Raw genomic sequence first — 224,855 nt, forward strand, 5'->3', positions numbered from 1 at the left:
ATTCAACGCACAGGCTTCTTTTCACAAGGCTGCTTGGGCTAATATGATACCAGAATGACGCCGAGAACACACACACACACACACACACACACAACCTCCAGCTGGTTGGATTAAATATGCAATAATTGGAGGCAAGTAATTTTGTTTTGAAGTATTGGCATAGTTGTTTAGTGAGTCACTCCTGTTTGATTTTCTCCGAACAATAAGAGAATGAGGTTAAAAGATTTGGGCCAGTGCCGAAAAGATTGTGCGGAAACATCGCACATGCATGCTTGTACTTGTCGGGGCCGTGCTCTGGAAAAGCTGAACTTCCAGGTTCTAGCGCGCATGCACGCCTGACATTCAGCTGGCTGGTGCGCATACACAGTCCGGGTTTTGGCACTGCCATGCGCGCAAAGCAGGGGTGGATTCTGCCAACTGCTACCGCTGGTTCGCTCAGGGAGGCGCTGTGCACTTGCTTGATGCGCGCTACGCGGTCATGTGCAGTGCTACAAAAATGCTTCTGCACATGTGCAGAAGCAAAAAACAAGATGGCAACACTTACAGCACCACCAAGAGAACCAGTTCCGGGGTATGGCAAGCCAAGTTACTACCTATTCAGCTGAACCGGTATGAACCCACCTCTGGTGGAAAGGGATTGTGCTTGGGATAAGCTGAACTTCTGAGTTCTGGCACACTCAACAATCAGCTGTCCGGAGTGTTATGCGCACACCGGTTTTCATGCCATGTGCGCAAAGGACAGCTGATCTGCACGCATGCATGCCAGGCATGCAAGACAAAGAGAGAAGGCCGCACATGCCAGGCGACATGGCTTTGCATGCCACTTTGGCCACGCGTGCCGTAGGTTTGCCATCGCGGGTTTAGGCAAATCCTCTCTGTTAAATGGAATCTTTTCTTTTCCCTCAAGTCGGCATATTAATATCACATTTCCAACTGGCCAGGAAGTCAGAAAAAGAAAAAGGTCCAGCGAAGTCTCTGAGATATTATCCTACCCAAGATCAGGTGAAGGGTTAATACCACTTTATAAGGCCTTGGTAAGGCCACACTTGGAATACTGCATGTAGTTTTGGTCGCCACGATGTAGAAAAGATGTTGAGACTCTAGAAAGAGTGCAGAGAAGAGCCACAAAGAGGATTAGAAGACTGGAGGCTAAAACATATGAAGAACGGTTGCAGGAACTGGGCATGGCTAGTTTAATGAAAAGAAGGACTAGGGGTGCCATGATAGCACTCTTCCAATATCTCTGGGGCTGCCCCAAAGAAGAGGGGGAGTCAAACTATTCTCCAAAGCACCCGAGGGCAGGACAAGCAGCAATGGGTGGAAACTAATCAAGGAGAGAAGCAACTTAGAACTGAGGAGAAATTTCCTGACAGTGAGAACAATTAATCAGTGGAACAGAAGTTGCCTTCAGAAGTTGTGGATGCCCCAACACTGGAAGTCTTTAAGAAGATGCCGGATAGCCATTTGTCTGAAATGGTATAGGGTTTCCTGCCTAGGCAGGGGGTTGGACTAGAAGACCTCCAAGGCCCCTTCCAACTCTGCTATTGTATTGTATTATTTATTGTATTTATTGTATTATTTATTGTATTTATTGCATTTATTGCATTTATTGCATTTATTGCATTTATTGCATTTATTGCATTTATTGCATTTATTGTATTCTATTTATTGTATTTATTGTATTTATTGTATTTATTGTATTTATTGTATTTATTGTATTTATTGTATTTATTGTATTTGTTGTATTTATTGTATTTATTGTATTTATTGTATTTATTGTATTTGTTGTATTTATTTATTGTATTTATTTATTGTATTTATTTATTGTATTTATTTATTGTATTCATTGTATTTATTTATTGTATTTATTGTATTTATTGTATTGTATTGTATCCTTGATCCTCTGGTCTCTCTCAACCATGCTGAGATTGTAAGGATGGGTGGTTTTTTGAGGTTCGATATCAACCGAACCTTTGTCCCATCTTCTTATCCTCTCTTGGGTTTTTTTTTAACGCATGATATCACAGAGGGCAACCTGCATTTATTTCAGCAATGTGGAGGTTTTCCCAGTCAGAAATTGCTGGGAGCCTGTGGAAAATAAACCAACATTATTTTATATAATTTAATTTCATTTATTGCCATTATACATATATACACAGTGTACCCATAGAACGAAATTCAAGTAACACCCAGGGACCAAGCCCGACGCACCTGACAATCCCCAAATAGCCCCACCCACCCACCCACCAAAAACTCCCCGTCCCTAAATTTCCCAGACATCTACACAACAGACCAAATCCTGCTGTCTTAACAGCTCACTGATGGTGGCCCTTCAGTTCATTGCTGAGTGCAATTATAGCTCTGGGATTAAAAAAAAACTATTCCATTATGACCCAGATTGAAGTTGTATACTAGTTTGAGACTTCAAATCCTCTGTGGATATTTATGCCTACTTATAAAGGAGAATGTGTGTAGCTCAGGGTTGGCATGAGGGGTCCTTGGTGCTCTCTGAGCTTGGTGGTTTTCTTGCAGATGTCTCATTACCCAACTAAGTCATATCATCAGTTCTAGAAGGGAGAGGGGTATGGGCGGAGAAGGAGGAAGAGGAAGAGGACATCTGTGGGATCCTTGGTGCTCTCTGAGCTTGCTTGTTTTCTTGCAGATGTTTCGTGACCAAATTGGGTAACATCATCAGTGTGCTAATATCAGTTGCCTAGATTGGACTACCTTGTACATACTTATTATAATAATAAGTGCCTTCAATGCAACAAAACTTCATTTTAATGTATAATGATTAGCGTATGCTCAAAGTGATAATAAAGTTGTAATAAAGTTCTAAGTGTGTTAGGTCTTTTTAATGTTCTCTATACCTATATATCAGTGGTGGGTTTCAAAAATTTTTGGAACCTACTCTGTGGGTGTGGCCTCCTTTGTGGGAGTGGCTTGCCAGCCATGTGACCTGGTGGGAGTGGCTTGCCAGCCATGTGTTTTCTCTCTCTCTCTCTCTCTTTCCTTCCTTTTGTCTCTCTGTCCCTTTTTTCTGTTTTTCTTTCATCTCTCTCTCACTCTTTTTCTTTCTTTTTTCTTTTTTTATTTATTTATTTCTTCCTTCCTTTCTCTTTCTCTCTCTCTCTCTGTCAGTCTGTCTGTCTGTCTGTGGGGGGGTCAGTGGTGGGTTTCAAAATTTTTTGGAACCTACTCTGTGGGTGTGGCCTCCCTTGTGGGAGTGGCTTGCCAGCCATGTGACCTGGTGTGAGTGGCTTGCCGGCCATGTTCTCTCTCTCTCTCTCTCTCTCTCTCTCTCTCTCTCTCTCTCTCTCTTTCCTTTTGTCTCTCTGTCCCTTTTTTCTGTTTTTCTTTCATCTCTCTCTCACTCTTTTTCTTTTTTCTTTCTTTCTTTCTTTCTTTCTTTCTTCCTTTCTTCCTTTCTTTCTCTTTCTCTCTCTCTCTCTGTCAGTCTGCCTGTCTGTCTGTGGGGGGGCAGTGGGGGGTTTCAAAAAGATTTGGAAGCTCTTCTGTAGGTGTGGCCTGCTTTCCGGGTCCACTGGTGAAACCTCTTCTAACCGGTTCGGTAGATTTGATGAACCGGTTCTACCAAATAGGTGCGAACTGGTAGGAACCCACCTCTGCTATATATATATATATAGGCAGTGATAGGATTCAAATAATTTAACAACCGGTTCTCTGCCCTAATGATTTCTTCCAACAACCAGTTCACCAAACTGCTCGGACAGTTAACAACCGGTTCTCCCAAAGTGGTGCGAACTGGCTGAATCCCACCACTGTATATAGGGGTGTGCATAAGTGCACAAGCGTGTCTAACATCCCTGTCCTACTGTACTCATTTATTTGTACCCATTTCCGGTATTCTTATTCCTGTTATCTTGACCATGAGTGACAAAACTAAATAATAAATAATAAAATAAATGTCTAGTGAAAAAGCGGATTGACAGATTTTGGAACATTTTGATTGACCTTTGATTGAGTCGTTCCCGACTCTAGGGGGCGGTGCTCATCTCCATTTCAAAGCCGAAGTGCCAGCACTGTCTGAAGATGTCTCCATGGTCATGTGGCCAGCGTGACTAAATGCCGAGAGTGCACGGAAGGCTGTTACCTTCCCACCAAAAGTGGTTCCTATTTTTCTACTTGAATTTTTACATGTTTTCGAACTGCTAGGTTGGCAGAAGCTGGGACAAAGAACGGGAGCTCACTCCATTACGCGGCGCTAGGGATTTGAACCGCCAAACTGCCAACCTTTCAATCAACAAGCTCAGCGTTTTAGCTTAAACTGAGATTAGTTTCTTCTTAAGGTGAGAAAGAAGGATTGGACCAAAGTCATCTCGATGGCTTTCATGCCTAAGGTAGAACTAGAACTCACCATCTCCTGGTGATTGGCCCAAAGTGACCAACCGGCTTTCATGCCTAAGGTCGGACTAGAATTCACCACCACCCGTTGATTGTTCCAAAGTCACCTATCCCCCTTTCATGCCTAAGGTAGAACTAGAACTCACCATCTCCTGGTGATTGGCCCAAAGTGACCAACCAGCTTTCATGCCTAAGGTGGGACTAGAATTCACCATCTCCCATTGATTGTTCCAAAGTCACCCAGCTGGCTTTGATACCTAAAGTGGGACTCGAACTCTCAGTCTTCTGGTTTGTAAACCAGTACCTAGCCCCTACACCAAGCGGGCTCTCCTTCCCAAAAGGGCCGTTACCAGGGGAAAGGACTAGGCCGAAAGGAATGCTTGCTTGCACACCCTTCCAAACAGCCGCGAACTGACCTGACAAACGTTGAGGAACGCGGAGACGCTGGAAGAACACAATTCTTATTGTGTGCTGTAGCAAGTGGGTGCCGCAGAGCTCCCTGCGAGGACGCAACAATGCCGGGGTAGGCGCCAGAGTGTGGAGAACAGGCGATGGAAGGGAGTGCAGACACATTGCTGACATGGCTGGGAAAACACAGTCATAATCTGTAAAGGCAGATGCTGGAATGAAAAGAGATTAAACTAAGCAAGTGTATGCTCTGTTTCTGGGATCGGTCTCCTACTGTTTTCCTCTTTTGACATCGTTTGCTGCTCATAATCCCAGACTTTAATGAGAAATACAGAATGTTTGCAAGCAGAAATCAGCGGCGGGATGCTGAGTCATTGTGCGCCGGGATTTGCGGTGGCCCATTCGCAACTCTCCGGAGGTGGTTACAAGCGCTGCATTCTTTCTCTTCCTCCCTACCCCTCTTAGCAATAGCAATAGCAGTTAGACTTATATACCGCTTCGTAGGGCTTTCCGCCCTCTCTAAGCGGTTTATAGAGTCAGCATATTGCCCCCAACAATCCGGGTGCTCGTTTTACCCACCTCGGAAGGATGGAAGGCTGAGTCAACCTTGAGCCGGTGAGATTTGAACCGCCGAACTGCAGATAACAGTCAGCTGAAGTGGCCTGCAGTACTGCACCCTAACCACTGCGCCACCTCGGCTCTTCTGTAGTTCGGTTTCGTAAAGGTGGAAGGACCAATTTAACAGATGAACTGAGCTGGAAGGGACATTGTAGGGCATCTAGTCCACCATCACCCCCTGCCCAAGCAGGAGACCATAAACCTTTCCCGACAGATGGCAGTCCATCCGCTTCTTGGAAGCTTTCAGTGATGAAGCTCCCACAACCTCTGAAGGCAACTTCTGTTCCATTGATCGATTGTTCTCGCTTTCAGAAAATTTCTCCTTAGTTCTAGGTTGGTTCTCTCCTTGATTAAGTTCCATCCTTTGCTTCTTGTCCTGCCCTCAGGTGCTTTGGAGAATAGCTCCTCTTCTTTTTCTTCTCTTTCTCCTTCACCTCTTCTCTTCTTCTTCTTCCTCTCCCTCCCCTTCTCTTTCTCTACCTCCTTCTCCACTTCTTCTTCCTCTCCCTCCCCTTCTTCTCCTTCTCCTCCTCTTCTCTCCCTCCCCCTCCCCTTCCCTTTCTCCTCCTCCTTCTCTTCTTCTTCCTCTCCCTCTCTCTTCCCTTCTCCTCCTCCTTTTCTTCTTCTTCATCTGCCTCCCCTTCTCCTTCTCCTCCTCTTCCTCTTCTTCTTCCCCTCCCCCTCCCCTTCCTTTTCTTCCTCTCTCTCCCTCCCCTCCCCTTCTTCTCCTCCTCCTTCTCTTCTTCTTCCTCTTCCTCTCCCCTTCTCCTCCTCCTCCTCCTCTTCTTCTTCTTCTTCTTCTTCTTCTTCTTCTTCTTCATTTTCCTCCCCTTCTCCTTCTCCTCTTCCTCTTCTTCCCCTCCTCTTCCTTTTCTTCCTCTCCCTTTCCCTCCCCTTCTCCTCCTCCTCCTCCTCTTCTCCCTCTCCCTCTCCTCCTCCTCCCCCTCCTCCTTTTCCTCCTCCTTTTCCTCCTCCTCCTCTTCTCAATTTACTGTGTGAGCCCTTCACAACAACACTCAAAGAAATAGCAGGCTCTGACTGCTTGTTCTTTGTGTGGGTAAGAAAGATAGAGAGAGGAAAAGAGGAGGGAGAAGGAAAGAGTCCCTTACAACTCCGAAATTCAAAACAGCTTTTTCGAAAAGATCAAGGATCAGCCTTGAGCCTCTGAGGACTGGTTTCCATTTTCTTTCTGAAAAGTTTCACATTCTTTGGACGTGAAATCAGGTAATGCTTGGGTCGCTCCTATAGTGTTTTATTGCAAGATCTCGCCTCAAATCTGCCGTCTTGCAGTGGAACAGTTTTGTCCGATGGTTCCATTTAAGATGGAAGTGTTGGGCATATCACAGAGTCATCTGGTTCATATCCCAGAGTCAAGTTGCTTAGAGGGCTGACTTATTCCATGGATAAGGTAAAGGTAAAAGTTCCCCTTGCACATATGTGCTATTCGTTCCCGACTCTAGGGGGCGGTGCTCATCTCCGTTCCAAAGACAAAAAGCAAGCACTACCCGAAGACCTCTACATGCTCATGTGGCCGGCATGACTAAATGCCAAAGGCGCACGGAACGCTGTTACCTTCCCACCAAAGCTGGTCCCTATTTTTCTACTTGCATTTTTTTACGTGCTTTCGAACTGCTAGGTTGGCAGAAGGTGGGACTAGTATTGGGAGCTCACTCCGTTATGCAGCGTTAGGGATTCGAACCGCCAAACTGCCGACCTTTCTGATTGACGAGCTCAGCGTCTTAGCCACTGAGCCACCACGTCCCTTCTGTTCCGTGGGTAGATGGGTTGTAAAATGTGGCAACAGAAGAGTGTCAGAATTTTGGAAGAATTACGCACGTTGATGCCATTGTTGCATTATTAAAAGTTAATTTTTTAAAAAAGGATCAGAACAATGATGATAGCAATTTTAGTATGGTGGAGAACTTGAAAAGGGGGTTCAAAATACCCCAATCAAGGAGCTACCAACTCAGATGAATAATCAACCATGAATCAATCGCTCACTCAAGGAACCACCAAGACTATGCCCACCAACACTCAGGGGTAGGCTTCAAAAGTTGCAGCAAAGATTCCACTGCCCCTTTGCTGGGTGGGCGTGGCCATGGTGGGTGTGGCCTAGTCAGCGTCCTGGACTACGGCAGTGGGAGGGGCATTTTTCACCCTCCCCATGTTCCAGTGGCTTTATTTGAGCCTCTGGGAGGGCAAAAACTCCTTCCCTGGGCTCCGGAGGCCAGAAAGAGACCCGTTTCCAGACTTCTAGAACCTCCAGTACAGTGGTGGGTTGTAGCTTCTCCTGCTTGGGTAGGGGGGTTGGTCTAGATAAACTCCAAGGTCCCTTCCAGCTCTGTTAATCTGTAAATCTGTACATCTTCTGCCATTGTCCTCATGTTTTGCTGTGCTTTATAGAATATCATGCAGCCCTCTCCCAGAAAAATGAAATATCCTAGGAAATATTGAAAAGGCAGAATATTTCTCTGGATGTGAAAAAAGACATGCTTTGAAAGACAGAATAGTTGCCTGTAGCTTCCTGCCCATCCCCACTGTTAATGGGCCAGGCTACCCCACTTTACATAATAAAGACTTCACCAGCAGCTACAGAAAGGCAGGATAATATTGGAACTTTACTCAACTGACCACATGGCATCTGAGACCTCATCCATACCTGGACTCAAAACCCAGCCTAGAGAGTAGCCCCTGCATGGCCCCATGGGAGTCTGACAACCAATCAGAATACATTTCTTACACAGGAACAGGAAAGAGAGAGGTGGGACTGAACAGGTTATAAAAAGCCTAGCAAGCCCCTCCCTCAGCCCTTCTCTTCTTCTCCACCAACATTGAAGCATATGATCCCCTTTTCTGTTCAGGGCTCAAGCCATGTGGTCCTGTCCAACAATAAATCATCTTTCCAAGCAGCCTCCATGTCTCCAGTGTCTTCTTCCCCACTTGGAGCCGAACCCAGAAGGACATTTCTTTCATCCGTAGCATCGCTGCACCCCAGCTACGATGCCCATGGTGTCATGTGTGAATTTGTCTTTTCTTCAGGCACCAGGGCTGCACTTGTTCTTTGGGAAGCAGGGACCAGCCTCCAAAATGTAGGCAGAGCCAGGATAAACATGTGAACGGAGCAGAAAGAAAAGAGGGGGGGGGGGGGAAATCCGCTAAATATATTTAATTGTATTGACTAAGGCGAAACTCAATGTTATCCTCTTTAAGCTCCCATGAAGCTGGGATGGGGAGGCCATCGGATTTCAGTAGCAACGTCGTTGTTGGAAGAATTATGGAGATACCCCCCTCTACCCCGTCCTGGGTGGCCAGAGGCAGCCTGGGGGTAGCTTCAGCCTGTGCACAGATTTGGATAGCAAGATTAACGGAGGGCCCATTCAGTCTGATTCAATGAACTCACAAAGGTTCCTAAAGGCTGCCATGTCCTCCTAAAAAATAGGATGTGGAACACCATCTAATTATACATAACATATGGGGGAGAGGATAAGGGGGAAAGGATGGGAGAGGATGCCACCCAGGCACGCTCTGAATAGATTACCGTTGTCTGTTATAATTCTATTAAAAACTGAGTGGACCGTAACACTGGGCAGTTCTTTTTTTTTTTCTTTTTATAGATATATACTTTTTTATTTTCCATTTTCATAACATACAATCACATGTATACTATTACATAGCCAGTATCCTATTGTATTGCGTGGCATTTACATCAATTCCTCTTGTCATCAACACCCAAAAGGATAAAAACCCATTATTATCTCTTCTGCTCTCCATACACCTCTTTCTTCTACCTCTCTCCTACCTCCTTTCTTCCCTCCATCATCCTTTTCTACTCTACTTCCCCTTCCTTTCTCCTTCTCCTCTCTCTTCATTCCACACCTCCTTCTCCTCCTCATCTTCCCCCCCTTACCCTCTCTCCTATCCCTCTCTTCCCATCTTTCTTCTCCCTTTGGTTTCCCACTCTTCCTCTCCTTGGTGTATTTCCGCTTCTGAGCAAACTCCAATCCATGTTGATGATATTTATACTTCCATAACAATATACTTAACATATCCTAGTTCTAAAGGAAAATAAAATAAAGTAAGAGAAGACAGTATACATGTGCAATCATATTACATTAAAATCTAACACCCCTCGTCAAATCTGGGCAGTTCTAAATGCAGATAAATTTGGGGAAATGTTAAGTGCAAAATATATATATGATTGTCCCGACAAAGTTTCTAATTCACATCCGAAATGGAGACAGTGTCGTAGAAACGGGAGGGGGTGGGCAGATTATAACCCCTTGGACTTGACTAAAATTATAAATTGGGTGAGTAAATCATCCATTAAGTGGCGATCTAATTGGAAAGGTATACATTGAATCAAATTAACAAGTGCACCTAATTAGGCACAGGACTCCACATAACGAAGCTTCTCGTGATTAGCACATATGACACCGAGGGACTAATATGGCCCGAGTAGGAGAAGGTTGTCGGAGAGGTCATGGGAAACAGGGTCCTACAGCTCGAGGGCATGACGTAGGCTGGAGAGCCAGCAGCAACCAGACAATAGCAATAGCAATAGTTAGACTTATATACCGCTTCATAGGGCTTTCAGCCCTCTCTAAGCGGTTTACAGAGTCAGCATATTGCCCCCAACAACAATCCGGCTCCTCATTTTACCCACCTCGGAAGGATGGAAGGCTGAGTCAACCTTGAGCCGGTGAGATTTGAACAGCCGAACTGCTGAACTGCAGTCAGCTGAAGTAGCCTGCAGTGCTGCATTTAACCACTGCGCCACTCGGCTCTTACGTAGAATCAAGCATTGGGAAACCTAACAACCATTCTGGGTTTTTGTGTCATGAGGCTAAGGAGCCATTGTTGTAATTGAGAACCAAAGACATCAACAGGATTGGGAGGGATAAAGTGACCCCATTAAGGAACACTAAAGCGTGTTGTGAATCTTTCATCTTGGAACAGGAGCAGTGGTGGGTTTCAAAATATTTTTCAAACCTACTCTGTGGGTGTGGCCTCCTTTGTGGGAGTGGCTTGCTGGCCATGTGACTTGGTGGGAGTGGCTTGCCGCCATGTGTTTTCTCTCTCTCTCTCTCTCTCTCTCTCTCTCTCTCTCTCTCTCCTTCCTTTTGTCTCTCTGTCCCTTTTTCCTTTTTTCTTTCATCTCTCTCTTCTTCTTTCTTTTTTTCTTTTTTTATTTCTTTCTTTCTTCCTTTCTTTCTCTTTCTCTTTCTCTCTCTGTGTGAGTCTGTGTGTGTGTGTGTGTGTGTGTGTGTGTGTGTGTGTGTGTGTGTGTCAGTGGTGGCTTTCAAAAAATTTTGGAACCTCTTCTGTAGGTGTGGCCCGCTTTCTGGGTCCACTGGTGGAACCTCTTCTAACCGGTTTGGTAGATTTGATGAACCGGTTCTACTGAATAGGTGTGAACTAGTAGGAACCCACCTCTGAACAGGAGACATGATTGAAGTTTATGGACTCATGCATGTGGAAGGTCATGGACTACGTTATCTCTAAAACGGTATAGGGTTTCCTGCCTAGGCAGGGGGTTGGACTAGAAGACCTCCAAGGTCCCTTCCAACTCTGCTATTGTATTGTATTGTATTGTATTGTATTGTATTGTATATGTTGTCTAATAAATGCTTGATGAAATAAGTAAATAAAATAAATAAACTTCAACTGTCCAGATTTTAATTCTTTTGAGTCTCAGGCACTGTTATTTTATCACTGATTGTTATTATTTGGTTTTTAATACAATGCCCGCCTGTCCCTGGGAGAATGGGCTGCTACGTAAACACTCACACACCCATGCAGGTACACAAATGCATTTTAAAAATAAAAGAATATTTGGATACCCATTTCTATACCTCTTGGGTGAAGAGCGACATGGGAAAAACAAGAGCAGTATCCTCCCTCCCTGAGGGAGGAGTCAAACACGTCATCAGCCTTGAGTCCCTTCACGCTCACAAGGTGGGATTCAATTTTTTTTTACTAATGGTTCTGTGGCTTGGTGGGCATGGCAGGGGAAGGATACTGCAAAATCCCCATTCCCTCCCCACTCCAGGGGAAGGATACTGCAAAATCTCCATTCCCTCCCCACTCCAGGAGAAGGATACTGCAAAATCCCCATTCCCTCCCCACTCCAGGGGAAGGATACTGCAAAATCTCTTATTCCCTCCCCACTCCAGGGGAAGGATACTGCAAAATCTCTATTCCCTCCCCACTCCAGCGGAAGGATACTGCAAAATCCCCATTCCCTCCCCACTCCAGGGAAAGGATACTGCAAAATCCCCATTCCCTCCCCACTCCAGGGGAAGGATACTGCAAAATCTCCATTCCCTCCCCACTCCAGGAGAAGGATACTGCAAAATCCCTATTCCCTCCCCACTCCAGGGGAAGGATACTGCAAAATCCCCATTCCCTCCCCACTCCAGGGGAAGGATACTGCAAAATCCCCATTCCCTCCCCACTCCAGGGGAAGGATACTGCAAAATCTCCATTCCCTCCCCACTCCAGGGGAAGGATACTGCAAAATCTCTTATTCCCTCCCCACTCCAGGGAAAGGATACTGCAAAATCCCTATTCCCTCCCCACTCCAGGGGAAGGATACTGCAAAATCCCCATTCCCTCCCCACTCCAGGGAAAGGATACTGCAAAATCCCTATTCCCTCCCCACTCCAGGGAAAGGATACTGCAAAATCCCTATTCCCTCCCCACTCCAGGGAAAGGATACTGCAAAATCCCCATTCCCTCCCCACTCCAGGGGAAGGATACTGCAAAATCTCTTATTCCCTCCCCACTCCAGGGAAAGGATACTGCAAAATCCCTATTCCCTCCCCACTCCAGGGGAAGGATACTGCAAAATCCCCATTCCCTCCCCACTCCAGGGAAAGGATACTGCAAAATCCCTATTCCCTCCCCACTCCAGGGAAAGGATACTGCAAAATCCCCATTCCCTCCCCACTCCAGGGAAAGGATACTGCAAAATCCCCATTCCCTCCCCACTTTGGGGCCAGCCAGAGGTGGCATTTGCCGGTTCTCCAAACTACTCAAAATCTCCACTCCTGACAGTTACTCCAGTAACTGTCAGAACCTGCTGGATTTCACCCCTGCAAGACGGCCAAGATGAAAAGTCAGGACCAGAATATGTGATGTCTTTTGTCCAGGGCTCCTTTGATAAGCTCAAAAAGTCCTCGGGAACGAGGGCAAGAGAAAGAAATGGAAAAAAAAAACCCCTCAACTGACATTATTTTGGCATAGCAGGGGAAAGCGAGATGAAAGGCCGGCAAATGAATTCACTGTGACAAGCTTTGTGAAGTGCCTGAACATTTGATCTTAAAAGATTTCATAATTCTTTTGATAGGCCGAAGATTAACTGAGCAGGGAGGCCAGCGAAGTTGACTTATCCCCTTCCCTGAATTCTACAAAACATGGTAAATAAAATTAAAGCAAGCAGGAATTCAGACAAGTGAGCCCAACAAGGGGCTTGAGGACTAATTCGGAGCCATCATTCAGACTGAAAACAATCTTAATTGATATTTGGGTCCCTTTGGGGGAACAAAGACGCTGGGAAATGATCTAGTGGACTATCCTTCCCAGCTACCCATGCCTGTGGTTGTTAGTTGTGAAGTCATGTCCAACCCATCGCGACCCCATGGACAACGTTCCTCCAGGCCTTCCTGTCCTCTACCATCCTCTGGAGTCCATTGAAGCTCACGCCGACTGCTTCGGTGACTCCATCCAGCCACCTCCTTCTCTGCCGTCCCCTTCTTCTTCTTTTGCCCTCCATCGTTCTCATTAGGTGCCAAAGTCTTTGAGTTTCCTCTTCAGGATCTGACCTTCTAAAGAGCAGTCAGGGTTGATCTCCTCTAGGACTGACCGGTTGGATGGCCTTGCAGTCCAAGGGAGTCACAGGAATCTTCTCCAGCACCAGAGTTCAAAGGCCTCCATTCTTTGGCGCTCAGCCTTCCTTATGGTCCAACCTTCACAGCCATCCATTGCAACTGGGGAAACCACAGCCTTGACTGTACGCACTTTTGTTGGCAGGGTGATGTCTCTGCTTTTTAGCATGCTGTCTATATTTGCCATCGCTTTCCTCCCCAGGAGCAAGTGAGGAACGCAGTTGTTCAATGAATCTGGCTTGCCAATTGGTTTGACTTGTCAGAAGTAAATCTTTACATTAGCATAGTCGATGTTAAACATTCACATTAACCACTGCAAGGATTCACTTAACAACTGGGGCAAGAAAGGTCGTAAAAGGGGGGACAGCAGACAAACGCACTTAACAAGGGCCTCGCTTAACAACCGAAGATTTGGGCTCAGTTGTGGTTACAAGTGAAGGACTCCATGTAATAATACATTTTCAACCCAGCAATAGCAAATCGAGAGGCGAGTGGGTTGCACTGCTTCTTATTTTTGAAAGAAATGTCCTTCTGGGTTCGGCTCCAAGTTGGGAAAAAGACACTGGAGACATGGAGGCTGCTTGGAAAGATGGTTTATTGGTGGACAGAGCCACATGGCTTGAGCCCTGAATAGGAAAGGTGGTCACATGCTTCAATGTTGGTGGTGAAGAAGAGAAGGGCTGAGGGAGGGGCTTGCTAGGCTTTTTATAGCCTGTTCAGTCCCACCTCTCTCTTTCCTGTTCCTGTATAAGAAATGTATTCTGATTGGTTGTCAGACACCCATGGTGCCATGCAGGGGGCTACTCTCTAGGCTGTGATGAGTTCTCAGTTGCCTTGTGGTCAGTTGAGTATATTATCATGCCTTTCTGTAGCTGCTGGTGAAGTCTTTATTATGTAAAGTGGGCTAGCCTGGCCATCTCAATGGCCCATTAACTGGGGATGGGCAGGAAGCTACAGGCAGCTCTTCTGTCTTTTAAAACATGTTTCTTTCTTTTCGCATCCAGAGAAATATTCTGCCTTTTCAATATTTCCTAGGATATTTCATTTTTCTGGGAGAGGGCTGGATGATAACTTCCCACATTATCCTGACTTCAGGTGTTTGGCAGAATGGGTTAACAACCCCCACACACACACATACCTTCTCTGCAATAGCCCCTCAAATACTGGAAGACTGTGGATCATGTTTTCATTTAATTTGCCTTCGGATTTGCAATTCTCCCTTTCCCAGATTGGCTGCAGCTGCTGAGATCCCGTCCCTGGGTCCCCTTGTTTGCATTCCAGCCACAACCCTTATCTGTGCCCCCCCCAATCTAATTGCTCCTCTGTTTCCTTCCCTAACTCCAGCAGACAATACACAGTGCCCCCCCCCCCGATGACAAGAATCGCATTCCTCTGCCTCACATCGAGCCCAGGAAAGTCACCTGATCCATCCAACCTGCTCGGCTGAAGCCCTATTTGGTTTCCAGGATTCTCCCTTTGGCTTGGAATGAAATCGGGCCTCTGCAAACTGAGCTGGAGCCAAAAATATTTGGGGTTTTCTTTCGACGCAGGCGGTGTTTTGGTTTTTGAAACTTTCTAGGAAACCATACATCAAAACTTAAATGGTATCGAGCGAGGGTAAGAGACATTGGCTGTCGCCCAGCGCCGCCGAACACAATTAGTAACGATATGATCTTTGGTATGGCTCATTTGCTAAAGCAGGAAGCCAGGGATGTGATGCAGAGAGGCAACATTGCTCCTCTGGGCTTGTGAAAGGGGAGACCCAGAGAGATATTTATGGAGGCAGAAAAAGCCACGCGGGGGTAATGGCTGTCCCGAATAGAACTTGAGGGAATTTAGAATAAGGGAGTTGGAAGGGACCTTGGAGGTCTTCTAGTCCAACCCCCTGCTTAGTCAGGAAACCCTACACCACTTCAGACAAATAGCTGTCCAATCTCTTCTTTAAAACCTCCAGTGTTGGAGCATGCACAATTTCTGGAGGCAAGTCGTTCCACTGGTTAATTGTTCGCACTATCAGAAAATTTATCCTTAGTTCTAGGTTGCTTCTCTCCTTGATTAGTTTCCACCCATTGCTTCTTGTCCTGCCCTATGGTGCTTTGGGGAATAGCTTGACTCCCTCTTCTTTGGGGCAGCCCCTGAAATATTGGAACACTGCTATCACGTCTCCCCTAGTCCTTCTTTTCATCAGACTAAGAATGTTAAACCTGCATAACAGTGAAGCGCAGAATTATTCTGATAAGGGGGGAAGGGGAAACCAGTAAATTGTACTTTAGTGAGTGGCAGGTTCAGAGATAAGGTGGCCCGTAAAACCAACCACAGGAGGAAACTGTTTTTACAGGCAGGTATCCTGATTTTGTATTGCAGGGTTTGAAAACAGCCAAATCTCTACCTATATGGGCTTGCACCATTCTTGGTTTATTTTTAACCACAAGCCAAGTTGAGACTGGAATTCCTTCTTTCTTTCTTTCTTTCTTTCTTTCTTTCTTTCTTTCTTTCTTTTTTTCTTTCTTTTCCTCTCCTCCCTTGGTTGGGCTTCCAATAAAAAATAAAAATAAATAAAAAATTCCTAAGCAATGAAATCATGAGGACACAAGGCCCATCACCTCTCAAGTGCAAAAGCACTCAAGGCCGCATGTAGTCCCTGTAAAAATTAATGGAGACTGACACACATTCGCTTTTCTTGAGTGCTTTTCTGGATCTTGGCCACCTCTAACAGGGAGAAGAGAAGATCATTTATCTGCGACTCACCTGGGCAAGGAATGTAGGTAAGGGAAGAGAAAGATTTCCACCGAGCAAATCTGTGGTTTCATTTCCCGACTGAATTTTTACAGAAGGCAGTCTAAGCCATCTTCCCAAGGCTTTGTGGGAACGCGTCATGGAAGAGATTGGTGTACAGAAAGTCCTCGACTTACAACGGTTCATTTAGTGACTGTTCAAAGTTATAACAACGCTGAAAAAGTGACTTATGATCCTCTTTTCACACTTACAGCCAGTGGTGGGATTCAGCCGGTTTGGGCTGGTTCAAGCGAACCGATTGTTAAATTACTGGCTGGCCCCGCCCCTTCCTGCCCTGAGCCTTCCAGGAGTTCCCACATGCCCCATTTTAGCTCCCAGGTAAGTGCAGGGAGGCCAACAGGGAACAGGTGGGAGCAGCGCCATACACAAACCCCGCAGCCCATTTTTGCTCCCAGGGGTGCAGGAGGTCAAGTGTTGCCTGTCACAACTCCTGGCCATGCCCACCATGGCCACACCACTCAGCCGGTTCTTAGGGCAGAGAACTGGTTGTTAAATGATTTGAATCCCACCACTGCTTACAACCTTTTTAGCATCCCCACGGATTATGGGTCAGAATCGCCAACTGGCTTCACACTTATGACCGCCGTCGCCATATCCCAAGGTCACACGTTCACTTTTTTGAACTTTTCGACAAGCAAAATCAACTGGGGAAGACAAATTCCCTGCACCACTAGGCTACTAACTTATCAACGGCAACGATTCCCTTAACAACGGTGGCAAGAAAGTTCGTAACAATGGGGCAAAGCTCGCTTAACAAATCTCTCACTGAACCACAAAAATTTTGGGCTCGGCTGTGGTCCAAAGTCATGGACTCCTTGTGTGTTGTGTATTGTGGGGAAGAGCAATCCAAATTTGAAGCGTGCTTGTATCTTGGTCTGGGTGGGGGAAAAAATTGCTGTTTAAAAGCAAAGTCCCATTGTTGCTTAAGACGTTCTCTTTTCTAACCAGCTGTGGAGGTAACTTGAGGTGGTCACAGCAGGAGAAAACTGAAATGTTGCATATGTGTGTGATGTGTGTGTGTGTGTGTTTTGAGGAAACAGTCTGTGGGAGTGGGATTAAGGGATCAAATCATGCCTTGGGTGAAGAAACCCACAACGTACGATGAAAAAACTTATTTCTTCTACTTTATCCAGGCTGATTTTGGACTGCACCCTCCGGCATTTCTGCATCTTAAGAGGGTTACCCTAAACTTTGTGCTATTGATCTTTGTTTTCAGAAAACCAGGCTACCAATTAAAAAAAGTACACTTTTAAACAAGCTCCATTCAGAGAGAGAGAGAGGGAGAGGGGAATTAAAGTGATACAATACTTTTATAGAGAGCTTCGAACCAATTCCCTTGAGGTTCTACTTAAAACAATGTATTAACAGAGGCTCAATTGTGTTGTTTTACTAGCAAACAAAATGTTAAACATGCTCTAAGCTAGTTTTCCAGGATGTTCTGTACAAAGATGAAAGTGCTGGGCCTCTAAGCACAAAGGACAAGTAAATTAATTTCCAGACTTAAACCCTTTCCCTGCTGTATTGAAAGAGGACGGCTTCCTAAATTCCTTCGCTTAACTTTTGTCCGCTGTTTCACTCCTAAATTTGATCGGCTCCCGTTTTGTCCCCCTTTTATATTTTGTCCAATGCATTTCCTGAGATTTCTAGGGGGATCAAAAGTTTGTGGAAAGGCAGCTGGCAATATTACAAACCCCGATATTGTTGTCTCTAAGCCTTTTCACTTTCATGAATTATGTGGCTAGTTCAATAAAGGTAAAGGTTTCCCTCGCACATATGTGCTAGTTGTTCCTGACTCTAGGAGGCGATGCTCATCTCCGTTTCAAAACCGAAGAGCATGCGCTCTGTCCGAAGACGTCTCTGTGGTCATGTGGCCGGCATGACTCAATGCCGAAGGCGCACGGAACGCTGTTCCCTTCCCACCAAAGGTGGCTCCTATTTTTCGACTTGCATTTTTTACGTGCTTTCGAACTGCTAGGTTGGCAGTAGCTGGGACAAGTCACGGGAGCTCACTCCGTTACGCGGTGCTAGGGATTTGAACCGCTGAACTGCCAACCTTCTGATCGCTAGTTCAATACTGGTAGGCATTGCGAAACCTTGGTAAAGGTGACATCTGGAAAAGGTTGAATTAATTTCATATTGAATATATCCCTCTACTAGAGTCCTTTAGGTGTCACCTAGTGTACATGAAACTCATTTATTTATGATTTACTTCAGTGTGGCTCCACAGAAGCATAAATGATGCAACTAACACAACTGAACAAGGAAATGGTCCCTCCTGTGAGAAAGAGATTGTAATTTTGGTCCCAAAACATATCCTATTCTCCTATAGGGAGAAATTTCCTGACAATGAGAACAATTACTCAGTGGAAGGACTTGCCTCCAGAAGCTGTGAATGCGCCAACACTGGAAGTTTTTAAGATGAGGTTGGATAACCCTTTGTCTGAAGTGGTGTAGGGTTTCCTGACTAAGGAGGGGGTTGGACTAGAAGACCCTCAAGGTCCCTTCCAACCCTGTTATTCTAAATGATCTCCCTCCTCCTTTCACAGCTCCTCCTTCTCAACTGTCTTTGATCTCTTGAAGTTCTTCTTTTCAAGTGACCTCAGAGACCATCTCCCTTTCTCCAAACCCCCCCTCAGCAATTGGGGGAGTTGAATCAGAGTTGAAGGTATTTCTGTCACCTCCAACGAGGTGGCGCCATGTGTGATGCCAACGAGAGGTGAAGACAGATCTATATAAATATAAATATATATATATACACAGGGACGACAGCCATGAAATATTAGCGGGCTGTATTTTGAGAGCTCCGCTCAAAGTTTATATAAATAGATTTCTAAATTTAAAAACAAAAAGTACAGGCAAGAGGAGGGCTTTGGTCTCTCCAGCGGGTGGAGGGGGAAACGAGACGTGTGGAACAAGGATTTTCCTTCAGCGTCCTGCTAGTGGTGGCCTTAGAATATATTATTCAGGGAAGGCTAATAAATCAAAAGAATGGCCCGGAATATTTTGGAAGCTCGCCTGGACAAAGAGGTCACGGAGAGAAATCCTTTCCTTGTTCCTTAAAAGCAAGGAGGGTTTTCAAGAGAGGAGAGAGAAGGCGATTTTGTCCAATTTTCTGACCGGTTGAGAATTTAAGCTTCCTTTTTGTCCGTTTAAAAGCATTTGAAGAAGGTGATTGTACGGACGAAGACAGAAGCAAAACTGTACTTTTTCTGGAGCGGACACAACCCTGCCTGGGCCTCCTCCCCATCTGCCCGCCAGATTTTGTTTCAATACCAGCCCCACAGCTGTCCACAGCTGTATGCCTTCCAGCTTCACGCAAGAGCCTTTTTTTCTAGTAGACATGGCAAATTCAGGAGTCTTTCTCAAAAAAAGAAAAGAAAGAAATCCCTTCTCTAATTGCTGAATAATCCAGCAATGTGTGAAACATGGTGCTTTCCGGAGAGTTCGTGTTTGGTTTTTTCGTACATGGAGAATTCCCTTTCTTTAGGATTAGTTACCTTCCATCACCCCCAAAAACCCCACCCCCCACCCCCCAAAAAAAAACATCGTCCAGGAAATATTCACCTCAGTTGCTAGCAAATATTTGAAGAATTCCATCTCAAGAGCTTCCAAGAAGCACATGTATGGGTGTGTATTTTCTCTGGAATAGGCCAGTAAGCCTTGGAGTGTTGTTTGCATTGCAACTGTTGTGTTATGATCTGCCAGCGGCCAGCAGTCGGACAGTGAGGAGGTTGGGGAGGAACATGGGCCAGTCCTGGAGGCTGGGGAGGGCTCAGATGAAGGCTCTGCGTCGGAGGCAGAGACGCATCTGAGACCGCCTGGCAGTGATCAGGTGCCTACGGAGCTAGATAGCAGTGAGGCAGAGGAACAGCTGGAGCCTGTTCCCAGTGTGCGCATGCGCAGAGCTGCCAGAAGAAAAGAACAACTCAGAAATCAGGGTAGACTTGGGAGTAAAGCCACAGATGGAAGGTGATTGGGCCCTCCCACAGGAAATAAAAGAGGAGTGAAAGGGGAGTGGGCTTTGGCAGGAAACAATTCGTTTGTTCGATCGTTAGATTTGTTTCAGGAGTGTGAAGATCTGTCCGTGAATCTCAGAGACTCTGTGCCCGGTCTTTCCTTGCACTGCACTTCCTTTGGAAACTATTGACATGGCAGCTTCCCAAGGTAGATAAGGTCTGTGGTCATAAATACTCCTTTGAAAGATTGTTTGCCAAGCCTTGCTGAATGTGAATGGGAGGAATTCACATGCGTTCAATAAAAGGGGTTTTGTCCGGACCAGGACTCTGCCTCGTGCTTTTAAGAGCCAAGGTGGCGCAGTGGTTAAATGCAGCACTGCAGGCTACTGCTAGATCAGCAGGTCAGCGGTTCAAATCTCACCGGCTCAGGGTTGACTCAGCCTTCCATCCTTCCGAGGTGGGTAAAATGAGGACCCAGATTGTTGGGGGCAAAATGCTGACTCTCTGTAAACCGCTTAGAGAGGCCTGAAAGGCCTATGAAGCGGTATATAAGTCTACTGCTATTGCTATTGCTATTGCTATTGCTTTAGGGAAGTCTAGGTCAGAACATGTTGTCACTCTGACCATTACTCATGGGGGCTGGCATAGGAGACATGGTGGAAATGTAGTGGTGTGGGGATTGTGAAGTGAGAACATATGCACACATGCAGCATGGAGCGGTGCAATAATATGTAGCCAAATACCACTCACTCATCATGAAATCTCCAGAACTGTAAATCCTACAAACTTGAAATTTGGCACGTACGTTCCTCTTGGCTCCTAGGTGCTCGCTAAAAAAGATTTTTTCAAAATGACCATCCAATCATTAGTATTTCTTATACAGTATTATATTAACACACTCTGTTGCTAAGGAGTTAGATGCTCTACTCGCCCTCCCCACCTGAAAAGAACTCCATTCCAACTGCCAGTTGCCTTACATTAACACGCTCCGATGCTACCCCTTCGCTAAACTGGGAATGGGCATGGCCAGTGTGTGACTCATCTGGCTTGCGGGCTGGGAGTTTACACATTCTACTTGCCCTCCCCACTTGAAAAGAACTCTGTTCCAGCTGCCAGTTGCCTTCTATTAATCAAGCTCGATCACATAGGTTTCATAGCAAAGCATGGGGAATCCAGCTAGCAATTAGTAAAGCCTTGTCTCTCCCCCAGGATCCAAACTGTTGATATTTCTGGAGGACAAAGATGGCGAGACTTGAAACTTCTGAATGTCCCACCTGTTATCAATTAGGTTTATTCAATTAGGGCTGGCAACAGATTGCAACGGAGACAGAACCGAGGGGTAAGAAGGGAAAGCTTGTTTCTGCATCTGAAAAGGGAATTTTGACTGAGCAGCTCTTGAACAGCAGTCTGCTCATCTGCTCACAGATTCTGTAACACACACACACACACAGACACAGACACACACACACACACACACACACAATTTCTAGGCACTCCAACAAGGTAGCTGTTCAGGATTCTTTGGGGGAAAATATGTTTGACTTGCAAGCCAACCCACCTCCTAAATCCACTTTAGGTTTTTTTTTTTCTACCACCAGAAATTAGTCATGATTGAGGCCTTGAGACAGAAAAAAAAATCAATTCCCCGTCCAAATTATGTCCACCAGGTTTTATCCATAAATCCATCTCTAAGTTAACCTGGACGTGTTGTTTTTAAAACACGCATAGTGCTTTTGAAAATATTTACGTTAGGTTAAGCTCTGTATTTAAACCTGTATTTTCTCTCGCCACCAAGTCGCGGAGAACGCTGGACCAAACCTAGAACCTTCTCTGGCAATGGTTCTTTCAGACGTGTTGAAATGAGAAATCCCAGCATTTTCCGCCAGGATGGAGCCGATGGTCAGATGAAATGAGTGGAATTGGTAATAGGTGTGGTGATTATTATTATTTTTTTGCACTAAAGTGCAACCGCATGGAAACGGGTTTCTTTGAGAATTCCTCTCTGTTTCTCCAGAATCATCGGGGAAGAGGTGTAGGTAGTCCTCAACTAACAACCACAATCAAGTCCAAAATAAAGGTAAAGAAAGAGGGAGTGGCTCAACGTCACTCAGTCAGCTTTCATGCTTAACACAGGACTAGAATTCACCGTCTCCTGGTGATTGGCCTAAAGTCATCCAGTTGGCTTTCCTGTCTAAGATTGGATTAAAACTCACGGTCTCCTGATGATTGGTCCAAAGTCACCCAGTCGGCTTAATGCCTAAAGGCAGCACTAGAACTCACCATCTCCTGGTGATTGTCCAAAAGTCACCCAGTTGGCTTTCATGCCTAAGATGGGACTAGAACTCACCGTCTCCTGGTGATTGACCCAAAGTCATCCAGTAAGCTTTCTTGCCTAAGGTGGGATTAGAACTCCCCATCTCCTGGTGATTGGCAGTTGGTTTTCATGCCTAAGATGGGACCAGAACTCATCATCTCCTGGTTATTGGCCAAAAGTCACCAATCTGGCTTTAATTGATAAGGCAGGACTAGAACTCACCATCTCCCAGTTTCTAGCCTGGTGTCTTAACCACTAGACCAAGCTGGCTCTTACAAGCAGTATGGAAACCCAACCAGTTTTTCTTAATCCACTTTGTTTTTCTTGAAACGTTATCCTCTGAATTGATCCAGGGGAACGCATGTACGTTGGAGCAGTGTGCTCTAGCCTTCCCCACTTCCCAACAGAGAAAATACTTCATATTTCCTTTTTTAAAAAAATATTAGTATTTATACAAGGTAGCAGCAGTCTGAGGTATAAATCTTGCTCCTTTCCTATCCTTTTTCGCCACTGCGTGAGAGAAGCAAAAAGCAAAGATGAAACCCTGTGTAAATAAGCTGTAAATTCACGGAGGGTGTCTGTCGGACTGAACGCTACAGGGCTTGAGGTGAGGGATAAACATGTAATGAGGAAGGCATCTGTCGGAGAAGCAAGGATTTGGTGAGTCAGGAGTAATTCAAACAATACGTAGGAGCCGCAGGAAGCTTTCCAGTCCTCCAGGATCAGACCCAGGGATTCAAGATAAAGTTAGCAGCCAAAGCAGGATACCACACACACGGGAGCACAATATGCATGGCTACAACATCTGTAAGGGAGGGCCAGTAAAATTTAAGATGAAAGCTGCAATTGTGCCTTGTTCACTTCTCAACTTGACTCTAGCAACACGCTGTTCATGGGACTGCCGTAGGAGATGACGCGGCTGAACCCGAGGGAGGAGTCAAATGCGTCATCAGCCTTGAGTCCCTTCACACTCACAAGGTGGGATTCAAAAATTTTTTACTAATGGTTCTGTGGGCATGGCTTGGTGGGTGTGGCAGGGGAAGGATATGGTAAAATCTCCATTCCCTCCCCACTCCAGAGGAAGGATACTGCAAAATCCCCATTCCCTTCCAATCAGCTGGGACTTGGGGGGCAGAGCAGAGAATAGGTGTGGGCGGGGCCAGTCACAGGTGGTATTTACCGGTTCTGCGAACTACTCAAAATTCTGGCTACTGGTTCTCCAAACTGGTCAGAACTTGTTGAATACCACCTCTGATCTAAGTCCGCTCCCACCTTGAATTCTGTCGACTCTTATCTACCACCAATCTGCTTTAGCCGTTAGTAGCTCTGATTCTTGTAGAGAGCTTAAACGTGTCGTAAATCCTTATATAAATTTAAACTGCCTGGGTTTCCTGATTTCCAAGCTCGACAAGGTTGGATATCTCTCCTCTGACAGCATGTGGGTGACCTAATCCTCCTTCTAGGCCAGTGATGGTGAACCTTTTTGTAAACGCGTGCCAAAATTATGCATGCACGCGTGACAGCGCACTCCACACCCACAATGCAATGTGCCCCACCCATCAGCGCATGCATGCATGAACCCCCATGCATCCACGCATGACCCCCCCCCATGTGCGGTTGGGAGTCTTCCCCCTCCCCAGGCTTCAGGAAAGACTCCAGAACCTGGGTGGGGCGAAAAACGGGCCCAACAGGCCAACTGGATGTTTGGAAATGATCCATTTCCAGCTTCCGGAGGGCCTCTGGGGAGGGCAATATTTTGCCCTCCCCAGGCTTCAGGAAAGCCTCTGGAGCCAGGGGAGGGGATAAAACAGGCGCAATGAGCCAACCCAAAGTTCAGAAACTTCCTAGGCTCCAGTGGCTCTCCTGAAGCCAGGGGAGGGTGAAAATAGCAATAGCAATAGCGGTTAGACTTATGTACCGCTTCATAGGGCTTTCAGCCCTCTCTAAGCGGTTTACAGAGTCAGCATATCGCCCCCCACAGTCTGGGTCCTCATTTTACCCACCTCGGAAGGATGGAAGGCTGAGTCAACCCTGAGCCAGTGAGATTTGAACAGCCGAACTGCCGAACTAGCAGTCAGCTGAAGTAGCCTGCAGTACTGCAGTCTAACCACTGCACCACCTCGGCTCTCCCCTGCCCCTCCAGAAGGCCAAAAATCAGCTGGTTGGTACGCGCATGCACGCTAGAGCTGATGGCTTGCATGCCGGCAGATATGGCTCTGCTTGCCACCTGTGGCACATGTGCCATAGGTTTGCCATCACCATTCTAGGCAAAGTCCCTATAAGAGGAATCTCTGAATCAAGGATGAGAAAATGGGCCACAATTCCTCGACGGACATTGCCATCTTGACTTTTCTGACCTCCCTGCCCCATTTGGTGGACATCCCTTCTACAGAGATCACCCATGCACAATGTTCTGAAGTAGGAGCATCCTGCAGAGGTGCTCAGCTTTATTATTTACCCACCTCAACCCCCACGTTTCAGGATGCTTTGGTGGCTCCACAGCTTTTAGAAGCAGGAGAATTAAAAAAAAAACTTCTTCTGGAGTTAAAAAGAGATAAAATAGCTTCCCGTGAGCCAACCTTGACACCCTCCCATAATAAACACCAGCCTGTGGGCAAAGCCGCATTCCTTAGAGCTGAACCTTTCCCACCCTTCTCCTGTTATCTTGAGGTCGTTGTTTTCATTCCTGCAATTGTGTGTCCATCAGCATTTTTGCTTTCAACCCTGGGTGCAAATAATACATTTGCCACACTCCATTCTCTTGCGCCAGACAATCCCCCCCCACCCCAGTTTCTAATGAGAAGGTCTTCAATTTTCCAGGACCTCACGTGGAGAATCTTCTCGGTGTTTTCCTGATTCTCCATCTTGCACATCAGAAGTGAAATGCTACCAGTTCGGACTGGTTCGTCCGAACTGGTAGCAAAAAAATGCTACCGGTTCGAGCGAACTGATATTTCCGACGATCAGCTGTGATGCGCGATTTACATTAGCTAGAATCGTCGGATTTCCTGCTTTCTAGCTAATTTAAATTGGGCATCACAGCTGATAGTCAGAAATCGGTCCTGGGCATGTGCGGAGGTGGCGCATATGAGTGAAGCGAGCCTATGCACTTGCTCACATTTGCGAACGGGTATCAAAGGGAGGTTGATTTCACCTCTGTTGTCCATCTCCGAAAGGCAGTACCAAAGGCAGGACAAAGAGCGGGCATTCAAACCTGGACGTGCTTCGGATGAAACAAGTGGATGTTTTTCGTTTTTGCCCCTCACAACCCTCCTCTGATGTATTATTCACCGGCATTGGAAGCAACATTTATTATTGCATCCAGTATTTACCACTCCCACCAGCTGGGCTTTCTGTAAAAAAAATGCTGGTGAGGACAGCCAATGAAATCAGATGATGAATGAATATTCAGCAAGGAGGAGATGCACAGCGCTAAAACAACTTGCGCAGTGACAAAGGAACAAAGGGGAGCTGTTTTATTTACAAGCAATATCCAGGAAGCTGCTGAAATAAAAGAGCATTAGATGCCAACTGGTGGCTGTGGGGAGAGATACTCCTGTCTTGGGATAGTATTCTAAAAAGTCCAAATTCTTGCATTACTTGGAATAAAACAGGGGTGAGGACAGGGCCTTATTTTCTTTTGGCCTCCCCCCCCCCCGGAATAAACGCTTGGCCTTATTTTGGGGGGGGGCTTATTATTTTTGAGGTGCAGGAGGCGGCGAGCGTGGTCACCTCATGGCTGCTGCTGTGTTGCAATATTTTCGGGGAGGGCTTATTTGGCGGGGGGAGAGCTTATTTTAACACGTGCACTCAAAAGCCCGATTGGGCTTATTATTTGGAGACGTCTTATTTTCAGGGAAACAGAGGACCGATTCGGAACAGTTCGCCCGAACTGGTAGCAAAAAATGCTACCGGTTCGCCTGAATTGGTAGTAAAAATATTTACCAAAAGTAAATCAGAGTCCAAGGCAAAGTATTGCTCAAAGTTCCAATTTATTAAGAAAGCCATGTTGGCACATCTGGGAAAACCCAAATCTGAAAGCTTCCTGGTTTTCCCCACCTAGTTGAAAGTTCAAGATCTTTCCCCCACACCCACAAGTCCATCACATGGTCCAATCTCCCACTGTCATGCTGGCAGTTCCACCCATCCAGTTCCGGCCAGGTGCAGAGACAAAGGATGACCTTGGCTTTCTAGAAAGAATGTTGTTATGGCTACATATCATCCAACTCCGTATAATCCCCCCTCCCATTTTCCCACAATAGAAAATGCATAGTAGAATAATAGAAAGTGTGGCAGGCCTGAGATCCAAAAGAAAAGATGGCTGCATGGCTGACACAAGTGGTTGTCAGTGTTGTTGGAAGTTTTGTTGGTGGTTCCTTGAGTAGGCTGTTGTTTAATGTTTGTTTGCTTGAGTTGATAGTTTCCTTATTGGGCTATTGTTTACCGCTTGAAAGTTACTGTTAAACTTGGTCTTAATCTCTGCTTATCTGAGTGTTGATTGCTGGCAAGGAGGTGTTTCAATCTTTTTGTTTCCTTTTTGGCGCTTTCTTTTAGATGGCATGTAAATATTGTTTATCTCTATCTGCCTGTTGATGGCTGATGCCAGGCTTCCAGGAATTCTCTAGCATTTTTGGACTTGGCTTGATCTAAGATGCTCAAAGTTTCCCGGTTGAAACTATGGTGAAGTCTCTCCATGTGTAAAGACACCATTAGGCCTGGCATGTCTGCCCTGGGCCTTTAGACAACATCCATGTTAGCAATGTGTATGAGTAAACTTTAACCGAGCTATGGGTTCTTCCATCTCTAATCAGCAATGGAGACAGTTAATCTTGGTGCCTTCACTGCCTGGCTCTGGTCTAGGGTGATAATCCTAGGGTCTTCCTTGTAGGGAAGGGGGAAGACTATTGATTACCAATCTGGAAAATGTCATTAAATGCAGATACTGCTCTTGGGAAATAGGAAACTCTTCTGACCCCTTGTTACACACCAAAGCACACTCTGAGCCAAAGATAAGTTATGGCATTTAATTAATAGACAGACAGGTCCTTGGCAGCAAACCGGCACAGACAAGCTTGGGCAGCAATCCAGCACAGATAAGCCATGGCAGCAATCCAGCCTGCCAAGCTCACAATAATGTTCTCCAACATTAGTTCCTGCATTGACTTCTGCAAAAGGGGCATATGCACAAGCAGTCCTTTTATAGTCTGGAGAGGAGCCTAATGACCACCAGCTGAGTGCAATTACCTCCTGTACTTGCGCAACTGTTCCTGACGCCTCTTAGATCTTCGGTGCCGGGCATACAGGAACAACTCACTGCTGGCATCCGGATCACTCTCCCTTGTCTCCTCCCCACTGGTCCAAGGCTCAGGTGCCTCCTGGTGGCCAACCAGCCTCTCTGCACCCTGCTCGGAGTCGGAACCCTGTCCAGGGTCCTCCACATCCTCCAGAGCCGACTCATAGGGCCCCTTGCTGTTGGAGTCTGGTGGCAGCTCCAACGGCTCCTGCTGGGCCACAACAGGAAACTGTCTCCACTGAGGGGGGAATTCATTTTGTTCATGTTTAAATGCAGCAAGTGTTAATTCAAATCTGAATTCAACAATTGTCACTGAGTTCACGCATGTGACTTAAAATTCAGTTATTCCTTAATTTTACATGCAGCTTTCATTGTCTTACAGAAAAAAAATCTACGTAGACTAGATAAATGTCTAGCAAATATGCATATGTAGTAATGAAAACCATGCACAGGGGAAGCAGATTCTTGGGCAATTTTTTTAAAAAAAAATTGATGGGAGAGATTGCCTCCAAGCACCTATGAAATTTTGTTTCATGTGTATTTGTTTGAAAAGAAAATTAGCAGAGCCGTAAAACAAATCAGTTAAAAAATGGGGAAAAAGAGAGAAACAGAGAAACTGGGGTTGAGAGGGCCACAAAATGAGGAAATCAAGAGAATTTTTGGATTTAGTTATGTCTAAAATGCAGAGTTCAGAAGACCCATTCTTTGGAACAATGTGGCCTCCAACATCATTTAGCACAATAAAGTTACTAATTACCCATCAGACAAATAATATTTTGGATGTTGGAAGTGTAATGAGGTACCAGGCTCAGATTATCATATGTGGTGGACATTTGTTGTTGTTAGTTGCGGAGTCATGTCCGACCCATCGCGACCCCATGGACAACGTTCCTCCAGGCCTTCCTGTCCTCTACCATCTTCTGGAGCCCATTTAAGCTCACACCAACTGCTTTGGTGACTCCGTCCAGCCACCTCATTCTCTGTCATCCCCTTCTTCTTTTGCCCTCCGTCTTTCCCAGCATGAGGCTCTTCTCCAGGGAGTCCTTCTTCCTTCTCATTAGATGGCCAAAGTCCTTGAGTTTCCTCTTCAGGATCTGACCTTCTAAAGAGCCGTCAGGGTGGATCTCCTCTAGGCCACCGGTTTGATGGCCTTGCAGTCCAAGGGACTCACAGGAGTCTTCTCCAGCACCAGAGTTCAAAGGCCTCCATTCTTTGGCGCACAGCCTTCCTTATGGTTCAACCTTCACCGCCATCCATTGCAACTGGGGAAACCATCGCCTTGACTAGATGCACTTTTGTTGGCAGGTTGATGTCTCTGCTTTTTAGTATGCTGTCTAGATTTGCCATGGTAGTTGCTGTGGACATACTCAAAGACAAAACAATACCTGGCTAAAATACATACACGGTTAGAAAAAACAATAAAACAGCACACAGATTTGAAACCAGAAATATTCTTGTTGGGTATATTACCAGAACAGTATAACGAAGGGAAAACACACTTAATTTTATACATGCTAACCGCAGAAAGAATTGTGTTTGTACAACAATGGAAAAAATAAGAGATCCCTACAGAGGAAAGTGTCATAAAACAAAATATTAGAATGTGCTGAGATGGATAGATTAACCCTTAAAATAAAATAAAAGAAAGAAACAGAATATTTTTTAACATGGGGCTTGTTTTACCAATGGCTAATTAAGAGGAACAGAGGTTAGAAACTAGAACGATTTTAAAAAATAATAAAAATTTCTCTAGTGACAACTTTTCAAGATGGATAAACTAATTGTATTATTATTTTGTGATTAATATTGATATGCTTATTGTTGTTGTTGTTGTTTGTTATTGTTATTATTGTTGTAGCATTTCTGTTTAAAACCAATTGTGCCCAGACAACACACTGTTCAGATGGATATGGAATTTTTTATGCTTATAACAAAAAAAAATATGTACAAATAAAACATATTTTTTAAAGAAGAATGTTTCGGCTGGACAGCAACAATGCTGGTTTCTAATATTTCACATGGGGGTGCAATGGCTCAGTGGTTAAGATGCGCAGCTTCTTGATCAGAAAGGTTGGCAGTTTGGTGATTCGAATCTCTAGTGTTGCGTAACGGAGTGAGTTCCCGTTACTTATCTTCGCTTCTGGCAATCTAGCAGTTCGAAAGCACGTAAAAAATGCGGGTAGAAAAATAGGGACCACTTTTGGTGGGAAGGGAACAGTGTTACCTTCGGCGTTGAGTCATGCCGGCCACATGACCACGGAGATGTCTTTGGACAGCGCTGACTCTTCGGCTTTGAAACGGAGATGAGCACCTCCCCCTAGAGTCAGGAACGACTAGCACATATGTGCAAAGGGAACCTTTACCTTTTAATATTTCATAATTTGCCTTCATTTCAGGGTGTTCATGAACATTCAGTGACATCACCACAGGCCATCTATGAGGAGACCCGAAATATTTTCAACCAGGGATAAGATCTGCCTTACAGAGTGGATTAGATGAGACTTATGAGAGCATAACTGGGTTACAGATAGGTACTTATGGATATATATACATATCATATTGCAGCCCCTCAAGAAGCCAGCCGTGGCTGTGTTTCTCTGATCAGACCTTACTCTGCTTCCAATAATTGAGAACATGTGTGGAATCTCAGGGGGTGAAGGCAATCCCTACTGTATGGAGAAAGAGAAATTGTTTTTAGTACCTCCTCACCACAGTTTTCTTCCCCACATTCCTGAAGAGGGAGGAAATGCCCAGCTCCTAACGCTTCCAAGCTGTAAGGATCCCAAGTTCAACAGCGGAATCAACGCTGTAGATTCTGAAAAACGATAACGACGAAGACCGTATTAGAAGATAGAAAGTGTCTCAAATTCGTTGCCCACAGCTGCTGAACATTACTTACCATAAACAGAGATTTAAAGCATTTGGATTGGGCATACCTCCAAGATCGCTTAGTTCCTTTTAGTGGATTTGGATCATTGTGGTGCAAAATTGCTGTAACAATGCCATCCTAAGGTAAACGTTCCCCTCGCACATATGTGCTAGTCATTCCCGACTCTAGGGGGCGGTGCTCATCTCCGTTTCAAAGCCAAAGGGCCAGCGCTGTCCAAAGACGTCTCCGTGGTCATGTGGCCGGCATGACTCAATGCCAAAGGTGCACGGAATGCTATTACCTTCCCACCAAAGGTGGTTCCTATTTTTCTACTTGCATTTTTTACGTGCTTTCGAACTGCTAGGTAGGCAGAAGCTGGGACAAGTCACGGGAGCTCACTCCGTTAGGGATTCGAATGTTAGGGATTCGAATAGTCGAACTGCTGACCTTTCTGATCGACAAGTTCAGCATCTTAGCCACTGAGCCACCGCGTCCCACGGCCATCCTAGGAGAGGTTTAATCCCTTCTGAATTGACGCATCTAATAACCGAGGTCAGCCAAGTTCTACTACACAAAGACCTTTCATTTCCCTGACATTATAATGCAACACAATTAATTGTAATGATGGCCCACTTTTTTACAAATCTTTTCGTTGCAAAATGAAAGGATAGGAAATGATTAAAATAGGACCGAATCAGCCAGAAGTTCCCAAGCTCAACATGTTTCTTCTCAGCAAGTCCAGTCAGATGCCTACAGAATAATAATCAAATAGGACATGGAAATCAACCATTCCGTAACTTGCTAGCCAAAGTTGGCTTCAAACTCAACATTCAGAACACTAAGATCATGGCATCCACCACTCTCAATTCCTGGCAAATAGATGGGGAAGAAATGAAGGTCTTATTTTCCTGGGCTCCAAGATCTCTGCAGATGGGGACTGCAGCCAAGAAATTAAAAGATGCTTGCTCCTGGGGAGGAAAATTATGGCAAACCTACACAGCATACTAAAAAGCAGAGACATCACCCTGCCAACAAAAATGTGTATAGTCAAGGTTATGGTTTTCCCAGTTGCAATAGATGGCTATGAAGGTTGGACCATAAGAAAGGCTGAGTGCCAAAGAATGGAGGCCTTTGAACTCTGGTGCTGGAGAAGACTCCTGCAAGTCCCTTGGACTGCAAAGCCATCCAACTGGTCAGTCCTAGAGGAGATCAACTCTGACTGCTCTTTGGAAGGCCAGATCCTGAAGAGGAAACTCAAAGACTTTGGCCACCTAATGAGAAGGAAGAAGGACTCCCTGGAGAAGAGCCTCATGCTGGGAAGGATGGAGGGCAAAAGAAGAAGAGGATGACAACAGAGAATGAGGTGGCTGGGTAGAGTCACCAAAGCAGTCGGCGTGAGCTTCAATGGACTCCAGAGGATGGTAGAGGACAGGAAGGCCTGGAGGAATGTTGTCCATGGGGTCGTTATGGGTTGGACATGACTTCACAACTAACAACCACAGTCCTAGAGGAGATCAACTCTGACTGCTCTTTGGAAGGCCAGATCCTGAAGAGGAAAGTCAAAGACTTTGGCCACCTAATGAGAAGGAAGAAGGACTCCCTGGAGAAGAGCCTCATGCTGGGAAAGATTGAGGGCAAAAGAAGAACTGGACGACAGAGAATGAGATGGTCGTTGACAGGTAGGACGTTGTAGCAGATAATTTTGTGTATGATTAGATCAGACCGTAGTTCCAGGTTCTCCAAGCCCAAAATTTCAAGCCTGGTGGCGTAAGGGATTCTGTTGTGAGCAGAGGAGTGGAGGACTCTTCTTGTGAAATACCCCTGGACCCACTCAATTGTATTAATGTCCGATATGCAGTGTGGATTCCAGGCGGATGAGCTGTATTCGAGAATTGGTCTGGAAGAGCTACTTGGCTGCTTGATTGCCATCCCTAGTCATCCTTTACTGTAACAAGGGGTGAAAAAAGAGTTGTGGGTTGTTGTTTTTGTTTTTTTTTAATGTCACAAAGGCTTTTGAATTTCATTCCTCTGGAATCAGAGACACATGGTTTTAATTTCCAGCTCAGCCTCTCCTGCCATGGCTAGAAGCCCCAGTTTCCTCCTGCTTTGTTCTTTCCAACCTCTGGCCCTGTAGGCGAAGCCCTCGCAGAGGTTTGTTGCTACAACAGCTCTCGCTGGGAGCGTTGGGGTAAAAGTTGAAGATCGGCAGGAGGGCTGCGATGCTCAAAACCAGACCACATAGGTTTCCCCCTCCTCCCTCGTTGGCATCCCAGAGGCCAAACCCTCATCTGGTCAGAAGCAGTTGAGGAAAGTTGTTACAACACAGTGGATGCTGGGACCCACAGTTCCAGAGGTGGTATTCAGCCAGTTCTGGAGAACCAGTAGTGGAAATTTTGAGTAGTTCGGAGAACCGGCAAATAGGCTGGCCCCGCCCACGCTGCCTCCTAGCTGATCTTCTTTTGTTGCCCTGAACAGGAAAACGGAGCTGGAAAGCAGGTGAGCAGGGTGGGGAGGGAATGGGGATTTTGCAGTAACTTTCCCTTGCCACGCCCACAAAACCATGCCCACAAAGCCACACCCACAGAACTGGTAGTAAAAAAAAAATTGAATTCCGCCACTGCCCTGTTGCCTCTGGTCCAGGAATGAGTTCCGGCAGGTACTACTGCCAGTTCGCTCATGTGGGCACATGCGCAGTGAAATTAAAATTGTTCTGCACATGCGCAGAACTGAAAAACAAGATGGTGGTGCTTACAACAACGCCCAGGGAACCGGTATGGGGGTTGTTACCTCCCAACGACCAATAAGATCGCACAGATTGGGCCTCCTCTGGGTGCCGTCGGCCGGTCAATGTTGGTTGGCGGGTCCCCAGGGAAGGGCCTTCTCTGTTGCTGCTCCGGCCCTATGGAACGATCTCCCCGTAGAGATCCGGACCCTCACCACTCTTCTGGCCTTCCGTAAAGCCACGAAGACCTGGCTGTTCCGGCAGGCCTGGGGCTGTTGATTAGTATCCAGCCCCATTCCAACTGTATGCATGTTGTTGATTTTTAATATTTGTATTATCTTATTTTTTTTTTAAATATATGTTGTTTTTGCCTGTAAGCTGGGAGTGAGCGGCATATAAATGCCAATAAATTGGAAAATTGGGGTGTGACAGGCCTGGTTACTGCCAGTTCCAGCGACCCAGGCCACCAAACCAGTACCGGTTCGGCCGAACCAGTCCAAGCCAGTAGGAACCCACCACTGCTCTGGCCACTATCTTGGGGTACAAGACCAGGATTCTAATGTGAACACATGAAAATTAGCATATCAAAGGAGTCCCATCCCATTGGCAAAAAATGGAGAAGAATCAGCCGTCCTTTTCTATCTTGCTCTGAAAACAGCAAAACGGGTTAAATAAATGCAAGTCTTTTAACAGGGGCTAAGCTTTAAAAGCAAGCACACACATGTGCACCTTCTCTTTTTAAAAAAGGGAAGAAAGAAAGAACGGAAAAACCCAACTCACTGCTTTCTCTCATTATGTCTGGTTTTGCATTTTAATGCGCCTCGCTTTAAAACAGCCCTCATTGATATTCTGCTTCAGCCTGTGTTCGCCTGTATCTCTTGGGGAATTTTTCTTCAGTTATTACTCAGTCTACAGCACAGCCTTCCCTCGCCTCTTGGTAATTTCCTTCTCTGGCGGAAAACTGTGCCGATATTTCAGACATGGGGGGGGGGGGTGGAAACAGTGTTGGGCGGGGGGGGAGTCCTCTGAGCCTCAGTGGAGGGACTGCACCAGAATATTATTTATTTGTTTATTTGTTTCTCTTATTAGATTTAGAAGCTGCTGGGCTGCCAAATGACTTTGGGCAGCTTATGTAATTAAGGGGAGGGGAAAAACCAATGAGGGGGGAAGCACATGTGAACACAGAAAAATGGGGAGGAGAAGGAGAAAGGGGGAGAAAGAGGAAGAGGATGAGGAAGAAGAAGGGGAAGGGGAAGAGGAGAGGGGAGGAGGAGAAAAAGAAGAAGAAGGAAGAGGAGGAGGAAGGAGGAGGGGAGGAGAGGAGGAGAGAAAGAGGAGGAGAAAATGAAGAAGAAGGAAGGGAAGGTGTAGGAAGAAGGAGGAGGGGAGGAGGGAGGGGGAGGAGAAGTAGGAAGATGAGGAGGAAGAAGGAGAGAAGGGGAGGAGGAGAGAGGAGGAGAGAGGAGGAGAGAGGAGGAGGAAGATAAGGAGTAGGAAGAAGGAGAAGGGAGAGGGGACAGAGGAGGAGGAGAAAGAAAGAAGATACACATTCTTCTTCCTTCCCCTCTTCCTCCTCCTCTTGTCTCGCCTCCTCCTTTTCTTCCATCTCCTCCTCTTCTTCTTCTTCATCCTCCTCCTCCTCCTCCTCCTCCTCCTCCTCCTCCTCTGCTTCCTGTTCTTCTTCATCATCCTCCTCCTCCTCCTTCTCCTCCTCCTCCTCCTCTTATTCAGATATATAACCCATTTGTCATGTAGCCAATATTGTTTTTTAGGTAATCACCAATCTCTTAAGGAAACCACTTTTACTATATTTCAGAGCAAATGGAGCAGTTTTCTAGGTCTTCTTCTGCCCTTTTGCAAATTCTATTCTTTTGGCCGAGACACAATGTTTATGTTTTTATTTTGATACGATTGGGACTCTGCGAATGGGGAACATATAACCGGCAGGCAATCTGTTTTTGTTTTTTTTAAACCTAAGTGTTTCTTGTTCATCTTTACCACCTTGAGATTCTTAAGCAAACTTCAAATCCCTCTGATCACCTGGCTTAAGGAAACGTAAATACATGCTTTACATGTTTAGACGTGTTTTAAGAAACTTAAAATTAGAACCACATTGAAGCGTTGGGCTTTCAAGGTCTGTTATCGGTGGATGCTCCCTGCAATTTTTGAATGCCACACACATTTTGAGGTCTTTGTGGAATTCCTTCACGCCATTCTCCTCATTTAATGATGGGAGCACTGCAGAATCCGGCCAGAAGTATGAATATTTTAAGAGGTGGGAAAATCTGAATATGACACCACCCCGCAAATGACACAGGTGATGTAATGGGCATCCGTTATTTAATTCGGCCAGGTAATAGCATGATTCACATGAGGTTATCATGGGGAATGGGGGGTGGCCTAGAGGGGGAGCTCTCGCCTCACAAGCAGGAGGATGTGAGTTCGAACCAGTCTGAACCGGCTGAATGCCACCTCTGGAGCCAGCCCTGCAGGTGTCTACAGGAGTGCGTACGCCTAGATATATGTTTCTCTCTCTCTCCCTCTGTTGTGCGCTGTGTGCTTATATAATCATTCATGAATAGTTAGCAACTCTGGCAAGCCAAAATTAGGCCAAGGATCGTAGACAGGGTGGGAAAGAGGAGCGCATTGGAGGGGGAAGAGAAGGACAGGGATGATGGGCATAGGAGTAGAGGGAAGAAAGGCCCCTCTCAATGGCTCCCTGTCAGTCAAATGCTTTGGTACCTATAAATACCCGGACAACAGCGGATTATCAACGTGTGTGTGTGTGTGTGTGTGTATCTATATCTATCATCTATCTATCATCTATCTATCATCTATATCTATTGTCAGGCCTGCAATTATATTCCTTTTAGAATTTTGGCCTGCCACACTTTCTCTTATTTCATTATGCTGTTTCATTAGTATAGTCGATGGAAGGGGGGGAATAGAAGGAGTAGGATTGTGGAATGTATTGTTTTTCATTCTTTACTAGAAGCCAAGGTCATCCTTTGTCTCCGCACCAGTACACCTGACCGGAAGAAGCTGGGTGTGGATGCCAGCGTGGAAGAAGAAGATTGGACCATGTGATGGATTGTGGGTGTGGGGACAAGATCATGAACTTTTAACTCGGTGGAATTCTGATGTCATTTCCAGTATTGGGATTAACACAGATGTGCCTAAGATGTCTGATTTATTAAATTGGAACTTTAAGGATCGTTTTGCCTTGGACTCTGATTTAATTATGCAAGATACTTAGAATGCTGACATCTATATCTATATCTATATCTATATCTATATCTATATCTATATCTATATCTATATCTATATCTATATCTATATCTATATCTAATCTCTCTCATCTATCTATCTATCTGTCTGTCTGTCTGTCTGTCTGTCTATCTATCTATCATCATCTATCTATCTATCTATCTATCTATCTATCTATCTATCTATCATCATCATCATTATCTATCTATCTATCTATCTATCTATCTATCTATCTATCTATCTATCTATCTCTCTATCTACCTACCGACCTACCGACCTGTCTGTCTGTCTGTCTGTCTATCTATCTATCATCATCTATCTATTTCTCTCTATCTCTCTATCTCTCTATCTCTCTATCTATCTATCTATCTATCTATCTATCTATCGATCGATCGATCGATCGATCGATCGACCGACCGACCTACCTACCTACCTACCTACCTACCTACCTACCTACCTATCTATCTTCTATCTATCTATCTATCTATCTATCTATCTATCTATCTATCTATCTATCTACCTATCTACCTACCTACCTACCTACCTACCTACCTACCTACCTACCTATCTATCTATCTATCTATCTATCTATCTATCTATACTGTTTCCCTAAAAATAAGGCCTCCCTGGATAATAATCCCATAATAATCGGGCTTTTGAGTGCATGCGCTAAAATAAGCCCTCCCCAAAAGTAAGCCTTCACCAAAAATATTGCAACACAGCAGCAGCCATGAGGTGACCACGCTCGCCGCCTCCTGCACCTCAAAAATAATAAGACCTCCCCGAAAATAAGGCCAAGTGCTTATTTCAGGGAACAAAAGAAAATAAGACCCTGTCTTATTTTCAGGGAAACACAGTATATTTATTCAAAAGAAAAAAAAAACAGGAAAGCCCTCATGTGGGAATTTGACTCTAGACTGGAACTTTCCTGCACCCTAGAACTTGAGCTCCAAGTTGGAGCTTCTGGGTGATTAGGTGATCTGATGGAGCTTTCAGTAAAAAGTCTTCAGTTGGGGACTTCTTCCTTTCTTCTGGCCCTTCCAGGTCTTACCAGCCAAATCTTTTAGTTCAAAAGTGCAGCGTTAAAGGAGCCGTGAATGCTCCGGTGTCACCATCATTAAATTCTTGGGATGATTCCGGGAGCATTTTCTGTGCTTGTCCAAACAAAGTATCACATCTCAGTGGTAGACCAAGTGCTTTGCATGCGGAAGATTCCTGAAATCCTGCAGAGAGCCTCTTGCTTGTCTGTATAAATAATCCTGAGCTCGGTAGATAAATAATCTGACACTGAATATAACAAATGCTCCTCGCCTTACAGTCTTGCAGACAGACAGATTAACAGAGTTGGAAGGGACCTTGTAGGTCATCTCCAACCCAAGCAGGAGACCCTACACCATTTTCGACAGATGGGAGTCCAGTCTCTGCTTGAAAGCTTCCAGGGATGAAGCTCTCACAACTTCCAAAGGCAACTTCAGTTCCGTCGGTTGATTGTTCTCACGGTCAGAAAATTTCTCCTTATTTCCAGGTTGAATCTCTCCTTGGTCAGTTTCCATCCATTATTCCTTGCTTGGCCTTCAGGTGCTTTGGAAAGTAGTTTGACCCCGCTCCTCTCTGTGGAAGCCCCTCAAGCATTGGAAGATTCCTATCCCCTGGTTCTTCTCTTCACTAGACTAGCCATGCCCATGTTTTCCCCCTGGTTGCAATCCATCCCGGTGGATTCCCCTGGCTAGCAATTGCAAAGCTCCAGTTGCCCAATGCTGCAGGAAACAATTTCCTGTTTGCAATCCGACTCGCCCTCTCTCCCCTTTTTTTCCAGTGTCAGTCTTCTGTCAAAGAAATAAATGTGGCATCACATCTTTTATTAAATAATTACCAAAAAAAAAAAAAAAAGCTTTTATGGAAACCAGATGGTGGAAGACAACAGCCTTGGTCTCCACTTGCGCAGAGTTGGTCTGGGGTAACGTAACCTGTCTGGCTCCTTGATCCCAGATCCATTTCAATACCCGCTTCCTTTCTCGACAAAGTCGCCTTAGATTCCAGCCTGTTAAATTAGCAGATGCAAAATATGTTTAGTCTATAGCAGAGGTCTTCAAACTTGGCAACTTTAAGACTTGTGGACTTCAACCAGTGGTGGGTTTCAAAAATTGTTCGAACCTACTCGGTGGGTGTGGCCTCCTTTGTGGGAGTGGCTTGCTGCCCATGTGACCGGATGGGAGTGGCTTGCCGCCCATGTGACCGGATATGAAGATGCCGACGACACTTGTCAGAACCACCTTAAATTACCTCAGACACAGCACTGGCATGCATAAGAATAGGATGTAAACTTGTTTTTTAAAAGGCATCTTTGGTTTGCGTTAAAACAACTTCAACACACGCAATGTTCTGATTGCACCACAAACGCAGTAGTCATCCTTACCTTTCACAGAGGCTCTGAGTTTTATAAATAGGAGCATGATAGTGTAGAATAATCATATCCAAGGACCAGTGGTGGGTTTCAAAAAATGTTTGGAACCTCTTCTGTAGGTGTGGCCTGCTTTCCAGGTTCACTGGTGGAACTTCTTCTAACCGGTTCGGTAGATTTGACGAACCGGTTCTACCAAATAGGTGCGAACTGTTAGGAACCCACCTCTGACTTCAACTCCCAGAATTCTCCAGCCAGCAGAATTCTGGGAGTTGAAGTCCCCAAGGCTTAAAGTTGCCAAGTTTGGGTTAGATCCCTGGTCTATAGCCAAGCAAATTCTGCTTCTTTCACAACATACGGTGGTGTGTGTGTGTGTGTGTGTGTGTGTGTGTGTTACAGACAGAATGTATAGGAATTCCATATTGTTGAGCTTCCTTGGACGAAGGGTAGCCATACCAAAATAAAGCAATATATTTGACAAACACATTTTTTTAAGGCAGAACAAGTTTATTCCTCTAAGGACGTCTTTGAGGGGTGGGGGGAAATGAATGACCACCCCCTCAGTTGAACTTACATATAGCTAATCTTCCAACAAACTGTATTTCTGGCCAATCTTGATTTGCATAATTGTTTTTACTTTTTATTTTTGTTAGCTACCTAGAGACGCGGTGGCTCAGTGGCTAAGATGCTGTGCTTGTTGATCAGAAAGGTCGGCAGTTCGGCGGTTTGAATCCCCAGTGCTGTGTAATGGAGTGAGCTCCCATTACTTGTCCCAGCTTCTGCCAACCTAGCAGTTCAAAAGCATGTAAAAATGCAAGTAGAAAAATAGGAACCACCTTTGGCGGGAAGGTAACAGCGTTTCGTGCGCCTTCGGCATTTAGTCATGCCAGCCACATGACCACGGAGACGTCTTCGGACAGCGCTGGCTCTTCAGCTTTGAAATGGAGATGAGCACCGCCCCCTAGAGTCGGGAATGACTAGCACATATGTCCATGGGGAACTTTTACCTTTATCTAGAGAATTGCCAAGATCAAGGAGAAATCAAGGCAGTTAATTATCTCAAATCTTCCTTGTTGAATGTTGTTGTCCAAGCAATTAAATGACCTCCAGTAGTCTGATGCCCAAGAGCCCTGGTGGCTCAGTGGTTAGAACACAGTACTGCAGACTACTTCTGCTGACTGCTGTCTGCCTGCAATTTGGCAGTTCGAATCTCACCAGGCTCAAGGTTGACTCAGCCTTCCATCCTTCCGAGGTGGGTAAAACGAGGACCAAGATTGTTGGCGGCAAGAGATTGACTCTGTAACCCGCTTAGAGAGGGCTGTAAAAGCACTGTGAAGTGGTATATAAGTCTAAGTGCTATTGCTATTGTGTTCTCATTGACAGAAAGAGGATTATTTAACTCTCTGGACCCGGTGGGGAATTTTCCAAAGGCCAAACTACCAGAAGAAGAGAGCAGAGAAGAGCAACACGGATGATCAGGGGACTGGAGGCTAAAGCATATGAAGGACAATTGCAGGAATTGAGGATGTCTAGTTTGGTGAGAAGAAGGACAAGGGGTGACATGATAGCAGCGTCCCAATATCTAAGAGGCAATCACAAGGAAGAGGGAGCCAACCAATTCTCCAAAGCACCTGAAGCAGTGGTGGAATTCAGCCAGTTCGCACCTATTCGGGAGAACCGGTTGGTAACTTTCTAAGTAGTTCAGAGAACCAATTGTTGGAAGAAATCTCCTTTTGTTTTTTTCCGCACTTTACAGGGCTAATCCTGTAAGGAAGGCAGGAAGGAAACATTCTGGTGTTGTTTCTAGCCTCATCTTTATTGCCCTGCTTACAGAAACTGCCTCTCCGGTTAAACCTTATTACATTGTCACAGCTAAGGCGAAGCGCCCATCGACCTGAGTGACCTTGAGTTGGCCACGCCCACCCAGTCACATGACCACCGAGCCCCGCCTACCCAGTTGGTCATTAGGGCAGAGAACAGGTTGTTAAATTATTTGAATCCCACCACTGACTTGAAGGCAGAACAAGAAGTATAGAGCCAAGGTGGTGCAGTGGTTAAATGCAGCACTGCAGGCTACTTCAGCTGACTGCAGTCCTGCAGTTCGGCTGTTCAAATCTCACCGGCTCAGGGTTGACTCAGCCTTTCATCCTTCCGAGGTGGGTAAAATGAGGACCCGGATTGTTATTGGGGGCAATATGCTGACTCTGTAAACCGCTTAGAGAGGGCTGAAAGCCCTATGAAGCGGTATATAAGTCTAACTGCTATTGCTATTGCTAAGTAATGGGTGGAAGCTAATCAAGGAGAGAAGCAATCTAGAAATAAGGAGAAATTTCCTGACAGGGAGAACAATCAACCAGCGGAGTAGCTTACCTTCAGAAGTTGTGGGAGCTCCATCACTGCAGATTTTTAAGAAGAGATTGGACAGCTATTTGTCTGAAACAGGGTCTCCTGCCTCAGTTGTGGGTTGGACTAGAAGACCTCCAAGGTCCATCCCGACTCTGTTATTCTCCTCTTCAGAATTAGTGTATGAAAGACAAATGGCAGTTAATTATAATTCTTTCTCACTCCTACCATTGTAGCCTTCCTGCCGCTTTTTTTAATTCTCTCGGTCCTCAGCTCTTGGCTCATAAAAAGGGGTTGTAAATAATAATAACACAACCACAGCAATAATTCTAGCATGGAGCTACTGCTTATTTTTTTTGCCGACTTTTATTTATAGCCCGTGATTTGTTACAAGTTCTTTCAAATCTTTACTCTCTGTTTCCCAGCAGTAATCTTTACCCTAATCCTCAATTAAATCTTGGGCCTGCTAGCTAATTATCCAATATCTGCATTAGGTCAATACTTTTTTTCCCTCCAAGGCATAAAGTACACTTGTGATTTATCACTTATCAATTCATGATATACACAGAGGTGGTATTCAGCAGGTTCTGACCAGTTCTGGAGAACCGGTAGCGGAAATTTTGAGTAGTTCGGAGAACCAGTTAATACCACCTCAGGCTGGCCTCGCCCCTATCTATTCTCTGCCTCCCAAGTCCCAGCTGATTGGGAGGAAATGGGGATTTTGCAGTAATCTTCCCCTGGAGTGGGGAGGGAATGTAGATTTGACAGTGTCCTTCCCCTCCCATGCTCACCAAGCCACGCCCACCAAGCCATACCCACAGAACCGGCAGTAAAATAATTTGAATCCTGCCAATCTTCTTCTTTAGTCCAGTCTGTATCTAGGTGAGAAGAGTAAATCTAACATTCCTGCACCTGGTTTTCTTTCTCTATCCTGAATAAGTCCTGGGAGAGGCGTATGGAATTAAACATGGTTTGTATCTTTCTTTTTCTTTAAACTTTTTTCCTTCAGGATTTTGAGTTCCTTGTGGATTTTTTGGCTCCTTTGCTAAAGCCAGCGTTAACTTGTGAGCCTCTCCGGTGGGCTGCCAAGTAATTCTTTCTCGGCTGTCATTGTGCTCCATGTGGAAAGTGGATCCTCCCCCCCCCCCCATGTGGACAGGATCAAAAATTCAAAATGGAAACTAAAATAATCTTTCTCCACCCCCTTTTTTTCAAACCACATTCAAAGCGGGTGGGGCTTCACAAAATTCGGGAGGCCATCTTGACTTCCACCCAGCATATGGATGCCCCCCTCCCCCCGGACAGCATTTCTGTACCTCCCTCTGCCTTTTACCTTGACTGTTCTATAAATAGATTTGCCATTTATGCACTGGATTCTGGGGTGGGCTGTTGGAGGTTCCCATGGGTTCGAGCAATCCTCCAGCAAAGATTCTGTGTGGGTCGGCGAACCCCCAAATCCCACTCCTGGCTGGCTGCAATGGTTGGAAGTCTGAAAAATGGTCATAAAGTCCTCTTTTCCAGTACCATTGTAACTTTGAATGGTCACTAAATGAACTATTGAAAGTTGAGGACTATCTTTATTTATATCAATGTGTTTATAAATATACATACATGTTGTGACTCAGCAGAAGTTTGCTGTGAGTTGTTTCGGGATGCAGGATAACAAGCAGCTGTGGCTCGTTAAGGATCTCCTCCTGTGGATAAAAGACTGATGGTGCCACGCCTTAGTTGCAGAAGTCAACGTCGTTCGTTTATTTGTGAGTTCAGTTCCGTTCCTGTTCGTGTTCATGATTCAAGGAGGCACTTGGATAAGTGATTTGCTTTCTGTAAACCTGGTTTGCTGTAAGAGTTTTGTTTTTGCATTTGCTGTTTAACTTTTTGCCAGAGACTTTATCTATGTTTATTTTGGGCTCGCAGCCAGGTTGAGCCGGGACTGATAAAGATATTTCCTTTGAAGTTCTGTCTGGCTGTCGTTTGTGAACAAACAAGGAGGGGGGATCAGAACACATACATATGTATGTATGTATGTTTGCTATATTTTTGCTAATAAACAAATGAAGGGAGACTAGTATAGATCTACTTCAAGCTTTTTAGCTCTCATCGGCTAGCCATAACCGTATTGGGATTTGAACTTGGGCTGTTTTACACGTTAGGCAGTTGTATTAGCCTCTAAGCCACAAGCTCTCCTCCCTTATCAGCTGAGCCAGGGGAATGATTGTTTTGTCAAAGCACCTGGTATGCCCAAATATGGGAGGGAGCATACTGCTTATGTACATATGTATATATTCATACTGTATATGTGTCTGTGTCTGTGTCTGTGTCTGTGTCTGTGTCTGTGTATGTGTATGTGTATGTGTATGTATATGTATAGGTATAGGTATATGTATATATTTATCTTTTAGATCTCCATTTCATCAGACTCCAACGATCACAGAAATCGCTTGCTTACGAAGAAAGACATTTTCTTAACTCAGGTTTGAGGTCTTCCATGATCTTTGAAACATCCTGGTCTCTATCGTGCCCCAGAGGAGAGTCGGTCAAGAGATTCTGCTCTTATTCCTTGAAAAAGAGACTAGGATTTCTGGCTTTTCTCTTTCCCTTCTCCTAGCAGCAACTTGCCTCCTGCCAGCTCGTCTTCCTCTTTGGCCTTATATAGTAACGGACCGTAACCGCGATTGAGCTTTTTTCAAAGAAGATGCCAGAACCGATCTCTTGGTCCTTTCTGCCAGCCACAACTCTCCTGCAAGAGACATAGACAAGACAAACGCTTCTCTTTTCCTGCCTCATGCAAATACGCCGAGGGATAAATAAATAAATACATGGAGCTGATGGGAGACCAGGAATATACCCTGTTTCCCCCAAAATAAGACCTCTCTGGATAATAAGCCCAATTGGGGTTTTGAGCGCATGCTCTAAAATAAGCCCTCCCCCCCAAAAAATAAGCCCTCCCCTAAAATATCTTTTGTACATGGGATGGGCAGAGTCGTCCTCTCGACTTCTGCTTTGGCCCTGCCTAAAAGAAGACTGCAAAGGGAGTTCAAGTCCAGGGCTGAAGGAATGCCCTAAAAAATTAGATTTTAGAAGGGATTTCTTGCTCCACTGCTTTAGTTTGTATGTTCCTATGATGGGTCAGTTTCAGCTTCAGCCTGCGGAGTGCCTTTTCTTCTGGCCTGGTTTGAAACTTCTAGGCGAATGGATTGTTTTCTGCTCCGACAACCCGTTTCCCCCCCCCTAGGGTTTTATCAATGCTATTGCTAATACAATACAATACAATAGCAGAGTTGGAAGGGACCTCGGAGGTCTTCAAGGAGGATCTTTTAAGACATTTCCATAGCGGCTGAAGCTCTCCTTCCAAAGGCTTGTTCTTTCTTCTTGAAGAGCCGAGGTGGCGCAGTGGTTAAATGCAGCACTGCAGGCTACTTCAGCTGACTGCTAGTTCGGCAGTTCAAATCTCACCGGCTCAGGGTTGACTCAGCCTTCCCTCCTTCCGAGGTGGGTAAAATGAGGACCCAGATTGTTGTTGGGGGCAAAATGCTGACTCTGTAAACCGCTTAGAGAGGGCTGAAAGCCCTAGGAAGCGGTATATAAGTCTAACTGCTATTGCTATTGCTTCTTTAATAAGACTCCTTCCCTCCAATGCAACTGTATTTGTTACCTTACAATAACATCTTTAATGATCCTACTTCCTTCCTGTGCTCAAACCTTACACCACCCCAAAGTTCAGAGGGGGGGAGGGGGAGGAAGGAGGAGGAAGGAGAGGGAGAAAAGGAAAAAGAGGATGAGGTAGGGGAGGAAGGGCAGGAGGATGAGGAGAGGGAAAGAGAATGGGAGAGACAGAGGGAGACGGAGAAGAGGAAGGAGAGGAAGAAGAGGAGGAGGAAGGAATAGGAAGGAGAAGGAAGGAGAGGCAGAGGCAAAGGGAGAGGAGAAAGAAGAGGAGGAGGTGGAGAAAGAGAAGGAAGGAGGAGAGGGAGAGGAGGAGGGAGAGGAAGAAGAGGAGGAGGAGGAGAAAGAGAAAGAAGAGAGGGAGAAGGGCAAGAAAAAGAGGAAGAGGAGGAGGAGGAGGAGAAGGAAGGAGGAGAGGGAGAAGAGGAAGAAAAAGAGGAGGAGGAAGAGGACAAGGAAGGGGAAGGAAAGGGAGAGGGAAAGGCAGAGCCAGAAGAGGAAGAGGAGGAGGGGGAAGGGGGGAAGGTGGAGGGGAGGGAGTGGGAGAAGAGGAAGAAAAGGAGAAGGAGGAGGAGGAGGAGGAGGAGGAGGAGGAGGAGGAGGAGAAGAAGAAGAAGAAGAAGAAGAAGAAGAAGAAGAAGAAGAAGCAGCAGCAGCTACATTCTGCCAGCCTGCCAGCAATTCTGCCTTCATTAATAAAAAATGATGCCTGTTAAAGCACGAGAAGGAGTTTGATCTCGGCACTGAAAAAACAGTGCGCAGTGTATGTTGAAACCACCCAATGTCGGATTGGAGGCCACTGTGCACACTGTGCAACCTTTCATGATCAATGCCTTCGTTAAATGATGGATTACCCAGGTGGGAGGAAGGCAGGGGAGGCATTAGAAGGAAAAAAATAGGGATGCAGAGTCCATTTTGCCCTTTTTATTTTAAAAGTGCTGGGATTGTAATGCCAAGGGTTTCCCTCCTCCGAGTATCTATTTTTCTTTAAAACCACGGCTCGCATGTTGGCCTTCACCTTTTGCCTTCCCAAATTCTTTGTCTCCCTTTCTCTTTCATCAGCCCTGTGTGTGTGTGTGTGTGTGTGTGTGTGTGTTGTGTGTGTTTTAAATCTAGGAATCCCCGCACAACAACCTGAAATGCAGAAGAAGTGTGACGAACTGAAGACTCAGCCACCAAGGAAGCCCCAAAGATCATCAAACCATTTCCCTGCCATGTCGCTTTAAGAATCGAGACGGAAACACCTTAAATGAACTCAACAGCAGACAGATTCCCCCCCCCCTCCTTCCTTCCTTTCTCTCTCCCCCGCCCCCCACCTTTTCCATGTCTTGGCCCTCCTTGCTTTGCTGCTCTTTGTGATGTAATGCTTCAGGTGTCCAGTTTGCTAGATGAGGATTGGAACAAGGCTTGTTGCTAGGACATCGGTGGGCAAAGGCAGACTTTATTGGTTCCGAGGAAGCCAATCCCCGGGCAGAAGTTGGAACCGAAATGAGCTGAAGAAAGGCACGTTGACTCTCACCCTTCGTGCAATTGAAATGGGAATCCGAACATAAGAAAAGATGAGAGACAGACAGACGATAAAGACAGACAGACAGAGATGAAAGAGAGAGCGAGACAGACGGACGGACAGACAGACAGATGATAAAGACAGACAGAGATGAAAGAGAGAGAGAGAGACAGACAGACAGACAGACATATGATAAAACAGACAGAGATGAAAGAGAGAAAAATGATAGAGATAGATAGATAGATAGATAGATAGATAGATAGATAGATAGATAGATAGATAGATAGATAGATAGATGATAGATGATAGATAGATAGATAGATAGATAGATAGATAGATAGATAGATAGATAGATAGATAGATGCAGGCAGGCAGGCAGGCAGGCAGACAGACAGACAGACAGACAGACATAGACAGATATAAATGATAGATACATAGATATAGATAAAGATAGATTGGAGAGAGAGAGAGAGAAAGAAATGATAGATAGAGAGATGGTGCATAGCAAGATGATGAAGAAGATAGATTGAGAAGAGAGAGAGGATAGATATAGAGAAATAGAGAGATGATACATATAGATGATGATGAAGAGGAAGGTAGATTGATAATAGATAAATAGATAGGCAGACAGATGATAGGTAGGTAGGTAGGTAGGTAGGTAGGTAGGTAGGTAGGTAGGTAGGTAGGTAGATAGATAGATAGATAGATAGATAGATAGATAGATAGATAGATAGATAGATAGATAAGATAGATAGATAGATAGATAGATAGATAGATAGATAGATAGATAGATAGATAGATAGATAGATAGATAGATAGATAGATAGATAGATAGATAGATAGATAGATAGATGCAGGCAGGCAGGCAGGCAGGCAGACAGACAGACAGACAGACAGACAGACATAGACAGATATAAATGATAGATACATAGATATAGATAAAGATAGATTGGAGAGAGAGAGAAAGAAATGATAGATAGAGAGATGGTGCATAGCAAGATGATGAAGAAGAGAGATTGAGAAGAGAGAGAGGATAGATATAGAGAAATAGAGAGATGATACATATAGATGATGATGAAGAGGAAGGTAGATTGATGATAAATAGATGGGCAGACAGATGATAGATAGATAGATAGATAGATAGATAGATAGATAGATAGATAGATAGATAGATAGATAGATAGATAGATAGATAGGCAGGCAGGCAGGCAGGCAGGCAGGCAGGCAGGCACGCACGCACGCGCACACACACACACACAGGTAGGCAGGCAGATATAGGCAGGCAGATAAAGATAGAGAGATGATAGAAGATAGAAACACACAGATAGGTGATAAAGATGATTCATGAGAGATGATCAAGAGTTAGATATGTAGATAGATAGATAGATGAGAGAGAGAGAGAGAAAGTCAGGCATTTAAAAAAAGCTCACCAAATGCCAATGAAGGATAACAAAAATCATCAGAAAACTTGCAATATAATCTGTCGAAATCCTGACGAACAAAGCTGAAGACAGACTGCACAGCATTAGAGCTTTGTCTATACAACATGTTTTTTTTAATTATTACTTCCTTTAGCTTTGTATTGTAAATTACTTTCTCCGCTCTCTGTCCTGTATTTTTCATTCTTTTCCCTCTTTTAAAATTTTTCGTTGGACAAATGATTGAAAGGACCAGCAAGCCGCCATGACGGCTGAAATCTCTCTGGCTCGCCTTGGTGCCTGCAAATCCGTAGGGAGGGGAGAGAGAAGGAATTTGAGGGAGGAGAGGCTGGACCAACATTGCCGTCAATTATGGCTTTTCAACAATAGAAAGGGAAGTTATTAAATACTTGGAGAGTTATCATCTTAATTATGTTAAAATAGGTCTACATTAAATTAAATTCTGGGTGGTTTTTTCCCCTCCCCAGAGCCAGCAGTGACTATTCTAGGAATGCCACACCAATGCCAGAAATAGCCTTTGATCTGGAAAAAAGAAATTGGCATATTCTTTGCTAAACCACAGCTTCGAAGGAGCCGTTTGATACATTCCTTTCCTCTCCATTCTGGAAGCAGCCCAGGCTTATCTTATTTATTTATTTGTGCGCTCAATTTCAACCCCGAGTGACTCTGGACATTTAGTTTTAAAATGGTGAAGACGCATAAAACAAGATAAAGATTACAAACATCCCAAAATAAATTTATCCCGTAGCCAAGTTAGTTAGCCCATGAACAGTAAAGACAAGTGAACATGTTTGGGTACCCAGCTGAGTTTTTATAGCTTAATAAGGTTGGGGCCGTTCTAAACTTTGAGGAGAGAAGAGTATATTCCAAAGAGCAGGGGCCACAGAAGAGAAGTCCCTGCAAGTTGAACCCTCTTTGGCGGGTGGGATCTGAAGCAAACCCAATCTATTTGTCTTCTGTCAGGCCTGCAGCCATCTTTTCTTTTGGATCTCAGGCCTGCCACACTTTCTATTATTCTACTATGCACTTTCTATTGTGGGAAAATGAGAGGAGGGGTGGTAAGGAGTTACATGCTATCAGAGGTGGGTTCCTACCAGTTCGCACCTATTCGGTAGAACCAGTTCGTCAAATCTACCGAACCGGTTAGAAGAGGTTCCACCAGTGGACCCGGAAAGCAGGCCACAACTACAGAAGAGCTTCCAAAACTTTTTGAAACCCACCACTGGTCCTTGGATATGATTATTCTACACTATCATGCTCCTATTTATAAAACTCAGTGCCTCTGTGAAAGGTAAGGATGACGACTGCGTTTGTGGTGCAATCAGAACAGTGCGTGTGTTGAAGTTGTTTTAACGCAAACCAAAGATGCCTCTTAAAAAAACAAGTTTACATCATATTTTTATGCATGCCAGTGCTGTGTGTGAGGTAATTTAAGGTGGTTCTGACAAGTGTCGTCGGCATCTTCATATCCGGTCACATGGGCAGCAAGCCACTCCCATCCAGTCACATGGGCGGCAAGCCACTCCCACAACGGAGGCCACACCCACAGAGTAGGTTCGAACAATTTTTGAAACCCACCACTGCATGCTATGTAGCCATAACAAAATTCTTTCTAGAAATAGCAAAAGCAGTTAGACTTATATACCGCTTCATAGGGCTTTCAGCCCTCTCTAAGCGGTTTACAGAGTCAGCATATCGCCCCCACAGTCTGGGTCCTCATTTCACCCACCTCGGAAGGATGGAAGGCTGAGTCAACCTTGAGCCGGTGAGATTAGAACCGCTGAACTATTATGCAGATAACAGTCAGCTGAAGTGGCCTGCAGTACTGCACCCTAACCACTGCGCCACCTCGGCTCTAACAAGCCAAGGCCATCCTTTGTCTTTGCATCTCTACACTCAGATAAGCAGAGATTAAAACCAAGATTAACAGTAACTTCCAAGCGGCAAACAATAGCCCAATAAGGAAGCTACCAACTCAAGCAAACAAACATTAAACAACAGCCTACTCAAGGAACCACCAACAAAACTTCCAACAACATTGACAAGACACTTGTGTCAGCCGTGCAGCCATCTTTTCTTTTGGAGCTCAGGCCTGCCACACTTTCTATTATTCTGCTATGCATTTTCTATTGTGGGAAAATGGGAGGGGGGATTGTACAGAGTTAGATGATTTGTAGCCATAACAACATTCTTTCTAGAAAGCCAAGGTCATCCTTTGTCTCTGCACCTGGCCGGAACTGGATGGGTGGAACTGCCAGCATGGCAGTGGAAGATTGACCATCTGATGGACTTTTGGATGTGGGGCAAGATCTTGAACTTCCAACTGGGTGGGGAAAACCGGGAAGCTTTCAGATGTGCCAACATGGCTCTCTTAATCAATTGGAACTTTGAGCAATAGTTTGCCTTGGACTGTGATTTACTTTTGGATGCTATTTGGAACCCTGAAATATTTTTGTCTGCTAAATAAGGCAAATAATCCCTTCTTTTCTCCTATTCAAAGGGGGAAAACCTAGTGCCCTCCTTCCATTTGTCCCCCCAAAACCCTTTGATGGGGGAAGACTTGAACCATGCTTGGGACCCAGTAATCCAAGTCCAACTCATAGCCACTGGCTAAAACATTTGAAGAACAGTTGCAGGAACTGGGCCTGGCTAGTCTAGTGAAGAGAAGGAACCAGGGGAGACAGGATAACAGTCTTCCAATATTTGAGGGGCTGCCACGAAGAGGAGGGGGTCAAACTATTCTCCAAAGCACCCAAAGGCCAGACAAGGAATAATGGATGGCAACTGACCAAGAAGAGATTCAACCTAGAAATAAGGAGGAACTTTCTAACAGTGAGGACAATCAACCCATGGAACAGAAGTTATCTCTGGAAGTTGTGGGAGCTTCATCACTGGAGGCTTTCAAGAAGAGGCTGGACTGCCATTTGTCAGAAATGGTGTAGGGATCTCCTGCTTGGGCAGGGGGTTGGACTAGATGACCTATAAGGTCCCTCCCAACTCTGTTAATCTGCCAATTACCTCCCAAAGACCCATTAGATCACACAGGGTCGGCCTCCTCCAGGTTCCGTCTACTACCCAATGCCATCTGGCTACCACCCGGGGGAGGGCCTTCTCTGTGGCAGCTCCGGCCCTTTGGAACGAACTCCCCGCAGAGATTTGGACCCTCACCTCTCTCCAGGCCTTCCGGAAAGCCGTCAAAACCTGGCTTTGCCGGCAGGCCTGGGGGTGATGAGTTCCCCTCCCCTCTCGACCTGTGTGGTTATGTGATTCTTGGCTATTTTAACTATTTGTATTGTGTTCTATGTTCCCTTTCCCTCTTGATTTGTTCGCCGCCCTGAGTCCCTCCAGGAAAAGGGCGGCATATAAATTAATCTAATCTAATCTAATATATATGTTACCTTTTGCCTTACAGTGTGAAAAACCTGGTAGACATCAACAGCAGACGACCAAGAGCTGACAACTCTTGTATGGTTGCAAGGGTAATGAAAAAAGTGACTTAGAACCACTCCTCACTTTTCAACCATCCTCACGGTTATATGACCAACCTTCAGGCTCTGGGCAACCAGCACAGACTTATTTATTTATTAAAAACCACGTGATTCATTTAACAACTGCAGTGAACTGTTCAAGAACTGGCACAACAACAAAAAAGTCGCCATGCAAATTGCGCAATGCAAATTGTGGTCATACATCCCTGTATTCTAGTGGATTGTTGTCACGCTTCACTCTTTGGCCGAAAGGGGTGGGTGGGGCTGAAAGCCCTTCGTCTCTCAAAGCCCATTCAGGCTGCAATGTAATATATCTGACGTTCCTCAATTTTTTTTCCCCCCAGCAACCCACGTACAAAAGTTCCCTTTTATTGTCTTGCCTTCGTAGCAATGAAAGGGGAAGTTTTTTAAAGCATCTACTTGGCCTACTTAAAAGCCAGCCTCGAGAGTTACACTGGGGCTCATACAAATCCCAGTGTCGGATTACTTGGGTGGATTTTAGCCAAAGGAGTGTGTCCCTCTGTGTAACTGGAGCACAGCCTGAAGCCACAAGCAGTTGAATTATTTCATGACACCCTTCCCTTCTCCCAACAGACAATGCGATGCTTTTCTAGGACATTTGTCAGACTTGGTCCAAGATGGGCCTCAAGACTAAAGAAACTCTTCCCTTCTCAAGGGGATGGAAGGACAATGAAACCTCTTTATATAAACAATGGTTGCGTCGGTTGACTGCCAGCTAGAGAAACCATCGCAATGCATCCCTTGTTGTTGTGAGCTGCGAAGTCGTGTCCGACCCATCATGACCCCATGGACCACGTTCCTCCAGGCTTTTCTCTCCTCTATCATCCTCTGGAGTCTATTTAAGGTCACGCCGACTGCTTTGGTGACTCCATCCAAGCCACCTCATTCTCTGTCGTCCCCTTCTTCTTTTGCCCTCCATCTTTCCCAGCATGAGGCTCTTCTCCAGGGAATCCTTCCTACTCCTTAGGTGGCCAAAGTCCTTGAGTTTCCTCTTCAGGATCTGGGCTTCTAAAGAGCAGCCAGGGTGGATCTCCTCTAGGACTGACCGGTTGGATGGCCTTGCAGTCCAAGGGACTCGCAGGAGTCTTCTCCAGCACCAGAGTTCAAAGGCCTCCATTCTTTGGCACTCAGCCTTTCTTATGGTCCAACTTTCACAGCCGTACATTGCAACTGGGAAAACCATCGCCTTGACTATACACACTTTTGTTGGCAGGATGATGTCTCTGCTTTTTAGGATGCTGTCTAGATTTGCCATAGATTTCCTCCTCAAGAGCAAGCATCTTAATTTCTTGGCTACCATCCCTATCTGCGGTGATCTTGGAGGCCAGGAAAATAAAATCTGTCACTTGCTGGTCTTTGACCGTAATAAAGATTTACTTACTTACTTAAAAAATCTGTCACTACCTCCATTTCTTCCCCATCTATTTGCCAGGAATTGAAAGGGCCGTATGCCCTGATCTTAGTTTTCTTAATGTTGAGTTCCCAGCCAACTTTTGTACTCTCTTTCTTCACCAGCATCAAGAGGCTCTTTAGTTCCTCTTCACTTTCTCCCATTAGAGTGGCATCATCTGCATATCTGAGGTTGTTGATATTTCTCCCGGCAATCTTCATTCCAACTTTTGATTCCTCTACCCCCTGAGATCCCCGTACAATTAATGGGCAATTTGTTTGATGGAGACAGAAGACTCAAGAGTTGGATTGCTCGGATTAAAGACTCAGAAGACTGGCCTTAACGTCATTGCCTGTGGCGAACATACATCTTCCAGGGTGGATTTTGAAATGTGGCATCATGGAACCATAGAAACAAAGGATTGGAAGGCGAAAATGTTCTCCCTAGGCTCCAGAGGCCCTTGGGAGGCCGGAAATTGGCCCAAACTTCCAGTAGGCCCATTTTTTGCCCTTCATGAGCCTCCATGCATGCCCTGGACTTAACTGCATCCAAAATGGATCATGTAGGGACTCCTGGGAAGGGTGGGCATGGCCAGCCAGAAGTGGGATTTGGGGGTTCTCCAAACTGCACAGAATCTTAGCTAGAGGTTCTCCTGAACTCCTGCAAACCTCCAGCAGCTCCCCTCTCTGGTGAGCCCCATTGAATTCAATGGGTCTTCCCCCCCCCCCCCCCGCATTTACTAAGAAGTTGCTATTACATTTACCTGTCGTATATCCACCTGTCTCTCCAATGTTTGTTTCAGTATACTTGGCTGCACCTGATGCTTTAAAGATTATACCAGAAAATGACCACATCCTGTTGTTTTGGAAGAGTTTAGCCTTGAAAGAAAGCAAATTTAATGAAACCCGGGTAGGTGGCAGTTGTGTTACAATGACACTCTTTCCAATCTCCATTGCATTTTATTCGGCCTTCCAGTGGATTCCTAGGGTTGCATGCAAATTGGTTGCGTTCACACAGCACACCAAAGCCACGGTTGCCTAAATGGTGGTTTTTTGGTTTATTTACATTGCACAGGACCCATATACAAAGCATGAGTGGCACATCACACCATCAGGGGTTAAGTAACAGAATCCAAAACAAAATCGCTTTCTTTGTGCAAAGCAGTATTATTATTTGTTTAAATGTTAGATAAACGGGGTTTGGGGGGTTCTCCAAACTGCACAGAAAGTTAGCTAGAGGTTCTTTCGAACCCTTGCGAACCCTCAGCAGCCCACACCCCTCCTTTTAAAGTTTACCCAGAGCTAAGAAACCAAAACTGAAGTGGGGAAGTATCAAGAGAAGCAACCAAGACCTCAAGGAGAAACAGCAAATAAGTCCTACTATAAGGAGCAGAAAGATGACAGCATCTCAAGCCCTCGAACTAATTAAATAGAATTCGCACCTTTTCCAGATGTCTTAAGACCTCTCACACTAGGGAATAGCAATTGCACAGGTGAAGAAAAAACAGGGCAACGTCACAGCCTGCAGGGCGTTAGAAGACCCCCAAAACGAGGGCACTGATTGAGAGAAACAGATGTTTTATTGGCAGCTTGGGAAAAGGGGTGGTCAGAAGACCACAGACTGGGAAATGACCGAGGTCATTGATGGCAAACTTTTATTCCAAGCTGTTATTATAGCTTTTGAAACTGAAGCTGGTGAGGTTTGGATACGAACTGAGCACCATATGATGATTCCATCACTGCTTCTTGGAAAGTTACAGCACTGGGGTTTTAACTGAAGCAGGAAGTCTGCTGCCTAGAGTTGCAAAAACTCAAGAGTTAGATGTTACCAAGCCCTAATGGCCTTGAAACCAGGTTATTTGAAGGACCATCTTTCCCCAGAATGCAACCTCTTCTGTAGGTGTGGCCTGCTTTGTGGGAGTGACTTTCTGGCCATGTGACAGGGTGGGAGTGGCTTGCCGGCCATGTGACTGGGTGGGCATGGCCAACTTGTAAAATGTGGTGAAACTCACTTAACAACGCTCTTGTTTAGCAACCAAAATGTTGGCACAGAAACTCTGGCATTTGAAGCACACAGGTCTTAAAGCTGTCAAGTTACAAGACCCTTGCACCCCTAACCCTTTAGAAAAAAACTCCCAGGGGTGTTCAAACTTTGCAGCTTTAAGACTTGTGGACTTCAACTCCCAGAATTCCTCCTCTCGCTCTTCATCTTGATGATGTCTGGACGGGCAGGGGGAGGGAGCTGGAACCGGTTCTAAACAGCAGTATAGATTTGTGGAACCTCTTCTATAGAAATGGTTAGAACTGGCAGGAACCCACCCCTGATGTGGAGACTCTAGAAAGAGGGCAGAGAAGAGCAACAAAGAGGATTAGGGGACTGGAGGCTAAAACATACAGTGAACGGTTGCAGGAATTGGGTATGTATCATTTAATGAAAAGAAGGATTAGGGGTGACATGATAGCAGTCTTCCGATATCTCAGGGACTGCCACAAAGAAGGGGGGGTCAATTTATTTTCCAAAGCACCCAAAGGTCGAACAAGAAGCAATGGGTGGAAACTAATCAAGGAGAGAAGCAACCTAGAACTAAGAAAATATTTCCTGAGAGAGAGGACAATTAATCAGCAAAACAACTTGCCTCCAGAAGTTGTAAATGCTCCAACACTAGAAGTTTTTAAGAAGATGTTGGATAACCATTAATCTGAAGTGGTATAAGGTTTCCCCCTAAGCAGGGGGTTAGACTAGAACAGTGTTTCTCAACCTTGGCAACTTGAAGATGTCCGGACTTCAACTCCCAGAATTCCCCAGCCAGCGAATTCTGAGAGTTGAAGTCCGGACATCTTCAAGTTGCCAAGGTTGAGAAACACTGGACTAGAAGACCTTCAAAGTCCCTTCCAACTCTATTATTCTAGATATTCAGAGCAAAGCCCCAACATCAACTCCTTAGAGAAGGTATGTTGCCAAGTTGATACACCTTGTTTGGAAGGGAAAAGTCCTGTGTTGAGAATGCTTGCTGTTTAATTGCGGAAAAAACAGTTCAATCAACTTAACAAAATGCCCCAAATTAATTGGGCAGCAAATTTCTTTGAAACAACAATGTGAGTTGCTTCCTTTTGTTTTGATTTTTCCCCCCCCTAAATGCAAATTCTGAGCAGATGGCGTCTGCCAGTTTTATTTTAAAACAAAGGCATTTCCTTCCGGATAAATGAATACCAGGAATGCCTAGAATAAAACTGAAACCGAAGCACGCTTGCTTGAGGTCAATAATATTGCCTTGCATGAAGTAAATGTTGTTTCAGTCCTAGCTGTTCCATCTCCCACTGAGTGCCTTATCCTTCCTTCCTTCATTCATGCACCCATCCATCCACTCTCCACTCACCCATTCATTATATCCATCCTTCCCTCCCTCCCTCCCATCATCCATTCATCCATCCTATCATCCATCCATCCCATCATCCATCCATCCTTCCTTCGTTTCATTCATGCACCCATCCATCCACACACCCCTCAACCATTCATTATATCCTTCCTTCCCTCCCTCCCATTATCCATTCATCCATCCCATCCCATCACCCATCCATCCATCCATCCCATCCATCCATCCATCCGTCCATCCATCCACCCATCCTATCCATCCCATTCATTCACCCATCCATCCAATCCATCCATCCATCCAATCCATCCCATCCCATCTCATCCCTCCATCCATCCATCCATCCATCCATCCATCCATCCATCCATCCCATCCAATTCAATCCAATCCATCCCATTCATTCATTCATCTATCCATCGTATCCATCCATCCCATCCATCCATCCGTCCATCCACCCACCCTATCCATCCCATTCATTCACCCATCCATCCAATCCATCCCATTCATCCATCCCATCCCATCCCATCCAATCCAATCCATCCATCCCATTCATTCATTCATTCATTCATCCATCCATCCATCCATCCATCCATCCTTCGTATCCATCCATCCTATCCATTCATCTATCCATCCATCAATCAATCCATCCACCCACCCCAATCTGTTATGATCCTTGGCAGCATACAAAATACACTGTACAATCTCAATTAAAAAAAACCCACCTCAAATCAGGAGAACCAACCACCATTTAGAAAAACCAAAATCATCTCACAATGGGTCCTTCCACCCACTCTAACTCAGGCCTGGAGATAGAGCTAGCTTTCCACGGCTTCTTTAAACAGAGCCAGAGTGAGAGCTACGATGAATCTCGGAGAAGCGGGATGGGGAATTGTGTTCCAGGAGACAGGGACCATTCCTGAGAAGTCTCCTTCCTGAAGCCCACCAAATGACATTGCTGAATCACTGGGACCTGGAGCATGCCAACCTCATCATATCGTATGGACCAGCAATGATGTATGCTTAGCCGAATGAAGGGAATGCTTGGGGAGACCATCTTTCCACGCTTGAAGGTCTGTCATAGGGAAGTGTGTGTTGATTTATTCTCCAAAGCACCTCAGGGCAGGACAAAAAGCAATTGGTGGGCGCTGGCCAGAGGGAGAGCCAACCTGGAAATCAGGAGAAATGTCAGATTGCTTTGTCAGTGGAACAGTTTGTCTTCCGGAGGTTGGTCCATCACTGGAGGTTTTCAAGACGAAGATTCGATAGCCATTTATCTCTGAGGTCTTTTCCAGCTCTATGATTCTAGAGAGAGCTGAGGTGGTGCAGTGGTTAGAGTGCAGTACTGCAGCTGACTGTTAGCTGCAGTTCAGCGGTTCAAATCTCACCGGCTCAGGGTTGACTCATCCTTCCGAGGTGGGTAAAATGAGGACCCAGACTGGGTGGGCAATATGCTGACTCTGTAAACCACCTAGAGAGGGCTGAAAGCCCTATGAAGCGGTATATAAGTCTAACTGCTATTGCTATTGCTATGAAAAATGCAGGGGATAGGCCTGTGATGGTGAAATTATGGCACAAAGAGCCTTCTCTTTGGGCAGGTGTGCCACTGCCAGCTGTTCTTCTGGTTTCCAGTTGGTCTTTACGGACACTGGAGTGCTGGAAAATGGCCCGGAAAACACCCCCAAAACAGGCTTTTTTTCAGCCCATTTTCAAGCCCAGAAAGCGGCCTGAAAAATGACCTGAAAAACAGCCAAAAATGGCCAAAAGACAGGCACGCGCACGCCGGCCAGCTGGTCTTCGGCGCATGCACATTCTATTAAAATATTCATGACTGGGAGAGACATGGGAACAAGGTCAGCCAATGAATAGGCATAGCAACGAAGTCAGCCAATGGGAGTTTAAACAGATCTGAGTCTGCGCAGAGAATTGAAACAGAAACTTAAGCAGCCTGCTGCTCTGTGAAGTAAACTAGCTTCCTGGGCTTGTCTGCTGATAGGAAACTAACTGCTGGTGTTTGCCTGTAACTCTCCTGCCTTGTGTTTACTTGGGAGAACCACCTGTTGGTATTGTACATTTATCCATCTATTCTTAGGTATATAAAGGCTTTAATGAATCCAGCTGAATCAGTTATCTGTGTGGGCTTTCTGGATTTGAATTTATGCAACATACTCGGACACGTTCTGGTTTGGACACTCGGAGCTGAAAAGGCTCTCCATCATTGGGATAGCCCCCTTTTTTTTAGGAAATCAGGCTTTTGCTGTAAATATCGAAGTGGGGTCAAACTCAACACAGGTGGCCTGCTTAAGCGATACAAATGGAGTCACTCACATCCGTCTCTAGTTCTCTCTCAATGGAGGAGAACCCACAAAGAAAAATATAGCAGTGCGTTAAAGCTGCAAAGTTTGAAAAAAAAACCCACCGCTCTACTCATAAGCCCATTTAAGCGCGAGGAGCTGTTCATGTGCCCTTATGGCCCAGAATGCCTTTGTTTGACAAGGATGCCAAGAAATACAGAATTTTTCTTGGGCTATTTTGCACAGAGTATGCAGAGGCCGTTTTTTAAGCACGGATTATAAATCACCGGGGTTTTTTTTTTTCCCCCTCAAAGCAATCTTTGGAATTTGATCACTTTGCAAGCAGGGACTCCCAGATCAGAGATCCTTTTGGTTCCGCCTACCCCAGCGGTAACCAACTGGTGATCCATGAGAAAATGTTGGTGGTTCACAGAAACATTATTTGCATTTTTTGTATTGCACTCAATCAGGAGTCCTCAAACTACAGACCCTGCAATGGATACTGTCAGCCTCTGCTTTACTGCTGCTTCGGCTGCCATTGAAACGGGGAGGGGGGGCATGGTGTTTGGGAGGGGATTACTGATTGTGCTGGAGGAAGATTCTGGAGTTTCTGCTGCCTGTCTTACTGCGCATGCGGAGGAGGTTTCCCGCCAAGGCCAACGGCACCGACATTCCATCTTGGTGATGCCTTTCGAAGTTATCTTGCACCTGACACTTGGGAGAATTATGATTGGACTGTAACTGGGATGGCAAGGGGTGGGGAATGGGTTATTCTATATATCATTTGCTTTCGCGCCTAAATAATCAGTCTTCGCTTTGCTACGCTTCTGATCATTTATAATTAGTAAAAGTACACTTGATTTCTATCAATGGAGTCTCGTGGTTTTCTTTCCTAATTACTCAATGGAGGAGTGCTGACAGATACGTGCAATGAACGCTTGTGTTGCTGCAGAGAGTCTCCCACTTTGGGGTCTTTTTGTGCAGGTCGGAGGGGGGCAGAAATTCCAACTTGGGGTCTGCTTCAGCCTCCTGGTGGGGGGCTTTGGGCGAAGGCTGGAGGGAAGCACCACTGGTGACGAAGAGCCGGAGGGCCTCGTTCCAGTGGGACTGTATCATGACATGGAACGGGCTCACCATCTCAGCCCACTGAGCCTCCAGGCACCGGTACCTGGCCTTCCACTCCCGCAGGTCTTCCCTCCGCTTGGAAAGCCTATGTGAGGAGCTTCTGCTGAGCCTCCTTCTCGGTCAGATCCAATTTGAACTGAGCTGTTTTTGCCAATTCTCTCTCATGGCGGCTGCTTAGCTCCAGCAACTGCTTCCTGTTGGGGCCCTAAGGAGCCTGGGTGGGCAGGCAAGGAATGGCTGGGAGGGGAGGAGCGAGTCGAGGCTGGCAAGGCACCTCTCGACATGAGTGACATCGAGTTGCCCACGCCCACCCAGTCACATGACCACCTAGCCACGCCCACCCACCCAGTCATTAGGCAGATCATATTAGTGGTCCGCGGGATTTAAAATTATGAATTTAGTGGTCCCTGAGCTCCAAAAGGTTGGTGACCCCTGGCCTACCCTACCTTATATTTTCTGGATACTTTCAAAAATCTAGCGACAACCTGTTGATCAGATAAAATGTGAAATGCTACAGAAATGACTCCAATGATGCCCAACGAACCCCGCAATGTTTAAAATCTGGTTAGGAGGGAAGATCATCGTTTTTCCGGCTGCCACCATATCGTCAATACTATATCACGAAGACACATCGCGGCAAAAGCCCAAGTGTCTTCTTTGTGATTCAAGGTTTGTCTTCTAGCCTCATTGTCCTTCTCCTTTGACTTGGTAAATCTAATCTTCAAAGAGAAATCTAGACTTGGGCATCTCGGTCCAATATGTATATTCAGTTCCAGTCTGGTAATATTCCTTCCACAAAAGTCCTATTGTTAATGTCAACTTGGGAGCTCAAAGGGCTAACAGCTGTCAAAATGTGAATAGAGGATCTTTGGCTCTTTAAGAACTCGGCCTCTCGGTTTTTGCCGAGTATCATTAAATAATAATAATTTTTTTTAAAAAAAAAAAGCCGTACCCTTAATGCCGACTTCATTTAGATTGGGTTGGGTTAAACAAAATATTACAATAGCAAGAACTCATCTGGAACAAATAATTTTTGGAAGCCACCCAAAATATTTCTCACAGGGAAAGAGCAAAAGCAGAAGGGAGCAAAGTCCGTGCTGCCCCCTGGCGTAATCTGGTGGTGCTGCAACATTTCACAATGTTAATAATCCATATTTTGCTTGATCTGTGCTTTAAGCAAAGGCTATTCCCCACCACCACCACCCAAGAACAGACCCGAGGAAAAGGGGGTGCAGTCAGTACATTGTTGTACATGGAGCTCAAAATGGGCCTGTGAAAGGGAAAAGGAGGATTTACTTAATGGCTATGTGATTCACTTAATAACTGCAGGTATTGACAAGGAGGTTGAAATGGAGACCACATGGTTTTTTGGCAAAGCACTGACCCCCCCTCCCAGCATGTTGTCCCCCCAGCATGTGGGGGGGCATTCAGGGCGTCACATGTGCATGTGCAGGGGGATTCAAAATTTTTTACTACAGGTTCTGTGGGTGTGGCTAGATGAGCGAGGCAGGGGAAGGATACTGCAAAATCCCCTTTCCCTCTCAATCAGCTGGGACTCGGGAGGCAGAGAATAGATGGGGCGGGGCCAGCCAGAGGTGGTATTTACACAGTTCTCTGAACTACTCAAAATTTCCACTACCAGTTCTCCAGAACTGGTAACAACCTGCTGAATATCACCTCTGGTGCAGGGGTGTCACACGCGCATGCGTGGGGGGGTATGTGCAATGTGGCACGCACATTACATTTTGAGGGACCATATTAGTCTTGTTCTAGCACTTAGCAATCCTCTCAGCGGCCCTGCCCAAGGATTGATACTTCAATCCAGGGGTGAAATCCAGCATGTTCTCGGCAATCGGTAGCGGAAATTTTGAGTAGTTCGGAGAACCGGCAAATGCCACCTCTGGCTGGCCCCAGTGTGGGGTGGGAATGGAGACTTTGCAGTATCCTTCCCCTGCCACGCCCACCAAGTCACACCACGGCCACCGAGCCACGCCCACAGAACAGCAGTAAAAAAATATTTGAATTTCACCATTGTCTCAATCCTTCATCATCCTCAGTGCCTTTATTTTTCACAAGCAGCTTTTTAATTAAAAATAAATCAGAAATGCTACATATGCGAAATGGAAACCCACCAAAAACTGTTTCAAAGGGCGCCAGTTTTCCCCACTTTGCACATTTCAAGAGTTTTTATCCTAGACAGAAAAGCATTGTAATGTTATACTCTTGGCTGCAAAGTGGGTTGTTAAAAACACAGGTTGTGAGTCTTTTGAAAAACAGAGGGGATTGTGGCTTAGTTCTAAAAGATGATGTCTCATTTCTTTATTATTTTGTCCAACACGGACTGTAGTGAGGTTTTTAAAATAACGAGGTGGGCTATATATGTCTGTATGTAATTTAAACAATGAAATGAAGGTAGATTTGTATTAGATTCACATCTCAACGATACTTCATTGTTTAAATTGCTCGAATGACTTAAAACAACACACAAATCTAGATTTATTAATATGCATGGAAGACTAACTTAATAACACAGTACTGATTTCTGCCTTTCATAGCTCGGTTTATTTTTATTTTTTTTGCAGTAGAGAATTTTGCAGGAGATTTGAAGGAAAAGTAGCCACAGATAGATCAGGATAAAGGTAAAGGTTCCCCTGGCACATGCGTGCTACTCGTTCCTGACTCTAGGGGGCAGTGCTCATCTCCGTTTCAAAGTCAAAGAGACAGCGCTATCCGAAGACGTCTCCGTGGTCATGTGGCCGGCAGGACTAAATGCCGAAGGTGCACAGAACGTTGTTACCTTCCCACCAAAGATGGGCCCTATTTTTCTACTTGCATTTTTACGTGCTTTTGAATTTAGATTGGCAGAAGCTAAGTAACGGGAGCTCACTCCGTTACGCGGCGCTAGGGATTCGAACCGCCGAACTGCAGACCTTTCTCATCGACAATCTCAGCGTCTTAGCCACTGAGCCACCATGTCCCTTATAGATCAGGATAGACCTATGCAAAACCAAGAGGCGGAAGAAAGCAAATTCATTTCAGGTGGGCTGAATGAAATAGGCAAGTTGGATTGCCACATCTGGATAGGCAATAGCATGGTGACCTCACCATTTAGTGAAAAAGAAAGAAGAGAGAAAAAAAAGAAAAAGAATTCCTCCATTTTCTTGCAGCCACCATCCTAACGGTTATCCAGATGTTCGTAGCCCAGAGACGGTTGCCTTAAAAGTTAAATCCGAGATTCGAGACGTTTGTGTGCGCTGAGAAGTTGGTATTCCTAATCTTCAATAGCAGGGAGTGTTTTGACTTTAATTAGGAAGCACAAAAGCAGGCCCAAGGCTATTGGCACGGAGACGAGGTGCATCACATCTGCTTTTTGTCATTCCGGGTGGATTTTTTTTTTTTTTTTTGGCTTTTCTTCCTTTGCTCTTTAGCACCACCTGCCGGATTTGGCTGTCGAACTGGCCACTGGCCCAAGGAACACAATACCTCTTGGTCAACTCTGCAAGAGTTTTTCCCCTTTCGAAGGTCAAGCCTTTGTGTATGGTCCATTTCATTTTGGCTGTTTTTGTTAGGCAAGCTACGTTAGGATGCTATTCAGGAGAGAAAGAGAGAGACAGAGAGACAGACAGACAGACAGACAGACAGAGACAGAGAGAGACAGAGAGAGAGAGACAGAAAGAGAGTGAGTGAGAGAGAGACAAATGATAGAGATATAGACAGACATGATTGAGATAGAGATGACAGATATAAACAGAGATGATAGATACATAGATATAGATGATGATTGATAATAGATGATAGATGTGTGTGTGTGTGAGAGAGAGAGAGTATAAATAGACAAATGATAGAGATATAGACAGACATATGATTGAGATAGAGATGACAAATATAAATAGACAGATGATAGATATAATGACAATTGATAATAGTGAGATGATACATAAGATAGAAATATAGATAGACAGACAGACAGACAGACAGATAGATGATAGATAGATGATAGATAGATGATAGATAGATAGATAGATAGATAGATAGATAGATAGATAGATAGATAGATAGATAGATAGATAGATGTGTGTGAGAAAGGGATGGGAGAGAGAGGGGGGGGGAGAGAGAGAGAGAGAGAGAGAGAAATGATAGAGATATAGACAGCCGTGATTGAGATAGAGATGACAGATATAAACAGAGATGATAGATACATAGATATAGATGATGATGATTGACAATAGATGATAAATAGATGTGTGTGTGTGTGTGTGTGTGTGTGTGTGAGAGAGAGAGAGAGAGAGAGAGTATAGACAAATGATAGAAATATAGACAGACAGATGATTAAGATAGAGATGACAGATATAAATAGATATATAGAGATGATATAGATGATGACAATTGATAATAGTGAGATGATAAGATAGAAATATAGCTCGATCGATAGAGATAGATAGATGATAGATAGATAGATAGATAGATAGATAGATAGATAGATAGATAGATAGATAGATAGATGATAGATAGATGTGTGTGAGAAAGGGGTGGGAGAGAGAGGGAGGAGGAGAGAGAGAGAGAGATCAACAACGCAAGATAATTTTCAAGGTGGCCATGACCTTCAAGAGGCACCAGTCAAGAGCATGTTAGGCGCTGCAATCGGCAGTGTTTCACTTGGGTCTAAGTGTCAAAAGGCATCCTTGGAAGACAAACACAAGAGGTGAGATCTCAAGAGTCTGAACATGTAATTTTGCGTGTCTTTTGCACACTCAACCTGCTTATTGAATTCATCCACTTTGGGAGTTCAAGGAGCCCAAACAAAAACTCTTACCAACAATTTTGGTTCGTACAACAGGGATAATTGGAACAGCGGTCAGGTGTTAAAACACCCCAACCAAATACCTGCTTCTCAACAAGGTCAGCATGGCTAAGCTGTCCCTTCCTTCCTCCCCCCCCATAAGGAGGAACATTGTCTAGCCCAGGGGTCGGCAACCTTAAACACTCAAAGAGCCACAAAGGTCCTAACTGGAAGCCTCCTGTTCAATTCTGGAGCCGACCAGAAATCCGGTTTCCCCACCATAGAGTCTCCTCCTAGCGTGGCATCCTTTTTCTACCTGTCCTAACTGAAAGCCCTATCAATTGAGCTGACCAGAAAACCCGCCCCTTGCCATAGAGTCTCCTCCTTTCGCGCCCTGCTTCCCTCCCCCACTAACCAGAAGCTCCTTTCAGAATTGTGGTGCCGACTGGAGACAGGGAGCCGCAGCAGAGGGATGAAAGAGCCACATGCAGCTCCAGAGCCGCGGGTTGCTGATCCCTGGAATAGCCCAATGTACACATTCCAGTAGAGAGGGATGGGTTCCACCATGAGTCTGAAAGTTCAGAATACTAAAACTCTGGTCCCGGTGACCAACCCAGATTGGATCCTGTAACATTATCCTGGGGAAAGCAAGGATAAATCCTGAAGAACTAACAGAGGGACACCGTCTGTTTTCTATCCCAAAATATCACCTAGGTAATTAACCATTTTAATCCAAAAGGATCCTCCTCCAGGGTTCCATACGCCACCATATTTTCACCATCCCCAAAAATGTTGATGTGACTTGCTCGCCGTGAACAAACAGTCCACAGGATAAGTTGATTTCCTTCTCAATCCAGAGGAAGAGAAGGACTCCGGGCAATAACTAGAATTGAAACAAGATGAGACACTATCTCCCTTCATAGACAATTGAAGCACCATTCCAGCTTCTGGGATTATTATTATTTTTAAATAAAGGCCACCAATAGAGACGGAAGCAAATGTCAAGTTACAACAGCAATAGCACTTATATACCGCTTCATAGTGTTTTTACAGCCCTCTCTAAGTGGTTTAAAGAATCAGCCTCTTGTCCCCCCCACCCAACAATTTGGGTCCTCATATTATTGACCTCAGAAGGATGGAAGGCTGAGTCAACCTTGAGTTGGTTAGGATTGAACTGCTAGCAGTCGGCAGATGTGAAGCAATAGCACTTAGACTTATATACCGCTTCACAGTGCTTTACAGCCCTCTCTAAACTGTTTACAGAGTCAGCCTCTTGCCCGCCAACAATCTAGGTCCTCGTTTTACCCACCTCGGAAGGATGGAAAGGCTGAGTCAAACCTTGAGCGTGGGGAGATTTGAACTGCCAAACTGCAGGCAGCTGGAAGTCATCAGAAGTAGCCGAAACTCCTGCATTCTAACCATTGCACCACCGCGGCTCATTAGAATCATTGGATTAGAGAAGAGCTTATGGAAAATGGGGGTGAAGTACTTAATGAAGATCCATTTGGGTAGTACTTTAAAAGATGGTCTCGAGTTATTTGCCTTCATTCACGGAGAGGTTCTGAGACAGATCTGAAGGTTTAGGGCCAAAGTAGACAACTACGTTTCCCTCGCGCAAATGTTCTGGACTTCCACTGAATCAGCCTCATCAACCACAGATGATGCTAACGGATTGTAGATGACGTGATGCCAAGCCTTACCTCCTCTGATCTAATATACCCCACCTCCCGCCAACATCTATTTTCCTATTCCCCCCTCCACCTCCCCAGCTTCATCTGCGATAGAGGGAAGGAGGGCCAAAGCCCTCAGAAAAACAAGTTTGAAGAACAATTAAGTGTCCAAGGAGGCCCCAAAGCATCATACCGTTTGTGGAGCTTCAAAAGCACGGAAGGGTTTTAATCCCAGCCCAGAGTTTCCTTGAGTCTCCCAATGAGCCACCGAGGCTACCAAAACATCAACATCATTAGCCGTGGTGGCGCGGTGGTTAGAGTGCGGTACTGCAGGCTACTTCTGCTGCCTGCCGGCTGCCTGCAGTTTGGCAGTTCGAATCTCCTCAGACTCAGCCTTCCATCCTACCAAGGTGGGTAAAATGAGGACCCAAATGGTTGGGAGCAATAATGCCGACTCTGTAAACCGCTTAGAGAAAGCTGTAAAAGCACTGTGAAGCAACATATAAGTCTAAGTGCTGTTGCTATTTTCCTTTCTTCCTTCCTTCCTTTCTTCCTTCCTTCCTTTCTTCCTTCCTTCCTTTCTTCCTTCCATCCATCCATCCATCCATCCTTGCTTGCTTGCTTGTTTCCTTTCTTCCCTCCCTATGGTTAGAATGCAGTATTGCAGGCTAATTCTGCCAATTGCCAGGAGTTTGATTCTGACCGGCTGAAGTTTGACTCGGCCTTCCATCCTTTCGAGGTGGGTAAAATGAGGAGCCAGATTGGGGGCAAGAGGCTGACTCTGTAAACTGCTTAGAGAGGGCTGTAAAGCAGTATTAAGTCTAAGCTATAGACTATAGAAATATTGCTATTTCCTTCCTTCCTTCCTTCCTTCCTTCCTTCCTTCCTTCCTTCCTTCCTCAGTAGTTAGAATGCAGTATTGCAGGCTAACTGCCTACAGCCAGGAGTTCAATTCTGACCGGCTCAAGGTTGACTCAGCTTTCCATCCTTCCGAGGTGGGTAAAATTAGGAGCCAGATTGTTGGGGGGGGGGGCTAGAGGCTGACTCTGTAAGCAGCTTAGAGAGGACTGTAAAAGCACTGCAAAGCGGCATATAAGGCTAAGTGCTATTGCTATTATGCATAGCGATACATATTGTTTGTATTGACGTTTCCATGTCAACAAATAGAAAGTCCCGTTTCATAAAATATTGTTTGCGAAGTGGGGCTGTATCCCGAAACAGGAGCCGAGGTGGCGCAGTGGTTAGGGTGCAGTACTGCAGGCCACTTCAGCTGACTGCTATCTGCAGTTCGGCTGTTCAAATCTCACCGGCTCAAGGTTGACTCAGCCTTCCATCCTTCCGAGGTGGGTAAAATGAGGACCCGGATTGTTGTTGGGGGCGATATGCTGACTCTGTAAACCGCTTAGAGAGGGCTGAAAGCCCTATGAAGCGGTATATAAGTCGAACTGCTATTGCTATTGCTATAAACCCCTGAGGCTGCCTCCGCTTCTACAGACTCCAGACGAAGCAACAAGAGAAAAAAAAACCAGAACAAGAGAGAATTGTTGTACCATTTTTGTTTCGTTTTTGTTTTTGCATCTATGAACACGTGCAAAGTAATCTGCAGAAAACATTTAAGCCCTCGGTGTGACAACTTAGTAAGATTTTCATTCTACCCGCCTGACCTTTTTTTTTTTACTTTCTCACCAAGCATGAAAAAGTATTCAGAGATTTAAAAAATAGGCTGTGTTTGTGGTTTTGCTGCGGCAATAACGCCAGATTGCAACTACAGGAGACAGGAAAACAAAGTTTAGCGAAAAAATAGATTAAAGTGACGTGTCGCTAACCAACAATATGTGCATGACTTGAGAATTTGGAACTCTGATCAAAAAAGCAGATTTCCTAATAAATTAGTTGAACCGACCCAAAATAATAAAAAAAGAATAAACCCAGGAATTAAACCCCAACCCCTCCTATAAAACATAATATAAAGATCATTTTTGTCTTTCGGTCAATGTAAAACCTTCAGGAACCAACGATTCCTTCTCTCTTTATAGATATAGACATAATTATAGATTTCCTGAACATTTTTTTCTTAAATAACTTTCTTTCTTTCTTTTTTTTGCTTAGGAAAAAGAAACACACTAATGGAAAGAAAACCTGAAGATGGTTGAGATTGATCCTGAGAGAACGAGGTTGTTTCGAAGAAACTTCCATGAACCTGGGATATAGATTTTGAGCAAATGTCCCTGAAAAAACTACAGGGGTTTGTAGCAGCTACGTTTCAAAGAATGAAGATATCTCTCTCTCAGACAGACAGACAGACAGACAGACAGACAGGAATTAGGAAACTAAGCTGGGTAAGGAGTGGAGGATAATGGCATTTGTGACTTTACAATCAAAGCCCCATCCTTGACGCTAAGCTACCCATATTGTTCCATCTTCTCTGCTTCTATGATCTGGTCTTCATCCCGTAGAAAATGTCGTATCTTGTCTCATCTTGACTTCAATCTGGAATCAACTTCTTAAGAACATTTCGTAAGCGACTCAAGTCACGTTCCCCCCGGTAGGTGGGAAGATTTTGCTGACCAAAGGCTTCGTGCTTGAGGGCGCAGGGACAGGCCTCCAAACTTGGCCGCTTTTTAAGACTTGTGGACTTCCAACTCCCAGAATTCCTCAGCCGGCATGGAATTCTGGGAGTTGGAGTCCGTAAGTTTTAAAAGTTGCCAAGGTTGGGAGACCCTCAATGAAGGCCCATTGAGAAGGGAGCAGAGACCATCACATCTCTGGGGTTTTCTCTGAGGCTTCGTCAGGTTGGGATCTGGGACTTCGGTGTCCTCTTTCCAAACTGTGATTACTCTGCTTTAGGGTGTGTGTCAGAGGTGGGATTCGAATAATTTAACAACCGGTTCTCTGCCCTAATGACCACCCTGGGTAGGCATGGCTCAGTGGTCATGTGACTATGTGGGCGTGGCCAACTCAAAGTCACTCACATCAATGGGCGCTTCACCGTAGCTGTTACAGTGTAATAAGGGTTAACTGGAGAGGCAGTTTCTGTAAGCAGAGCAATAAAGATTAAACTAGAAACAACACCAGAATGTCTCCTTCCTGCCTTCCTTACAGGATTAGCCCTGTAAAGTGGAAAAAAAGCAAAAGGAGATTTCTTCCAACAACCGGTTCTCCCAACTGCTTGGAAAGTTAACAACCGGTTCTCCTGAATAGGTGTGAACCGGCTGAATCCCACCACTGGGTGTGCGTGGCTGTTTCTATTTATTTCCAGGATCCAAACTGAAGAAAATCATCAATGCTTGGTCTGAAATGATTCCAGAGAACCGAGAGAAGAGCGGATCCTTGATGCTCTCTAAGCTTGCTTGTTTTCCTGAAGACGTTTCCTTACCCAAACTAGATTGATGCTAGCACTGATGAGGTTACCTAGTCAGGGACCGAAACGTCTGCGAGAACACAAGTTAGCTCAGAGAGAACCAAGGGCCCCCTTGTGTCAGCCCTGAGCTACAAATATTCTTCTTTATTGGTACCGGAGAAGAGGGTCAGGCAATGTGCAACCTCTGGCTCAGCGCATCTTCAGAGCATTTTTCTCCTTCTTTTTTACCTTTTTTAAGGGATCTTACCTGTGCTTTGTGTTCAAGTGATCCGAAACTAGTGATGTTGTCGCCTTCTAAAAGGTGAGACTCTAAATCATCACTCAAGGAACAGAAGAAGAAGATCAGCATTTCCCCCCCCACAAGGTGGACAAACTAACGACTCCAGAGGATTCCCACAAATCTCTGAATGATATCTAGTCAACCAGCAGAGGTCAGACTAGAAATAAGGGACTGGCATCCTATGGCTGGCACGGACAACGATTCAACGATGTTCACCTTCTTCTTTGACTCATTACTTCATGGAGAAAAATTCTGCAGTGGTTTAACCCTGGAGACAATGAAAGTGGAAATACTCCTGTCCCGGGCGATGTCTATGGAGGCTCTCCTTCATCCAGGTCATGGTTGTCTCACACTTTGTTTTTTTCAAGAGGCAACTGGTTTTTCTTTGAAGACGTTTTCGCCTCTCATTCAAGAAGCTCCTTCAGCTCTTGGGAGGAGAAGCGGAACGTCTTCGAGGAGCTGAAGAAGGATGAGAAGCGAAGTGTCTCCAAAGACAAATCAGAAAATCCAGATGCCGGAATGATGGAGAGCCTCCGTAGACCACACAGGTCAATGGAGAACCTGATGAGGCCATACCATTTCATTAATGCACATTGCAAGGATGACAGGCTATCCTTCGGTTTCCATCTGACTTCTTCAAAGGCAGAAGAACAGTCCCAAGGTTTCAACTACCGTATTTTTTGCTCCATAAGACGCACCTGACCGATGCACTCCCGTTTTCCGCCTCTGCGTGTCCCCCCTTTGTGGAGATCGAAAACAGGGCATAGAGAGGCCAAAAATGGGATGCGTCCAGCCCAAAAACGGGGTATACGGAGGCCAAAAACGGGGCACACAGGCCAGAAATGGGATACATTGAAGCCAAAAATGTGGTGCGCGGAAGTCAAAAATGCGGCACACAGAGGGCAAAAATGGGATGCGTGGAAGCCAAAAATGGGGTGCATGGAGGCCAAAAATGGGATGTGTGGAGGCCAAAAATGGGATGTATGGAGGCCAAAAATGGGGCACACGGGCCAGAAATGGGACACATCGAAGCCAAAAACTTGGTGCGCGGAGATCAAAAACAGGGCACACAGAGGGCAAAAACGGGACACATCGAAACCAAAAATGGGGTGTGCGGAGGCCGAAAACGTGGCACACAGAGGCCAGAAATGGCATGTGTCGAGGCCAAAAACGGGGTGTGCAGAGGTCAAAAATGGGGCACACAGAGGCCAAAAGTGGGACGCGTCGAGGCCAAAAACAGGGTGCGCGAAGCCAAAAAGAGCCGGCAGATGGGGGCCGGTGGGTGGGCGGGGCTTCGCTCCGATGGACGCACAGGTATTTCCACCCACTTTTGGGAGACAAAAAAGTGTGTCTTATGGAGCGAAAAACATGGTACGCACAAGTTCTCAGAGGATCAAAGTCATTGCCAATGGGAAAGACCTCAGAATCAAAGCTGTGCTCAGGAAGCATTCAGACTAAATTGAAGGTTTGGAAAGGGAGAAGAAGAAGGGAAAAAACCCAACCACAGAAATACTCGCTACATCCACCTGATTTGAAATTTCACAGCCGTGTTGCTACAAAGTGTAATCGTCATTTTTTTGTTTTGTTTTGTTTTCTTTTTCAGCCGATACAAAAATAATGTATTGCAACTCAAAAGTGCTTTTTAGTTTTCTTTTTTAAAATAAACAGTTGACTTTTTTTTTCTTTATCAAATAAAATATTTACACCATTATTATTATTATTATTTTTGCTCTTTCCGGAAACCAGAAACGTTCTTCACGCTATTACCATGGGGACGTCATCTGAAAAACCCGTGATCATTGCGGCTTCGTCGTCTTCATCGCCTGGGAAATCAAGGCACAAGGTTTACGCTGACACATAGTGACCATGAGACACATTCAAGGCATGAAGAAGTGTGGAGGTGGGCCTGAAGGATCACGTCCTCACCGTGATCCATAGAACCATCAGTTTTGGAAAAGCCCAATACAAGATGGCGAACGCAGGAGGGATTTGAAGATTAGTGCAATGTGTGGTCTAATCTGTGGACTGGGGTCTTTTTTATATTACCTGTTACATATATATTATGATTGGATGTTGGGTCAATATGATTATCAGATAAGAGATCCCCTCACCTGAAATGTTTGTTCATTTAATATAGTATTCTGGTTAAATAGGGATGAGGAAGCTTATAACTATTTGTAGACCCGTTATGTAAAGGGGGGGGGATTATCTATCTATCTATCTATCTATCTATCTATCTATCTATCTATCTATCTACCTACCTACCTACCTACCTACCTACCTACCTACCTACCTACCTACCTACCTATCTATCATCTGTCTGCCTATCTATTTAACTATTATCAATCTACCTTCCTCTTCATCATCATCTATATGTATCATCTCTCTATTTCTCTATATCTATCCTCTCTCTCTTCTCAATCTATCTTCATCATCATCTCGCTATGCACCATCTCTCTATCTATCATTTCTCTCTCTCTCTCTCTCTCTCCAATCTATCTTTATCTATATCTATGTATCTATCTATCATTTATATCTGTCTATGCCTGCCTGCCTGCCTGCCTGCCTCTATCTAATCTATCTATCTATCTATCTATCTATCTATCTATCTATCTATCTATCTATCATCTATCTATCTATCTATCTATCTATCTATCTATCTATCTATCTACCTACCTACCTACCTACCTACCTACCTACCTACCTATCATCTGTCTGCCTATCTATTTATCTATTATCAATCTACCTTCCTCTTCATCATCTATATGTATCATCTCTCTATTTCTCTATATCTATCCTCTCTCTCTTCTCAATCTATCTTCTTCATCATCTCGCTATGCACCATCTCTCTATCTATCATCTCTCTCTCTCTCCAGCTCCCTCTCTCTCTCATCAATCTATCTTCATCAATATCTATGTATCATCTATCTATCATTTATATCTGTCTCTGTCTATATCTCTATCTGTCTATGCCTGCCTGCCTGCCCCCCCCTCTCTCTGTCTTATCTATCCATCTATCATCTATCTATCTATCTATCTATCTATCTATCTATCATCTATCTATCTATCTATCTATCCATCCATCCATCCATCCATCCATCCATCCATCCATCCATCCATCCATCTATCATCTATCTGAAAAGCCCAATGAAGCTACTTAATCCAAACTCTCCAATCTAAATAAAGGAACCCAAATTGAATCATTGAATCATTCATTCATTCACCACCCAACTCCAATGGACGCTGGAGATGGCTGCAGTGGAAATTTACCAAGCTAATTATTAATACTCAGTCCAGGTAGAGCAGGCACATTCTGAAGGCTTGTTGTAAATCCAGCAGTGCTTCTGAATTCCACCTAAGACTTGGACCTCACTTACCTAAGTCGTCCCCAGAGGAGAAGACGGCGGAGCCCAGTCGGGAGTTATAGTGACTGTTGGCAAAAGCCGTGAAGCTATTTTGAAGTCTTCGATGCCTCATGTACAAGACCACAAACCCAACGCCCACTGTCACTAGTAAGAGGAACAAGACGGGCACCACAATGGCAGCAACATCCTTAGATTTGCCCAATAGGGACGCACTGGCATCACCATCTACAGAAAGAGGAAAGATAGGAAAGATGGGAAGAGGAAAAGATGAAAGAATAGAACTCACGAAGACTCACTTGACACCAAGAAGTTCTCAGAATAAGGCCAAAGTCATTCTCAACCTGCGATTGTTGAGCAGAAGATCTGACATTGGCCAACTGGAAAAAAATATATGAACATGAGGAAGGATCTAAACTCATCTCTTTCTTTCTTTCTCTCCCTCTCTTTCGTATCTCACATCTCTCTTTCTCTCTCATCTTTCTCTCTCTCATCTCTCTTTCTCTCTCATCTCTTTTCTCTCGCTCACTCACTTCTCTCATCTCTCTATCTCTCTTTCTCTCATCTCTTTCTCTCATCTCTTTTCTCTTTCTCTCATCTCTCTCTCTTTCTCTCTCTCTTTCATATCTCACATCTCTCTTTCTCTCTCATCTTTCTCTCTCGCATCTCTCTCTCTTTCTCTCTCATCTCTTTTCTCTCTCTCACTTCTCTCATCTCTCTATCTTTCTCATCTCTCTCTCTCTCATCTTTTCTCTCTCTCATCTCTCTCTTTCTCTCTCATCTCTTTTTTTCTCTCTCTCTCACTTCTCTCATCTCTCTATCTCTCTTTCTCTCATCTCTTTCTCTCTCATCTTTTCTCTCTCACTCACTTCTCTCATCTCTCTCTTTATCTCTCTCATCTCTTTTCTCTTTCTCTTATCTCTTTTCTCTCTCATCTCTCTTTCTTTCTCATCTCTCTTTTCTCTCTCATCTCTTTCTCTTTCATCTCTTTCTTTCTCTCTCTCATCTCTCCTTCTCTTTCTTTCTCTCATTCTCCCTTTTCTCTCTCTCTCATCTCTTTTTCTTTCTCATCTCTTTCTCATCTCTCTTTTCTCTCTCATCTCTCTCCCTATTTCTCTCTCATCTCTCTTTCTCTTTCTTTCTCTCTTTCTCCCTTTTCTCTCTCTCTCTCTCTCTCTCTCTCTCTCTCTCTCTCTCTCTCTCATCTCACGGGCCAGCCAGTGTCTTGGGGCAGAGCGAAAGTCGCATGTCTCCCAGTCGCGCAGCACCAACAAGGACCAGAAGAAACGCCCGCAACACCCAGCAAGAGATGAAGCTTTGCTCCCGCTCTGGAATATGGAGCGAATCTCCAACACCTGCCCTTCCCTTCTCAGGCCAGGCGAAAAGAGGGAGAGGGAGGGGATGGGGGAGGGCTGGTCCAGCCAGTGGTGGGTTCAGCTGACAGGAAGCCACAGCAGCCTCTCCCTCTCTCTCTCTGCTATTTTGGGGGGGTCCAAACAAAGATGGAGAAGTGGAGAAGCTGCCCAGAAGTGACAACAAGGAGATGGAGACATTCCTCCTACCTCTTCCCAACTCACTGTAGAGAAGAGTTGCAGGCTCTCCGCACATCTGCCCACTATAGAGGCATCTTGCTTGCACCGTGAAGGAGTAATTGTGGCCGGCCTTCAGGTGGGAAACCTTGAAGACATTCTCTGTCGTGTTCCCCAGGTACGACGTGGTATTGGTCCCACTGTCAAACATTCGCACCTCATACCCCTGAAAGAACAAGTTATTTCAAGGTGAATGGAAATATTTAGAACCAGTGCTGACAACCCAGCATTGCCCCGGTATTTATTTATAGGGGGGAAATGTTCGGATCTGGGCATGGCTAGTCTAGTGAAGAGAAGGACCAGGGAAGACATGTTAGCATGTTCCAATATTTGAGGGGCTGCCACGCAGAGAAGGGGGTTAAGCTATTTTCCAAAGCATCTGAAGGCTGGATAAGGAATAATGGATGAAAACTGACCAAGAAGAGATTCAATCTGGAAACAAGGAGGAACTTTCTGACGGTGAGAACAATCAACCGATGAAACAGAAGTTGCCTTCAGAAGTTGTGGGAGCTTCATCACTGGATGCTTTCAAGAAGAGATGGGACTGCCATTTGTCAGAAATGGTGTAGGGTCTCCTACCTGAGGCAGGGGGTTGGGCTAGATGACCTACAAGGTCCCTTCCAACTCTGTTAATCTGTTATCTAACTGTCAGCGTTCCAAGCATCATGTAGAATTAAATCAGAGTCCAAGGCAAAATGATCCTTAAAGTTCCAATTTAATAAAGCAGACACCTTAGCACATTTAAACAAATAATAATACTGCATTGCACAAAGAAAGCGATTTTGTTTTGGATTTCTTCTGTTACTTAACCCCTGATGGTGTGATGTGCCACTCATGCTTTGTATATGAGTCCTGCGCAATGTAAATAAACCAACAAACCACCATTTAGGCAACTGTGGCTTGGCGTGCTGTGTGAATGCAACCAATTTGCATGCAACCCTAGGAATCCACTGGAAGGTCGAATAAAATGCAGTGGCGATTGGAAAGAGTGTCATTGTAACACAACTGCCACCTACCCGGGTTTCATTAAATTTGCTTTCTTTCAAGGCTAAACTCTTCCAAAACAACAGGATGTGGTCATTTTCTGGTATAATCTTTAAAGCATCAGGTGCAGCCAAGGATACTGAAACAAACATTGGAGAGACAGGTGGATATACGACAGGTAAATGTAATAGCAACTTCTTAGTAAATGCAGGGGGGGGAAGACCCATTGAATTCAATGGGGCTCACCGGGGGTGGAGCTGCTGGAGGTTTGCAGAGGTTCAGGAGAACCTCTAGCTAAGATTCTGTGCAGTTCGGAGAACCCCCAAATCCCACTCATGGCTGGCCCTACCAGGGATGGGTTCCAGCTTCTTTTACTGCCAATTCGCCCAGGGATGCGCACTTGATGCACGCTACACGTGCATGCATAGAAGCAAAAAACAAAATGGTGGCACCGATAGAACACGTTTGGTCACGTGTCCGGCCGAGCTACTACCTACAATAAGATTGCACAGGTTGGCCCTCCTCCGGGTGCCGTAGACCGGTCAATGCCGGCTGGCGGCCCCCCGAGGGAGGGCCTTCTCTGTAGCTGCACCGGCCCTGTGGAACGATCTACCCATTGAGATCCGGACCCTTACCACTCTGCCGGCCTTCCGTAAGGCGACCAAGACCTGGCTGTTCCGGCAGGCCTGGGCCTGTTGATTAATATCCAGCCCCACTTAGACTGAATGGATGGTGTACCAATTTTAATAATTGTATCTTTTCTTAACTTTTAAAATGTTTTTATCTTGCTTGTGAGCCGCCCAGAGTCCCAATCGGAGTGGGCGGCATACAAATTTTATTAAACTGAAACTATTATTATTAAACTGAAATACTCGGTCGAACCAGTCCGAACCGGTAGGGACCCACCTCTGGGCCCCGTCCACCCCACCTTGCCCCTCCCAGAAGTCCCCATGCAGCCCATTTTGGATGTAGGTAAGAGGAGGGCATGTGCGGAGGCTTGGGAAGGGTGAAAAACGGGCCTACCGGAAGTTCGGGAAGCCCGGGGAGGCCATTTTCGCTCTCCTGGAGGCTTGAGAAAAGCCCCCGGAGCCTGGGGAGGGCAAAAATGCCTCCGACTTGGTGCAGAATGCCGACTCGGCCATGCCTACCATGGCCACGCCCACCCAGCAACCAGGCAGAGAATCCCTTGCTAAAACTTTTGAAGCCCACCCCTTCAAAACATCATCATGCTCTGGATGATGTTCAGCCCTTAGGCCAAAATGCTCTTACCTGTGTTGATTTTCAAACTAGCTTCTTTGCTCATGTTTCCTAGCTGTATAACGATGTGATATCTTCCACCGGGATCAAGTTTCTTGATGGTATATTCCACCGTGCTGTTTCGGGTTTTCACCTTGTAGTTTCGATCCGTCTTTCTTATTAAGTCTTTCACAGCCACCGCGTACAGCTGGGGAGAAGCAAAAGTGGAGACTCAGGACAGGGGAGAGGCAGTTTGTCCTTCAACGTCCAACACAAAATAGGGTATTCTGGTTGAAGCATCATTTTAGGACATTGCCTTCCAACATTGACAACTTCAAGAGGTATGGACTCAGACGTGGGTTCCTACCAGTTCGCACTTATTCGGTAGAACCAGTTCGTCAAATCTACCGAACCGGTTAGAAGAGGTTCCACCAGTGGACCCGGAATGCAGGCCACACCTACAGAAGAGGTTCCAAAAATTTTTGAAACCCACCACTGTATGGATTTCTACTCTCGGAATTCCCCAGCCAGGAAGTCGATGCATCTTAAAATTGACAAGGTTGAAAGACTCTGCTTTATGGAAAAAAGAGATCCATTGTCTGAAAAAAGCTAAATCTCACCTAGGACAGTATTGATCTTGGGTTAATTAAATAATTAACCTTGAAATCAAAAGCTAGCATCCTATGTTGGCACTACAGTTCCATGTTTACGGGTTTCAGGGTTCCATGTTTATGGATCAGATCACCAAGCAGGGTCTGGTATTCTACTGTTCTGAGCCAGGCTTCCTTAGAAAGCAAGAAGTCTTGGTCCCTGCAAAACCTTTTTTTATTTACACGACTGTGAATTCCTTTCATTCACAGTCAGCAAAGCTTTAGCAAACAGTCTTTCAGAGGAATGTTTATCTACACGCACCTTATCTCGTTTGGAGCGATGCCAGATAACTAGTTTCCAAACTCAGGGCAAAGCAAATCTTGGCACAGAGTCTCTTATAATCACAAGCAGAACTTTCCAGACCGAAGGAACGAATTGCAAAAGCCCCCTCCCCATTTGTTCCTCTTTTATTTCCTATGGGAGGGACCAATCACCTCCAAGGTGTGGCTTTACTCTTAAGTTGACCCTGCTTTCTTAGTTCTTGTTTTGTGGCAGCTCTGTGCATGCGCACACTGGGAACAGGCTCCAGCTGTTCCTCTGCCTCACTGCTGTCTAGCTCCCTCTCTGCTTCCGACGCAGAGCCCTCGTCTGAGCTTTCCTCAACCCCCAGGACTGGCCCATCTTCCTCCCCAACCTCCTCACTGTCCGACTCTGCTGCCAGCTCTGCTGGCCACCGGTGGGCCTTGTGAGGACCACAGAGAACAAGGTCCCTCAGTGAAATGCAGGCAAACCCAAGCAACAGTGAATGCATCTTCCCCAGATGGGTGATGACCTCAAAACAATAATTCTATTTAATCTATCAAGGCTAACCATGCTCCAAAGTCTTCTCATTGGCAATTATGAGGTTGGACATATTTCCTGTCCTAAGCACTTATCAAAATTATAATCATGATTCCCCCCCCCCAAAACCATATGTAGAGTCAATGTTGGGCCAAGGATGGACTGGCGCAACCCTCTTACCATATCTTGATCTGGGGAATCGTAAGGCGACTCCCATTTAATGATTGCAAATGTTTTCGATAGGTGGACAGCGTGAAGGTGTCGCGGGGGAAGGCGATTGTCAGGAATCATCTTCACAACAATATAATCTGAGGGTGGACCTTGGTACGGAGAAATAACTCGCACCTGGAGGAAGCGAGATATCAGTAGAGCAGGGATCAGCAACCTTAAACATTCAAAGAGCCACATAGGTCCTAACTGGAAGCCTCCTGTTCAATTCTGGAGCTGACTGGAAATCCGGTTTCCCCACCATAGAGTCTCCTCCTAGTGCGGCATCCTTTTTCCTCTACCTGTCTGAAAGCCCTACCAATTGTGGAGCTGACCGGAAAACCCGCCCCTTGCCATAGAGTCTCCTCCTGGCTTCCGCTCCCCACCCCCAACTGGAATCTCCTCTCAAAATTTTGGTGCCGACTGGCGACAGGGAGCCGCAGGGGAGAGATGAAAGAGCCACATGTGGCTCCAGAGCTGCAGGTTGCTGGCCCCTGCAATAGAGCAATTCATTCCTGAAAAGCACAATGTGGATTTTCCAGATCACGAAGCTTAGCCTGAATCTAACCGACATGAACTGGTTTATTTTCTTTGCAAACTCATGGTTTCCATTCTTTCATAACTTGCGTTCCACCAATCACTCAATCAAAGAACTCGAATCCCATCATGATAGGTAGAAAAAAACTCACTCTAAGCTAAGAGAGCATGTTGGACAAATTATGATTAAACTACAGCTTAGCACAGGGTATGACCCCACCCAGACATCTGATTGAAGGATCCTACAGGAACAACTTTCAAATCCCCTCTCTCATCTGTATTTACCATATTTTTCAGCGTATAAGACGCACCTTTTTCCCTCAAAAAAGAGGGTGAAAATCTGGGTGCGTCTTATACATGGAATACAGGATTTTTTTGCCCCTCGAAACTCCACCCCTTTGCAAAAATGGTCGTGCATAGCCTTTAGGAGGCTTCCAGAGTGCTCCTGGGGGCCGGGGAGGGCAAAAATGAGCAAAAAACGGGCATCTTTTTGCTCATTTTTGCCCCCCCCCAACCCCCAGGAGCACTCTGGAAGCCTCTTAAAGGCTATGCATGCCCCTTTTTGACAAAAAATGGGCCCGTTTTCGTGAAAAATGGGCCATTTTGAGGAGGTCCGCGGAGTCGTCGTCCCCCATATTTTTTTTTCAATTTGCTTCTTCAAAAACTTGGTGCGTCTTATACTCCGGTATGTAAAATACGGAGTATAATACGGTAAATTGCAGTAAGTTACGTTTCTGTAGAAATTGCCAAAAGGAATTAATTGAATGTCCATCCTTACCAGGAATAAGTACTGCTCATCCCTGTTAACAATCACGGTCATATTGTGGAGAGCTGTAGTCGCATTGCTAGGATTCCGGTAGAGTTCCAGGAAAGACGTGGCATAAAATATGCCATATATCTGGCCCGGGTAGAGATGAAATAAGGAAGAATTAATAAACATGCTAATTCTGCGGTTCTGGGAATAACGTCCCGGAATCCTTTAGCCCAGTGGTGGGTTCCTACAAGTTCAGACTGGTTCGGCTGAACCGGTAGTGGTAGTGGCAGCCTGGATTGCTGGAACCGGCAGTGACCGAGGCCTGCCATGCCCCGGAACCGGTTCTCTATGGCACCGCCATCTTGTTTTTTGGTTCTGCACATGCACAGAACAATTTAATTTCCACTGCACATGTGTGCATGGTGCACACATGAGCGAACTGGCAGTAATGCCTGCCTGCTTTAGCCCCTGGGTTTTCAAACATTTTCAGTCCATGGGATGAATCAAAGAAATCGCGATTTTTTACCACATTCCTTGGCCCGCTCCAGTTGCATTCGACGGCTGTCTGGTTGACCGCTTTGGCCTTCAAGCTGGGGGGGAACGGCCGCGTGCCACGGGTCACCACGTGCGCAAAAGAGAGTGGGCTGTCCCCCAGTTCCGTCTTCGCCCAGGCGGAAATTTCATATGCCGTCTGAGCAGTCAAATTCCTCACTGGGGAAGAGAGAAGAAATTCCCTGTCAGTGAGAACCATGAATTTGTGGGGAAAAAAATTCCTCCAGAAGTTGCTCCAACACTGGAAGTTGTTAAGACAATTTGGATAACCATTTGTCTGAAATGGTAGATGGTTTTCCACCTGAGCAGGGGGTTGGACTAGAACACCTCCAAGGTCCCTTCCAACTCTGTTAATCTATTCTGTTCTGTTCTTTTCTGTTCTACTCTACTATTATTTTTTCCTTTCCATTCCATTCTATTCCATTATTCTATTCTATTCCATTCCATTCCATATTCTATTCTATTCTATTCCATTCCATTCCATTCCATATTCCCTTCTATTCTATTCCATTCTATTTCATTCCATTATCTATTCTATTCCATTCCATTCTATTTCATTATTCTATTCTATTCTATTCTATTCTATTCTATTCTAAGGTAAAGGTTCCCCTCCCACATATGTGCTAGTTGTTCCCGACTCTAGGGGGCAGTTCTCATCTCCATTTCAAAGCCAAAGAGCCAGGGCTGTCCGAAGACGTCTTCGTGGTCATGTGGCCGGAATGACTAAACGCCAAAAGCGCACAGAACACTATTCTATTCTATTCTCTTCTATTCTCTTCTATTCTATTCTATTCCATTATCTATTCCATTCCATTCCACTCCATATTCTATTCTATTCTATTTTATTCCATTCCATTCAATATTTCATATTCCATTCTATTCTATTCCATTCCATTATCTATTCTATTCTATTCCATTCCATATTCTATTCTATTCCATTCACTTTTCAGCACAATAAAAGGATTTGATTCGATTCAAGAGTCCCTGGTTAAGGGTCTCTTGGGGACTGGATCTCCCTGTTCCCTGGTAGTTTTGCTCAGATCATCTTACCTGTTTGAGCGGACTTCCCTCCATCTACAAAGAACGATCTTTTTTCTTGTCGGTGGGTGTCAAAAGTCCAGAAGATTTTCACCACGTAGCCGTTCACCTGTCAACCAGCAGCACGAAATGTGCAAGACGGGCAGATAAAATAGCTGATAAATTTTTTTTTGGGGGGGGGGTGTTGTTTTATGTGAGTGAACAAAAAGAACCCCATCACCAAACGGCCATTTGAGAAGGCAGAAACAAAGGCAAAAGAGGTTTGACTTCTTCTATTTGCTCAAGGAATGGGCCTGGCCCTTGACATACAGTATATCTGAGAAAAATTAATACAGGCAAAAGAGAAAGGATTATTGTGAACAGAAGTGAAAAGTGGGTGAAATCAAGGAAGGAAACCTATTTTGGCTCTTTAAATTCTGGCCAATATTCAATAATGTATTTATGTAGAACTAGCTGATAACCTGACTGTCAGGCCTGCAATTATATTCCTTTTAGGATATTTGGCCTGCCACACTTTCTCTCGTTTCATTATGCTGTTTCATTAGTATAGTTGATGGGAGGGGGGAATAGACAGGAGTGAGATTGTATTGTTTTCATTCTTTACTAGAAGCCAAGGTCATCTTTGGTCTCCGCACTTTTACACCTGACCTGAAGCAGCTGGGTGGAGATGACAGCGTGGAAGAAGAAGATTGGACCATGTGATGGATTTGTGGGCTTGGGGACAAGTTCATGAACTTTCATCTGGGTGGGAATCTGATGTAACATCCAGAATTGGGATTACACAAATGTGCTAAGATGTCTGCTTTATTAAATTGGAACTTTAAGGATCGTTTTGCCTTGGACTCTGATTTAATTCTACATGATACTTGGAACGCTGACACTGACGTTGCCCAAGTATTTATTTATAGGGGGAACATGTCCAGACCAAAAGTAATTTCTAATTTTGGATTTCCCCCCTTACCAGAGGGAGCCCCCTTGTGGAGTACTCTGAAGCTAATACCATGGCAACTCCACTGCGCTGTACAGTAGAAGCCATTTTACAGCAGTACAGTAGAAGCCATTTTAAGGCACAACAGGCTGTATCTTAACATAACATACACCTCAAGGGGTGTTAGGGGTGTCTTACCCCCATAGTATTTGTTTCCAGGGCATATGTCATCTGTGTACCAAGTTTGGTTGAAATTGCTCGAGGCGTTCTAGAGTTATACTGGAACACACACACACACACACACACACAGCCATTTTTATATGTATAGGTTGGTATAATTAAACAATCTCCTGCTCAGGAGTTGTAAACTGGTACTATAAACACCAAACTGCACCCACACACATAAACACACACTAGATAATTTCTCCCCTTCCTTTCCCAAAATTCTGTTTTATTTTTTATTTTCGATTGCTCCCACTTAAGGAAAGCTGTTCAGGGTGCAACTTTTTTTGGGGGGGGGAATCAACCTTACAGATAGTTAAAAGTGCAGCAGTTAGAAAGAAAGACTATGCCTCACCTGAATGTTGGCATCTAATCTGAGGGTAAAGCTTATGGAGTTTTCATCGTAATTATCAATATGGATCGTAGGAGGTGGAATAACTGAATGGGATCAAAAGAGAGAGAGAAAGAGGCATGAGATTTAACACTGATAGCATTTCTAGTACCTAGGAAGGTAGTTTTACCCTCATTGTTCTCATCTTCCCTATTGCCTATCTCCTTATCTTCTATGGATATATAAATATACATATACAAGAGAGTGATTGGCACAAGAAACCATTGGTTGCCCTCCAACACTACTGGATGACATCGCCAGGCCTTGCTGCTTTAGCAGAATAAAGAAGATACTCAGAGACCATTCACACCCTGGTCAGTGTCTCTTCGCACTTCTACCATTGGGCAGAAGACATCGAAGGATAGCCAGCCAAAGAAATAGGTTTAAAAACAGTTTCTATCCTTGGGCTGTCAAACTCATAAACACAACCACAATCACTCCATGCGCACACAGAAACGTATGACTAGTTTCTCTTTTTTCTTTTCTTTTCCCCTAATTACTTGCATTGGGATTATTCATTATACTATTTGTGTTGTTTGTATTTCTTGTCATGGATTGCACCAGTGAGGCTAAAACCAATTTTGCTGTATTTCTTTTGTACAATGACAATAAAGGCTATATATACTATATATACAAATATGTGTGTGTGTGTATGTATACAGTGTGTGTGTGTGTGTGTGTGTGTGTGTGTAAGCTATTTAACTCTCGTCTGCTAGCCATACCCTTGCTGGGATTCGAATTTAGGCTGTCTTTACATATTAGGCAGTTATATTAACCTCTAAGCCACAAGCTCTCCTCCCTTATCAGCTGAGCCAGGGGAATGATTGTTTTGTCAAAGCACTTTATATACATACACCTTCCCATTATACACACACAAATACACATGCATACGCATACATATATGCATATACATACACATATGTATCAGCGGTGGGTTCCTACCGGTTCAGACTAATTCAGCCGAACCGGTAGTGGTTTGCCGGCCTGGGTCACCGGAACTGGCAGCAACCCAGACATGCCACGCTTCCAAACAGGTTCCCCGGTCAGCGCAGCATGGTTTTTTCCCATTTTTTAATGTTCTGTGCATGCACAGACCTATTTATGGGCAACTGCACATGTGTGCAAAATTGCCCGTGCACCAAACCAGCAGTAATGCCGGTAGCAACCTACCCCTGATATGTATGTATATGTATACAGTATGCATATATATTTAGGTTGGCAGCAAACTTTCCCACCCTAGGGCAGTGATATCCTGCAATGAAGTAAAGCATTCCTTAAGTTTCAGCTCAGAGATTTATAATTTCATGCACGTGACGGGCTTTGGGGCAACAACCTGGAAGTGCTTCCTACTACAAGGAGCTCCTTCTCCTCTGTCAGAGTCCTGGGATCTCTCTCCTCCAAGTCAAAGGAGGGCAGGCGGATCTCCTGAACTTTTTGAGATCAGGAGAGGGTGGAATAGCTGGTGCCATCTACCTGTCTTTACCAACTTCCATGCCTCGCGAGAAAAGAACTCAAGAATTTAACCCCTAAAAGTTTTTACCTTTGCCTTTGACTGTTCGTATGGATTTGGAGTCGCTCCAGTTCCCCACTCCACGGCTTGTTACTGCGGCAACCTTTTCAGAACAGAAAATAGGCTTGTTGAAATAGGCCAGGGGTTGGCAAACTCAAACACGCAAAGAGCCATTTGGACCCGTTTTCCACAGAAAAGAAAAGACCACAAAGGTCCTAACCGGAAGCCCCCTGTTCAATTCTGGAGCTGACCGGAAGTTCAGTTCCCCCACCATAGAGTCTCCTCCTAGCGCGGCGTGGTCAATAGGGCCCAGCAGAGATGATATTGCCTGAGACTTCTCAGGAAACAACAACTGAATGGAAAACTGCTGGTGACCTTCTACCGCTGCACCACAGAGGGTATTTCAACTTAATGCACCTGTGTCTGGTTTGCCAATTGCCCAGTGGCAGATAGGGCAGCGCTTCAGAGGGTCAACATCATTGCCCAGAGGATGATTGGTTGCCCTCTCCCCTCTTTGGAAGAGCTTTATAGCTCCTGCTGCTTTAAGAAAGTTCAAAACATTCTCAAAGATCCATCCTTTTTTTTTTTAACTATTACCATCTGGCAGACGGTACAGGACAATAAAAAGGACAAATAGGCTGAAAAACAGCTTCTATCCCAGAGCTCTCCGTCTCTTCCCCACCAGTGGCACTTCCCTCCAGCGTTCGCCCAAAGCCCTGCACCAGGAATCCGAAGGAGACCCCAAGTTGGAATTTCTTCCCCCTGACTCCCCACAAAAAGACCCCAAAGGGGGAGACTCTCTGCAGCAACACAAGCGTTCATTGCACGTATCTGGCCCAGGGGCCATAGTTTGAGGACCCCTGATTTAGTGAAATATAAAAAAAATGCAAATAGTTTTTCTACGGACCACCAAAATTTCCTCACGAACCACCAGGGGTCCAGAGACCACCAGTTGATGACCGCTGCTTTAAACGTCTACTCTTTTTGGGACAACATAAAAATAGAAATCTCCTACTTCTACGGGCCAAGAACAGCCGATGCTCGTAGATAATAACAGAAGACATCTACTCACTCTGAAAACATATAAGGCGTTGACCTGCAACATCTCCACTTCCGAGTAGTTAGTGGGCGCCCTCACAGAAGACCATTCCTTTGAACCGGATCTGCTGTATTCCACCTACCAGGACAGAAAAATAGGGACAACCATCTCCTTGCTAAAGTCACCTTTCAGCAGCCTACATCTTTTAAGATCCTGCCGTAGCCTCCAGGCAAAGATTTGAATCTGCCAGTTGGACCTCAGATATTTGTGGAGCGAAACCAACATTGAATAAGATCACCGGAGGGAAAATGGCAGTCCAATGCCTGCCTAAAATCAATTCTCCATCATTGGATTCAGTGTCCTGTCATCAACCAGCGGAGCTGGCAGCAGATTCGGACAATGAGGAGGTTGGGGAGGAACATGGGCCAGTCCTGAATCTGGGGGAGGCTCTGATGAGGGCTCTGTGTCAGAGGCAGAGAGGGGGCCAGGGCCTTCTGACAGTTATCAGCTGCCTTTGGAGTCGGACATCAGTGAGGCAGAAGAACAGCTGGAGCCTGTTCCCAGCGCAGAATTGCCAGACGCAGGGAAGAGCTAAAGAACAAGGGTTGACTTGGGAGTAAGGCCACAGGTGGACGATGAATGGCCCCACCCAGAGGAAATAAAAGAGGAGCGAAAGGGGAGTGGGGAGTTTGCAGGAGACAATGAGTTCGCTTAATTTGTTCGTGACTCTCCAAGACTCCTTGCCAGGTTCTGCAGATATCGGCCTGGCAGCTCTCCAAGCCAGAGAAGGTCTGTGACTGTCAATCCTAAGACTTTACTGGCTGTGAATGAGCAGAATTCACAGTAAATTAATAAAAGGGGTTTTTTTGTCAAGAGTCTGCTTCATGCTCTCGGGAAGAACACTCTGCTTATCTCCATGTACACTGAGATACTTACAACGTATTCTCTGATTAGACCGTGGGCGTTGGCTGGAGGAGCCCACTGGCAAACCACGATGCCTTCAGCTTCTTTCTTCAGGTGCAGTTGAAGATGGCGGGGGGGATCTGGGACTGGAGTGTGAAAGAAAGAGAAGGATTGTCTGAAGTGGTAGAGGGTCTCCTGCTTGAGCAGGGGGGGGGGCTGGATTGGAATACCCCCAAGGTCCCTTCCAGCTCCATTCTGATTCATTTAGAGGTCATCTAAAGGTGCAAGAGACCTTCTCCTCTGCAACCAAATACTCTGGGCCCAAGCAATATGAGATTTTCATACTACCATTACCCCATGCAGAAATAAGAGCAGCTTACGTCCTTCCGGAGTCCTTAAGACTATGAAATCGTTGGTGTTATACACTTTGCTCAGGCACTGGACTTGGACCTTAACTTGGTACGTGCAATCTGGCTTCAGTACTTTCAAGATGCTGTTGGTTTTGCTACTGTGCGTCTCCACGGATTTCCACATGCTTTCTCCCACCATCCTAGATTCAGGAGTGGACATTAAAAAAAACCGCAACGTTACAGGGTGAAGTGACGGACAGGCGGCGTTGAAGCTGTTGCATGCACGCATTGATCGTTGGCCTTGATGCTGCTAGAAATGCACTTAATTCCATCCACGCCTGGGTTCGGGCACGCTAAGCATTATTTATTTATTTATTTATTTGACTTATATACCGCTTCATAGGGCTTTCAGCCCTCTCTAAGCGGTTTACAAATTTTTTTAAGCAAATTGAGTCAGCAACTTGCCCCCACAGTCCGGGTCCTCATTTCACCCACCTCGGAAGGATGGAAGGCTGAGTCGACCTTGAGCCTGGTGAGATTTGAACCGCTGAGCTGCAGATCACAGTCAGCTAAAGTGGCCTGCAGTACTGCACCCTAACCACTGCGCCACCTCGGCTCTTAATAGGTTTAGGGTTAATTAATAGGGTTAGACTGTGCCTGAGCATGTTGCATGGGACCAGTTGCTTGTAGGTTCCTTAGGAAAACACAACTAAGTATGAGCACATTGTAATGAGCAAATCAGGTCAGGGACACCATCAATATTAGAATAGGGCGTGTTGGCTTCTCCACCCTTGAATCTCCCGCAAGGAAAGCTCATTTAAGAGCTGCACATAAATTGTTCAACTTCTACCCTCAAAACGACACTGTAGGGCTGTGATGGCGAACCAGGCGTGCCCAAAGTGGCACGCCAAGCCATGTCACCTGGCACGTGCAACCTTGCCTGCTTGTCTTCTCGGTTTCTGGTACGCATGTGATGATCAGCTGTCCGTCATGCACGGCAGTGTCAAAAAATGGTGTGTGCATGGGCGCCGGCCAGCTGATTTGTCAGGTGCGTATGCGTGCCAGAACCTGGACATTCGACTTTTCCAAAGTGCATTGCCTTCGTGCGCGTGGCATTGCCGAAAACCAGGGTTTGCATGTGCACCAGCCGGACTGATTGTTGGGCCCACTTGTGTGCTAGGACACAGAGGTTCAGCTTTTCCACAGCACGGCCCCCACAATTACACGCATGCATGCACGATGTTTCCACCCAAACTGTTTGTTTGATGTTTGATGTTTATTGGTCTTGTATGCCGCCCACTCCCGAAGGACTCCGGGCGGCTTACAATAAACAAGGGAAGGAGATAAATAAACAAAACAACACTTTAAAATACACAACAGTCACAGTTTCCGTGGGGCTGGATATTTTGAAAGCCCCCCAGCCTGCTGGAGCAGCCAGGACTTAACGGCTTTGCGGAAGACTGGGAGGGTAGTAAGGGTCCGGATCTCCACAGGGAGGTCATTCCAGAGGGCTGGAGCTGCAACAGAGAAGGCTCTGCCCCGGGGAGTCGCCAGCCGACATTGGCTGGCAGATGGGATCCGGAGAAGACCTAACCTGTGAGATCTAATCGGTCTATGGGAGGTAATCGGCAGGAGGTGGTCTCTCAGGTACCCAGGTCCGATGCCATGTAGGGCTTTATAGGTGACGACCAGCACCTTGAAGCGGGTCCGGAGACTAATGGGTAGCCAGTGCAGCTCGCGGAGGATAGGTGTGACGTGGGTGTACCTGGGTGCACCCACAATCGCTCGCGCGGCTCCGTTCTGGACCAGCTGAAGTCTTCGAACACTCTTCAAGGGCAGCCCCATGTAGAGCGCGTTACAGTAACACTTAGTGCCAAAAAGATTCCCCATCACTGCTATAGGGCACTGCGCACCAGGACAACTAGACACAAGGACAGCTTTTCCCCGAAAGCCATCACTCTGCTAAACAACTAATCCCCATAACAGTGTCAAACTATTTACTAAGACTGTAATAATATTCTTCTTCTCATCCTTCCTAGTACCTATCTCTTCCCACTTATGACTATAACCATGTTGCTTGTGTCTTTAAAATTTATATTGTTTTATTTGCTTCCTAGTATAATCTGATTGCTTACTAGTAACCTATGAATATCACTAAGTGTTGTACCTTATGACGCTTGATGAATGCATTCTATTTTATTTTTCTTTATGTATAGTGAGAGCATCTGCACCAAAGACAAATTCCTTGTGTGTCCAATCACACTTGGCCAATAAAGAATTCTATTCTAAGCATTAATGGGGTTAGACTGTGACTTAACATGTTGTATGGAACTAGCCACTTGTAGGTATCTCGGGAAAACACAGTTAAGTATGAGCAAATTGAAATGAGCAAATCAGGTCAGTGACACCATCCACATTAGAAAAGGACACGTTGCCTTCTCCACCCTTGGAGCTCCACCAAAAAAAGCTCCTTTAGGAGCTGCACACAGTACCATATAATTTACTACATATGCCGTGAATGGAATAGCAGTCGTACTAATAAGAGGTTCTATGTTAGCACACGGGGCCTAATTTTAAGCCTGCAGCCAAGCTCCCTGATGTCAGGAGTTACCAAGAACGCTAAAATCAGACTGTCTACCTGTAGTAGATGTTGTAGACACAGGAAGTGAGAGGCATCTTCTTCGGCTGAGCCCAGGATAAAGTGATGTTGCCCAAAAAGTCAGCTGTCCACTGGAGATTCTGAACCTTATAGACGAGGGTATCATCTATGTAAAAAAAGAAAGAAAGTAAGATTTCCTGAGTTTTAAAAGAACTGGAAAGGAGGAATTGAGTTTAAAGAGCCATGATGGTGCAGCGGTTAGAATGCAGTACTGCAGGGCTAACCCACTGCTCACTGTCGGCAGTTCGATTCTGACTGGCTCAAGGTTGACTCAGCCTTCCATCCTTCCGAGGTTTGGTTAAATTGAGGACCCAGATTGTTGGGGGACAATAGGCTGACTCTGTAAACCGCTTAGAGAGGGCTGTAGAGCATTGGGAAGAGGTATATAAGTCTACGTGCTATTGCTAACTCTGCCCACTGCCAGCAATTCAATTCTGACTGGCTTGAGGTTGACTCAGCCTTCCATCCTTCCGAGGTTTGGTTAAATTGAGGACCCAGATTGTTGGGGGACAATAGGCTGACTCTGTAAACCGCTTAGAGAGGGCTGTAGAGCATTGGGAAGAGGTATATAAGTCTACGTGCTATTGCTAACTCTGCCCATTGCCAGCAATTCGATCCTGACTGGCTCAAGTTTGACTCAGCCTTCCATCCTTCCGAGGTCCAGTAAAATGAGGAGCCAGATTGCTGGGGGCAATATGCTGATTCTGTAAATGACTTAGAGAGGGCTGTAAAGCACTGTGAAGTAGTCCTCAGTGAGGTGCTTCCGCTGAGCCTCCTTCTCGGTCAGATCCAATTTGAACTGAGCTGTTTTTGCCAATTCTTTCTCATGGCGGCTGCTTAGCTCCAGCAACTGCTTCCTGTTGGGGCCCTAAGGAGCCCGGGCGGGCAGGCGAGGAATGGCTGGGAGGGGAGGAGCGAGTCGAGGCTGGCAAAGCACCCCTCGACATGAGTGACTTTTGAGTTGCCCACACCCACCCAGTCACATGACCACCTAGACACGCCCACCCAGCCAGTCATTGGGCAGATCATATTAGTCTGCGGGACTTAAAATTATGAATTTAGTGGTCCCTGAGCTCCGAAAGGTTGGTGACCCTTGCTCCGCCCCACCAGCCTCATTGGATGGAATACAGGCGGTCCATAATTGGGGCTGGAATTCCAGTCACAGATCATCGGAAAGGCTGGCCAGAGACCATAATAAAGATATTTTGATTTGATTTGATTCCAGTCGGCTTAATTCTTTTTTTGGATTTCTATTTAAAAGCCATGACTTACCGGTACAATTCTTTTCGTCACTGCTATCTGGGCAATCCAGAAAACCGTCACATCGTTCCGTCTTCATGATGCAGGCCTCCCTATCTTCACATCTGAATCCACTAGGGCATAACAAGGTGCTGTGAGTGGCTGGAAGACAGAAGAACATACAACATCTTGCAACAAGTAGACGGGGCGGATTCACTTAGTTGCCTTGCATTAAGTAATCGGTTGCCCTACTTTAAATAGTAGAAGCTTTCCTGGATTTTGGTGCTGTTTCTTTTCCTAAAAGCCTAGTCGAGCTTTATAGCCATCACGATTGTTGGGCTTGTGCAGTCATGATCAACCAACACGATGGTTTTGTATGAGCTACTTGAATCAAATGAATGGAAAAGTGAGATACCGTGGTTTACTCATCACAACTGGGTCTGTCCATTCATGACCAACCAACGTTTTGTACCATCCAATTAAGGGGCGGGGAACTTATGGACTTCAACTCCCAGAATTCCTAAACCAGTCATGTTGGATCAGGAACTCTGGGACTTGAAGTCCACAAGTCATAAAAGGGCCATCGTTCCCCACCTTCTAATCTACCATATTTGTCGGACTATAAGACGCACCGGTGTATAAGACGCACCAAGATTTCGAAGAGGTAAGTAAGAAAAATTGAGCATGTGCGCGCGGGGTGACCTCGGCGGTAGACCCCGTTGAAACCCATCTCTGGTTCCCAGCATTGTCCGGTAAGAGAGAAGGCAAGGGGATCTCCTGGGACAGCAGGGCTCCTTCGGGAGTTCCCCGTAAAGCCAACGAAAACTTACGGCAGTTCAGTTCATCCGTGCCGTCCTGGCAATCTTTCAAGCCGTCGCAGCGTTTCCAGTTCGGGACGCACTTCTTGGTCTTCTGGCACTCAAATTCAAAGCGGCTGCACCGTCCATGAACACTGGCTGATGTGGAACTGGCACCAACAGCTGGGTGGGCAGAGGGTGTGGGGAGGAAAAACATGCATTATCGGAAGCCATAGAGATGCTATTACCCTGTTTCATTAGTGTTCCTGAACCTGGGTTGTTTTAAGATGTGTGGACTTCAACTCCCAGAATTCTCCAGCCACCCGGCTAGAGAATTCTGGGAGTTGAAGTCCACACATCTTTAAACAACCCAGGTTCAGGAAGACTGCATTGGTTGGGCTACCATGTATATTCATAGGGAAGGCCGGTTTCTTTGTCTCCCGTACCACCAGATGGCAGCCTGAAGCTGTTGAGACTGGATGACATGGCTGCCACTTCCAAACCAGGAGCTGATCCAGGGGTCGGCAACCTTAAACACTCCAAGAGCCATACAGGTCCTAACCGGAAGCCCCCCGGGTTCAATTCTGGAGCTGACTGGAAGTCCGGTTCCCCCCTCCATAGAGTCTCTTCCTAGCACGGCATCCTTTTTCCTCTACCTTTCCTAACTGAAAACCTATCCTATTGTGGAGCCGACCAGCGACAGGGAACCGCAGCAGAGGGATGAAAGAGCCACATGCGGCTCCAGAGCCGTGGGTTTCTGATCCTTCCTAGTCCTAAACCTGAGCCATCAGAAGCTGGTGCACTCAGTCACATCTGGGCTGGCTACTTGGGCAGAAACGACGGCTTCCCCATCTAACCAAAGCAGAGATGTTCACGTATCATTCCTTTATGGAATTAGTCCTGCATAAGAACCTTGGCGTGTCTGAAGAAGTTCAACCACTTTACGTGGGACTTTAGTCAGGATTGTCCTCTATGAGTTAGCAGTGGCTCCTAACAATTTTTCAAAACTTGGTGCCCCTGAGATATACTGAACCTGGTCTCCTCTTTCTCCCCCCCCTCCCCACAAAAAAATATTCACCCTCTTCTAGCACTGAAGATGTTCCCTAGGTGGGTAATGGAAATTCTGCAAGAAAAACACCAAGCTCAGAGACTAAAAAAGACCCCCACAGTTCTACTCTTCCTCCTTCTCCTTCCTCCTACTTGTCCTCCTCCCAGTATAATATGCAAATGGATCCATATGGACTTAATGCACAACCAGGCCATTAATGTTTGCTCTTCAACCCCCTTGCTAAAAAAACAACAACATCCTGCCTTATTATTATGAGTGAATGTAGCATACCTCCAGTGGCTGCAGGTGGTTAACTGATAGCACTGGAAAGCAACTTAATTAATTAATTAATTAATTAATTAATTAATTACATGCCTTACATGATTGAGATTGGTACCAGAAGTGCATATTGAGATATTGAATAATGGAAGAAAGAAAGGATGGAACTTTAATATAAACAGATGCGAAGAGCTGAATAATAAGATAAAGGTTCCCCCTCGCACATATGTGCTAGTCGTTCCTGACTCTAGGGGAGGCGGTGCTCATCTCCGTTTTAAAGCCGAAGAGCCAGCACTGTCCGAAGACGTCTCCGTGGTCATGTGGCTGGCATGACTCAACTCCCGAAGGCGCACGGGACGCTGTTACCTTCCCACCAAAGGTGGTCCCTATTTTTCTACTTGCATTTTTTTCCTGCTTTCGAACTGCTAGGTTGGCAGAAGCTGGGACAAGTAACGGGAGCTCACTCCGTTACGCGGCGCTAGGGATTTGAACCGCCGAACTGCCGACCTTTCTGATCGACAAGTTCAGCGTCTTAGCCACTGAGCTGCCACATCCCTATATTGATATGTATAAACAATATAAAATAAAAAACTTGATTTATAAGCCGAGCCATTAACGCTTGTTCCTCAACTCCCTTCCTAAGAAAACCTGTCTTATTATTATGAGTGAATGTAGCATATCTCCAGTGGCTTCAGGTTGCTAAGGGATGGCACTAGGAAGCAAATTAATTATCTCCTGGGAGTTTGGCTTTGCTGTGATTCCTTCCTGAACATCTGGCAGCTCTTAGGTCTTCTCCATCTGGCTTCCACATAACGTGTCGTGTTGTGTAACACAAGGCCCACGAATGACACGACTTGTGTCGTTTGCACAGCGGTGTGAGGTCCTTTTCTCCCCTTCTTGCCCAACCCACCAAAATGTCTAGAAATCAGTGAAAGGGGCAAGAGGAGGGCGCCTTACGTGCGGTGGGGCAGGCCTCCTCGTCGGATCCGTCGGCACAGTCTCGGTATCCATCGCAAACCCAGCTGTTCATGATGCACGTCCCACTGTTACACCGGAAGTGATTTGAGCCACACGTGGCAGGAACCGTCGTGGTGCTGGGGATGACTGGAGCGCCTAGATTCCAACCAGAAGAACTTCAGAGTAGAACCTCAAGGTGGGCCCGTCAAGGAAGAGAGACCACGTGGATGCCAAGAATGCTACTTTATTTACACTAGCCCAAAATTTGAGAGAAAACTTTTATAAGATGTTTTATAAAATGGCACTTAGATCCTAAAAAACTGGCCTCTATGTAGCCGAATTTACAACCTTGCTTCTAGTAAGGTCTTTGCATAGACCGCATGTTCTCAAAAGATAAGGCTATAACCAATCAGTAGGCAGGTACTTCACCTGCCCGGGAAAGGTAGCAAATAGATTCAATCCTGATCCCGTCTGCTTCCGAAAATTTATTCACGACTTAGGTCAGGGGTCTCCAAACTTGGCAGCTTGTGGATTTCATCTCCCAGAATTCCTCATGCTGGTGGACAAGTTTGAAGACCTCTGACTTAGAAGGTGAGATGGAGGGGATTTCTTTTTTTATCAAACTTGCAATGAAACAAAGCCAAATACTGCAAAGGAGAGAAGTGAAATCGGAAAGGATCCCGACAGATTTCACCGGTGGAATGGAACCGTTGTTTACGGTTTTGCAACCGTTGTCTACCTGAGAGACCGCCTCCTGCCATTTACCTCCCAAAGACCGATAAGATCACACAGATTGGGCCTCCTCCGGGTACCATCGGCCGGTCAATGTCGGCTGGCGACCCCCCAGGGGAGGGCCTTCTCTGTTGCTGCCCCGGCCCTATGGAATGATCTCCCCGTTGAGATCCGGACCCTCACTACTCTTCCGGCCTTCCGTAAGGCCACTAAGACCTGGCTGTTCCGGCAGGGCTGGGGCTGTTGATTAGCATCCAGCCCCACTTTAAGTAGTATGTATGCTGTGGAATTTTAAATAATTGTATTTCTATTTTAATTTTTATATATTCCCTTGTTGTCTGTAATCCGCCCAGAGTCCCTAGGGAGTGGGCGGCATACAAATGCCAAATGCCAATAAAAACACAAAGCAAAATATAAGTCACTCGCGTGACGCGGCGGCCAAAAGACAAATGTGATTTTAGTCTGCATCTACAAAACATAGTTCCCGATTCCAGGACCTCAGAGGACCAACTTTGAGCAACTGGAAAAAAGGACGTGCTCTTACCACCGCACGACTTCTCATCCGACCAATCTCCGCAGTCATTTTCTTGATCGCACTTCCATCGGTTCGGGATGCAGTGCCCGTTGTCACACTGGAACTGGTAATACCGAGAACAGCTGGGGGCTTCGGTTGGGTTTTCTAGCCAGGATGAAATATGCCCGTCAGTTTTCACTACCTTATGTTGTGGCCTGTTGGCCGCCGGACCTTCTAGCAGCCAAATCAGATGTGGAGGAGGAGGAGGCATGGGAGTCAGTCAGCATCACAAAATGAATTGTTATAAGTCAAGGACTACCAGTATATAGATTAGGTCACTTGGACAATCATCATTATCTTCTTTTAATGACCCCATAATCCCTTGTGAGGTGGAGTCTAGGCAACTGAATGGAACTGAGTATTTAGTGGCCAGATGCCTCTCCTGTTGCCAATGAGGAGTTTTTTTTTCAGCAGTTATATTATCATTGAGAATATATCTGCTTCTACCTAGGATCGAACTCACGGCCTCCTGACTGTGAGGTGAGAGCGCAACCTTTAGGCCACCACACCACTTTTGCTTGGACAATGAGGTCAGGATATTTGACATCACCCGTTCCCCTCTCCTACCGTGTCTTCCTTTCCTTCCAGCGGCACATTCTCCACTCACCACAGTTGGCCTCGTCCGAGTAGTCTCCGCAATCATCGGTGCCGTCACATTTCCACACCAAGCTGACACACACACCGTTCTGACACTGGAAGCTGAACTGGTCACAAGTGCGATGGAATTCTGGATCCTGGGCTGCAAGGAAGCCAGCTCTTGTTAGGGGAGGGAAATGCCCGGATTCCGGAAATCCAATTTTCCTAGCCCGCTTTGACTTACAACACCCGGCGTAGGCGGGATCTTCGTCCGAGCCGTCGCGACAGTGCAAGGTGCCGTCGCACACCATGGAGCGCAGCAGGCACTGTTGCCGGTTCTTGCACATGAAATCCATGTAGTGTGTGCAGAGGGATTCTCCAGAGTGGCAAATCAGAGCAAGGTTGGGAGGTTGGAGGGAAGGAAAGAAAGAAGGATAAGCGTTGGGAAAGAAAGTTTTGAGGTGTTTTTTTTAATTTTTTATTTATTTTGGTTACATAATAAAACTTCTTTTGTGAACAGTGCTGTCTGAATTCCCCCTTCAACATTCCCACCAAGAAACATAATTCATTTTACATTATATTTCCATTGTTTCCAATTTTAGCCGTATTACTTTTCTTCTCATATTTTCCAATTTCTAGCTTTTTTAACATGTACAAACAGTATATATTTTTCTTTCTCTTTACAAATAAACAATTGATCATTCCTCTTCTATCTATTTCCCTTTAACCATATGAATCTTCAAATTTCAGATTTCAAGTTTTGTATAATGAACATAACATAATTATCTAACAGCTTTAGGTTTCCTAATATAATTCTCACACATTCTAATTTAAAACATATTTTTACCTTGTTTACAATACTTCTTTCTGTTGAGTCGTATCATTCTACTTATTCTCCTATTTCTAAATTTTCTTTTCCCTTTTTCTCCTTCTTATGTGTCTTATATCTTTTCTTCTGTATTTCCCATCTCGCTTTTCGATAGATAGATTCGATAGATTTTTTGAGTATCTTTCCCCCAAATTTCTCTTTCCCATCTCTCTTTATTTCTCTCCTTATTTTTGGCTAGTTTCTTTTTCAGATACCATTTTGGGAAAAGAAAGTTTTACAGTTAGCCCTCGACTCACAATCACAGGTAAAGGTTCCCTTCACACAAACGTGCTAGTCATTCCCGACTCTAGGGGGCGGTGCTCATCTCCGTTTCAAAGCTGAAGAGCCAGCGCTGTCGAAAGACGTCTCTGTGGTCCTGTGGCCGGCATGACTCAACGCTGAAGGCGCACAGAACGCTGTTACCTTCCCACCAAAGATTGTCCCTATTTTTCTACTTGCATTTTTACATGCTTTCTAATTTAGGTTGGCAGAAGCTGAGACAAGTAACCGGAGCTCACTCCATTACGCTAGGGGTTCGAACTGCCAAACCGCCAACCTTTCTGATCAACAAGCTCAGCGTCTTCGCCACTGAGCTACCACTTCCCACCCACAATCACAAGTGAGACCCACATTTCTGTTGCCCAATTTGCTAAGTGTCCACCCTGAAGCCATTTTGGAGCATCTCCAGGGCTGCCCTAGTAGGGCTGGCTAGAGCTGTGGGCACGGGAGGAGGGAGACAGAGATAGCTGGGGATGTGTAGCCAAAACAAAATTCTTTCCCCTGGGATGCAAGGACGTTCTCACCAGGAGTTGGGGAGGTGTGGACTAAAACCAACTGGAGTTTGGATGGTGACTGGATTAGACTATGTGATGGATATGTGAACTAGGGGAAAGAACCAGATATGCCAATATGACAAGTCTAATAAATTTGGGGCGCAGTGGCTCAGTGGCTAAGAGACTGAGCTTGTCAATCAGAAACGTCGGCAGTTTGGCGGTTCGAATCCCTAGTGCTGCCTAACTGAGCGAGCTCCCGTTATTTGTCCCAGCTTCTGCCAACCTAGCAGTTAGAAAGCATGTAAAAATGCAAGTAGAAAAATAGGAACCACCTTTGGTGGGAAGATAACAGCATTCCGTGTGCCTTCAGTGTTAGTCATGCCGCCCACATGACCACGGAGACGTCTTTGGACAGCACTGGCTCTTCGGCTTTGAAACGGAGATGAGCACCGCCCCCTAGAGTCAGGAACGACTAGCACATATGTGTGAGGGGAACCTTTACTTTTACCTATTATTGGACTTTGAGAAGCCCCTTGGCTTTAGAGTTTTGATTGCGTTGGGTCTGTTACTTGGAACCCTGACACGAAATGCCGGGATTTTGATCATGTGACCACGGGAATGGTACATCCGTCGTCAATGCAATACGAGTTATTTTTTTTCAGTGCTATAGTAATTTCAAAACGGTCCCTAAATTAATGGGTTGTAAGTTGAAGGAGGACCTGTACATGCAGAGCAAAGTAACCAATTGCAAATGTTAATTAAAAATTGTTCTCCAGTTCCGGGGCAGTTCTGTGACTTTCTTTCCTTTTGGGTGTCCCAGCAACCCCACCGTCACACTGGCTATAATTTTTACACTCCAGTTACACTCACCACAGTGTTGTTCATCCGAGCCATCGGAGCAGTCCTGCACCCCGTTGCATCGCTTGCTAGAAGGGATACACGTCCCCGTGGAGCACTGGAAACCATTGCATTTCTTCTCTGCCAAACCATCCCACAAGGAAACAAAGAAAGCAAACTTCAGTTTTAAATACATGAGAATTCCTTCCTTCCTTCCTTCCTTCCTTCCCTCCCTCCCTCCCTCCCTGTGGTTAGAATGCAGTATTGCAGGCTAATTCTGCCAATTGCCAGGAGTTTGATTCTGATTGGCTCAAGGTTGACTCAGCCTTCCGTCCTTCCGAGGTGGGTAAAAGGAGGACCCAAATTGTGGGGGGCAAATATGCTGACTCTGTAAACCGCTTAGAGAGGGCTGTAAAGCGGTATATAAGTCTAAGTGCTATTGCTATTTCCTTCCTTCCTTTCTTCTTTCCTCCCTCCATCCCTCCCTCCCTCCCTCCTGTGATTAGAATGCAGTATTGCAGGCTAATTCTGCCAATTTCTAGGAGTTCAATCCTGACCGGCTCAAGGTTGACTCATCCTTTCATCCTTCCAAGGTGGGTAAAATGGGGACCCAGACTGTTGGGGGCAAATATGCTGACTCTGTAAACCGCTTAGAGAGGGCTATAAAAGCATTGTGAAGCGGTATATAAATCTAAGTGCTATTGCTACGATGACACTGATAAAGGTGTATCTGACCGTTCCTTGCTCTTATAACAGCTGTGATGGCACAGTGGTTAGAATGCAGTATTGCAGGCTAATTCTGCCAACTGCCAGCAGTTCAATTCTCAGCAGCTCAAGGTGGACTCAGCCTTCCATCCTTCCGCGGTGGGTAAAATGGGGACCCAGATTGTTGGGCGAAAATATGCTGACTCTATAAACCCCTTAGAGAGGGCTGTAAAGCACTATGAAGCAGTATATAAGTGCTAAGTACTATTGCTATTACTAAAGAGTGAAGAACTGGGTAGAGGGTGATGAGTGGGCTGTGAAAATGAGTTCTGACGTGATCAATGAAGACTCAACCATCCAAATTTGTTAATTTGAGACCTTTTGCAGCTCATCCAAGCAACTTCATCAGTAAAAATAAAAATTAGATAGGCAGAGAACCCTTAGAATGGTCCAATTGTGATCCAGTTGCCATAATTTAACCATTTTAGATATTTTTGGCCTGGATGATTGAATCTTCATTGACATATGAAGTGTTCCAATATCTCAGGGGCTGCCACAAAGAAGAGGGAGTCAAACTATTCTCCAAAGCACCTGAGGGCAGAACAAGAAGCAATGGGTGGAGACTAATCAAGGAGAGAAGCAACTTAAAACTAAGGAGAAATTTCCTGACTGTTAGAACAATGAGTTAGTGGAACAACTTGCCTCCACAAGTTGTGAAGGCTCCAACACTGGAAGTCTTTAAGAAGAGATTGGACAACCATTTGTCTGAAGTGGTTTGCTGCCTAAGCAGGAGGTTGGACTAGAAGACCTCCAAGATCCTTTCCAACTCTACTATTCTATTCTAAATTACCATACATTTTGGGGAGAAACCCCTGAAGTTGATATGGTAAGAGTTGGAACATTGCAACAACTCTCTGAGTCTACGTCTAATTTTTATTGTGACTGATGAAGTTGCTTCGATGAGCAATGGAAAGTCTCCGATTAACAAATTTTGGGCCCGTTGCTAAGATTCAACCTTTTAGATATTCCCACATGGTCAAAAGTCTGGAATATCAGATCTGGTTACCATCTAAACAACAAAGAGATGTAAACTGCCTCTCCCAACCGACTCACCTACTTATCCAAAAGAGAAATGTCTTTAGCCATTGGGACACAGAGATATGAACACTGATTGTGTAAATAGTGCTCCCGTTTGAGACACTGGAATTCTTGTAACAGCATCTTAGGCTTTGTTATAATAAAGCAACTTATTAAAAGTTCTAGACCAGGAGTCAGCAACTTGTGGCTCTGGAGCCACATGTGGCTCTTTCAGCCCTCTGCTGCGGCTCCCTGTTGTCAGTCGGGACCAGAATTTTGAGAGGAGCTTCCGATTGGGGGGTGGGGGAAGCAGGCCACACCAGGAAGAGACTCTATGGCAAGGGGCGGGTTTTCTGCTCAGCTCCACAATTGATAGGGCTTTCAGTTAGGACAGGTAAGAGGAAAAAGGAGGCCACACTAGGAGGAGACTCTATGGTGGGGAAACCGGATTTCCGGTCGGCTCCATAATTGAACGGGGGGCTCCCAGTTAGGACCTTTGTGGCTCTTTGAGTGTTTAAGGTTGCCAACCCTTGTTCTAGACTTTCTGATGAGTTAATCGAGCTTACTAAGAGATGTTTGACCGCGGTCCATGTTAAGAGAAAGTTGAAAGTCAGAGTGAAAGAGACTTTGCCTGTATCTAGAAAACCCATTACCACAATTGATGGGGTCTTCATCCGTTCCATCTTGACAATCGGTGTCTCCATCACAAGCCCATCTTTGGGGGATGCAGTGCCCGTTTTGGCAGCGGAAACTGGAGGCTTCACAAGTGTGATGAACAGCTAAAAAACACACACACACACACACAATGCAGACTGTTGACTTACTACAGGATTCTTGGTGCTCTCTGAGCTTCTTTGTTGCCCTGCAGATGTTTCATTACCCAACCAGGTAATCTCATCAGTGTCGACTTACCAGCATGCAGGGACCAAAGCAGGAAAGGAAGGAAGGAAGGAAGGAAGGAAGGAAGGAAGGAAGGAAGGGGAGGGGAGAATGTGAAAATCAAGGTAACAACCCCCTTCAGGCTACACACAATCTCCAGTGACCCTGGCAAGCTAGAAATCAGTTGTCCAGCCCAACAGCAGGCTTAGGAAAGGAGTTAATTCAGTCGCCCGGGGTAATCTGTTGTGTGAATTGCAACCAAGCTAAATATAATTTTAGGCCACCAGCAGTCTGGAGAAAGAACATTGAAACGGGCATTGCTGAGCTGTCTTAAGCGCTGAAATGACCGTCCTTCACATTGTTGGGTAACAAGAATACACAACTCTAAGTCACAAGTTCTCCTCCCTTTATCAGCTGAGCCAGGAGAGGGATGAAGTGTTTATTTTTTTCCTTTTGTCAAAGTACCTGGTCTGCCCAAATATTGAAGGGAGCATAGAGCATACTGCTTCCTACACAGACAGACACACACACACACACACACACTGCTGTATTGGATCAGGTCAAGCTGACCCTCTCAGCCTGTCAGGCAGGATCAGCCTTAAAAAAATTCACAGCTGGAAAGAGACAGCCGTTCCCTGTCCCAGAGCTTACTAAGTTGGCTTTGATCCTTGCTAAAAGTGCAAATAGCTCTTGGCAAACTATTCTTTCTCCGCTTGCCCAAACCTTCTCCTCAAACCAACCGTCCAAACGTATTTGTGGCTGTAAATTCCACCACAAACTGATGCCTTTTGCAAAGAAAAGAAGGTCCGGTCCCTCGCCGCTCAGCATCAATGGATGGGGTGATTTTTTTTTTTTTTTTTTAAATAACATTATGCAATTCTAATAAATGAAATATATTGCTGGGCTTTTTCACAACCCGCTGTATTTTTATGAACCCCCGTTTTTTTAACCCCCAAAATGTGATTTTAAAGAGTCATATTGTTTCTGTTTCTCTCTTTTTTTTCCCCTTTTTAATAGGAATGTCGTCAGATGTGAAATGCTACCGCAGTGTTTCCCAAACTTGGCAACTTGAAGATGTCCGGACTTCAACTCCCAGAATTCCCCAGCCAGCGAATGCTGGCTGGGGAATTCTGGGAGTTGAAGTCCGGACATCTTTAAGTTGCCAAGTTTGGGAAACACTGTGCTACCGGTTTGGGCGAGCCAGTATTTCCAACAATCAGCCGGCCAACAATCAGCTGCAACGCACAATTTGTATTAGCTAGAATCATCGGATTTCCTGCTTTCTAGCTAATCTAAATCGCGTGGCACACAGGATCCATCCCCCCCTTGCTGTTCTACTTAACTCTGCAGACTCGGAAGACTTCAAAATGTTCCTTTTTTAGCACTGCGCGGGCACGCCTCAGGTGAGCATGCGTGCAAAGCGCAGCTACCGAACCGGTAGCAGACTTCAGAGGGTTTCACTGCTGAATGTAGCCCTATAAACCTTAAAGCAAGGGTGTCCAATCTCAGCAACTTTAAGCTGGGGAATTCTGGGAATTGAAGTCCACATGTCTTAAAAATGCCAAGGTTGAACACCATTGCCTTAAAAGAACCTCAGATTTTTCTGCAAGTACAAAAATAGAGTAGCTTTGAGTACAATATAAACGTCCCTGGGTTGTTGTTGTTTTTTTAAAAAAAGTTCTGGAAGTTCCCTCTTAGTCTGATTATATACCGTATTTTTCGGACAATAAGACACACTGAGAGTATAAGATGCACCCAGATTTTGAAGAGGTAAATTTTAAAAAAATATTTTTTTTGCACTCTGCAGGAGTCTCAAACCCTCTGCACGCCTCATTTTCTGCAAAAAAGAAAAAAAAATTAGGAGGGCAAGCAGACTCTTAGAGTGCTCCTGGGGGCTGGGGTGGAGCAAAAACGAGCAAAACCGGCCCGTTTTTTGCTCGTTTTTGCTCTCCCCAGCTCTTAGGAACACTTTGCAAGCCTCCCAAATCCTCTGCAGGTCCATTTTTGCAAAGGGGGCGGGGTTTCGGTAGGCCAAAAATACTGTATTCAGTGTATAAGACACACCCAGGTTTTCACCCTCTTTTTTTTTTTAGGGAAAAAAGGTGTGTCTTATATTCCGAAAAATACGGTAATATATATGAGACGTGTTTTTATCAGGAAGGAAAATTGAGTTGACCATCCCAGCTAGGTTCTCTGCTCCTTGTGCCAGCATGAGAGGTTGAGGTGTTTCTATAACTTTCTAAGCTGCTATGCACTTCTGGAGGTGATATTCTATTAAGTATTCACTGTGAAAAGTAATTATTTTCCAGGAAGCATCCATACTTCAACCTGCAGAGGTGAGAGAGGAACCCTTTTAAAAATAACTCCAGAGTCATTTCAAGTCAGATCTTAAGAATATAAGATTATAAAATCAAGCTGGGTTGGAAGGGCTTCTTATCCAGGCAAAAGAGAAATCGGCACAAGGATGTTCATGCAACATGACTACAGATTGGTCTATTTTAGAAACTGTCAGATCTGGCAGGTGAACAAGAGTGGGCCATAAAATGTGACATCACAGGGCTCTAATTGGCAAGCCCTGTGAATTTCTTCTCAGGAAACAACAACTGAATGGAAAACTGCTGGTGACCTTCTACCGCTGCACCATAGAGGGTATTTTAACTTATTGCACCTGTGTCTAGTTTGCCAATTGCCCAGTGGCAGATAGGACAGCGCTCCAGAGGGTCAATGTCATTGCCCAGAGGATGATTGGCTGCCCTCTCCCCCTCTTCAGAAGAGCTTTATAGCTCCCGCTGCCTTAAGAAAGTTCAAAACATTCTCAAAGATCCATCTCATCCTGGGCACCACTTTTTTTTAACTATTACCATCTGGCAGACGGTACAGGACAAATAGGCTGAAAAACAGCTTCTATCCCAGGGCACTTAAACTATATGGTATAGTGCAATATTAATATTCAATTTCAATTATATAGCATGCGAAGGATGTGTGTTTGTGTTTTATTTATTTTTTATGTATAATGTACACTGAATATTGGCATTTAATTTTATTCTATGATGTGCAATGACAATAAAGTAAACGAAACTAAACTTCGAGACAGCCCATCTGTTTGCCATTATTGGGAGGTAAATAAAAGGAAGAAAGTGTGTTGTATATATTCGCTGCCTTCCATTATTTTTCAAAAACAATAAAAGCAGTACACAAGGTAAAAGTTCCCCTCACACATATGTGCTAGTCGTTCCCAACTCTAGGAGGCGATGCTGATTTCCGTTTCAATGCTGAAGAGCCAGCACTGTCCAAAGACGTCTCCGTGGCCATGTGGCCGGCATGACTAAACACAGAAGGTGCACGGAACTCTGTTGCCTTCCCACCAAAGGTGGTTCCTATTTTTCTACTTGCATTTTCTATGTTCTTTCGAACTGCTCGGTTGGCAGAAGCTGAGACAAGTAACGGGAGCTCACTCTGTTACGCAGCGCTAGGGATTCGAACCGCCGAACTGCCGACTTTTCTGATTGACAAGCTTAGCATCTTAGCCATTGAGCCACCTTATACAGTATACAAATAAATACATAAATAAAATACATAAACTAAGCCAGGCTGTCATTTTTGATGTTCTGCAGTACTGCTATCAAATCGATAACAGCACAATAGGAAAGCACACCTCTATGCCTCGAGCTGTAAAACTAGCTGCACAATGTTTTAATGAAACGAGATGCATCCCACATTATAACACCAGGTGTATCCTGTATTATAAAGCAAATTCCAAGGAAGTTGTTTATATTTGCACCAGATGTTGTCTACTGAAGAGCAACTCCTACTAAGAGAGAGAGAGAGAGGGAGGGAGGGAGGGAGGGAGGGAGGGAGAGAGAGAGAGAGAGAGAGATGAAAGAGAGAGAAAAGAGAGAAAGAGAGAAATGAGAGAAAAGAGAGATGAGACAGAAAGAGAGATGAGAAAGAGAAAGTGAGAGATGAGAAAGAGAGAGAGAAAGAGAGAGAAAAGAGAGAGATGAAAGAGAGAGAAAAGAGAGAAAGAGAGAAATGAGAGAAAAGAGAGATGAGACAGAAAGAGAGATGAGAAAGAGAGAGATGAGAGATGAGAAAGAGAGAGAGAAAGAGAGAGAAAAGAGAGAGATGAAAGAGAGAGAAAAGAGAGAAAGAGAGAAATGAGAGAAAAGAGAGATGAGACAGAAAGAGAGATGAGAAAGAGAAAGTGAGAGATGAGAAAGAGAGAGAGAAAGAGAGAGAAAAGAGAGAGATGAAAGAGAGAGAAAAGAGAGAAAGAGAGAAATGAGAGAAAAGAGAGATGAGACAGAAAGAGAGATGAGAAAGAGAGAGATGAGAGAGATAGGGAAGAGATGAGCAAGCAAGAGAAATGAGAGAGGGAAAGAGAGATGAGAGAGAGAAAAAGAGAAAAGAGACAGAGAGGGACAGAGACAGAGAGACAAAGACAAAGAGAAAGGATGCTCACCTGTGCAGTTTGCTTCATCCGACCAATCCCGACAGTCATTGTCACCATCGCATTTCCATGAGAGACGGATACACATCCCCGAATTGCAGCTGAACTCGTCATTCTGACACTGGTGGGCTTCTGGAAACGGCAGGACAAAATGGTGCAAGTGGAAACTCAGATTATATCTCACTATCCCAACAGGCTGACTCTAACTGGGCCTCGCATGATGCACCATGGTTTGTATAAATCATGGCAAATTGAATGAAACCATAGGTTAACTCGTTGTACGGAACTGGAAACCAAAGATTATGGCTGAGTCTGAAGGAAGGACCCACTCATTTGCTCTTCGATCCCTCCTCCTATTCCATCCCATCCCAACATACTTTCTGGAACAATCTCCTTTCTGCAAAAAAGGACGCAGTTCCGCTGAGGCAACACGTCACAAGTCCTCACTGGTGGAGAGAAATGCCAGATGAGGTGGCTCTCTCTGCAAAATAGGCTGAGGCCCATCTTCTTTTCTTCACATTGCACAAGCCTTCCCCCTTGCCCAGATGTTTGGTGTCCACCCAAGGGACAGTATCACTAAATCTATATCATATCTATCTATCTATCTATCTATCTATCTATCTATCTATCTATCTATCTATCTATCTATCTATCTATCTATCTATCTATCTATCTATCTATCTATCTATCTATCTATCTATGGCTGTGTGTGTGTGTGTGTATGTTCCAGTATAACACTGGAACGTCTCGAGCAGTTTCAACCAAACTTGGTGCACAGATGACTTACTCTCTGGAAACAAATACTGTGGGAGTAAGACACACCTAACACCCCATAGGGTGTGGGTGTGTCTGTGTGTGGGTGTGTTCCAGCATAACTCTGGAACACCTGGACCGCTAAAATGAAAAGGACTGAATTATATCTATAGTGTCAAGTCACAGTGGTTTTGACAGTGATAGTGTGTTCTGTTAAGATACATCCTGTTGTGCCTTAAAATGGCTTCAAGTGTACAGCACAGTTGCCATTGTTAACAGCTTTGCAGTACTCCACAAGGGGGCTTCCTCTAATACAGGTTTGGGATAAATACATACCCGGGCTACGCCGGGTTATCAGCTAGTCAGATATAAAATCCACATGGCAGGAGTCACATCCTGAGTTTACAAATGGGTCACGTTTTGGACAAGGTTCTTCTTGCTTGTTTCCTATGGAAGCACTAACTGCCAAACTATAATTCCCCAGCATGCTAGGTGGAAGGTCAGGCCTCTATGCAATGGTCTTTCGGTATCCAGGGCAACAGAGAGACATTTGAGACACGTCAAAAGGCCCAGAGATCTTCTCCTGAGCTTACCACAGTGGCTCTCGTCGCTACTGTCTCCACAATCATCCTCCAGATCACACTTGTAGGACAGGGGGACGCAGGTCCCTGATTCGTGGCAACGGAATTGGGTGTCAGGATCACACACCGTCGTTGCTGTTATCACACAAAGAAAAAGAGGCCTTCTAACATCATCCATATCTCACATTGTGACGTCAACAGCACCAAAAACATTCAAGCCATCCCATCAGGACTCATTTCAGAGCCACCTTAGATAGTTTCGGTAGAACCAGCGTATGGTGTGATAATGGAGGAAAGGGTTGGAAGACGAAATGTGAAGCTTAAACTTTGCAGAAGCTTCAGGGCCTGGTTTCATCTTTTTTTTAAAAAAAGAGTTTTATTCAAAGCATTTTTTTGAATACAGTCTATTGTCGGTGTGTACCATTTGAAGAAAAGAAAGACCAGAGGAAAAAATAGTTAATAAATATTAACCCCTAAATTAATAATAGTAATAATAATATGTACTAATGAAAATAACAATGCTATAACAAAGTAGTTTTAACTAAGTTTCTTTTTACTTTTGGCTGATTTACGTTTTTGTTACTCGTAATGATTGAAGTTATAAACCATCACTATTTTTAATGCAAACATTCATAGTCTTTCTCTAATTTTCTATCTCTTGTCTCTAACTACTCATAAAATCTATTCCAAATCAAACAATATTCTGTGTCTGCCTGCCAAATGCTGGAAATGCAAGCAGTCCTCGGGCACCTACTATCATATGTGGTGGATGTGCATTAAAGCAAAGAAATATTGGGAGAAAAATACATAACTGGCTGGAAAAGATTGTTCAACAGAATATAGATCTGGAACCGGAAATATGTTTGTTGGGCATAACGCCATTGGGTTATGATAAAGGGACCACATATTTAGTTTTACATATACTAACAGCAACAAGGATCATACTTGCAAAATACTGGAAAAATGACAATACCCCATCAGACGAAGATGTGATTCGAAAAATTTTAGACTGTGCTGAAATGGACAGACTAACTTTAAAAATAGAAGATAGAGAGGGCCACGTTTCATCTTTTAAGAAGAGAAAAGCTCTCTCCAAATTTAGAATCACAGGGCTGGAAGGGAGCTTGGAGGTCTTCTAGTCCAACCATCTCTTGCCCAGGGCAAGAGTCCTTTTTATCATCCTAGACTCATCTTTTCTTGAAAACCTCCAGCAATGGAGCAGCCAACTCTGGGAGAGAATCTGTTCCATTGATTAATTGTTCTCCCTGTCAGGAAATTCCTCCTTATCCCACCCTAATCAAAAGGACCCTTTGTTGTGGCCCACCAGCAGAGCTGGTAGCCGATTCGGACAGTGAGGAAGTTGGGGAGGAAGATGGGCCAGTCCTGGAATCTGGGGAAGGCTCTGATGAAGGCTCTGTGTCCGAGGCAGAGAGGGGGCCAGAACCGTATGCCAGTTATCAGCTGCCTTCAGAGTCAGACATCGGTGAGGCAGAGGAACAGCTGGAGCCTGTTCCCAGTGTGCGCATGCGCAGAGTTGCCAGACGAAGGGAACAGCTAAAGAACAGGGGTCGACTTGGGAGTAAGGTCACAGGTGGATGAATAGCCCCTTGGGAAGCCTAGGTCAGAATACCCTTAACCTTTTCCTCACTGTTGATGTGTTGCGTGTCAAGATTTCTCCAAGATTCTTTGATCATTCACATAAGCAAACTCTCCCTTGCCCCCTCCACCCCATCCCCCCAGGTATCTGCATGACTTACGGCAGTTCTTTTCATCGCTCATGTCCCCACAATCGTTGTCATTGTCACACTTCCAGATGTTGTTAATGCAATTCCCATTTGAGCATCTGTACTGGTTGGAGAGACAGGTGTTTTCTGGATGTCGGTGGCATTGGAGAGAGGCAGAGGAGGAAACCAGTACAAATAATCAACAGCCGTTAAAAAGGAAAAAATGACAAGCTGAATTTAATGAACCCACCCATCTCAGTTCCCAGCGAGAAAGATTCCAGCAAAACAGCCTTTATGGTGAAGAAGCTTCATAGCAGTTCTCAAAGATGATGAATCCATAACAATGTTTCTCAATCTTGACCATTTTAAGATGGGTGGACTGCAACTCCTAGAATTCTCCAGCCAGCTAAAATTAAGAGTTGCTGTGGCAAATCTAGACAGCAGACTAAAAAGCAGAGACATCACCCTGCCAACAAAAGTGTGCATAGTCAAGGTGATGGTTTTCCCAATTGCAATGGATGGCTGTGAAGGTTGGACCATAAGGAAGGCTGAGCGCCAAAGAATGGAAGCCTTTGAACTCTGGTGCTGGAGAAGACTTCTGCGAGTCCCTTGGACTGCAAGGCCATCCAACTGGTCAGTCCTAGAGGAGATCAACCCTGACTGCTCTTTAGAAGGCCAGATCCTGAAGAGGAAACTCAAATCCTTTGGCCATCTATGTATCAACTGGGTGTCCGCATAAATTTGTTTAGCAAATTAAATATAATAAAATCCCAATTGAGATGCTATGTGACCCTCTAGCACCCAGGTATATCCTTTACCTTCTTTCACGCAGGTGCCGTTCTTCAGGTGATAGTTGGCTGGACAGTCGCATCGCATCTCCCCCGATGGGAGCACATGGCTGGAGACCCCATCAGGGCATCGACAAGTGTAGTTACTATTAGCCCTGGGCAGACACAGCAGGCTGCATGGCTTGTCGGCGCAGGAGTTCTTCCCTGCCCAGAGGAGAGAAGGAGGAAGAAAGTACTTTGTGAACCGGAAACGTACATCATGAAACTTCAGGAGAAGTAGTTGCCTTCCAGATGCCCCCAAAGTCGTTTTTCCAAAACTGGATTTCCTGGTTGTTGCTGTTTTTGGAAAACGCTTCGCTTTTCATCCGAGAATAGCAATAGCAATAGCAGTTAGACTTATATACCGCTTCATAGGGCTTTCAGCCCTCTCTAAGCGGTTTACAGAGTCAGCATATCGCCCCCAACAGTCTGGGTCCTCATTTCACCCATCTCGGAAGGATGGAAGGCTGAGTCAACCTTGAGCCGGTGAGATTTGAACCGCCGAACTGCAGATAGCAGTCAGCTGAAGTGGCCTGCAGTGCTGCACTCTAACCACTGAGCCACCTCGGCTCAAGGAAACAGGGAAAGCTATTTCAAGAGAGATGTCAGGCCTACAGCCATATTCCTTTTGGATCTTTGGCCTGCCACACTTTCTATTATTCTACTATGTCTTTTCTATTGTGGGGAAATGGGAGGGCGGGGATTGTAAGGAATAGATGCTATGTAGCCATAACAATATTCTTTCTAGAAAGCCAAGGTCATCCTTTGTCTCTGCACCTCTGCATCTGACTGGAACTGAATGGGTGGAAGCTGCCAGCATGGCAGTGGGAGATTGGACCATGTGATGGACTGGTGGGTGTGGTGGCAAGATCTTGAACTTTCAACTAGATGAGGGAAGCTTTCAGATTCGGGTTTTCCCAGAGGCGCCAACATGGCTCTCTTCATCAATTGGAACTTTGAGCAATACTTTGCCTTGGACTCTGATTTAATTTTGGATGCTATTTGGAACCCTGACAGGAGATGTTATCAGAGAAGTAAGAGCAATGGACCAATAAATACCTGCAGTCTTTCCATGGTAGAAGATTTTCATGTCCATCACGCTATTGAGATGGTCAACCAAGGTCTCCATTCTGGCTCCGTTGTGCTTGGAGGCTCTGAAAATGCTCAGCTGCGACCAATCATTCCAATAGATATCATTCTGGAGGGAAAAGATAAATGTTTAAATATTCATTGGAGGAGCAGACCTGGAGGCAGATATACAATATACAATAGCAAAGTTGGAAGGGACCTTGGAGGTCTTCTAGTCCAACCCTCTGCCTAGGCAGGAAACCCTATACCATTTCAGACAAATGGCTATCCGGCATCTTCTTAAAGACTTCCAGTGTTGGGGCATTCACAACCTCTGGAGGCAAGTTGTTCCACTGATTAATTGTTCTCACTGTCAGGAAATTCCTCCTTAGTTCTAAGTTGCTTCTCTCCTTGATTAGATTCCACCCATTGCTTCTTGCTCTACCCTCAGGTGCCATTGGAGAATAGCTTGACTCCCTCTTCTTTGTGGCAACCTCTGAGATATTGGAACACTGCTATCATGTCTCCCCTAGATGAAAGACATAATCATGCAAGCAAGCACCAAACCACACTAATTGTGCAAATACTTAGCAATAATATTTAGCCTCTGTTAAATTCATAATACACCCAGAAGGGTTGACTTCATGGGCAACCCTAAGCCAATGGCCGCACCTTATAAAGCACAACATAAATAATTGTGGTAGGGCACGCAACCCTTCTTGTTCCTGCTTTAATCTGCATGAGCAAGTGGTTCACCGACAAATGCGCACACGACAAAAGCGCGCCGACAAAACTGCGGCGAGGTAACTGCGACGTCAAAATCGCACCCACAACAGCGTGCCGACAACAGTGCACCGACAAAAGCGTGCCTTCAACAAACAACGTGAAAACAACGTAATAACCCTAACCCTAACCCTAGCCCTGAACCTAACCCTGAACCTAACCCTAACCCTAACCCTTACCTTAACCCTAATCGTGCTTTTGTCGGCGCGCTGTTGTCGGCCCGCTGTTGTGGGTTCGATTTCAACATCGCGGTTTTCTCACCGCAGTTTTGTCGGCGCGCTTTTGTCGTGCGCGCCTCTGTCGGGTCACGGAGCAAGTAACAACCCAGGATAGCTAGCTGTGCTACATTCAGAGTGGTTCAGAGAACTAATAACCAGCTGCCTGGAGGTTATGGCTATTTACGTCATGGATGATGCCCACTCCATCCTAGAGGGTTGTAGATTGACAATATCTGCTCTATCGTAGAGGAGTCTAGATGGATGATGCCTGCTTTACCATAGAGCAGTCTGGATGGACAACGCCTGCGCTATCGTAGATGTTCCAGAAGTACCTTAAACACGGCAATAGCATAGGGATGAGGAAGACTATCCAAGATCACTGATCTCTGCATGCCGTTGAAGTCAACCCGCTCGATCCTGTCCATGTAGGCCTCCGTCCAGTAGATCCAATGATCATCTGCCGAAATTCCATTGGGCCACTTTACTCCCTCGGAGACAATGCAAGTAGCAGAGGAGCCGTCCATTTCGCTTCGATAAATACCAGGCCGGGAGTCCCCCCAGTCTGTCCAGAACATCAGTCTGGGGATAGAAGTCATAACCAACAAGAGGTAGAGAGAAAAACGTGACGCCGAAATCAAGCCAGAACTAGGATTGAAAGTCATTCTCCTGATTAAATTTAGGGAATGTTTCAACCCAGAGACATCTCAAGGTGTGAGATTTCAGCTTTCTGGAGGGTTGCTTTAGGGTCCAGGTGGCAAGTCCCCTGACTCCAAAGAGAACACCAACAAGATCAAGGGATGGGAGGCTTCCTACTTACCCTTCTTTGGGCACCAAAGTTAGGGCCCGGGGTCGCTCAAGCACCGAGGAGTTTAAAATGGTAAGGCGCAAGTCCCCGTCTGGGTTTGCAACCTGCGTGGAGACCACAAATTGGAGAACGATGAGTTCACCAGACTATTATTGTTAGGAATAGCACTTAGACTAATATACCGCTTCACAGTGCTTTTACAGTCCTCTCTAAGCAGTTTGCAGAGTTAGCATCTTTTCCCCAACAATCTGGGTCCTCCTTTTATACCCTCTTCGGAAGGATGAGTCAACCTGGAGCTTGGTGAGAATCGAACTGCCAAACTGCTGGCAGCCGGTGATCAGCAGAAGTAGCCTGCAGTACTGGACTCTTAACTACTGCATCACCGCACAGTGTATATAAGGAAATACACACAGCAAAAGTTTAAAAAAAAATCCATGCTCGTTATCTGGGGTAGACTTCTGCTTGAGTGATGGGCTTCTCCTTGGGATGTTGGCTTCTTTCCTACAAGCAAAAGGAGGCGTACCTCGATTTTGGGGATGCCGGCGTTCACCCAGTAAAGCAGTTGACTGATGGGCTCAAAGACCAAGGCTTCGACCGTCTCCAGGCCGGTGCCGATGATGACTTCCTGCCCAGAACTTCCGTTGAGACAGAGACGCTGAAAATAATGGGTCGGAGACGTTAGGGAAGTCAATTGCTACGTTTGATGCCAACAAGACTCAAGAGGTGATCCCTGAAGCTAAGGAGAGCAGCACAAGAAGAAGTGATGGAGAACATGTTGAATGTTTGAATGTTTATTTTATTTATATGCTGCCCTTTTCCCCCGAAGGGGACTCAGGGCGGCTCACAACTCAACCAAGGGAGAGGGATGCAGACAAAAATTAAAAATGACACGCAACAATACATAATTTAAAACACACAAGAGTCATACCATTCGAGAAGGGGGTAGAAGCTTTTTTAGCCCCAGGCCTGTCGGAATAGCCAGGTTTTAAGGGCTTTGCGGAAGGTCTGGAGGGTGGTGAGGGTTCGAATCTCCACGGGGAGTTCATTCCAGAGGGTCGGAGCGGCCACAGAGAAGGCTCTCCTCCGGGTAGTCGCCAGTCGACACTGGCCGGCGGATGGAATTCGGAGGAGGCCTAATCTGTGGGATCTAATCGGTCTAGAGGAGGTAATTGGCAGCAGGCGGTCTCTCAAGTACCCAGGTCCAATACCATGAAGGGCTTTATAAGTGACAACTAGCGCCTTGAAGCGTATCCGGAGACCAATAGGCAGCCAGTGCAGCTCGCGGAGGATAGGTGTTATCACGTGTTAACATCCACATATGTTAACATCCAGCCTTAAGACTGCATCGCTTAGAACAAGTGTTGGCTGGGGAATTCTGGAAGCTGAAGCCCACAAATCCACAAGTCTTAAAGTTGCTAAGGTTAGACACTCCTGGCCTAGAACTTTCAGCCATTACTGGTGGTCGACTTAGAAGAGGTAGCGCCTAGGATTTCTGGGTCAACTTCAGAAAGTAACGAAGTTTTTCTTCTTCTAATGTTACTTCTAATAAATATTTGTAAATTTTCGTTATGAATTTATTTTCCGGGCCAATTAAATTGGTATCTTATTTGTTGTAATTCTGTGTATGTTCCATATTCTTTTACGTCTTTTTTGTATCTCGATTGTAGTTGGAGATATGGCCACCAATCTATATTTATATTTTGCTCCTTTAATTCTGGATTTGTTTTCAAATTTCCTTGGCTATCTAAACTTTCACTATATCTAACCATTTTCGATAGATCTAGCGTATTGGGATGTGTCGTGGCTTCCATAGTGGAAAGCCATGTGGGTATTTTCATGTAATGCAGTGTTTCTCAACCTTGGCAACTTGAAGATGTCCGGACTTCAACTCCCAGAATTCCCCAGCCAGCATTCGCTGGCTGGGGAATTCTGGGAGTTGAAGTCCGGACATCTTCAAGTTGCCAAGGTTGAGAAACACTGGTCCAGAAGATTCTTTATCCGTTCTGCTACCTACCTGGGGTCTAATCCTGCATTCGCTGGCTGGGGAATTCTGGGAGTTGAAGTCCGGACATCTTTCAAGTTGCCAAGGTTGAGAAACACTGGTCCAGAAGATTCTTTATCCGTTCTGCTACCTACCTGGGGTCTAATCCTGCATTCGCTGGCTGGGGAATTCTGGGAGTTGAAGTCCGGACATCTTTCAAGTTGCCAAGGTTGAGAAACACTGATGTAATGTTTTTCTCTAATTTTATTCCAGACCTGTATCAGTGCATCTCTAGTATAGTGTCTGTGAAAGTATTTTTGCTTCTTTTTACCCTCTTCCCGTGGGAAAAAAAAATGCCATCCCGTTTGCAAATCGTGGCCCTCTAATGTTAGTATTCTTTTATTTTTTAAATTTATCCAATCCCTGATCCATGTTAGTGCTGCTGCTTTATAATAAAGCTCCCAGTCCGGGAGTCCCATACCACCTCTGCTTCTGTCATCCTGTAGAGCTTTCAAACTTTATCCTGGCTTTCTTCCCTTGCCATATAAATTTTAATATAATCTTATTCAATTCAGTAAAAAAAAAATTCCTAGTTTTACACCCGCATTAATACTTTATAGCCCACTTTTTCTATATTACCTCATTCAAAGAGGATACACAAGAACTTTGGAGGAAATATCTAAATGGGGGACAGGAGATACTGGCAAATCTGTAACTGCAGAGATTCACTTCACAACTGTTGGCAAACAAAATGGGGCAGAATTCACTAAACTGGTGTTCTCACTTAGCAACAGAAAATGTTCGGCTCAATTTGTGGTCATAAGCCGTGGTGTGCCAACCTGTACATGGCATCCTGTCAGGCCTGCAGCCATCTTTTATTTTGGGTCTTTGGCCTTCCACGCTTTCTATTATTTCGCTGTGCATTTTCTATTGTGGGAAAATGGGAGGGGGGATTGTATGGAGTTAGATGATATGTAGCCATAACAATATTCTTTCTAGAAAATCAAGGTCATCCTTTGTCTCTGCACCTCTGCACTTGACTGGAACTGGATGGGTGGAACTGCTAGCATGGCAGTGGGAGATTGGACCCTGTGATGGACTTGTGGGTGTGGGGGCAAGATCTTGAACTTTCAATTAGATGGGAAGCTTTCAGATTGGGATTTTCCCAGATGTGCCAACATGGCTCTCTTAATAAATTGGAACTTTGAGCAATACTTTCCCTTGGACTCTGATTTACTTTGGGATGCTATTTGGAACCATGACATATGCTTTTTCTTCGGCTGGCTTCAAATGGAGGGCAGAATAGAATAGGGTCATATCAAAGAAGAGCACAAAGAAGTCACTAACCTGGATAATTTCAAGAGTCACATCTGCCCAGTATAGACAGTTGTGGGTGTAATCAAAGTCAAGGGCCACCGCCCCACGCAACCCCGTCAAAGGCAAATCTTCTGTCAGCCCGGACGAGAGATCGTACCGATGGATGGAATACCTTGTTGAATACAAGATGAACTCATTTTCCTCTGCAAAAAAATCAGGAATGAAGGATTTGGCAAGGACCTTTTTCCAAGCTCAAACATCGGAAAAGGAAGTTTGTAAACACTCCGCTTCTATATAGCATCCTCTCTAGCTGATGTCAAGACTGAAATGTCTTGGTTTTCCTCCAAATATGGCTGAGATGTAAGCATAATCCAACAAAAAAATTTAAAAAATGTATGCCATATTGCAAAGTTCCCATTTTTCACCACCAACTATGTAATTTTATTTAGACAAACGGTTATCCAATCTCTTCTTTAAAATGTCTGGTGTTGGGGCATTCACAACTTCTGGAGGCAAGTTGTTCCACTGATTATTTGTTCTAACTGTCAGGAAATTCCCCCTTTAGTTCTAGAATGATTCTCTCCTTGTTTAGTTTTCACCCATCGCTTCTTGTCCTGCCCTCAGGTGTTTTGGAGAATAACTTGACTCCCTCTTCTTTGGGGCAGCCCCTGAGAAATTGGGACACTGCTATCATGTCTCCCCTAGTCCTTCTTTCCATTAAACTAGACATAACCAGTTCCTGCAACCGTTCTTCATTTGTTTTGAGTATCCAGTCCCCTAATTATCTTTGTTGCTCTTCTCTGCACTCTTTTTAGAGTCTCCACATCTTTTTTTACATCTTGGTAAATTTAAAGAAAAGGTGGAAGCCCTCTCCTTCCCAGTGTTGGCCAATTTTAAGTCCCTTTTATTTCAAATAATTTTATTTAATTTTAAATATTGTCTGAACAATGCTGTAGTAGACATTTCCCAATCATTTCATCAAAGCTACTGATCAACTGTCTTTGTTGTTGTTAGTCGTGAAGTCATGCCCGACTCATCACGACATCATGGACAACATTCCTCCAGGCCTTCCTATCCTCTACCATCCTCTGGAGTCCATTGAAGCTCACGCCGACTGCTTCAGTGACTCCATCCAGCCACCTCCTTCTCTGCCATCCCCTTCTTATTTTGCCCTCCGTCTTTCCCAGCATGAGGCTCTTCTCCAGGGAGTCCTTCCTTCTCATTAGGTGGCCAAAGTACTTGAGTTTCCTCTTCAGGATCTGGCCTTCTAAAGATCAGTCAGGGTTGATCTCCTCTAGGACTGACCGGTTTGATGGCCTTGCAGTCCAAGGGACTCGCAGGAGTCTTCTCCAGCACCAGAGTTCAAAGGCCTCCATTCTTTGGCACTCAGCCTTCCTTATGTATTATCTGGCAACAACACCTGGTCCATTTGGGCTACTCTCAAAAGAATTAAGCGTGCGTCCGTTAGTTAGCAGGAGTCAAGCTTAACACAAGGCGGACTTTATTTTCCTGATCTACAAACCTCACAGCATTGACAGATGCTCTTTTTGCAACAACCTCCTCTTCCCCTCCTTGGCTTACCTGCTAATGGACACGGTACAGTTTCCCCTTCTAACCGGGCCTCTACATCACCTCCAGAACACGTGTCGCCGGATACCTTGCGGTAACTAACATCAATAAAACAAGAGTGTTTTGTCAGAGGGACACAAAGTTGAAACCCGAGCGCCCCTATCAAGTTAACAGCACTGGGAATGTGTACTTTAACCTACGCGGGTGACAAATTATTTTCTGCAAGTGTTTGGATTTTAGAGGGTGATGCATTGAAACATCAGGGCCCTCCAAAAAGAATCTGCAAGTACTATATGCATTAATTGCAGAAAGAACAATTACTACCAACCTGCCTTCCATTGAGGACCTGTACACTGCATGAGTCAAAAAGAGGGCTGTGAAAATATCTACAGACTCCTCACATCCTGGATGTAAATTGTTTCAACTCCTACCCTCAAAACGACGCTATAGAGCACTGCACACCAAGACAACTAGACACAAGGAGAGTTTTTCCCGAACGCCATCACTCTGCTAAACAAATAAATCCCTCACCACTGTCAAACTATTCACTAAGGCTGCATTACTATTACTATTAATCTTCTCATCGTTCCCATCACCCATCTCCTCCCACTTATGACTGCAGGACCGTAACTTTCTTGCTTGTATCCTTACGATTTATATTGATTGTTTCCTAGTATGATTTCATTGCTTATTTGCACCCTATATGACTATCATTAAGTGTTGTACCTTATGATTCTTGATGAATGTATCTTTTTTATGTACACTGAGAGCATCTGCACCAAAGACAAATTCCTTGTGTGTCCAATCACACTTGGCCAATAAGGAATTCTATTCTATTCTATTCTATTCTATTAACACCTGGGTACAATGGGGAGTGACGAAATGTGCATCGTGACAGAGTGACACAAACCCTCTCACACTGCCATGTAAGTGTGAAAAGGTAGATCTTGTCGAATAGAATAGAATCTGGAAGGGACCTTGGAGGTCTTCTAGTCCAGCCCCCTGCTCAGGCAGGAGAACCATTACTATTTCAGACAAGTGACTGTCTAGTCTCTTCTTAAAAACCTCCAGTGACGGAGCTCCCATTATTTCTGAAGGCAACTTCTGTTCCACTGGTTAATTGTCCTCACTGTCAGGAAGTTTCTCCTTGATTCCAGGTTGCTGCTCTCCTTGGTTAGTTTCCACCCATTGCTTCTTGACCTGCTTTCAGGTGCTTTGTAGAATAATTTGATCCCCTTTTCTTTGTGGCAGCCCCTCAAATACTGGAATAATGCCATTATGTCACCCTTCATTCTTATTTTCTTTAAGTTGAAAACTATTGGCACAACCTCAGCTAGGCAAGCCGCCCGGAGTTCTTCGGGATTGGGCGGCATATAAATTTTGATAATTAAATTAAATTTAATTCAAGTTAGTTAAGCCTTTCTGCGGCTTAACAAATGCAGTGCCTAATGCTGTTCCCCTCCCCACTTTAAGGATCAATTACAACCCTCTTCTGAATAACAGATAACTTTGAATTTGAATTTATTGTCATTTGTATGCCGCCCACTCCCTTGGGACTCTGGGCGGCTTACAGGCAAGACAAAAACATATAAAAATTAAAAATAAGAATACAATGGTTAAAATTTCACACCATGCATACTGTAAGAGTGGGGGCTGGATACTAATCAACAGCCCCAGGCCTGCTGGAACAGCCAGGTCTTAGCAGCTTTACGGAAGGCCGGGAGAGTGGGAAGGGTCCGGATCTCTACGGGAAGATCGTTCCATAGAGCCGGAGCAGCTACAGAGAAGGCCCTCCCCCGGGAAGCCGCCAACCAACATTGACCGGCCGACGGTACCCGGAGGAGGCCCAATCTGTGTGATCTTATAGGTCTCTGGGAAGTAATTGGCAGGAGGCGGTCTCTCAGGTAGCCAGGTCCTAAACCATGTAGGGCTTTAAAAGTAACGACTAGCACCTTGAAGCGCATCCAGAGACCAATGGGGAGCCAGTGCAGCTCACGGAGGATAGGTGTAACATGGGTGTACCTAGGTACACCCAGTATCGCTCGTGCAGCTGCATTCTGGACCAACTGCAGTCTTCGAACACTCTTCAGGGGCAGCCCCATGTAGAGCGTGTTACAGTAATCCAGTCTTGAGGTGACGAGGGTGTGAGTGACCACCCGAAGGACCTCCGGGTCTAGATAGGGCTGCAACTGGTGCACCAGGCGAACCTGGTCACAGCCGACAGGTGATGTTCTAACGTCAGCTACGGATCCAGGAGGACACCCAAATTGCGGACCCTCTCTGAGGGGTGTATAATTTCACCCCCCAGGCTAAGAGGTGGAATGTCTGGACCATCCTTGGGAGGGAGCATCAATAGCCACTCGGTCTTGTCGGGATTGAGTGCAAGCTTGATAACTGCAATTTTAATTTTCTGACAAGTTTAAGAAAAGCCTAAAATCCTATTTTTTCCCCCCACCTTAGCCTTTTCTCTGTAGAAACTCTTTTAATCAGCTATCTAGGTTGTTGGATGTTCTCTATACTGTTTCGACTTCAATTCTCATCTTGGTTTTGACTGCATAATCAGGAAACAACTTATTGTTTTAGAGTGTTTTCAATTATTTTACGATGTTTAATTGATTTAATTGCCTGTGACACACAGGATTGTCTCCTGCTCAGATAAAACTATGCAAACAGTTCCGAAGAGACAGCTCTCTTCATCTCAGTCAATCATTCCTCTTTTACAACACAACCGTATATTTAAAATTCTACTTCTGCTGTCTCAAAAAAAACAACAACTCTGCAAATGAACTTGATAAACCTTGTAGTATCTCAATCTCGCGACCTACCCTCGTGTCTTCTTGTAAGTTGACCCAACCGGGCACAGTGCAGGAGGAGAGAAAAGTTTGCCAGCAAACTCGGGATCCAGAATGCAAACTTCTGACGACAGGTCCTCACTTAACTTGAAACCAAAATCACTAAACAGGGGAAGTTTAAAGAAAAAGAGCAAAGCAAAAAATAATAATATTTTATTCCAGATGTTGTTGTGGAGCATCTGGTTTCAAATCTTAGAAAAGCAAGAATGCAGGAATCGCAACCAGTTAAATGGGATTATCATCCACAGAGCACCCAAGGTAGTGTTTTTCAACCTTGTCAACTTTAAGAGGTGTGGACTTCAACTCCCAGAATTCCCCAGCCAGCAACTCCAGCCAGTCAGGCCAGGCAGAGTGGTAGACAAAAGTTAGCATCATTATTCAAGAGAACACATCTTGACCTAATATTTATAGCAGCATATCTCAATGTCAGCAACTTGTAGATGTATGGACTTCGACTCCCAGCATGCTGCTGGCTGGGGAATTCTGGGAGTTGAAGTCCACACCTCTTAAAGTTGTTGAAGTTGAGAATCACTGACCTAGGCACATAAGGAATTCATTTCCCTCCTATCCCTCTAGCCTCACAAAGTTTTCCCTTGATTTCGCTCTCCACGTAGACTGGAAATTGTTGCAACCATTATCCCTTCTCAGCTTGCCAACAAACCAAGTGAGAGGGAAGGATGTGATGGAATGTAGGCTCCAGACATCAAGAAGACGATCTGTGAGAGCCAAGGACACTTCAGCAGGAGTTTGCCAAATCCAAAGGCTTTTTCTCATAACAATGACACCCAAGTGGACAATGCAACCTGCACTAATAGCGGGAGGGTGAATTCTATACTTTGTGGGTTTGCGCAGGAATTAGCTAGATCTGGTTTCGCCCTCATCAGTGCCAAAATGATATACTCCAATAAAGTTTTGCATTCAGAGGTTGGATCGTTTTGTTCCATGCATGCTTTGGTTGCGTTTGTCAGCTGGAATGCTGACATATGGTTCAGACCAGAGGTGGGTTCCTACCAGTTCGCACCTATTCGGTAGAACCAGTTCATCAAATCTCCCGAACCGGTTAGAAGAGGTTCCACCCGTGGACCCGGAAAGCAGGCCAAACCTACAGAATAGGTTCCAAAAAATTTTGAAACCCACCACTGGAGGAGAGATACACACACAGAAAGAGAGACAGACAGACAGACAGACAGACAGACAGACAGACACAGGGAGAGAATCACATAGAGAGACACAGAGGGAGGAAGGGAGGGAGGGAGAGAGAGGCAAAGAGCCACACACACACACACACACACACACACACACACGAGACAGACAGACTCACACAGAGAGAGAAAGAGAAAGAGAAAGAAAGGAAGAAAGGAAGAAAGGAAGAAAGGAAGAAAGGAAGAAAGGAAGAAAGAAAGAAAGAAAGAAAGTGAGAGAGATGAAAGAAAAAAAGAAAAAAGGGACAGAGAGACAAAAGGTAGGAAAGAAAGAGAGAAAGAGAGAGAGAGAGAAAGAGAGAGAGAAAACACATGGCCGGCAAGCCACTCCCACCAGGTCACATGGCTGGCAAGCCACTCCCACAAAGGAGGCCACACCCACAGAATAGGTCCGAAATTTTTTTGAAACCCACCACTGGTTCAGACAAACCCACATTTCTAGAAGTCCCCAACAAAGAAGATTTAGATTTAGATTTGTTTTATTTATATGCCGCCCTATTCCCAGAGGGACTCAGGGTGGCGAACAACTCAAAGGGGGAAAGGGAACACAAAATACAATACAAGTAGTTAAAATAGCCAAGAATCACACAGCCACACAGGTCGAGAGGGGAAGGGAACTCATCAACCCCGGCCTGCCGGCACAGCCAGGTTTTGACGGCTTTTCAGAAGGCCTGGAGAGAGGTGAGGGTCCGGATCTCTGCAGGGAGTTCGTTCCAAAGGGCCGGAGCTGCCACAGAGAAGGCCCTCCCCAGGGTGGTAGCCAGATGGCATTGGCTGGTAGAGGGAACCCGGAGGAGGCCGACCCTGTGCGATCTAACGGGTCTTTGGGAGGTAATTGGCAGCAGGCGGTCTCTCAAGTACCCAGGTCCAATACCAAGAAGGGCTTTATAAGTTACGACTAGCAAAGAAGGTAGAAAGTCCCCAACCTCTAACATTCATTATAACTGTCGCTCACCAGAGACCTCGACTTACCACTCGTAGTCTTCCCTAGTGCAGGAACAATTGGAGACGAGGAACGGTCGATCGAAATCTTCCCCGTTGAAACAAGTAGCATGAGGCGTTCGCCTTTTGAAGACTGTCTTGTGTCCCAGGAGACACTCATTCCCACGTTCATCAGAGGGAGACCACAGCTTATAATCATTTTCCGTGCAAGGCACCCCTAGGAATTCATCAGGGGGTTATATGTTTTAAGTTGCGGGGAGTGGGCAGAGAAAGTTAAAACAAAAACACCCTGTCACGCTACAAAGCAAGCTTTTGGCCTACGCCGAGATCGAGAAATGCTACCAGAGGCCAACTCCTTCCCTTACCGAGGACGTCCGTGGTGTTGATCTGCAGAATCAGCCAACTGTGTCCGTTTTCTTTATAAGACCCAAAAATGGTGAAGATGGTGCTTTTCTCGCCCGGTTCGGTCAGCAGGCCATACACAAAGACTGGCTTTTCGGAGAACGTGAAGGTTTTCCAAGTTTCCCCTTCATTCGTGCTGTACCTATGCGGAAAGAACGGCAAGAAGATGTCAGCCATACCTTGGTTTTGGTCCTTCTTCATTCCGGCATCTTTTGCTCCGGATCGTCCCCGTTTCTTGCTACTTGTCTCTAAGTTCAGGATACAGCCGGTGATGGAAGAAACATGAGCTTATTTTCTTTTTTTTCCCCCTTTTCAAAGACAATGCTGGAGAGTTGTTTTTTGTTTTTAATAAATTTTTATTTCTCATATATACATTCACAATTATATGATCTCATAACATACAAATAATAATATGTATTTGTAACAATTCTTCTCCCCTACAATTGACAATATAATTGAAATTACTTTCTTACCATCCCATAAACCCATCTTATTTTACAACAATCCTACTTCTTCTTCCTTCCCTCCTTCCTTCCCTCCTTTCTTCTCTCCTTCCTTCCCTCCTTCCTTCCCCCTTCCCTCCCTCCTTTCTTCTCTCCTTCCTTCTCTCCTTTCTTCTCTCCTTCTCTCCTTCCTTCCCTCCTTCCTTTCTTCTTTCCTTCTCTCCTTCCTTCCCTCCTTCCTTCCCCCTTCCCTCCCTCCTTTCTTCTCCCCTTCTCTCCTTTCTTCTCTCCTTCTCTCCTTCCTTCCCTCCTTCCTTCCCTCCTTTCTTCTCTCCTTCTCTCCTTCCCTCCTTGCTTCCCTCCCTCCTTCCTTCCCTCCTTCACTTCCTCCTCCCTTTCCTTCCTTTCTTCTCTCCTTCTCTCCTTCCTTCCCTCCTTCCTTCCCCCTTCCCTCCCTCCTTTCTTCTCTCCTTCTCTCCTTTCTTCTCTCCTTCTCTCCTTCCTTCCCTCCTTTCTTCTCTCCTTCTCTCCTTCCTTCCCTCCTTGCTTCCCTCCCTCCTTCCTTCCCTCCTTCACTTCCTCCTCCCTTTCCTTCCTTTCTTCTCTTCTTCTCTCCTTCCTTCCCTCCTTCCTTCCCCCTTTCTTCTCTCCTTCCTTCCTTCCTCCTCTGCTGGAGAGTTGTTTTGATGGCCACTTGGGCCATTAGGATTTGCTGTGGCATCACACCTCTATTTTACCCCTCTCGATCCAGAACCTCAAGAATGAGGTTGCTGGAAATTGGATCACCATTGTAGTTCTCCTCCGAGGGGCAGTGGGGCGCAGGGAGTGGGCAGAGGCAGACAGAATGGACACTACAAAACCCTGCTGGCAAAACCACGGTGCAGGGGGACTCACACGGCGCCCTCTACCCAGCTTTCAGCCTTGACGGCCTCCTGCAGCACCAGTCAATAGGGGTGAGGGAGGGACACGTGCAACCAAAACGGGATAGGGGGGGTTAGGGTTACATGTGAGGCCCCCGCGAGGCCCTTTTTGGCCAGCAGAGTGCTGCAGGAGAACATGGAGGCCAAAAACGGGCCGCAGGGAGTCCACATGCGGCCCATTTGGCTGGCAGAGACACTGTGGGCTGGATTTAAGCACCCCGTGGGCCACATCAAGCCTGTGGGCCACATCAGGCCCGTGGGTCTTGAGTTTGACATCCATGATTTAGATCATGGCTATCAAGACTCCTTTTCCATTCCCCCAGGGAGCCTAAAGCATCTGAGAGATAGAAGGCATATTATCCCAGTTTACGAACTCAGTCCCCACCCAGGACAGGCAGACTTATTGGTACTTTGCTTACTTCAGCTGGTTTGTTTCTGAGCCCTGGGCCACGGCCATGAGGATGCCCCCGTGGTCTCCCCAGGAGTAATAATGGGGCCCAGACAGGACCTGAGGGAGGAAGCAAACAAAATCACTGGACAAAGAGGGCCGCAGATCAATATAGCAATAGCAGTTAGACTTATATACCGCTTCATAGAGCTTTTAGCCCTCTCTAAGCAGTTTACAGAATCAGCATATTGCCCCCAACAACAATCCGGGTCCTCATTTTACCCACCTCGGAAGGATGGAAGGCTGAGTCAACCCTGAGCCAGTGAGATTTGAACAGCCGAACTGCCGAACTAGCAGTCAGCTGAAGTAGCCTGCAGTACTGCACTCTAACCACTGCGCCACCTCGGCTCTTATATCAGGTTGCAAAAGAGAAATATAAACACGCCTGCATAGAAGAATTCATTCGGCGTTCTGAAAAGTCGATATTCATGTTCCTGCTTGCTCTAACAAAAAAAAACATCCAAGGACGATCCTATCATTTCCCCCATCAAGGAATCACGTTACTGGAATTTCCTCTCTCTGAAAACATCAGCAAAACTTGCCAACATTCATTTGAAACACCTTTATACATTCTCGACAACTTATCTGGGGTTAAATGTCAATGTTACATCATGTTATAAAACTTTTCTTTTCAGGATTCTTTTTGTTTCCCACAATGGAGGAAGGGCTACAGAAATGGATGGAGTTAGCAGAGATGGCTAAACCGTCTGCTTTGATCAAAGTGGGAAAAATACAACTAATTTTGTCTCTACTTGGAAAGGGCTTCTGGATTTTGGGCTCGAGGTGGGGGAAAATGAAACTTTTGATTTGGGGTTTTACCAATCAGTTGCTCCCAAACACCTTTGTAGGTGTTTAAAATCTAGGCAATATGGGCTTGGTTATGCTGGCTGGGGATGATGGGAGTTCGGGGAGGGGTCAAAGCATCAGGAAAGGGCAAGTTTAGGAGAAGGTAGTTAACCAGAGTCAGTTCTTCTTGGACATGAAATGAAACCAAAGCCAAAACTTCCCATATTGTCAGCTCTAGATGAGATTGGGAGCACACAAATTAGATGGATGGATGGATGGATGATTATAGAAGATGAATGGATGGATGGATGGATGGATGGATGGATTGATGGATGGATGGATGGATGGATGGAAGGAAAATTGTTATGGCCCAGCAGGAGCCGTTGGAGCTGCCACCAGACTCCGACAGCGAGGGGTCCTATGAGTCGGCTCTGGAGAATGTGGAGGACCCTGGACAGGGTTCCGACTCCGAGCAGAGCGCAGAGAGGCTGGTTGGCCACCAGGAGGTGCCTGAGCATTGGAACAGTGGGAAGGAGCCAAGGGAGTTGTTCCTGGATGCCCAGCATCGAAGAGCTGATAGGCGTAAGGAACAGTTGCGCAGTTACAGGAGATAATTGCACTCAGCTGGTGGTAATTAGGCTCCTCTCAAAGACTATAAGAGGACTGCTTGTGCACCCGCCCCGTTGCAGGAGTCAACGCTTTGACTAAAAGTTGGAGAACTTTTGTGACTAGCTTGGCAGGCTGGATTGTTGCCAAGGCTTGTCTGTGCTGGATTGCTACCAAGGACCTGTCTGTCTGTTAATAAATTCCGTAAAGTATCTTTGGCTCGGCGTGCTTTGGTGTGGGACGAGGGGGGTCAGAACGGAAGATTATAGAAGATGAATGAATGGATGGATGGGTGGGTGGGTGGGTGGATGATTATAGAGGATGAATGAATGAATGATTATAGAAGCTGCTCAGCCAGAGAAACACAGGATGATACCTGGTCAGCTGTGGCAAAATCCTTTGCCTAGTGTTAAAATGTCTCTAGAGCAACAGGGATGGCCGCCCCCACCTGCCCCACATGAGCGTCTGGCGTTTCCTTACCTCCTGCCATCTGACGCCAGCACTGCTGGAAACGTAGACATTCATTTTACTTGCCATGTTCTTCCCCACAGAACCTACAAAGAGAAATACGTTGGTCTCAGAGCGATTCTTTCAATGCCTCAAGACCAGGCGTGTTCAACTCGATTTCACTGAGGGCTGCATCAGGGTTGTATTTGACCTCGGGGTGTGGGTGTGTGTGTGGAGTGGATGTAGCCAGGGTGGGCATGGCCAGCTCGACATCACTCGTGTTGCAGACCTCCCAAAAACGACCCATTTTTTTGTGAAAACGGGCCCGTATTTTGTCACAAAAAGGGCATGCATAGCCTTTAGGAGACTTGTAGAGTGTTCCTGGGGGTTGGGTGGTCCAAAAACTAGCAAAAAACAGCCCATTTTCCATGAAAACAGGCCCAATTTTTGTCAAAAAAAAAATGGCATGCATAGCCTTTAAGAGGCTTATAGACTGGAGGCTGGAGGGGGGGGGCAAAGACGAGCATAAAATGACCCATTTTTTGCTCATTTTTGCCCTCCCCAGCCCCCCGGAGCACTCTGGAAGCCTCCTAAAGGCTATGCATAGCCATTTTTGCAAAGGAGGCGGGGTTTTGTGAGGCAAAAAATGCTGCATACAGTGTATAAGACGCACCAAGATTTTCACCCTCTTTTTTGAGGTAAAAAGGTGCGTCTTATACTCCAAAAAGTGCGGTAATTGGGCTTCAACCATTGACCAACCAGAATTTAAGGAGAGGAGAACAAAGAGGATTGAAGCAAAGCAAGCCAAAAAAAAGAGATCTACCTGTTGCAATGATCAATCCCGGAGCGGATTCCTTGGATAGGATGGGCATTCTGCGCAACTGGAAATTGAGGAGCTGGCTGAGTCTTTGGGCCAAATGAAGAGAACATCCCAAAGAAAGCTAGGGAAGAAGAAACACACAGACGTCACTTGCTTTATTCTACCAAAAACATGATGCATTTAGCATTCTGGAATCTGGGAATCTCATTAAGAGCCCTCTATAAAAACCACACGTCATTATGGTTGTCCCAAAGTTGCTTTTTTCAAGTGGACTTTCTGGTTTTTCTTTGAAGACGTTTCTCTTCTCATCCAAGAAGCTTCTACAGCTCTGACTGGATGGTGGGGAATGGAAGGATTTATACTCTTTGCAGACAGCTGGTCATTTGCATCCTTTTAGAGAGTCGCTGAGGCCACTTGGAGGCTTATCTGTGTCCTCAGGGTCACTTGAGTGGTGCAAATGGATGTGGAGCCTTTTTGGAACAATCTACAACACAGTCCTTTTAACAGTTCCAAGAAGATTCCACACCCGTTAGCACCACTCTGCAGGCTTCCCAAACCTTCTGCACGCCTCGTTTTTTGTAAAAACTGAATACAGCAATTTGGCCTCCCGAAACCCACCTGCTTTGCAAAAATGGATGTGCAGAGAGTTTGAGAGGCCTGCAAAGTGCTCCTGGGGGCTGGAAGGAGCAAAAACGAGCAAAAAATTGCCAGTTTTTCACAAAAACAAATCCCTTTTTGGAAAAAAAAAAAAACAACAAACAAACCAGGGCATGCATAGGCTTTGGGAAGCTTGTAGAGTGCTCCTAGGGGCTTGGGGAGGGGGCAAAAACAAGCAAAAAAGGCCCATTTTTTGCTCGTTTTTGCCCTCCCCAGCCTCCAGGAGCACTTTGCCGGCCTCCCAAACTCTAAGCATGTCCGTTTTTGCAAAGGGGGTGGGGTTTCAGGATGCCAAAAATGCTGCATTCAGTGTATAAGATGCACCCAGATTTTCACCCTCTTTTGGGGGGGGGAGTGCGTCTTATACTCCGAAAAATATGGTAAATATTTACTTTGAAGTATTTGTAATTGGATAATTATTACATAAGATTAAGAAAAGATTCATGGCTTGAATGGATTAATGCTTTATGACGGGCTTGAGGCACGCTGGGCTGTACGTATTTCCACTTGCCAAAAATAAATAAAAATTACCTGTAGGCAGGTATCTCATCTTTACCACAAAAAAGGGGGGGAGATAAGCTCACCACCGGTTGACGTCCCCTAACTTCACCTACTTCTACAACCTGCGTGAAGCTTAACTGGGACCCCGGAATTCAATGAGCGATCCGAAAGCCTTCAGGGAGGCACCACCATTCCGTTGCTTGTCGGCATCATTACCTCACAATTTATCTTTTCGCCATAGTGAGTATACTCTGGAGGCTGGAGAAATTCCCAAGTCCCACCTTTGTCGAAGGTGATGACCGAGCGCATATTCTCGTCGCTGAACGAGCCGTTGATCAGGGTGGTGATATAGACCCCCGGAATCCCCTCGACGCGGTGGAAGTCTGCAAAAGGCTCGCTTGCGAAGTATCTGCCGAAAGAAGATACTCACTGTCAGCCTCTGCCGTGCTGCTGCTTCGGCTGCCATTGAAGCGGGGAGGGCAAGGCATGGTATTTGGGAGGGGAATCATTGTATGCTGGAGGAATGTTCTAGAAGCTGTCCTGACCATCCCATTGCGCATGTGGAGGAAGGGAGTTTCCCGCCAAGGTTAACTGTCCAGCATTCCACCCTGATGAGGTTTTTTGAAGATATCTCCCACCTGACAGTTGGGGGGAATTATTATTGGACTATGGACTGGGGTGCCAAGAGGAGGGGATTGAACTATACATGATATTCATTGCTTTCGCGCCTAATTAACCAGACTCAGCTTTGCTTTGCTACTATTGGTTTGTGATTAGTAAAAGTACACTTAATTTCAACCAAATGAAGTTGAGTGGTTTCTTTCCTGATTATTAAATGAAGCAGCCCCTGAGACTCACTCGCCTACCAGTCCTTCGAGGCAGTGGTGGGATTCAATAATTTTTACTACCAGTTCTGTGGGTGTGGCTTGGTGGGCGTGGCAGTGGAAGGATAGTCTCCAAGAAGTTGTCTACCTTCTTACCTTACTAAAGTGTCGCTTCCTGCTCCACCAGGACTGTAATACAGGATGTTTTCCAAAGTCAACGAAAAGTGAAGGCCTTCCGCTTCGGAGATATAGAGGCTGGTGCTGTTGTTACTATAAGTGACGCACACAAACACCTGGTCTTCAGAAGTGTCAGCGATGTAGTACTCCTTCGGGACAAAATTTGGGAGCGGAAGATGTTTGTTCATTTTTTAAAATAAAAATAGAAAGCATTCGAGCAGGCGAAGTGGCTTAAATGTTTGACATCTCATCTCAAAAATGCCACCAAAATATCACATCTTTGCCAGGAGTTCACTGTAGCTTTAGATAAGCCTCAGTCTCCCCCAGCTGTGCAATGGGCATAATGATAATATCTTGAGACCCATTGAAAATAATCATTTGTTTTAAAGGATGCCTACATTCTATGGAAACATGCAAAAAAAAAATCTGAAAGAAAGCATGCCGATTACAGAAGTGTGGTTTACAGCTAAATAAAGTTTCTAGCCCCCTTAATTTGTTCGTACCTTAATGGGGTGTCTTGTTGCAAACTGCGCAGCCTGCATTGGCTTCCGGTTAAAGGATACCCAGAGTTGAACAGATGTTTGTAACTGATCACCCGACAGAGGCTGCGAAGAGAAAGGGACGGACAGAGAAAAATCAAGTGTTCTGGCTCTTTTTCATCTTTTTAATAAAAGTTTCTGCAAACTGAAAACAAGTAAAAAAAAACAAAAAACAAGGCCCTCCATAAATCTCCACGTTTCACAGAGGTTCCAGGACTAAATTTCAGTTTAATGTTTAAACACGTGTTGTGACCAGCCAGCAGAGCTAACAGCAGATTCAGACAGTGAGGAGGTTGGGGAGGAACATGGGCCAGTCCTGGCATCTGGAGAATAGCAGTTAGACTTATATACCGCTTCATAGGGCTTTCAGCCCTCTCTAAGCGGTTTACAGAGTCAGCATATCGCCCCCACAGTCTGGGTTCTCATTTCACCCACCTCGGAAGGATGGAAAGCTGAGTCAACCTTGAGCTGGTGAGATTTGAACTGCCGAACTGCAGATAGCAGTCAGCTGAAGTGGCCTGCAGTACTGCACCCTAACCACTGCGCCACCTCGGCTCTTTGAAGAGCCTCTGAAGGCGGCTCTATGCACCAAAGACAAATTCCCTATGTGTTCAATCACATTTGGCCAATAAATAATTCTATCCTATCCTATCCTATTCTATTCTGAAATAGTAGGTTTTCCTGCCTAAGCAGGGGGTTGGACTAGAAGACCTCCAAGGTCCCTTCCAACTCTGTTATTCCATTCTGTTCTGTCCTAGTCTACTCTACTCTATTCTATCTATCTCTGTCAAACTATTCACTAAGGCTGCATCACTATTAGTCTTCTCATCGTTCCTATCACCCATCTCCTCCCACTTATGATTGCAGCTTTGTTGCTTGTAGCCTTACGATTTATATCGATATTGATGGTTTCCTGATTGCTTATTTGTCCCCTATGACTTTCATTAAGTGCTGCACCTTATGATTCTTGATGAATGTATCTTGTCTTCTTATGCACACTGAGAGCATCTGCACCAAAGACAAATCCCTTGTGTGTCCAATCACACTTGGCCAATAAAGAATCTTAGCCGAGATGGCTAAAATATCGGCATATCTTAAAGATCACTCAAATGAGAGATATAAACGAGACTGGAAAAAATGGATTGACTATATACAAAATAAATACGGGACCAAGAAATTCCAGTTAGCCTATGCTTAAGATCAGAAATGAAATTAAATTGTTTAAAGTTAGTTCAGCAAGAAGAAGCTAAGGTCAATGTAGAATGTCATTAATTTCTTTATTTCTTTTTTCTCAATAGATTTTAGACTGTGTTTGTTAAAAATCCATACCGTGTACGGGTTCCGGGAAGTCGAGGGGGGGAGGAGGAGGGGGGTTGAGGGGAGTGGAGGGAGGGAGAGGCATACAAAAAAATTGTACTTCGATGTTTTAATGATTGACGAATGATGAAATATTTGTGTTTTAAAAGAAATAAAACCTTTGAATGACAAGAATTCTATTCTATTCTATTAGTCAAGGACTACCCATAAAAAGGTCCTCACAGAATTGCGCCCATCCCAAAAACTACTTTGTGCAGGTATACACACACTGCAGAGTTTTGAAACTTAAGCCCAAACATAAAAAGAAAAAAGAAACTCTTTTTCCATGGGAACTTGCCAGAAACTACTGTTCCAAATTCACCGTGGCTCAATGAACTGAATCCATTTGCTACAATGGGATAGTTTAAACACCGGTGGTTTTGGGCTCGCAGCCTAAGCCAATACTTATTCCACTTGTTGGTTGGTCTCCAAGCTATTAACAAATGCCACAATGTTGTAACTATGCTGCGGTGGCGGACTGAAAAGAAGCCGCGTGTGAGAGAGAGCAAGAGAGAAATTTTGTTTCCTGGAAACGTCATCTGTGTCGTATTCATCAATGAACGCAAAAACGGCTGAATAGAATAGAATAGAACAGAGGATAGGATAGGAATAGGAACAGGAATAGAATAGCATAGCATAGCATATCATAGAATAGAACAGAGGATAGGATAGGATAGGATAGGATAGGAATAGGAATAGGAATAGAATAGAATAGAATAGAAGAGAAGAGAAGAGAAGAGAAGAGAAGAGAAGAGAAGAGAAGAGAATATAGCGAAATGTAGGATAGGGTAGGATAGGAATAGGAATAGGAATAGGAATAGAATAGAATAACATAGCATAGAGGCTAGGAATAGGAATGGAATAGAATAGAATAGATTAGGGGTAGGGATAGGGATAGGGATAGAATAATAAATAGAATACAATGGAATAGAAAGGAATGGGATGGGGTGGGATGGGATAGAATACAGCAGAGCTGGAAGGGACATTGAAGGTCTTCTAGTCCAGCCCCCTGCTCAAGCAGGAGAACCTATACCATCACAGCCTCCCCCGCAATTCTGGGAGTTGAGGTCCACCCCTCTTAAAGCAGGCTAATTGGGGAATTCTGGGAGTTGAGGTCCACCCCTCTTAAAGCAGGCTAACTGGGGAATTCTGGGAGCTGAAGTCCACCCCTCTTAAAGCAGGCTAACTGGGGAATTCTGGGAGCTGAAGTCCACCCCTCTTAAAGCACACTAATTGGGGAATTCTGGGAGTTAAAGTCCACCTAACCTGGCCTAACCTGCTTCATGTAAAATTAACATCAACACCTAATTTTGCTCACCCCTCACCAAGCCGGACCGAGACAATAAAAAAAACCAAGGGTGGTCCCCTTTTATTATAATTTAGGAGAAGATGAAAACATTTCTTTTTATGCTGTATTTTTTTTGAGAGCCTTGCTTTTTTTTTTTTTTTGATAGTCTCGTGATTTTTGTTTTTAAGGGATGAACTTAACAGAGATGAACGGTTTGTAGCCAAGCAAGAGGCCCAGAGAGGAATGGGTAACATGTTAAAATTCCTGAACAAATAAACCGAGATTTGCCCCTCCATGGCCTATGTTAAAATGCTTGTTTATGTTACTCTCTCTGGTCTCAAACTCACAAGGCGTCGCATCCAATCCGCTGCAAACTGTGCCAGATTTCGTAAGAACCATTCTTTGATCTAAATTGCAAATACGAACTGAATTTTAAATACAAAGTCCTAGAACAGTGACGGAGAACCTTTTCGGACCGAGTGCCCAAACTGGAACATGCGAGCATGGGCTTGTGTGCGCACGCCGGAAACCCGAAGACCATCTGGCCAGTGTGAGCATGCCTCTTTTTTTGGCTGTTTTTCAGGCCATTTCCAGACATTTTTCGATCCATTTTCAGGCCGTTTTCCAGGCTGTTTTCAGGTTGTTTTCCTGGCCGTTTTCAAGCTGTTTTCCAGGCCCAAATAATCGCCAGAAAACAGCCCAGAAAATGGCCCCCAAACGGCCTGTTAATTGACTGTTTTTCAGGCCGTTTCCGGACATTTTTCGGTCTGTTTTCAGGCTTTTTTCAAGTTGTTTTCCAGGCCCAAATAGTGGTTGGAAAATGGCCCAGAAAATGGCCTATTTTGGGGGTGTTTGGGGGGCATTTTCCAGACTCCATCGCCCGCGAAGACCAGCTGAGCAACCAGAAGAGCAGCTGGTGACGGCACACGTTCCCACAGAGAAGGCTCTGAGTGACACCTCTGGCACGTGTGCCAAAGGTTTGCCATCACAGTCCTAGAACATCGTTTGAGCAAACTCTTGGTTCTACAACCAGTTGGAGAACAAACTTTGCAAGAGTCTGGCTCGGTAAGGCCTCCCCTCAGTGGTGGGATTCAACCAGAGGTGGGTTCCTACCGGTACGGTATGGTTCAGCCGAATAGGTAGTAACTCTGGCGGAAATGTGATTGTACCGGTTCTATCCTCAATGGCGCCATCTTGATTTTCTGTTCTGCACATGCGCAGAATAATCTTCATTGAAAAAATATTATTATTTTCCATTTTTGATATTGTGCGCGTGCACAGACCGTTTTTAAAGCAAATGCGCACAAAAAAATTTGGGCACTGAACCGGTAGTAATGGCAGCAGGAACCCACCCCTGGATTCAACCAATGTAACAACTGGTTTGCTGAGCTCCCCGCGCACGCAGTTCGTTTCAAAACAGCTCTTAAAATGATCTTCTACTGCGGCCCCGGTGAGTAAAACAGTTGAGATGCAGCAATCCTCTCTGCTGTTCCTATCAGCTGGGCTTCAAACAAAGGAAATATTTGGACAGCCTAGCGCAGGGGTGACCAGGTGGGCCCAGCTGATTGTCGGGGCGAACCGGTTTGCTTTCAGCTGATCGTTGGAGCTACCGGTTCGCTCGAACTGGTGCAAACCGGTAGCACCCCACCCCTGCCTCCCCTGTTTTAAATGCACCTCCACCCAGAAGGGATCTTACAATGTGTGGGCGGTTGGTGGGAGACTCCTCAGCAACCCCCAAGAGAGCAGTTTCTTACCCCAGATTTTGTTGCAAAGAGATACTTGTCCCTGAGCTGGAAGTCTTCCACCTCTTCCAGCAAAATCTCCTTATTTTCCCGCGTCTGGAAGAAATCTGTGCTGCGGAGGACCGTCGAAGACAAATTCGGTTCGTGCCGCTCGATGTAAATTGTACTTGGCTTGTCGTACGGCTCCACGCCCCTTAATGGCAAAAGAAGGGGAGGGGGGGGAGAATTGGTGCATGGAAAAAAAAGTGGTTTTTTTTTTCATTTAGACCAGGGGTCTCCAAACTTGGCAACTTTAAAACTTGTGGACTTCAACTCCCAGAATTCTCCAGACTTAAAGTTTGAAAACTCCTGATTTAGACCCATCAAAATCAAAACCCTCCAACAAGGGTTAAGATTTTTAGGGTTCTCCAGAAGTCTTCATTAGGGGATGAAGAAGAACAGTTCTCTCTTTTCTCTCTCTCTGTGTCATCTCTCTCTCACACACACCTCTCTCTCCCTCCCATCCTCCCTCTCCCCTCTCTCTCATATCTCTCTTTCTCATCTCTCTTTCATCTCTCTCTCTCCCTTCCTCCTTCCCTCTCTCTCTCATATCTCTCTCTCTCTCTAACACATCTCTCTTTCTCGTCTCTCTCTCATCTCTCTCTCTCATCTCTCTCTCTCTCTCCCTTCCTCCTTTCCTCTCTCTCTCATATCTCCCTCTCTCTCTCCCTCTCTCTCTCTCTCTCTCTCTCTCTCTCTCTAACACAACACAACACAACACACAACACACACACACACACAAAACACAGCAGACGTTCCCAATGATGTGTGGTATAATTTGTTTTTCAACCTCACCAACTTTACAATATTTGGACTTCAACCCCCAGATTTTGTCAACCAGTATGCTGGGGAATGAAGAATGCTGGCTGGGGACTTCTGGGAGTTGAAGTCCAAACACTGTAAAGTTTGGAGGTTGAGAAACTCTCAATAATGCCGCCTCTCCCCCAGTAGGCTGCTTCCAGCTGTGGTCAGTCAAATGGACCTAGGACAAAATTTTCCAATCTGGAGACCAGAGACGCCTGGTGGTCCATGTGGATACCCCTAGTGGAGGGAGGGAGGAAGAAAAGGGGCAGCAAATAAACAAAATAACCCTTTTTAAAAATAATGTTGGCCAATTTTTTTGGGAGGCCACTGAATTTTACAAGGTTGGGACATTCTCGTTTGAAATCGCCCTCGATTGGAGGGAAGTGAAATTGTGCAGGGGGAGATGAAGAGTCCCGAGAATAAATTATAGGACTTACCAAGCGAAGGACTTCACGTGTTCATGAATCATGATCCAGGTTTGCCCAAAATCGTTCGATTTCCAGAGCTGGAAAAAAATATATGAGAAGATGGCAAGGCATATTTGAGAGTCGTGTTTGGGCAAGCTAAATTCGAAGAGCAGAATAATAAAATCTGTCAAGGTGGATTCTTTGCCATGAACCGGGGGGGGGGGGGGAAGGGGAGGAAAGGAATGGGGAAAGGAAGAAGGAAAGGGAAGAAAGAGGAAAAGGAAAGGAAAAATAGAAGGAAAGGAAATGGAAAAGGGAGAAGAGGGAAGAGGGAAGAGGAGAGAGGGGAGAGGAGGGGAGGGAAAGGGAGGAAAAAGAAGGAAGGGGGAGAAAAGGAAAGGAAGAAAAGAGGGAAGAAAAAGGAAGAAAAGGGAGAAAAGGAAAGGAAAGAAAGGAAAGAGGGAAGAAAGGAAAGGAAGAAAAGGGAGAAAAGGAAAGGAAAGAAAGAAAAGAGGGAAGAAAGGAAAGGAAGAAAAGGGAGAAAAGGAAAGAAAGGAAAGAGAGAGGGAAGGAAAGGAAGAAAAGAGGGAAGGAAAGGGAGAAAAAGGAGAAAAGAAAAAGAAATGAAGAAAAGAAGGAGGAAAAAGAAGAAAGGGGAGAAAAGGAAAGGAAGAAAAGAGGGAAGAAAAGAAAGGAAGAAAAGGGAGAAAAGGAAAGGAAAGAAAGAAAAGAGGGAAAAGAAAGGGAGAAAGGGGAGAAAAGAAAAAGAAATGAGGGAGGAAAAAGAAGGAAAAAAGGGAGAGAAAAGGAAAGGAAGAAAAGAGGGAGGAAAGCAAAGGAAAGGAAGAAAAGAGGGAGGAAAAGAAGGAAAGGAAAGAAAGAAAAGAGGGAAGAAAGGAAAGGAAGAAAAGAGGGAGGAAAGGAAAGGAAGAAAAGAAGGAGCAAAGGAAAGGAAAGGAAGAAAAGAGGGAGGAAAGGAAGGGAGGAAAAGAGGGAGGAAAAGAAGGAAAGGAAGAAAAGAGGGAGAAAAAGAAGGAAAGGAAATGAAATGAAGAAAAGAGTGAAGAAAAGAAGGAAAGGAAGAAAAGAGGGAGGAAAAGAAGGAAAGGAAGAAAAAAGAGAGGAAAGGAAAGGAAGAAAAGAAGGAGCAAAGGAAAGGAAAGTAGGTAAAAAGGAAATGGAGGAAGGAACGAGAAAAAACAACAACCCTATTTTCTACAGAAAAGGGAGGAGGGGAAGAAGGGAAGGGAAGAGAAAGGACGGAGCAAATATTTCTGCCTGATGAGACCTGAAATACTGCATTATATTCATCCCCAGGCAGTATTTCTTTTTTTCTGGGGCTAAGCAAAAAAGGAAAAGAGGAGACGCGGCTGCACTGGAGCAGAAAGAAAGCATAAAAACACGGGTGTGTGACCACAGAAGCCAAACAGCCTCGTTGCTGCCAGAATCAAAGCAGCCGGGACATTCCCTGGCATCTCTTTCTCCATCCCGGTGCTGCCTCCTTCCAAGCACCGGCAAACAATGTTGAGCGGAGCTGAAGGAGAACAAAAGCAGGATTCTTGTCGGGGGGGAAAAGAGGTGGGGTGGGGGAGGGAAACATGAGGGGGAGGGCGGGCGAATGTTCGACAGTTGCTGAATGCTCTTCCACCCAGGGCCTCAGTCTTGGGACAGAGGAGGGACAGAGAGCGGCGATCCAAAGGCAAATTGACCCTATCCAAAATCTGGATCCTGGGAGGAAAGCCGGAAACGTAGAACGACACAAGAGCAGGAGAAAATTCGGGATCTGTTTCTCCTCCCTTTCAGGCAGAAAACATACTGCTTAGCAGGGGTGGGATTCAGCCAGTTCGTACCAGTTTGGGCGAACTGGATGTTAATTTTACATGTGGTTCGCGGAACTGGTAGTTGGAAGGATTGGCTGGCCTCGCCCACCCCATCCCTCCCAGGACTGTCCACACAGCCTGTTCATTACGCCAGGTAAGTGCAGGGCCCACGTGGAGGGTCTGGGAGGGTGAAAAACGGGACTCCTGGAAGTTCCAGAAGTCCGGAAACCGGCCTGTTTCTGGCCTCTAGAGCCCGGGGGAGGCTGTTTTCGCCCTCCCGGAGGCTCGAAGAAAGCCTACAGAGGAGAGGACACTATCCAAATGTGGCAGGCCACAACAGATTGCAGGAGGTCGTCACAGCCGAAAACGGAGCTCTGGAGCCTGTTTTCACTGGCAGAGCGCTTAGGCTACCACAGGCATGCCCCCCCCCAAGCCCCTGACACAAGTGATGTCATGCTGGCCACACCCACCCTGCCTCACCCCCCCCCTCACCCCAAAGTCAAACACAACCTGATGCGACTCTCCATGAAATTGAGTTTTCTCGTTCACCTGTTTGTTGGGATGGGATCGGTCATATCCCAGGACAAGATTGGGGAGCTGGCTATGCAGGAGGAGATCCGCGGCTTTAAATGGAACCGGGAAGCCTTGAATAGTGGTGCAAAAATCCGTAGTGAGCCAGAGGTACTGAGAGAACGCATCGACAAAGATGTACTGTGGAAGGGATGGGGGAGAAAGGGAAGGAAAGAGAAACAGGTTAAAAGAAACAGGTCAAGAGACAGCTATAAAATTGTGACTGACGCAATATATTTAACCATGGTTTTATGGATAAACGCAGTCAGTTGAATCAAGGCCCCAAACATGGGGAGGGCACCTACTACATCTCTCAAAATTAATTTAATGCCGTTAATTAAATAGTTGCTTATGCTGCGTGTTTGCCAACAACAACGGTTCTAAAAAGTTCAGGCTGGATTATCCATACAGTTATGGCACCAAACTAGAAACCAGGAGATGGTGAGTTCTAGCTCCGCCTTACACATGAAATCAACTGGGTGACATTGGGGCAACCACCAGCAGATGGTGAGTTATAGTTTTGCTTTAGGCACGAAAGTCGTCTGCATGACTTCGGGTCAATCATCAGAAGACGGTGAGTTCTAGTTCCACTTTAGGCATGAAAGTTGTCTGGGTGACTTTGGGCCAATCGCCAGGTGATAGTGAGTTCTAGCCTCACAGAAACAACCCTGAGAGGTAAGTTGACTCAGAGAGAGTGACTGGGCCAAAGTCGCCTGGCTGGCTTTTGTGCCATAAGGTGAAACTAGAACTCACTTTTTCCTGGTTTCTAGCCTGGTGCCTTAAACCAGTAGATCAAACTGGCTCTCAAAGTATTCCCACTGGTTGCAGCATCCCAGGTTCTCTGATCATTTCCAAACAGACTTCCAACAAGCAATCAACGGGGGAAGCCAGGTTCACTTAACGACCCCATGAATCCAGTGATTCATTTAGCAACTACTGTTCTGACTGAGGCTCCCCAAGAGCCTGAAGCAAACTCCTTGTCCCAACAAAAGACCCTTTTATTAATTTCCTCTGAATTCTGCTCATTCACATCCCGCCAAGTCTTTCAAGGGAGGATTTACAGTCACAGACCTTATCTGGTTTGGAGAGCTGCCAGGCCTAATATCTGCAAAACTTGGCAAGGAGTCTTGGAGAGTCACAAACCAATGAAGCAAACTAATTGTCTCCTGCAAACTCCACTCCCCTTTTGCTCCTTTTTTATTTCCTCTGGGAGGGGCCATTCATCGTCCACCTGTGGCCTTACTCCCAAGTCTTTAGTGTTCCCTTCATCTGGCAACTCTGTGCATGCAGACACTGGGAACAGGCTCCAGCTGTTCGTCTGTCTCACTGATGTCTGACTCCGAAGGCAGCTGATAACTGGCATACAGCCCTGGCCCCCTCTCTGCCTCTGACACAGAGCCCTCATCAGAGCCTTCCCCAGACTCCAGGACTGGCCCAGGTTCCTCCCCAACCCTCCTCACTGTCCGAATCTGCTGCCAGCTCCACTTGCTGCTGGTGGGCAACAACATCTGTGGCAAAAAAAGGTCGTAATATCAGACGTGACCTACTTAATAACTGCTCTGCTTTACCAATGAGAATTCTGATCCCAAACTGCAAGTCGTAAGTCAAGGATTATCTGTATAAATTCTCCATTCAACTATCAAACAATATTAGTTTTACTAACCCTTTTGTTGTCGGCTGGACTGTGATAGAACTGAGCAATCACAGCTTGGCTGGAGTTCCCTGGGCCAAAACCAAATTTTTTGGATATATTTTTAAACGTTTTCCCGTAATCGTAGGAAACATAAACCTAGCAAAGGAAGAGGCAAAGCATGAGAAATGACAGGATCGTGTCTTTTCACAGATCACGGAAACACATGGCAATGCATTCTTGTAAATAATTAGATCACACATAACCAATGTCCAATTGGGAACATCTGCTATAGTGTGTGGTGGGGGGGGGGGAGAAAGAGAGAGGGGGGGAGGGAGGGAGGGGAATGAGCAAATTATTATCCAAGTTGCTTCCTGGATGGGGAGGGGGCGGAATGAACAAAGAGGGAAGTGTGCAAATCCACCTTCACACTCTGCTTCTTGTTCCTGGTGAGACCCTTGTGAAAAAGTAACAACATTGTACACAACTTTCTATTCTATGGGCCTCGGGTAGAATCCCATCAGTCTCCAGACAGGAGTTGAAAAGACTTGGGAGGTTTAATTCAATTAAGGTTGAGCTATTGAAGTGTTCACATGATCTGATTATTAGCTTTAGCGCTTTAATTATTAATTTAATTAGCTGGGTGGTTTAATTATTTTTTCCATTAAATTGGCAATTGGTTTTATGGATAAAAATATTAATATGTTTTAACCTCACATGTTAATTGCCATTCCCTGCTCCAAAAAAAACATCTGTATAGCCAGCCAGTCTAAAAAATCAGATGTTGCTGCTCCATCATTCCCACCTCTGTATTCAGGGGTGCTAAGAGCTTTAATTCAAGCACCACTAGAATCCAAGGTTTAAAAATTGCTTTACACTTGCTGAGTTCTTTGAGGGGAGGGAGGAAAAGGAAGGAGGAGAGGAGAAGGAGGAGGAGGAAGAAGAAGAAGAAGAAAAAAGAAGAGGAGGAGGAGGAGGAGAAGACAGAGGACGTGAAGGGGAAGAAGGAGGAAGGAGGAGGAGAAAAGAAGGAGGAGGAGGAGGAAGAAGAAGAGGAATAGAAGGAAGAAAAAAGAAGACTAGGAGGAGGAAGAAGAGGAGGAGGAGGAGGAAGAGGAGAGAGAAAAAAGAAAGAGGAGGAAGAAGAAGAGGAGGAGGAGGAGGAAGAGGAGGAGGAGGATGTGGAGGAAGAAAAAAGAAGAGAAGGAGGAGGAGAAAGGAGGAGGAGGGGAGGAGAAGACAGAGGAGGTGAAGGGGAAGAAGAAGGGAGAAGGAGAAAGAAAAGCAGGAGGAGAAAAGAAGAGGAGGAGGAGGAAGAAGTGGAGGAAGAAGAAGGAGGAGAAAGAAGGAGGAGGAGGGGAGGAGAAGACAGAGGAGGTGAAGGGGAAGAAGGAGAAGGAGAAAGAAAAGGAGGAGGAGAAAAGAAGAGGAGGAGGAGGAAGAAGAAGTGGAGGAAGAAGAAAGAAGAGAAGGAGTAGGAGGAGAAAGAAGGAGGAGGAGGGGAGGAGAAGACAGAGGAGGTGAAAGGGAAGAAGGAGGAAGAAGGAGAAGGAGGAAGAAAAGGAGGAGAAAAGAAGATGATGATGATGATGATGAGGAGGAGGAGGAGGAGGAGGAGGAGGAGGAGGAGACGACTAAGGAAGCAGACTCTTGTTATTGCTGAGAAAAAAACCAAATTGTCTTTTCTGGGAATGTTTTCCAGCCTAAATGCAAAGTAAATATATGATAAACAATAACCAGCCAAAGATAAAAGGCGAAATACTTACGTCACTAAATTTGGAACCTGGCAATGCCAGGCTGTCCCGGGCCAAAGCTACAATCACATTGCTCTTCTCCCCAGCCCAGTGAACGACCATTTGAATGTGGGAATCGTTCAAGCTAACCTAGATAAGAGAAAACGGTGTTAGAAGGAAAAGCAATGAACAGCGCAAGAGGTATAAAAGCGAAGGAAACCACTTCTCCCTACAACTCTTACTGGCTTATTTCAACCCTTGGAAAAATGGGAAAGGTGGAAGCTCTTGGGTTACCTCAATTGCTATTTGAAAGAGGAGCAGAGCGGTGTTAGGTTCACTGAATTCTACGGGGCGTCTGTGGATATTTTGGTTTTTTTTTAATATATTTTTATCATTTACATAGAAGTATATCGAACACAGTGTGATCATCCGCCATAAAAACCAAATGAAAGACAAATGACATATATACTACTTACACAGTGCTAAGGTAAAGGTAAAGGTTCCCCTCGCATATGCATGATAGTCGTTCCTGACTCTAGGGGGCGGTGCTCATCTCCGTTTCAAAGCCAAAGAGCCAGCGCCGTCTGAAGACATCTCCGTGGTCATGTGGCTGGCATGACTAAACACCAAAGGCGCACGGAACACTATTACCTTCCCACCAAAGGTGGTTCCTATTTTTCTACTTGCATTTTTTTACGTGCTTTCGAACTGCTAGGTTGGCAGAAGCTGGGATAACAAATGGGAGCTCACTCCATTACGCAGCGCTAGGGATTCGAACCGCCGAACTGCCGACCTTTCTGATCGACAAGATCAGCATCTTAGCCACTGAACCACTGCATCCCTCAAGTGCTAGTCTTATATAATTGTTTTTGACCAACGTATTCATTCTAATACATATATAATCTCTCATTTCAGGTCTACTTAGCCTAATTTTTTCGTGTTTTGACTCCCACCTCATGTTTCCAGCCATTGATAAAATCTATTCCATGTGCCATAATATTCTGTCTCTGCTTTGCTTTTTTTAATTGTAATGTTACTCTATCCATTTCTGCGCATGTTCATTATCTTCCTTATTATCTCCTTTTCTGAAGGGCTATTTCCATTCTTCCATTGCTGTGCCTGCACCATTCTCGCTGCTGTTCGGATGTGAAGTATTATATTGACCCTTTGCTACAGCCTTCTGTGATAATACCTACCGTAATAGAAATAATTCTGGCTTGAATTCTATATGTTGTCCAACCATTTTTTTTCTAGCCACAGGCTTCTGTGGATATTTTGATCATCATCTCTCTTTGGCCATCATCAAGCCATGAAACACGATGACTTCCTCGGTAGATGATAACTATCCAGAGTTTGCTTGGTTTCTCATGGTCAGTGGGTTCTAGTCTCTAAACTCTGCTGATGTATTTTATTAATACCTAGATACTTAATACTTAATACAGGTAGAGTCCTCGAATAACAACAGTTCGTTTAATGACTGTCTGAAGATACAACGGCATGAAACAAGTGACACACGCTGTGGTCATATGATTTACATTTGGATGCTTGCAGTGGTGAAATTAAAATTTTGGGGCATGGCTTGGTGGGCATGTTAGGATACTGCAAAATCTCCATTCCCTCCCCACTCCAGAGGAAGAATACTGCAAAATCCCCATTCCCATCCCCACTGCTGGGGGAAGGATACTGCAAAATCCCCATTCCCATCCCCACTCCAAGGGAAGGATATTGCAAAATCTCCATTCCCTCCCCACTCAAGGGAATGATACCATAAAATCTCCATTCCCTCCCCACTCAAGGGAATGATACCATAAAATCTCCATTCCCTCCCCACTCCAGGGGAAGGATACTGCAAAATCTCCATTCCCATCCCCACTCCAGGGGAAGGATACTGCAAAATCTCCATTCCCATCCCCACTCCAGGGGAAGGATACTGCAAAATCCCCATTCCCTCCCCACTCCAGGGGAAGGATACTGCAAAATCCCCATTCCCTCCCCACTCAAGGGAAGGATACTGCCAAATTCCCATTCCCATCCCCACTCCTGGGGGAAGGATACTGCAAAATCCCCATTCCCACCCCACTCTGGGGCCAGCCAGAGGTGGCATTTGCCGGTTCTCTGAACTACTCAAAATTTCCACTAACGGTTCTACAGAAATCCACTAGACAAATTTCTCACTGGGCGACTTCAATTCAGGGCTCAGCTGTGGTTGTAAACTAAGGAAGTCTTGTAACCCGGGGAGGAAGAGGCTTCTGAGAAATGAATTCCCTCCGGATCGCCGTTTGATCTACTCTCTCTGTACTTTTCAGAAACCCGTAGAGACTGATCTCTTTGGTTTAGCCTTTTAAGCCCAATTAATTTCATCTTTCGTGTTTTCATTTCACTGGCTCGTCATGGTTCCTTTTCCAATGGAAAGGAAACTTATAAATGAAGCCAATAAATGAAGCCATGTCTCTCCACAGATACTTTATTCCAAGGGTGGGCTCCTGGGGGTTCGCACGGGCTTGGGCAATCCCCTAGCTAGGATTCTGCCCAGTTCAGGGAACCCCCAAATGACACCTCTCTCTTTCTCTCATCTCTCTCTCCCCTTCTCTCTTTCTCTCATCTCTCCCCCACTCTCTCTTTCTCTCATCTCTCTCCCCCCTCTCTCTTTCTCTCATCTCTCTCCCCCCATTCTTTCTCTCATCTCTCTCTCCCCTTCTCTCTTTCTCTCATCTCTCCCCCACTCTCTTTCATCTCTCTCCTCCTCTTTCTCTCATCTCTCTCTCCCCGTCTCTCTCTTTCTCTCCTCTCTCTCTCCCCCTTTCTCATCTCTCTCCCCCTCTCTCTTTTTCTCATCTCTCCCCCCATTCTTTCTTTCATCTCTCTCCCCCTCTTTCTCTCATCTCTCTCCCCCTCTCTTTCTCTCATCTCTCCCCCCCTCTTTCTCTCATCTCTCTCCCCCTCTCTCTTTCTCATCTCTCTCTCCCCCTCTCTTTCTCTCATCTCTCTCTCTCTCTTTCTCATCTCTCTCTCCCCACTCTTTCTCTCATCTCTCTCTCCCCTTCTCTCATCTCTCTCTCCCCCTCTCTTTTTCTCATCTCTCTCTCTCTTTTTCTCATCTCTCTCCCCCCATTCTTTCTCTCATCTCTCTCTCCCCCTCTCTCTTTCTCTCATCTCTCCCCCCTCTCTTTCATCTCTCTCCTCCTCTTTCTGTCATCTCTCCCCCCTTTCTCTCATCTCTCTTTCCCCCTATCTCTCTTTCTCTCCTCTCTCTCTCCCCCTCTCTCTATCTCCCTCTCTCTCTCTCTCTCTCCTTCCCTCTCCACATATGCTAAAAATCCAAAATGTAGCTTCTTCTAAAATAGATGTACATTTCCCAAGATCAGGCGGCTGGCAAGATTTTCTCCTTTAGAGTGTTGCAGACAAATGCTACCCACGTAATTTCCATCTTTATCTCTTCACCTATTTTTGAGTTCAAACCCGGAGGTTGGGGGAGGGGGCAGACCAGCCATCCGGATTCTTCCAACTTGGTCCAGGATGTGGGCTGAAGAATTAAGGCATTTCGAGGCCTGTGACGCAAGCATTATAAATAATAATCAAAGCCACGCAGCTGCACCCTGGATCCTCACAACTGTGAGAACAAGGCTCTGCGCCATTTGTCTGTCGGAAGGCAAGCGACACCTGGAGTTCCTTTTGATCTGCTGCTTTCATTCCAGCAGACGTCAACAAGGGGTCAACAAGGATGAAAGTTTGGCTTTCAAGGGGAAAATTGACGTTCTAGCTTTTCTGGAGAGCCGGAATTGTCAGGATTTAAGGCAGGGTGATCCGAGAGGATTTGAAAGCATTTCGAGAAATGGTTCGGGCCATCATCAACAAGAGTCCCTCAGCCCTCAATTTGTGTTCCGATCCTGCCCGGAAAGCCATATCAGTCATATCAACTTTTCCATAGAGATGAGAGAGGAAATAGGAGAAAAGAGGCAAAATGAAAATTTTCCTTTCCGGTTTGCTGCAAGAAAATAATGCGAAGAAAAGATTCCAAATAAAATAACATAAACGGAAGAGATATCTTGCTGAAAAGTTATGAATCAAACTCCTATCTGCCAATGGGATAAGTGTGTGTGTGTGTGTGTGTGTGTATCTCTATATCTATCTATCTATCTATCTATCTCTATCTATCTATCTATCTATCTATCTATCTATCTATCTATCTATCTATCTATCTATCTCTATCATCTATCTATCTATCTATCTATCTATCTATCTATCTATCTATCTATCTATCTCTATCTATCTATCTATCTATCTATCATCTATCTATCTATCATCTATCTATCATCTATCTATCTATCTATCTATCTATCTCTATCTATCTATCATCTATCTATCTATCATCTATCTATCTATCTATCTATCTATCTATCTATCTATCTATCTATCTATCATCTATCTATCTATCTATCTATCTATCTATCTATCTATCTATCATCTATCTGAGGTGGGTTGCTCCCAGTCCGGCCTGGTTCGGCCGAATTCAGGCCTGCATCGCAAAACCGGCAGCGACCCAGGCCTGCCACGCCCCCAAATTGGTTCCCTCACCCGCCACTGGACCACCGCCATTTTGGTTCTTAGTGACTATGGTGATGTTAAATATTGACAGACAAGCTAATAACAATAATAATGATATAGTAACAATAGTCATCATGTAACCAAAAAGCTTTAACTAGGTTTAGCAATAGCAATAGCAGTTAGACTTATATACCGCTTCATAGGGCTTTCAGCCCTCTCTAAGCGGTTTACAGAGTCAGCATATCGCCCCCACTGTCTGGGTCCTCATTTCACCCACCTCGGAAGGATGGAAGGCTGAGTCAACCTTGAGCCGGTGAGATTTGAACCGCTGAATTGCAGATAGCAGTCAGCTGAAGTGGCCTGCAGTACTGCACCCTAACCACTGCGCCACCTCGGCTCTTGGAAGGCTCTTGGAAGAAGAAGGTTTCTTCTTATACATTAAAGTATTGTAATTATTTACTTTCTTACTTGCAGGACTAACATTTACGACCTTCCTCTTCTCTAATTCCCACCCCTTGCTTCTATCCATGCATAGAACTTATTCCAAATCATACAATATTCTGTATCTTCTTGATCTTTAATTTTAAAGGTTAATCTAACCATTTCGGCAAAAAAAAAATTTTGAATTACAGCCTCAGCCCCCAGGTACCTTTTACTACATGTAGTGGAGGTGTAGTAAAGCAAGAGAATATTGGGAGAAACTGACTGGAAATGTTAGCCAATGGGAGAATTTGGGGTGCACTAAAAGAATATCCTAGAACGGCATTGCTCTTCTGAGAAATAAACTGGCAACTCTCGCTGTTGTCTTTTCCCCACTGTATTAATCTCAAAGTTGAAGGTAAAAATATGACATTTCCCGTGTGTATTTGTTTAATCTTTTGGAAGCTGGCATGAGGGAAAGCAAAACAGCAGACTTTAGCACTGGCTTTATTTACACATATGCCGCTGGAAATGACAGAGGTTCTTCAGGAAAAGAGAAACACTGGAGGGTTACAACTTAATCCCATCATGGTGAGTCTGTGGCACTCGTGCCACAGGGAGCACGCGGTGAGCTTGGCAGAATAGAAGAGCAGACTTGGAAGGGACCTTGGAGGTCTACTAGTCCAACCCCCTACTTAGGCAGGAAACCCTACACCACTTCGAGAGCCGAGGTGGCGCAGTGGTTAGAGTGCAGCACTACAGGCTACTTCAGCTGACTGCTAGTTCGGCAGTTCGGCTGTTCAAATCTCACCGGCTCAGGGTTGACTCAGCCTTCCATCCTTCCGAGGTGGGTGAAATGAGGACCCGGATTGTTGGGGACAAGAGGCTGACTCTGTAAACTACTTAGAGAGGGCTGAAAGCCCTATGAAGCAGTATATAAGTCTAACTGCTATTGCTATTGCTACTTCAAACAAATGGATATCCAACATCTTCTTAAACACTTCCAGTGTTGGAGCAACTTCAGTTGTTCTACTAATTAATTGTTCTAACAGTCAGGAAATTTCTCCTTAGTCCTAAGTTGCTTCTCTCCTTGATTAGTTTCCACCTATTGCTTCTTGTTCTACCCTCAGGTGCTTTGGAGAATAGCTTGACTCCCTCTTCTTTGTGGCAGCCCCTGAGATATTGGAAAACTGTTATCATGTTTCCCCTAGTCCTTCTTTTCATTAAACTAGACAGACCCAGTTCCTGCAACTGTTCTTTATATGTTTTAGCCTCCAGTCCCCTAATCCTCTTTGTTGCTCTTCTCTGCACTCTTTCTACAGTCTCCACATCTTTTCTACATCATGGCGACCAAAACTGGATGCTGTATTCCAAGTGTGGCCTTACCAAGGCCTTATAAAGTGGTATTAACCCTTCACGTGATCTTGATTCTATCCCTCTGTTTGTGCAGCCTAGAACTGTGTTGGCAATGATCATATAGAAAAATCCTGAACAGATGACATAGAAAATGTGGGAAGATTCTTTAGATATGTTGCTAACCTGTGGAGGTTTCTTATGGGTTTTTATTATTTTCTTATGGCTTTTTAATTATCTGTTGGATTGTTTAAATTTTGTAATCTGTCCGGAATCAACGACGCGTGAGTTTGGTGGCTACGCAAATTTGTTTAATAAATAAACTAAATAAACCCAGTGTTTCTCAACCTTAGCAACGTAAAATGCGTGTACTTTAATTGCCAGAGTTCCCCCAGCCAGCCCTGCGCTTAGCTATTATTTTTTAATTTGGCATTTTAGTCTTCTCTTTTTCTCTGGCTCTGGTTTAAAAAGCAGAACAAAACTTCCAGTTAAAAACAATACATTATAACAATATCACCCCCTTCCCATAAGAGGGGTGGGGAAACACAAACTAACTAAAGCAGTGTTTCTCAACCTTGGCAACTTGAAGATGTCCGGACTTCAACTCCCAGAATTCCCCAGCCAGCGAATGCTGGCTGGGGGATTCTGGGAGTTGAAGTCCGGACATCTTCAAGTGGCTGGGGGATTCTGGGAGTTGAAGTCCGGACATCTTCAAGTTGCCAAGGTTGAGAAACACTGAACTAAAGAGAAAAAAAGCAACAACGAAAACAGAATTAGAGCATCAAAGACGGGGAAAATCTGTATAAACACAGCTAAATCAACAGAGGAGTAAAAACCAGCTTTTTTTAAAAAAAAAAAAGCCTGCATAAATTGATCTATACTTAATAGGTAATTATATTATATTTGCTTTAGGGGGATTTTGCTTAGAATGAAGCATTTATAAAGCACCATTTAGGCAAACGTTTTGAAAGCAGATGGCAAATCCTCATTAAAAATGACGAAAAACAGAACGGCTCCCCAGAATTGCACAGAAACACCGAAGCAAAACCACAATACTGAATGGTAATGGGAGGCTGCTGCACGTACACACTAACTAATTTGTGTAAGCTCCTTGCAGACTGCTGGTCATTTGCAATCTTTTAAAGCAGTGTTTCTCAACCTTGGCAACTTGAAGATGTCCGGACTTCAACTCCCAGAATCCCCCAGCCACTTGAAGATGTCCGGACTTCAACTCCCAGAATCCCCCCAGCATTCGCTGGCTGGGGAATTCTGGGAGTTGAAGTCCGGACATCTTCAAGTTGCCAAGGTTGAGAAACACTGTTTTAGAGGGTCCTTGAGGCCACTTGGAGGCTTATCTGTGTCCTCAGGGTCACCCGAGTGGTGCAAATCGTCTTCAGTTTTTCCTCTGGAAATCCATTCCTGCTCCACCACCACTCCAAGGGTCTTCATCCCAAATTGTATAGCTAAAAGTCGGTAGAGATTCTCAGTCCTCCAGGTCCCGGTTGTCCCAAAGGTGCTTTTTTCAGGAGGCAACTGGACTTCCTTGTTTTTCTTCTTTAGAAGACGTTTCGCTTCTCGTCAAAGGAGCTTCTTCAGTTCTTCCACGGGGCAACAAGGTCACTTACATCTCCCTTGTCAAAGCTGCTCCCCAAGGCCTCGTTCTGCCCCCGGGGGGCTTCCGAATACAAAGCCAACCTCTCCTCTTAATGGGCTGTTTGTGACTCAAGCCCTGAGGTTGGGCCCGGGGGGACTTGGAACTGTTTTCTGGAGCCGCCCTTCAGAGGTAAACAGCGCAGGTAGCAGGTGTGAAGCTGCAGGTTGACGTCAGCTGAGCGGAGCTGAGCACGAAATGCAACAGAAATATTCCATCGCCACTTCAACTCCGCAGGTTGTGTTGAGGAATTAACTCCTTTAACAAGGTTCCCGTCGCGCATACTGTATGTGTTAGTCCATGATGGCTAACCTTTTCCGGACTTGGTGCCCAAAGTGTGCGCAAATACGCATCCCCAAACCCCCCAAATGCAATGCACATGTGGGCCCCGTGCATGCACCCCACCTCACACGCATGTCCGCACCCCTGCAACACCCCACACCCCACGCATGCATGCATGGCTCCCCTGTGTTCCACACCCCCGCACACACGTGCATGTCCCCTGCCCGCACCTCACCTCCCGTGCATGCATGCTTGGGAGTCCACACACATCCACCCCCTTCAGAGACCTGAAGGCCAGCTGGCCAATGGAAGGTGCACACGCATCACCTATGTACTAGTCGTTCCCAACTCTAGGGGGCGGTGCTCATCTCTGTTTCAAAGCTGAAGAGCCAGCGCTGTCCGAAGATGTCTCTGTGGTCATGTGGCTGGCATGACTCAATGCCGAAGGCGCATGGAACACTGTTACCTTCCCACCAAAGGTGGTCCCTATTTTTCGACTTGCATTTTTTACCTGCTTTCGAACTGCTAGGTTGGCAGAAGCTGGGACAAGGAACGGGAGCTCACTCCGTTACGCGGCGCTAGGGATTCGAACCGCCAAAACTGCCGATTTTTCTGACCGACAAGCTCAGCGTCTTAGTCCCTGAGCCACCGCGTCCCCTTTAACTCCTTTAGAAAGGATAAATATTGTTTTGGGTTTAGTAGGCAGAGACAGGTAAGAAGAAAAAAACAAGGAAGGTGTTATTCCTAAGAGAAGTTGGTGATACCCCTTTTCATCCAGTTTTGCTGTCCCGGTTTTTGCTTCGGATGAACCTGCAAAAAAAGTGGTCCCACATACTGAAGCTCCCCGATGAATATTGTCTAAGTTCTTCGGAAATCTCTTCAATCGAGGGATAGATAGAAGAAGGGTCAAAAAGAATGTCAAGCATATTGTGAGGCATGCTAAAAAGAAGAAGCTCCGATTGTACTGCTATTTTGACTTTGCGGGATCCTTGGTGCTAGCACTGATGATGTTACCTAGTTTGGTAGTGAAATGTCTGCAAGAAAACCAGCAAGCTCAAAGATTGCCAAGGAGGACACAGTCTGCCCTCTTCCTCCTTACTCCCTTCTAGCGTTGATGTTGTTACCTAGTTTGGTAGTGAAACGTCTGCAAGAAAACCACCAGGCTCAAAGAATGCCAAGGAGGACACAGTCTGCCCTCTTCCTCTTCCTTCTCACTCCCTTCTAGCGTTGATGATGTTACCTAGTTTGGTAGTGAAACGTCTGCAAGAAAACCACCAGGCTCAAAGATTGCCAAGGAGGACACAGTCTGCCCTCTTCCTCCTCACTCCCTTCTAGCATTGATGATGTTACCTAGTTTGGTAGTGAAACATCTGCAAGAAAACCACCAGGCTCAAAGATTGCCAAGGAGGACACAGTCTGCCCTCTTCCTCTTCCTTCTCACTCCCTTCTAGCGTTGATGATGTTACCTAGTTTGGTAGTGAAACGTCTGCAAGAAAACCACCAGGCTCAAAGAATGCCAAGGAGGACACAGTCTGCCCTCTTCCTTCTCACTCCCTTCTAGTGTTGATGATGTTACCTAGTTTGGTAGTGAAACGTCTGCAAGAAAACCGCCAGGCTCAAAGAATGCCAAGGAGGACACAGTCTGCCCTCTTCCTCTTCCTTCTCACTCCCTTCTAGCGTTGATGATGTTACCTAGTTTGGTAGTGAAACGTCTGCAAGAAAACCACCAGGCTTGGTTGCGTTCATGCCATAAACCAAGTAGAATCAAAAGACTTTGCAAGAACAAATGGCTTTTCTGTCTATTTAACTATTGTTGAGTCGGTCATCTGCACCCCTATAACTGTCTGGCTTGGCTCTGCAACCCAACAAGACAGACACAGACTTCAGAGGAGAATCAGAACGGCAGAAAAAACAATTACTGCCAACCTGCCTTCCATTGAGGACCTGTACACTGCATGAGTCAAAAAGAGGGCTGTGAAAATATCTACAGACCCCTCACATCCTGGACACAAATTGTTTCAACTCCTACCCTCAAAACGACGCTATAGAGCATTGCACACCAAGACAACTGGACACAAGAACAGTTTTTTTTTCCCCAAATGCCATCACTTTGCTAAACAAATAATTCCTTCACCACTGTCAAACTATTCACCGCACTACTATTAATCTTCTCATCGTTCCTATCCCCCATCTCCTCCCACTTATGACTGCAGGACTGTAACTTTGTGGCTTGTATCCTTATGATTTATATCGATATTGATTGTTTCCTGATTGCTTATTTGTACCCTATGATTATCATTAAGTGTTGTACCTTATGATTCTTGATGAATGTATCTTGTCTTTTTATGTACACTCAGAGCATCTGCACCAAAGACAAATTCCTTGAGTGTCCAATCACACTTGGCCAGTAAAGAATTCTATTCTATTCCATTCCATATTCTATTCTATTCCATTCCATTCCATATTATATTCCATTCCATATTCTATTCTATTCCATTCCATTCCATATTCTATTCTATTCCATTCCATTCCATATTATATTCCATTCCATTCCATATTCTATTCCATTCCATTCCATTCCATATTCTATTCCATTCCATTCCATTCCATATTCTATTCCATTCCATTCCATTCCATATTCTATTCCATTCCATTCCATTCCATATTCTATTCTATTCCATTCCATTTCATATTCTATTCCATTCCATATTATATTCTATTCCATTCCATTCCATATTATATTCCATTCCATATTCTATTCCATTCCATTCCATATTCTATTCCATTCCATTCCATTCCATTCAATTCCATATTCTATTCCATTCCATATTGAATTGAATTTATTTTATTATATATTTTATTCTATTCTATTCTATTATTTCCATATTCTCTTCTATTCCTTCCATATTCTATTCTGTTTTTCCTCTATTCTTTTTTTTTAATTTTTATTATAAACACTAATATACATTGACAAAAAACATAGACAACACTTACAAATAACAAATAACATCGGAACTTCACACTCCCTCTTACAGCAGATATCTTTATTCTATTCTATTCTATTCTTTCCATATTCTATTCCATTCTATTCTATGCAATGTTTTGCCAGCACCATCCTTCACCTGTTAAAACAGAACAGGAAGAGGTTTGATTGGACATTAGCCTGGAGAGTAACAGAAATAAAAAAAAACTTAAATTATTTAAGTCTTTACTGTACAGATGTAAAAAGAGAGAGCAAGAGAGCAAAATAACAGAGCTTGTCTTCCCCTTTCTGTTGGAGGAGATTTCTGTTGGCACGGATTTCATTTCGTCTCTCAGCGTCTAAACCGCTCCCTGGGACAAAATATTCCCTTTCCGAGGTTAGGTTTCTTCATCTGTGTAATCAGCATAATAATAAATCACCATCCCAGCCTGGAGCAATCATGGCGAAAGAAATCAGGATTACGGAAGCTAATTCTGCTTGAGAATTAACTGCGCAACAGCTGTAGGGAAGACGATACGTCACATTCTAAAACTCTGCAAAAGACTCACATTTAATCCTTTTCTGCAAAATCAAGGCACTTTGGAGGAGATGTCGCAGGAAAGCACTCAGCGGGCAGCAGGAAGCAGGGAAATAAGGAACTGTGATTCGAACGAAGGCCCACAGGTGACCAATAGCAATCCATTTTCATTACCCTCTGAAAATGAGGCTCGCAGATCAACAAATGGTATATCTCGTGGCGACATTCAGCTTAAGCAAAACATATGGCAAGCTTGTGCCAAGCAGGTGCCATCCTGATGGGTGGGATTGAAACTCATAACATTTCCCAGCTGGGTACTGTTTATTTTATTTATTTGTTTGTTTTGTCAAGTGTTTGTAAGATAATAGGCATAAGTACCTACAAGATTATGAATACATGAAATGGATACGAATAAATGGGGACATTAGGACAGGGATGGTAGGCACTTTGGCTTGCTTATGCATGCTCCCCTTGCAGACCTCTTAGGAATGGGGTGAGGTTGACAGTAGGACAGTCTAAGGTTAAAGTTTTGGGGATTCGGGGAAGAAACCACAGAGTCAGGTAGAGCTTGAACAAACCTGAACATTGGGCACTTCTAATAAAATGAAATTCAATGGGGAAAAGAATAAGGTTCTACATTTAGGCAAAAAAAAACAGAAATGCACAGGTACAGTATAGGTGGTACCTTCCTCAATAGTAGTAACTGTGAGAGGGATCTTGGAGTCCTAGTGGACAACCATTTAAATAGGAGCCAGCTGTGTGCAGCTGCTGCCAAAAAAGCCAACACAGTTCTAGGCTGCATCAACAGAGGGATAGAATCAAGACCACGTGAAGTGTTTTAATATCACTTTATAATGCCTTGGTAAGGCCACACTTGGAATACAGCATTCAGTTTTGGTCACCACGATGTAGAAAAGATGTGGAGACTCTGTAAAGAGTGCAGAGAAGAGCAACAAAGATGATTACGGGACTGGAGACTAAAACATATGAAGAACGGTTGCAGGAAATGGGTATGTCTAGTTTAATGAAAAGGAGGACTAGGGGAGACATGATAGCAGTCTTCCAATACCTCAGGGGTTGCCACAAAGAAGAGGGAGTCAAGCTATTTTGCAAGGCACCTGAGGGTAGAACAAGAAGCAATGGGTGGAAACTAATCAAGGAGAGAAGCAACTTAGACCTAAGGAGAAATTTCCTGACAGAACAATTAATCAGTGGAACAGAAGTTGCCTCCAGAAGTTGTGAATGCCCCAACACTGGAAGCCTTTAAGAAGATGTTGGATAGCCATTTGTCTGAAACGGTATAGGGTTTACTGCCTAGGCAGGGGGTTGGACTAGAAGACCTCCAAGGTCCCTTCCAACTCTGCTATTGCATTGTATTGTATAGAGCATTTCAGGCATGGACCACTCTGTTGCTGACGTTGTATTTTCTGCAATTGAGTTTAGAGCAGTTCACCTTGAGTTTGTATCTATTGTGTGCTCATGTATTGTTGTGGTTGAAGCTGAAGTAGTCGTTGACAGATAGGACATTGTAGCAGACAATTTTGTGTACTATGATTAGATCGGACCTTAATCGACGTAGTTCTAGGTTGTCCAGGCCCAAAATTTCAACCCTGGTGGGATTCTATTGTGAGCAGAGGAGTGGAGGACGCATCTCGTGAAATACCTCTGGACCCGCTCAATTGTATTAATGTCCAATTATCATCATCAATGCTAGCATCAAGGACCCACAAAGTCAAGGCAGAAGTACAAATCAAACCCCTGGCTTTCTTTTTTACATGCCTCACAAGATGCTTGACGTTTTTTGCCCGTATCTTGTAGATATTCCTTCAGAGCTCGGACAATATTCATTAGATTTTTCATCTACAAGAAAGCCACCAAGGTCGGAGAGCAACAAGGACTCCACAATTGAATCCAAAACTACGAATATTCTGTTCTATTGATAGAAAACATACTTTGCTGGATATTCAGGGCATGAAGTTCTGAAACTGTTCCCATTTCCTAAGGAGGATACGTTCCTAGGAGAAAAAGGTACCAAATAAAAGGAGTGCTTATCTATCAGAACAGAGTTGGAAGGAACCTTGGAGGTCTTCTAGTCCAACCCCCTGATCAAGCACGAGAGAGCTTCTTTTGACAACTCCAGGACCAATGAGTTTACTAAGAATCCCATGCATTGTTGTGTTGTTGTTTTTTTACAGTATTTTAAAGGTCATTGGGGGACGCAGTGGCTCAGGGTCCAAGACGCTGAAAATGTCTATCAGAAAGGTCAGCACTTTGGCAGTTCGAATCCCTAGTGCGGCCTAACAGGGTGAGCTCGCATTACTTGTCCCAGCTTCTGCCAACCTAGCAGTTCGAAAGCACGTAAAAAATGCAAGTAGAAATATAGGGACCATCTTTGGTGGGAAGATAACAGCGTTTCGTGCGCCTTTGGCATTTAGTCATGCCGGCCACATGACCACGGAGACGTCTTCGGACAGTGCTGGCTCTTTGGTTTAGAAATGGAGATGAGCACTGCCCCCTAGAGTCGGGAACGACTAGCACATATGTGCGAGGGGAACCTTTACCTTGTGAAAAAGAATGGAGCTGGAAGGGACCTTGGAGGTCTTCTAGTCCAACCCCTTGCTCAAGCAGGAGACAACTGCTTTTGATTACTCCAGGACCAATGAGTTTGCTAAGAATCCCATGCATGCTGTTGTTGTTTTTTACAGAATCTAAAAGGTCATAGGGACCTTGCTGTGATTGAGAAGGAAGCAACCAGCTATGAATTCTTTTCTACCGTGGATTTCAGAAAACGACTCGTCCTCACAATGAAAAACCCCCTCCTTGCAAAAGGACGGGCGCGCAAACACCTGAACATGCAGACAGCTGCTATCAACACACACTGTTGACACAAGAGTTACCGCTGGAAGCTGTTGAATAACAAGGCCGAGCATTATCATGAAATTGCAAATGGGAATTTCAGATTTGTTTTCTCCTTACAAAGGACGCCTTCCTGTCCATGTTGGTTTTGAGGCCTTTTAAAAAAACAGGGAAAGAAAATTGAAGCCCACAATTGATAACAATTCCAGGTGTGGAAAGTTTTCCACCTGAAAACACAGAAACGGTAAAGATAAACTGTGTAATTTTTCTGATTGAAAAAAAAAAGGTTAGAATGTTAGAATAGAATAGAGCTGGAAGGGACCTTGGAGGTCTTCTAGTCCAGCCCCCTGCTCAGGCAGGAGAACCGTTACTATTTCAGACAAGTGATTGTCTAGTCTCTTCTTGAAAACCTCCAGTGATGGAGTCTCCATGATTTCTGAAGGCAACTTCTGTTCCACTGGTTTATTGTCCTCACCGTTAGGAAGTTTCTCCTTAACTCCAAATTGCTTCTCTCTTTGATTAGTTTCCAACCATTGTTTCTTGTCCTGCCCTCTGGTGCTTTAGAGAATAATTTGACCCGTAACAAAAGTATAAGAATGGCAAAGAAAAAGAATAACCATGTGAATGTATACCTATAATTGTATGTAAGAGAATAAATGATAGTAAGAATATAAAGCATAATATAGGTAAACAATATTTTGGTATAAATAGCTAAGTATAAATAAATATAGAATAGCACATAAAAATGGATAACGATTAAGGGGACCATGAATGCAAGATAGAAATGTATAAAAGGGAAAACACTAACTGTAAAGAAACCGATACGGAACTGCTGTATGATACACGATGGAACTTCTTGTTCCTATGTTGTTTTAAGTCATGAGTTTGTTTTTGTTGATGTGTTTATGTGTTTAAAATATTTTTTTTTAAAAAATAGAGAATAATTTGACCCTTTCTTCTTTGTGGCACCCCCCCCCCCAAAAAAAATACTGGAATACTGCTATCATGTCACCTCTAATTCTTCTTTTCTTCAAACTAGCCAAACCTTAATCCTTCAGCCGTTCTTCATATGTTTTAGCCTCCAGGCCTTTGACCATCTGAATTGCTCCTCTCTGAACTTTTTCCAAAGTCCCAACCTCTTTTTTGTAGTGCGGGGACCAAAGTTGTTTGCAGTATTCCAGGTGTGGCCTCACTAGGGTTTTATAAAGTATTACTAGTTCTTCACGCAATCTTCATCCTATGCCTCTGTTTATGCAATCCAGGATTGTCTTAGGTCAGTGGTCCCCAACCTTTTTATCGCCGCGGACCAGTCAGCCTTTGATAATTTTACCGTGGCCCGCTGAGCGCGCGCAGGGGTGGGCGGGCGTTGTTTTAAATCCACCTTCCCAATTCAACACCTGAATCATATCCCACTTTCCATTTTGTATGTAGATTTTAAGGAATAAACAGCTGAATTAATCAAGGTCAAAGATAAAAAGAGCAAGGGCAAAATTAAATAAGCCAGAGGATAGCAATGTAAAAAGAATACAGTATTAAGGAGAGAAAGGAGAAGAAAAAACCTCGCTTCTGCTGAGGTCAGGGAAATGTTTGATACTGATCTGGCTGGGTAAGAGTCCAAGAGTCCATATCGCCAATAACTACGTGTGGGGGGAAAGGAAATGTGTTTTGTGAGGAAGAGAAAGAGCGTGCTTCACCGATGCCAGTTGGCGAAATTTTGGAAGAGAGGCAAGAGACTTCAGGCACTGAGCCCTCACCCCTGGCTGCGGCAACTGGAGCGGGCGGGAGGCAGGGAAGGGGTGGGCAAGACCGCCGCTTTTCCACTGTGCGCTGCAATAGCGGCAGCGGCGGCCTGAATCTGGCGACTGCCCCTCACCACCTCAGGCGGCGCTCATACCCTCCCCTTTCCTGCTCTACCGTTAGACTCCTCTCAGCCCCCCACCCACGCCCGCGGAGGGCGCACGAGCGCCAAAATCGCGCACCCCCATCTCCCCTCAAAAGACCCCCCCTGCCCTCGGCTGCCTGACGTTCTCTCTCTCTCTCTCTCTCTCTACCTCTCCCGCCGTTCCTTCTCACAAGCCAAGGCTGGGCGGGGAAGCGAGAAAAAGAAGAGAGCGGCCTCCAAGGGCTTCCGCTTCCAGCGCATGGTCCGCCCCCTCCTCGCCTCACTTCCAGGCGAGCCGACTGAGGCGAGAAAGGAGAAAGAGGCGGAGGCGTTCACTGAGGGGACGGCTGACTCGGGGAGGGGGCGGAGGTGGTGTAGTAGCGGGGGATTCTTCCTCCTCGCCTCACTTGCTCCTGTGCTTCCGCGCAGCTCCCTCCCTCCGGCGACGGCACTGCATGAGTGAAGAGTCGGCCGTTGCATGGCCCCCGGCCGCTGCGTGGCCCGGTGCCAGGTACTCCACGGCCCGGCACCGGTCCGCGGACCGGGGGTTGGGGACCACTGTCTTAGGTGATCCGGTTTCATTTTGAACAGGTAATTGAGCAAGAGAAAAAGCAAGCAACTCACCTGGCTCAAAATGTTCTCCAGCTATCCCTGGTGGCCCATATCTTATTACCGTATTTTTCAGAGTATAAGAGGCACCTTTCCCCACTCCAAGAGTGTGTGGACATATTGGTGCGTCTTATACACCGAATACAGTCATTTTTTGGCCTCCCTAAGCCCCACCCCCGCATCCCATTTTTGTGAAAAACATCATTTTTTGCAAAAACTGGAGGCTTTTTTGCCTTCCCTCAGCCCTCTTCAGGCTTCAGCAGGGCTGGGGGGAAGGCAAAAATGCCCCTATTTTTGAAAAAAAAAAACAGGCCAAAAACGGCCCGTTTTTCACAAAAACGGAGGCTTTTTTGCCTTCCTTCAGCCCCCAGCAGCCCCCTGCAGGTTTCAGCAGCGCTGGGGCAAGGCAAAAATGGGGGCATTTTTTTTCTTCCCCCAGCCCTGATGAAGCCTGCAGAGTGTTTCTGGGAGCTGAGGGAAGCCAAAGCTTTATTTTTTCTTACTTACCTATTCGAAATCTTGGTCCGTCTCATAGTCGGAAAAAATACGGTATTTATTTGCTGCCTTCTTGGAAAGGGGACCAGGGAGAAATTCCTAGTAAAGAACTGAACATACTGAAACAGTGTCGGCTTGACCCAACCTGAGATATTGAATTAGAATTACAAGCGGAGGTTATTAGAATTAAAAGTGCACACACCGATGGGAGGATTGGTCTCCTGTACGATCTCTGTTATACACTACAATCACGGGACACTAACATGTTGATATTGGTTTCTGGCTGAGTTTGAAAACCATCCACTGTTTAAACAGAGGCATTGGAGGAAGATTATGCGAAAAACTGGCAATACTTATAAAACCCTACTGAGACCAAACCCGGAATATTGCAACCAATTTTGGTCACTATGCTACAAAAAAGAGGTTGAGACTTTGGAAAAAGTTCAGAGAAGACCAATTAAGACGATCAAAGGCCTGGAGACTAAAACATAGGAAGAATGGCTGCAGAGTTTAGGCTTGGCTAGTCTAAAGAAAAGAAGAATTAGGGGTGACATGATAGCAGTATTCCAGTATTTGGGTGTCTGCCACGAAGGGGAGGCAGTCAACTTATTTCCAAAGCACCAGAGGGCAGGACAAGAAACAATGGTTGGAAATTAATCAAAGAGAGAGGCAACCTGGAATTAATGAGAAAGTTCCTAACGGTGAGGACAATTAACCCGTGGGACAGAAGTTGCCTCCAGAAATCGTGGGCACTCCATCATTGGAGGTTTTTAAGAAGAGACTGGACAGTCGCATGTCTGAAATGGTATAAGTTCTCCTCCCTGAGCAGGGGGTTGGACTAGAAGGCCTCCAAGGTCCCTTCCAGCTCTATTCTATTCTAACATTTTTTTATTGAGTTGTAAGATAAAAAAAAAGATACAAAATGAAATGTAAATAGGAAAACAGTGGGGACAAAGAGGGGGAAGAGAGGGGAGGAAGGGTAAGAAAAAGGAAAGAAAAAGAAAACATTGACTTCTGATTCACTCTGTTGCAGTAAAATAAGGCATTAACATCAAATCACACCAACAAGCCATTTCTACAAAGTTCGATCAATCTAAACGGTAAAACCCAAAATCAAAGTTTCATTCATTTCCACTCCAAGCACGAAGATCAGACGCTGTCGCCAAAAGCACTTCTATTCTCTCCTTTGATAAAAAGAGTCAGTTTTGCCATCCCAGCCATCATCTTCTGCAACCATTTGTGCCATAAACAAGTTCAACAGATGAAAAGAGTTGGAAGGGACCTTATAGGTCATCTAGTCCAACCTGGGGCCCAAGCAGGAGACCCTACACCATTTCTGACAAATGGCAGTCCAGTCTCTTCTCGAAAGTCTCCAGGGATGAAGCTCCCACAACTTCTGAAGGCAACTTGGTTGATTTGTTCTCATTGTCAGAAAACATCTCCTAATTTCCATGTTGAATCTCTCCTTGGTCAGCTTCCATCCATTATTCCTTGTCTGGCCTTCGGGTGCCTTGGAAAATAGCTTGATCCCCCTCCTCTCTGTGGCAGCCCCTCAAATATTGGAAGACTTCTATCATGCCTCCCCTGGTCCTTCTCTTCACTAAATTAGCCAGGCCCAATTCCTGCAACTGTTCATCGTATGTTTTAGTCAGAGTTTGAAAGACATCCAGAGTTGGCTACTATGGGAACCAAACACTAGACTAGATAGGCCCACAGGGTTGTTTTTTGATAGGAAATCAATGCCCTGAAATCAAACAGTGACCACGAAACAGACAAATCTAGTTTAGGTGTGCATGGAGTCCTTGACTTAGAGGCTATTCATCTAGCGACAGTTACAACAGCACTGGGGGGCGGGGGAGACTTCATCCTGGGGTGCACAATTCTCAAGCACTTAAAAAAATGCACCAAAGGATGAAGAGGGAAGCCTAAAATATTCTAGATTTTCACAGAAGCTCTGGGGTCCTTAGGGGAAGGGGGAAACAGGAACAAAGGAATTGTGCAAAAAAAGGAAGGAAGGAAGGAGAGAGAGAGAAGGGAAGGGAAAGGAAGGAAGGGAAAGGAGGAAGGAAGGAAAAGGAAAGGAAAGAAGGGAGGAAAGGAGGAAGGAAGGAAGGAAGGAAGAGGAAAGGAAAGAAGAAAGGAAGGAGGAAGGAAGGAAAGAAAAGGAAAGAAAAGGAAAGGAAAGAAGAAGGAAGGAAGAAGGAAGGAAAAGGAAAGGAAAGGAGGAAGGAAGGAAGGGAAAGAAGGGAGGGAGAAAGGAAGGCAGGAAAGAAGGAAGGAAGGAAGGAAGGAAGGAAGAAAGAAAGAAAGAAAGAAAGAAAGAAAGAAAGAAAGAAAGAAAGAAAGAAAGAAAGAAAGAAAGAAAGAAAGAAAGAAAATTTAGCCATGGAAAGCTGGTTCCCAGGAAAGTGAAATTCTGGGGACAGAAAGTTTGGTTTAGTTTAATGAGGTTTAGACATCCAGGAAGACCTGATTTTTCTCTTAGAACATCCGGTTACTCTGAAAGCCATTTCTTAACCTGATGTCTTCCTGGTCGGTTTTGCTCCCTCCAGTATCCTGCAAACAAAACGCCAAGGTAGGAAATAAAATAATAATAAGCCATGGTTGAATTGACAAGATTTATGGCTTGTGGTTTAAAAAGAAGGCAATGTTTATTGACCGAGGCTAGGGAGATAGAAATCATCTTAATCTGGATTTTCATGCAGGAACCTCAAGAGCACCTTCAAGCAAACAGAAGGTCCATTGTGCTCGTCACGCTCGCTTCCATCTTTCTTAAAAAAAAATAGTGGTGGCCATTTCTGACAATAGTTCCAACTGCCTCATTAGAAATGCAAGGAACTCTTTCATTTCAGCAGGGAATGGCGGTTGCTAACAACTCAAAGAATGGAGGCCTTTGAACTATGGTGCTGGAGAAGACTCCTACGAGTCCCTTGGACTGCAAGGCCATCAAACCGGTCCATCCTAGAGAAGATCAACTCTGACTGCTCTTTAGAAGGCCAGATCCTGAAAAGGAAACTCAAATCCTTTGGCCACCTAATGGGAAGGAAGGACTCCCTGGAGAATGCTGGGAACGATGGAGGGCAAAAGAAGAAGAAGGGGATGGCAGAGAATGAGGTGGCTGGATGGAGTCACCAAAGCAGTCGGCGTGAGCTTAAATGGACTCCAGAGGATGGTAGAGGACAGGAAGGCCTGGAGGAACATTGTCCATGGGGTCACGATGGGTCAGACACGACTTCGCAACTAACAACAACAACACAACTCTTATTCTTTTAGAGGCCTTCCTTTAAATTTAAAAATAGCTCCCTTTAAACCTCACGTCCGCTGTTACGTCATGGAGAAAGAGAAGAAGGCTGGGACTTGAAGTCTCTCATGGACTCAACAAACCCAACACATGTTGACATCTCAAAAAGAGGCAAACAGGCTTGTCTAGGAAGGAGAGGGAGAAGTCTGGAGAGGACACCCTTAGGGTTCTTGCACAAGGAACTCGAGCCACACACAAGGATGACAACCATGGATTTCAACGTTCATAGGTGAGGAAGATCCAGAAACTCAATCAGCGCCGAAGTTCGGTGGGAACCAAGCTCCCAATATTGTTTGCCGCGTTTGATGGAAATAACAGCACCCTCTAGATCTGTGCAGATTTTTTCAGTCACCCAGGTCACGGATGTCCCAAATATTTTTTTTTTTTCAAAAGTCAACTTGGACCTTCTTGGTTTTTGCTTTGAACATGTTTCGCTTCTTATTTGTAATTCTTATTTGCTTATTTGTACCCTATGACTATCAGTAAGTGTTGTACCTTATGATTCTTGATGAATATATCTTGTCTTTTTATGTACACTTGAGAGCATCTGCACCAGAAACAAATTCCTTGTGTGTCCAATCACACTTGGCCAATAAATAATTATATTCTATTCTATTCTTCTATTTTATATTCTATTATTCTATTCCTAGTCTATTTCTATTCTATTCTTCTATTCCTATTCTATATTCTTCTATTCCTATTCTATTCTCCTATTTCTATTCTATTCTTCTATTCCTATTCTATATTCTTCTATTCCTATTCCTATTCTATTTCTATTCTATTCTTATTTCTATTCTATTTCTATTGTATTCTATTTTCTATTCTATTTTTTCTATTCCTATTCCTGTTCTAATTTTCTATTCCTAGTCTATTTCTAGTCTATTCTTCTATTCCTATTCTATAGTCTTCTATTCCTATTCTATTTCTATTCTATTCTTATTTCTATTCTATTCCTATTCTATTTTTTCTATTCCTATTCAATTCTTTATTCTATTCTATTCCTATTCTATTCTTCTTTTCTATTCTATTTCTATTCTATTATTCTATTCCATTCATTCTCTATTCTATTCTATTTTATCTCTGTCAAACTATTCACTAAGGCTGCATTACTATTACTATTATTTACTATTAGTCTTCTCAACATTCCTATCACCCGTCTCCTCCCACTTATGACTGCAGGACTGTAACTTCGTTGCTTGTATCCTTACAATTTATATCGATTGTTTCCTGATTGCTTATTTGTACCCTATGACTGTCGTTAAGTGTTGTACCTTATGATTCTTGATGAATGTTATCTTGTCTTTTTATGTACATTGAGAAGATATGCACCAAAGACAAATTCCTTCTCTGTCCAATTACACTTGGCCAATAAAGAATTCAATCCCATTCAATTCCTAACCCTAACCATTATTCTTATTCTTACTCTATTCTCATCCAGGAAGCTTCTTCTGTTCTATCAGTCCGGTGGGGAATACCAGAACTGAAGAAGCTTCTTGGACCGGAAGCAAAAATAAATAAAAGCATTTCCAGAAAGGTTTCATTTTGCCTTTCAGGAAAGCACCTTCGGGGCTCAAAGCTGGACAATCTGCAAGTTGCAACAAAGACCACAGCCTTGACCAGACCCATCTGCAAACAGCTGGCAAAGGAGTCCCATAAAAACTGGGATTTCCAGTTCTTCCTACAGGCCAGGAACAAACCGTGAAGCCCATCTGCAAAGCAGCCTTGATGTACACTGATCTTTTTTTTTTCCAGGCCTCCCCCCCTTCCCCAAAGAAACCCACCAACCCAGCCTCTCAAAGCCCCTTGGCGAGGGGCTTGCAAGCAAAACAACAAACATCCAGCTTGGTCCGAGCTGGTGCCCCTGTCTACACAACCATTGTGATGTCCCTTTTTCCCACTGCACCCTCGACCAAGGATATTTCATTTCAATTTTAAGTCTCTGTCAAGCATATATAATATAACCTTAAATCATTGCAAGGGAGGGGGGGGGCGATTAGCAATTTCCCACCTTGCCCCCCCATCCCTGCCACTAATTCTAATTTCCTACCCTCCCCCTCTTCCCTCCCTCCGGAGTCACTTAGCCCTGATTGATGCCCCCCTCCCCAAAGATAAAGTATCCAGCTTCCTGGCCAGGGAGGTAAGCTTAGCTCAGTGGCTGCAAGGGCACACGAAGCCCCCCTCCTCAATGAAGCACCAGCCAAGGGGGTGGGTGGGAGAGGGGCTCCTGAATCATGGTTTGCCTCCCTGCAAGCATCGCTGGGCACCCCCTTCCATTCCCCCCACCCCAAAAACCCAAAACCCTCGCGGGGGCAACAGTGGGGAGGGGGAAGCTTGCAAGTAAGAGGGGCTGTTTGCAAGTGGGGAAGGGGTGTTTTCAAGCGGGAAGGGGGTGCTTGCAAGTGGGGAGGGGGAGTTTGCAATGGGGAGGGGGTGCTTGCAAGTGGGGAGGGGGAGTTTGCAATGGGGAGGGGGTGCTTGCAAGTGGGGAGGGGGAGTTTGCAATGGGGAGGGGGAGCTGGCAAGTGGGGAGGGGGACTTTGCAAGGGGATCCTCCAAGGACGTTTCCGGGGGGGAAGCCCCCTCCCCTCTCCCCCTCTCCCCCCCGGGAGGCCAGCCTGGGGGAGGCACGGGCGAGGGGCGGCCAGCCGAAGAGGCTCGCGGCGCAGCAGAGCAACTCAGGGGGCAGAGATGCCCGTCCGGGGACCGCTCACCTGGCCGTACACCTTCACCGGCTCCTCCTGCGGCGGCGGGGGCGGCGGGGGAGGCGGCGGGGGGCTCCTTCTCCTCCTGGGGGGCTGCTCGGGGCCGGGGGGATCCTGAGCTTGGAGCCGCGCAAAGCCCCGATCCTGGGGGCGCGAGGTCAGGGCGCCGTGCAAGCGCAGGCTACTCCAAGGAGGAGCGGAGGCGGAGGCGGCGGGCGGCCGGTGGGACCCCGCCAGCAGCAGCAGCAGCGGCAGGAGCAGCGGCCGGAGGACGGCCGGGGCAGCGCCGGGCTTCCCGCTGCCGCCTGTCGCCATGTTCCTCGCTCGGCTCCGCCGGCTTTGCGCGCTCGGCAGCGGCCAAGTGGGGCGCCGCCGCCCGGAGAGAATGTGCCAAGGGATGCTGGGCTCCGGGAGCGCGCCGCGCAGGACACCCCGGGGCTCGCCTTGAAGGCGCCGCGCCCGGACGGGGCAACCCCTCCGCCGACCCCCTCGCCCGCCTCCGCCGACCCCTCCGCCCGCGCCCCGCCGGGAAGGAAGGAAGGAAGGAAGGCCAGCCAGGCACGCGTGGAACACACGGAGGCGGCTCTGCGCACGGGGGCGCGCCCGCGCGGACGGAGCCAAAGGCGGGCGTGCGCCGAGCTCTGGCCACGCACTTTCTTCTGATCTGATCTGATCTTCCTCCCTTCGTCCCTTCCTTTCTTGTCTCTATACTCGTTCCTTCCTTTCCTTTCCTTCTTCCTTCCTTCCTTCCTTCCCCCTTCCTTCGTATCTATACTCCTTCCTTTCCTTCCCTCCCTCAATCCCTCCCTCCTTCCCTCCTTGTCTGTATACTCCTTCCTTCCCTTCTTCCTTCCTTCCTCCGTCCCTTGTCTATACTTCCTCCCTCCCACCCATCCTTCCTATTCTCTATACTCCTTCCTTCCTTCCTCCTTCCTTCCTATTCTCTATACTCCTTCCTTCCTCCTCCCTTCCTTCCTTCCTTATCTCTATACTTCCCTCCCTCCCTCCCTATTCTCTATACTTCTTTCCTTCCTTCCTTATCTCTATACTCCTTTCTTCCTTCCTCCTTCCCTCCTTTCCTATTCTCTATACTCCTTCTTTCCTTCCTTCCTTCCTTATCTCCATACTCCTTCCTTCCTTATCTCTATACTTCTTCTTTCCTCCCTCCCTCCCTTCCTATTCTTTATACTCCTTCCTTCCTCCATCCCATCCTTTCTATTCTTTATACTCCTTCCTTCCTTCCTCCTTCCTTCCTTCCTTATCTCTATACTTTCCTCCCTCCCTCCCTTCCTATTCTCTATACTCCTTCTTTCCTTCCTTCCTTATCTCCATACTCCTTCCTTCCTTCCTTCCTTCATCTCTATACTCCTTTCTTCTTTCCTCCCTCCCTTCCTATTCTCTATACTCCTTCTTTCCTTCCTTCCTTATCTCCATACGCCTTCCTTCCTTCCTTCCTTCATCTCTATACTCCTTTCTTCTTTCCTCCCTCCCTTCCTATTCTCTATACTCCTTCTTTCCTTCCTTCCTTATCTCCATACTCCTTCCTTCCTTCCTTCCTTCATCTCTATACTCCTTTCTTCTTTCCTCCCTCCCTTCCTATTCTCTATACTCCTTCTTTCCTTCCTTCCTTATCTCCATACGCCTTCCTTCCTTCCTTCCTTCATCTCTATACTCCTTTCTTCTTTCCTCCCTCCCTTCCTATTCTCTATACTCCTTCTTTCCTTCCTTCCTTATCTCCATACGCCTTCCTTCCTTCCTTCCTTCATCTCTATACTCCTTTCTTCTTTCCTCCCTCCCTTCCTATTCTCTATACTCCTTCTTTCCTTCCTTCCTTATCTCCATACTCCTTACTTCCTTCCTTCCTTCATCTCTATACTCCTTTCTTCTTTCCTCCCTCCCTTCCTATTCTCTATACTCCTTCTTTCCTTCCTTCCTTATCTCCATACGCCTTCCTTCCTTCCTTCCTTCATCTCTATACTCCTTTCTTCTTTCCTCCCTCCCTTCCTATTCTCTATACTCCTTCTTTCCTTCCTTCCTTATCTCCATACGCCTTCCTTCCTTCCTCCCTTCCCCTTATCTCTATACTCCTTCCTTTCTTCCTTGTCTTTATACTCCTTCCTTCCTCTTTGCTTCCCCCTTTCCTCCCCCTCTCCATTCTTCCCTTTTCTTCTCAGCAGGAAAGAGGGCCCACGTGAACCCCCCTCCCCCAACGGGCTAGTAGTGTAAACCAGGTGTGCTACATCTGAAGCATGCTCAGTTCATCTTGGCGTTTTCTGCCTCCCCTCTAAAGCAAGAGGGAAACTCAGGTTTGACTGGCTTGCGGGCTACCACCACAGCTGCTTCCCTTTCATGAATCACCCACATCTGGATTGTTACCACACCGCTGCTGGCTGCAAGAACATTCGCTGAGGTCACCGTTCTGCAGCCAAAATCTTGCAGGCCACAAACGGAGCCACTTGTTGGTGGCTTATTTTATGACTTAGCTGCTGTGCCTGGCTTTGGGGGGATTGCGATGGGTGGCTGATACCAAAGCACCAAATCCTGAAAATGTTTACGTGTCTGGGTGTTGTGGCCCATCAGCGGAGCTGGCAGCAGATTCAGGCAGTGAGGAGGTTGGGGAGGAAGATGGGCCAGTCTTGGAATCCAGGGAAGGCTCTGAGGAGGGCTCTGTGTCGGAGGCAGAGAGGGGACCAGGGCCATATGCCAGTTATCAGCTGCCTTCGGAGTCAGACATCAGTGAGGCAGAAGAACAGATGGAGCCTGTTCCCAGTGTGCGCATGCTCAGAGTTGCCAGACGAAGGGAACAGCTAAAGAACAGGGGTCGACTTGGGAGTAAGGCCACAGGTGGACGGTGAATGGCCCCTCCCAGAGGAAATAAAAGAGGAGCGAAAGGGGAGTGGAGTTTGCAGGAGACCATTAGTTCACTTCATTGGTTTGTGACTCTCCTTGCCAAGTTTTGCAGATATCGGCCTGGCAGCTCTCCAAGCCAGATAAGGTCTGTGACTATAAATCCTCTCTTCAAAGATTTTGCTGGATGTGAATGAGTGGAATTCACAGCAAATTAATAAAAGGGTTTTTTTTGTCAGGACAAGGAGTTTGTTTCATGCTCTTGGGAAGCCTCGGTCAGAATGCTGGGCCAGAGGTGATGGCAGTTTGCTAGATGTCCTTAAAAGCTCTGGAGAAGATCATCTATTGCTCTGCAAAGGCAGCCTGGGATAAAGTCAACCAGTCCTTTGCTAGCAGCCCAAGGAAGGACATTCTACCTTCCAAGGTTCTTCTGGTTGGGAGTGATCAATGGATGGAATGGGAGACCCTCTTCTGCCAGGTCCAAACTGTAATGTGGGGTGGGCTCTCTCATAAAATAGGTAAAGGGACCCCTGCGGATTTTACTCTGCTAGTTGTTGCCAATTGTAGAGGGTGGCGGCATTCCTCTCCGTTTCAAGGCCATTGAGCCAGCGCTGTCCAAAGGGATTTCCGCGGTCATGGGGCCAGTATGACATCACGGAGCCCTGTTATCTTCCCACCAAAGTGGTACCTATTTATCTGCTTGCATTTGCATGCTCTTGAACTGCTAGGTTGGCAGGCGCTATAAAAAGGTAAAGGTTCCCCTCGCACATATGTGCTAGTTGTTCCCGACTGTAGGGGGCGGTGCTCATCTCTGTTTCAAAGCTGAACAACCAGCGCTGTCTGAAGACATCTCCGCGGTCATGTGACCAGCATGACTCAACGCCAAAGGCACATGGAACGCTGTTCCCTTCCCACCAAAGGGGGTTCCTATTTTTCTAATTGCATTTTTACATGCTTTCGAACTGCTAGGTTGGCAGAAGCTGGGACAAGGAACGGGAGCTCACTCCATTATGCAGCGCTAGGGATTCGAACCGCCGAACTGCCGACCTTTCTGATGGACAAGCTCAGCGTCTCAGCCCCTGAGTCGCTGCATCCCTTTTTGGCAAGAGTTATACCCCAGAATAAATTTGCTTGCCAAGCATCGAAATTTTGATCAGGTGATTGTGGAGAATTGGCAATGGTCGTAGGTGTGTGAATCCATCATAAGTCGCTTTTTTTTCATTTGCACCTGCAGATGGTCACTAGACAAATGTTTGGAAGTCAAGGACTAGCGTACTGGATAATTTGCTCCAAAGACTCGGTGTCCATGGGAAGGGAGGCCGAAGAGAATCTTCCCCCGAAGACAAGACTTTTGAGAGTCCCTTTTGAACAGGCATCTCGTCCATTTGGAACAAATTAGCAGGCTCTGGTTTGGTGCCATTTCTCCATAGGTGGGCACAGAATTATAGTCACAGTCATTGCTTCATCTTTTCCTGTTTCTGTCATCTGACCAAGTTTCCTTGGCTCATAATCCCAAGGACAGCAGTGCTCTTTTTTAAAAAATAAAATAAAATCTTGGATCATATTGTTAATATCAACAGAAGGCCACTTCCTAAGTCACAAGTGAGAAGTAATATGTCCTAAAGATACATATTGCCATTAAGATCTGCAAAATGAAGCAAGAAATCTTAGGATAGAACAGAACAGAATAGAGAATAGCATAGCATAGCATAGCATAGCATGGAATAGAATAACAGAGTTGGATAGAGAAGAGAAGAGGAGAGAATTAATAGAAGAGAATCTTTACTGAGAACAGAATAGAATAGGGATATAGAATAGAAGAGGAGAGAATTAATAGAAGAGAATCTTTATTGAGAACAGAATAGAATAGGGATATAGAAGAGAAGAGAATTAATAGAAGAGAATCTTTACTGAGAACAGAATAGAATAGAACAGAATAGAATAAGTATATAGAATAGAGAAGAGAATTAATAGAAGAGAATCTTTATTGAGAACAGAACAAAATAGAATAGGGATATAGAAGAGAAGAGAATTAATAGAAGAGAATCTTTACTGAGAACAGAATAGAATAGACTAGGGATATAGAATAGGAGAGAAGAGAATTAATAGAAGAGAATCTTTACTGAGAACAGAATAGAACAGAATAGAATAGAATAGGTATATAGAATAGGAGAGAAGAGAATTAATAGAAGAGAATATTGAGAACAGAACAAAATAGAATAGGGATATAGAAGAGAAGAGAATTAATAGAAGAGAATCTTTACTGAGAACAGAATAGAATAGACTAGGGATATAGAATAGGAGAGAAGAGAATTAATAGAAGAGAATCTTTACTGAGAACAGAATAGAACAGAATAGAATAGAATAGGTATATAGAATAGGAGAGAAGAGAATTAATAGAAGAGAATATTGAGAACAGAACAAAATAGAATAGGGATATAGAAGAGAAGAGAATTAATAGAAGAGAATCTTTACTGAGAACAGAATAGAATAGAATAGGGATATAGAATAGGAGAGAAGAGAATTAATAGAAGAGAATCTTTACTGAGAACAGAATAGAATAGGGATATAGAATAGAAGAGGAGAGAATTAATAGAAGAGAATCTTTATTGAGAACAGAAGAGAAGAGGGATATAGAATAGAATAGGAGAAGAGAAGAGAAGGGTATGAGCAACTCCAGGGTGGTTGGAGTATGTTACAGGGGTGATGAGTTAGAAGATCTCTTAGTAGATCTGAAGGACCAAGTTATGGACAGATCCTCCTGGAGATGATTTATCTGTGGGGTCATAACTGACACCAGCTTGATGGCACATCATTCATCAATCCATCCAATCCAGAGCAGGCGGCGGGTTAGAAGATGTGAGCTCAAGGGGAATTTCAGAAAGAAATGAAGTCTTTGAACCAAAGTCTTCTGTTTGTATATTCTCAAAGTCTTTTTTTAATTTAAGATCTGTAGATAATGAAACTAAATATTGTTTCATGCTCTTCTGGGACAGCCTGACCTGAATTCGGTTTGCTTCAGATGAGGAAAACGCTGATGAACCACACACTGATGCAGTTAAATGGAGCTCGTAATCTTTTATTTATCATCAAACACGCAAGCCTCAGATTTCCAAGGGGAAATTCGCCCCCTGGGTTTTGCTCTCCTGTAATTAACCTTTCTCTCTCTCTCTCTCTCTCTCTCCTCTCTCTCTCCCTCCCCCTCCCTCCCTCTCATTCTCTCTCTCTCTTTCTCTCTCTCTCCTTCCCTCCCTCCCTCTCTCTCTCTCTTTCTCTCTCTCTCCTTCCCTCCCTCCCTCCCTTTCTCTCTCTCTCTCTCTCTCTCTCCAGGGATTTCAAAAGTCTTTTTCTTTAAAGGCACCTTTGCATAAAACAGAAACCATCTTCACACAGACACAACATCCTACCTGTCAACAACTACTTCAGCTTCAACCTCAATAATACACGGGCAAACAATAAATACAAACTCAAAGTAAATCGCTCCAAACTTGATTGCAGAAAATACGACTTCAGCAACAGAGCGGTCAACACCTGGAATGCTCTACCTGATTCTGTTGTTACATCCTCAAACTCCCACAGCTTCAACCTCAAACTGTCTACCGTGGACCTCACCCCATTCAATACACGGGGGCGGTGCTCATCTCCATTTCAAAGCTGAAGAGCCAGCGCTGTCTGAAGACATCTCCGTGGTCATGTGGCCGGCATGACTAAATGCACGGAACGCTGTTCCCTTCCCACCAAAGGTGGTTCCTATTTTTCTACTTGCAATTTTACATGGTTTCAAACTGCTAGGTTGGCAGAAGCTGGGACAAGTCACGGGAGCTCACTCCGTTATGCGGCGCTAGGGATTCGAACCACCAAACTGCCGACCTTTCTTAACCGCGCCCCTTATCAATAAAGCAGGGGTGTCTTATTTTTCCAGGGACGAAGCTCCAGTTCCCCATTCTGGGTGACCGCTGAGGCTCTCATTTCAAAAGGGGGCAGAGCCTGTTTTATAAGTTTGGGTCCTGGGTTTGGATCGCTGGGCCACTGCTAAGGCAGGCAGGACCGGAGGGGACGGGTGGAATATAGTCCTGGCACAATCGCAAAGCGCTGTGTTTCCGAGAGCCTGGGAAGGCAGAGCGCATTGTTCCTCCTGGCGTCGTTAAAACTAATTCCATCCGTTCTGCTCCAGCAACTTCTGAAGGACACCAGGAGGCATCTAGGCTGGCTTTGGAGCCTCACTGCAGCACCAGAGGTTTGCACATGCCGGAGCACTTTTCTGCAGCCATAGGTCAGAGCCCCTGGCTGCCATAATATCAAAATCTCCACTGAAGTCTCTCCTGGCTGGGTGGGTCGTCTGTGATGTTCCAACCTTGGCTGCGTCGGCCTCGTCCTTCCCCGACAGCTGCTAATTCTCTCTGCAGAGGAGCTGCAAAGGGTCTTAACATTGCAATGAAAGGCAGAAGGGAGGAGAAAGGTAATGAGATCATATGCAGGCTAAGAAATTCCTCCTCACAGATTCCATGCATCCCTTCGGAAGACAGGAATCTAATTCGGGAATAGAAGAGATAAGGGTCCACAAGGGGTTAAAAGATACTTTAACAGAGCCGAAGAAGCTTCTTGGATGAGAAGCAAAATGTCTTCAAAGAAGAACAAAAAAAGTCCAGTTACCGCTTGAAAAAAGCACCTTTGGAGATAACCATGACCTGGATGATGGAGAACCTCCATAGAGATTCTCTAAATTAAAGATTCTTTTTCTTTCTTTCTTTCTTTCTTTCTTTCTTTCTTTCTTTCTTTCTTTCTTTCTTTCTTTCTTTCTTTCTTTCTTTGATGGAGAACCTCCATAGAGATTCTCTAAATTAAAGATTCTTTTTCTTTCTTTCTTTCTTTCTTTCTTTCTTTCTTTCTTTCTTTCTTTCTTTCTTTCTTTCTTTCTTTCTTTGATGGAGAACCTCCATAGAGATTCTCTAAATTAAAGATTCTTTCTTTCTCTTTCTTTCTATTTATTTCCTTTATTTCTCTCTCTCTCTTCTTTCTTTCTTTCTTTCTTTCTTTCTTTCTTTCTTACTTCTTTCCTTTCCTTTCCTTTCTTCTTCCTCTTTCTTTCCCTCTTTCTTTATCTTTCTTTCATTCTTTCTTCCCCCCTCTCTTTCTCTTTCTTTCTTTCTTTCTTTCTTTCTTTCTTTCTTTCTTTCTTTCTTTCTTTGATGGAGAACCCCCATAGAGATTCTCTAAATTAAAGATTCTTTCTTTCTTTTTCTTTCTTTCTATTTATTTCTTTTATTTCTCTCTCTCTCTTCTTTCTTTCTTTCTTACTTCTTTCCTTTCCTTTCTTTCTTTCTTTCTCTTTCTCTTTCTTTCTCTCTTTCCTTTCTTTCCTTCCTTCCTCTCTTTCTCTCTATTTATTTCTTTTTTTCTTTCCTTTCCTTTCTTCTTCCTCTTTCTTTCCCTCTTTCTTTATCTTTCTTTCATTCTTTCTTCCCCCCTCTCTTTCTCTTTCTTTCTTTCTTTCTTTCTTTCTTTCTTTCTTTCTTTCTTTGATGGAGAACCTCCATAGAGATTCTCTAAATTAAAGATTCTTTCTTTCTTTCTTTCTTTCTCTTTCTTTCTTTCTTTCTATTTATTTCCTTTATTTCTCTCTCTCTTCTTTCTTTCTTTCTTACTTCTTTTCTTTCCCTTTCTTTCTTTCCCTCTTTCTCTTTCTTTTTCTTTCTCTCTTTCCTTTCTTTCCTTCCTTCCTCTCTCCCTTTCTCTCTATTTATTTCTTTTTTCTTTCCTTTCCTTCCTTCTTCCTCTTTCTTTCCCTCTTTCCCTCTTTCTTTATCTTTCTTTCATTCTTTCTTTCCCCCCTCTCTTTCTCTTTCTTTCTTTCTTTCTTTCTTAAGCATGTGGCACCCTAGGAAAGAAGAGTCGGACAAGGCCTGCCTTGCAAGGCTGTTGGGAAGACTCCCCAAGGGAGGCTGAAAACAAGCCAGTTTGGTCTCATATTGAATGCATCAGGATAGAAATTGGGAATTTGTAAGTTCGAGTCCTGTCGAAAGTATGAAAGGCAGCTGAGTCACTTTGGGCCAATCATCAGGAGATGGTGAGTTCCAGTCTCACCTTTGTCCTCAAAGCCAGCTGGTTGATTTTGGTCCAATAACTAGAGGACTGTGAGTTCTAATCCTGCCTTAGGCATGAAAACCAGTTGGCTGACTTTGGCCAGAGTCAACTGTGGTCATAAGTCAAGGACTGTCTATAATGAAGGGAGGAAGTGAAAAGTACTCTTTCTTTTCATGTAGGAGGAGAAAACTGCTAGAGCCACGGAGGGTGACTAAACCATGATATAATGCAATCCCTAATTGTTGAAAAGCCCACTGACCTCCCTTCCGATGAGTGTCCCAAGGACTGTCAGCTTAATCATAGGTTATATTCTGATCCTTTCAGTCTTCAATCATCGTCACCCTCATCCACATGACCAAACAACCTTCCTTTTAGTGTGATGGTTCTCATGTAAGGAGATATTAAGAACGAAACTAAGGAGGAGTTTCCTGACAGAATTAACTAGTGGAACAACTTTCCTCCAGAAGTTGTGGGTGCTCTAACACTGGAAGATTTTAAGAAGAGATGGGATAACCATTTGTCTGAAGTGGTATAGATTTCCTGACTAAGCAGAGGGTTGGACTAGAAGACCTCCAAGGTCCCTTCCAGCTTCTGTTCTGCTCTGCTCTACTCCTATTCTTTTCTATTCTATTCTACTCTATTCTATTCTTCTACTTTACTCTACTCTACTCTACTTCTATCCTATCCTGTCCTATCCTATTCTTCTACTCTACTCTACTCTACTCTACTATACTCTACTCTACTCCTATTCTATTCTATTCTATTCTATTCTATTCTATTCTATTCTATTATATACTTCTACTCTACTCTACTATTCTATTCTATTCTATTCGATTCGATTCTTCTACTCTACTCTACTCTACTCCTATTGTATTGTATTGTATTGTACTCTACTTCTAATCTATTCTTATTCTATTTTTATGTTTTTAAATTGGCTGCACAGGAGACAATCCGTCCTTTGGCCCAAAGACCTACTAATAACCCTTATATATATATTTTAAAAAATCTTTCATTACAATAATTGTGAATCACCAGGGGGTTTAAATCCATCCTCTGATTAATCAGGGCTGGCTTTTTCATCAAGAGAAAAGGCTTTTCGATCGACCTAGCCAATTCCTCTATCGTTGCAACTCTGGATGGAACAACAACAAAAAAGGCCAACCTTTATTTTTTTTAAAAAAAATGTTCAGTGGGTTTATTTCTCCCCAATGCAGGATGTTCCGTTTGGTAGAAGCCTTTGGCGGATGGAAAACAGCCTCCAGCTGGAGATCGATTGCTCACGACTGTCCCAGATCTGTCATTTTCCCTTCTGCCTTCCATCTCCACCCTTCCCAATGTTGTTTTCCTTTCTTCAGCCCTTCCCTCTCTTGTCGCAGCTGTCCTCCCATCCATGTCTCCGGGACCTCCACCCAGAAATTCTAGGGACAGGCAAATGTTTTCTTGTTCTAGACTAGCGTTTTCATTATTCACCTCTTAATGCAACCCTTTCTGTCCACAGCCCACAGGTTACTCACAGCCGAACAGACGGTGTTCTTTTAGTCATCGGATACTTAATTGAGGGTTCCCGCAGCCAAATCAAAGCAAGCTTTTTTTTAAAAAATGAGAGCAAATCTTAATTACTGTATGGAGTTTGGGTTGTTTTTTTAGCGTATCCACAGGGAAAGGAGCAAAAAAGGAAAGATTATGGCCAAAACTAAGAAACTGAAGCTTTTTTTTTGATATATGCATTGCAATCGCACAATTATGGCTGCCATCTTGATTTCCTTGTGTATTTCCATTTTTTGTAAAAAAAAAAATAGTTTATTGCCGGTTGAAAAAAACACAGATATGATTAATTATATTGTCACATGGGAGAGGTTGGTTCCCCTCGCACATATGTGCTAGTCGTTCCCAACTCTAGGGGGCGGTGCTCATCTCCGTTTCAAAGCCGAAGAGCCAGTGCTGTCCGAAGACGTCGCCGTGGTCATGTGGCCGGCATGACTCAATGCCGAAGGTGCACGGAAGGCTGTTCCCTTCCCACCAAAGGTGGTTCCTATTTTTCTACTTGCATTTTTTACGTGCTTTCGAACTGCTAGGTTGGCAGAAGCTGGGACAAGTAACGGGAGCTCACTCCGTTACGCACTGCCAACCTTTCTGTCGATCACATGGGAGAAGGATCAGAATCAAGGGAAGCTTTTGATAATATAGGCCAGTGGTTCCCAAACTTGGCAACTTTTAAGACTTGTGGACTTCAACTCCCAGAATTCTCCAGCCAGAGCCAGCTGCTGGACTGGAGTTGAAGTCCACAAGTCTTAAAGTTGCCAAGTTTGGGAACCACTGATATAGGCAATCCTTGAGTTATGGCTGCAATTGAGCCTAACAATTACATCAATTAAGTTGTGATGTGTGTCACCATGACCTAACTGTATGACTTTCGTTTGCAGCCGTTGGTAAGTGAATGCAAAGGTTGTAAAACAGATGCCACAGTCACTGGTGGGGATTGCAAATTGAAATGAAATCAATCCAGTGGCCGATTTAATTGTGTGGTTGCTACCATGGAGGTGGGGCAGATTTTTTTAAACTATTATATGACGAATCTTTTAAATGTTTGCAAGTCACCTCTCTATGGTTTAGGCATCTTTATTTATTTAGCGTATGGCATATCATACATGGACTTGCATATATATTAGCATTTCATCTAGGTTTTAAAAACACAATAAAATATGACCTGTTAAAAGTCTCCGTCATCATGGTTGTCCCAAAGATGTTTTTTCAAGAGGCAACTGGACTTTCCTTGAATATGTTTCGCTCCTCATCCAGGAAGCTCCGCCCCGTCACCCTGACATAATGTGCAAACTTCTGCACATGTGCAGAAGGTGGTGTGCATGTGCAGATGTGGCGCATGCGCTCACATTTGCAAACCGGTAGGGAAGGGCCGTGGTAGCTCAGTGGCTAAGACGCTGAGCTTGTCCATCAGAAAGGTCGGCAGTTTGGCGGTTTGAATCCCTAGTGCTGCATAGCGGAGTGAGCTCCCGTGACTTGTCCCAGCTTCTGCCAACCTAGCAGTTCGAAAGCACGTAAAAAATGCAAGTAGAAAAAATAGGGACCACCTTTGGTGGGAAGGGAACAGCGTTCCGTGCGCTTTTGGCATTCAGTCATGCCGGCCACCTGACCACGGAGACGTCTTCGGAGAGCGCTGGTTCTTCGGCTTTGAAATGGAGATGAGCACCGCCCCCTAGAGTCGGGAACGACTAGCACATATGTGTGAGGGGAACCTTTACCTTTAGGGAAGGTAAGTGAATCCCACCGCTGGCCTCAGCGTACCCTCTGTTTAACCGCCCTGCTGCAAGGAGGACTCTGAAACACTGCAAGTAACAATGTCAGCAAACCCCTCACTGTCCTGCCTCCTCCTCTCCCGACGCCAAACGCAAACACATTGAATAATTAAAAGGTGTCTGCCGGTTGTTGTACGACTCCAGCGTGTACCCGGGGGCTGCCAAATGCAAACAGCAGACAGCGTGGGCTCCTAAAGGCTCTTGAGTTACACAATCGGTTCGGCTCGGTCTCCTGCTGCAAAGGCTTCACGGCGAGCATGCAAGGATGTGCGCCTGCTGCCTTGTTTCCCTGCGACTTCTCTCCCGCTTCTTTGCCCCGTTCCTGGCTAGTTTTTCAGTTAATGGATGGAGCTCAACCCAGGAGCAAATTGGCCTTGTGATTAGAAGCAAACTGTACGTCCTGAGCCTCCGGGGTGACTCAGCCGCCGATGTTTCCATGGACACCCGTCCGTGGCATACAGTGTGCTACCCACTCTGCCGAAGGTTAAAAATCAGGAATGCATTTTTTTTTAATGAAATTGGCCAGTAAAGGGAGTGGTGCATTGGCCTAGAGGTGGAGCTCTCGTCTCACAACCAGGAGGCTGTGAGTTCAATTCTAGGTAGAGGCAGATATTTCTCTCTCTGGGCACAATGAGAATAGATCTGCTGAACAAAACTCCTCATTGGCGACACGAAGGGCAACTGGCCAGTAAATATTCTGCTAGCTCCATTCAGTTGCCCAGACTCCACCCTGCAATGGATTATGGGGTTGTTAAAAGATGTTGTTGTTGTTGTTGTTGTTGTTGTAGTAGTAGAAGAAGAAGAAGAAGAAGAAGAAGAAGAAGAAGAAGAAGAAGAAGAAGAAGAAGAAGAAGAAGAAGAAGAAGAAAAAATAGGCCAGTAAAGGGTCAGGTGCTGGCATTGTCATTCTTTACAGCATGGGTATCCAGCCACGGAAACATTTTAAGACTTGTGGACTTCAATTCCCAGAATTCCCTGGCCAGACATGCAGGGGAATTCTGGGAATTGAAATCCACAAGTCTTAAAAGTTGTCGAGGTTGGACAACCCTTGGAAGCAAGTACCAAGAGTTACCCTCTCTGTGTGATCAGGATGCTGATACAGAGGGCAGATGCCGTCAGGGGTGGGATTCAAAAAACTTAGCAACCAGTTCTCTGCCCGATTGCTGGGTAGACATAGCCATGGTGGGTGTGGACTCCTTAGTCTCCTGCACCACAGCAGGAGGGGCGTTTTCACCCTCCCCAGGCTCTGGAGGCCCTCCGGAGGCTGGAAAGGGACCCATTTCCAGGGTTCCGGGAGCCCTATTATTTGCCCTCCCAGAGCCTCCGGGCAGGCCCTGCACTTACCTGGCATCCAAAATGGGCCTCATGGAGACTCCTGAGAGGGGGGGGGCTGGGCGGGGTGAGCCAGTCCTTGCAACTACTGGTTTGGTGAACTGGTAAATGTAGCTGTAAAATTAGCATCCGATTCACACAAACCGGTCAGAACCGGCTAAATCCCACCCCTAAATGGCATACATTCAAATGCACTTTGCTACAAGCATGGCTTTCTTGGGAAATGAGAAGGAAGGAAAGCAATAGCAATAGCAATAGCAGTTAGACTTATACCGCTTCATAGGGCTTTCAGCCCTCTCTAAGCGGTTTACAGAGTCAGCATATCGCCCCCACAGTCTGGGTCCTCATTTCACCCACCTCGGAAGGATGGAAGGCTGAGTCAACCCTGAGCCGGTGAGATTTGAACCGCCAAACTGCAGATAGCAGTCAGCTCAAGTGGCCTGCAGTACTGCACTCTAACCACTGTGCCACCTCGGCTCATAAAGCTGGAATTAGTGTGCTTGGTTTGGAGGTTGAAAGGGAATTGGAGTAACAGAAGGACAGAGTTGGAAGAGACCTTGGAGGTCTTCTAGTCTAACCCTCTGCATTCCATTCCAGGCCTTGTTCCATTGGACACAGGAGATCCTATACCGTTTCAGACAGTCGCCCAATCTTTTTTTAAGATCCTGCAGTGACTAAACGCCATGGGGGAAAGATTTTGAGATATACCAGGTAGCGTTCAGCTCAGGGGACCATCCGAGGGGACTGAGAAAACATGTTTTTTCACGCTACAGAAGAATGGATGTAAAATTACTTAGTTTCCTGTTGCTCAACTCTTTTTAGACAAAAAGATTTGAATGTTTCAGCATCAAACATCAAGCCAGGGAATCTGGTTAGATCAGGAATCCTTTCTGACAGCCTATATATATATATATTATATGTATGTATGTATGTATGTATGTATGTATGTATGTATGTATGTATGTATGTATGTATTTAGTGTCACAACCCCTGGTATGCCCAAATATGGGAGGAAGTCTACTGCTTCCATTCTCTGTCTATCGGCTCGTCACAAGAGACCATCCAGACAGAAACCCAATATTTTTACTGTTGCCTTTGTTACATTTGTGTTGTATTTGTGCTGATAAATAAATAAAGGGAGACTAGTATAGATCTATTTCAAGCTATTTGGCTCTCATCAGCTAGCCATACCCTTACTGGGATTGGAACCTGTGCTATATTACATATTAGGCAGATGTGTTAACCACTAAGTAACAAAGGCAACAGTAAAGTTGTGGCTTAGTGGTTAACACATCTGCCTAATATGTAATACAGCACAGGTTCCAATCCCAGTAAGGGTATGGCTAGCTGATGAGAGCCAAATAGCTTGAAATAGATCTATACTAGTCTCCCTTTATTTATTTATCAGCACAAATAGAACACACACACACACACACACACACACACACATATATATATTTAAAGAGAGAGAAAGAATGCTTATAATTTTTTAAAAAAATATATTTTCTTTGGCTTATTCTTTCTCCATTTCTGCGGTCAACATAAAACGCTCAATTTTCATCGCCACGGCCAGGGCAAAAAAAATAAAAATCCCTCATTTTCTTCCAGCTGGTAACTCAGGACAGCTTCAGGAATAGGACTGGGAAGAATTAAGGATTCCTTGAGCGTCTTATCAAGGTGACTTCCTTGAGTCATGTGTCTGCATGTTCACGCTTGTGCCATTTCCCAGGTGGATGAAAGGCATACCAGAGGCTCACGTGGCTGCAAGCTACAGCTTTTCACCTTTGGTCCTTTGTCCTCTGAGCTGAAGGAGGAGACTTAGTCAAAAATATCTGAGCAGGAAAAATTCTAACCTTGGTGTAGAGCACAGGGGGACCAGGCCCAGGTCTATGTCTGAATAATACAGGTGTTCTGACCCAACTTCCCAAACACGATTTCTATTCTATTCTATTCTATTCTACAAGCTTCCTTCCAACTCTGTTATTTTATTCTATTCTATTCTATTCTATTCTACAAGCTTCCTTCCAACTCTGTTATTCTATTCTATTCTATAAGGTCCCTTCCATCTCTGCTATTCTATTCTATTCTATTCAAGAACTGGACCAAATTCTTGTTGAATTGCAGGCACAGCCAAAGACAGGGCTTCTCACAGCATCCTTGACAGTTTTTACGGATCCATAAATTAAGAAAAAAGAGACCAGGCCATCCATAAATAGCCCAAGGAAAGGGCATCATTTATTCTCTTCATGTCAATTACTTATTCTTGTTTGGCCTCTGACCTCCGCCATTGATCCCAAATTAATCTGCAAACAGCTATTGGAGTTCCTGTTACACGGAAGGTGCTGGAGACCTTCCGTATTTCAACAAAAATGAGTGTGTCCATAAAGGCACAAGGTCACCGGCTGGGCAGGATAAATAAACGGTTGCTGATTCTTCAGACAGTCTCCCAGGCAGCAAATCACCCCTCTACTGCAATGCAGCCTCTTCAAACAATGTACTTTTTGGAAATGGAGAAAATGATAGGCTTAAGAGATGCGATAAATACCTACCGCCGTTTTGTTATTAGGAGCTCTGGTCATGGGGAAAGGTTGTTTAAAAAGTCACACACCCAAAAAAGTAAAGAGAAAGAAAGAAGGAAAGAAGGAAGGAAGGAAGGAAGGAAGGAAGGAAGGGAAGGGAAGGGAGGGAGGGAGGGAGGGAGGGAAGGAAGAAAGGAAGGAAGGAAGGAAGGAAGGAAGGAAGGAAGGAAGGAAAAAGAAAGAAAGGAAAAAAGGTTTCAGGTTTTCAGGTTTCGTTTTATTTATATGCCGCCCTATTCCCAGCGGGACTCAGGGCGGCTCACAAACCCAAGTGGGGAAGGGAAACACAAGAAGTACAAATACAGGCATTTAAAATAACCAACAGACACACAATCGAGAGGGGAAGGGAACTCATCAACCCCAGGCCTGCCGACACAGCTAGGTTTTAACGGCTTTTCGGAAGGCCTGAAGAGAGGTGAGGGTCCGAATCTCTGCGGGGAGCTCGTTCCAAAGGGCTGGAGCCGCCACAGAGAAGGCCCTCCCCCGGGTAGTAGCCAGATGGCATTGGCTGGTAGATGGAACCCGGAGGAGGCCAACCCTGTGTGATCTAATGGGTCTTTGGGAGGTAATTGGCAGCAGAAGAAAGGAAGACAAAGAAAGAAAGAAATAAAGAAGGAAGGAAAGAAGGAAGGAAGGAAGGAAGGAAAGGAAGGAAGAAGAAAGGAAGGAAGGAAAGGAAGGAGGAAGGAAAGAAAGAAAGACAAAAGAAAAAGAATGAAGGAAGGAAAGAAAGAAAGAGAAAGAAGAAAGGAAGGAAAGAAAGAAATAAAGAGAAAGAAGAAAGGAAAGAAAGAAAGGAAGGAAGGAAGAAGAATGGAAGAAAAAGAGAAAGAAAGAAAGAAGGAAAGAAGGAAAGAAGGAAGGAAGGAAGAAAGGAAGGAAGGAAGGAAGGAAGGAAGGAAGGAAGGAAGGAAGGAAGGAAGGAAGGAAAGACATTTCCATGTTGTTTAATTCTGTAAAGAAAATCTCCCTAAAAGCCTTGAGAAATCCACAAATGAAATGGGGGAGAGAGAAAATTTAAGAAATGATATTGTTTTGGAATTTAAATGCTTTGGAACGAATAAATATCTTACTGTTTTAAATCTCACAGAGTTTCTGATTCTATTCAACTCTTCAAATTCACTTTTAAAGTCCAATGATTTCATGCAAGGTGAAAGCAGGAGATTCTGGTCAGGATAATTCCAGAAAAAAATATTCTCCAACCAGGAGCCTGTGAATTGGGGAGGAAAAAAAATAACCACCCCAAACTGGGAATGAAATCAATTTTACAGGTAGTCCATGTCTTATGATGACAACTGGGACCAGATTTTTCCTCACTAAGCAAGGCAGTTAAGTGAGTCGTAGTGGGTTTTACAAACTTTTTTTTGCCATGGTTGTTAAGTGAATCATGCGGACGCTAAGTGAATCCAGCTCCCCCCACTGACTTTGTCGGAAGCTGGCTGGGAAATGTCACAAATGGTGATCACATGAACCTAGGTGTTCTGACCCAGCTTCCCAAAACACGACGAACCCAGAAGACGACTGCCACACCTATTATTCATCTCCGCCCCCTGCCTTTTATCCCCAGAGCTAGGATGGGGCTTCGTTAGCAGCGGTGGCTCTTCTGTCCCAAGGACCGGCCCATAGATTTCCACTGCTCTCGGCTTCGGGGGGTGGAGCCTGCCGCCGTCGGGAGCTCAACGAAGCTCCTGCCAGGACTCTGGTTCGTATATCTTATAAGATCTATAGATATCTCCCCTTTCTGGCAGAAAGGGGCAGGGAGAAGGTCAGTCGTTAGGATCTCTTTGTAATTCATAGCTTTTTTTTTTGCTGTGAATGGAGAAGAGGTTCAACATTAGCTGAGCCTTTACTCCGGCCAGTTTTCCGCGCTGCCTTTTTTGCAGCCTAGGCAGATTGCCCCCCCCCCCAGGACAAAGCTAAGCTATTTAAAAGTCAATCCGGGCGGGGACCATTCCTGAGGAATTTCTTTTATTACTATCTAAAATACCAGCTTCAATTTCGCAAAAGGCTCCCTTCCTTTTTTAGCTGCGTCACAAGATGGCGATCTCGTAGTTTTTGTGTTTGATGTGACGTACTTAGCCAGCCCTACCCTCCTGAAGGCTTCTCTGTACTAATTGCTAAAAGATTAACTGAGGGGAGCAGAGACTTTGATTTTTGGGCTCGCTTGATTGCTTGTCTTTTATTTCTACTTTGGAATGGCTCCCAAATCTAAACAGAAGCGCTTCCTTAATAACATATCTCTAAAAACTGCTATGAAGCCGCTACCCTTGCCTCCCACACCCTCCACGGGAGATTTGTTAACACAAGAATTTCTTCTCAAAACGCTTAATGACTTCAGACAGGAAATTAATCAACTGATATCGGATTTATATGATCAATTTGATGCTAAAATTGCTCAGGCAAAGAAGGATATGATCGGAGTAATGACAGTCATGACAGATTATATTGCTGAAGCGGAGGACAAATTGGAACTTTTGGAAGAAACTAACCTTAATTTGATATCCAAAATTCAAACGTTACAACAGGAAATGGAAAATGCTCAAAAACAACTTGTCATGATAAATTATAATAAGACTGCCTTTGCAATAAGGGTTAGAGGACTGCGTGAAAACCAACAGGAGAATTTGAAACAGATCTTCTTTGAGGCTTTCAGCCGCTTGGTGGGAAGTCCGGGATTTAACTTTGATTGGCAGATTCAAAGAATTTACCGCCAGAATTCCTGGGTAGCAAAACAGCGACAGCTTCCGAGGGACATAATAATATACTTTACCACAAGGGAATCCAGAAATGAGATAATACAGAGGCTTTACAGCAAGAGGTTGAGAATTGACGGACAGGACTTGATTGTTTTTAAAGAGATACCATTTCAATTATTAAGAACAAGGAAAGAGTACGCTTTCTTAACCGAAGAACTTAGAAATTCTCAGATTCCATACAAATGGGAAGTCCCAGCTGGTATTACAGTTACATTTGGCAACCAAAAACACCGCATTAACTCTGTCTGTGAAGCCCGAGAATTTTACTACGAGACCCTGAAGGCGGGACTTCCTGATTCATCTGGACCTGGAGAGAGACAAGGAGAAGGAGAAGACAAACAGCGAGACACGTGGCTACAAGGCGGAGGGTGTTGCTTTCCTCTTCCGGAAGGGCAGAAGACTAAAGAATAAAGACTAAGCGATGTTCTTAAAGCTTTATGATTTCCGTCTGGGATAAAATGGAAAAGTGGTATATTGATGCTGAGACATGGAGACTGAAAGAAGCGTTGCTGATTGTGGACACATATTGTACATAAGATTTGTCTGAATTCTAACTCAAATTGCGCATGAATTATTTTCTTAGGCGAGGAGAGCGGAGATTGCGATCTTTTTGAGTTGTGGTCTGGGACGAACGGAATTGGGAGGCGCGTGGGAGAGGGAAGGGTAGCGAAAGCTTAATTAGACTACTTGGGGCTAGAATGCAAGCTGATATTTGTTTGAGTTGCTATTTCAATATAAGGTCAAGAAAGATTGGTCGGAGAGTCTTCAGGAAAGTGGAGTAAATATGGGAGGAGCAATGGACGCGGATAAAATATATATATGGACATGGATAAAGGCAGGGTGGAAGGTAAAAAATTTACATGTGGAGGTGGGTAAGGATAGAAAGGGAGGTGTTGGAAATGAAAAATGAAAGAAGTACTTGAGTTTAATGGTTTTATAGAAAGGTTTGGATATTCGGATAAAAAAGAGAGAAATTAAAGGTTTGAATAGATAGACAAAGCAATGAGACTTTTAGTTGGGGAATCCTAATTGATCAACTTACCTGGCTCTAATATAGTTTGAAACCCTGCAAGTAGTAAAATAATCGAAATTTGGAATGAGCTACATTGTTTAAGATTTACAGATAATGGGAAGCTGTGTTAACGTAGTGGGTTTATTGACTCTTCTCTGTTTCTCCTTTCTTTTTAGGTGTGTGTGTATTTTTTATTATTCTCTTTTTTTTTTGGCTTTTCTTTTCTTTTCTTTTTTTTAATTTTAAAGTTAGCTGGCCTTATTATACTCAAATGTTTGTTAAAGAATTATGCCGGGTATGGGACCTGCGAAGCCGTAAGGGGGTTAGGGAGGGGGGATTATAGGGGGGAGGGGGGAGGGTGGAATTACAGTTTCAATTCTTAGAACAATAAGAATTCACTTGTATACTGCGGCTCGTTTTCCTTTTTTTTTTCTTTTTCTCTTTTATTCTTTTAAAAAAAAAAAAAAACAAACTGATGGATACACCAAAGCGAGGAGAAGAGGGAAAGAGGAGGGAGAAGTAAAGAGGGAGTGAGAGGGAATGTAAGGAGGGTGAGATGGAGGGAGGGGGAGATGTCTGAGGGGGAAGGGAAGTAGAAGAGGGGAATGCTGGAGGGGTGAAATGAAAGTTGGAGGGGGAGAAGAGAGGGTGTATGGGGGATTGAAGTGTTATGTTGGGGGTTTTTTTTTTGTTTTTTTTGTTTTTTCTCTTTGTTTTTTTGTTACGCACAGTATATAAGTGATTGTATAAAATGAAAATGAAAATGAAATAAATAAAATGTATTTGATTTCCACTGCTCTCCTCTCCTCTGCCACATCTATTTATCTTCACTTCCTGCCTTTTATCCCCAGAGCTAGGGTGGGGCTTCGCTAGCAGCTGTGGCTCTTCCGTCCCAAGGACCAGCTCATAGATTTCCACTGCTCTCCTCTCCTCTGCCTTCTGAGCATCCACACATCAGACACTGGGCCCAGCTGTTCCTCCGCTTCCTCATCAGCCACTTCCAGACCTGGGGGCTGTTGACTCTCCATCTGAGGGTTGATGGACGGACCAGGCTCTGCCCCCCTCCCCTCTCTCTGCCAGCTCCACTCCTCCTCCACCCCTCGGAGCTTTCGGCTTGCTTTGCTGCTCTCCCTGACTCCTACGCCTCCTCCTCCTCTAATTCGGCTGCTGCAGCGGCCGGCGGCTGACATGCCACAACACCAGGATACTGCAACTGTCCTAAATACATGCCAGTTGCCAAGCACCTGAATTTTGATCATGTATCCATGGGGATGCAGCAGGAGTTATAAGTGTGAGGACCGGTCCTAAGTCAGTTTTTTTTTCAGTGCCCTTAAAACTTAAAACGGTGATTAAACATTGTATGTTGAGGACTCCTTGGATTTAATGAGATATTTGATGGGGTTTAACTGTCGCTCTATGCATAATTAATTGGAGAGAGACACATTTTAACAACAAAACAATCATTAAGCAGGAAATTAAATATTTAGTATACTCGCACCAACAAATGCTTAGGAAATCTAGGTTCAGGCCTACATTTTACACATTTTACCAGCGAGCGTGGGGCCAATTAACAATTTTCAGGCTAATTTAGTGACAAATTGAAGCAGAAGCAAGTAAAACTATAACAGGAAACTCCCGTTCCTTGCACACATGGGCTTAAAGTCGGTTCCGCAGTCATTTGTCTGTTCAAGTCCTACAACTGCTCACTTGGGAGGCTACAATTAAAGGAATCACTTTTGATGCCTATTTCTGGTGTGAACCAAGAAAAATCTATACTTCGTTTTGTATATTTTAGTGTATTTTGTATACTACTGTGTCAAAAAGAGATGGAAGTCGCTGGGGGTTTAATTTTTTTAACCTTTTCTCTCTTTTCCCTTCCAATTTGTATTTTCATTTGTGTTTTATATTACAATAAACTTTAACTTAAAAAAAGAACCCTCCTGCAGGGTGTCCAGTTTTTAGTCCTTTAGAGGTCTCCCTTTTTAACAAAAAAAAAACCCCAAACAGCTGAATTGCATTTAATTGGCTGTTTTTTAAAATATTAAAAATAGGAAGCCCTTCACTGTTTCTTTTGGGGAGGGGGGAGGATCGGGGAAAGACAACACACACACACACACACGCACACACACACACACACACACACACACACATCACCAATGCGTTTTTGATTTTTCCACTGAAAAAAATCTGGTCTGTGCAAAGGCTCCGCCATGTGGCCAGATGTTTAACATTTCAGCTCAGCTTGGTAAGACATTTTTTGAATCTCATCCTCTCCCCGCTTTGTGGGAGATAAGACTCTTGCCATAGAGTCTCCTCCTGGCACGCCTTGCTTCCCCACCCCCAAACCGGAAGCTCATCTCAAAATTGTGGTGCCAACTGGCGACAGGGAACCGCAGCAGAGGGAGGAAAGAGCCACATGTGGCTCCAGAGTCGTGGCTTGCTGGGTTAGATTAAAAGGAGAGCAATGCGCAGATAAGGACATTGGTCATCTAAGCATGAGTTCAATGACACGGTGTGCAACCAGGACAGTCAAGAAGTGTACTCAGCCTCTTCAATTGTCGTTTCCATGGATGACCAGGCCCTTAAAGTACGTCAAAATTATTAACATGTCCGCCAAATGTTGAAAATGCAATCAAGACTCCAGGCACATATTATCACATGTGGTGTCACGTGTGCAAAAGCAAAAAAAAGTTTTGTACAAAAATGCATACTACACATAGGTTATAAGCCAGAAATATTTTTGTTAGGCATAGCACCAGAAAAGTATGATAAAGGGAATATCTATATTTAATATTGAATGTCTTGACAGCAGCAAGAATTGTATTTGCATAGCACTGGAAAAATGAGGAAATATCCACAGAAGAGAGTGTAATAAAAAAAAAATACTAGATTGTGCAGATATGGATAAGTTGACATCAAGGATAAAGAAGTTAGGGAATATTTTTTTTAACCTGGAACTTGTTTTATCGATGACTTGATAATAGAGATAGAGATTAGAAATTGGATAAATATTACTATGTGTAAGTAACTGACCCACACAATACATTATTCACAAAGCACTTGACTAGTTTCTCTATCCTCGTTTTAAACAATCCAAAATTGATAATGGGTATGCAACTCATAGTTGCATACTCTGTGGTTTATTCACCCAGTTAGGAGATAAAAAACCAAAACCACAGCTTGATGCTGTGGACGTAACTTGGATTGCACCATGGATTTATTTTCAATGGAAAGAGACAGACGGAACAAGTTATAAAACCCACATGACTTTATCCATTAAAGTTAAGATTTAAGAGCTCAAATGCAAACATATGGCTTGCGTTGGTTCTTTTTTTAATGTCGGGATTTTTATTGGTGAAGGAAAGATTAATTAAACCACAGCAGACTTAGTTCTTGATTCTTAAACCGCACAGAGAAGCTTAGAGGGATCATCCCCCTCAAAAATGAATGATGGGTTCTCTAGGAGCTCTGGATAGTTTTTGGTTGAATAATTAAGAAACAGGATCTCCAAAATGCATATTCGCATTAGCTGGAGTCACGCAAAAATATCCATGCAAAACTTATTATGGTCTCAGTTATAAAGCTCGGGGAATCCTTGACTTACAACCATTTGTTTAGTAACCATCCGAAGTTACGATAGCTGTGAAAAAAAAGGGACTTATCACTGGTCCTCACCCTTACGACCATCGCAGTCACATATCAAAATTCACAGACGCTTGCCAACTGGCATGTATTTATTTATTTATATATAAATACATGCCATTATTTATTTATTGCAGCATCGTGGAGTCGTGTGATCAACATTTGTGACCTTCCTAGCTGGGTTCCGACAAGCAAAATCCATGCTTGGGGAAATTGGATTCGCTAAACGACCGTGTGACTCATTTAAAAACTGTTAATTATTTGCTTAATTGTGTCAAAAAATCGGTCATAAAACCGGGCACAACTTTCTTAACAACTACTTTGTTTAGCAAAGGAAATTGTGCCCCCAATTGTGGCTGTATGGTGAGGACTACCTGCATGTGAAAATCAGTGGCAAGGCTGAAAAGAAAAATTACCTAGATTTGCATTTTCATTTATTCATTTATTCATTCATTCTGTGTCTGTCTGTCTGCCATCTTTCTATCCTAATCTATCTGACTTTGTATCTATCGTGTATCTCTATATCCATCCTATGCATCCACCCACCCACCCATCCAATTCATTTCCTGCCCATCTTCTGGTTCAGGTGACTCTGAATCAGTGGTGGGTTCCAGATTCAGTTGCAACCAGTATGGTGCAACGGGGCCGGGCGTCCACCACATGCATGCATACAGCATGCACATGCATCCTTACCTCCTGTGACACCTCCGCGACGCTCCAGCTGCTCGGTGGAGTGTCGCGCAGGCATTGTATGCTCCGTGCATGGAAGCGCTGAAGAGGTCAAATACAGGTAAGGAAGGCAGGCGGGCGGGTGGGCCCTCTAGAGCATTGTACTTGAACGGTACCCGGTGCTCCCGGCAGGCACCGGTACGCCCATACCGAGGCGTACCGCCTGCAACCCACCACTGCACCCATCCATCTATTTCATTTCCTGCTCATCTTCTGGTTCAGGTGACTCTGAAATCAGTGGTGAGTTCCGGATCCCGTTGCAACCAGTATGGTGCAATGGGGCTGGGCGTCCACCACATGCATGTGTGCAGCATGCACATGCGTACTTACCGCCAGTGATGCTCCGCGATGCTCCAGCTGCTCGACGGAGCGTCGCGCAGGTGCCATACGCTCCATGCGTGTGTGCGGAAGCCCCAATCGGCTCAAATGCCAGTAAGGAGGACGGGTGGGCGGGCCCTCCGGAGGACCGTACCGGAACGGCACCTGGTGCTCCCAACAGGCACCGGTACGCCCGTACCGGGGCGTACTGGTTATATCCCACCACTGCTCTGAATGGCTTACATCAAAAGAGAACAACATATAACAGCACTTGTAAATGTAAAATGGATTAAAATTACAAAAAAAATTAAAACTGGATGGTCAGGTGCCTTCTCTGTTATTATTTATTTATTTATTATCAAAATTTATATGCCTCCCAATCCCGAAGGACTCCGGGCGGCTTACAAAAAGGAGAGAAAAAAAAGACAGTTTAAAATCACAACACCACATACATTCATTCTAATCGGGGCTGGACCTCAACAGTGAGGTCAACAGCCCCAGGCCTGCCGGAACAGCCAGGTTTTTACAGCTTTCCTGAAGGCCATGAGGGTGGGTAAGGTCCGGATCTCTGGGGGTAGCTGATTCCAAAGGGTCGGAGCAGCCACAGAGAAGGCTCTCCTCCGGGGGCCCGCCAGCCGCCACTGTCTGGCTGATGGCATCTGAAGGAGGCCCAATCTATGGGATCTTACTGGCCGCTGGGAGGTATGTGGCAGTAGGCGGTCTCGAAGGTACGCTGGCCCTAAGCCATGTAGGGCTTTAAAGGTAATAACCAACACCTTGAATTGCGTCCAGAGACCAATTGGTAGCCAGTGCAGCTCGCGGAGGACAGGTGTAACGTGGGTGTACCGAGGTACACCCAATATCGCTCGCGCAGCCGCATTCTGGACTAGCTGCAGTCTCCGAACGCTTTTCAAGGGTGGCCCCATGTAGAGGGTGTTGCAATAATCCAGCCTTGAGGTGACAAGGGCGTGAGTAACCGTTTGAAGTTCCTCCCTGTTAGTGAACCAACCACTTCCAATGGAGTCTAGTTCTAAAGGAGCAAAAAGCACAGAAGCTTGCCTCATTCCACTGACATCCAGCAATCGACTTTCTCTAGCGGAGCCTTTTCCGAAATGTGACACCAGTTGCTGTGGGCTTTTTAAAGTGAAACAAGACCAAATTGCTCTCCTATTTTAGAGACAAGAAAGGAGGATTTTCTTCCTGTCAAGTGTAATCCCCCCCTGAAGGCCCAGAGGATGTTTTAAATCTCGAGCAAATTCCTCTGCTCTGCAGTGGGGGGTATAATAATGTTTCTCTCTCGCTCTCTTTCACTTATTTGATCTCGTTTTTATTTTATTTATTCATTTAGTGGTTGGATTTAATTACTTGTCTTTCCTTCAACTCTTTACCTTCTCCCAGGCTTCCTCCCCTGCACAAAAAACCTGTCAGGTAGCTTGGGTTTAAAAAAAGAGAAGGAAAAGCTAGTCCACCCAGTAATTTTCCATGGCTGAGAATGGAGAAGCCAGCCCAGCATTTAATGAGCATTTTAATTATCATACCCTATACCAGTGTTTCTCAACCTTGGCGACTTTAAGTCCTGTGGACTTCAACTCCCAGGATTCTGGGAGTTGAAGTCCACAGGACTTAAAGTCGCCAAGGTTGAGAAACACTGCCCTATACCATTTCTTCTTTACAAGCAAGTTGTTTTTTTAACTTTACAGTCTGAAAACACTATTAGATGAAGGCGGCTCTCTCCTACAACTTTACAGCTTATGAATCCAAGCAGAGGAAGTACCCTATTTTTTTTTACTTTGTGCCTGTCATCAAATCCTTACAACTTGCAGAAATGCATCTTGAGTCATATAAGGTATGAAGCCATAAATCAGGGTTTTTAAGTCCCAGTGACCAGATTCATCCCAAGATCGGACCGAAATCAAAGTAGTATCAGGCCTGCAACCATCTTTTTTTTTGGGATCTTTGGCCTGCCACATTTTCTATTATTCTACCATGCATCACCTATTGTGGGAAAATGGGATGGGGGGGGGATTAATTACTGTGTAGCCAAAACAAAAATCCTTTCTAGAAATCCAAGGTCATCCTTTGTCTCTGCACCTCTGCACCTGACCGGAACTGGATGGGTGGAACTGCCAGCATGGCAATGGGAGATTGGACCATGGGATGGACTTTTGGGTGTGGGGGCAAGATCTTGAACTTTCAACTAGGTGGGGAAAACATGAAAGCTTTCAGATTCGGATTTTCCCAGATGTGCCAGCATGGCTCTCTTAATAAATTGGAACTTTGAGCAATATGTTGCCTTGGACTCTGATTTACATTTGGATGCTATCTGGAATCCTGAAAAGTAGACACAGGAGGGCTTAGTAGCTCTTCCAAAATAAACATTGACTGATTTCAAATTAGTCCTGAGTCTTCCGGGAATAGGGCGGCATACAAGCCAAATCAATCAATCAAATAAATCATATTCTGCTAGAATTAAGAGTTTTGGGGTATGACTTTCTGGTTCCATAAACAGAAAACAAGTACGATTGATTCAGCTTTAATTCCCTAAATAAGCCATGCGATTAGTTTATTCATAAAACAACTCCAAAAATCGAACTCCCAAAATCAAATTGTTTACGACTTTTAAAACAAATTGGGAACCCACTCACCATTTAATTTTTCAGCACATGTGCCAATAGAATGCAATATTTTTTTTCCTCTTTTTTGTGTGAAATGGGAATATTTTAAGAAATGTAATGTATTGGTAAACATAATAACCACCGGGCTCTGCAATGATACAGTGAGAGGTTTGGAAGGAGAAATGTATGCTTAAGGCTCTCCCAAATTTCCGTTACAATCCATAAAGCTTCAGCTGTGCATGACAAGGAACCGTACTTTGCTAAAGCTTCCTTATAGAACAACATGCACACTCGATAATGAAGTACGAGATCAGTGTTTCTCAACCTCAACAACTCTTAAGATGTGTGCACTTCAGCTCCTGGAATTCCCAAGTCAGCACAAGGAAATCTGGGAGCTGAAGTCCACACGGCTTAAAGCTAAGAGACACCGATCTGGAGACCTTGTCAATAACTCTGGCTGGAAGGTGGATCCATTCAGTTGATTCGCCCTGGCTGTGGAAACCAAGCAGGATCAGGCATGTCACTTGAACGGGAACGCCAAAGGAAATATTAGCCTCGTAGGCTGGGGGGGGGGGGGGGAAGAATTTGAAAAATAATATCCCGAAGGAAGGCAGCTGCAATAGAACCACACCAAAGAGAAGAATTTCACCTGACAAGCAAACTCGGGGAAGTACAGCTTGTTACATGTAGCTGAGTTGCTGGCTATGTGGTTATTTATGTTTTTTTCTCCTTCCATTCAATCGTCTCTGATTCTTTGGAAACTGTCTGGACAAATTCCAGAGGTTTGCTTGGAAGTGGTTTGTGCTATTGCCTCCTTCTTAGGGTTAAGAGAAAGTGACCGGCCCAAGCTATCCAGTGGCCTTCTGTCAAAGGCAGGCATCAGGCCTCCGTTCATATTCCTTTTAGGATCTTTGGCCTGCCACACTCTCTCTTATTTTATTATGCTGTTTCATTAGCGCGGAATTGGGAGGGGGAATTGTATGGCGTTAGATGCTATGTAGCCATAACAACATTCTTTCTAGAAAGCCACGGTCATCCTTTGTCTTTGCACCTCTGCACCTGACTGGAAGAGGATGGGTGGAATTGCCAGCATGGCAGTGGAAGATTGGAACATGGGATGGACTTGTGGGTGTGGGGGGGCAAGATCATGAACTTTCAACTAGGTGGGAAGCCCCGGAAGCTTTTAGATTCGGGTTTCCACAGATGTGCCAACATTTCTCTCTCTCTCTCTCTCTTAATAAATTGGAACTTTGAGGAAAGCTCTGCCTTGAACTCTGATTTAATTCTGGATGATATTTGGAACACTGATAGTGGGACTCTTCCAGTCCCTAGCTGAATGCCTTCACCCCTTTAACTAGGGGTGTCTAACCATGGCAACTTTAAGACCGGTGGACTTCAACTTTCAGATTTCCCCAGCCAGCCATGCTGGCTGGGGAATTCTGGGAGTTGAAGTCCACCGGTCTTAAAGTTGCTGACTGGGGAATTCTGGGAGGTTAAGTCCTCAAGTCTTCAAGTTGTCAAAGTTGGACGCCCCTGGAGTACAGCACTCTGCCCGTTTTATTAAAATCTATCCACAGGAAAAAAAATCATTTTAGTGATTTTATCACCAGAAAACATCAGACCCAATAAACGAAATAAATCCACTATACAATATGCGCATATATAGATATACCATCTTCACTTTTTTAAAATTTACGAACACTGATTTCAGGCACTCAATAATTACATTTCACAACTTTTGATCTTTTAAAAACATTATTAAAGAAAAGACAATTTCCACAGACTGTCTAAATTTTTTTGGGGGGGGCGGGGAGTAAGAAATGGTAAGATATCCTACATACAGAAAAAAAAAATCAGAATTTTTTTTCACATTATCTCCTGAATTATTCGCATTTTTTTTAAAATCAAAGCAATCATATTTACTCTGATAAAGGTTTGGGATTTACACCCCAGAGTAAACAGAAGGTGATTTTAGTGTTTGAAGTAACACATGTTGAAGAGGAAAGCAATGATTTAACAGGAGTGTCAAACTGGCGGCCTACGGACGGGATGCGTCATGCACAGGCCACGCCCACCCTAACTCTGCAAAGGGTTAGGGTGGGCGTGGCCTGTTTGCTGCTTTGCTGGCTGAGGAACTCTGGGAGTTGAAGTCCACAGGTCTTAAAGTTGCCAAGGTTGGAGACCACTGCTCTAAACCACTATTTCTCAATCTTGCCAACAGTCTGCTGCCTGGGGAGTTTGGGGACTAGAAGTCCACATGTCTTAAATTTGACCAAGTTTAGAAAACCTGGGCTTTGCATGTTCTGTTGCAATTTGGCGCCCTTTGGATATTGATGCTCTGACATACATCACCTCATTTTGTTAATTGCTGCGAAGGTGTCCCCTTCGGTTCAGGACTTCAGAAATCCCTCCCACCGATTAGTCTGTAAAGACAGGACTAAAGTGCATTGCAATATGTATTTTAGGATGGAAACAATTAAGGAATCCATTAATTCAAACCAAACCCACTTATTTAACACGCTGGTGCAACAGTAGACATTCGTAGACAGACTACACAGCAACAGCTTACAAGGTGTTGCTGAAAGTTGCTTTCAAACATCTGCCAAGGATGGACTTCAGAGCAGCCCTGACCGCTTCCTGATTCATTCTAGTGGCCACGGGGAAATTCATGGACGCTATTCTCTTGCTCAACATCCAAGAGACCGCTCTGCTGTGAATCCACATATTCTGTCTTCTCATCCTGGAATGTTAGGTGCCAAATATTTCCATTTTGGAAGCTAATGGATGGAGACGGGGGGGTCGACTTCCAGCTACGCAGTTGATAAGGCATAGAGGTTCCTCATCCTTCCGTTGGGAGGGCTTGCTATTTATTTTTCGCTCCTGGGAGTTTCTTATCCTCCTGGCCGTTCGCCAGCTTTTCCAAATATGCGTGGGGGCCCTGACCTTCAAAAGAAGAGGGGTTTTTGTAGGAGCCCCCGATTCTATCCCAGAGGGTGAAGTACTGGCCGTAATTGTAATTGAAGTACAAGTGGTGGTCCGTGTGATGGGCAGATCCGTTGATGATGGATTTCAGCGGACCGGGAACGCAATAGTTCCCGTCGTGAATGGAGATTGTCCAGACATTGACGAAGATGTAAAGGACCAAATAGGTCACTTTGTGAAGAGGAAAAAGGAACGGGTAGACATGATAAGGGATGCTCTGACTGAAACCGTCCAGGGGGTGGAAAGCGTGGCTGGCAAACGGAGTTGGGATCTTCCATACATGATGGGGTTTGTGGAAACGCTGTGGAAAGAACCAGATCGTTAGAAGCAGATGTTAGAAATCGTAATATTTTCACTTCATTTGGCTGAGGTTTCCACCAGCTACATAAAATGGGCTACAGGGGATCCTCAACTTATGACCATAACTAGAATTTCCTCTCCTAACCAAGATGGTTGTTAAAGGCGTCGTGCCTAATTTTACCATCATTTCTGCCATGGTTAAGCAAATCACCCCAACCCTCAGAAAAACAGGCCAGTTTCCAAGTACCTGAATTTTGATTGCATCACTAGGGGAAGGCTGGAATAGTCCTAAGTGCGAGGACCAGTCATAAGTCACTTTTTTCGGTGCCCTTGTAACTTCGAATGGCCAGTAAACGAATGGCGAGTAAGTCGAGGACTGCCTGTTTTGGGCAACCCTCAACCGATTTGCGCATTGTGAATTTCACCAATGTTACTCCACCGTTGCTTATAAGGGACAGAACTAAGTTCAGTACCATGGCAGAAACCATGTTGAGGAACAAAATGTTCCACAAGGGACTGACCCACATTCAAAGACTAGAAAAACTGGCCTCAGTCTGCTATACCTGGGTTTCTCAATGGGTTAAGCATGGAAGCCAACAGAGTTTAAAGTTGCCAAGGTTGAGAATAGAATAGATATTGGAATGAAGAGTAGAGAATAGAATAGAATAGATATTGGAATGAAGAAGAGTGAATAGAATAGAATAGAATAGATATTGGAATGAAGAATAGAAAATAGAGAATAGAATAGATATTGGAATGAAGAAGAGAGAATAGAATAGAATAAAATAAAATAGATATTGGAATGAAGAATAGAGACTAGAATAGAATAGATATTGGAATGAAGAATTGAATAGAATATTGAAATGAAGAATAAAATAGAATAAATATTGAAATATAGAATAGAATAGATATTGGAATGAATAGAGAATAGAATAGAATAGAATAGAAAGGAGCTGGAAAGGACCCTGGAAAACGTTGTGTTAAACCACTGGAATGTTCACTCAAGCCAAGCTAGGAACATTCATCCAGGCATTGAGTCCTCTCCTGCTTGTTCTTGCCGATAGCGATCAGCACACTGCTTCAATCATGCATATTCCAGGTGCTGCCTGTTCTTCCAGAAACAGTCTCACAAGGACATTATTGACCTTACCTTATAGAGGAGCTTGTGGTGGAGAAACCGATGAATCCAGTAAATCCACATATCGGTGAAGAACAGAAATGAAAGCATGCTGAAAATCACGTCAAACCATCCTAGTTAAGGAGGGAAGAAAATTAGGGGCTGGTGGAATTCCAGTCGATTCAACTCATGAGAACAAAGACATCTGTCAAGTCTATTGGACAATGTTTGTATCTGGAATTTACTTTAATAATAGTTAGGCAGGTGCCAAATCCAAGAATTGGATCATCAAAGAGCAACCCAGGGAGGAACAGGAGTTTCAGGGTTCCAAATAGCATCCAAAATTAAGTCAGAGTCTGAGGCAAAGGATTCCTCAAAGTTCCAATTTATTAAGAGAGCCATGTTGGCATATCTGGGAAAACCCGAATCTGAAGGCTTTCCGATTTTCCCCACCCAGTTGAAAATTCAAGATCTTGACCCCACCAAGTCCATCACATGATCTAATCTCCCACTGCCATGCTGGCAGTTCCACCCATCCAGTTCCGGTCTGGTGCAGAGACAAAGGATGACCTTGGCTTTCTAGAAAAGGATTTTGTTATGGCTACATAGCATCTAACTCTACACAATCCCCCCTCCCACTTCCCCACAATAGAAAAGGCCTAGTAGAATAATAGGAAGTGTGGCAGGCCAAAGATCCAAAAGAAAAGATGGCTGCAGGCCGGACAGAGACATTTTCAGGTGGGTGGACACGGCCAGAACTTGTGAACATATTTCTTCTTCCTTTCCCACCTGATCATTTTTAAAAGGAGGAAAATAAGCTCGATCAATGTCAGAATTTGCACAGTGGTCCTTCTATTTGGGGACAAACGTTAGCAGTAAAGAGGCAGTGGTGCCGGTTTCCTTAAGGCTGCTTCCTTTTCTTGTAGATCAATGTCTCTCAAACTGGGCAACTTTAAAACATGTGGATTTCAACTTCCAGAAATCCCCAGCCAGTATAGATTTCTGGGAATTGAAGTCCACATGTCTTAAAGTTGTCCAGTCTTAGAAACGATACTGTAAATGGTGAGCCATGTTGATCTACAGGGGCAAGAACCCAGGAATTTTCTGTCTAATCTATTTGATTCAAAGGCACCAGTTTTTGTCAGTTGTCTTTTTTATGCTCTGAGGAAGTTGAGCTGCAGCTCACAAAAGCTGACTCCTTTGAACATCATCTGCTAATCTGTTAATTGGAAAGGGGGCTGCCAGACTTGGGATCTTCCGCCTGCGAAGAGAGAGAGAGAGAGAGAGAGCAGAGCTGTGCCCCGTTCTGTGTTTCTCAGGAGTCTTAAGAGAAATCAGAGGCCCACAACACATTTGAAAAGAACCTGCAGCTCTCAGCTAAGCAGGCAGCAGCTTGAATGGTATTGTTTTTCCATTCAAAGGCATTAAAAATGTGCACAAATATGTGGGCTGTTGAATTGCCTGATCAGTTAAAGGATTGCAGCCAGAGTTCCTTAATTAATGATGCAAACTTCACTGGTCTGCTTCAACGATCACTTCCTTATGACCCCATTTAATGGACTAGACAAATGATACAAACTTCATTGGTCTGCTTCAACGATCACTTCCTTATTTAATGGACTGGACAAATAATGCAAATTTCTTTGGTCTGCTTCAACAATCACTTCCTTATGACCCCCATTTAATGGACTAAACAAATAATGCAAACTTCATTGGTCTGCTTCAACGATCACTTCCTTATTTAATGGACTAGACAAATAATACAAACTTCATTGGTCTGCTTCAACAATCACTTCCTTATTTAATGGACTAGACAAATAATACAAACTTCATTGGTCTGCTTCAACGATCACTTCCTTATTTAATGGACTAGACAAATGATACAAACTTCATTGGTCTGCTTCAACGATCACTTCCTTATTTAATGGACTAGACAAATAATGCAAATTTCTTTGGTCTGCTTCAACAATCACTTCCTTATGACCCCCATTTAATGGACTAAACAAATAATGCAAACTTCATTGGTCTGCTTCAACGATCACTTCCTTATTTAATGGACTAGACAAATAATACAAACTTCATTGGTCTGCTTCAACAATCACTTCCTTATTTAATGGACTAGACAAATAATGCAAATTTCTTTGGTCTGCTTCAACAATCACTTCCTTATGACCCCCATTTAATGGACTAAACAAATAATGCAAACTTCATTGGTCTGCTTCAACGATCACTTCCTTATTTAATGGACTAGACAAATAATACAAACTTCATTGGTCTGCTTCAACAATCACTTCCTTATTTAATGGACTAGACAAATAATACAAACTTCATTGGTCTGCTTCAACGATCACTTCCTTATTTAATGGACTAGACAAATAATACAAACTTCATTGGTCTGCTTCAACGATCACTTCCTTATTTAATGGACTAGACAAATAATGCAAATTTCTTTGGTCTGCTTCAACGATCCCTTTCTTATGACCCCCATTTAATGGACTAAACAAATAATGCAAACTTCATTGGTCTGCTTCAACGATCCCTTTCTTATGACCCCCATTTAATGGACTAGACAAATGATGCAAACTTCATTGGTCTGCTTCAACGATCCCTTCCCTATAACCACATTTAATGGACTAGACAGATTCATGGGCAAATGCACATAATTAAGTAAACATATGGATGGGCAAGGCTACTAACAAGTTTAATAACACTGTGTTTGTGGTTAAATCATAATTATAGTTTTTCTTCCATGCTACTTAGTATTTTACATTTCAAAGCTTTCAATTCCCAACCCTAAAAGTTACCATAAAGTAGCAGATATAATTTAAAACATCTTTCCCTAAACCAATGCACTCCAGAAAGTAGCAGTTAAATTGTACCATACAAGTCCACTTCTAAACCATTTTACTTTGCATAATCGGGGCCGAGATATATTTCGGGATGGCAAAGACTCTGGTGCAATGGAGGAGTTTTAAGGAAGGAAGATATAAAGGGACCGAGAAAGATTTATACCGTGTATGGGTTCTGGGAAGTTGGGGGAGGGAAGATTGCGGGTGGTTGGGGGGTAGGGTGGGAGGGAGGGATGTATATTATGCTTGACGAGGGGTGTTAGACTTTAATATAATATGATTGCACATGTATACTGTCTTCTCTAAATAAGATATGTTAAGTATATTGATATGGAAGCATAAATACCATCAAAATAGAATGGAGTTTGCTCAGAAACTGAAATACACCAAGTGAATGAGAGGAAGAGTGGGAAACAGAGGAGAGAAGAAAGATAGGAAGAGAGGGATAGGAGAGAGGGTAAGGGGGGAAGATGAGGAGGATAAGGAGGAGTGGAATGAAGAGAGAGGAGAAGGAGAAAGGAAGGGGAAGTAGAGTAGAAAAGGATGATGGAGGGAAGATAGGAAGTAGGAGAGAGGCAGAAGAAAGAGGTGTATGGAGAGCAGAAGAGCTAATAATGGGTTTTTATCTTTCTGGGCGTTGATGGCAAGAGGAACTGAAGTAATTACTACTTAATACAATAGGATATTGGCTATGTAATAGTATACATGTGATTATATGTTATGAAAATGGAAAATAAAAAAAGTATATTTCAAAAAAAAAAGAAGATATAAAGGGACCAAGAAAAGTATCCGCAGGGAGGCCAGTTCTGGAGAGTGTTGACAAACAGGGGTGCTTACCATGGGGAGAATCCTCAACGCTGCTGTAGAGTTTGCTGTAGCCTCTGACCTCAGCAAAGAAGATGGCCACGGTGGGAACGCTGATGGTAGGCAAAGATGAGAGGGTGTGCTTTATTTCCCGCTGCACTTGATTCTGAACACAAAAGCAAAGAATGGGTCAAAAGGCCTTTCAAAACCACCCAGTCCTAACTTTGGCACAAATATGAGTCAGTTGCCAAGCGTCTGAATTTTGATTCCACGATCCCGGAGAGGCTACAATGGCCGTGTCAAGTGTGACGGTCACAGGTCCCTTTCCTCCCCCCCCCCACCCAGTGTGGTTGTAACGCCGAACGTCCTGTTGTTAAGTCGAGGACCAACTTAGATCAGTACCTTAAAATAATATATTATAGATAACGGACAAAAAATAAATAATTATTGATAAACTGCCTTGCCAGCCCCCATCTAGAGTCCTCCCAAGTGGCATCGGGACTACAAACCCCAGCATTCCCAGCCCACATGAAACCCTGGGATATGCCTCCTCCGATCTCTGGAAGGGATCCGGCTGGGGAAGGTGGATGCTCGGGAACCGTTATGGCTGGGAAAAGGAAGAAGGGGACGTGGCTGCTGCTAATCAACCCCTTTTTGAAGTTTTGTGGGCTTCAACTTACAGATTCCCCTGTCAGCATAGCAATAGCAGTTAGACTTATATACCGCTTCATAGGGCTTTCAGCCCTCTCTAAGCGGTTTACAGAGTCAGCATATCGCCCCCAACAACAATTCGGGTCCTCATTTCACCCACCTCGGAAGGATGGGAGGCTGAGTCAACCTTGAGCCAGTGAGATTAGAACCGCTGAACTGCAGATAACAGTCAGCTGAAGTGGCCTGCAGTACTGCATCCTAACCACTGCGCCACCTTGGCTCTATCTGTCTGGGGAATAGTTCCAAGGTTGGAAATCCCTGGTGTAGACCTCACATTCCCCACCAAACGTCTGAGAAAGCTAAAGCTATTGGATGAATCTGTAACAAAGTTCTGCTTTATTGTTAACTATGCTACATTACCTGACAACTCTATGCCTGTATGAATCCTCCTCCTCCTCTCCAATAGACCAAAATGGGAGGAGGGGGAGGCAGTCAAAATTCCAGCCAAAAGAGCTCCTCAATAAAATGAGGGTAACTAAATCAGGAAAGATGAAATGTGCCCAATCTCCAAAAGTACCCTAGAGATATATGGAGAAACCACCCCATCTCCTATTTCAGTGGTTCCCAAACTTGGCAACTTTTAAGACTTGTGGACTTCAATTCCCAGAATTCTCCAGCCAGCAGAGCTGGCTGGAGAATTCTGGAAATTGAAATCCACAAGTCTTAAAGTTGCCAAGTTTGGGAACCACTGTCCTATTTCATGAGGTGTTCATTCTGCTTTATGGCACTAACGTTTCCATTCACAAATTTAAGAAGAGGGTTAAGCACGGCACAATTCACAACACGGTAGGGTTCCGGTTCTTCTTTTGATAGGACCTCTCGTGATTAAATGAATGACGTTAAAGGAAACAGAAGCTTTGCTATGTTGCTGTACCCCACTCACCTCTAAAAATTGGGGGTGCTTCATTAACTTGTGATCAAAAAGCAGGTAGTAGCTGAGAGTGGCAAACAGAAGATATAGGACGATTGCCCCCAGGTTTGTTATAACAAAGAGGCTGATGATCTGTCGGAAAGCATTGTCCTCTGGCCAGGTTGCTGGATAAACGTAAGGTGTCAAAATAGAACTATCTGCATAATCCAGGACAAGATCCATTGCTGCACCTGCAGGAGTGCCAGGAAGGAAAGAGTGTTATGTCAAACACAGAGAAATACAAAAGGTTATCATATTAACACATGATAGCAGTATTCGATATCTCAGGGGCAGCCACAAAGAAGAGGGAGTCAAGCTATTCTCCGAAGCACCTGAGGGTAGGAGACAAGAAGCAATGGGTGGAAACGAATCAACGAGAGAAGCAACTTAGAACTAAGGAGAAATTTCCTGACAGTGAGAACAATTAATCAGTGGAACAGCTGTCGTGAATGCTCCAACTCTGGACGTTTTAAAGAAGATGTTGGATATCCATTTGTCTGAAGTGGTGTAGGGTTTCCTGCCTAAGCAGGGGGTTGGACTAGAAGCACTTCAAGATCCCTTCCAACTCTTGTTAAACTAATCTATCTTTCAATAATCTAACAGAGAAGTGGGCAACTAATTTTCAAACGTGGGGACTGTTTGGGGGAGTGTATCAGTACGCGTGATTCGGAGGACCTGCCGGGAGTTGCGGGGGCCACGGGGGTGGTTGAGGGGACCAGAGACACGGGAGAGGGTCGGGGTATTGCGGTCGTAACAGGGAGAGGCAGATACGGCGGGGACTTTAGGGCAGGCCATTACCGGGGAAGGAGGGTTCGCTACATTACAGAGATCCCTCCTTCCGGCCCTAGGAGTCCCACTCCAAGACCAGATGGCGCAAGCAGTCAGGACCCTGGTCTCAGGCTGTTGTCGCTAAATGCCAGGTCTGTTGTACATAAAGCTCCTCTCGTCCGGGACTTAATTTTAGACGAGAGGGCAGACCTGGCATGTATTACTGAAACCTGGCTGGGCCCAGAGGGAGGAGTCCCCCTTGTAGAGCTGTGCCCAGAAGGATTTCAGGTGCTGCATCAGCCGAGAGCCCAGGGAAGGGGTGGGGGTGTGGCCGCTGTTATCCGAGAGTCGTTAGCTCCTCGTAGGGTCCCTGCTCCGGAGATTGTCGGGTGTGAGTCTTTGCTGTTAAAGTTGGACCTCAAGGGTCAAGTGGGTCTGCTGCTAACGTACCTGCCTCCCAACAGCGTTGCAGCAGCCCTCCCCTCGCTCCTCGAGTCGGTAGCCGAGCTGGCAATTGAGTTCCCTAGGTTGATGGTCCTGGGGGACTTTAATTTGCCGTCGCTCGGTGAAAACTCTGATGGGGTGCAGGAGTTCATGGCTTCCATGACAGCCATGGGCTTGACCCAAGTAATTCGGGGCCCAACCCATTCAGCGGGACACATGCTTGACCTCGTATTTCTCTCGGAGCAGTGGATTTGTGATCTTGGTCTGAGGGGGAGTGACATCATACCCCTGTCGTGGTCAGACCATTGCCTACTGAGGCTCGACTTCCGGAGGCCAAACCCCCACTGTAGGGAGGAGGAACCGACCAGGTGGTTCCGCCCCAGGCGTCTTATGGAACCGTCAAGGTTCCAGACAGAGCTTGGGGTTATTCCTGACACTTTCGCCCACAGTCCGGTGGAGACTCTGGCTGCTGCGTGGCACTCGGCAGCGTCGGAGGCCCTCGACCGGATTGCGCCACTGCGGCTCCTCCGAGGCGGCGGATCCCGGAGACCCCCTTGGTTTACCGAGGAACTCCGGGAGATGAAGCGCCGGAGGAGATGCCTAGAGCACCGTTGGAGGTCCGATAAGTCCGAATCGAACCGGGCAATGGTAACCACCTGCACCAGGGAATACACCAGGGCACTTAGGGCAGCAAAAAGATCGCACATAGCCACCCTGGTAGCATCCGCTGAGTCCCGTCCAGCCGCCCTGTTTAGGATAACCCGCTCCCTATTGAACAAAAGGGAGGCGGGGGAACCCTTGCAGGGCAGAGCTGAAGAATATGCCCAATTCTTAGCGGACAAAATTGCTCGGTTTCGGTCGGACTTGGACTCCACCCCTGCAGTTCCAGCCGAGGCGCAAGGGGACCAAGTAGAACAGCCCTGGGTTGAGTTTCAGGACGTTACCCCCGGGGATGTGGACAAGGCCATGAGAGCTGTAAGTACCTCCACCTGCGTCCTGGATCCGTGTCCCTCATGGCTGGTTACTAACTGCAGTGAGGTGACACGAGGCTGGATCCAGGCGGTTGTAACCGCCTCCCTTCGGGAGGGGAACTTCCCCGCCACACTGAAAGCGGCGGTGGTGAGACCCCTCCTGAAGAAACCATCCTTGGATCCAGCTGTTCTTAATAGCTATCGTCCAGTCTCCAACCTTCCCTTTCTGGGGAAGGTTGTTGAGAAGGTGGTGGCCTTCCAGCTCCAACGGTCCTTGGAGGAAGCAAACTACCTAGACCCCTTCCAGTCAGGCTTCAGGCCCGGTTACAGCACAGAAACCGCTTTGGTCGCATTGATGGATGATCTCTGGAGAGCCAGAGATGAAGGACGTTCCTCCATCCTGGTCCTCCTTGACCTCTCAGCGGCTTTCGATACCATCGACCATGGTATCCTTCTGCGACGACTGCGGGAGGTGGGAGTGGGAGGCACCGTGCTACGGTGGTTCTCCTCCTACCTCTCGGACAGGTCACAGTCGGTGTTAGTGGGGGGGCAGAGATCGTCCCCTAGGCCCCTAAATTATGGGGTGCCTCAGGGCTCGGTCTTATCCCCCCTACTATTCAACATCTACATGAAACCGCTGGGAGAGATCATCCGCAGGCACGGGATTAGATACCATCAGTATGCGGACGATACTCAATTGTATCTGTCCGCCCCGTGCCAACTCAATGAAGCGGTAGACGTGATGAGCCGGGGCCTTGAGGCCGTTATGGACTGGATGAGGGTTAACAAGCTTGTGCTCAACCCAGAAAAGACCGAGTGGCTGTTGTGTTTCCCTCCCAAAGATTTGGCTGCTATTCCACCACTCAGGCTGGGGGGTCAAATTTTATACCCCTCAGAGAGGGTTCGCAACTTGGGAGTCCTCCTGGATCCACAGCTGTCATTTGACCACCACTTGACGGCTGTGACCAGGGGGGCATTCGCCCAGGTTCGCCTGGTGCGCCAGTTGCGACCCTACCTGAATCGGGAGGCTCTCACAACAGTCACTCGGGCCCTTGTGACCTCTAGGCTGGAATACTGCAATGTGCTCTACATGGGGCTGCCCTTGAGGAGCATCCGGCGACTTCAGCTAGTGCAGAATGCAGCCGCGCGAGTGATCGCGGGTGCACCCCGATTCACCCGCATTACACCTATCCTCCGCGAGCTGCGCTGGCTACCTGTTGATCTCCGGATGCGCTTCAAGGTGCTATTAATCACCCATAAAGCCCTACATGGCAGTGGATCTGGATACTTGAGAGACCGCCTTCTGCCAATTACATCCCTGCGACCGATAAGATCCCATAGATTAGGCCTCCTCCGTATTCCATCGGCCAGCCAATGTCGGCTGGCAACTACAAGGAGGAGGGCCTTCTCAGCAGTAGCCCCGACCCTTTGGAACGAGCTCCCCGTGGAGATTCGTACCCTCTCCACCGTCCAAGCCTTCCGCATAGCCTTGAAGAACTGGCTCGCCCGTCAGGCCTGGGGATAGGATAGTTACCCCTCCCGAATGATGAATGTATGTTGCTTGCTATTTTATTACTTGTTTGTCCTAATGTCTGTATTTCCCCTTCCCAGTTTTTGTGTGAGCCGCCCTGAGTCCCCTCAGGGAAAAGGGCGGCCTACAAATTCTAATAAATTCTAAATTCTAAATTCTAAAGGGGCCATATGAAGAAGTTTACCTGTATGAATAATCTGGAGAATGCACTTCTCTTTCTTAGCAGTGTTCAGAAAGGGACATCAATCAATGTTTTCAGAGCCTCCTCAGTTTCCAGTCACTTCGGGGATGGTCCAAACTCTAAAAGTAAAGTGTATCACTTTGATTGCAGTTTTCCAATCTCATTTGTACAGCTGAAAAGAAAGCTTTAATGCAAAGGAACTGAGCAGCGCAAGGTGTGAGAGAGAAAACAGGGAGGCCTGGGTCTCCTATTAGTAAATCTTTACCCTGTTTCTCCATGCTTTAAGGATGGAAGAGAGAAAAGGGACTTTCCCATCAACACTAACACATCTAAGTCACCGCTCACCATGCCAATAGCTGCCTCTTTCAAAGCAATGGAAAATCAACTTACAACAGAAGAGAAATTTGTAGCACTTCTTTCTAGCTGCATGTTTCGAAAAACTACAGCTCTATAAACAATAAAACTTCTCAAGTGCGGAAAAGGGGGAAAAAATGAGAGAGAGAGAATGTGGCCAATGTAGTTTCTCCACTCTTACAGATTTCTAGAGAGGGTGTGTCAGAGGAGAAAGGAAAACTTCTTAATCTATTGAATAATTTCTTAAAACTTCTTAATCTATTGCAATAATTAAGCAATAATTAATTTATGATGGCATGCACATCTTGACAAAAACCTCTGAGTATGAGATTGCACTTCCTGGATCTAAATAGTCCAAGTTTGTTTAAAAATGAAGTTCTAAGTCAGGGGTGTACACCCCCCCCCCTCACACACACCACAACTCTTTACCTCATCAAACTCTTCAGGAACTTTCTGATTATCCGTCAATCCCCAAACATTGAAGACATGAAAACAATTTAATAAATATTATTTTAATAGTACTGTGAATAACACTGATAAAAGATAACCCAAGACTGCTGTTGCTGGTGATTGATCACCCAATCCTGGGTAACACTATCTCATAAGTATCCATGTTACCCTCAGGATTAGGAGCTGGCATGGAGCTCTACAGAGACATCAAAAGATTAATTGGCCTTAATCAACGTCTCATTGTTTCTCAACCAACAATACTGGGGTGGGGGTGGGGGCTGTTCTAGGAACTCATAAACCTATTATGGATTGTAAAAGGGGATTATTGCATTTAAAGCAGTGCTTGCCAACTTTTAAGATGTGTGGGTTTCAACTCCCAGAATTCCTAAATCAGCAGGGGAATTCTGAGAATTGAAGTCCACCTATCTGTAAAAAGACCTTAAAAGAGAAAGTTTACTTGCACCTCCATAAGATTCGGATCCCTCTTCATGGTCCACCAGCTTCTCCATTTGAATGCTTCCAACCAACCAGTATCTCCTCACATCTCAAAATCGGTCTAAACTAAAGTAAGCCTTACCAGATGATTTAGGTAAATGCTTTTTCAAAATGGGCTGGAGAACCCCAAGCGCTGAACGCTGAACTTCTGGAATTGCCCAGGCTTACCTTTGCTTAAAAAGAGAACAAGCCCCGCTGGAAAGGAGGCCACCAGGAAATATTAACAATGTAAAATAATCCTGGGGAGGGGGGGGGACCCCCTTTGAAAGTCTCCAGAAGTTGTGGGTGCTCAAATACTAGAAGTTTTTAAAGAAGAGATTGGACAACCACTTGTCCGAAATGACATAAGATTTCCTGCCTGAGCAGGGGGTTGGACTAGAAGACCTCCAAGATGCCTTCCAACCCTTTCACTCTGTTTTTTTCTCCTTCCTTCCTTCCTTCCTTCCTTCCTTCCTTCCTTCCTTCCTTCCTTCAAACTTTCAAGAAGAGATTGAACAACCATTTGTTTGAAATGGCATCGGGTTTCCTGCCTGAGCAAGAGGTTGGTCTAGAACAGTGGTCCCCAACCTTTTTATCGCCGTGGACCAGTCAGCCTTTGATAATTTTACCGTGGCCCGCTGAGCGCGCGCAGGGGTGGGGGGGCGTTGTTCGCGACGACACATTGATTGTTTATATATCACGTGCGTACCAGCGCGGGGCTCTCTTCCCTGGAGCCTTTGTGCACGGCCCAGGAGCTTTTGCGCACGGCCCAGGAGCCTTTGCGCAGCGATCATGGCCCCCGGCCGCTGCAGCGATCATAGCCCCCGGCCGCTGCAGCGATCATGGCCCCCGGCCGCTGCAGCGATCATGGCCCCCGGCCGCTGCAGCGATCATGGCCCCCGGCCGCTGCGCGGCCCGGTGCCAGGTACTCCGCGGACCGGGAGTTGGGCACCACTGGTCTAGAAGACCTCCAAATGTCCCTTCCACACTCTTGTCATTCTGTTACACAAGCTGTCTCCAGGTTTCAGAGAAGATGTCAAAAAGCTGAAGTAGGAAAACCCAACACCAAGAAGGGTTTTTGGCCTTTAAAGACCTTGCTAAGATGCTGAGCTTGTCAATCAGAAAGCTCGGCAGTTCGAATCCCCAGCGCCACGAAACGGAGTGAGCTCCCATTAGTTGTCCCAGCTTCTGCCAACCTAGCAGTTCGAAAGCACGTAAAAATGCAAGTAGAAAAATAGGAACCACCTTTGGTGGGGAAGGTAACAGCGCTCAGTGCATCTTCTGCGTTTAGTCAGGCCGGCTACATGACCACGGAGACGTCTTTGGACAGCGCTGGCTCTTCGGCTTTGGAATGGAGATGAGCGCTGCCCCCTAGAGTCAGGAACAACTAGCACATATGTGTGAGGGGAACCTTTACCTTTTAAGAAGAGAGGCTTTAAAATGCAGAGCAATGATCATTCTTATCTTGTTTGGCCACGAGTTATTCAAGGCGGGTTGGTGGAAAAATGTAGCAATGAGGCAAAATTAAGCTTAAGTTTTTAAAACCGTTGTCGCCTTCAACCGCCTTTCCCTCAGCCTGGGTGGCTCGAGGTTAGGGAGACCCCATTTCCCAACAGCCTCGGCCATCGCCGCCCAGGCTGGGGGATTGTGGGAAATGAAGTCCAGGCGCCCGAAGGTGAGAAAGATGGGCACGAGACAATACCCCCCGACACACACACACACAGACAGACAGACAGACTCGGAACGCTCCTCCGCGCTTCTCCCCACCTGGATCCCGCCGCTCCGTCACCATCCTCCGCAGCTACCTGGACACTGCTACGCGCTCGTTCCTCCAAAGCCCTGAGGTCCAGACTGGCCTCTGGTGATATGGGGAAGGCCTCTGCGCCAATCACCGGGCGGGAGAGGCGGAGTTTCGGCAGCCAAAGACTCAGGGATTGGCTGCGAGGGTTACGAGCCACCCGACGGTCGAGAGTCGCGCGACGCCCGCCTTGGAGTGGACTGCGCGGACGTCGGCGTGAGGCGAGCCTATCAGAAATGCCCATCCGCGACGGGCGTTGTCGTTGACTGTTAGTTTTACCACAGAAGCGGCGAGGCGGAGTTATTTACCTCAGAAAAAGAGCGGGAGGGTTAGGGGCGCCTTTTCCCAGGCGGATCCCGGTGGGTGGTGGGGCGGGATAGGTACCCCCCCCCCTAGCCCGTCATAGAAACTTCCCCCGTAAACTGGTTCCTTCATTCGGTGGGTTGGGATGCTCTCTGAGGGAAAGGGGAGGAGAGGGAGCCGTCTTGGGCTCCATGGAGGTGAGGAGAAAATGAAGAGAAAAAAGGGAGGCCTTTCCACTGCCTCCAATATCTTTGGCATTTTTTGGTGATACAGAATTCTTAAATTTTATCTTTCATTGTATTGGCTTTGGTATTGATATCGGCGAGATCTTCCCTGATCCCTTCCAGAAACCCACCAAAAAGCAACCCATTTTTTTCTTCTTCTGGGAAGCAAAGGATGTTTATTAAACCCCAATCAACAAGCTTATGGTGTTTCCAAATCTTTACAGCAGAGAATATTCATTTTTTTTTGTTTTTTGGACTGACATGTCAAGGAAAAAAAAACATGTCTAGCTGTACTACAGGTGTTTTCCCCAAGTCCCAAATATAAACAAACTTCACGAAACAGAAGACTGCCAAGAAACAAGATCTTGTTCTCTGTTTAATTTTAAAATTACTCCAGCAAACATCTAGAAGAAAGAAGATAAATTCAAACAGTAACAATTTGTTCATACCAACCCCCCCCCCCCCCCCCCAAGAATGGCTATAATGTAATTGTAGCATTTCAGGGCACATCGAAAGTTCTCTTCATCTCGATATTTTTATTCTTCTGAAGAAAATGCTGGTTATCAACTTGGATGAGCAGAATTCATCAAAATCTGAATAAAAGAAACAGCTCTAGGGCGATTTAAACTCAGCAATGAATGGCTTAAGCAAACTTAAGGATGTCAAAGCCAGGACACCCAAGAGCTACTCTTGCCTCTTACTTTCCCTCCCCATCCCAAGTTCAGAAAGTAGCCAAGCTGCCCAGATGTTTCCTGCAAAATTTAATAATTCAGATTATACAGAGATTTCTGTAAATATGAATACAAAAGTGGGCTCTCAGAAGAGAAAGACATACAATCAACTATTGGATATTCAACTTGCAGATCTCCTGATACTTTAGAAGAATGTGATGCCCTGTTAACATTTTTACAACATTGTTAATGCCATTTAAAGAGGCCAATAACGTCAGTGCTATAACAGACAAAAATCTGTCATTACAAATGGTGTTGGACAGTCATGTGGATTTCAGGTTCAGAATTAGATATGTTTATAGGGACCTAGGAGGTTATAACAAATTCCAGTACTTTGATAAACTATGTGGCTGGGCTGGACTGAGAAAGATTACACCATAAGAACAACTGGCTGACGAGGAGCAGAAGCAGCCTGGCTTGAGCCTCAGTTGAAGAGCTGGTTGCTGCAAAGAAAAGTAGAAGAGACAATGAACATTCAAGCTGCATGTTTTAAAAATAATATAAACTTCAGTCAGAAACATATCGTTTCTGTCGCCTATATATAAATGCCTAAGGAAATTTCTATCAATCCTTGAAAAAGGGTTCATTCACCTCGACAGCTCTTGCCATCTTTTTGCAAGGTTCCAGTTACACAGCTACAGAGTGGCCCATCCACCTGGCTTGTGCATATCTGTTCACAGCCTCCATTGTCTTCACACCAGTCTAGGCCTAAAAAGCACCAGTCAAAGTAAAAAAAAACAAATCTGTTTTAATCATGCATCCATGCAGTAAAATCGATCCAGATTTCTGAATGAAAACTTGGAGAAACATCACACTTACGTTTTCTTCTGATTGGTCCCACAGAAATGATTTGCTCATTGAGACCTTTGGAATAATCATTGGCCCTCCGGGTATTCTGTGGACAATTCTGATTGAGCCAAAAAGAAAGAGATAGAAATGTTTCTTTGGTACACAACTTCTGTTGTTTTGAAAGCATATATTGTACTTTGCATGATCTGTCAATAGCAATTTTTAAGAATAAACAGAACCAGGGACCATAGAGCCAAATATATAAGGGATAAAATAGGTACCTTAATCATATACAAGGTTAAAAGTATCAATTTTCCCCTGTCTTAAAATGCACCAGGGTGCAAATATTTAAACGAGCTACAAAGCAGAAGTTACAGATCCCTATCATTAAAGTTGTATCTGAAGCACACGCATTTTAGATTATACTGTCCTTCAAAAATCAAGTTTTTGATCAACTCAGAAAGATTTCCATTTTTTGAGGACAGCCTTAAATAGCACATTGACACGAACTGCACCTGAGGTTTGCACCACTTACTATTTTACATGAGTATCTTTCTGAATCACAAAGCGAGACTGCACAGTGCAAATGAACCTCATCATAATCGCCAATGAATTTGAAAACAGTGACATGAAAACGGCAGGTGAGGGAGACCCCATTCTCCTCAATTCCAATTGTATTATCCTTGATATTCTGACAACTGCAAGAAAAAGGAATGCACTGATTAGTTCCAGCAGAACACCCAAGAACTGACAAGCTTTTCTTCTGGAATTTCGAACACTAGGCACTGAAAAAGAATGGCTCACCCTTCTTCAATGATGAAGTATCTGAGCTTGTCATTGCTGTCTCGTGATGGTGTTGCATAACATTTGTTCAGTGTGAGGATGAGGTGAGTGGAATCTGCCCCCATCACAAAGACACCAACGTACAATACATCACGTGTGGTTAGCACAACTTCTCCTTGCCTGTAGGGATGCTTATAGGATGAATTTTTATATAGGGCCATTTTGGTAGTGAAACTGCCTTCCTTTGTAGGTACAGTCAGATTAATGACACTACAAAGAGAGAACAAGGTAGAGAAAAAATAACCGTTATACCAAAACAAAAAGGTGACAAATCTGCTGTTGAAGAATTTAAAACTAATAACTTTGTTATGGCTGTTATTTATTGATTCATTTAATTTAATTCCATCTATTTACTTCATTTACATCCTATTACCAAAGTTAACAATTACCAAACTTAATAAAATATTAACTATATAAATTAACATCCAGTTAAAATATTTCCAAAAATTACAACACTCTAATGCTTGGAGGTAAATTTATTTTGGATCTCACTATTTTGTTAAATAAGAAAACAGACAAAATCAAATGCTATTGGTATAATTGAGAGTAAGGAAAATATTTTTAAAAAACTGGATCAAACTCAAAATAAAAGATCTTCATTCTACAAGGAAATAAATAAAGCAAGGGCTACAGCAATTGGTTAATTTCATTAAAATAAAAACTGGTGTTTACATTTTGTCAGAACTGTGGACTTCAATTCCCAGAATCTCAGCCAGTTGCACACTTTCAAATAAAATCCATGAGATAATGGAATCCCTTCATCAAATTCTTCATTTCCTCAGAATGCCCAAAGAATCAACACTTTTTCTTACCTGAGCATTGGTCTCACAACAGAATCCAAAGAAATTTTAATGTCAAGCTCATATGCACAAGAAAATTCAACATTGATGGTCCTGTCTCGAGTAATGATATTTCCAGTGTTGTTTGCACTTTCAATCCAGACTGTGTTTTTATACATAATGTGGGTGCTGTTAGACTACAATGTGAAGAGGAGAAAAAATGCACATGTTTAGGAAAAAACCTGCCTAATGATACAGTTATTTCCTTAGATCCTGGATTCTCCTTGCTTATAGCTTCAAATTTATGCTGCAAACTTCATTTCTTAATCTAATCCAATGGAACTGAGATGACTGGCTAAGAAAAGATCTCTAATCCAAAGAGAACTATGTAATTATTTCATGTCTTCTATGAGCTAAGAAGAAAGGGAAGCCAGACATGTAGACATCCATGGCCAAAAAATAAAGGGCTAATGGCAAAGTCCCAAATTTGCCAATGATGGTTTTTTGGCATTGTAAGTTTTTATTCACATTATTCATTTCATCATAGAGGGAACATTGCAAAAATTAAATGTTTATGATGATGTTCTGACAGCAATGAAAACTACTTCCACTGCAAGATAAAGCTAATTCAGAAGCTTTGATAAAAATCTTAAGTGCCACAAGGGGGAAATAAACCCATAGTTTCTCAATCATTCTGACCTGCACAATGTTTCCACAATTGCCCTTGGTGTTGTTGATCTGGAACGAGATGAAATCTTCGCCTTCAATGCCAGGACAACGGCGGTCATTGATGCGGACACCTTCCCTTTCAAAGCCCAGTTGGAACAGCTTGCACTTTGAGATGGACACCTCCATTAGGGCAGCTTTGCAGGTCACCTCAGCATCTAGAATATCATGTGTGCCTGTGAGAGAAGAAGAGGATTACTACAGAAACCTCATAGGACATTTCTCATCAGGATCTGCTTGTAGGGCACTCACTGTTTCCATAGGCAGGAGGTTCAATGCAACCGCAGAGTTCTCCATCATTGTCCACATCACAAGTTCTGTTGGGACAATCTGCTCCCATGCAGGGATCTTCGACCACTCCTGCTAAAAAAAGATAAAAAGGTGGGGGTGGGAAACAGACAAGGGTATCTGATTTATTTTATGTTCATTTTTTTTCGGAGGAGATTTCCATGAAAGATAGAATGCAAAGTGTAAGCAGAAAAATAATCACCCTGTACTGAAATATTTCCTACCATGTCTTCAAAAGCTTCTTCCCCTGAAAAAACATTTTCTTTGTCTCTCCAGTGGGGGAAACCTTTTTATGCTAGCAATTAAGAAAGCATTCGTGGTAAAAACCATGGAGAAGACTCTTCCACACCAAATATGCCCATATTTATATTCTTTTACTCACTGCTGAAGGGAATGCAATGAAGAAACTGTCTAAAAAGGACTAAACTAAGACAAGCTTGCTTACAGCAATTTTCCTTCTCAATCCACTCTGTACTGAGGATCCCAAAGGAGCGACAGGCCTCTCCATATGCTGCTAAAGAGCCACAGAGCTGGTACTTCTTCTGATTGTAGCAGCCATCAAGAAAACATGATTCATAAAAAGGCAATGGGTCCAGCAGTCCATAACAAGGCTGGAAGAAACCTTTCATATCAGTGAGCTTGAGGCAGTAGCTGTCACTCTGCAGGATTTGGATTTGAACGTTGTCGCAAGCAGCAGCATATTGTGAATACTGGAGCTCATTGCAGCTGGAATCATAAACACAAAAGAAAACCAGAAGAAAATGACAATAATGGTTTGTAGAACCATTATTTTAACTTTGGTTTATACTCCACCAAGGATATAGTATGTGGGAATAATCTTAAGAGACATATAGCCAGGGCTATGACTGGATAAGAGGCTGTTTAGCATTCAATAGGAATGTGGATGTAGCAAATATCTCAGAAGGAGCCCTGTCTGGCTACCTCATGAGGCTAACATCAATCTTAACAAGTCCAAAGCCATATTTTTCCCTTGTTGTGTTTACAGCCAAGAAACTTCTCTTTCCTGCTAAGGGCTAAGGTGCCTCTTATCTGTTTGTTGTCCTGGCTGTTCTTTTCCATCTCCCAAGGTCATTCCAAATACAATTACAGCTGTCTTTGGTTTATTCACTAAACTATTGTCAAACAAAGCATGACTTTCCACAACATCAGTGTAATCACAGTGTCATTATTTTATATGTTCTTACCATAAATGGTGACCCACCCTGGTTAGACTCTACCATGCACCATCCCTCTGGTAAGGAATTATTTCCAGTACCAGTAGGTTTTCATCCATTCCTGTTGGCCATTAGCTGCTCTCAACAGAAAGGACAACAGAGGTTTTGATTGAAGATGATACATGGTGAGCTTTGAGTTATTCCGATGTGGGTCAGCTGCTTAAACTCTAACTCTTCCCTAAATGTATGGGTTTTCAATTCCTGTCTTTCAATTAACAGCTGTCCAAAGGTCAGCTCTTCAAACACAGAGCATCATAACTATTTGGCACATCCTTCCTAGCCTTTGAAAGCAGAAATAAAACCTAAACAATTTATTGAAAAGGAACTAGCGATTGGATTCTCCCCATTCTTCTAATTATTGCAAGGGGCCTGGACTCTGTTTCTCCTTTCCCCTAGAGTTGGCAGAGCGAGATAGGAGTACCAATGCAACTGTGAGTCTTTCAGTGCCCATCTAAAACTATAACAGAAGCTGGCAGAATTGTTTGCTGCTAAAATTAGATAGTGAAATGCCATAAAGAAGTTACTCCCCTCACCACCAACTTTTTTCCAGCAATTCTTCACACTGATGTCTCCACCCATCTTCCCAAATGGGCCCATGCAAAGTATCATTGATGTCTTCTTTTTCTGTGCAGTGATTAGTTAAAAACACTTGTAAACCAAACTACTTTTAAATGTGGTCCCTCAGATGGGACAATATGTGGCTGATGCAGCTAGCAAAATGAACAATTTCTTCTGGACATATCACTCACTTGGCCCCGCCCGTTACCTCTTCTGCATGCCATTGGTTTTCCAGCTCTGGCCCAGGAACACACTGCTGACGACTGGCTTCCCTCGCAGGGTGACATAATCATCAGTGTGATCTCCATTAAAATTTCCACAAAGCCCACAAACTTTGTTTTGCAAGCGTTCACTAATGGCAATTTTGATGATGTTGAACCCATTGTAGTGGATCTGAATATCTGGGCTCGTGTCTATGACCAGGAAACCTTCCAGACTGTAGATTTTGGTTGACAAACCAGTAACAAAAGGAATGCTCACTGATGTCCCATTCACCTAAATGTGGAAGTAAATATACTTTAGTTTGTAAGAAGCCCATCCTCCCCTTTTTAAGCAGAGTAGATTTCCTTCTAAAGCCAAGTTTGGAAGTCTGGCTTTGAGTCATGAATACTCCAAACTCTCCTTCTGTGGCCTATTCTGCTTTCTTTGCTGGCATCTCAAACATTGGCAAAGTGATTGGCAAAATTGGGAGGCTACTGACCAGCCTCAGCTCAGCCCCCCCCCTCCCGGGATGGCTGGACCCCAGTCTAAAAGTTTCTTAATGACTTGACACTGTACCTTAATTGTATTTCGATCGCTGATAAGAATCTGCTCCTCATTAATATAAAAGTAAACCGGTGAAATTACGGTCAAATTGGGATACGTCCACTTATCAAAATTGATGATGAGCTGGAAGGAGATGTCGGGGAGCTTTTGGCAGATGGTGGAGAGGACAAAGGCGCAGTTGGCAGGGAAGCGGAGGAAGGCGCCGTCAAACGTGCGGAAGACCCCTCCTCCTGCAGCAATGCAGTAGGAGCTCTTCATGCTAAAGCAACCCCGGACTCCATTCTGGAGGGCACACTCCTCATCGGATTTACACTGCCGAGGGTCACACTGGATCAGGTTTCGACGAAAGCAACGGCAACGGCGGGTGCAGTCACTGTTCCAGAAAAGCTGCTTGGGCTACAGAAAAGGGAGGAAAAGACAGAGACAAGATGCAAACAGTTCTTCCAAAGGTTGAAAGCAACACCTCTAAAGACCCACCAAATGCCCTGGAGAATGGAACAAGGATCCAAAGCCCATCTCTGTGCCTCCTGCCCTGTCCTTCTGCTGATAAATATGTCAAACTTCTACCAAGAGGTGGTCTTATGGGCCATATCAGCAGACCTAAGGAATGTACAGTACTTCCCAAGTTGTCCTCATGGCTCAGTGCCTCTGGAAAGGTTTGACGTTTGACTAAATGTCATTTCGGTGCCTCCTTGCCGGGCTTGTCCTACAGTGACTTTACCTGTCCATGAAATTCTGCAGTTTCTTTTGCTGCAATTTCATTTATTTTATTTTGCTTCTTGCTCCAATGGAGCACTTATTATTTGTCTTGTCCAACAATAACATATTTGCCCATAGCTGGATAGTCTGGTTTATTTTATGATTTTGATTTCTTGACTTTTTTTTTATTTAAAGAGAAAGCAGCATTCATGCATGCAAACCTACAAACACACATTTTCTGTGCAGGGAAGATTATATTTTAACTCCACTGTCAAGTGTCTGCTGCTGATTTGCAGGGCTGGCATGAGATAAATGTTCATTCCATTGTGCTGTTGTTTCAGTATACAGTTCTTCCTGACCTCACTTAAAGCATTTTAGTTAGACAACATATCATACATGCAATTCATATACACAACGAACAATCACTAACTACAGTGAACTAAATAGAGTTTATTTTTCTTTTAAGAACCAGACAGTAGTCTAACTACCAAATCTTTTTGCAATTCATCCAGCTAGCTGCACAGTGGGGCCATGCAGGAATCAGCTGGCTCCTTGAAAATTTTATTTTTCACCAGGAGAGGGAGGCTGTGTAGAGCATTTCTTAGTGGATAGCTAACATGCTCTCTTGCCAGAAGCTCTCGGCACTTGGCAAATGAAAATCTGTGGGGTTTGGGTCAATATAATTCTCTCCAAACAAAACCTTAAAATGTCTTTTTCTAAAGGGCAACAGATGTATAATACTGGATTTTCAAGATAATAACCCATTTCAATTCCCTATTCAGATACATAGGATCTGAATAGGATCGCCAACATGATCGCCAACATCCGATAACAGATATGTCACAAAAAGAAGAAGATTCAGATGCATTCAGACATTTCGTTTTTCATTTGGTGACAAGCAGCAAAACGATCTAGAAACAAGTTCAGCATATCATGTCATTTCTGATTTGCAGTGTGTGTTCAGCTGTTTCACCAGAGAGTGATTTGGAAAGATGCGAAAGAAAAGTTTAGAGCCTTCATTTTACAGATTTATTCTTTTCTTCATCCACATTTTGTTTGCTGCAACATGAACACTTATTTCTGAATTTTTTGCGTGCTATAATTTGCTGTTGCATCCAAACATAATACGCTATGTTTTAGGTAACCCACTCTGGGGCCCCAAAAGGTATGATTAAAAAGTTTGAAATCCTAGGACAATCTATTGTTTAATGCAACCATAAATCACAGTTTACTACAAAGTAATTAATGGTTGTGATCAACCTGTTAAAAGCAATAGTTCCTAAAATCTCTTTGGGATCTTGTTTTAAAATGCATATTCTGGCTTAGAGGCCTCATTCTGGCAGATCAAAAGACTTGTGAAAAGTTCCTGACTGGTGTCCCTGGCCTGTTATGCTCGTGACCTGTAAAAGGGAAGAAATTCAAAGCTACACTTCAGCAGTGAAAAGGCTATTGTTTCCATAGCAACATTCCTGCCCACTCCTCCAAAGGGCAGTGGTACCAATAGCCTTTTCACTGCCGAAGTGTAGCTTTGCAGAGAAGCACACATCGCATTCCATTCTTTCATTATCAGATTTATAGCATAACGGAGAGCAAGAACTTGGACTCATCAAATAAATCCAGCTACTATTTTTTTTCCTTTTACTTGAGAAGTAAAAAGCCAAGTACAGGAAGATAGAAAGACAAAACTGGTATCAGAAATTATTCTTCGCCGTGGCTTTATCCAACTGTTGGATGGGAACAACCAATGGTTTTTTTAAACTTCGTTATTTTGAAGAGACAGGAAGCTAAAGGCTACTTCTAAGAAACATGGGCAAAGTTTCTAAGCTGTCTTGTATCATTTAGCATGAAAAGAGGGCTATGCTAATTTTTAACCCAAGCTGTCTTCTCCAAACACGGAAAACTACTTAATTTGGTCAGATTGTTATACTTGTGTTAGTGGCTCATTGTTGTCTGGCTTGGATTAGCAGCATCCTTGATACGATGCAATAACATTAATGCCGCACTGGAAATCATAAAAAATGGAGAGTTTTGGTTAGAATAGGTATACAACTTAATATTTTAGGATAGGAAAATGTGCATATTGGGGAAAACTACATACATAAATAAACTGAAGCAAAAAATGAAGAAGAGGAAAAGACAGGGTAGTGAAGGAAAAGCCTTATGAATGAAACTCTGGAAAACTGACGGTTATTATTGATTGATCTCTATTAGATACGGTATAAGACAAGGTAAATAATTTACTGGGACAAGAACCAAGAAATATCAACTTGTCCCATTGAAAAATAATCACTAGATTGATGACTAACTCAGAAATAAAATTTAATATCCCCCATGTCAAAATAAAACCTACTCACAACCATTTTTTCACCTTGATTAATCTTCTTTGTCTCTCATTTATTAGTTTCCCTCTGCAAATGAAATGTCCTTTCTATGAATTTATGGCTTTCTCCTTCTCTCATCTGCGAGAGTATATTCTGGGGAATCAGAAATCAGCAAATGACAGGGAAGGATCTCCTTTGAGGGCCCAGTAAGGGATGTTGAGAACATGACAAAGCTACTATCTTCTCCTATTTTCCTCTCTCCCTTGGGAGGAAAAAAAAAAGTATCACCACATTATTGAGAATTGGCGTCACTGCATTGTGGGGATCAACCTGATGCTAAACTGATCCTGCATCCTTCATAGATGCACCCAGTGCATTATTCCACAGTTGTCCTTTATGGGATCACTCAAGGGAGGCTGAAACTTGACAGCAATATTGACTGGTAATGTAGAGGAAGAGAAGGGGGAAAAAAATTATAGTCCCTGAATATTATCTGCAGGGGAAAAAAATCCCTTTTTAAAGCCCTGTGAACCAATTCCCCAAAGAACTGTGTTTACTTCCCCCAAATTCAACCTATTACGGAGCATTGTTGAAAGAACAACAGATCAACAACATTCCATATCTCTTCTTTGCTTTCTTCCTATTTGCAACCTATTTGCTATGCAATCCCACAGGCAGTTTAAGGCAGAAAAACACTATAATTTGCACAAATTCTACAAGCCTTCTTATCTTCTCTTTTTTTTTTTTTGCTCATTGTGGTTATTGTTGTTTGGATGAATATAGATGAGGATGGCTCCTTCAATACGACGGAGCAGATCTTCTTAGTTTGGATGCTAAAGGTCACAAGTAATAGAGATGATGGTGTAAAAGCAAACATATCCTTATATCTCCTGGAAAAAAAAAAACAACAACTCGAGGGCAGCAGAAAAGAGCAACTAAGCTGCACGGATTTACAACTGCCTGTTTAGAAATGCATGGTTAGTAAGCAAAGGAAGCTTAGAGGAGAATTTCACATAGCTTTTTTAAAACAAACAAAAATAGCTCTTTTGTATATTTTTGTTGTAATCTTTATGGACAATGAAAGGGACGTGATGGCTCAGTGGCTAAGATGCTGAGCTTGTTGATCGGAAAGATTTGCAGCTTGGCGGTTCGACTCCTTAGCGCCGTGTAACGGAGTGAGCTCCCGTTACTTGTCCCAGCTTCTGCCAACCTAACAGTTCGAAAGCACTTAAATGCAAGTAGAAAAATAGGGACCACCTTTGGTGGGAAGGTAACAGCATTTCGTGTGCCTTCGGCTTTGAGTAATGCCAGCCACATGACCACGGAGATATCTTCGGACAGCGCTGAGTCTTCGGCTTTGAAATGGAGATGAGCACCGCCCCATAGAGTGGGGAATGACTAGCACATATATGTGAGGGGAACCTTTACCTTTATCTTATGGACAATATCTATTGCAATAATAGGAAGAATTCGTGTAGACTGTACGCCCACACTCTAACACTCGTAATGGATGCTACTCAGAAAATGTTCTCCCTTAATGTATTCCAGACATGAAATCCTGATTCTGAGACTGATTCTATTTAGCGGCTTATTTGGCTGGTGTTCTTGCAGCACCTCACTGCCAATATTGTCTTTTAGACGAAAAGAAATGAGACGAGTTTTTGAAATATTGAAAGTCACGCTGGACCAAATCTATGTTACTATTGAATTCCAGCCATGCCTGCTCCAGAAAACATATCCTACTCCAGGGGAGTTTGGAACAAGCTGCAATGATGCCAGAGTGATAACACATAAGACACTCATTATGATATTATCACAAAAACGCCACCATTGCATGCTTGCATATCAAAGACTGATGCAATGCTTAATACTGAATCGTAGCATTTGTGTGATGTTGTTTGTGCCTTCTGGACGTCCACGTCCCACTTCTTCTCTGCTCTGGCAACACTATCTCCCAGGCTCCCAGTTACTGGCTCACCTCGTAATATTTGCCATCTGAGTAACAGCCGCAGTTGTGAGGAAGAATGCAGCTTTTGCCATTGAGGACGTAGCCTGGATCGCACTGACATCCTTCCACGCAATAATGGTTGCAGTCACTTTCAACCGGATGGCGGCACAGCGAGGCTGGCAGACGCTCACACAGCTTTCATAGTGGCTGTTGGGAGGGCAGCTGACCGCTAGAATGCAAGGGACAAAGCTTCTTAACATGGGTGCATCTCGGTGAAGCCATATACATCTCTGTTCTGACCCCCCCCCTCCATACGGTGAGTCATGCTGACACAAGATTACTGCTAGCCAATTTATTCACAGTAATTAACACACCAACAAGGCTTTGGCAGCAACCCAAGCTTCCACAGATAAGAAATACACACAAGAGCTTCTCCAGCTTGAGTATAACGGATGTGTCCTGCAAAAAGCCTCCTCCCAAAGTGCCTTCTTATATACTCTCTTGGGAGGAGCCTAATCACAACCACCTGGCCCCAATTATCTTCTATATCTCTGTAGTTGCTGCCGGCGCTTATCTGCCCGTCTTTGCCTGGCGTCTGGGACCAACTCCCTTAGCTCCTCCCCACTGCTCCAGAGTCTGACGTCTTCACCACTGCTCCAGGGCCTGACGTCAGAGACAAACTCCCTTTGACTTTCACCACGGCTCCATGCCTCAGGCGCCTCTTGGTGGCCAACCAGCCTCTCTGGTCCCTGCTCGGAGTCTGAACCCTGTCCAGGGTCCTCCACATCTTCCAGAGCCGACTCATAGGGTCCCTCGCTATCAGAGTCTGTTGGCAGCTCCAACAGCTCCTGCTGGGCCACAACACATCTCTATGACATAATAGACCCAAGGAGCTTAAGTCCAGAGGAACAACTTGATTAGCATGATTGAGAGTCTTAAGAGCCATCTACTCAAGCTAAATTAGGAAAACATATTTACTGGCACATACAACTGATAGGCAAAGATTCCTCTGGACCCGGAGAGCTAAGAATGAGCAACTAGAATTGTCTGTGGTTTAGTAAAAGTTGGCCTACGATCAGTGGTGAAATTCAATTTTTTTTTAACTATTGGTTCTGTAGGCATGGCTTGGTGGGTGTGGCAGGGGAAGGATACTGCAAAATCCCCATTCCCACCCCACTATGGGGCCAGCCAGAGTGAATTTGCCAGTTCTCCAAACTACTCAAAATTCCCGCTACCGGTTCTCCAGAACCTGTCAGAACCTGCTGAATTTCACCCCTGCCTACAATGTAGAAACTAAAGCTGAACAGGAAAGATGGTCTTTGATTTGGAGATAATATCTCCAAATCTACAATGCGTTTCACAGGGAGTTGGTGGCAATATGAAGGAGTTGTCCATGGTGATTTCCCTTACTGACCTCCAGGAGATCAAATCCTGTCTCTGGAGGGAGATGTTTACTCCCCAGTTCATCAACCCCAGGGATTTTTTTAAAAAAAGAGAGAAAGAGAACTTGGTAACAAGGATTCGACCACTCATAACTGCCCCTCGAAGCGAAAATAATGCCACTATATTTGAGCAAGGGATTTCTGAGCTGTATCAAAACCAAAGCCTCTGTCCGGAAGCAACAGCTCGAAAAGAGAAATCCTTGCACGCTTGAATGCCACAGTGCTCTCAAAACATCACTGTGGCTTTCTCAAAAACGTGTTCCCTTTCTCTGTCCAGAGAGGCAATTTTAAGAACCTCTCAGCCTTCCGAAGGGCCAAGACAAGAGTGGAGAAATGCCCAATTTCAAAGCTTTTCTCTTCCACCCGCCTCCATTTTTCTCAGGGCTGTTAATGAATCCCCCAGTGGAAGGAGCAAGGCTTATGGAGGCTGTCAATTTGCAGACCGAAAAAGATCCTAATTTAATTTGTAAATCTGATTAGTGAGGAAAACAACTTTTCAATGGATTTGCCAGACAGTCGGCCTGCCTGAGACACTTTGCGTCTTCACTTATGAGACGAATAATTGAACAAAACATGGTAACTTATTGACAGGAGAGGCTCTTTGCAACAATTGCATGGACTTTTCCTTCACTTGCATACACTAATAACATTTGCATTTGACAAATGAAGAATGACTGCCTTGGGAAGATGACCAGAAACCGAAGAAGAAGAAGAAGAGGAGGAGGAGGAGGAGGAGGAGGAGAAGAAGAGGAGGAGGAGGAAAAGAAGAAGAAGAGGAGGAGGAGAAGAAGAAGAGGAGGAGGAGGAGAAGAAGGAAAAGAAGAAGAGGAGGAGGAGGAGGAAAAGAAGAAGAGGAAAAGAAGAAGAGGAGGAAAAGAAGAAGAAGAAGAGGAGGAGGAGGAGGAGGAAAAGAAGAAGAAGAAGAAGAGGAGGAGGAGGAGGAGGAAAAGAAGAAGAGGAGGAAAAGAAGAAGAGGAGGAGGACAAGAAGAAGAAAAAGAAGAAGAGGAGGAGAAGAAGAAGAGGAGGAGGAGGAGGAAAAGAAGAAGAAGAAGAAGAGGAGGAGGAGGAGGAGGAGGAAAAGAAGAAGAGGAGGAAAAGAAGAAGAAGAGGAGGAGGAGGAAAAGAAGAAGAGGAGGAGGAGGAGGAGAAGCAGAAGAAGAAGAAGAAGAAGAGGTAAAGAAGAAGAGGAAAAGAAGGAGAAGAAGAAGAAGAAGAAGAAGAAGAAGAAGAAGAAGAAGAAGAAGAAGAAGAAGAAGAAGAAGATCTACTTACCGCATGAAGTGAAGTTCCTCCAGCCCGTGACTGCTATTCCCTGGGTTTGGCAAGTGCTGGCATAATTTTGCAGCCAACTGCAAGCTGTCTGCACTGCTCCACCATCAATGCAGGTGTCAAATAAACAGTTCTTATAAAAGAAGGCCGGGTTGACCTTACTGTGGCACCTGGAGAAGACCCCACTCTTGCTAGGAATCAAACTGCACAGCTGCTGAGGCTTCCAGAAGCCTTCTACCTTACGACAAGTTGGGCACCTATCGCCACACCCAGCCTGGCAAAAGGGGTCCCGCTTGGCCCAGCTGTGGCCAAACTCATTAATGCTGGAGACCACAAGGCCGCCAGAGGTCTGAAGATCATCCTCAGGATCGCCATTGTATCTCCCGCAAAGGCCGTAGGTGCTATTTTGGAGGCTCCGTGGAATCGTGATGGAGAGGAAGGTCCTCCAGTCATACACCACCTTCAGACCAAAATCAGTCTCTATAACGATGTGGAAGCCGAAAGTGAAAATGTTGACCTTCCCTTGGCCCAGCTTCAACGGCAGGTAGAGGCGCTCCTTGTTGATCTGCAAAGAGATGCAAGGAAAGTCGGTGAAAGAGGGCAGTTGAAGGAAGCACGCTTCGAAGAAAGACCAGTTGACCTAGGAAATCCAGGCTTAAAACCCTCACTCGAAACTAGACGCTTACTGCATATTTTTGGTAAGATCTCCATATCTCTGCAGGATTTTCTTATACTCGGGTTAAAAATGCAGCTCAGTTTGCAGCCCTTGGACACTTAGCGAGATCCTGGACAACCGAGCAAAGTCAGACCTGATTAATAGTGAGAAGAAATGCCACTGGGAAAACCAAGACCAGACAGGAAAGTTAAAAAGAAAGAATCACTAGAATAGGGATGCCAAAGTCAATTTCATTGAGGGCCGTATCAAGGTTGGGTTTGACTTTGGGGGGCCAGGGTGGGCATGACCAGCTCAATGTCACTAGTGTCCGGGTGGCCTGTGGTGGCCTGAGCATTCTGCCAGCGAAAACGGGCTCCCGAGCTCCGTTTTCAGCTGTGATAGCAGTTAGACTTAGCAGTTAGACTTATATACCGCTTCATAGGGCTTTCAGCCCTCTCTAAGCGGTTTACAGAGTCAGCATATTGCCCCAAACAACAATCCGGGTCCTCATTTTACCCACCTCGGAAGGATGGAAGGCTGAGTCAACCCTGAGCCGGTGAGATTTGAACAGCCAAACTGCACAACTGCAGTCAGCTGAAGTGGCCTGCAGTGCTGCACTCTAACCACTGCGCCACCCTCGGCTCAATGGCCTCCTTCTACCTTCTGCCAGTGAAAACAGAGCTCGGGAGGGCCTCCTGCAGCCTTTGTGAGCTCTGTTTTCGCTGGCAGAGGCACCATAGGCTGGTCCTTTGCTGTTTCCAGGGCGGCCCTGCGGGCCAGTTCTAAGCACCCTGCAGGCTAGATCCGGGCCCCGGGCCTTGAGTTTGATACTCCTGCACTAGAAGATAACAATGAACAGAAAATTATACATAAATGGTCAAAAGGAGGCGATAAAGTCCAATTCAACCTGGTCATCTTTCTACCTTCCCACATTAAACCCCCAAATTACTTGGTTTGGGTAGTCTCAACCTCTTATCCTGCATTAAGGCAATGGTGGAAAGAGCTCTCTACTGACTTACAACAGAGGTGGGTTCCTACCAGTTCGCACCTATTCGGTAGAACCGGTTCGTCAAATCTACCGAACCGGTTAGAAGAGGTTCCACCAGTGGACCCGAAAGCA

At 44.9% G+C, this 224,855-nt stretch overlaps 2 protein-coding genes and 1 long non-coding RNA gene across 5 annotated transcripts; 1 reads left to right on the forward strand and 2 right to left on the reverse strand.

Moving 5' to 3' along the window:
- Positions 1-71,279: 71,279 nt before the first annotated feature.
- Positions 71,280-164,816, reverse strand: SORL1 (sortilin related receptor 1). 2 transcript variants are annotated; one of them, XM_032229188.1, is made up of 48 exons: positions 164,296-164,816; positions 140,724-140,840; positions 138,991-139,116; positions 137,307-137,468; positions 134,968-135,035; positions 133,700-133,880; positions 129,266-129,367; positions 128,742-128,911; positions 127,978-128,170; positions 126,607-126,724; positions 125,817-125,890; positions 123,916-124,004; positions 122,097-122,275; positions 121,762-121,948; positions 119,561-119,689; positions 116,748-116,833; positions 115,197-115,369; positions 112,392-112,523; positions 111,881-111,972; positions 111,396-111,642; positions 110,054-110,192; positions 108,986-109,159; positions 108,201-108,314; positions 106,456-106,578; positions 105,122-105,241; positions 100,434-100,559; positions 98,032-98,139; positions 95,765-95,896; positions 95,552-95,683; positions 94,915-95,049; positions 93,639-93,794; positions 91,388-91,537; positions 90,591-90,719; positions 89,298-89,424; positions 86,690-86,859; positions 86,343-86,455; positions 85,440-85,544; positions 84,398-84,470; positions 82,822-82,904; positions 81,329-81,425; positions 80,253-80,437; positions 79,751-79,870; positions 78,409-78,573; positions 76,831-77,005; positions 75,594-75,700; positions 74,551-74,743; positions 73,004-73,216; positions 71,280-71,449 (listed from the first exon to the last, which is right to left on the reverse strand). In XM_032229188.1, the coding sequence occupies exons 1-48, from the start codon at positions 164,599-164,601 to the stop codon at positions 71,382-71,384; spliced, it is 6,663 nt and encodes a 2,220-aa protein (XP_032085079.1). In that variant the 5' UTR covers positions 164,602-164,816; the 3' UTR covers positions 71,280-71,381. The 2 variants fall into 2 exon arrangements, with proteins under 2 accessions (XP_032085079.1, XP_032085080.1); XM_032229189.1 differs by lacking the exons at positions 128,742-128,911; positions 129,266-129,367; positions 133,700-133,880; ... (3 more) ...; positions 140,724-140,840; positions 164,296-164,816 and having other exon boundaries at positions 128,043-128,131.
- On the forward strand, positions 145,602-168,855 carry LOC116516595. Of its 2 annotated transcripts, XR_004256379.1 has the most exons (3): positions 145,602-146,246; positions 163,138-163,721; positions 168,368-168,855. It is a non-coding gene; the product is annotated as an uncharacterized LOC116516595 (long non-coding RNA). The 2 variants fall into 2 exon arrangements; XR_004256380.1 differs by lacking the exons at positions 163,138-163,721; positions 168,368-168,855 and adding an exon at positions 155,147-155,582.
- A 25,025-nt stretch (positions 168,856-193,880) lies between these two features.
- On the reverse strand, positions 193,881-208,236 carry LOC116516606 (lathosterol oxidase-like). Its single transcript, XM_032229208.1, has 6 exons — positions 208,128-208,236; positions 205,086-205,201; positions 201,161-201,378; positions 199,600-199,732; positions 195,947-196,047; positions 193,881-194,797 (listed from the first exon to the last, which is right to left on the reverse strand). The coding sequence occupies exons 3-6, from the start codon at positions 201,368-201,370 to the stop codon at positions 194,378-194,380; spliced, it is 864 nt and encodes a 287-aa protein (XP_032085099.1). The 5' UTR covers positions 201,371-201,378; positions 205,086-205,201; positions 208,128-208,236; the 3' UTR covers positions 193,881-194,377.
- Between the last annotated feature and the right edge of the window lie 16,619 nt (positions 208,237-224,855).

This window comes from Thamnophis elegans, chromosome 13, assembly GCF_009769535.1.
Source record: "Thamnophis elegans isolate rThaEle1 chromosome 13, rThaEle1.pri, whole genome shotgun sequence".
Lineage (NCBI taxonomy): Eukaryota > Metazoa > Chordata > Lepidosauria > Squamata > Colubridae > Thamnophis > Thamnophis elegans.

What these genes read in the sequence shown, in the direction of transcription:
- SORL1 (XM_032229188.1), bottom strand. Translation starts at nt 164,601, where the DNA reads ATGGCGACAGGCGGCAGCGGGAAGCCCGGCGCTGCCCCGGCCGTCCTC. An exon ending in TCTTTGCAACAAAATCTGGG is followed by an intron (nt 129,368 to 133,699) that starts GTAAGAAACTGC and finishes TTCTCTTCGCAG; the next exon opens with CCTCTGTCGGGTGATCAGTT. An exon ending in TGAAGACCCCATCAATTGTG is followed by an intron (nt 98,140 to 100,433) that starts GTAATGGGTTTT and finishes ATGGTTTGGCAG; the next exon opens with AGAAGAAATGCAATGGTTTC.
- LOC116516606 (XM_032229208.1), bottom strand. Translation starts at nt 201,370, where the DNA reads ATGGATCTTGTCCTGGATTATGCAGATAGTTCTATTTTGACACCTTAC. An exon ending in CGTTGAGGATTCTCCCCATG is followed by an intron (nt 196,048 to 199,599) that starts GTAAGCACCCCT and finishes CTCCTTAACTAG; the next exon opens with GATGGTTTGACGTGATTTTC. An exon ending in ACCACAAGCTCCTCTATAAG is followed by an intron (nt 194,798 to 195,946) that starts GTAAGGTCAATA and finishes TTCTTTCCACAG; the next exon opens with CGTTTCCACAAACCCCATCA.